This window comes from Suricata suricatta, chromosome 8 (assembly GCF_006229205.1).
Source record: "Suricata suricatta isolate VVHF042 chromosome 8, meerkat_22Aug2017_6uvM2_HiC, whole genome shotgun sequence".
Taxonomy (NCBI): Eukaryota; Metazoa; Chordata; class Mammalia; order Carnivora; family Herpestidae; genus Suricata; species Suricata suricatta.
Window position 1 is genome coordinate 15,912,168 of NC_043707.1, and position 214,594 is coordinate 16,126,761.

General features: G+C 48.1%; 5 protein-coding genes, 1 long non-coding RNA gene and 2 other non-coding genes across 15 annotated transcripts in view; 6 read left to right on the forward strand and 2 right to left on the reverse strand.

Annotated features, from left to right (window-relative positions):
- VWA3A (von Willebrand factor A domain containing 3A) overlaps positions 1 to 51,111 on the forward strand; it is a 57,217-nt gene extending 6,106 nt beyond the window's left edge. Inside the window, exons 4-34 of the mRNA XM_029949953.1 lie at positions 659 to 783; positions 879 to 956; positions 3,585 to 3,639; positions 8,854 to 8,952; positions 10,419 to 10,525; positions 13,677 to 13,802; positions 14,113 to 14,221; positions 14,455 to 14,520; positions 17,544 to 17,669; positions 19,941 to 20,076; positions 20,184 to 20,287; positions 21,775 to 21,855; positions 22,271 to 22,365; positions 23,850 to 23,969; positions 29,454 to 29,528; positions 29,675 to 29,819; positions 30,449 to 30,644; positions 33,150 to 33,220; positions 36,332 to 36,484; positions 38,034 to 38,124; positions 39,028 to 39,138; positions 39,674 to 39,771; positions 40,658 to 40,795; positions 41,932 to 42,040; positions 44,950 to 45,094; positions 46,102 to 46,246; positions 46,680 to 46,831; positions 47,750 to 47,873; positions 49,464 to 49,561; positions 49,724 to 49,789; positions 50,115 to 51,111. Coding sequence (XP_029805813.1) covers positions 659 to 783; positions 879 to 956; positions 3,585 to 3,639; positions 8,854 to 8,952; positions 10,419 to 10,525; positions 13,677 to 13,802; positions 14,113 to 14,221; positions 14,455 to 14,520; positions 17,544 to 17,669; positions 19,941 to 20,076; positions 20,184 to 20,287; positions 21,775 to 21,855; positions 22,271 to 22,365; positions 23,850 to 23,969; positions 29,454 to 29,528; positions 29,675 to 29,819; positions 30,449 to 30,644; positions 33,150 to 33,220; positions 36,332 to 36,484; positions 38,034 to 38,124; positions 39,028 to 39,138; positions 39,674 to 39,771; positions 40,658 to 40,795; positions 41,932 to 42,040; positions 44,950 to 45,094; positions 46,102 to 46,246; positions 46,680 to 46,831; positions 47,750 to 47,873; positions 49,464 to 49,561; positions 49,724 to 49,775 — 3,330 coding nt within the window. The 3' untranslated portion in view covers positions 49,776 to 49,789; positions 50,115 to 51,111. The remainder of the gene's footprint in view (positions 1 to 658; positions 784 to 878; positions 957 to 3,584; positions 3,640 to 8,853; positions 8,953 to 10,418; positions 10,526 to 13,676; positions 13,803 to 14,112; positions 14,222 to 14,454; positions 14,521 to 17,543; positions 17,670 to 19,940; positions 20,077 to 20,183; positions 20,288 to 21,774; positions 21,856 to 22,270; positions 22,366 to 23,849; positions 23,970 to 29,453; positions 29,529 to 29,674; positions 29,820 to 30,448; positions 30,645 to 33,149; positions 33,221 to 36,331; positions 36,485 to 38,033; positions 38,125 to 39,027; positions 39,139 to 39,673; positions 39,772 to 40,657; positions 40,796 to 41,931; positions 42,041 to 44,949; positions 45,095 to 46,101; positions 46,247 to 46,679; positions 46,832 to 47,749; positions 47,874 to 49,463; positions 49,562 to 49,723; positions 49,790 to 50,114) is intronic.
- Positions 51,112 to 57,081: 5,970 nt separating this feature from the next.
- On the forward strand, positions 57,082 to 74,856 carry SDR42E2 (short chain dehydrogenase/reductase family 42E, member 2). Its single transcript, XM_029948953.1, has 11 exons — positions 57,082 to 57,849; positions 58,329 to 58,424; positions 60,019 to 60,076; positions 60,793 to 60,911; positions 61,540 to 61,615; positions 65,375 to 65,457; positions 66,842 to 66,979; positions 67,503 to 67,568; positions 69,583 to 69,646; positions 71,033 to 71,106; positions 73,611 to 74,856. Exons 1-11 carry the CDS (start codon positions 57,082 to 57,084, stop codon positions 73,848 to 73,850), a joined length of 1,782 nt encoding a protein of 593 aa, XP_029804813.1. The 3' UTR covers positions 73,851 to 74,856.
- Positions 74,857 to 79,758: 4,902 nt separating this feature from the next.
- TRNAL-UAG lies at positions 79,759 to 79,840 on the reverse strand. The gene has a single exon. It is a non-coding gene; the product is annotated as a tRNA-Leu (tRNA).
- Positions 79,841 to 82,860: 3,020 nt separating this feature from the next.
- On the forward strand, positions 82,861 to 144,745 carry EEF2K (eukaryotic elongation factor 2 kinase). Of its 3 annotated transcripts, XM_029947516.1 has the most exons (18): positions 82,861 to 83,241; positions 98,291 to 98,612; positions 114,040 to 114,140; positions 117,829 to 117,889; positions 119,235 to 119,272; positions 119,644 to 119,815; positions 123,398 to 123,547; positions 124,092 to 124,224; positions 124,473 to 124,600; positions 124,689 to 124,890; positions 126,265 to 126,332; positions 128,481 to 128,558; positions 129,377 to 129,439; positions 130,763 to 130,897; positions 131,049 to 131,237; positions 136,136 to 136,260; positions 140,436 to 140,614; positions 142,376 to 144,745. In XM_029947516.1, the coding sequence occupies exons 2-18, from the start codon at positions 98,367 to 98,369 to the stop codon at positions 142,483 to 142,485; spliced, it is 2,178 nt and encodes a 725-aa protein (XP_029803376.1). In that variant the 5' UTR covers positions 82,861 to 83,241; positions 98,291 to 98,366; the 3' UTR covers positions 142,486 to 144,745. The 3 variants fall into 3 exon arrangements, with proteins under 3 accessions (XP_029803376.1, XP_029803378.1, XP_029803377.1); XM_029947518.1 differs by lacking the exons at positions 82,861 to 83,241; positions 98,291 to 98,612 and adding an exon at positions 111,382 to 111,571; XM_029947517.1 differs by lacking the exons at positions 82,861 to 83,241; positions 98,291 to 98,612 and adding an exon at positions 111,382 to 111,553.
- A 370-nt stretch (positions 144,746 to 145,115) lies between these two features.
- LOC115298564 lies at positions 145,116 to 149,362 on the forward strand. Its single transcript, XR_003911789.1, has 3 exons — positions 145,116 to 145,754; positions 145,910 to 145,989; positions 149,042 to 149,362. It is a non-coding gene; the product is annotated as an uncharacterized LOC115298564 (long non-coding RNA).
- A 6,239-nt stretch (positions 149,363 to 155,601) lies between these two features.
- Positions 155,602 to 155,683, forward strand: TRNAL-AAG. Its single transcript has one exon. It is a non-coding gene; the product is annotated as a tRNA-Leu (tRNA).
- A 202-nt stretch (positions 155,684 to 155,885) lies between these two features.
- POLR3E (RNA polymerase III subunit E) lies at positions 155,886 to 187,407 on the forward strand. Of its 5 annotated transcripts, XM_029947722.1 has the most exons (23): positions 155,886 to 156,011; positions 158,442 to 158,508; positions 159,539 to 159,875; positions 162,220 to 162,292; positions 163,599 to 163,649; positions 165,974 to 166,051; positions 166,737 to 166,852; positions 167,225 to 167,307; positions 171,184 to 171,291; positions 171,634 to 171,683; positions 173,313 to 173,432; positions 174,441 to 174,526; positions 174,895 to 174,939; positions 175,028 to 175,119; positions 176,063 to 176,183; positions 179,091 to 179,172; positions 180,274 to 180,333; positions 180,436 to 180,593; positions 181,015 to 181,076; positions 181,600 to 182,126; positions 184,475 to 184,552; positions 185,743 to 185,868; positions 186,605 to 187,407. In XM_029947722.1, exons 4-23 carry the CDS (start codon positions 162,257 to 162,259, stop codon positions 186,659 to 186,661), a joined length of 2,136 nt encoding a protein of 711 aa, XP_029803582.1. In that variant the 5' UTR covers positions 155,886 to 156,011; positions 158,442 to 158,508; positions 159,539 to 159,875; positions 162,220 to 162,256; the 3' UTR covers positions 186,662 to 187,407. The 5 variants fall into 5 exon arrangements, with proteins under 5 accessions (XP_029803582.1, XP_029803581.1, XP_029803584.1 ...); XM_029947726.1 differs by lacking the exons at positions 155,886 to 156,011; positions 158,442 to 158,508; positions 159,539 to 159,875 and adding exons at positions 162,863 to 162,925; positions 163,024 to 163,112 and having other exon boundaries at positions 162,247 to 162,292; XM_029947721.1 differs by lacking the exons at positions 158,442 to 158,508; positions 159,539 to 159,875.
- An 11,920-nt stretch (positions 187,408 to 199,327) lies between these two features.
- Positions 199,328 to 214,594, reverse strand: part of CDR2 (cerebellar degeneration related protein 2) — a 28,486-nt gene continuing 13,219 nt past the window's right edge. Inside the window, exons 3-5 of one of the 2 annotated variants that reach the window (XM_029949429.1) lie at positions 202,563 to 202,711; positions 202,142 to 202,306; positions 199,328 to 201,115 (exon numbers count right to left, since the gene is read on the reverse strand). In XM_029949429.1, the coding sequence (XP_029805289.1) occupies positions 200,251 to 201,115; positions 202,142 to 202,306; positions 202,563 to 202,711 (1,179 nt within the window). In that variant the 3' untranslated portion in view covers positions 199,328 to 200,250. The remainder of the gene's footprint in view (positions 201,116 to 202,141; positions 202,307 to 202,562; positions 202,712 to 214,594) is intronic. The other variant, XM_029949430.1, reaches the window with a different exon arrangement.

Here is a 214,594-nt window from a genome sequence, read left to right on the forward strand (position 1 = left end):
AAAAAAAAAATAGGGGGCGCCTGGGTGGCTCAGTCGGTTAAGCCTCCGACTTCGGCTCAGGTCAGATCTCACATTCGTGGGTTCGAGCCCTGCGTCAGGCTCTGTGATGGCAGTTAGCTCAGAGCCTGGAGCCTGCTTCTGGTTCTGTGTCTCCTTCTCTCTCTGCCCCTTCCCCTCTCAAGCTCTGTCTCTCTCTGTATCAAAAATAAATAAAACATTAAAAAAATTTTTAAAAAATAGGAAAGCTGGCGGTTATTGCCCAAGTCCTGATCTTCTGGACCAGTGGCTACCGTTGTGGTTTGGCATCGTGGACTGGCGGCTACAGAGGTCGTGGGTTGGGGTTGTATTGTCATACATGTATATATATATGATCATATACGATCTGGCCATTGTCTGTCTGTATATTCAGTCTCTCACGAGGCAGGATGTGGTGAGTGACCCTTGAATTGTCTAGCCACATCCTGGGGATGAGGTGACAGATGGGAATGGGGATTTCCAGAGCCTCCTCATTCCTCATTTCCCTCAGCAGGGTGAGTTCTTGAACAGACTACATTCACACTTGGCATCCCTTAGACATCCGTGTGGAGGGAACCTAGGGTGTCCTCAGCCTTGCCCTCTCTCTCCCCAGTTTTCTGTTTGACTCTGCTCTGTCTCACAGAGGCTGCAGGGAGAGAAGACGCAGCCTTCAGCTTGGGAGGACCCGGAAGACTGGCTTTCCACGCACAGTTTACAGTTTGAGAGGCTCACCTTGGCTGACCTGATTAGCCAGGGCACCACAGCGCTGTAAGTCTGGCCCTGCTCCCTTCAGCCCCAAGCCTGCACTGACGCACCCCACCCCAAACACGGAGACACCCCTTCATAAGACTTTGCTTCTTCAGGGAAGAGGGCAGCAATGTGATGAGGAAAGTGCACTTCTCCACCCAGGTCATCCACCAATTTGAATCAAAGCTTTCTGGGTAAGTGTGTTTTTCAGTCTCTTCTCAAAAACCCCAGAGCTCCGGAATTTCCTCATTGCAGCAGCCTGAAAGTAACTTTGTTCAGACAACAATCTCTGGGTTCTCAGGCAGGTCTCTCCCACTTCTGGCCCTGATTGCCTTTTTCCTCAAATGAGGAGATTGGACCATACCCGTTTTTCTCAGCCCTTTAAATCCCATGAGACCTTTGGGCACCTGGGTGGCTCAGGTAGTTGGGTGTCCAACTCATGATACCAGCGCAGGTCATGATCTCACGGCTCTGTGCTGAGCATGGAGCCCGCTTGGAATTCTCTCTCCCTCTTTCTGCCCCTCCCCTGCTTACATTCTGTCTCTCAAAATAAATTAAATAAATAAATAAATAGAAAGAATGGATCATTTAGTAAACTGTTTTGGATAGTCAACTTCCCATTTAGGAAAGAAGAAATGAACTGATGCACCAAAACAAGATGGCAAGTGAATATAAAAATTAAAATCTCTGAAGTCAAAAACAAAAGGAAAATATGCACGTTGACTGTGTGGTCCTAGAAATAGAAGACCTTTCTGTCTATATTTGCAAAGTCAGACTCTATTAATAAGAAGACCGTGATTGCATTTTAGAGGTAAACAATAGCCTTTGTACAATACACATGAAAGGCAATATTCTGTACAATGAGGTCTTACCAAGCAACATGAAACCAAACGCCAAAATTGAAAATGAATGAACAATTCAGAACATGGCATACAGAACACTAAAAGTATTTATGTAAGTATATATTTTTTATTTTTATTTTTAATTTTTTAAATGTTTGTTTACTTTTGAGAGAGAGACAGACAGACAGAATTCCAAGCAGGCTCTAGGCTCCCAGCTGTCAGCACAGAGCCTGATGCAAGTCTCAAACTCATGAGCTGTGAGATCCTGACCTGAGCCAAAGTCAGACACTTAACTGACTGAGCCACTCAGGTGCCCCTCAAAGTATATATATTTTAATGTTCACTCTTTCTAGTAATCAGAGAAATGCATTGTGCATGTTCTTTCTCTCCCCCTCTCAAAATAAACATTTAAAAATAAAATCCATGGGCCCTTTGGTTGAGCACATAAAACCTCACACCTTCATTCGATGTGAAATAGTTAAGAGTGACCACTTTCAATGAGTTTATACTTTTGCAAATTGCATGTCAAAACCAGATTTAAAAAAATTTTTTTTTTGTATTTTGAGAGACAGAGAGTGAGTGGGGGAAGGGCAGAGAGAGATGGAGACACAGAATCCAAAGCAGACTTCAGGCTCTTGAGTTGTCAGCACAGAGCCTAACACGGGACTCAAACCCACAGACTGTGAGATCATGACCTGAGCCGAAGTTGGATGCCCAACCGACTGAGCCACCCAGGCACTCCAAAACCAGATTTTCATAGCATATGTATACATTCCATCCCTGCTGTAGCAATCTATAATCCATGATTACTATTTGAGTAAGGTTTCTTAAAAGGCTATAATAATAACTAATACGCATCATTTACTAACGGGTCAGGAATTCTGCCAAGGGCTGTGTGCGTTATCTTATTTAAACCTCACAACAACTGGAAATACAGTGTCACTCTCAAGCCAGTTATCCAAAATTCAGTTGATAACTGACCAATTTGCCAGATTTATCAAAACATTTTAACTAACTTTTATGATAATTTATGTTGGGTATGAAGGTTTAAGCAGGTTTTTAAAAAATTCGGCCGTATTTTGGCAGATTTTTAAAATGTTTATTTATTTGTGCAGGAGAGAGCACAAGTCAGGGAGGGGCAGAGAGAGGGAGACAGGGAATCTGAAACAGGCTCTGAGAGGCAACACTGGGCCCAAACCCACAAACCGTGAGATCATTGAGATCATGACCTGAGTTGAATTCAGAAGCTTCACCAACTGAACCACCAAGGCTCCCCTTGGTTGATTGGTTTTATTTTTGAATCCAGCATGTTAAGGAATGGTCAAATTGATTTTCAGCAAATTGACTTTAGGCAAGTTGACTTGGGTAGAGTCCTGGTATTATCTTCATGTTGGAGATGATGAAGTTTAGGTTAAGAGAGATTATCACACCTGTTGAAAGTCACACAGCTAGTAAACGGCAGAGCTGGATCTCAAGGACCAGCACGTCTCATGATAAAGCTTATACTCTAAGCTTTTTTTGTACCTTAAAACTCTCCCCACCAACCACCGCCCCGTGATTTCACAACAAAGGTCTTGCTTGGGCTTCAGTAGGCTTCCAAGTCCCACCAGCTCTCAATGAGGGCAATTCAGTTAAATTCAAGTGATGAGTCCTTAACTGGAGCACCTGTTAATGCTGTTGCCATCCAGCCATTGGAATGGTTTGCAATAAGGCAAGTTCAAGAAGATCCCCCAGCTCCCTTTTGGAAACCAAGTCTTTTTCTGTTAATCAGTCCACTGAGAACATGCTGCTGAACTGCCCCCGTTGAGCATTTATGATCGTCTCCAGGTGACTAGGAGGCTCACCTGAGGAGACACAGATTTGAGAAGAGCAAGGCATCACCCCAAACTCCCATCTACGCCTTCTTCCCATGCATGTAAGTGGCTGTTGCTTGCTGATGAAGCTGACCTTGGGTGATGAGTCTTTCTGGTGTTTTGGCAGAGCTATTGAACTTTATCAACAGAGAATCCAGTGGCTCACAGAAAACAGCCGGAAGGTAAGAGACACGGATTTCATTCTCCACCCGCTCTTCCTCGGTCCATCTGTATTAGTTACAGTCCTTTCAGCTGCAAATGATAGACCTTCAACTTAAACTGGCTTAACTAAAAAAAGGAATTTCTCGACCTACATAAATGAAAACCCAAACACAGCTGTATCCATGGGCTTAGATGATGTCATCTCTTTGTCACTGGGCTCTGCTTTCCTCTCAGTTTTATTCTTAGGAAGGCTCTCCCCAACTTGGGAAAGTGGTCACCAGCAGCTCTAGGCTTACAGGACACCAGCTGAAGTGACTCTTTGGATGGGTCCTCGTCTTCCTTTCCCACGGTACCCTCCCAAGTCCTAGGATTGACTCTCTTTGGGTCAATTTAGACCATCACCATAGCCAAGGAGTGAGATGTACTAACTGGCTAGACCTGGAACTAGGAGGTGGGGGACATGCAGGGAGACGGGGTATGTACCCACAGACCTCACAGACTGAGGAAGCGGGACAGATGGTTGCATGTGGAAAGCCAGAGCGCTGTTACCAGAAGAGGAAATGGATCCTGGTCAGGTGACAACAACAGATGTACCCCTAAGCAGTTTAAATTCACCCACAGTGAAAGTCATGACTAAGGCTGATCATCTGGACATAACTTCTCTGGGAAATTTGAATAAATGCTTTCCTTAAACCCGAAAGGTTGACAAGTAATCATGGGCAAATTAACCTTTGTTTTGCTTTCTTATTTGAGTCCTCCTGTTTTCCTCCAGCTGATACATTACTGGCTCACCATTTGCTTCAACTTAGGTAATTCTCAATTCTTGCTTTAACCCTGGGACAGGCAGAGGCTGAAATTCATGCTCCCTGTTCCCAACCCCCACTCCTGAGGCTGCCTGCCACGGCCAATTCCCCAGTGTCATCTACGTCTCGGATCCAGAACCTTCTTCACTCACTTAGGCTGGGCCGTGGATGCGTGACTCTGGCTGTGGCATACCCCCTTCGGTTGTACTTGATAGCACAGGCAGAGAAAACCCAGAGGGATGAAATCTTCACATACTCCAAAAACACCCATGCCGGGAATGTTCTGCACACCTACCCACCCCCAAGCCACCTGTCCTGGCACTTTTGACAAAGGAAGCAGGGATTGCCAGGCCCTTCTTTGCTGCATTCTTTTCTTTCTTCTTCTTTTTTCTTTTTAATGTTTATTCATTTTTGAGAGGGGGAGCATGAGTGGGGGAGGAGCAGAGAGAGAGAGGGAGACAGAGGATCTGAAGCGGGATCCGTGCTGACAGCCGTGAGCATCAGGCTCGAACTCACAAACCATGACCTGAGCTGAAGTTGGACGCTCAACCGACTGAGCCACCCAGGTGGCCCTGCTGTACCCTTTCTGATGAAGCAACAAAGGAACCATGAAATAAGCCCAGATTGGATCCCAGGGAGGCAGTCCCCCCTAAACCAACTCGTGGGTCCTCTGGGTGCTGAGGCAGCCTGGGGTGCGCTGGGCCCACATCCTGACTCCTGTCAGCAAGGCCACAAGCAAGTGGCCTCACTTCTCTGGGTGTCTGTCTCCATATTTATGGAGGATATTACGGCTTATAAACTAGTGGCATGCTGGAAAATCTGGCCCACAGCCATGTTTTTTTTCTTAGCCCACACAATTTAAAATATTTCTCGAGTTACTTGCCAAGATCGAAAATTCCGATGTTTCATATTTGTCTGGTTTTTTAGCCCTGTCTTGAAAAATGGGACTATCTCGCATCACCAGGCTCCAATTCCCTCTTAAGTACTTATCCAGTTATTTCCACAGGATAATGTTTAGAATTCCAATAGCTATAAGTGTAAGAGAATGAATGTTTTCAATGATAAAAGCTCTACAGGCAGTTTCCTTAAATTTTAAAAGGAATAGAACTGACTCTAGATTTGAGCTCCTCCCGGCCCCTGAGGATTGGTAAAGTGCTGGAATCCTCAGACCTCATTCGGGTCATGAATTCAGCAAATACTGATTGGAAGACTACTATGTATCAGGCACTGGTCCAGGATTAAGGGTTAAAAACATGACCAATGTGAAGGTCCCACCTTCATGGAGATTATAGTCCAATGCATAATTTAGCAAATCAGATGCAAGGTCTAGTTAGTGATCGTGCTTACAGAAAAGTAAAGCAGGGTAATGGAGTCAAGGGCAGGATAGAAGGAGGGCTGTGTTTCTTTTAGATGTTTGTTTATTTTTGAGAGAGGGGGAGGGGGAGGGGGACAGAGAGAGGGAGACAGAGAATCTGAAGCTGGCTTCTTGCCAGCTTAGCTCCCAACATGGGGCTTGAACTCTCAAGCTGTGAGATCATGACCTGAGCTGAACTCAGGCATTTAACAAACTGAGCCACCCCAGGGGCTCCAAAGGAAGGCCATTTAAATAGAATGGTCAATGAGGAGACATTTGAACAGACAACTGACCTGAAGGAAATGAGGCCATTCCCATGTAGACGTTTAGGGAAAAATGTACCAGGCAGAGAAAACGACAAATGCCCAGGCTCTAAGACAAGAACAAGCTTAGCATGTTCTAGAAGCACAAGCAGGCCAGTGCAGCAAGCACAGAGGGAACAGTGTGGAGGAGAAGGGGAGGAGGTGAGGCTCAAATCAGGAATGTCCTTGTAGGGTTTGGATCTTATTCCACAGGTAAGAGTTTTAAGCAGGGGAGTAACATGGTCTTTTCAGAAAAGTCATTGTCGCTGCTTCATAAACTGACTATAGAGAACAAAGGCCAGGTCAGAATGGTGGTGCCTTAGGTCAAGGGCTCAGGTGGATGCCATGAGACATGGTGGACTCAGGGCGTGGCTTGGAGGTAGACCCGGCAAGACCGATGGATTGCGTGGGCTTTGGGCCAGAGTGACTGGGGCTGTGTGTCACAGGCCGTTCACAAGAGCACCAGGTATGAGGAGGAAAATCAAGAGGTCTTGGTTTCACCACATGGAGTCTGAGAGGCCTGCCGGACACCCAGGCAGAGACGCGAGCAGGCGGTTGAATGCACAGGTTTGGAGCTGTGGGAGAGCTCTGCCTCCTGGATTTTCATCAGTGAACAAATGGTATTCACATCCCTGAGAAACGGGAGATCGCTTGGGGGTGGGTGCCGAACAGCGGTTCTTAATGGGGGTGGGAGATTTTGTCCCCCCCGCCCACTCCAGGGGACATTTGGCTTTGTCTGGTTCCTTGTCAATATTGGGAGGGCAGCTTGCCAGGGAAGCTACAACCGCACAGTCGCTCCCCACAGCAGGGGTGCCCAGTTCACATCATCACTAGCTCAGGAGGCACCTGCGCGGCTCGCTCGGTTAAGCGTCCAACTCTTGATTTCAGCTCAGGTCAGGATCTAACAGTTCGTGGGTTCAAGTTCCATGTCAGGCTTTGTGGCTGACAGCCCGGAGCCTGCTTTGGATTCTCTGTCTGCCTGTCTGTCTCTCTCTCTCTGCCCCTTCCCCCGTTGATCTTTATCTCTCTCTCTCTTTCAAAATAAATAAATGAACATTTTTTAAAAACATCAAAAGTTCAGGGTTTGACTAACCCTGGTGTAGATAAGGAAGAGAAAGAAAGATGGACTCCTAACTCTGTGCTTCTCAAACGTTTATGGAAGCCAAATCCCTTGTGGTGGTTGCTGGGGGAGGGGGGAATTTTGTTAAAATGCAGACTCTAATTAGGCAAATCTAGGGTGGGACTTGAGCTTTTACATCTAACAAGTTCCTAGGACAGTCCTCTGTTTAGACTTTGGGAGGAGAGCGGGGGAGGGGAAGCGGAAGCAAGGGGAAGAAAAAACAGGAAAATGTGACGGCCCGAAAGACCAGTGTATTTATTAAGTGCTTCAACTTGTCATATTCTTAACACGGCCAAACAGTGTCCCGTGCCACTCGGGACTGAAGAAAGCTGAGAACTTACATTTGGCCATTGGGTCTGGCAAGAGTGAGCTCATTGATCACCTTGTCACCTGTGGTTCAGGGGAGCGAGGAGGTGAGAGTCTAAGATGAGGGGGTCACAGAGAAATGGGGGTACAGAAGCAACTTTAAAATAGGAAGCAGAGAAATGAGGTGGGGTAGCAGGAGGGAGAGTTGGAATCCTGAAAGGTTTATTTCCTTTTTCAGATGGGCAATAGTACAGCTTATTTGTATGATGATGGAAATGGTACAGCAAAGAGGGGCTGGCAGTCCAGAAGGGATGGTTACAGTAGCAAAGTCCCTATTTGACAAAAGACGAGCCAGTAATGAGAGCCGCAGGGTTGGCCTTGGAGCTTTGGTAGTTGTCATAGATACATTATAACGGGGGGAAAACCCAAATGTGTGGGCAAAGAGGGGGCAGGCAAGCATGGAAAGATTAAAAAACAAAACAGGGACGCCTGGCTGGCTCAGTAAGTAAAGCATATGATGCCTGATCTCAGGGTCACGAGTTTAAGCCCCACATTGGGTGTGGAGATTACTTTAAAAATAAATTTTAAAAAACAACTTAAACGAAACAAAACTTTGGTTCATTTCTCTTGCTTGTCTCAGTGAAATCGGAGGCAAAAAGCATTTGCTAGGGGAGGGTACAAAGGAACTGTTAGGGTGTGAGAGATATAAAATACACCTCTCTGAGAGCAGAAGTTAACGGGAAAATTGGACATGCAGAAGAGTGAGATTTCAGGCCCAAAGCATCAGATGGAACCCACTGCCCCTGGGGAACTAGCCGTTCGTATGAATGAAAACCCGGTTCATGATGCAGCTGTAACAGGATGAAGTCCAAGGCAGAGTCAAACCGCATGGGCATATTGAATGCGAAAGCCCTTAGAAACAGAATTAGAATCTCACAGAAATAAGCTTGACACATCTGCCTTTGATTGGTAGAGTGGGCGAAAAATAAATAAGGAGCTAGAGAAATGGAATAAAATCAGCTGATGGAATTAGATATCCAGTGTCATTTCTTACAAAGGATGCTTTTCTCTGGTCTCCAAATTGTCTTTAATGGACATGCGTTACTTTATGAGAGTGGACGTGGAGGAAAAAAACACTGTGAAGAGTAGGCTGCCACCAGATAGGAGCAGATGCTGTCCAGATCAGGATGTCAAGTCTTGCTTGTTCCTCTATAAAATGGGCCTGCCTTCTGCTGCTTTTTGCAGCCGGGGGTGTGTTCTGACGTCTGCATCATGCGGAGATGCCCAGTGAGAGGCTTCAGAGAAGCAGAGTTGTGCTGATCATTTCCACGTGCCCTCTTTGGTTCTAGGCATTTGGCCTCATCAAGGGAGCCAGAGTCGGCATCATCATTGATGTGTCCGCCATTGGCAGTGGTCCTCAGAAAGAGGAGTTCCAAAACGACCTCCTGGTAAGTCTCCCTGGCACAGAGAAGTACCTGGCAACACTCCCATCCCCCCGCCCCTTTGTGAGCTTGCTCCTTGGCTTCCTTTATAGCAACTGCAAAATGGGGTGTTTTGCAAAGAACAGTTCACACTTAATTAGCACCTACCTACCATTCTGTGTTCTGCGATGTATGTTCTGTGAAACCCAACCATGGAGTCCTTTTCAGTTCTGGTATGAGCTTCTAGTGTTCTTACCACAGCAGTCCCCACTGCGAGACTTTGCCACCAGAGCTCCCAGTTCCCTGGAAAGAGGACAGGAAGACTGATCAACTGGACTGACCCCAGCATAGCACAGCCCCGGCCGTCTAGCCTTTTCTGGACCCCAGAGCTGGCCTGTTTTCTTTGGCATCATCCATAACAAAGAAGCTAAGAACTTCAGAGTTAGATGACTTGGGCTCAAGTCCCAGCTACCTCTGATCTGACACTTAGAAGCTGTGACCCTGCTCCCTGTGCCTAGGGCACCTCATCTGTAAAATGCAGATCACAGTGGCCACCTGGCGGGGTTGCCACAGGATGAAAGGAGTTCATGCGAGTTAAGTGCTTCGTATAAAGTCTGGCATGGAAGAAAAACCTCTGTAGCCTTTGTGAACTAATGTGGACGGGCTATTTTCTTATAGGAACCTCTTATGGGAACTTCGGAGGCAATAGTTGGTTTAAGGACTCTTAGTAGGGTTCAACATGGACTCACCATCCAGACTTGTCCCATGTTCCTGGTCTCCGTGGATGGCAGGAAACAGTGCAGACTCCTTCATGACACGTCCTTGGGACTGAGTTTCTAAAGATCCCCCAGGCGGGCTGGTCGAATATTAGCCAGGGCAAGGGTCATGTTGGTGGCATGTGGATGAAAGTCTAAGCAGCCAGGAAGAAGAGGAGGAGCTATCATACTGTTGGGCTACAGCTTAGAGCATCAAACAGGCTGCTTTTTGCCCACTGCCATAGCCACGGTGTTTTGGCGAGAAACCACTTCCCCCAACCTCTGTTCCCCCCTTTCTGGGTGCCACAGTTAAGAATCCAACCACAGCACATGCCGAGATGGGTTACCAAGATGCTCATCCCCCCACCACTCACCCCATAGTCCAGGACCCGAGTGTGTAGCCACCCTGAGGAGCTGCTCCAGAAGCTCCTGCAGTCTGCAGTCACTGGGAGTGAGTCAGGACACAGCTCCCCAGGGCAGTGTGCTGACGATCTATAGGCTGAGGCCGGCGCCCTTCCTCCACGACGCACACAGGCTGGGGTGGGTCACCAGGGCCACTCATCCCACACCTCCATGGGACTCAGTGGGCAGGAAGCAAATGCCAGCTTGGGGCCACTAAGTGGCACTGTCCCAGTACACATGGCTCACACCCTAGCCAACAGCCCCAGCATGAGGAGTGAAGCCAGGCTCCATGTGGCCCACGGCTCTGGGAGTCAGTGATGTCCCTCTGTCTGCCAGAGCCTCATTGATGAGCAGCTGAGCCACAAGGAGAAGCTGTATGTCCTGTCCTTCGGCACCACCACCAGCGCCCTCTGGCCAGACGCTGTGGAAGTGAGCCCCTCCGCGTGAGTGACTACCCCGTTGCGGCCAGGATGTTCACGGGTTCATTTTCCTCCCTGTGTGGTCGTGTCTTTTGTGAATGAGCACATTGTAAACCCAAGATCCCAACAGGTCAGTGATTACAAAGAGTCAATTGTCAGAGTGGAAACCCAGGGACCGGTAACCTTTGGAAAAGTGGCCAGCATCGTGAGCAATCCACAAAATGAAAGATAAGACAATCACAAGGTGCCATTTTTTCTCCAGCCAACTAGCAAAGATAATTCTGTTATCATTAAAATAATACATGTTCATTTTTTTAAAATTCAAACAGTATGGAGGCGCCTGTGGGGCTCAGTCGATTAAGCATCCAATTTCCGCTCAGGTCATGACCTCCCAGTTTGTGGGTCAAGTCCTGCATCAGGCTCTATGCTGACAGCTCAGAGCCTGGAGCTTGCTTCAGATTCTGCATTTCCCTCCCTCTCTGCCCCTCACCCACTCATGCATGCACGCTCACGCTCGCTCTCTCTCTCTCGCTCTCTTTCTCAAAAATAAACACTAAAAAACTCAAACAGCATGAAAGGATAAATAATAGCAGAGTCTCGCTCACTTCCCAATAACTTTCTGTGACCTGCTTTCACAGTTTGCATCAGTGTGCTTCTTCATAAACAGGAGTGCATCACCCTGTCTTGCACTTAATCTTGAATAGCATTCCCTCTCAGTATACATAGATCTACCTTATTATATTTAATGTTATTGTTTATTTAATGTTATTATTTTTAAAATTTATTTTTAAGAGAGAGAAACTGTGAGCATGTGCAAGTAGGGAAGGGGCAGAGAAAGAGGAGGAGAGAGAATCCCAAGCAGATTCCTCAGTGATAGTGGGGAGCCAGACATGGGGCTTGATCTCAGAAACCATGAGATCATGACCTGAGCTGAAATCAAGAGTCAGACGCTTAACCAACTGAGCCATCCAGGCACCCCCAACTTGTCCTTTTTTAGTGGTTACATGGTATACCACTGGGTAGATGTACTCTGATTTAACTAGTCCTTTATTTGGAAGCTTCTGCTCTGAGGTTTGGGCAAGGAGTGTAGAGGAGGGAAAAGGAAGATGTGTAAGAATTTCTACTTACTTATGCCAGTAAATAAAAACGTCTTTTCCACGAAGAAAATATCCTTGATCGCCCCCCATGTGTTAGGTGCCATGCTGAGTACTTCGCATGTACTATCTTATGTAATTCTTAGGACCAGCACTTGGAATAGGATTCTTATCCCCCTTTTGCCAATGGAACAAGTGGGGCTCAGGTTAGGGCATGTGCCCAAAGTGGCAGAGTCAGGATTGGCTGCCAGAGCCCAGAGCCGGTGACCTTGACCAGTCCTTCAACTCTCTTCAGCAGGGTGAGGTCAGAGATAACTCTTCCTCACTGAACTCTTGTGACCTTGAAATGAGGGCTAAGTAGCTGGGAGGTGGCAGACACTCCACGGATAAGAGGAGTGCTGTGGTTCCCACTCCAGGTAGACCACTATCTCCGGAATGTGAGTCCTGGAAGTCACTAGGTCATAGGCAAGAACTTCTCAACTGCAGTCATTGCTGGGCGACTCTTGTGACTTTTGTCACATCTCTGCCATGTGTGTTATTTTGAAACATCAACTCTAAATGGATTATTGAAGGAAACTATCAGTACCATAACCACAAAGCCCATATCCCTTGCTGTAATTAGAATACAGCCATAACAATAAATACAACGAAAGGAAACCAAACAATGATATTAAATTCCAACTTGAAACCTATCAGCCAGAAGGTGGTAGGGATTTGCTTTCCCTTTATTTATTTATTTTTAAGTTTATTTATTTTGAGAGAGAGAGAGAGAAAGAATAAATCCCAAGCTGGCTCCACACTGTCAGTGCTTATCCCAATGCAGGGGCTTGAACTCATGAACTTGAGCCAAAATCAAGAGTCGGATGCTCAGTCAGTTAAGCATCCGACTTCGGCTCAGGTCATGATCTCACAGTTTGTGGGTTTGAGCCCTGCATCAGGTTCTGTGCTTAACAGCTCAGAGCCTGGAGCCTGCTTCACATTCCGTGTCAACCTCTCTCTCTCTGCCCACCCCAATCGTGCTCTCTCTCTCTGTCTCAAAAATAAATAAACTATATAAAAAATTTTTTAAAAACGGACACTCAACACCTATGATAATGAAAGACAGACTTACTAGCTACGAGCTGAAGTTTTTTGTTTTTATTTTTCTTATTTTTATTTATTTTTTTTGGTCAAAGAGAAACGGAAAGAGCAGAACTCTCTCACTGGTACCACGTGAGGTATTTAATGGAGAAAGCCCTGCTTCACATCTTCTTTCCTCTTAGGGCTGGAGTGGATCCCGGTCCACGTGAGATACAGCCACAACTCCTGTTGGAGTGCTCCTGGGGTCAGGGCGTTCACTCTGCACTTGGGGTGTGTGTGGCAGGGTGGGGGAGAAGGCGCCCAGCCCAGACCCCCTGATGGGCAGAGTCACTTGAAGCTCAGGTCCTAGAGTCAGACCTGGTTTGAAGTCCTAACTCAGTCTTCTTATCTATAAAATTGGAATAAAGGTATCCACCTCAAGAATTATTGTTAGTCTGGGGTCCCTGGGGGATGCAGTCAGTTAAGTGTCCAAGTCCTGATCTTGACTCAGGTCATGATCTCACAGTTCATGAGTTCAAGCCCCACATCAGGCTCTGAGCTGATAGTGCAGAGCCTGCTTGGGATTCTGCCCCTCTCCGCCTCTCTCTGCCCTTCCCTTGCTTGTGCACTCACTTGCTCTCTCTCTCTCTCTCTTTCAAAAAATAAATAAATGAATGAATAAATAAATACACTTAAAATTTTATTTTTATTTTTAAATTATTTAAATTTATTTTTGAAAGAGAAAGAGACAGAGCATGAGCAGGGAAGGGGCAGAGAGAGAGGGGGAGACAGAATCCAAAGCAGGCTCCAGGCCCTGAGCTGTCAGCGCAGAGCCCTGCGCGGGGCTTGAACACATCATGATCTGAGCTGAAGTCAGATGCTTAACCAGCTGAGCCACTCAGGCACCCCTAAACTTAAAAAAAAAAAAAAAAAGAATTAGTGTTAGTCTGAAATGAGCTTGTGTTTGTCCTGGGCCCGGCACCCAGAAGAGCACTGTGCTTAGGTGCTTGTTGTCTACACAGCCTGCAGGAACTCAAGCTCTGGGTGAAGAAGCTCCAGCCCGATGGGGGCAGCAATCTGCTACAAGCCCTCAGGAAAGTCTTCACCCTGAAGGGGCTGAATTCTCTGGTGACCATAATGGGCAGCTGGTAGGTCTCCTTTGCTCTGTGGGTGACAGACCACATCAGGGGGGCTGGAGAACCAATCCATTGTTTGAGGAAAGACCATCAAGCATGACTCTTCACACAAACTCGAGAGAAAGATTTCGTTCACAGGCGTCAGGGCAGGGGACAGCCAGGGCGAGCCAGGCCTGCAGTCCACTCCTCCCCACACCTTCCCCAGGTGACCTGGGACACAGGTGGTCGGTTCAATTTGGTAGACGTTCCCGTTTTCTCTGGATGATCCTCAAAGTGACTTGACCTGGGGGCAGCCCCTTTTCTTCATCTGACTTCTCCCCAGCCCAGATCAGCCTTGTGAAATTCTGTCCGACTACATCCAACAGTCCACCATGGGACGGGACCTCGTCACCCACATCATCACCTACAAATGCAACAACCAGGTGCCCCCTGTAAGTACGCGGGATTCTCTGATGTTTCCCTTGGAGTGGCTGTGGTGAGCTAGTTGGGCCGGCCTTGGAGGCTTTGTGCGTGGACAGGGACCCTCTCACAAGCTTTGGACCAGAACACAACTGTCCTTGTACCTAACTCTTCCTCTGGGCAGCTGGGAGGTTCAGTCAAGGAGAAGGCTTGTCAGACTACTGGCGTCGCCCTGTGGAGGGCTGACCCTGTCTCCACCCCACAGGCCGTCCTGAAGAACCTTGCAGAAGCTCTTGGAGGCTACTACCACTGCTACAGCACAGAGATGGAGGTAAGTCCTTCTGTCAACACCCCGGCCCCTCTCCGCCCTCCTGGCCTGCCTCCAAGGCCATCCCTGGGGGATCTGGGCCAGGACAGACTACGCTGCGTACTTGCTTCCCTGCCCCCCCCCCCAGTAAAATCAGGCTAAGAAGAATATGTGGGAATAACAGGGACAGCATGAAGTCACCAGAGATCCTTTGTGCACCAGTGTGCCTACAGGCCTTTTAAAGCCTAGCCGTAGAATCCCGAATCTCTATCCCGTCACCAACAACCGACAACGTGGGCCCCACCCCATCTCTGCTCCCATCAAAGCTGTGAGTCTGATTCAGTTGCCTCAGGTCTTTCTCCGAGATACATCGCAGCGATCAACTGTGAGTGAGCGATCAGTTCTGTACCAATCCCTCCGTTAGTGCCACCTGCGTCCACAGTGGCGGTAACCATTAGCAAACGTGTGTGTGGAGGCATTTGGCAGATTGAGAACCAACCGTCTGTTCAGCTGACAGGCTGTGTCTCGCTGGTAACCATGAGTAGCTGTAAGCAAACGAATAGTCGCATCTCACAGTGTTCCAGTGTCACAGTGTCCAACATTTCACACCAAAGAGCCAAGGTCAGGAAACATTTTCCTTGGGTAACACCCCTTCTATTTATGTCCTTTCCCAGACTGTTTAGGCCACAGACTCCAGGGGCTAGCAAGCTAGCTGGTTTATCTTTTATCTTGGGACACCCGGCTAGCTCATGTGGCGACTCCTGTGAGTTCAAGCCCCATGTTGGGTGTAAAGATTACTTAAAAATAAAATCTTAAAAAAAAAAAAAATAGAGGAGTGTCTTGGTGGCTCAGTTGGCTAAGTGTCCAGCTCTTAATTTTGACTCAGGTCATGATCTCACAGTTTGTAAGATTGAGCCCTGTGTCAGGCACTCATGATCTCTAAATAAATAAATAAACAAACTTCAGAAAAAAACTTTTGTCTTAAAACCTGTAGCCCTCTTGGCTTCTCTTTTGTTTTTCTGCTCTTGATAGAGATATGGGTACAACAAATTTCATTGTCTTTTTTTTTTTTTTTAAGTTTCTTTACTTTTGAGAGAGGGAGCGAGAATCCCAAGCCAGCTCCACACTGTCAGCACAGAGCTTGATGTGGGGCTTGATGTCAGGAGCCATGAAATCATGACCTGAGCCAAAATCAAGAGGGGGAGGTTTAACCGACCCAGCTGAGGCACCCCTGTCTTCTTTTAATATGAGCCAAACAACAGTGGAAGGATAACAAAACCCTACAGCCGACTCCGATGGGGATGGGGGGCAGCAGAGAGTGGGCGGGGCTTGGAGGACTAGGCAGTGCCCGCCCCGTCTAGGGAGGCGCCTCTGCTCAGCCCCAGCCAGCTGTCGCTTTAGAGCAATGGGACCCCAGTGCTGCGGGTCTTCCAATTAAGAGCCAAAAATCTGGCTTTGTGTGTATGTGTGACTCCTTTACACATTTAAAACATGGAGTTGAAATTCATATAACATAAAGTGAACCATTAGGGGTATTTGGGAGGCTAAGTTAGTTGAGTGTCCAACTCTTGATTTTGGCTCAGGTCATGATCTCACAGTTCAGGAGTTCGAGCCCCACATCGGGCTCTGCGCTGACAGTGCAGAGCCTGCTTGGGATTCTCACTCTCGGTCTCCTGGCCCTTCTCTGGCTCTTGCTCTCTCAAAATAAATAAACTTAAAGAAAAGTGAACAATTAGCATCTCTTAGTACTTTTACTTTGCGAGCACCAATTTCATCCAGTTCCAAAACATTTTCATTCCCCCAGAAGAAAGTTCGGTCCCATTAAGCAATTCCTCCCTCTCTCCCCTCCCCGACGGCCCCTGAAAACCACCAGCTGCTTCCTGTCTCTATGGATTCACCTATTCTGGGTATTTCCCATAAATGGAGTCGTACATCTTTTGTATCTGTCTTTCGGTTCGCATAAGGTTTTCAAGGTTCATCTATGTTGTAGCCTGCCTCAGAGCTTCATGCTTCTTCGTGGTTGAAGAATATTCCGTTTTCTAAATGTACCACCTTTTGTTTATCCATTGGTCAGTTGACGGACATTTGGGTTGTCTCCACCCTTGGGCCGTTGTGAACTGCCATGAACATTGGTGTACAAGTCTCTGAGTTCCTGTTCTCCGTTATTTTGGGTTAATACCTACAAGTAGAAATGCTGGGTTATGTGGTAATTTTGTGCCCGATTCTTTGAGGAACCGCCATACTGGTTTCCACAGAAGCTGCACCAGTTTACACCCCATCCCCTGCCCCAGCAGGGCATAGGGTGCCAGCTCTCCACATCCTCACCAATGCTTGTTCAAGTCCTTTTCAATTATGTGTATAGGCATCCCAGTGGGTGTATAGTCTTTTTTCATATCTTTAAGGTTAGAAAACCCTTCACTTATTTAAAAACACTGCAAGGCCACTTGGGTGGCTCAGTTGGTTAAGCTTCTGACTTTGGCTCAGGTCATGAGCTCGCGGTATGTGAGTTTGAGCCCCATGTTGGGCTCTGTGCTGACAGCTTGGAGCCTGGAGCCTGCTTCAGATTCTGCATCTCCCTCTCTCTACCCCTCCCCTGCTCACATTCTGTCTTTCTGTCTCTCAAAAATAAACTTAAAAAAAGAGAAAAACACTGCAGACCAATACCATAGAAATGGAGCACAACACATTTGCAGGCTGTATCCAGCACATGGACCCTAGTTTATTTTATTTTATTTTTAAAAGTTGATTTACTTATTTTTAGAGTGAGTGCATAAGTGGGGAAGAGGCAGAGAGAGAAGGAGAGAGAGAGAGAATCCCAAGCACTGCGCTGGTGGTACAGAGCCCAATGCTCATGATCCACAAGATCGTATCCTAAGCCAAAGTCAGACCCTTAACTGACTGAGCCACCCAGGCATCCCAATGGCCCGTCCTTGATAACGTCTGGTTCAAACAGTCCACCACTCAGCTTTGGGAAATGACATGGCTGCTTGCCCTGCGTTGGCCACTGCTAGTAGCCAAGTGACCTCTAATGACTGATTACTCCCCAGGTGTGTACCAGCTGGGACATAGACCAGCTCCTGGCAGAAATCCAGAAGGCCCAGAGCCTCCTGAGCCACATCCAAGCCTTGCACAACAGGACCCCCTGTGAGGAGCTAACAGGCATGAGGAAGGAGGTAGGTGGCGTAGGTGAAGACTCTGGAGCCGACCTCACCCCATTCTCCTTTCTCACCTGTCTCTCTGAGGGCAAGGCTGCTGAGGCCCCCATGTGCTGAAAGACCAACAAGGCAAAGCCGTGCCCTCCTGACAGCGCTGAGCTGGGTGGGCCTTTCACTGTGCCGGAAGGATCCTGATGGATTTTCTAGCTGAAAAATTGATTTCAGAGAAAGGGCAGCAGGCTCTTGCCACCCGTCCCATCTATCACTGTCCCCTTCCTTCCCCTCAGTGTGGAGAAGGATAGAAACCTAAGTCACACAGAGTGGGCCATCCTGAAGCCTGTCTTTGGCACCCAGCACTTCATTCAGTGCAAACGTCCCTGCCTGGTGATTTCACTAATGTAACATCAGCAAAATCACGCAACCAGCGCATGGACGCAGCACCATAAAAACTATGAGCTGTTTAGGGGTGACTGGCTGGCTCCCTCAAAGGAGCATGTGACTCTTGATCTCAGGGTCATGAGTTTGGGCCCCACGTTGGGTGTAGAGATTACTTAAATAAATTTAAAAAAAAAGCTATAAGCTGTTTAGACTATGTACCAGTCTGCTGTAGATATGTTATTATTATATATTATATATTTTATATATATTATATTATATATTTATATATTATTATATATTATATATTTTACTGATGAGGAAACTGAAGTTAAGAAGCTAAATAATTCGCCTCAGACCTCTGAGATTAGAGACAGATCAAGTTTGAATTAAACCCGGATCTGTCTGACATCACAACCTCTCCAGGAGTTTCCCAAAATGCAACACATGTACTAACTTATGGTTTGCAAGATAATTATAAGGTGGTACATGGTTTAATTTTCTTAAATATGTATTTAAAACAAGCTCGTTATGATTGTAATACATCTTTCTAAAATTAGGTACAAAAAGGGAGTCAATTTCTAAAGTGAAATCTAATTGATAATTTAAAGGCTTTAATATTACATATTTAATTTATTTCACTTTTTAAAAAGAGTTTTTAATGTTTATTTTATTTTCGAGAGAGAGAGAGAGCATGTGCACACACGTGAGCTGGGGAGAGGTAGAGAGAGAGAGGGAGACAGAGGATCCAATGTGGGCTCTGCACTGACGGCAAGATGTGGGGCTTGAGCCCATAGAACCATCACAGAACTGTGAGATCATAACCTGATCCACAGTCACACACTTAACCAACTGAGTCACCCAGGTGCCACAAAGAGTTAATTTTTTTTATGTTTTATTTGTTTTTTATATAGAGAGAGACAGAGCATGAGAGGGGGAAGGGCAGAGAGAGACATACAGAATCGGAGGCAGGCTCCAGGCTCTGTGCTGACAGAACAGAGCCTGACGCAGGGCTCGAACCCATGAATGTGAGATCATGACCTGAGCTGAAGTCCAACGCTTAACCGACCGAGCCACGCAGAGATCCCAAGAGTTAATTTTATTTTATTTTTTATTTGTCCAAGAGTTAATTTTAAAAAATAATCTCTATACCCAGTGTTGGCCTCCAACTCAGAGCTCCAAAATCAAGAGTCACAAGCTCTACTGACTGAGCCAGCCAGGCGCCCTTATGTTTGATTTATTTTTTTTTAATTCTGGAAGAACCTGGCTGGCTCATTCAGTGGAGCTTGCAACTCTCGATCTCCGGGTTGTGAGTTCGAGCCCCATGTTAGGTATAGAGATTACTTCAAAATTAAATTTGAAAAAAATTCTAAACAACAGTACAGTGGTATTCAGACACAGCAGAATTCATGAAGGCAATGCTCAAGTGTCCAAAGTGGGAATTGCTATTCTGTGTCTTAGCTGACATGAGTTGTGACTTAATATCTCAGAATCTCAGGTGTTCGGTTTGTATACGCGGGCAAGGAGAAGCTGGGCGAGATCACGGCCCTGAAATGATCTGGTGTAGGAATTACTTTTTACTTCTTCAAAGCCTTGTGTTAGGAGCCCATCAAGGGGGCCATCTGTCAGCCTGGAGCCCAAGGTGCCGATCTCGATGGTAAGGGTGGGGAAGGGGCCAAGAGGACGGACAAATCAAAGACGAAGCAAGTTGCTGGGGACATCTTACTCTGGAAATTCTAGCCATCGCCAGAGAAGGGGTGGGGATGGTAGCGGGGGAAGGTAGAATTGCCTTAATTTACCAGGTAATATTTTCAGATGCTCTCCACTCACGGGAACTGGGGTGGGTTGGGGAGACTAAGGCCTTCCCAGCTGTAAAATATCACTTTGTAATGAGGGCTTTTAAATTTAATTTAGATTTCCACAGATATTGCAAAAGAGCCACTCACAGGTCTCTTGCATAAACCCCCAAAGCATGAGGGTCCCCTCACAATTGAGTTCCCAAACTTGGACAAGACTTCTGCAGAATGGCTAAAGATCAATGGCCTAAAAGGTAAGTCCCCTTTGAGGGCAGAACCCAGGACTCAGGCGACTAACTAAAAGGCATGAACACTTTGGGGGTCCGAGTTGTATCTCAAACCCCACTATTTATTTTTACAGCCAAAAAGCTAAGCCTTTATCAGGTTCTGGCACCCAACGCATTCTCTCCCGTGGAGGAATTTGTGCCTATTCTCCAGAAAACGGTATCTTCATCTATCCATCAGGTAACTCAGAGTCTGAGTTCTCTTCAGTCTTCCACAGGGGGGCTCCTTTGTGACATTTCCCTTCTTAAATGTTCAAGAAATAAGAGTCATTAGTCAGACCACAGGGAGCAGAGGTCTGAGAGTCTGGAGCAGGATGCAAGCTTTCCACCCCGGACTCTAGAACTCTCATCAGATGTACTCCAACTGCTTTTTTGCAAAGATTTGAAAAATGAACCTTGGGAGATAGGACAAGAGGGAGCAAGTCAGGTACTATAGTCACCTCCTCCTTGAAGGTTTTCCTCTGTGCGCTCAGAACACACTGCACTCCTTGTGTCCTCACTGGACCTGGTACAGCTTTTGTTCCAGCTCTTATAATGTGTTGATATGTGTACGTGTATGTGTCTAAACCCCCACTGGTGTATGAGCCTTTAAAAGAACAAACTCTCAAAGTGCCTGGGTGGCTCATTCATTTGAGCATCCGACTTCAGCTCAGGTCATAATCTTGCAGTTTGTGAGTTTGAGCTCCACACTGGGATCTGTGCTGACAGCTCAGAGCCTGGAGCCTGCTTCAGATTCTGTGTCCCCCTCTCTCTCTGCTCCCCCCTCCCCCACACTTTTGCATTCTCTCTCTCTCTCTCTCTCAAAAATAAATAATTTTTAAAAAGTTTTTTAAAAAGAACAAGCACTTTTCTCCAACCCTGTATCCCCAATAGCTAGTACAAGTAAGCAGCCAATGAATGTTTCCTGCAGGGCTAACTGGGTGGAAGGAAGGATAGAAAAAAGCAGGAAAAGAATGAATGGATGGATAGAAAGAAGTGGTGATGAATGAATAGATAAAAGGATGGATGGAGGGATGGAGGGAGGGAGGGATGGATGGTTGGTTGGATGGATGATGGATGGATGGAAATGTACACATATGGAAGTATGGAAGGGGGAAAATAGAAGGATGAATGACAACTAAAAAGAAATGAAACGATTAAAAAGTACAATGAGAGGATGGAGAAATGGAAGGTTTGAATAATAGGTGAAGAGAAACGTCAATGGAAAGATGAAAGAATGAAAGGGAAGTGGGTTGATGCATGACCAGGTGGATGGATACGACAACTTGGCAGAGGACGAAAAATCAGATTTTCGAAGGGTCCATGAAAGTCTCTCTAGGTTCCCAAACCTAAGAGCCCACGGCCAGTATGTTTCTCCAACTCTGCTATTACAAAACCTCCGGCCATATCTTGTAATCAAGCCCCTGATGTCTGAAAGAGCCTCCCCAGAAGGGAAGCCTGGCTTGCTGTCAGGCATGGTGCATTCAGGGGCCACTGTCCTGAAGGCCTTCTGCCACCAGCTCCGGTCATGGCAGTCACTAGGGAGGCATAACCCAACCCCAGATGTGCTCAAAGCCCACGTCCTTCATATATCTGATTTGGAGAGCCCAGTACCCAACTTAAACTCACAGTCCTTCCCCACATGTGCTCTCTTCACCTGCTGCCCATCCTGGCCACACCTGAGTGCAGAAGGCAATGGTACAGTTTGAATGGCATGACGGGACAGTGAAGAATGTTCATGTGGACGTGCCCTTCCTCTATGAGTACCAGGTTAGTAACAGATCCAGTCAGTCAGAATACGCGTTAAGGAAGAGAGAATGTGAGGAAAGCTCTATAGACTGTGGAGACCCCAAACCACTGATGAACTTTCTCCTATAAACAGAGACTATTCTCTGCCCCAGGCAGTTCTGGAACTTTCTCCAATTGCTCCTCAGAGAGGGACCTGTCAAACAAAAGTCTCTAATCTTTTGGGGGCAAGATCTACTTCCTCTCCCATCTGAGACAATGAAATATTTGAACTTCTTGATCTTGTGGCAGACTCATCAATGATTTAGTGGAATGTTTATACTGCCTGGATACCTATGGCTTTGACAACCCATCCCCAGAAGCCAACCTTCCCCCACAGACCCTTTAACTGGCCCTCCTTTGATCCATCCCTCACTCTGTGTTGCCCATGGGTTTACAGAAACAGCTCAACAGAGCTATGCGGATGTATGAGAGGCGGATCGAGTGGCTCTCCTTGGCCAGCAGAAGAATCTGGGGCACCGTCTGCGAAAAAAGGTACCTTCCCTCAAGGAGCATTCTTGTCCTTTGTGAGCCCGGTGTGTGATATACACGCTCATCCAACTCATGACGTCCCTGTTGGTAGCATCAGAAACCATCACTTAGATTAAGGATCAACACTCACTCAGCAGAACCCCTGGAGGAAAAAGTCACCACAACCATCATCAGTATCAACAATATCGTCATTGTGTTTACTCAGGAATCTTTCAATTAAAAAGCAACAGAAACAAATACATATTGACTTAAAACAGGGAAGTCTGCTTAAGGTAACTGAAAATTCTAAAATAGATTTGATTGCTATCTTCAGGCATGGCTCCATCCAGCGGTTCATACGTGTCAGGAATCTTTCTCCATCTCTCAGCTCTACTTCCTTCCCTCCTGGCTTTGTTTTCAGGCAGGCTTTACCGCTCCAGGCAGCAGGATAGCCACCGGAAGCTCCTGACTTGCTTTCTACCAGTTTAGCACTCCCAGGGCTTGGGGTAGGGGCCGGTCCATGGGCTATTCACTCTGGCCTGGGAGGTATGATGCTCTAATTGCCTAAGGTCAAATGCCCACCCTTCAGGCTTGGGGTGGTTCTGTTCCACCCAATTCAAATGGATTGATAGAGGCTGAGGAGTTTTCCAAAGGAAAATCAGCATGCCAGTTGTGGTTGTGACAGGAGGTAATGGATTCTACATTGGGAGAAACGATTGGCAGCCATTATAGCCATCATTACCGGTCCATACCTTACTCGTTGCATTCCCACTTACAAAGTACTATCCTAGTCAATCATTTAATTCTCAAGGCAACTTATGAGGAGTCTTATAAATAGTTCCTATACAAAGTTAAATATACAAAGGATCGGAGAGGTTTTGTGACTTGCCTAAGTCACACAGGAAGTGGAACTCTGACTCTAAATCCAGAGGATTTGCTTCTGCCATCCATAATTGGTGTCTCGTGCTCGCTTTGGCAGCCCATGCACTAAAAAAAAAAAAAGAAGAACCATAATTGCTGTCTCAAAATGAGAGTAGAGGATGGAGTTGGGAATTGATTTGAAATCATGAAGGAAGACCAGATGGGGCTAAGGATCTTAAAACAGAGAAAGGAAACAAAAAGATGCATTTATGTCCCCCAGGGGCTGAGATAGACCTCATTCCCCATCTAATTTGCTTACCTTGTTCCTGTTTCCCCTACAGAGGCCCCAACCTATAATAATATTGAATGCTAGTGCTGCTTTCCAGGCGTCCCCTGCCCCTTAAACTGTCTCCACTATGATGCCACTTTACTCCATGATGGGAGTCCCTAGGACAGAACCTCCGTGACCCCCTTAGTCCTACTGTCGTAAACCCACTCCTGTTGACCTCACACCATGGAAAAGATTTTGGCCAGCTGTGAATTTGGCATGTAGAATTCCCCTGGAAAAAACTTTAAATAGTAAAATGGAACTAAATACATTATCTGAGCGATTCGATTCTCTTCTTCAAGCTTGTGTTTCTTTTTAGGGTGGTTATACTGCTGGATATCTCTGTGACCAATTCCATGTACATTATTCATATCCAGCACTCCCTGCGGCTGCTGCTGGAGGAGCAGTTGTCCAACAAGGACTGCTTCAACCTCATTGCGTAGGTTCCTGGGTCCCGGTGGGGGGCTGGGGGCAGGGGGCACCAGCGCTCAGCACGGCACCGCTGCTTAGGCTGAGGCTCCCGGCGGGTGGCTAGGTGACAGCTGTTTCCAGGACCCAGCGTCCTAGGGTGGCCATCAGCTTATCTGATTTGAATCATCTTGTTTGTGGTACTGAATAATTAAATGGTTGCAGGACAGTCCCACTGGGGCGAAGGTGTAAGTGGCCCCAAAACACACTGCTTGATCAGCCAAGATCAAGTAACTCAGTCCATTGCCCCATTTGGATTCTGAGCTGATAAACACGAAAGAGAAAAAGAATGGCCCCCAGGCATGCCCCAGTCTTAGATCCCAGTTCATGTCTAGCAAGCCTTAGCATGTCAAACGTTTAGGATTCCAGTCCCAAATGTTAATTACGTATATTTATATATAACTATATGTATTTAAATTATGTGTGACTATATTATATATACGTCTATATATTTAAATGATATATTTTATATACAAATAATTTGATATATACATTAAAATATCAATTTGTATATAAAATATCTATATTTTTTAAGTGCTTATTTATTTTGAGTGAGAGAAAAAGAGTAAGCAGGGGCGAGGCAGAGAGAGGAGGGGGGGGAAAATTCCAAACAGGCTCCACGCTGTCAGCACAGAGCTCAATGCAAGACTCAATCTCATGAGCCTCAGGGCCACGACCTGAGCCGAGATCAAGAGTCAGATGTTTTAACCTACTGAGCTACCCAGGCACCTCTAAAATAGTATTTGAAAAAAATTTTTTTAATTGTTTTTGATGTCTGTTTATTATTGTGACAGAGAGAAACAGAGCATGAATGGGGGAGGGGCCGAGGAGAGGGAGACACAGAATCCGAAGCAGGCTCCAGGCCCTGAGCTGTCACCACAGAGCCTGACGTGGGGCTTGAGCCCACGAACTATGAGATCATGACCCTAGCTGAAGTTGGAGGCTGAACTGACTGAGCCACCCAGGCACCCCTGAAAAAAAATTTTTAACGTTTATTCATTTTTGAGAGACAGAGACAGAGCGCAAGTGGGGGAGGGGCAGAGAGAGAGGGAGACACAGAATATGAAGCAGGCTCCAGGCTCTGAGCTGTCAGCACGGAGCCCAATGGGAGGTTCAACCCAGAACCACAGATCATGACCTGAGCCAAAGTCAGTTGTTCAACTGACTGAGCCACCCAGGTGTCCCATATATGTTTAAAAAATTATATAAAACTGGAGTGCCTCAGTGGCTCAGTCAGTGGAGCATGCGACTCGATCTTGGGGTTGTGGGTTTGAGCCCCATATTGAATGTAGGGATTACTTAAAAATAAAATCTTTAAAAAATTATATATAACTATATATTGAAATTATACATAACTATGCCTACCATATATTTAAATTATTAAATTTATTACATATAATTATTGAATTATATTTAATGTTATTATATTATAATTATTAAATTATATAGTTATGATTTATATATAGCTATATAATTCAAATATATATGGTTTTATATATTTATTATAACTGCATACCTTTTTCACTAATTAGGGAAGAATGAAAAGGAACCTACTTGATTTATACATTTTTATACCACTTCATATCAAATAGGGCATATTCTCTCTTTTTTGAATGTTTATTAATTTATTTTCGAGAGACAGAGTGTGAGCAGGGAGAGGGCAGAGAGAGAGAGAGACAGAATCCAAAGCAGACTCCAGGCCCTGAGCTGTCAGCACAGAGCCTGACACGGGACTCAAACTCATGTACTGTGGGATCATGACCTGAGGGAGATTGGACGTTTAACCGACGGAGCCACCCAGGTGCCCCTTAAATTGGGAGTATTCTAAACCAATTAAGATAGCGGTTAATATTATATATTATTCTGTACCAGAGCGTAATCTTTTTCTAATAAATACTACAGAAAAAATGCTTAGAGATACATCTTAGGCATTGTTTAATTTATCCATCCATTCATTCATTCAACAAACTTTCATTGAAAGCCTATTGTATACCAATCGCTGCACTCAGCATTGGGCATACAGAAGTGAATATGCATAGTACCTATTCTCAGGGAACTTGGGGTCTAGTAGAGGGAGACAGGCATGTTAAGAAATAAATGTTATTAACTGTTTTCTACAGAAATAGGTAGAAGGCAGGATCAGACCACCCTGCCTGGGCACAGCAAGGTCAGAAAACATTCATAGAGGAAGTGACCCTTTTGCCGAGTCTGGCCAAATGAGCAGATGTTTGCCTAGCACATGGGAATGATGAGGTCAGTGGGAGGAAAGGCATCTTAGAGGGAACAACGTGAGGCATAGAGGTGTTGGAGTATGAAACATTATATGTTGTGTTGGAACAGAGACTATGGAACTTTGGGGGACCATCAGGGAGTTCAGGAGGTGACAGGGTGAGAAAGAGAGACTGTGCGTGACAAAATAAAACAGGCGATGTAGGGTTTACACACACAAGGTGTGTGTGGGAGCTTTACTACTACAGGACATATAGGCATTAAAGGATTTCGAGCAGGGTAATAAGATGATCAGATCTTGAATGCTCAAGTCACAGAGTGAGGGCTACGTTGAAGGGATGTGATGCTGGAGGGATGGAGGCCATTTGGACTGCTCCAGTGGTCTGCACTGGCGTGGAGAAGGCTTGAGCCATGGCCATGGCGATGGAGGAAGGGAGGCATGTGAGAGCTGCTGCAGAGTTAGAATCTACAAAATGTCATTTCCATGTGGCGCTAGGGGATGAGAGAACAGTGAAGAGAAGATGTCCCAGATGGAACAGATCTTGGAAGTAGAAGACAGTTTTAACCATGTAAGTTGGAGATTTCCAAGAGGAAATATCCCTGTAGGGGCTCCAGAGAGGAGCTCTAGACAGGAAACACAGCTCTGCAAGCCATCAGTATTCTGCTTCTGTGGTTCAAAGCTCGGAAGTGCATGAATTGCACCTGTGGAGATGTGAAGGGGAGAGAAGACAACCAAAGATAGAACTGATAAGGTTCTGACACTTGGAAGGAAGCACCAGAAGAACACAGGACAGGAGCAGCAGAGAGGTAGGAGGAAAACGAAGAGAGAATAGTGTTGAGAAGCCAGGTCTCAGAAAGAAACAGAGTTTGATCCTGCAGAAGCAAAGCAGGAAGGGAAAGAACTAAGGAGTCCACTGAATTTGGCAGTAACGCTCACTTATAACAAAACAATGAGATATAGGATTTTAGAATTCAGTTTGGCAACTGAACGTTTAAAACATTTAAAATAATAACAATGGCCAGTGCTGGTGATGATGCAGTGAGAAGGGCACTCTTGGAAACTGTCAGAAGTGTAATTTGGTATAGCCCTTGAAATTAAATTTTTAAGTGTGTATTCTTCATTCCTTCAGTTAAACCTTTATATATTATCTGAAGGGAATGCAAAGCCAAGTGTACAGAGACAACCATGCTGGGTCATTTAGTACAGAGTTCTAATGTGGATAAGCCTGGAAACAAACCATATGATCAATGGCAAAATTGATAAAACAATCCTGACAGTGCCAGCTATTCAAAAGAATGAGGGAGAGTTACATGTGTGCATTTAGAAAAACGTCCTCAGTAAGTCCCAGTGAAAGGGAACAACACGTAGATTACAAATAGTATGTACTGTATAATTCCATTTCTGTAAATACATATTTACCTATTCTGGTTTTTTTCTTTAGTTGACAAACAATGTAACATTAGTTTCAGGGGTACAGCTCACTGATTTGACTAGTTTTACACATTTATGTATTTTTTAAATTTATTTTAAGGATTTTATTTATAAGTAGTCTCTACACCCATCATGAGGCTCAAACTCACCACCGAGATCAAGAGTCACATGCTCCACAGACTGAGCCAGCCTGGCACGCCTATGATTTTTTTTTTAATCCAAAAGAATATAGAGTAAAAAGAGAATTTTTTTCTGGGGAATGAAATTGGAGGGATTTTTCACTCTCTGGATGTTGTTAGAATTTTTATCAACCTGTAATAGAGAATTTATAATCCAATTACAATAGATATTTTCATGAGGGGGAAGGAGGTCCTTGGGCATATATATATATATATATATATATATATATATATATATATATATATATGCATTTATTTCTTTTAATGTTTTGTTTATTTTTGAGACAGAAAGAGACAGCATGAGCGGGGAAGGGCAGAGAGAGAGAGACACACAGAATCGGAAGCAGGCTCCAGGCTCTGAGCTGTTAGCATAGAATCCAACGCGGGGCTCGAACCCACGAACGTGAGATCATGACCTGGGGTAAAGTCAGAGGCTTAACCAGCTGGGCCACCCAGGTGCCCCTGGGTATATATTTTTAAAGTTTTATTTATTTATTTTGAGAGAGAGAGAGAGTGCGTGCAAGAGGCAATGTGTGTGGGACAGAGAGAGAATTTGAGAGAGGGAATCTCAGCACCCTATAGAGGCAGCACTCCATCTCAGGACAATAAGATCATAACTGAGGTCATTGTTAATATTTGCCAGCGAACCTACCAGAAGCTTGACTGCAGTGGGTTGAGGAGTAAGGAGGTCCTGGGACATTGTTTTTCCAGGGAGCTTCCATACATGGGAAAGAGAAGTGGCTAATAGTAGTGGCCCCTGGTAGAAAGAGGAAGTTATTTTTAAGAATGGACAGGCTTGGACAGGCTTGGGGGCACCTGGGTGGCTCAGTTGGTTAAGTGTCTGACTCTTGGTTTCAGCTCAGGTCATGATCTCGCAGTTCATGGGTTCTAGCTCTGCATCATGTTCTGTGCTGACAGTGCAGAGTCTGCCTGGGATTCTCTCTCCCTCTCTTTCTCTCTCAAAATAAAGAAATAAACTTAAAAAAAAAAAAGAATGGACAGGCTTGAGCATGCGCAGAGACAATTGGGAAGAGTGAAGTGAAAAGGAAGGGGGTGGGGGGGGTGGGAGGTGTCTGTGGGCAGGTCTCAGAAGATCAGGTGGAAAACTTAATCTTGAGCCAGAGAGGAGACACCTTTTCCTTGAGAAAAGTGATCTGCCCTCTTCTTGGGGATTTAAATTCTGCCTCATAGGAAAATGAGATGATGCATATATTTTTTTAAATTAAAAATTAGAGTGCAGACAGAGTGATAAAAATGGGTTGTGGGGCTGAATCAGTACTAGGGGGACTTAAAAAGGGGGAAATGACTCCCACCTTTGGGGGTTTGGGGAAGTTCACCCAGAGAAGGCAGCTGGTGGCAGACAGGAAGTCTGGCTGCAGTTGGTCCTGGCTCCATCTCACTGACAGCCCCCCAGCCCTGCTCGTCCCGGGACCGTACTGTGACATGTCATGACCAGCAAGGGCATCTTGTGGCTGGCCCAGACCTGGGACATCCTAACATCTTGGGATTTAGTCAGAATTTTGCTCCCCAAAAAGACCAGGGAACCTGAAGACCTGGGGTATAGGGTGGCTGTGTCTCCTGCTGAAGAACATGCCTTCTTTCCTTCCCCGCCAAGGTTTGGAAGCACAGTAGAAAGCTGGAGGCCAGAGATGGTGGCCGTGAACCACGAAAACTTGCAGAGCGCCTGGCGGTAGGTGACTGTCAGAGGCCCCTGCCATGTCTCAGGGCGGCCCCTGCGGTGCTGTTTTCTCTGTCCCCCTCTCACCAGAATCCCTGGCCTCCCCCTCTGGGGCCTTACTGCCGGCCTCCCTCAGCAAGGCCCTCCTTGCCTCCCAGGTGGGCCCTGACTCTGCAGTGTCGGGGCAGCAGGAATGTCCTCGGAGCCCTGCGGAAGGCCATGGAAGTGGATTTCAAGGACAAAGACAAACACCAATCACAGGGCATCTACCTCTTCACGGGGGGCATCCCTGACCAGGACGTGGTGGGTAGGCCTCGTCCTGGGCAGCCTTTCTGACCTCACATCTCCCCCTAGGTGGATGCCTAGCAACGGGTTTCTTCAGCATGATTTTCCAAACTGGATTTTATTTATGGTGTTTTTTTTTTTTTTTTTAGTTTAAGTTTATTTATTTTGAGAGAGAGCAGGGAAGGGGCAGAGAGAGAGAGAGACAGGGAGAGAGAGAATCCCAAGCAGACTCCACAAACCGTGAGATCATTACCTGGGCCAAAACCAAGAGTTAAGCACGTAACCGACTGAGCCTCCTAGGGGTCCCCCAAAGCAGACTTTAATGTGCAGAAAAATCACCTGGAGAGGTTGTGAAAATGCAGGTCCTGTTCCCGAAGGCCTGGCCTGGACCTGAGAGTCTGCCTTGTTGGCAAGCTCCAGGCTGATGTCCGTGCTTCTGGTCCCCAGATCACACTCAGCATGGCCAGTTTCTCGGGTCCACACCCCTGGCCTCAGGGGTGGCCCAAACTCAGTTATTCTTCTCAGCATCTAGCCTAGACCAGGCCCACAGCAGGCCCTGAAGAAAAAGGATTAGGCTCAGCTGGCCCAAGGCCAGCTGCTTCAGCAGCCCTCAGCTGTGGGACCTCCCTGTCTCTCTCCCCCTGCAGCCCATGGTCAGCACCTACGTGGCTGAGGCCTGTGGGGGCTGTGATCTCCAGCTGAACGTGTGTCTCTTCTATGTGGGCGAGCCCCAGATGGACCCCACGCCCCCCGCCTGCTATGCCAGCCGCAGTGACACGGCCGCCGCCTACCGGGAGGTCACCCAGGCCACCGCTGGGCGCCTCCACTGGTTTGGAGACACAGGTGCGCGATCGAGCATTGGCGGGCCCCCCCACCTCTTTCCTTCCAGAAGGTTGTCTCGGTACGAGTGTATAGATGTGTTCCAGAAGGAAGGTGTGTGAAAATCACGTTTGGAAAAGTAGAACCCCTGTTCTAGAGATGGATAGTCGTGAGGATTGCAAGACAGTCTGAACATACTTCATGCCACTGAATTGTACCCTTAAAACATGGTTACAATGGTAAACTTTATGTGAAGCCTGCTTTATCACAACTTTTTACAGGAGAAAAGGAAAAAAAAAGGAAACCTACTTAAAAATATTTTATTTACTTACTCTTCAGTGATTTATTTTTAAGTAAGCTCTGTGCTCAGTGTGGGAATTGAACTCATGACCCTGAAATCAAGAGTCGCATGATCTTCTTACTGACACCAGGTGCCCTGACTTAAAAATGTGTGAAGGGCTATATAAGGTCTTAAGCAAGGACAAGGCATTTGTAAAGAAATGACAGGACAAAGGAAAGGGGGCGAGGCTGGTAGGGGCACTAGACTGTGGAAAGGCAAGCGGGGAGGGAACAGGGGAAGGGCAGGGGTGTTTTAGTAAGGTGTCCTGTCTCGGGGGCTTCTCCTCTTCCTGGCAGAGGAGACACCCTAAAATGGACATTTACATCCTGCTCTGAAGGAGGGAGGAGGGTAGAGAATTTTTCACTGTTTCTCAACTGTCTTCAGCTCAAAATAATGCCTATGCCAAAGTGGCATATTTGGGGATGGCATGCATAATCTGATCCCCTATAGCAATCACAATAAAAGAAATTGTTGGGGCACCGGGGTGGTTCAATTGGTTGAGCGTCTGACTCTTGATTTCGGCTCAGGTCATGATCTCAGTTTGTGGGACCGAGCCCCACGTGGGGCTGCGCTGACAGCGCAGAGCCTGCTTGGGATTCTCCCTCTCCCTCTCTCTCTGCCCCTTCCCCACCCGCACTTTCTCTCTCTCTCAAAATAAATAAATAAACTTAAACAAAAAAGTACTGTCTGGAATGTCCATCTGGTTCAGTGAGTAGAGCATGCAACTCTTGATTTCCATGGCATGAGTCGAAACCACACATCAGGCATAGAGCCTAGTTAAAAATAAATACATAAATAAATAAATAAACTTACAAAAAATGCTAACTTTCTGTGGTCTGAGGTGACATAAATTTCTTTTTTCTTTTTTTCTGTTTAAGATTTCTTTATTCATTTTGAGAGAGAGAGTGCGCACACGTGCGTGCACTCAAGTGGGGGAGGGGGAGAGAGAGGGGGGGGAGAGAGAGAGAGAGAGAGAGAGAGAGAGAGAGAGAGAGAGAGAATCCCAACCAGGCTTTGTGTCATCAGCACAGAGTCTAATGTGGGGCTCGATCTCATGAACTGTTAGACCATGATTTGAGCCAAAATCAAGAGTTGGACACTTAATCAACTGAACCACCCAGGTGCCCATAAATTTTCTTTTTTAAAATATATTTTTAAGTACGTCAGATAGACATTATGGTGATCATTTCACCATATATTCAAACATCCAATCATTTTGTTGTGTCCATGAAACTACTATAATGTCATTTTATGTAATATATTATGTCAATAACACATATATATGCTTTTAAGTAAACAAAAGTGAACTGATAAAATATGTATTAAGTAGATAATGGCTTAGGTGGTATGCAGATAAGGAAAATCATGACAGGGATGCGGGAGTGACTGAGGTTCAGGACACACTGGTACATTCCACCCTCTCTGATTTACAAATGAAGAAATGATTCCCGAGGACATGAGTTACCTGTGGTACAAAATCAGAGGCATATCGCTGTAGCTTGAACCCTAGGACCCTGTTTCCCACCTCTTTCCATGGAAAGCACTGAGCATATGCATAGAAGTTATTGTTGGTGATTATTACAAATAATAGCATACACTTCTAGAATAGTTATTCTAGAATATTCTAGAATATGCCAGACACAGTTCCAAGCATTTTACATATATTATTATTTATTCCTCACAATAACCCTATGAAATAGGTTACTATTATACCCATTTTACAGATGGGAAAGCTGAAACACAGGGCCCAAAAGCACATGAGTAGTAAGTGGTGGAACCAGGAGATAAACCCAGGCAGGCCAACTTCAGAGGCTGTCTTCTTAGTCATTACATTCTAATCCCTCTCCAATAAGTCCCCAATATTCACTACAGACACTAGATAGTTTAATCCCAAGGTGGATCTTTTTAGTCACTGGCATGGCAGGACCATCACTCTGAACCCATCCTTCCGAGTGAAAGCAGTCAGCTGGGTGCAAGGCCTTGGGGCCGGCCCCACTGTGGTAGCTTCACTCTACCTGCCCATCCCCTTCACCACTGGATGGGGCAGGGGGAGGGGGACCTCATAAGTGCAGCCTGTCAGGACCCCTTCTGCCCCTCGGGCTCATGTTACCTCCACACAGCCCTCATGTAGATATGGACGCTTGCCAGGACCTACACATCTCCATGCTCACAGTGTGCCCTGTTTCCAGGCATTTATGAAAGCGACGACATCAATGCCATCGTGTCTGAGATGGAAAAGGCTTTCAACTACTCCCAAAAGGTATGTCTTTCATGTGGGGCAAATGACTGCATTTCTCTCTTTGTGTCCTGGGGCTGCCATATAAAGTACCACAAATTAGGCAGCTTACAGCCATAGACATTTATTCTCTCACTATTTCAGAGGCTAGAAGTCTGCAATTAAGGTGTCAGAAGGGTCCCAGGAGGAGGGCTCTGGGTGGAATCCCTCCTTAGCCCTCCCTGGCTGCCAGTGCTGTTTGGTGTTTAAAAAATTGCACAGGAGGCGCCTGGGTGGCTTAGTCGGTTAAGCCTCTGACTTTGGCTCAGGTCATGATCTCGTGGTTTGTGGGTTTGAGCCCCGTGTTGGGCTCTGTGCTGATAGCTCAGAGCCTGGAGCCTGCTTCAGATTCTGTGTCTCCCTCTCTCTCTTGCCTTCTCCTGCTTGCGCTCTGTCAGTTGTACTGGATGCTTGTCAAAAATGGCAAGGAAGCGGGGGTGCCTACGTGGCTCACTTGGTTCAGTGTCTTGATATCAGCTCAGGTCATGATCTCACAGTTGTGGCATCGAGCTCTACGTGCTGAGTGTGGAGCCTGCTTGGGATTCCCATTCTCCCTCTCTCTGCCCCTCCTCCACTCATGCACACACACATTCTCTCTCTCTGTCTCTGTCTCAAATATAAATAAATAAACTTCAAAAGAAATGGCAAGAAGACTTTATCCAGAACTACTACAGTAATGGAGAGAAATTGAACTCTACTCTGAATACAGCAAAGATAGCTGGGAATTTATAGCCAATGAGCAGAGGGAAAGGGTCAGGGGATGGAAATTTACTAAGAGGGGCTTAATTAGATATCAAGGGTAGGGGATTCTTGCCAAAAGGGCTTAACAAGATTCTTTGCTAAAAGTGGGTTTAATCAGCTAAAGTCAAGGTCTAGTCTAGAAGAGGGCTCCAAGGAACACAACTAATGCTTAGTCAAGGAGAGAGTCCTTGTCACCAGCAATCCTTGGCATTCCTTGGCTTGTGGCAGAACGCTCCCATCTCTGCCTCCATCTTCACGTGGGTCCCCTCTAAGCGTGTCTGCATCTCTCCTCCTCCTGTGGGTATTTCAGTCCCATCAGATTAAGGGCCCACCTTTCTCCGCTATGACCTCATTAATGTACATCTCAATTATGTCTCCAAAGACCCGATTTCCAAGGAAGGTCACACACACAGGTACTGAAGATTCCACGAACCTTTCTGGGAGACACCACTCACCCCTATCAGCTTCCCTCCTCAGGTCCTGTCCGCTGGCACCCAAAGCTTTGAATGAAGCCTGGGAGCTCCCTAAAAGTCATGGTTTAGGTCTGTGTGTTAGACATCCTGGCCTACTTGGAGTTCCTTGAATGCGTGAACTCACTCCCAAGCTCAATCCTCAACTTGGGGTCTCTGCCCTTGCTCCTTCCTCTGCCTCCCATCCCCTCCCAGATGGCCCATAGGTTGCTCATTATCATTCAAGACTCACTAACACATTACACTAACACATTACGGCAGCAGGAGCCTGATTGGGATTCTCTCTGTCTCTCTCTCCCTCCTCCCCTCCCTCTCTTTCTCTCTCTCTCTCTCTCTCTTTCTGCGTCCCTCCCCCACTCATATGCATGTGTGTTCTCTCTCACTCAAAACAAATAAACTTTTTTAAAAATTTTAATAAATAAATAAAAGGAAAAGGAAAAATTGGCCAAATCTGTGACAATTGAATGCATGAGGTAAGGAAAGGGAAATTACAGAACTTCCAAGTTTCTTGCTGGCAGACCTGGCAGACAGCGGCCCCACTGACCAAGGGAGAGAAAATGGGAGGATTTCACAGGGGCTGCGGGGAGGGTGAGCCTAGGACAAAGGGGAGTTTGTGGTCTGTGAGCTGACAAGTGAAAGTTCACAAGGGGGAGAAGATAAGGGCTGGAGCAGATGTGGAGCAGTGCAAGCCACGGGGGAAGACAACATGAAGGTCACGGCCAAGGGAGGAAGGGACGAAGAGCCTGTCAAGAGACTCAGCCGGATTCACATTGTCATTGCCTCAGGAACATTTCCCTGACTACCTTGTGAGCTCTTCTGGGAGGGCAGGGCCGCAGCTTCCAGTTCCTTCCCTCCATGCCCTTGGCTGGCTGGCGCACCTAGCTGTCCTCCCCTAGAGGGACCCCTCCTCCGTGCTTTGTTTATGCCTTGTCAAGTGCAAATTAGCCTGTTCTCTCACGTGGTGAACATTCACAAAAATATTAGTGAGCAGTAATGGTTTAATCCACCCTTCCCAGGATGTTGCTTATGTTCAGGTGGTGTCTTAGTGCTTTGAAAATTACCAGAAAAGCAGATGAGAAATGTGTTGGCAAAGGGAACCCAGTATTCCACCACTTTTGCACCAGCACCAGCACTGGGGACGTGGTGAGCTGGTGGGCGTATGTAGATGGTGCTGGGTCCACATTTGGAAAGCACTGGCTTGGGAACCAGACCACCTGGATTTGAATGGAAGGTCCTCTACATATGAGTACTGCAGACTTGGCACATCCCTCAAACTCATGGAGCTTTGGGTTCCTCATCTATTTTAGGCATAAAATAGTACTTGCCCTGGGGAAAACTGGGTGGCTCAGTTGGTTAAGCATATGACTTTGGCTCAGGTCATGATCTCACGGTTCATGAGTTCAAGCCCTGAGTTGGGCTCTGTGCTGATGGCTCAGAGCCTAGAGCCTGCTTCAGATTCTGTGTCTGTCCCTCCCTGCCCTTCCCTACCTCTCTCTCTTTCTCAAAAATAAATAAACATTACATTTAAAAAAAAAATAGCACTTGCCCTAAAAGCATAGTTGGCATGCTTTCTTGGCAAGAGGGTTTAGGACCCCTGGGGAATTAACTAGCCCAGTGCCTGAGTGATCCCACACCCTACATACGTGGGATTTAGAATTAATAGGATTGATCCACAGTGCTTAAGGCCCCAGCAGGCATTCTAGGGATGGAAAGAGGAATCCAGAGGCCCCAATGGGCCCAGTCTCTCCTGTAGTGTGTGTGTGTGTGTGTGTGTGTGTGTGTGTGTGTGTGTGTGTGTTGTGAGTGTGCACTCTTGTCTGTCTGTTCCCTGCGCAGAGATACACCATGGCTGGGGTGCCGCTAACCCTCCCAATCCCTGTTGCAGTGTGCCTTACTGGTGTCCTCCCTGAAGAACCAGTCTGGAAAACAACTGGAAAGCTCGGCCCTTCTGAAGGAAGAACCAAAGATGTTCAAGAAAAGAAGTCAGCCTAGGAAACTCTGTTCTTCCAAGCCCACAGCTCCCTCGGTGGCCAGAATGGTTTGACTCCCCTCCCAATAACACACCGTGGACCTAGTTGCCACCTTGTCTCCTGGTCTTTCCTAGATCTTACAATGACCCACCCAGGCCCCCAGACACCAGGGCCAGCAGAGTGGGGTGGGGGCAGGGGGCTCAGTGGTGAGTGTCCTGGGAACACCTCCAGCCCCCACCTCCTCTGGGGGATCTGCTTCTCAGCTCTGGAGGCGTCTCTGGCCTCCTCTCAACCACTGTTGGCTCTGTCTGGCTGTCTCAGCTTGGTTGCTGAGCCAGGTGCTAAGGGCTCCATGGGATTGGCACCCACTATTCTATCTGATGGCTGCAGGGCAGGAGGGCTTCTCCTGGAGGGTCTGTTGGGGCAGAGGAACTAGGGTATTAGGGTATCTAATGGGCTCCAGCTACTCCAGGAGCTACTGCTGCCCAAGGCTTAGCAGGGCCTGAAAGGACCCTGAGGATGGACCTGTGCCCGCTAGGGCCTTATCCCCTTAACCGCCGGTCCAATCTGTCCCGCCTAAAATCTCCACCGCTGCAGAAATCAGAGACCTCAGAGGACCCGGACTCCACAGTGCTGTGAGCAGAAGCAGCAAATACCTGGAGGTCTTCAGTGCTTCACTCACGGACAGATCCTTGCAAACACAGTGCATTTGCAAAATGAGAGGACCCGTCTGGATCGTGTGTCCCTTACTCCCAGCACGGGGGCTGCACTTCTGGGAGGTTCCATCCACACAGGCTCTGACCTCATTCAATCCTCAAGCAGGTTCCAGAAGCCAGCCCAGACACAAATTCCGGGACGAAACCCCAGAGTCTCGGGGGCAGTGTCCCAGGTCTTTGGTGCTTTCCGAGCTGATTTGGTGTGAAGAGGCTTGGGCTGTGCCAACGCCTCCAAAGAGCCTCCTTAAATGAGGGCCAGGGACTTGCTGGGGTAGCAGTAACCAGGCCTTTTTCACAGAAGCTCACCCAGTGGTGTGAGCTGGTTAGTCTAGGGCCCTAGGTGACTCTGTTCAGCCCTGGTCACATTCCACTTGTGCCCATTAATGAAGGACTCCTCCCTTAAAACTGGGATGCCCAAGTGGGCACAGAATTTACCCAAATGGTCACTTGTCATGCTGGAGGCCCAGAAATCCCAGTCCTAGGAAGACAGGTAACTGAAGAAATTTCTGGCAAATTCCACGGATGTGCTAGCATGCCGTCTCTCCTATTATCAAACACACACACACATGCACAGACTTTCTCATCTCAAACCCCAGTCTCCTCTGAATCTGCAGCAGGAGATGGGGCAAACATGTGGGAGGCATCGACTCCCATACGCCCCTCCCTGCACGGGTTCCCAACAGACAGGCTGAGACGGGTTTCATCCCCAGATTTGGGAAGGCGGGGAAGGTGATGCCTCTGGGCCGGCTCCTGGAACCTGGTGGCATTCTTAGAATGTGGGCAGTGCCCATGTAGACAGAACCTTCTAGAAACACAGCCCCTGGGATGGGAGTAAGCTACACACGATCTGGGCCTGCCACAGAGAACAGACCGCTGATAGGAAAGACGGCCTATTTTCTAGAGCCTTAAAGATGACCGTGACAGAGAGAAGAGCTCCCCCTTGAAAGCTCTGACACAGCTGCCACTCAGTGCCAAAGCCGGCATCCCAGCGGGTAAGCATAGCTGTGCTCGGGATGGTGGGGGGTTCGGGTGGGGCGGGGGGCGTGGCCAAGACATGTATTAATTACGATGGTAACCAGAATGATGATCACAAGTCTTGATCACGTGCTCACTCTTCTGCTAAGGTTGTCCCTTGTAAAGCTTTTAGTAATCAATCCTGTGTGACAGGTAATTTATTAGTTCCCCATTTCACTGATAAAGAAATTTACGCCCAGACCAGCTAAGTCATGACAGGGCCTCAGTATTTTTATTTAAGTATTCAGCTCATAGAAGCAAGACCATGTTTCTTCTTTCTTTCTTTTATTGAGAGAAAGAGAGAGAGTGTGTGAGTGGGGTAGGGGCAGAGAGAGAGAGAGGGAGAGAGAATCCCAAGCAGGCTCTGTGCTGCCAGCACAGAGCTCAGTGTGGGGCTCGAACTCACGAACTATGAAACCAAGACCCGAGCCAAGATCAAGAGTCAAAGCTTAACCGACTGAGCCACCCAGGCACCCCCATGTTATCTTATTTCTAATGCCAAAGACAGAGCAGAATGGTTCAGAGCAGAGTTGTGGAGTCAGCAAGACCTTGTTAGAACCTTGCTCTGCCCTTACTGATGCTGGGCCCCACTTGCCTCGACCATAAACTGGGGCACGTTGAGGATAAGACGAGATAGATTCCAGAAAGCACTTAGCTCCATGCCTGGTACACAGTGGTACTTGGTAAATGGCAGCTTTAACTGTTGCCGATCAGGTGAAGCCAGAAGACGTGGGGTAGTCCCATAGGACCTCAAGGCCATCTTGGAGCCCTATTTCAAAGGCAGAGCATAGCTGAAATTGACAAGCCTCCCAGGCAAGCTGGACAGTGTCACTGCGTGGCCCCATGAGGTTGCCCCAGACAACAGGCCAATTTTCCTCCAGCTTCAGCCCAGCCAGCGAAAGAAGGGACCAGAGAACAGAGGAGGAAGACCAAATGGAGGGAAGCAGAGACATCTCTCTCACTGTTTTATACAGAGACAGGGAATAATGTGGGTAAGTTGGAGGCTACACAGATGTCTGTAAGAACTGTAAGGTCAGCAGACCCCATGGGTAGGGAGACTTCTCCAGCTGTCCCAGGACACGGGCAGCAGTGTCACCGGAGTGGACCCATCCTCAAACCACTCCAGTGTCCCAGCCCAAGGAAATGGGCATGCAAATTCTTGATACCACTCATGCTTCATTCTTCAGAGGCAGTGTCCTCGGCTCTGAGGCTGACTGGGAAATTGGGAAGGGAATAGAGATGAGTGTCCTTGAGTCCCTACCCCCCCACCTTCCACCCCCACCCCCCACATTGATTGCTGCAAAATGATACAAACCCCCCTAGTAATGATTCACGGAGGAGTAGAGAGGGGAGGTCCCAACACTTCCCCTGATCCACCTATCAGCCTCCCTCTACCCTTCAGCAAATTTTGCCTAAGGAATTTTCCATCAGATTTGGTTGACAGAGAAATTAAATGAGAAAGGAAGCCAAAGGGGGGAGGGATAGGGAAGAGAGGTGCTTGAAGTGACCTCACTCTGTTTCTCCTAGGCTCTGTCTATAAGAAGTACCCTCAAGGAAGGGGGATACGAAGGGTTAACTCTTCTATCCGGTTGCCCAGGAAGGATGCAGTTTGCTCAAGCCAAGAGGTATTAAGTTCTTGGAACCTGCACATACCCCTCAAGCAATAATTCCTTTCACCAACCTTCCCCTTGTAGGAAGGTGGATATAGTTGGAAGTGGAGACACACCTGCTCACAATGACCGCTCAACATGGTGGGTGGGGAAAGAGTTAAATAGATGTGTGTTTGAAACCTGGGTCTTCGGCTTCCTAGCTGGATGGCCTTGGGCAAGTCATTTAGCTACACCCAATCTCAGTGTCCCATTTGTAAAATGAATCTGGTTGTATATCTGCTAGAATTGATGACTAATTTTATATTTTGGGTAAAGCCCTTAGTGGTGTCAGAACCTTTTGGCTGCAGACAGGGCACATCCCCCTTCTTGTTTGTATCCTGAAGACAGAACATCTCTCTTCCCACAGCCATTCAGTAGAAGTCTGAGCTGGCTCTGACTGAGCCAATCCTGGAGCCATGCTTGATTGTCATGAGCCTGCCCACTCTTGTATCTCTTATTGTGACAAAGGGACAGAGATCATCCTAATTGATTTAGAGTCTGAAGTTCAGGATAATCATGGCTTTTCACTCAAATTTTGTGGGAGAGTTGAAATGGATATTGGAAAAGCAACAGTGTCCACCAGACTAGGAAGTGGCAGATTCCCCGTTCCCAGTGTTTCTTGTGCATTTCTCCCCAGCACAGGGGAAAGAAATCCACATGGCATGGGTGCTCCATGAAGACCCAGAAACCCCACACTTCAATGCTCTGGTTTCTCTTCATATTGCATAAATCTTTCACCTTTTACCAGAAACCCCACACTTCAAACATGAGACAGATTTCAAATACAACGTTTTAACAGATGGGTCAGACCATCATTCAGACTGCATTACCCAAGGTAATAGTTCTTTCTTTTATTCTAAAGTGGGTAGCAAATTATGGGCTAAAAAAACTGAGGATGGAAATCTTCAGATACATCGGTCCCAGATGCACTCATCAGAAGTCAGGCCAGGGGCTGGCGTCAGCCAAATACTGCAACATCCTGCCCAGCGTAGAGATCAATGTAAGTCATGGCTTTTGTTGCTATTGTTTCCTTTCTCCCACCTCCTGCCTCCTGCCTTTCTCCCACCATCAGCCACAAATAGCACAATGTGTTGGGGAAAACTCCATGTGAATATATGTGCCGTGGCTTTTCTTCCTGCTCCTATCCACAAATTGGGACTGTTATTGGCAAATAGGGATACAGATCGTGGTGTTAGAAAAGTCAACTCCTTAGAGTGCCCGACACCATCCTCCAGAGCTAGAAGGGCTCCGTGGAGTGAGAATTAGAGTTGCTGAGGGGGTACCTGGGTGGCTCAGTTGGTTAAGCATCCGACTCTTGATTTTGGCTCTGGTCATGATCCCAGAGTCGTGGGATCAAGCCCCTCATGGAGCCTGCTTAAGATTTTCTTTCTCTCCTTCTCCCTCTGCTCTTTCCCCCTACGCGCTCTCTTGCACTCTCAAATAAAAATTAAAAATGAAACAGTTGCTGAGAATAGGGCAGTGGCTGAAGAACTCAGCAGAACTCTGTACCCCAGTACTGCTGATGATTCTGTTAAGATGGGGAGCAGAGGAGGTGACAGTGTTCTCTAGTTTCTAGTTTGGGGATAATTTTTTCATTGCTTTGACACTGGAACAAGCAAATTTAGTACAAATGAAAAATGATTCATGCTGGTTTTTTTTTTTTAGAAGACCCCATTTTCTATCTTTGCCAATTTATATGACATTATTGATGTTAGGGGAAATTTCTAGTAGCCAAAAGTAGCCACCAAATGCAAAATTATTCACCAGAAGGAGTTTATGGGAGTTTTATCATGCCGTCCCCTTCTCTGTCTGAGATCATCTTTTAGTTTGACATTTATGGACTTCCCATCCTACCATTAAGGATTTTCTAATTTAAAATTTAGAGACACTATGTTTTTTTAAATTATTTCAGTGACTGCATTTGCCACAAAACCATCATCCCAATTCCCCTACTCCTTCTAGAACCATAAATATAGTAGTTTGATAAAAGAAAAAAGCCTTTTAAGCAAATATAGATATGCCTAATAGATGTTTTGGAAATTATTAGCCACAACCAACAAAACTATTAAAGGAGGTGATGGGGATCCGAAGAAGTAGCTGACAGGGCAAAGTTCGCCTTGGCTTGTCTTGATCCAGGGGGTGGTGAGACACATCCAGTGGACGCCCAGGGAAACGGAAGCATACATCACGTGTCTGGAGAAGGTGACGAGGCGCTATGTCCAGAGGCTGCAGTGGCTTCTGTCTGGTGAGCCTGCCTGCCGTCTTGGAGTGCGGGGGGGCGGGGGGGGGTGAGGGGAAGTGGAATGTCAACCCCAGGGACGAGGGTCAGTCCTTCCCAGACCATGTATACAGGTCAGGGATGAGGCCAGGAGGGTCGTCCAGTTACAACATGATTTCTGGGTTCCAAGGTCAGGCAAGGTGCTAGATGACAGGGGGTGGAGCATGGGCCACTGGGCACCGGAAGGGACCCAGGCCTGTGCAGGCCCACCCTGCAAAGCCATGTCCCACCCCTTGCCTTCCTGGATGTGACTGAGGGGCTTGCTCTCAAGAGGCTCCATTCAACATCGATTGGACCGCATAGAACTTGTCTAGGAAGGCAGAAATGAGAGGGAGTCCCGACAGAGAAGAATCCCCTGTTCTTCTTTATAAAAGGGCACCAAGACCCCTCCAGGGCAGTCGAACAGCAGGGCTGGCCCAGGAGAGCCAAGCTCACACCCTAGAGGAGGGTGGACTGGAGATCAAGAGATAGGCGGACGCATCAAGTCCAAGAGGCCAGGCAGAGAGCTGGAGGTGGACAGGAGAATGTTTAGGCTTTAGGGCATGGAGGGTTCCTAGGACAACAGGAGGAAGGAGAGAGGGAGGCTTTTATAGAGGTCCCTATGTGGCCGCTCAGGGTCCTATACAGATTCATTAGATCCAATCCTCTGCAGTAGAACCTGGTAAATCAGACCATGTGCCATGGGGGATAGTGATGACTGCTGGCTTCCAAAGCCTCTGGGGGGCGCTGCCGGCTCCACGTGTAGTTGTCACGTCAGAGGCTGACATGGGGCGGAGAGGTGTGTGCCTCTCTCTGATCGCAGTCCACATTTGCTGCTGGGAAGGGTGTGAAGATCAGCGATGCCGCCACCTAATACTTCCAAACACCACCAACACTTCAAAACCCAGGACTACTTCACTTATTCAGTCGTTCATCATTCAACAAACGCGTGTCGCTCTCCTGCCGGGTGCTGGGGAGACGGTGGAGGGCAACACCCAACACGGTCCCTGAGCTCGTGGGGCATATGGAGACAGACGTTAACCAAAGAGTCTCAAAAACAAGTCTAATGTCACAGCAGTGACGTGTAGGGAGGAGACGGGCATGGTGCAGTGAGAGCATCTAAGAGGGGCAGTGGGCCTGGGTAGGAATATCATGGGGGGCTTCCCTGAGGAGGTGATATCTGAGCCAAGATCTGAAGAGTGAATAGATGTTAGCTTGGCAAAGAGAAAAAACAGACATGTCTGAGGGGCTGGGGAGACACTGAGTATAAGGACTGAAAGGAAGCCTGTGTGGCTGAGGATGAGGGAGAGTAAGAGTGAGACCATCCCAGAGAGACGAGGCCAGGCCCAGACTCGGTCCTTTATCCTAAGAGCAATTAAAGCCACTAAATGTTTTAAATAAGGGGCAAATGATGAAGTTAGCCCTGGCAATAATCCCCCTGGAATAGAAATTGTTGAGGGGATGGAGCGGAATCAGGTGACCTTGTAGTAGCGCAGGTGAAAGCTCAGGCTAGCTGGGAGAGGCGGGGATGATGGAAATGGATGGACTAGGCAGAGTCAGAGAGCTGCGGGGGGGGGGGGGGGGGAAGCGACAGGGCTCGGGGGCTTGCGCTGTTTCCACCATCTGGTTCCTAAGACGATCAGCCGGCTGTTTGTGGTTGGAGTTTCCTCGATGGCTGTCTGGCCACCCTCATGGAATGTCTCCCATGCCTCCGGATGGCCCCTCTCTGTCCTCATGTTGACATGAGCATTGCCGGAGAACCCCGCAGATGAGTCCTGGAAGATTCCCCAGTGGGTCCAGCCAGCTCACTCCATCTTTTCCTGGACAGCAGCCCATCTTTTCTGTGGCAGTTTTTCCATTTTTTCTGGCTGCCTCCAGGAAGGTCCCTGAGGTGTGATTTGAGAACGCTGGACCCGTCATGCTCTGATCTTCTGCTTTCCCCTAGGTCACTTCTGTATTTAGCCTCTTGAAACCAGAAGGGCCAGGGTTAGTGGTTGTCTGACTAAAGTGTGGGTTGGAGGACATGGGTTTTTCAGTGGTCACCACCAGTCTATGTGGCCCTGGCAGGTCCCCAGCCCTGTTTCCCCTGGGGATAAATCCCAAAATCCTTTCCTAACCTCACCAGCTTTACCTCTTGCTGTCTCCTCCCCGTGAGTCTCTCCATCCCAGTGGGAATCCTCCTGATTCCTTACACAGTCTTTCTCTCTGTCCTTGAGCATGCTATGCTCTTCTCTGGCCCAGGCTTTCCCAGGCAGGTCCTTCCACACCTCCACCTCTTTCTTCGACTAGCTTCTGCTCATCCTGCAGTAGTAGCTCACCCATCAAACTCAGATTCTTCCCATTACGGGCTCTGTCATAACCCACGGAGAGCCATAACTATTGATGTAACGTCGGTCTAACCTGCCCAACTCTCGCTCCATGAGGGCAGGCACCCTCCCTCCATTGCACTTTGCACAGCGCTGGGCTCTGCTCTTCTCTGCTGACCAGCTGATGGACTCTGTGCTCCCTAACATCTTTTCCAGCCCCAAACAATACCATAAGGCCACTTAGTCCAGGCGCTTAACTCTAAGGATGAGGAAACTCAAGGCCAGAGCAGGTACAACCGCTTATGCAGGTGATTGCAGAGCACAGGCAAAGACCCGGCTGAAACCACGACATCCCAAAGCCCAGGACACTGATGGGCTCAGCCCTTGGACAACCGATGCCCCATCCCCATCGCACTCCGTGACAACGGCACAAAGGCCGTCTCCCTGTGGGTTAACATCTGATTGTCCACCAGTCAGGAAATGCGTGTATTTGGTAGACCTTGTATTTGATAGCTGCTGTGAGAAAAACCAGCAGTGGGGGAAGCGACCCCTCACTCCTTCCCCGCCTCCGCCCCCACCCCCTCGGAGCAGGGAGCCGCCGATTATTTGGCACCATTTTGGAGAGTAAAGTGTGCATCCTGGTGGACACGTCAGGATCTGTGGGCCCCTACCTGCAGCAGGTGAAGATGGAGCTGATTCTGCTGATTTGGGAGCAGCTGCGGAAGCACTGTGACAGGTGAGAGGCAGGGGCGAGTGGGTGCGGGGCAGGACGATCAAAGGAGAAGTGCTTTGGACTTCCCCCTTCACTGTTCACAAACCTGCAGGCATAGCTTATTCGAGCAGTAGAGAACACTGCATCCCATTGCAGAAGTAATCCATCTCAGGCCCAGGGACCATTGCAAGAAGAGCAAAGGAACCAGCAGGTGGCTTTCAATTGTAGATTTCAGCTGAACTTGATTTTTAAAAAATTATGTTTTTTATGTATTTTTGAGAGACAGAAAGAGAGAGCATGAGCAGGGAAGGGTCAGAGAGAGAGGGAGACAGAATCCAAAGCAGGCTCTAGGCTCTGAGCTAGCTGTCAGCACAGAGCCTGATGAGAGGCTTGAACCCAGGAACCATGAGATCATTACCTGAGCTGAAGCCGGAAGCCAGATGCTTAACCGACTGAGCCACCCAGGCATCCCTGAACTTGATTTTTTAAGAGACAGGGGTTTGGGGTTGTTCATTTCCCTGAACTTGATTTTTTATGAGATGAGGGTTTGGGGTTGTTCGTTTTCTCTACCCAGAGAAATTGGTGCTAGGAGACAGTAGGAGACTCTGGTCCTAGACTGGGACTCATCCTTGCCTTAATATTAATGACAGTAAACATTTATTGAGCACTTGCTGTGTACCACGCACTTTACGTACATGATTACATTCAATCCTCATGGCACCCCAATGATGTATTGCCATTATTATCCCCATTTTCAGAAAAGGAAATTAGGGCTTAGAGAGGCTAACTTGCCAGAGATCACATGACCTGTAAGTGGCCGAGATGGGATGTAAATCTATTTCAGTCTGCATCTAGAATCTTCAGTGTGTACCTCCTTCCTCTCATTCTCCCCCAAGGGCCCCTGGGCTCTGCTACAGGGTCTTGACACTGATAAGCATGCACAGCCTCCCCGAGGTTACTTCACCCAGGCATCTTCTAACCCAGCTCTTTCACCTCCACTCTGCCGCTGCCTTTCCCACTCCCTTCCCCAGGTTTAACCTGCTCAGCTTTGCGGAGGACCTGCAGCTGTGGCGGGACACTCTGGTGGAGACCACAGATGCAGCCTGTCACGAGGCCATGCAGTGGGTAACCCACCTGCGCGCCCGGGGGAGCACCTCAGTCTTGCAAGCATTACTGGCAAGTTTTACCCCCCAGCCCGGCCCCATAGCACAACAGAAATACCATCACCCCCTCTACTGATCCTGCAGGATGCTTCCAAATTACAAAGAGCACTTTTAGATTTACTGTTACTTTATTTCATCCTCCCAACTACCTAGTAAGAAAGTGATCCTCATGCTCACTTTATAGAAGACACACAGGCTCAGAGAGGTTAAGTGACTCACTGGGGTTAACCAGCCAGCAAGTGGGCCATGGTCTTTCTCCCAAACCTTGGCAGCTTCCTTGGTCTGTGGTAGGCTGAAAGGAGGGAGGGGAGGGTCTCCCACTTTTAATGGAGAAGTCAGTGGGATCCAATCAGAAATATTTCCCTTGGGGACTGCAGGCAACTAGTTTTTGCTCTTTCTGGTTAGCTCCTAGCCCTGAGCCAGACCACCCTCCCATGTTCTTTCAGAAAGCCTTCACTTTCCACGATGTGGAAGGATTGTACCTCCTGACTGACGGGAAGCCAGATACAAGCTGCAGCCTTATTTTAAATGAAGTCCAAAGACTCAAAGAGGAAAGAGATCTGAAACTGCACACCATTTCCCTGAATTGCTCAGGCAGGTGGGCAAAAAGGAGCAGGGCTGAGCTGTAGGCCTTTCCCACGGCTGTGTGTGTGAGGCGCATGCGTGAGCAGCTGGCCCAGTCCAGGGACTCCCCTTAGACCCTGATCTCTCCGCGGCCCACGTCTGTGAGTGAGAAATGGGAAGGGCCTGGGCAGGCGTTACACAGAGTGAAAGGTCTCCCTCCACCCCCAGCTTACCTCTCATAGGCCCCGCTGTCCTGACTTTCTCCAGCATGGACAGTCCATTCCCACGGTCGCCTGTGGTATCCTCCCTTCTGATCTTTCTCGGGAGCACATTTGTGAAAGTTGACGGGAAAAGCATTTAAAGTAGCACTGGTATGGTTATTTTTATAAACAATCACCATAGAGGAACATGTGTTGGACAAGAGAGATTCTGCTTCTTCAGAAAAAGACTTTAATGTCATTGGCAAAACTGCGATTACTTAGGTGCATTTTTTCCTTAATGTTCATGTTTGAGAGAGAGAGACCCAGCCCAAGTGGGAGAGGGGCACAGAGAGAGGGAGACACAGAATCTAAAGCAGGCTCTGAGCTGTCAGCATGGAGCCTGACGTGGGGCTTGAACTTAGAATGATGAGATCATGACCTGAGCGGAAGTCGAACATTTAACTGACTGAGCCACCCAGATGCCTCCCTTTGGTGCATATTTGATCATGTTTACCTGCGCTGGCTACTCGTCCAATTAAGGAGCAGGCCACGAGCTTTCCCCGCTCACTGCCGCCGCCCATGAACTGACAGGGGTTGGGCTTGGTGATGCTGACATGGTCTCAGTGGCACAGAGCCTCAGGGTCCAGGGCCCGTTGGCACACAGACTTGAGCCCCCCACAGGCTAGGGGTGCACAGGGAACCTGCCTGGCCAGTCAGCCGCCCAGCCCCAGAACGTCTGTTCTCCCAACTAGGGCGGCGGTTGACTTCCTGAGAAATCTAGCCTCCCTCACGGGGGCCCGCTATCACTGCCCCGTGGATGAGGACACACTCTTCAAAATCCACGGCCTGCTGACCAAGGGCTTCACGGATGAAAGGGTAGGTTGTGGAGCGACTGAGTGAAGTCTGTTCAAACTTCTCGATGTAACGTCAATAGATGTGGGGTTTTCCCCCTTCTCACTGAAAGGATCTCTGCTTCTCTTGTGAGAATGCCAAGTATTGGCCAAAAAGGGCTGTGTTTCCCGGCTGTTCTTCCTCTAGGCTGGCTCTCCTCCGGGTGGGAAAGCAACAGAGCTTGGAGGTGTTATTTATTGAGTCAGTCAATCAGTCAAACATCTCTACACCCAACCACCAAACATGGGGCTTGAACTCACAACCCCAAGATTAAGAGTCACATTCTCTGCCTATGGAGCCAGCTGGGTGCCCATGAAGGTGTTATTTACTAATAGAACAGTTCACATTCTTTGCACTTACTTTGTGCAGGTCCATTGCTTTATACAGATTACCCCTTTGAATCCTCTCAACCACTATTATACCTAGTAAACAGATGAAAAAACAGGCTCAGTATGGGCTAGCATACCTAAAGACATAGCACATGGTAAAGCCAAAGCCCAGACACCCTTGCTCTTAAACTCTTTGCTTTAAGTCCTGCTTATTTCTGTCTCCTTGTGTTCAATTCATTGAAACACAGATATTCAAGTGATCTGAGTAATAAATCTGGTAAAGTCACGGTTTCTAGCACACATGCAAGATAAGAGAATACCAAAGATCCTCTCCTGGTCTGACTGAAAAGTTAGGCGCATGTTTATACCACTTAGGAGTATGGTGCTGCCAATTAGAACATTTTCAAGGCAACAAATTATCAAGTAAGACAATCAACCAGAACTCCAGATTTCTTTTCGGAGGTTAAAGACGACTATCACAGGGCATGGCATAATTGGTGAGGTCAAGCACTTCGCATGACTCCTTCATTCAAGTACCTCTTCCAGGGATAAATATTACAGATTGTTCAGAGAACAGAACAAGTAACAGTAACAAATATTCAAATATTCACCCGTCCTTCTAACACAAGAAAGCAAACTTGACAATATTGCAAAAGGTCCTCAGTGTGATGCCGCATCAGATCAGATTCTTTGAATAGTCTCTGGATGCAGAAGGCGATCATTCTTCTCCTGCTGCCAAGGACAGAGGCAGCCTTTGGTCTCTTGCGTACATTCTCTTGCTGATTCCGAGGACATGTGTTTTCAACACCAGCCTCTGGAATTCCACTGGTTGACTTAAGAGAAAAGCTGCCTGTGAAGCTCTGTTTTACTAGAAGCCATAGGGAAAGGGCAGAGTAGACTTCACTGGGAAACAGTGAGATAAGGAGTGTGTTCCATTTCTGTTCTACCGGGAACAGAGGCGCCATCTGCCGTGAAGTTCAGTGACCATCTTGGTTCACTGCTACCCACTCCACTGATCTCAGATACCTTACCTCAAAGTGTTCCACTTGCAAAATGGCTGCCTTGGCAAGTGGTGAGCTCCTTGTCCCTGGAGGTATGCAAAACAAGGCCCACAGATTTCCTGCACTGGGTGGGAAGCTGGATTTGAATAGCTCTAATTTTTTTTTTTTTCCCTGAGATTTTGGATTTTCAGGTTGCATCTGGTCATTTACTGGATCTAATTTCACACTCATGTCCCCTTTCCAAGGATCCCGGATTGCCACTATTTGAAGGAGATGATTTGAGGATACTGGCCCAGGAGATCGCCAAGGCCAGAAGCTTCCTCTGGAAGGCCCAGTTCTTCAGGTATGCCCTTTGAGCAGCCCCTCACACCTGCCTTGTGGCTCTAGCCCACCCAGACCCTGGTCATGGGACAGCCTTCCTTCAAGAGCGCCTGCCTGCTTCTCCCCACCAGGCCCAGAAATCTGGGCATTGGGGGACCTCCTCACTTCATCTCCCATCCACTAGGTCCCAACTCCAGAAGAAAAACAACACAGAACCAAATGTCACTCTTTTCTAGAGAAGGGTTCTCAGGTAAGAGGAGGAGATGGGCCCTCGGTCTTGTAAGTATCCAGCAAGGGCCAGGCCGCATGCTCTGTGTCATGGGCATAGTAACTATGGGGAGGGACCAGAAATGATGATTCCTCTAAACTGAAAGGCCATCTTACAAATAATCACTCGCTGAGCACACACGGGCCCTGAAGGTGAGGGATCCTAGAAAGCTGTAACCCAGAGTTCATCCCCAGGAAATATGATCCCAGGCACCAGGGCTCTCTGGAAGCTGAGGGAGGGAAGGCTCTGCCATCCCAGGTCCGCTCTGATGTTCCTGCCCTGTCCCCCACCGCACCCGATGCCCCAGCCACGAAATTATCACTCGCTGGAAAGCCCTGCCTGGAAACGTTCTTCTTACCTCCGTCTGCCTGGTGACTTCTGCTCCTCCACCAAGGCACGGCTGATGTGGCATCAGCTCCACTGTGAAGATGTCCCTGGGACCCACCAAGAGCTGGGAGCCTCCCACCGCATCCTGACCAAACATCTCCTCATCACAGAGGCACTTAGCACTTAGGATGCTCGGCTTCCTCACTCCTTTTGCCAACTCTTTTTCTTGACTATGAGCTCCCCCAGGATGAGGCTGGTGTCCTAACCATCTCTAGGTCCCCTGGAATGTCCTAACAATCCCTAGCCACCCCCCCTCCTTGCCTCGGGGGCAGATGTAGTAAGCTGTGAACAAGCACCCGGCTTCGCTGCGGGAGCCCAGCTCCAGAAACCGGCCAGAGGGTGTTATTTCTGTCCTGGTCCCTTCACTCTCTGCTTCCCACCACGCTGGTCTAGGGGGGTGATGCAGACTCACCGGCAGCAGATCTTGGGAGAGGAAACAAGTGAGCCCCCTACCTGTTCAACCAAAGTGAATCAGGTCTGCTCTGGAGCTGAGTCCAGAGAGAGTGGTCTGCTCAAGCAGGTGAAAATTTGGTTGGGTCCACTGGGCCTGGCCCTGCTGCGTCCATCTGGAATGAATATCTCATGTGTTATGTGGTCTGATTTCCTGAGACCAGAAAATATTGCTTTTATTTAATAGAATCAAAATGACTTTTAAACTGAAGTGATGATCGTTTGTGTGTGTGTGTGTGTGTGTGTGTGTGTGCAAATTTTTGGTGATCTAAAATGTTAGTAAAAGACTCATATGCAGGGGAACCTGGTAGCTCAGTCAGTTGAGCCTCCAACTTCGGCTTAGGTCATGATTTCATGGTTCATGAGTTGGAGCCCCAGTTGAACTTGGTGCTGTCAGCGCACAGAGCCCGCTTCAGATCCTGTGACCCCCTCTCTATCGGCCCTTCCCCATATGTGTGTACATGCTCTGTCTAAAATAAATAAAACATTTTTAAAAGACTCGTATGCAGAATATATGAAGAACTCCAAATCAATAAGAAACAGATAAACATCCTAATTTTTTGAAATGGACAAAACACTCAAACAGGTACAAACAGACGATAGTATATGAAAAGGTGTTCAACAGGCTTATGCATCAGTGAGATGCAGATTAAAACCACAATGATAGGGGCGCCTGGGTAGCTCAGTTGGTTGAGCATCTGGCTCTTGATTTCGGCTCAGGTCATGATCTCACAGTTTGTGGGTTCAAGTCCTGTGTCAGGCTCTGTGCTGACACTGCAGAACCTGCTTGGGATTTGCTCTCTCTCTCCTCTATCTGCCTGTCCCCTGCTCATGCTGTCTCTCCATCTCAAAATACATAAATTAAAAAAAAAAAACCACAGCGATACACCACTGTATGCCCACCAGAATGGCAAAAAGTAAAAAGACTGACGGTATCAAGACACAAAGCAGCGGCACTCTCCTGCATTGCCAGGGTGGGAGCAGGGCAGTGTAAATTGGTCCCACCACTTTGTAAAACTGTGTGACAATTTTTTCTGAAGGAAAACATACACCTATTTTATGACCTAGCAAATCCACTCCAAGAGAAACAAGTGCATACATTCCATAAAAGACAAACACAAAACTGTCTTTACAGCACCTTTATTCATAAGAGCCAAAAACTGGAAACTATCTAAATGTCTTACCAAGGCTAGAATAGACAAATAAATTGTGATATATTTGTACATGTGGACAGGTTGATACATTTATGATACATTTGTACATATGTACAGTGTACCTTTCTACACATCCATTTCAAAAATAGCTCAGTAGGGGCGCCTGGGTGGCTCAGTTGGTTAAGTGTCTGACTTCCACTTCAGCTCAGGTCATGATCTCATCCACATCCGGCCCTGTGCTGACAGCTCAGAGCCTGGAGCCTGCCTTGGATTCTGTGTCTCCCTCTCCCTCTGACCCTCCCCCACTCACGCTCTGTCCCTCTCTCTCACAAAAATAAATATTAAAAAAAATGTTTTTAATAGCTCAGTAGGTTAAGCATCTGACTCTTGATTGCTGCTCAGGTCATGATTTCACGATCATGAGATCCAGCCCCACAGCGGGCTCCTCACTGGGTGTGGAGCCTGCTTAAGATTCTCTATCTCCCTCTCCCTCTGCCCTTTCCTGCCTACCTTTCTCTAAAAGTGTGCATAAATAAATAATATAAATAATAATGAGCTATAACTACATTCAACAATATACATCCATCTTATGATCAGTGTCAGGCAAAAGAAAAATATGTAGTAATTCTATTTATGTGAAGTTCAAGAAGAGACAAAACTCTTGCTGACAATAAAAGTCAGAATAGCGGCTGTGAGAGTCCTACATGGGCATTTGAAGTGCTGGAAATATTTTATAACTTCATCTAGATAAAGTTGTAAAATTCAAGTTGTTTAAAACACACACACACACACACACACCCCCACCCAGCCACCCCCATAGTTCACTAAGGCTTGACAAGCCCAGGCTATGGTCAGGCTCTGTGCTGGGCGCAGGGAGGCAGCAGGGACCATAGCCCCCGCCCCCCCCCCCCCGCCCCCCGCAGATCTCAGTCTGGCCACTGTCTGGGATAGGTGTCCTTTCTCGTCACCCCTACAAACAGAGAAAATGGCCTGTGGTTTTGTATTGCTTTGCTAGTGTTACCATAACAAAGTAGCACAAACTGAGTGGCTGAAATAATAGGAATGTCTTGTTTCCAGCTCAGGAGGCTGCAAGCTCGAGATTAAGGGACGGGCAGAACTCCGAACTTCACATGACGCTCGCCCTGTGTGCATGTCTGTGTCCACATCTCCCGCTTTCATGAGGCCATCAGTCACAGTAGACCAGGCTCTACTCTATATCACCTTATCTTGAATTACATCCGCAATGGCTATTCCAAGGCCACATTCTGAGGTACCGAGTGGGGGGTGTTAGGACTTCAACATGTGGATTTGGGGGACAAAGGAGGGACACAATTCAACTCATAACTCTTGTGTTGTTAATGATGCTCTTAGCAGGACAACAGCCCCCAGCCAGACCTGGGGATGGGAGTCCTGTGGCCCTGTTGGTGGGGAGAGGGGAGGCTGGTCTTGGTAAATGCAACAATGGACACGGTTTGGATGTGTTTGGGGAAGTGGTGAAGCATAGGACATAGGTTTGAACTCCAACCTCTCATATAATGGTAACCTGACCACTGGTGGAGCCCTGCCTGGGCAGGGGCCATACGGCTGGCATATATCTTGGATGCCCCAAGCCCAACGTCACAGCTGTTCAACACATGAGACTTCCAGTTTGCAGAAGAAGAAACTGAGCGTTGTAGTTGCCGAAGACACGCAGCAAGAAAGTGGCAGAGCCAAGATTAAAAGCCAGGGCTGACCCCACGGCCGTCTCCCACCAGACTTTGAATCCCTTTTCATCTCTCTGAACTTGTTTTCCTGACTCTAATATTGGGCCAAGACAGAGTTGTGAGGAGTAAGGAAGATACCTTAAAACCTGGCACCTGGCACCGCTGGCTAATGTTTTCTTTCCTCTTCCCCACACCCACCTATGACCACAGAGGAGGCTCCACTGGGTGAAGCCTTTCCAGTAGCTGCTTCAAACCAAAGTCACCAGGCATCGGCGGAATTCACGGCTCAGTAGGCCCTCAGAGCAGCCCCAGCTGCCTGGCACATGCCTTCCCCTCTGCCACTGCCCCTTGCAAATGGGGTTTTCCAGGGATGGGATGTGATCCAGCCGGTACCCAGAGGAAGGGAAAGCCCAGCACTGAAGAAACACCCCTACACGTGGAATGACCCCTCTGAGGACGAATGAACCCAGAAATGGGTGGAAGAATACGAGAAAGGAAGGGGAGAGAGATGGGCGGACAGGAGGCAAGAAAGATACATGGAATGAATTAGATGGATGGAAGGCTGGATGGATAGGTGGAAAGATGGAATGACGGATGCATGGATGGTTGGGTAAAATGAATAGGTGAACGGACAAAAATAGGAAAAAAAATTGCGTGGGAAAAGGGATGAAGAGACAAAGACAAAAAATAGTTGGGATGATGAATAGGTGGACGAGGAAGAAGGGAGGGAAGGCAGGAAGCGGCAGGAAGGCAGGACACAGCCTGCACAGAGAGGAACGTCCAGGGGAGCGGATGGATGGGTAAGAGGGTGAAGGAGGAAACATTGTTTCTTGGGGTCCTAGGACCACTTTGCGGCAGGACAGGCCAGCACGCAGGACCTTTGCGTCTTTTGCCTCTCTACCAGCAGCTAAGCCCATTTTACCCCAACGCTGTTCGGCGGGCCTCAGTTTCCCTGCGGTGAGAGCCTGCACCAGGCCCTAGAGAGTCCAGGTGTTTCCAGGCCGGGTGTGGGCGGGGCGGGAGGCGCGGGGCGGGTCCCGGAGCCCCGCCCCAGGAGGCGGCCGCCCAGCTGCGCCCGGGCTCCGCGCTGAGTAGGTGGGCGCAGCGCCGGGAGCACGCAGCGCGGCGGGAGCCCAGCTGGGTGAGCGCAGCCGGGCTCTGGCGGGGGTGAGGGGTAGGGGTTGGGGTTGGGGTTGGGGGCCGGCGGTCGGGGACCCTGGGACAGGGGGCGAGGCGGGGAGCGGGGCTGAAAACACGGCCGAGCTGCCGGGGCCGGGGCTGGGGCGGCTTCCGGAGTGGGGGGCACCTGCTCCTGCCCGCCCCCGCGACGCGCTGTGGCCGGGGAGGGTCCCTGGCGCCCCTTCCTCAGTTACTTTCACCAAACTCCACTTTGGACCCCCAGGATCCTGGACCCAGGCCGACCCATTTACTGAGACTCCATCAAAGTTAACGAATGTTCTCTGAGCCTCAGTTTCCATGTCTGGGTGATGCGAACGGCAGCCTCTACTGCTCAGGACTGCCAGGAGAATTAACTGCCGCCCTGGCTGAGGTCAGCCGGTGCTTGGCCACCGCGCTCCCAGATGCAGAGCAGCTCCCTGTGGTTTCATGCCATAGGCAGCTACTTAGCACCTGCTTGCTGCCAGCGCTGTTCTAGGTGCTGGGGACGCAGAGCCCTCCGGGAGCATGCCTTCCAGTGGTTTGCCAAGAGCCTTGGCTTCTGTTTTTTCATGACTGTCTTGGTGAGGTAGACAGAGCAGCCAGGATTATTTGGGTCCATTTTACAGCTGTGGATACTGAAGTACAGTGAGGTTGTAAGGATTTTGCCTAAGGGCTCACCCAAGTCTTTGTCACCAAAAAGCATCCCCATAGGATAAAAAGACAACTCCAGTCCCAGAGACCAGTCCCCAAAACAGAGTCCTAGGCAGAGAAGGGCTCCACTCAGGGGCTGCATCCTCTCCCCTCCTCGTAGGGGAATTAGACTCATCCCTGTGGTGACTCAGATTTGGGATGTCTCCCCACTCTTAAACCCATGAGTGCCAGTGTTTATACAGCGTGTGACTGTGTCCCTCACCTAGAGCTTTGGAGAGCGGGGCAGCAATAAGGAGGAGACCAAAAGATACAGCCCCTGTAGCTGTCAGGGTCTCTGCCCCTTGACACCACCAGCAACAACCAGGGGCTCATCACTCAATCACTTTGTTGTGCCCATTCTTTTTTTTTTTCTTTTTGTTTATTTTGAGAGGGAGAGAATGAGAGAGAGATAGAGCATAAGCAGGGGAGGGGCAGAGATAGAAGGAAAGAGAGAGAGAAAAACCCAAGCAGGCTCTGTGCCAGAGTACAGATTCCAAAGCTGGGCTCGAACTCACGAACCCTAAGATCATGACCTGAGCCAAAATAAAAAGACTCTTAATTGACTGAGCCACCCAGGTGCCCTGTGCCCATCCTTTTTTTTTTTTTTTTTTTTTTTACAGCCAGTAGGCATCATGCAGAGCAGAGATACCTATCTCTGTATCCATAAGGCCTGGCATACAGTTGGCCCACGGTACATAGTCACGGCTGTTATTCATTGTGATGATGATGATCTGCACCTCGTGCTGCCTCAGCCACAGGTGGAGCAGGAGGCAGGGTGTGGGCTGAAGGTGGTGATAGTGACCGACAGCTGGATCATTTTAAGTCTGGAGTGAGGACAGGATCCTCCGTGCTGGACCCCAGGGTTCATGGACCTGATCCTGAAGCCAGCCGAGGGCTTGGGCAGACCTGGTGGTGCCAGCTGCCTGCAATCCTGGGGTACCTGGGAGAACCAGAGGCTGCAGGTTCAAGGTGGAGGTGATGCAGCTTTTCGAATCATGTGCAGGTTTCCAAGCACAGAGCCCTTTTAGATCCCATGGGATTTCTCCCCTTCCCCCTCCCTTTATTTCTTCTCCTCTTCCTTCTCTTCTATCTCTTTCTCCAGGAAACCCTCCCCATCTTCCCAGTCAGAAAGCAGTCACCTCCAGTCTGATGGGCTTCCCCTGGGCATGATTTATTCTGCCTTCCTCTGGTACTGCATGGGAATGGGGATTTTGAGGAACTCTTAGAAAAATCAGAAATGCTCGGTGTAAACCTCAGCCGTGCAGTGTGACTTTGGGCCTCAATTTCCCCAATTGTAAAACCTAAGGGAGGCAGCAGCTGCCTTGAAAGTTCTAAAAATTCTGGTTTTTTTTTTTAAATTTTTTAATGTTTTATTTATTTTTGATAGAGAGAGCATGAGAGGGGGAGAGGCAGAGAGAGAAGGAGACACAGAACTGGAAGCAGGCTCCAGGCTCTGAGCTGTCAGCACAGAGCGTGACACGGGGCTCGAACCCACGAACGTGAGATCTGACCTGAGCCGAAGTCGGAGGCTTAACCGACAGAGCCACCCAGGTGCCCCGAAAGTTCTAAAAATTCTGAAAGGGACAAGTTCACTGGGAAGCCAGAGGGTCTCTAAGCCCTACCAGGAGTTCCCCTTAGTCTGATAATCCATATGACTTGAGACAACTCTAGAACATTCTTTCTATTTTTCTTTACAGATGGACAGATCCTGGTCTGTATGGCTCAGTAGAGAATGAAGCCCAGCCCAGCAGGCTCCTCCCCAGAGGCCTGCAAAGCTGCAGGCCAGGGCGAGAAGAGCTGCCCTGTCTGCCAGGCCTGGGGAGGAGTCTCAGGCCTGGGGTCTGAGTCAGGGCCTTGGCCGGGAACTGGTGCAGTTTCAGGGCCTACTACTATTCTAGGGCCTGGGCCAGGGCCTGGGGCCATGTCAGGACCTGGGCCAGGGCCTGGTGTGGTTCTAGAACCTGGACCAAGGCCTGGTGCTGCTTCAGGACCTGGACCAGGGCCTGGTGCTACTCCAGGACTCGGACCAGTGCGTGGTGCTGTGTCTGGACCTGTGCCAGAATCTGGTGCCGTTCCAGGACCTGGACCAGGGTCTGGTGCTGTGTCCAGACCTAGGCCGGGCCCTGGTGCTACTTCAGGACCTGAGCCAGGTCTGGGGCCTGGGTCAGGAGCTGGGTCAGTACCTGGGCCAGTACCTGGGCCAGTACCTAGGCCAGGAGCTGCACCATTACCTGGGCCAGGGGTAGAGCCTAGGCCCAGACGGGGATCTGGAACTGGCCCCAAACCCAGTGAGCCAGAGACAGCCCCAACACCGGCCCTGCAGCAGAAGACTCAGGCCACACCCGTGCAGGCCCCTCGGCAGAAGGTTCTGGTGACTGGAGGAGGAGGCTACCTGGGCTTTAGCCTGGGTTCTAGCCTGGCCAAGAGCGGCAGTTCTGTCGTCCTGCTCGACCTCCGCCGACCGCAGTGGGAGCTGTCCCCGGGGACTGAGTTCATCCAGGTGTGGTGATGACCATCTTGGGGACTGGTGGGGGGGCCCAGGCTGTGCTGGTGGAGGTCTGGGGACAGCGTCTGATGTGAAATCGGTGGTGTGGTATTGAAGAGCACAGGCTCTTGGAATCAGACTATTTAAACTCTGGCACTTCCCACCTGGGCAGCCGTGGCCACAAAGCGCCACATGTGTGAGCCTGGTGTCCCCGTCCATAGAAAGGATGCACACAGGTCTGCTGGGGAGGCCGTGAGACAGTGCACATAAAACCCGAGCACAGCCTCTGTGAATTAGCTTGGTAAACGGAGCCACTGACGTCGATGAAGACGATGATACCCTGTAGAATCATACACTAAATCCTGCCCCACAGCCTCTCCCACGGGTGCTCAGCCTGGGTCAGGGCACCAGCTCTGGGACCTGGCAAGTGCCAGGTTGGCATCTCTGCCTTGGTCCCAAACCTCTTGGCCCCATCTCTTCCTTCTCTGTTTCAGGCCGATGTCCAAGATGAAGAAGCCCTGTATCGTGCCTTCAGAGGGGTGGACTGCGTCTTCCACGTGGCCTCCTACGGGATGTCCGGTGCTGAGAAGGTGAGCGCCCCAACATCCAGTACCTGGGGTCACACGGAATGGGGTTCAGATCCTGGTTCTGCGTAACCACCACTTTACGTGCCCTGTATTCACTACCACCCTCCACCGAATCCAGGAAAGATGTAGGCCATTCCCAGCCTGGATTTTGCATCCATGGGACCACATTTTTTGCTGTGTGACCCAGGGCGAGTTAACCTCTCTGAGCCTCTGTTTCCTCATCTATGCTAGTATTTCCCTCAGAACCTCCTCAGGGTGAGGTAGTTACCAAAACACCCTTCGACTCAGAAATTACCCTGTGTATATATTTGCAGCATTGCTTTAAATAACAGAACACAGGAGCAAAGTAAATGCCCATCAGTTAAGGACAATTTAAATAAACTGTGAAGTCTCCACACACTGAAACTCTATGCAGCCATTCAAAAGAGCAAAGTAACTCAGTATGTGCTGATAACAGAACAGTTTCCAAGGTGCAAAACCAGTGTTTAATATGCTCCTGCTTGTATACAAAGAGAAGCAGCTAGAGTACTCATGCTCACACATGTGTATGTGCTGACATTAATAAGTATAGATTAAAAAAATTTTTTTAATTAAAAAAATAGGTATAGATTATGTCTAGAAATACATAGGACTGTCATTGTAACAGTAGCCACCTCCTTGGGGGCTGGGGAGAAGGGCTGGGAGTCAGGAATGGAAAGAAAATTTCCTTTTCACTTATATACACTTTTTGCTGTTTGAGTGATTTTTTAAATGTTTATTTACTTATGCTGAGAGGCAGAACATGCACACATGTGTATGTGGAAGGAGGAAAGGGGCAGAGGCAGCAAGAAAGAAAAAGAGAAAGAGAAAGAGAGAGAAAGAGAATCCCAAGCAGGCCCTGCACTGTCAGCACAGAGCCCAACATGGGCCTTGAACTCATGACTCTGAGATTAAGACCTGAGCTGAGACCAAGAGCCAGACACTTAAGCAGCTGAGCCACCCAGGCACCCCTGCTGAGATATTTTTAACCTATTAAAAGCAACTGCAATGAGAATAAATATAGTTTAAAAGTCAATGTAGAAACTGTCTCCTCGTGTGGCCGGAAGGATTAAGTGAGATAGAAGTACAGGCTCCCCGCCTGTCCAGGGCACACCTGCAGCTCTGTCTCTGTAGACAAGGTGTTTTTATTTTTCATGCCCTAGCCTCTCAAGGGCATGGACAGTATTACTCTTGTCCATCTTACAGATAAGGAGACCGAGATTTTCAGAGTGAGGAAATGAACCTACACATTTTGAGTCCCTTTTCTGGGTCAAACACCGCCCCAGGTCCTCCCGTGGGGGTGTATGTCATCCTGCTGACCACCCAGCGGGGCAGGTGGTGATGGAGCTGAGGCTGGGCAGGGGTGAGGGCGGAACATCCCCTGGCGGCTCAGGGAGATGCTGGCAGAGCTGGGCCCTGGTGCCCAGGGCTCCTGCACTGTCTGTGGGCCTCCCAGACCCCTGCTTTTGAGCTGGACACTGTGCAGCCCCTGCTCTGCCCGACCCTGAGCCCCGCCTTGTGGCCTCAGCGACGAGGCATGAACAGCACCGCAACTTCCCGCCTCCATCTTGTCTTTTAGCTGCAAAAAGAGCAAATTGAGTCTATAAATGTTGGAGGCACGAAACTAGTGATCAATGGTAGGCACTCCAAGCTCAGTGTGACCTGCTGTGTGTTTCCTGCTTCTCTCCCCTCTCCTGCCACAGGCACGGCCCTGGGGACAGGGTAGGGGGACAGAGGTGGAGCCCTCCTCCCCTGCCCCCTCCCACCCCAGTGGAGGGCCTGTGGGCAGCACATTCTTCCTGAACTGCAGACCTGCCCAGGCCCCTACATGGGGCGGCTCAGTGTGGCCACAGCATGTCCAGGGACACGGGCAGTGTTTACATTCTAGGGATCTAGGGTTAGAAAAGTCACCAAAGTACCAAAATAGAAGACCCACATTTGGGGTCTCTGGGCATGTCTGCCTTGTCCTGCATCCAGTCTTTTCTCTGATTCTAGAGTGTCTTTTTCCTATGTCCCCATTGATTGAAACTTTCTTCTGACTTGCCCCCAGCAAGGTAGCTCAGGGGCCACAGCCATACTGAGAAGGAAGAATGAGCCAGCCTGGCCCCCAGGGCCCCACAGAGCAGGGACTTGACCCACACCCCTTCCCTCCTGAGCAACTCTGTATTCTGGGAGGGCCCCAGGGGCCAGGATGTGTGTCAAAGACTGGGTGGAGGTCAGTGGATTCTCCCAGGGAGGTCCCAGTGGGTGCCTCCTCAGCCAGCTCCTACTCACCTTGGCCCCGTGTGTGTGTGTGTGTGTGTGTGTGTGTGTGTGTGTGTGTGTGTGTTGCTGTGTGCACCTGTCGCTGCAGTTTGTGTCCGTCGGCGGGTTCCGAGGCTCATCTACACCAGCACCGTCAATGTCGTGTTCGGCGGGAAGCCCATAGAGCAGGGTGATGAGGACTCTGTGCCATATTTCCCACTGGAGAAGGTACCTGGCTTCCAGGAGAGGTGGGCAAGGCCACTGGGGCTGGGACCCACAGCCCAAAGGGTACGGGTGGGTGGAAACCAGGGTCAACCTCACAACTTAGGCTGAGTCCCATGAAGAAGGGGTTCCCAACACTGGGTAGCACAAGCCTGCTCCTATTTTAGGGGTCCTGAAATCATATAGACTTGGTCTTGAGCCAGCCAGACCACTCTCTACCCGTGAGGCCCTGTGCAGGTCACTTTACTCCAAGCCTCTGTTTCTTCATCCAAGCATGAAAACACCACCCCTGTGGGGTGTGGAGAGCAGGCAGCGAGCCGATGCATGTGGAAAGCCTGGAGGACTGCATGGAAATAGTTCGTCCAATGCACACATAGCATCCGCATCCCAGGGCTCACACTGGGGGCCAGCAGGAGCCTCTCCGAGGGAAGGAGCCCTGGTTGTTGTTACTACTCTGAACTCTGTCCCATGGCCCCTGCTCTGAGGGAAAAGAGGGTCACTGGCCATTACCCAGGGGGAGCCCCCAGAATCCAGCCCTGTTGGTCTGAAGCAAGGGGGCAGCCCTGGGGCCACATGGGCTGGGCAGTGTCGCTGATCCCTGCCCGGTGGTGCTCTTCCCCTTGTCCTCCGGCAGCACGTGGACCACTACTCACGAACCAAAGCCATTGCTGACCAGTTGACCCTCATGGCCAACGGCACACCTCTCCCAGGTAAGTGTCATGGGGCCCCGCTCAGGGCAAATGCATCTGCCCCCGCCCCCCACTGCCTCCCCCCAGGATAGATGTGTGAGTTCAGCTTTCAGCTTCTGTGTTTGTGAGGTTCACCTTCCTTCCAAAGGACAGTTCCCCAGGGTCTCTGTCACTCATCATTCCGCAAATTCTGAGCACCTGCTATGTGCCTGAACCCTACCAGGGACATAGTCTGGAGAAAGTCACGTCCAGTCTCTGCCCTCATGTGGCTCACATCTTGGGTGAAGGAAGAGATAGATAGGAGCAGGTCTGTCTTCTCCATAAAAGTAGATCTCGTTTAAGGATGCTCATTACTTATTTTAAAAAAAGTTTTAATGTTTATTTATTTTTTGAGAGAGAGAGAGACAGAGCTCAAGTGAGGGAGGGGCAGAGAGAGAGAGGGAGACACAGAATCCAAAGCAGGCTCCAGGCTCTGAGCTGTCAGTACAGAGCCTGATGAGGGCTCGAACCCACAAACCTTGAGATCATGGCCTGAGCCGAAGTGAGACACTTAACCGATTAAGCTGCTCAGATGCCCCTTACATGCTAATTTATATGCAAAGGTCTCAGTAATTCTTTACAGCATCCATGTGAGCTAAGAACCCTAAGGATCCTCTGCTTTCCAAACTCAGGAGCCAGATAGATTTAGATACCTCCCTTGCTCTTCAGATTATCACTCTGCTTTCTGAAATTCAGAAACTAAAAAAGAATCAGAAAACTTGGTTTCTCGTACTATCTTAATTATCTAAATTCAGGAGCCAAGTAGGTTTGGAGAATGAGGAAGGGTTGCAATTATAATCCCCAGACTTACAGGGGAGGAAGCTAAGGCTGAGAGGTGAACGGACTTAGCTAAGGTCACCTAGGTGTTAGGTGGCAGAGGTGGGATTTGACCACCCCACCCCTTCTCCAGGGAGTCTCACACCAGAGCCTGGAGCTTAACCATCACGCTTTGCTGAGCTGAGCAGACCACTGGGCTCTTGTCCCTCAAATCCTGCCCACTCCACCATGGCACCCTGGGCCTGTCAGGCCTTGACCCCTGATCCCAGTGGGAACATACATCCGGCTGTGTTTCCCCAGGAGGTTGACCCTGTGTGGTTGAATCTCTTCATTGCCTGGAGCCTTCCCTGGCTGGCCCAGCAAACTGCAAACCAGACACTTAATCCTTTGGACAAGAATTATTTATACGAGCATCCCCAGCTCTCCGTGATCGGGAGTCATGGATACCCTGGGCCCTGCCCCTCTGTGACGTGGCTGCCCGGTGGCCCGCCAGTCAACGTCAGCTGCAACCTGACCTCCCCTCTGCCCCATGCCCAGGTGACCCAGAGTTTAGAATTAGCTGCAGTCTGTTTACAGAAAACTCACCTGATACCTGCCTTCCAGGAGTCCAGCCATGGTCACCCTGGGTGATTTCCAGTCCCTACTAACACGAGCTAGAGACTCTGTCTCTAACCCGGCAAGGGGAGGCTTGGTCCCTGAGACTGCAGATTTCAGCTCAGTGTGAACAGAACGAACGAGCACAGACTTGGTGGCTTAAAACTGAAATGTCTTCTCTTGTGGTTCACAGCCGATGTCTGAGATCGAAGCGTGGGTTGGGCTGCACTTCCTCTGGGAGGCTCCAGGGGAGAATCATTTCCCAGCTAATGGTGGCCCCAGTCATTCCTTGAGTTCATGTGTCTCTTTTCTGTGAGTCCCTTATAAAGGGATACTTGACAGGGAACTTGGGGCTCACCGGCATAATCCAGGATGATCTCATTTTGAGAGCCTTAATTACATCTGCAACGGCCCTCGTCCCAATAAGGTCATATCCACAGGTTCCCGGATGTGGGCATATCTTTTCTGGGGCTACCACTCAGTCCACTGCACTGGCCTCATTGTAAAGTGAGGATATCAGTGGGGAAGCCATCAGGGTATTTGGCTATGACCCAGGACACTGGCCCCGGCAAAGCTTGCAAGGAAAAGGAATTTACAGTGGAAGGATGTGCGATAGCTTCTGGAAAATATATTTCCAGAAAAATGAACACCAGAGCTTGGAAAGGACAAGCTCGGTGCAGCTCCAGGGACCTGGGTGGCAGGAGCTGGTGACCAGTCTCTTTAGGGTGAACCCACTTGTAGGATTTTAGATCCCAGTGTCAGTGATGGCGAGAGTCACATTCCTGGGTGAGAACATGTCACTGGCCCAGCTTGGGTCCCATGGCCACCACCTCAGAGAAGAGTGCACATCTGGTGCATCTAGACTGACAGCCTTCTAAGACCTTGTGCAGAGGGCAAGGGGCCCCCAAAGGAAGGTGAGCTTCTGGTCCCGGAGGGTGATGTACACTGGGGCTTCCAAAACTGGGGTCCCTTGGGGAACCGGAGCCGCAGGAGAGTGGAACATCTTCCAGAAGGTTCCATCTCCAGGGGTTGGGATTGAGAGTCAAATCATTTACAAATAAGTAATTAAGAAAAAACTTTTTAAATCTTAAATAAATTATGAGATGCATTGGAAATTTTCTAGGGTTTCTGAAGACTTGAGAGAAATATATGTGTGGCAGCCTTCAGTCTACACCCCCAAGGTCCCCAGGGGAGACTCGTTTACTGCTTCCATCAGTGTGGGGAGCCCCGCCCATGGCAGAGAAGTGGGGGGCCCTGGACCCAGGCTCCGTGTTGGCCCGGGGCACTCCGCTGGCACAGAGCAGTAGGAGTGAGGGGGCCAGCCTCCAAGCTCTTGTGCTGACGGCTCCCATCCCTGCCTTTCTCCGCTGATTGCCTGGAAAGTACAATCATTACCAGGACTTACAAAGTGCCCATTTTTCCAAGGAGACCAAGGCTAAGCTAAGCAGAAAGACAGGGTCTGTTTGTAGCACCGGAATCTGGGCTTTGGTTCCCCATCTCATCTCCACTAGGCTGAGCTGTGTGCCCTTAGGCAAATTATATTCCTTCTCTGAGCCTTGGTTCTTTGATCCAGGAAGCAGGGATAGTGATAGTTCTCACCTCCTAGGGTTGCCTTGAAGGAAAAAACGCTGGGGGCACCTGGGTGGCTCAGTTGGCTAATCCTCCAACTTCAGCTCAAGTCCTGATCTTAAGGTTCGTGGGTTCGGGCCCTCATCAGGCTCTGTACTGATAGCTCAGAGCCTGGAGCCTGCTCAGACTCTGTCTTCCTGTCTCTCTGCCCCTCCCCCATTCACACTGTGTCTCTCAAAAATAAATAAACATTAAAAATTCAAACAAACCCTGGCTTACCAGAGCACCAGGCACATAGTAGGCTTTCCCTGAAAGCTCTCATAGTCCTTCTCTAGCTGATGATCAGAAAAAGGAAAGAGCTACAGCTATTGGCACGAAGGAGTGAGGGTCTCTGTGTGCATCTGTAAAATGGGCACAGTAGGACTCTCAGGGGAGCCAAAGGAGATGACGTCGGTCAAGTGCTGGCTAAACTCTCATGGACCACGTACATATCTGCATCTTGGTCTTCCCTCTGTTACGGTCCCGTGAGCATCATGAGGGCGGGGACCATTTCTTGGTCATCCTTGGATTCTCCAAAGCATCAATCCCAGGGCCCAGTACAAGGAGGAGAGGTTGGGGAACCCCTGAATGTTGTTTGTTAAATGACTCGCTGATCCTGACTGAGAATAAGTACTTGAATGAGGAAACCCCAAGGGTCTGTCTTCCCTGCCGGGAAGGACCAGGAGATGTGGACAGCATGTCTGTGTCTCTCCCTGCTGGTCCACCCCTCCCCAGGCCCTGACCACCCTCCCTGTGTCCTAGGAGGAGGCACTCTGCGGACGTGTGTGCTCCGGCCCCCAGGGATCTATGGCCCTGAAGAGCAGAGGCACCTGCCCCGTGTGGCGGTATGTCGAGCCAGGCCTGTGCCCGAGGCACAGGAGGACCCTGGCTGACGTGTGCATGGATGGGGCCCTTGCAGTCCACAGGCCTTGTGTTGGTCTTGGGGGCAATGTCCTGAGCCTGGGACTCTTAGTTCTGGGAGATGTCCCCACCCCATCGACCCACCGGGAACAAAGGTCTCAGAGTGTGCCAGCCAGGGTTAGGCACAGGTTGGGGAGACATGGAGCTGTGACCAAAGGGGCAGAGGGAGCCTATTGTCCCTACTGAGATGTGGGCCCCAAATGGCCAGGTGGCTCATCTCATGCTGCCGGCACAAGGGTCTTCATATAGAAAGCCTCTCCAGAGAAAGCCAGGTGCCAGCAAAGGACTGGAGGCCCCGTCTTCACAGCCACATCAGGGAGATGGAAGCCACAGTCACAGAGTCAGTGTGGTAAGGGCTATGTGGAGGGAAGAATGAGAATATGGGAGCACAGCAGAGAGGGCCTGGCAGGGGCAGTCCAGGAGGACTTCTTGGAGGTAGTGATGCCTGCACCGTTTGGAAAGAGAAGAAAGAATTAACCAAGGAAATGGGGTGGTAGGGAGAAGGTGGTCCAAATAGAGCAGCCAGCTTGGCTACAAACCTGGAAATTAGGGAGTCTGATCAAGCAGGGGACAGGGGAACCCTGAGGCTCCTTCACCTTGAAGAAGCTGGAAGGGCTCACCACATCAGCATCTGGGGGAAGAGCCTTCCAGGCAGGGGCAGCCCCAAGATGGCTGCCTGCTGCACATTCCAGGGTGTGGGGGAGAGCTGGGTGGATGAGGGAGTTAGTAGGACACAAAGTCTGAGAGTACGTGGGACCAGGTCAGAAGGGCCTCCTCCACCGTTGTCAGGACTTTGGACTTCAACTTGGCAGTGGGCGTCCAGAAGACTCTGAGCAGGGAGACATAGGATCTGACTTAGGATTCAGAAGGATCCCCCTGGCTATGTGGAGAACAGCAGCGAGGACTGTGGGTGGAAGCTGAAGCAGTCAGGAAGCTGGTTCAGTGTCCAGGCAGAGAAGCCGGGCAGCAGTCACGGCCGTAGAGTGGTTGGATTCTGGACAGTTGTACTGGCTGAGCCCACTGGGCTTTCAGGTGCCTTGGACCTGGAGTGGAGAGAAGGGAACCCCCATGGAGGCTCCAGGGTTTCAGCCCGAGTCAGAGTGCTCTCTAGTAAGACAGCGGGATGGGAGGGAGGCGGTGACCAGGAGCTAGAAGGTCAGGTGCACGCTCCAGGACATGGACAACTGACCACCACATGGAGGCGTCAGGATATGGGTCTGGCCTGGAGCTGGAAATTTGGAAGCCATCATCATACAAATGGCATCCAAAGCCCCTCAGGCTTGGGTTTCTGTTTATCACCCTCTCCAGGGCCACATCAAGAAGAGGTTATTCATGTTCCGGTTTGGGGACCGCAGGACACAGATGAACTGGGTCCATGTGCGCAATCTGGTGCAGGCACACGTGCTGGCGGCCGAGGCCCTCACCGCGGCCAAGGGCTACGTGGCTGTGAGTCTCCAGCTCACCCCACCTTCCCCAGTAGGCTGCAGGCGGGGTGCCCCATCCCTAGGGGATTCCTGGCTCGCACACATTTCTCTCCAACTCAAGATGGCTGGTGAGACCATGGGTCCAGGGAAGCCAGGGATGGGGTGTCTTTGTAGGGCATCACTAACTTCTTGGGGTGACCCTGTGATGTAGGTGTTGTTGATCCTGAAGTAATGGCCACCACACGCTAAGCATTTTATGTATGGTGTCACATTTACTCTTTACGATAGCCCAAGAGGGAGGTCCCATTATTTTCGTCCCATTTAGGTACAGAGAGGTTAAGGGACTCTGCTGGGGTCACACAGCTAATCAGTGTGGGAATTCCAGAATTCAAAGGGAATTGCCCAGGGCTGTCCCCAGGGCTGGAGAATGGCTATGACTCTTCAGTGACTGCTCAGAAGAATTGGGGGGTCAGGGCAGCCGCTAGCCAGCTGACAGGCTGGTGGGCAGATGCCTGACTGTCCCCCTCCCTGTGTGTCCCTTTCAGAGTGGCCAGGCATACTACATCAATGACGGGGAGAGTGTCAATCTCTTTGAGTGGATGGCCCCACTGGTAGGTGCCCAGGTGTCCGCCCATCTCCACCCTGAGTAAGAATTCAGGGTTCTGCACATCTTCTCTCCTTGTCATCCTTTCCTACTTCCAGAAAATTGGAAGATTTCCCATTGAAAACACTCTGGCAAGAGTGTCCACTGGGAAGCATTGCAAGCGGTGAGAGGTGGGTTGTGGCTGCCCCTTTGGGGGACTATGCACTCCCCTGGTCTGCCTTAGCCTCTCCCAGCCTGATTCCTGATGTTTTGTTTAAAATTTTTAAAAATTACTTTATGAGAGAGAGCGAAAGAACGAGTGAGTGGGGGGGAGAGGGGCAGAGGGAGGGAGACAGAGAGAGAGAATCCCAAGCAGTCTCCACACTCAGCATGGAGCCTGAGGCAGAACTCAATCCCGTGACCGTGGGATCATGACTTGAGCCAAAACCAAGAGTTGGATGCCCAACAGACTGAGCCACCCAGGTGCCCCCTGATATTTTTTTAAGTTTATTTATTTATTTTGATAGAGAGGAGCAGAGAGGGAGAAAATCCCAGGCAGGCTTAGGAGCAGAGAGAGAAGGGAGAGAGAGAACCCAAGCAAGTTCCTTGCTGTCAGTGTGGAGCCCAATGTGGGGCTCAGTCTCATGAACCAAACCATAAGATCATGACCTGAGCTGAAATCAAGACTCAGACACTCAGCCCACTGAGCCGTCAGGTGCCCCCGGATTCCTGACTTTTGTCGATTGCCCTGTGGAATTTGGCTCATGACCCCCTGCACCATGTGACGAAGCTATGTGAGGGGTAAGCAGAAGGTAGACTGAAGCGCAAAGGGAAATGTGAGCGCTGGGGCTCCCTGTGCTGCAGCCCCTCCAAGAGCCTGGCCTCCTCGCCCAGCACCCCGCGGTCTCCTTCTTGGGGCCAGGCCTGCCTGGAAGAGGCCGACCAGAACCCCTGTGCCGGAGGATCCATCCTCGGGCCGTGCAGACATGCCAACGTCAACAACTTCACTGAGCTACATAGTTCATGTGCTGTTCGATTCACCTATTTAAAGCACATAATTCAATGACTTTTAGAGTCATTTTCAGAGTTACGCAACCATCAGCCCAAGCCACATAGCCACGAATCTCTCTGTTTCTGTAGGTCTGTCCTATTCTGGACATTTCATAAAGATGGAACCGTACAGTATGTGAGCTTTTGTGTAGGCTTCTTTCATTTAGCATCATGCTTTCAAAGTTCATGTGTAGCCTGCATCATATCAGTAGTCATTCTTTTTCATTGCCAAAAAATATTCCGTTCCAGGGATAGACCACATGTTGTTTATCCATCCATCAGTTGATAGAAATTGGGCTTTTTTGACTTTGGGGCTCTTATGGATAAGATTGTATACATTTTTTTCTGGACATACATTTTCATTTGCCTTAGGTGTTTACCTAGGAGTGGAATTGTCGGATCGTCTTGTATCTCTATTTAACCTTTTGAGGATCTGCCAGGCTGTTTTCCAAAGTGGCTGCTCCATTTTACATTCCCGAAAACAGCGTATGAGGGTTCCATTTCTCTATATCCTCGCCAACACTTGTTATTGTCTGGGGGGTTTTCGCCCAGTTTTTATACAAGTGAACTTCATTTCACCTTGTGCCAGCCCACCTCTTCATGAATCTCCTCCCAGCCTCCACACATATGCTGAGTTGTTTGTTTGTTTGTTGTTTTTAATAGCAGAAAAGTCAATTCTAGAAAAATTAGATTCTCTGTTAAGTGCCTTGGTATGTCTTTGGGTGTAGGCAGATGAAAAAATAACTACATGATGTGAATGATCCCAGGTTAAAAACCTAGCCATGCACTCAAGCCCTGGTTGCCTTTCCTAGATCAAAAGTTCCTATTTCAAGACTGGCGCAGGGCTGAGGCTGGCTGCCAGGTTTGCCCTCTTGGGTGGGCAGGCAGGGGGCCAGCTGGTACCTCTGCTCGCCCCAGGGCAAAGGGAGCATGTGTTTTCAACACCAGCCCCCGAAAGACCATTTCTCATCCCAGGCCGTGTTTCCTTGCAGTTTGAGAAGCTAGGGCACAGCCAGCCCTGGATCCAGCTGCCCACTTCCTGGGTTTACCTAACAGGTAAGGAGAGGGGTGTGTGCCTTCCAAGCCCCCCGCGTACCAGGTGCACATGCATCCCCTTATTTCAAGCCCAGGGCCAGGACCAGGTGGAGGCGAGTGAGGCACAGAGGGCACAAAATCTAAGGAGACAGTCACCCTCAGGGGTCAGGTGCTCCACGCCTGATCTGCACTTGCCTGGCAACCTCCTTGCCATAGCGCTGGCCCCACATAAACCCTGCCCTACTTGCTAGGTGGGTGTGATTGAACCCGGGTACAGATGAGGCCCTGGGAGGTTAGGGACCTGCTCTTGGAGCCTCAGTGAGAGAGTGGGAGGGGCAGAATTCACACCTGGGCTTGGCTGACTCCAAAGCCCACACCCAGCCCTGTGGCCGGTCTTTGAAGGCATCATGCCAGTCAGAAGAAGGAGCCCTGAGGGGGCCTTGTCTTCCAAGGTCACACTGAGGTTAAGTCTGCTTTGGGGCATGTGGAGCTTCTTCCTCACCCTGAAGGTCAGCCTCTACTCTCATCCGCGCCCCCATCACCCCCTCTGCTGGCCGCCTTCCAGTCAGAATGCAGAGCTGGCCTCAGGTGTGGAGCGGTCAGCCCGAGGGCAACAAGTGACCCTCAAGTCATGAACAGCTGCATTCCTGGAAACCCTTAGCTAGATCTGTTGTATTTTAAATGCATTGGGATGCTTGCCATGTAAAGCAGGGATTTGCAAACTTTTGCCCACCAGGCCACCTATGTGGGGTGACTTCTCGAGCACAGCGCTGCCGCAGTGATTGACACTCTTTGGCCCCCAGCTGGGAAAAGATCAGCCACAGTTTCCGGCAGTTATATAGGATTATATGTTATTCCTAGCGAGCTAACCACAACCCCCTAGTTCTTAATGCTGGTTGCACTGTAGAATCACCTGGGAGCGTTTAAAATATAAAAGTGCCTCCGCCACACCCCAGACCAATTACATCAGCATCAGTGAGAGCAAGGGAGCTGCGGAAGCAGGAGCATTATTCAAAGTGGTCCAGTGTGCCACCCAGATTGAGAACCACTGCTCCAACTTCTTTCTGTCTGACTCAGGAGAAGACCATATTGGAATAGAAGTGAGGGAGAAAGGAGACATGATTTGAGATAATTCTGAGTCTCTGCTTTGTTTTCAAATGTCAGTCCTTTCATATTTATAACAACGTACTTGTGACACATTTCACAGCCAAACGAGCCCCTGCCTCCACCTCCCCGACTTGTGCCGACAGCTGCTGATTTAAAGGAACCCAGGGACAGGAGAATTTTGCAAAGTGAAGAGACGCCCTAGCAAAGCAAATAATGCCCCCAACTGATTTGTCCCCGAGGGCCTCCCTAGAGCTTGCAGAGCGAGGCACCCTGGTCATTGGCCCTTCTCTCCCCCCACAGCTACGGTGATGGAGTATCTGCACTTGGTCTTGAAGCCCATCTGCAGTGTCCCGCCACTGCTCACCCGGAGCGAGGTAGGTGGGCTGCTGCTCAGGGGGTGGAGGGGTGGAGGTGCCCTGCACCCCACCCCCACTGCCACCACCTCTCACCCCTCTGACACCACAACTGGATGCTGTCTGAAGTCTCAGAACCTTCTTTGTGGGCCCAAATCTAGCACTAGCTTCTTTATAACCATCCAACCTCTGGGCTTTTGCTTAGGCTGTGCTCTCTTGGTCTGAAATATGATTAGCTCAGAGCCTGTCCCTCATGCCTGTCATTCATTCATAAGAAGCCTATCTTCGCCGCCAGACCGGAAGCTCCTGAAGGCAGGTTCTGTGACATTCATGGTTTTGAATATGCCAACTCTCCCCACCAGTGCCACCAACACTTGAGACACATGCACACAGAAGCTGGTGGTTCTAGGTTCACTGTTCGTGCTTGCTGAATAATAAGTATGTAAGTGCCTACGGTGAACAGAATACTATTTCCAAATGATGATGCAGATTTCTTTTTGCACATACAGTTAACAAGAGAGGATGTTTTAGTGCAGGTTGTAAACAGTAGTGTTTGGTGTTACTTGCAAGATACTTCCAGTTCACTCTGTATTTGATTCTCTCTGATGTCCTGCTAAGTTAGGAAGGGCAAGCAATTATGATGGTGTTTTATGATAAGAAACTGAGCACTGGAGAAGTTAGTGATTTGTCCAAGATCACATAGTTCTGGAATTGACTTCACACTCCAGGCTCAGTGCTGTTTAACTCAGAGGATAGGGAATGGGCAACAGCAAGAAGCACCTCCCTGTGGTTTCTCCTTTGAACTATCCAGGACCAGCAGAGGAAAGAGAATGAGAATAGTGGCCATCTACTGAGCGGTAACGATATGCCAGGTGTTTTGCTTTATCTCATTTAGTTTTCCGCTGCTCCTCGAAATTGTAGACTGTTATCTCCATTTACAGAGGAAAGGAGACACACAGGAGTGAAATAACCTGCCCCTGAGCATGCCCTTAAGTAGCAGAGCTGACATTAGAACCCAGACCAGACTTAAATGATTTCAAGCTTAACGTGAGTCAGGAATCACATTAATGTAAATTAGCTGCCAAGGCGCTGCTGAATTGTGGCAGGGACCTCGCTCCCCTCCTTCTTGTTTCACTTGTAGATTTCCTTGTTCTACGGGGCAAAGGATCCCTCCCTACTTAGCTAAGGAAGTTTCTGGGCACTGTGGCTCGGGCGCCCTCTTCTGGTCAGTCTGTGACATAACCAACCAGCCCTGTAGTTAGCGTCGGAGTCATTGAACATTTTTTGAGCACCTAATGTGTGCCAGGAATCGTGCTGACACAGCCGTTACCTCGGGTTGCTCACAGCCCAAAGGGGAAGACAGCTCAGCAACAGGGAAACCTAACACACTGTGATAAGGGCTCTACTGAAGGGAATTATGAGGAACCTCAAAGCATACAGAACGGGCACCTGAGCTAGGTCTGAGGAAGTTAGGGAGACTCCCCAAAGTAAGGTAACATCTAAGCCTGAGATCTGAGAGCACTATGTCCAGGACCCTGCAGATCTAGTTCCCAGCTGTATCTCCCAAAGCCTTGAACTTACTACTGGGGACAAAAAGGAACAAGACTGACCTCTCCTCTCCCCGACCAGCATCCAAAACCAGCAGCTTGGCCGGAGGGGCTGTTTCAGTGCCACGGGAGAATCTCTCTCCAACCCCCTCCCAGTGTCAGGCTGAGAAACACCAGAGGAAGGAATGAGGTGTGAGGGCATCCTCTCTCCAGTCCCAGCACAGCCCGGAAGTGCAGGGCCTGGAATGTGGCTCCCCTGTGAGTCTGGGCAAGTCATCTAACCTCTCTAATTGTAATTTTCAAACATGTAAAGAGGAGAGAGTGTTAGTGCCACCTCAGGGAATTAAATAAGATAAGGCTTAGAAAGGGTTTAACCTAGGCCAGGCACAGTGCCTGGTCAGTTATTCATAGCTAGCTGTCAGTACTGTCCTTGAAGCCTATGGGGCTCCAGGCAGCCCAGAAGCTGAAGAGTAATCATTTCTTCATAACTGAATTCCTCTCTCAGGGAGGAATAACGGGGAGCGTGTGAAGGCTGCGTCCTGGGGCTGTGGCCAGAGAAGCCTAGAGCGTTTCCTGGGGACATTTCCGGAGAGCAGCACCCAATGGCCTGGCAGGATGGTCAGCTTCTCCTAGAGCGTAGTCAGGAATCTGCTGAGTCCTAGGCTGTGCTAGGCTGCTAGACCGGGAAGGGACGTGCAGAGGTGGTGCCGTCACTTTTGGGGGATTGAGAAGTTCAGGAGGGTGGGGGAGATGCAGAAAACGCCTCCCAGAAGCGTAGCCCGCGAGGAAAATGGAAGACGTGAGGGAGAAAGGAAGTCTTTCCTGGGGAGGGCATCGCAGGAGCGAGACGCAGCACACGGGTTCTGCTGTGCAAAGGAAGGAAACCCCTGCCCTGTCTTCCCTGGGGTAACACAAGTTGGACTGTGTTTCCCACCCTCATAGGCCCGCCCCTCCTCTGCCAACCTCCTCTCCCCACAGGTGCGCAGCGTGGCCGTGACGCACACCTTCCAGATCGCCAAGGCCCGCGCCCAACTTGGCTACACGCCAGACAAGTTCCACTTCGCCGACGTAGTAGAGCAATACGTGAGGTCTACGAGCCGGCGGTCCCGCAGCTCCGCCGCGCGGACGCTCCTACGCCTGCTGCTCGGGCTGCTGCTGCTGCTCGGGCTGCTCGCCCTGGCCCTGCATGTCCTAGGCCTGCAGCCGTCCGGCGTCTGACCTGCGCCACGGGTCACTGTCTGCTACTACCCAAGCTTCACTTCCGCGCTTGGACCCGCCCCCGAGCCCTAGCCTCGCCCACGCCCCGCCCCCTGGTTTTAGACCCGCCCCCTGCGTCTAGACTCCGTCCCTGCCCTGCCCCCCAGGCTTAGGCACGCCTCTGCTCCGCCCCGCCTCCCATCCTCTGGTCTTGCCCGGCCTTCTCTGGACTGGCGGGGTTACCGAGGAGGTGGCCGTACAAGCCTCCTCCGCCTTCCAGGCCTTCTCCTCCTGCTCTGCCCAGACCTAGCCCGACGCCGGATTCTCCCCTGCTCTGGTTCGGCCCTCTTTCTGGCCCTGCCGGCAGGATTGAGCCTTCCCCTTAGTTTCTTTTTCCGGGACTAGCGTTGTTCTTCCTCCCGGATCCGGCCCTCCCCTCTCCTACTTGTAATTCTGCCTAGCCCCGCCCTCTCCCTATATGGCTCCACCTCCTCCCCAGCCCCGCCTCCTAGATGAATGCTTAGGGCCGAGCCGGAGTCCTCTCTGGCGGGTAAGTGCTGGCGGGTGTGGCGTTTGCAGCTGCTGCCTCTCGGGAGACATTGTACCCTCTTCACTGCCCAAACTCCTCTCTGTTTGTCCTGAGATCGTCCTGGGATCTTGGAATAGACCCATTCTAGGAGAATTGCTTTTGATCTGCTGCTACCTTGATGTTTTGGTTTCACTCAGTATTGCACATCTCCCTGTGATGATAGCCAGGGTTGAGGGGACACCTTGCCGGACCTGACCTTTTTGGGTTTCCGGTTTATGAGTCTGGGGCTGACCTAGCTTAGTAAACACAGGCTTCTGTATCAGCAAAGATCTAAAACAAAACTTTTCAAGGTGATCAAAAGATATAAACTTCCAGTTATAAAATAAGTTATGGTGATGAAATGGTTACTATGGTTACTAATACTATATGACATATGTGAAGGTTGTTAAGAGAGTAGATCTTCAAAGTTTTCATCACAAGGAGCACTAGGGTGTCAGACTCTTGATTTCAGTTCAGGTCACGATCGCACAGTTTGTGAGTTTGAGCATCGTGTTGGGTTCTATGCTGACAGCGCGGAGCCTGATTGGGAATCTCTGTCTCTCTCTCTCTATGTCCCTACCCTGCTCACTCTCTCTCTTTCAAAAAAAACATTAAAAAAGTTTTTATCACAAGAAAAAATTGTAATTATATGTGGTGATGGATGTAAAACTGGATGTTGTGATCACTTCACAGTATAACATATATCAAATCATTATGTTGTACACCCGAAGCTAATATTTTGTGTAAATTATATCCCTAAAAATAATTTTTTAAAGAATTGGGCTTTTTGAGAAAGTACCAATATAATCATAATGGGAAGAATTAGAACTTATTTTGTCATACTTTATAATTTGGTATTTCTTCTATGTATTAATAAGGGAGCAGTGGTGACCAGAATCTTTAATGTTTAAACTCACGAAATTTCTTAATCTAGCCCTGCTCTCTGCATAAATAGTGCCCCCTTCTACCTTGTCTTCGTATTGATTGTATCAAGATATCAGGGTTTAAATATATCCATGTATATATCATAATGTGTACATGTGGAACTGGCCAGTCGAGCCGTGGATCCTGGCAGAGAAAGCAAATCACAAGCCTAACAAAACTTGTGGTGGAGGGGAGCAAATGTATCAGTTAGCGCCAACATGACCATCATCCCCAGTGTATCCGTCTCTGCTGAACAATTAAGAAAGTTTGTGAAGCAGCTAAAAATCGTAATCGGATGCTCCTCTGTGGTCGGTTGAACTGCGTGTGTGCATGTAATTTTTTAAAGCTCAGTAATAATCCTTTATGTCTGTTTTGATGCTTGACAGTTTGCAAGAGTTTTATCCGTATGCTCTTATTTAATTCTTAGGGCTACGTTTACAGTAGGGTTTATCATTCCCACTTTACAGATGAGGAATCTTGAGGAGGGGGGTCTAGCTAAAAAGGGTGGGCGTGACTCCTCTGCAGCTGAAGTCATTTGGAGGCGCTGTCCAAGGCTCACTGGCCTGGGGCTCACACGGTTGTTTCTGCTCTTCTGCATCTGAGCTCTGGCGTCTACCTCAGGCCGTTTGGGGCTGGCAGCCCTTGGGCTCCCTTTCTTCTCAGTAACACATTTGCATCTAAACTCCCCTCCTTCTTCTCTGACTTTCCTCTCTCTGTCAATCCTGAGAGATCTGTTCTCAGGGCAGGGAAAACAGACTTTCACTGTTCACATAATCTTCTACATCTTTTGTCTGCTGCCAAAACTCAGCTTTCAGAAAACAAAAGGAAAATCAATTCCTTTGTTTTCTCCATTTCTCTAAGTCATCTCTTTCCTGAAGCTCTAAATATCTACATCCTGGGCCTGGGGGCAGTGTGGGTCACTATGCCAAGAAAGTGTCCCTCCTTTCATGTGTTTTTACCGAAAGGAAAAGGAGGTAGCACCTCCACCCAACCGAGTTCCCATGAGGATTTTAGAGCCTGCCCAGATAACCAGCCCTCCATGCTCGAGGTTCTGAGAGAGGTAGGAAGTCCTAGCTGACTTGGAAATACTGAACAAAAGCAACATGAATGCAGAAAATAGAGCTGGCAATGTGGGCAGCCAATCCGAATGGACCATCAAGGATAAATTCATAACCTTCCCACTGTTGGTGCTGAAACTATACCCTGAAGGGGCGCCTGGGTAGCTCGGTCCGTTAAACATCTGACTCTTGATTTGGGCTCAGGTCATGATCTCACGATTTGTGAGTTTGAGCCCCACATGGGGCTCTACAATGACAGTGCAGAGTCTGCTTGGGATTCTCACTCCTCTCTCTCACTGCCCCTCCCATGCACTGGCTCTCTCTCTCTTAAAGTAAGTAAATTTTTAAAAAATCATGGGGGAAGGAAGAGGTGGGTGATGGTCATGGAGGAGGGCACTTGTGGGGAAGAGCACTGGGTGTTATATGGAAACCAACTTGACAATAAACTAGAAATTTAAAAAATCATCAATGAAATGATTCCCTTTTGTAGATGCAAGACCAGGTGTCTAAAATATCCTCTAGTCTCAGGGCGCCTGGCTGACTCAGTGGAAAGAGCATGTGACTCTTGATCTCAGGGACATAGGTTCAAACCCTGGCTGTAGGGTTTACTAAAAAACAAATAAAAAATATCCTCCAGTCTCTCACATCTTAAAAATATCTTCCCTTGGGACGCCTGGGTGGCTCAGTCGGTTGAGCGTCTGGCTTCGGCTCAGGTCATAATCTCACAGTTCATGGGTTCGAGCCCCGCGTCGGGCTCTGTGATGATGGCTAGCTCAGAGCCTGGAGCCTGCTTCAGATTCTGTATCTCCCTCTCTTTCTGACCCTTCCCTGCTTGTGCTGTCTCTGTCTGTCTCTCAAAAATAAATACAAGATATTAAAAAAATTTTTTTTAAATCTTCCCTTAACTCCCCATTTCCTCTCTCACTAGTGCTCCTTTGGCTCTCCTCAAAATCAAATTTTGTATTGAGTTGTCCACACATATGTTTCTGTTTCTTCTGTTCAATTCATTCAAAATGGCTTTAATCAGGGCCATCAATGACCTTGTCCATAAATCGTAAGTCCAATGGGTAGTTTTTATCTTGCCAAGCTTCTCAGCAGTGTTCGGCATCCTTGGCTACTCCCTTTTTGCAATACTCTTCTTGGCTTATATGACACCACACCTGTTTTCCACCTACGTCTCTGACCGGTCCTTCTCTGCCTCCTCTCTCCTGCCCCCCACTTTTTAAAATGTCTTATTATTTATTTTTGAGAGAGAGAGCAATCAGGAGAGGGGCAGAGAGAGAGAGGTAGACACAGAATCCAAAGCAGGCTCCAGGCTCTGAGCTGTCAGCACAGAGCCTGACACGGGGCTCAAAGTCGCAGACTCATGACCTGAGCCAAACTCAGCACTTAACCAACCGAACCACCCAGGCACCCCTTCTGCTGCCCTCTAGTAAAGATAATGTTCCTCAGGACTCTGTCTTGGCCCCTCCACTGCCCCTGTGCACTCTTCCTGAGCAAGTACCTCCATCCCACTGACTCCCTAGTCTGCATCATTTGTTTAGAGCCTTCTCTTCACCTCCAGGCTTCTATGTCCAACCTCCTACTCAAGCCCATGTCCCACATCTCACACTCATTGCAAATCAAACTGAAATCATCTTTTCCACAAATTCCTCTTCGTCCTACATTCCCTCCTAGGGAAATAGAGGCACCACCAGTGCCACCATCCAGTGGCCCCAAGTCCAAAACCTGGCCATCACTTTGACATGTCCTTCTTCACACCTTCTTCAGTGAGTTCTGTCAGGTTCACTTCCAAAATGTCATCGGGCTGGCCCACCCCTTCTGTCCTAGACACTGTCACAACCATGGTACATGCCACTCTCCTTTCTCCTAGACAACTAAAGTTGGCTTTGAATGGAATCACCTGTTACTGCTGCTAGAAGGAACTTTTTTTTTAAACATTTATTCATTTTTGAGAGACAGAGCATGAGTGGGTGAGGGACAGAGTGGGAGGGAGACACAGAATATGAAGCAGGCTCCGAGCTCTGAGCTGTCAGCACATAGCCTGATGTAGGGCTTGAACTCATGCTCTACGAGATCATGACCTGTGCTGAGGTCAGACGCTTAACCGACTGAGCCACCCAGGCGCCCTTAGAAGGAACTTTCTAAACTCAAAATTGGAACCTATCACCCTCCAGCTTAAAACCTTTTGATGGTTTCCCTTTTGCCCTCAGGATCGAGTTCAAAGCCTTCCCTAGCATTCATGGCCCTCCTTGCCTAACACCCAGCCTCATTTCTTGCCATTAGTCCATGCTGCTCTCTACTCAGCAGCCCTGAATTGCCTTCAAAGCGTCTCAAACTCCCCAGGCTCTCATTTGCCACTAGGATTTTCCACATGCTGTTTCCTCTTCCTGAGACTGCCCTCTCCCACCTTCACAGACCCAATCTCCCCATTTCAGGTCCCAGCTAAAAGACACCTCCTCGTTGCCCCTGGGCCAGGTGAGCAGGTTGCACTGCAAAACACTCCTCACAGGTGTAACTAATGAAATTCCACAGCTGTGACCCTGATGAGAAGGCTTGCCTTCCTGTGTGCTCTGTAGTCTCAAGACAAACTTGGTTTCTTGCACATAGTAGGCCCTTCATAGATATTGAATAAATAAATGAGAGGCTCCTGAACCAAGCCCGAAGGCCCAGTCAATGAAGCTGGAACTTCAAGGTTGATAGCTCCACGGGAGGCAGGCCCGGTGATATCTCAGCCTTTCCACCGAGTCACCTGACAACCCTTCTACCAACAGAGGTTTGTGGAGTCAGCTGGGGCTCTCCATAGGTCACAGAGCGGGCGGGAAGGAACTCTCCCTGAGGTCATAATTTAAATCACCCCAACCTAACCTTTGTCCTTAGGGGTAAAGAAGCCCGCTCCCTCTGGCCGCCAGCCTCGAAGCATTAGAGATGTAGGCAGTGTGTTGGGAACTATTAAAGTTATCTCAGATGCTTTCCCCTTAGAAATAAGGAGCCGCTTCTAACTTGAGAGACTACTGAATGCTGAAAATGAACTGAGAGTTGAAGGGGAAGGGGGAGGGGAAAAGAGGTGGTGGTGATGGTGGAGGGCACTTAAGGGGAAGAGCACTGGGTGTTAAATGGAAAACAATTTGACAGTAAAATATTATGGAAAAAAAATTCAAAAAAAAAAGGAGCCACTTCTGTTTTTGTTTTTTTAGATAACAGGATTGGTTGGTCTGTGTCCTGAGCTAGGGAATGACAGTGCCTGGGCTGCAGTTTCTTGCTTTTCCCGTTTTCTCTCCATTCCATTTTTTAAAAACAGAATCATAAAGGAGAAAAGGGGTATCAGGGAATGATAAACACATTGAAGGACTCAGGAAAAGGGAGACCAGTAAGGGTTTGGCAGCGGTGGGATTCGAACCCACGCCATCGAAATGACTGGAGCCTAAATCCAGCGCCTTAGACCACTCGGCCACGCTACCGCCCGACTAATGGCCTTCCGCTGAGACTATATTAGTCTAATGACGTAGCGTCTCACACTCCGTGGCTCCACCTTCTTAGATTTGCGCATGCCTAAAAGCAACCTAGCGTCTCCTGCGCCCATCAAGGCATGTTGGTCTGTGGTTCTTTCGGGGCCTCGGAATCACAGTATCTGTATGACCGTCAGCAATAACTACGGTCGGAATGCAGCATTAAAAGGGAAAGAAGAGTTCCTGAATGTTAAACGTGAATAGTCAGTCCCCACGTGTGTGCAATTCATTTGCCGTGTGCGTCGTATACTGCCTACGGCCACGAGGGGGCGGTGCCGCGCTGCCGCTGCCTCCATTGCCGGGCTGGGCATCCCGCGAGGAACCCTGCTCTGCACAGACCCCTGTAGGGTCCCCATCCTGCGGACTTTCCAGCCTTATTCCACGTCATCTCTGCAAGCCCTGGGTGGCCCCATGGCCTGGTCCCTTCCACCGCGAGGTAAGAACCACCGGTCCAGGTGAATGTCGTTACAATATCAATGAATGTTGTTACGGAATATTTGTATGTTGGTCTCCCTCAATCATCACTGTTATCCGCATCTTAGAGAGGGAAAAGCTGACTCCCAGAGAGACGAAGCAACTTGTCTCTGGTGCCCCAGGCAGAGCCAGTATTCTCCAGCCTCCTAAGACTCCCGTGTTCTATGCAGGCTATTTCAGTGTTTTGTTTTGTTTTGTTTTCTTTTTAATGCAATACGTACATATCAAATGCGTAATACATAAGTACATAGCAAAGTTCCATTTCCCGTCATCCATAATTAGTGTTAACACTTTGTATGTTTGCTTCAAATATTTTTTAATAAAAAATGAACTGAGCTAAGCTGTAGTAAGATTCAAGTCTCCTTTGATATCTACAAGTTTGCTCCCCCTTCCTCCTTGGTCAGGAGTCTCAGATGCTTTTAGTCTATTTTTTTGAATTTTACCTGCACATAGGCTTATCCATTTCCTTGCATATTTTTAAGGAAGATAACAAAAACACAGTAAAGATAGGCAGTGGGTGTAGTAAGCTGAATAACGCCTCCACCTACCAAAGGTATCCACATCCAAATCCCCAGAACCTGTGAGTGTGTTACTAAATGGGACAAAAGGGACTTGGGTGATGTGACTACATTAAGGATCTTAAGATAGGGAGACTATTTTGGATTATCCACGTGGGCCCAAAGTAATCAAAGGGGTCCTCAGAAGAGAGATGTAGGAATTAGAGCAGGAGACGTGAAGACAGAACTAGCAGGCCCAGCGATAACAGCCACAAGCCCCGGTAATGCACTAGAAGCTGTAAAAAGTAAGGACACAGATTGTCTCCTACAGCTTATGAAAAGGAACACAAATGTCTGACACCTTGATTTTCAGACTTCTGAGTTCTGGAACCCTACAACCATTGTGTTGTTTCAATCCACTAAATTTGTGGTAATTTGTTACCGCAGTCACAGGAAACCAAAAAAAGTGGACAAACTGGCCCAAGGGCTTGAGGACACAGCCTGAGCCTTGACCTTAGAGAAACTGCTTCTCTCTGGACCTCAGTTATTCATCTCAGGTGAGAATGGAGTGATGATAATACCCAGCTCACAGGATTGCTATGAGAATCAAATTCATTCCTCCTGCAGATGTTCCTTGAGGTCCTTCAATTCAGTTCAAGCCCCGAGTCGGGCTCTGTGCTGACAGCTAGCTCAGAGCCTGGAGCCTGCTTCACATTCTGTATCTCCCTCTCTGACCTTCCCCTGCTCACGCTGTCTCTCTCTGTCTCTCAAAAAAACAAAAACAAAACATAAATAACAAAGTGAGTGTCCTGTAAATATCAGTGCCTATTGCATCCCCGCATATGTCAAAGCAAGCATTACAGATGACAGATGGGTCTTGGCCACAGAAACATGTTCACAAACTAGTGTCACCAGGGAAAGGAGCAAGAGAAAGGAGCCCACTCTTCTTAGAAAAATGTAAAACTATCTACATGCATACCCAGATACTATCGTCTGTCTGGTCTGCCTGCACCTGTGGTCTCTGGCTTGCTGGGCCTCACCTGAGCAAGGACTGGGCGTGCCCTCCGGCTCCTGAGACCTAGATGCCCTTTGTCAAGAGAAGCCACCTTGGGCGGGGGAGCCTGGCTGGCTCAGCTGGAGGAGTATGCGACTCTTGACCTTGGGGTGGTGAGTTTGAGCCCCATGTTGGGTGTTAGAGATTACTTAAATACACCTTAAAAAAAGGAAATCTTTTGGGCAAATCTATCTCTGTAAGCTTCAGTTTTATGATCTGTGAAGTAGAGCTGATGCAACCTACCTAACAAGGTTGGTATGAAACTAGAATGAGATAAATTAATAAATATACCTTATTATTTTTATATCTGAAATTATATTTATATCTGAAATAAGAGCTGTGAAATTTCTAAAAGTTTATTAGAAAAGTATCTGGAAGGATAATATATCAACATGTTCACAGTAGTTATCAGTTTTATATCCTTTCTTCTTTATACCTTTCCGTATTTATCCATTCATTCCACAGGTGTTTATTAAGCATTTACTAAATGCCAAGCCCTGAGAGTTAAGAACAAGGCGATTTACTAGAATGGTAAGGAACCTCGACAGGGGATACTGATCGAAAAATCACACAAACGATTGCAGTTGTCATAAGTGCCTACGTTTTAACAAAGCAGAAATCGGGGGGGGGGGAGCAATTTCGGATAAAAATATTTTAAAGTTACCCATGGAGACTTAATGAGATGGATTTCCAGTGATTTTGGAAAGGACTTCTCGAATTACCCACCGGGAGGGCGCCCTTTCGCGGGTGGGTGCTAGGTCCTCCCACCCCTTCCCCCCATTAGGTCCGGACGCCGTGTAGTGAGCAAGCGCGGAGGCTGGGTTCAGCGTGGGGTGTGCACTGGGGCCTGGAGAACCGCGTGGTGGCTGCAGGAGCAGGGACGGCCACCGGGGGGCGGCCACGTGAGTGCTGCGCGGTGCGCCCGCCGGGCCAGAGCCCCGCCCCTGCCCGCCGGCTGGTGCCCCAGCCCCGCTCCTGCCCGGATCCGAGGTCGGATTCCCTGCGCTGCAGCTGCCTCAGCTCCGCTGACTGTCGCCTGCGCTCCCGCCCCTGGCACGCGTCCTCAGCGCCCCGGGATCCTTCCAGCGGCCCATCGCGCCCCGGGATCGTGCCGGCGGCCCCCGCGCCCCGGGATCGATCCAACCGCCCTGCCCAGTCCTCGCTGCTTCCCCGGAGCGCCGGCCGGTGCGCCCCGCTCGCCGCTCCCCGGCACTTTCGGGGGGCCCGCCCGCCCTGCACCCTGGAGCACCGGGCCGCGAGCCTCTGCCAACTCCTCTGGATCTTCGCGGCCGTGGCCAGCGGCTGCGGTGCCTGTCCGCCCGAAGGAGGTGAGTGTGGGCCGCGTGTAGCCAGGCGGATCGGGGCCGGGATCCGGCGCTGCAGGCCTTCCGCGCTCCGCTGCACCGGCGCCCGCAGCGCGCTGGGTCGAGGCTTGGAAGTGGGGGCGGAGGCGGCGCAGAAAGTGTGTGGAGCGCTTCTGCGGTTTCAACTCTTCGGGGCTCAGTGTTTGCTTCTGTAAAAGCGGGGAGCCGTGCAGATTAACGGCAATGTCTGTTGGGAAAACACTTGGCAGGCCGTCGGCTGGGAGAGGCAGTTGGGGGGCCTCCGCCCGGGCTCCTCAGTCCGCAGAGGGTGGGGACAGGGCTGCCTTCCTGTCTCCTGCAGGGCCCAGAGCCGCATGCCCTACCTTGGCCCCTGAACAAGAGGCTTGAATTCCTGGAACCCCGAGGACAGCGTAGACGCGCCCTTGCTGTATTGTTGACTGAGGGAGGGAGTTTGGGTGTTGGTTGGCAGACTTCACCGACATGTGCGCCAAGGGCTGGGCATCGATAGGCGAGTGGCGGCGCGGGGGTGGAGGCCTCCTGGGTAAGTCCTGGCCTAGATCTGCTTGCACCCTGACGGAAGATTGCGGGGAGCCAGCCCAGCTGCGCCCCTAGTGTGACAGATGGGCCGTATGGGCGGGGGCCGCAACATATGCTGTGGGGACACTCTGGGAGACTGCCTTCTGGGTCCTTGGCCCGGGACGCTGCCTGCCTGGGGCCACAGTTTCCGCCAGGAAGTGGAGTGCCATAGTCCAGCCCTATGATTTTATAGAGGAGGAAACCGGGGCTCAAGGTTGTCCAACAGACAACTAATAAGCAAAAGGGACTAAGCAAGGACCCTTAGAGCAAGCAGGTGGGAGCCAGTTATGCCTGCTGTGTGGCGGTGGGGGCAGGGGGAAGGTTACTGGGGAGGCTTCCTGGAGGAGGTGATGTTTGGGCTGATCTGGAAAGGATGCCAGTGGAAGGAGGTAGGGTTTAGAGATAGCGTATGCACACATAGATTCTTTTGTTCCTGAATAAACTCAACAAATACGATAAAGCTAGATGAGGTGAATTCAGGTGTAACATAGTTGGGCTAGCCATCCCCCCCTCCTTTGAGTTCCCTTCCCAAAGAGGGTTTGCAGGGGTCCAGTGAGGCAGAAAGTCAGGGCCTGATGATCACTTAAAACGGTCTCAGATTACGTAGGATCAATTGTGTACATTCTATGATTTACAGTTTCTCTCTTTTGTGCTTTCGGTGACAGAGCACTGCTTTTGCTGATTGAGGATATAGCCCTGATTTTATTTTAAACCGTTTTTAATGTATTATATAGCAGAGATGGAGATTAGTCTCCTCTTCCTGGGGTATCACCTGGCTGACTTTCCCAGGCTCCCTTACAGTTTGGTGGGCTGTTGACTGCATTTTGGCTGATGGAATGTGAGCAGAAATAGCGAATACCCTCTCAAGCTTGAACCCTAAAAGCCTCCCTCCCCCTCTTTCTGCATTTACCAGTGGAGTTGGAGGGCTGAGAGGACAGAGCTACCAGGCCAAAGGAGTCTGGGCCCCTGAGTGATTATGGAGCAGCGCGCCCCCCTTCTGCCTCCCCTGAGGGTTCATGTCTGCTGAAAGGAATGGGGCTCCAGCAAGGTCTGGGGCTGTGCGTGGGGCTTGTTGGCTGTGGCCTTTGCATCAGGGTGATCTGGCTGGGCTGTTCGCCTGGGGAAGGGTTCTTTAAGGCCTTTTTTCTCACACTGGTCAGATTCCCCAAAGAAGTCTTGTCCAGTCTTTGGCAGGATTGGCAGCCAGTTGGCGGGACACAGAGAACAGTGTGGGAGAAAGTGGAAGGTCAATGGCAGAAACTTGAATTTGTTCAAGCTCCTTCTCTAGGAATCATTCTTTCTGACCCAGTTCTTAAAGCTGAAGCAGAAAAAATTGATGGTCAGGACTGTATCCAAAGTAATGGTGGCTGGCTGGACTGATTAAAAAACAAAAGTTTCTGTGTTGGAGAGCTCAGTTCTGCTGACCAAGAAGCTGCAGATTGTTGCCTTAGTAAACTGAGAATATTCTAGAAGAAGGTGACTATGGTGACCACCATGGGATAAAAGCGTTTTGTTTTGTTTTGAGAGAGAGAGAGAATCTTAAGCAGTCTCCACACTCAGCATGGAGCCCAATGCGGGGCTTGATTCCACGAACCTGGGATCAGGACCTTAGCCAGAATCAAGAGTCAGAAGCTCAACCGACTGAGCCACCCAGGTGCCCTGAAAGCGCCTTGGGTGTTTAAGTGTTGTTGGATTAAACCCGTGTGGACAAGACTGATGGGCAACAGCGGAAGGCTCTGAACAGAGGAAGCAGCAAGTCACTCACATGCTGATGATAAAGTAGGAGATGACAATCTCTTGGTCCCCAAAACCCCAGACTGGGAACACCCAGAGAAGCATTTCAAATGACTAGAAAGTCAGAGGGTGGACAGCGTTCGGTTCTTTAGTCGTGGTGCTTTCTCGACCCAGCAAGGACTCCACAGGTGGAGTCACCTGCAGAGAATTTCTCCAGGCCATTGGTTTTCAAACTTAACTGCACGATATCAGAACCACCTGGTGAGTTTGTTTAAACACAGATTGCTGGGCCCACCTCCAAAGTTAACTTCAGTGGGACTGGAGTGAGGCCCGAGAATTTGAACATCTACCACGTTCCCAGGAGAGGCTACTGCTGCTAGTGGTTTCATGACACCCCCCCCCCCATTTAGAAGGTCGGGTTTAGCAAGTGATGGCGAGTGAAAGCCTTGGATTCAGCCTACACTGGCTGCACACCCAACTCCGCCACTTTCTAGCCGGGTGATTTTGGGAAGTCACTTTAACCTCTCTGTTCTTCAGTTTCCTTATCTGTAGGATGAAGCTAATAGTGCTTGCCTCCTGAGCTTCAGGGGAGGCGTCCTGGAGGAGGCGGCATCCAAACTGAGACCTGAAGGATTAGCAGAAGAGTTGGCCAGGGGACGGGTTGGGAGGGCAGGACTGGGTGTGCGCCAGGCAGAGGGCACAGTGAGTGTAAAGCCCAGGGAATGGGGAACCTGTGTCCTCCAGGGAGCTGAGAGGAGCTGTGGTGTAAGTGCTTTGTGATACTGAAATGCTGCAAATCTGTTCTGTGCTACGGGTCTCAGGGCAAGATTGCAGCTGAGGGAGAGTTGACCAGCATGTGGAAAATGGGCTGCCTGGAAGCAGCACCAGTTACTCGTGCCCACATTGCATTGGCCGGAATGCAGTCACATGCCCCCACCTAGATGCACAGGATGCTGGGAAATGTAGTCGATGGTGGGGCAGGGGAGCACAAATCTGTGGGGCAGAGATAGCAGTCTTATGCCACAGCAGATTTTTATGGCCCTCGGCTACCTCTCTTACCTCTCCTCTGGTCACTCTGCTCCGCTTTGTTGGGTGAGTGAATTTTACAGATGAGGAAGCTGAAGTTCAGAGAGATAAGTAATTTGCCTAATGTCACTTAGCTACTAGTGGTAGAGAGAGGACTTGAACTCAGATCTGTTTTTCCCAAAAGCCTATTGGGCCAGGTCGTAGTCCTGGGTGCTTTTTGACGGCCTGCCTATGATCCAGGTTTTCCTCATCAGGATCTCAGCCATGTCTCAGGCTAACTAAGCCCCAGATGCCCTGTCATTATAACAGGATAGTCTCTCCACTCCATGCCTGCGCTGCCCAGGACGTCCATAGAAACTGCTGTCTTTTCTCTAGTTACTCGTTCATGCCACATGCATTTACACAGAACCTGCTGTGTGCCAGGCATTGTGCTCTTGGCTCGGAGCTGGTGGGGAGTCAGACACGGCCCCTTTTGTTCAGGCCGCTCACATGGTTTGGCCACTGAGAGGCTATGTAAACACAGAGTTCCCCGGAGAAGTGAGACACGCCGGGTCCCTGGTCTGACCCGCCGGGAGTACAGAGTGTCCCGGGTACCTGAGAAGGGTGCCCAGCAAATGATCAAAAGTTAAAGTCAAGCTCTCTTGTGCATTTTGTAAATCGAAGCTATAATGACACTATTTTGTGTTTTGTGTTCTAAAATGTGTTTTTCTGATTTTTAAAACAAGAAAATCGCCTTTGCTCCTTCTTGCCTGTGCACCAAGCACAGAGTACGTACGGGAGCGGGATCTTTTTATGAGCCTCAGTGGAGCAAATGTTGACGTATCTCCTTGGGTTCAGCCGCGGGTTGCTGTTCTCATCAGTGAGTAAGCTGATTTCTTCAGTTCAAAAGAGATACCAGGAGCGATATGCATGGAGATCTGCTTTTAAAGAGGAGAGTAGGGAGAGTGAGTGGGGGGGGGCTCCTTGCACGTCTCCCAGAATCTTTCTGAAGTGGGGTTTCTCGCCACTGTTGACATTCTCAGCTGAACAACTAATTCCATGTTGTGGGGCCTGTCCTGTGCACTATAGGGGGTTTAGCAGCGCCCCTGGTTTCTACTCACTAGATGCCAGGTGTACGCAGAGAGTTGTGACAACCAAAAATGTCTCCAGACATTGCCCAGTGTCTCCTCAAGGGGCAAAAGTGTCCCAGTGTTAAGGGCCACAGTTCTAGACTACATTTGTTTTCTATTGCTGCTATAGCAAATCACCACACACTTAAAACAACACAGATTTCTTATGGTTCTAGAAACCAGAAGTTCAAAAGTCAGCGGGGACCTGGGTGGCTCAGTCAGTTGAGTCTCTGACTTCGGTTCAGGTTGTGATCTCATAGTGAGTTTGAACTCCGCATTGGGCTCGCTGCTGTCAGCACAGAGCCTTCTTCAGATCCTCTCTTTCTCCCTCTGCCCTTTCCCTACTCACGCTCTCTCTCTCTCTCAAAAATAAAAATAAAACATAAAAAAAAAAAGTTCAAGGGGTCCCTGGGTGGCTCAGTTGGTTAAGCACCTGACTTCAGCTCAGTTCATGGTCTTACAGTCTGTGAGTTCGAGTCCCACGTCAGGTCCTGTGCCGACAGCTCAGAACCTGGAGCCTGCTTCAGACTCTGTGTCTCCCTCTCTCTGCCCCTCCCCTGCTTGCACTCTGTCTCTCTCACTCTCTCAAAAGTAACAAACATTTAAAAAAACTAAAAAAAAGTTCAAAAGTCAAGGCACAGCAGTTCCTTCTGGAGACTCTAGGAGAAATTGATTTTCCTGCCTTTTCCAGCTTCTAGAGACTAACTGCATTTTTTGGCTTATGGCCCCATTCTCGATTTTCAAAGCCACCTGCATGGCATCTTCAAATTCTTTCTCCAGGACCCCTGCTTTCATTTCACGTCTCTTTTAGCTCAGACCCTCCTACCTTTTTCTTATAAGGACCCTTGTGATTATTTACAGTTCACCAGCTTTCCCAGGAAAATCACCCCATCTCAAGATCCTTCACCACACTCACAGAGTCACGTTTGCCACCTAAGGGAACTTATTCACAGATTCTGGGGATGAGGGTGTGGACATCTTTTGGAGGGCCAGTTTTCTGCCCACCACACAGAATGTTCGGCCTCTGGGTGTAATGGAAATGCTTCTGGGAAGCCTGGCAGGAGGGAAGTGACTTAGGATGTGGGGCCTGGGGGTGGTCAGGACACAATAACAGCCGGTACTTTTGAGCTCCAATTCTCTGTCAGGCGCCCCATGCCTGGTCTGCCTGAGTCCTCAGACATCTCTGAGGGAGGGTCCTGTTTGTCCTCCATTTCACAGATGAGGACACCACGTAGGGGAGAGTTTCTGGAGGGAGTAAAAATTTGAGCTGGATTTGAAGGGAACGGAGGGGTTTGGCAGCAGGTAGGAGAGTCGTTTCAGAAAGAGGGCCCGTGGGGTGCCAGGGGGAAGGGGCGGAGGGCTTAGTGTGAATGGTACCCTGTTCCCTGGGGCAGGGCAGGTGGGTGTGGACCTCTGCAAATCAGTCCTTTTATCCTGACCTTCTCATATAAACTCTGTTACTTTTCCACAGTAGTTTAAATATTTTTTTCACAAGCACTTATCACATACTGGGGAGATAGACATTAATAAGACACTGACATGAGCTTGGCGCCTCTGTTACTATCCCCACTCTCAGTAAATAAATAAAACCCAGCCTGGAGGAAAGGTATTTGATTCACACTGTTGAGACCTGCTCAGGGCCAGGTGCTGTGGGGGACAGAGACCCAGGAAGGCACAGCTCACCCTTCAGATAGCACTTTGGCTCCTAATGCGCAAGCTGGGATTCAAACTAGGCCCTGTGGCCGCAAAGCACAGATTCTTAGCCTGATTTTTATTAATTTTTTCCACCAGATTTATTGAGGTATAGTTGACGAATAAAAATTGTATGTATTTAACATGTCCAACGTGATGGTTTGGTGTACATATGCATTGCGAAATGATTACCACAATGAACCTAATTAACATATTCACTCACATGGTTACCTACATTTTTTTATGTGTGTATGAGAAGAATCAAGATCTATTCTCGGGGCACCTGGCTGGCTCAGTCTGAAGAGCATGGGACTCTTGATCTCGGGGTCTTGAGTTCAAGCCCCACATTGGGTGTAGAGATACTTAAATAAACTTAAAAAAAAATCTATTCTCTTAGTGGCTCTCCAGTATAGAGTATTACTAACTATAGTCACCGAGCTATACATTACATCCCCAGGACTTACTCATCTTGTACAACTGAAAGTTTGTACCCTTTGACCAACATCCCTATTTCCTGTACCTCCCAGCCCTGGACAACCACCATTTGACTCTGTTTTTATGACCCTTTTTTTTGTGTGTGTGAGATCACAAAATGTCTTTCTATGTCTGGCATGTTTCACTGAACATAATGTCCTCCAGGTTCATTCGTGTTTTTGCAAATGACAGGATTGCCTTCTTTTTTTAAGAATGCATACCATTCCATTGTGTATATGTGCCAGGTTTTCTTTATCCATTCTCCCACCTCTTCAGTGCTTTCCATACACTGAGGATTGCAGACAATGCTGCAGTAAACGTGAGAGTGCAGATATGTCTTCAAGATAGATTTCTCTTTCTGGTTTGAAGGAAACTGAGGACTTCTGCTAGAGCCCAAGATACCCTTGGAGCAAACTGGGTGCAGCCCTGCTCACCCCTCCTCCCCCAGGTACCCCATCACAAGTGGGCTGTCACTTCTTTGCCTAGCAGCTGCTGTCATTGCCAGATGAGAGTCCGTGTCAGGTACATAGCATGGTACTTGGGACACCAGAAGTTGTCCTCATATGTTACTTTATCTGTCTTATTTCAGTAAAAATTATGCATCTTTGGGGTTGATAGGAACGAAAGCATCTTCCTCTTTCTTATCACCCATTGGCAGCACAAAAGTCACATCTTTCCTTATCTCCCATGGTGATATGAACTCATGCTAAACTGTGAGAAACCTGTAGCTCCTTCTGCTTGGTGGAATAAGACCGCATCCTTGGCATGGGGTCTGAAGGAACCAGGAGAGGACCTGCCAGTCTGGGGGTGGTGGAGTGCAGAAGGGAAGTGGAAAGTTCCAGAGAAGCTCAAGTCTCATTCATCCCACCAGGAAATCAATAGACAGGACCCAAATAGGTAAATTAAGAAATAGGAGAGAAACCGTATTATTTAGGAATGTGGCAGTATCTACCTGAAGTAACATCTAGAATAATTGGAAGTGGTTGCCCCTGGAAGCAGGGCTGCCCATGTCCTCTTGCAAAGGTTGTAAACTAAAGTTGAACAGTACCCAACCTGTACTGTCATACACCCTGGTCTTAATAGGAAAACGGTGTTATAATTTATTTTTTTTAGGTTTATTTTTGAGAGAGAAAGCGAATTGGGGAAGGGGCAGAGAGAGAGAGAAAGAGAGAGAGAGAGAATGAATCTGAAACAGGCTCCAAGCTGTGAGCACAAAGCCTTATACGGGGCTTGAACTCTGAACCGGGAGATCATGACCCGAGCCGAAGTCTTAGGCTTGATTGAGCCACTCAGGCGCCCGTGGTGTTACTTTTAACCGTGTGCTTTTTTAATTATAAGAACTAATACACAGGGGCTCTAAGTCCTGGCTGGGTTTTGGACTCTTCATAATGCAGGTGAGAGAAACCTATGTATAACCAACCAGCCACGTCATCCCGGACCCCCTAAAAAGGGGCGGTGTCAGGCATGTTTGGATTCATGGTCTCAAATGATGTCATCACTGTTCATTTTGCTCTTCATCTCTTGTTCCGCTCACCGCCAAACATCAGCTTTGTTCTCTGGTGGTCTTAGCCCCTGTCCCTGAATCACATCCTACACGAAAAGATGATATTCTCTCCCAGCCTCTCAGGCTAAACCTCCACTGAGCCTGATTGGTTGGCTTAAGTCACATGCTCACCTTTGAACCAATCGCTGTGGGCAGATGCCTGATTGCTGCGATTGGCTTAGACCTGGGTCATGTGACACACCCTGTTGGTGGTAGTGGATCTCCAATCCTAGAATCTGGGAGTGAGCGAGAGGCAGACCCTGGAACGGAAGTGGGTGCTTGACCGTAGGTGGCTCCCAAGTAACCCTGTTTGCCGTGGTGCAGTTGACGACCCGGTGGGTTCTGCCACACTGGGCATATGGTAGTGTGTGTGCACTGGCCACATCCCGTTTACCGTATCGGCTCTGGGGTGCTGGCGCCCGCCAGGGAGAAACAGGCAGTTCATTCCTCCAGCTAGCAAGGCAGCTCTTGGGGGTGAAGAGAGCCCCCAAGGAACACCAGCGGTCACTGTTGCTTGGCCCACAAGCTTTGACCTGGACTTTGTAAGCATTGTTTTCTGTCCCAGCCGCTGCCAGAGGAACCTTTTATAGCAAGACCCAGTAAGAGCAGTGGTTCCCTGGCCAAAGTCTAAAATAGCCTGTTCCCCAGAGACCCCTGGAGAAGCTTGGCTTGGCTGCTAACCGGGTATCCAGGCTACCAGCATGGCTGGGACCCACGGCCGAGCCCCCTTTATTTAGGATAATAAAAATGACGATGATAATAATAGTTATGTGTCTTAGTGCTCGCTCTGTGCAAGCGCTGCCAGGTTAATGGAGTGAGTGGAACTCTGCCTCCCAGATTATCGCAGGGAAGCTGAGGCCTGAGAGGTAATGTCATACAGCTAGTAAGTGGCGGAGCAGGGGCTTGAAGTTTGGTCTGACTCAGAATTCTACTCAACCAACTCTGTCCACAAATATTTCCCCTGAGTGTGTCAGGGACTGGGGGGGTGGGGGGCGGGGGGAGATGTGGGTTCCTGAGCAAGGGGAAAGTAAACCTTCCAGAGAATCCTGATGTCTTAGCTGAGTCTAAGCCTCTTTGCCAATGGAAGCAGGTACCTGTGGGCCGAGGGAAGCCCAAGTCGGATGGAGATTCCTGGGAGGCCGGAGCTCTGGCTGGTGTTGGAACAGGCATAGTGGGGCTGAGTCATGGGCCACTGAGGACTCCTTGCCAGCCTAAGGAAAAATCCACCATCCTGCAGGGCCCAGTCTTGCTGGGGTGAATGTGGGAGTCGCTGCCAAGTTTGGACTCTGGATTAAGCCCACAGTTTTCCCATGCTGATCCTACCCAGGCATCGACTTGTCATAAGAGACATGATGTGACTTTTTGTGGGGGAGATGGGGTTACTGGACCAAATATAATTAATAAGTAGTGGGGGGGGATTATAGTAGATATTATAAGTTTAGATAGCCAAGTCTGAAGATTGTGAGTCTGGAGCTGTTATACGCCCCATGATGGAAGATAATGCTGCCCAGGCTCCCTCTGTCTCATGGCTCTGCCATCCACAACATATGGTTTCCTCTTCTTGGTTAAATATAGCTGCTTGAGTTCCAGCCCTCACACATCCATTCCAGCCAGCAGAAAGGAGCAAGAGTCCAGAAGGGCACACTCCCTCCTTTTAAAAATTCTTCCCTAAAGTCGAAAACAGTCCTTCTATTTATATCCCCTTGGCCAGAACTTGGGCACATGGTCACACCTAACTGCAGAGGGATCTGGGAAATGTAGACCTTATTTTGAGTGGCCATGTGCTTAACCAAAAAACCAGCGATTGCTATTAAGAATGAGAGAACAGCTATTGGGGGACAGTTCACAGGCCCTGTCACAGCTGCCTTAAGAGCAAATTTATGACAACGGAAAAACCATAAAACATCCTCGCTCAGTTCTGGAATACGCATCACGTGCCTGCAGAGTGCAAGGCGCTGTGCCAGGCAGGGTCCCAGCTGCTTGTCTGCAGCTCCTTTTGTTTCCCAAGGTCAAGGAGAATGTCGGGTCTGTGGCTCTGCTCATAATTCCCCTGTGAACCCAGGCACGTCCCCTCCCTCAGCTCCCCTCACAAATGGGGGAGTCTTAGTCCAAGTCACCAGCAGCACAGCTGGGGTTTGTACCTGAGTGCAGGCTTTTAGCCCCTGGGCTACATTGCCGGGAAGTCTATGGGCTGACCCTGCGGTTCTGGCCCCTCCCCAGCACCGTCCCAGCCCCCAGAGGCCCGTGACCCACTGGGTCTGTGCTGCCTTGGTCAGCAAAGGTTCCGGCCAAGGGCTGACGGGGGCAGAGCTGGCGCTGGGACTGGGAGCAGCTGCGGGGGAGGGGTGGGCCCAGGGCTCAGCTGGGTCAGGTGGCTCAGGCATTGGCTCCAGCCCGTGAGCGTGTCCTGCCCACAGGGTAGGAAACAGCTCTGCAGTTCACACCTGGGGCAGCGATTTTCAAGAAACCACGGTGGGTGGTGCATTAAGGGAAAAAATGGAAAATGAAGCAAAGCAAAACAAAAATAAGTCGACTAGAAAAAAGCAGAGCGCATTGTACAAAGTGAGGCTAAGTACGGTTTCCTGAAATTTTGATTTACATTTTGTGTGTATTGAGGATAGAAATATATTTGCTGTTATGATAGCTGTTAAGAAAGTGTCAGAGGGGCGCCTGGGTGGCTCAGTTGGTTAAGCCTCTGACTTCAGCTCAGGTCAGATCTCACGTTCGTGGGTTCGAGCCCCGCGTCAGGCTCTTGCTGACAGCTAGCTCAGAGCCTGGAGCCTGCTTCCGGTTCTGTGTCTCCTTCTCTCTCTGACCCTCCCCCTCTCATGCTCTGTCTCTCCTGTATCAAAAATTAATAAAACATTAAAAAAAATTAAAAAAAGAAAGTGTCAGAGTCTCAGATCTAGGCGGCTGCCTGCCGATGGAAAGAGCCATTAAGAATAATCAGAATTATTGCGCTTATCTAAAAAAGTTTTAAAATTGTTTTCATGTATTTATTATTTTATATTGAAAGCAATGCAGCTTGTGAAAAGTTAAAACAGTGTAGGAGTATACAAAGTTGTTCTTTTTTAAAGTCTTATTTAATTTTGAGAGTTTGTGTGTGCACACAGTGGGGGAGAGCTAGGGGTGCAGAGAGAGAGAGAGAGAGAGAGAAAGAGGGAGGGAGAGGTTTAAGGAGAATCCCAAGCAGGCTCCACACTCAGGGCAGAATCCAATGCAGGGCTCGATCCCATGACCCTGGGATCATGACCTGAGCCAAAATCAAGAGTCAGCTGCTCAGCTGACTGAACCACCCAGGCGTTCCTGTAGAAAGTTCTTAAAGGTTCTCACCACCCCCACGTGCCAGCTTCCATTACCACTGCCCATCCCAGTGTTGGTGGAGTTCCTGGGAGTCCTTGAGGGAAGTTTTAACCCATCTACAAATGTCCTTTTTCTTTTAACACGAGTAAGATCACCATAATAGACCTACTGTTCTTCAGCTTGCTTTTTAAATGTTAAGTTTTGTGGGGCGCCTGGCTCAGTCAGTGGAGCATATGACTCTTGATCTCAGGTTTGTGAGTTGGAATCCCACATTGGGTGTAGAGATTACTTGAAAGTAAAATCTTTAAAAAAATTTTTTTAATGTTTTATTTGTTTTTGCTAGAGAGAGACAGAGCATGAGAGGGGGAGGGGCAGAGAGAGAGAGGGAGACACAGAATTGGAAGTAGGCTCCAGGCTCTGAGCTGTCAGCACAGAGCCGACACGGGGCTCGAACCCATGAATGTGAGATCATGACCTGAGTGAAAGTCAGAGGCTTAACCGACTGAGCCACCCAGTCACCACGAAAGTAAAATCTTAAAAAACATAAATTTCAGTTTTTCTTGACTTTCTTAAAACGTTTGCTTTATTAAAATATAATTCACAAACCTTACAGTCAATCCATGTAAAGTGTACAATTCAACCATTTTAATATATTGGCAGTCATGCAACCGAGATACAGTTTTAGAACATTTTCACCAACTCCAAGGAAACACGTGAGCCATTGTTCCCCCCACGCCAATTCTCTCCTCCCCCATCTACGGCAATCACTCATGTACTTTCTGTCTGTCTAGATTTTTGCCTTTTCTGGGCATTTGATATAAATGGATTCATTCAATATGTGGTCTTTTGTGGCCAGATTCTTTCACTTAGCATAATGATTTTAAGATTCACCCATGTGGCGGTAAGTCTTTTCTTTTTGTAGCTGTGTAGTGTTCCATTGTATGGATATGCCACATTTTGTTTATCCATTCATTAGCTGATGGACATTTGGGTTGTTTCTGTATTTGGCAATTACATATAATACTTCTAAGAACATATGTGTACAAGTTTTTCTTCGGATGTTTTCATTTCTCTTGGACATATACCCAGGAGCAGAATTGCTGGATTATATGGTGATTCTGTGGTTAACTTTTTGAGGAACTGCCAGACTATTTTCCAAAATTGTTGTGCCATTTTACATTCCTCCCAAAAGTGTATGAGAGTTTCAGTTTCTCCATACCCTTGCCAACGTTTGTTATTTATTGGGTCTTACAAAAATTATTCTATCCCTTCTAGTGGGTGTGGCTTTGACTTGCATTTCCCTAATGGCTAATAATGTTGAGCATCTTTTCACATGCCCTTTGTGCATTTTTTATTTGGGCTGTTATTTTATTGTTCAATTGTGTAGTATTTATTTTGAGAGAAAGAGCGAGCACGTGGGAGAAGAGCAGAGAGATGGAGGGAGAGAGAATCCCAAGAAGGCTCCATAGTGTCAGGGCAGAGCCCGATGTGGGGCTCAGTCTCATGAACTGTGAGATCCTGACCTGAGGCGAAATCAATGACACTCAGCTGAGTGAGCCACCCAGGTGCCCCACAAGTGTTTAGTTTTGATGGTGCCTAATTTAACTGTTCCTTTTCTGCTTGTGCTCTTTGTGTCATATCTAAGAAGGCTTTGCCTAACCCACATCACAAGATTTTCTCCCATATTATTTTCTTTTTTATTTTATTTAAAACATTTTTTAATGTTTTTATTTATTCTTGAGAGGGAGAGACAGTGTGAGCAGGGGAGGATCAGAGAGAGAGGTAGACACAGAATCCGAAGCAGGCTCTAGGCTCTGAGCTAGCTGTCAGCACAGAGCCTGACGCGGGGCTCAAACCCACGAATCGTGAGATCATGACCTGAGCCGAAGTCAGACACCCAACTGACTGAGCCACCCAGGTGCCCCATCCCATATTATTTTCTAAGGCTTAGATGATCTCTTAGCTTTTATATTTAAGTCTCTGATCCATTTTTAGTTATTTTCCATGACAAGTGTAAGGAAGGGGTTCAATTTCATTCTTTTGCCATGTATATTTACTTGTCTCAGCACCGTTTGTTGAAAAGATGATGCTTTCTGCACTGAATATGGTCTTGGCTCCTTTGTCAAAATCAGTGGTAATAAATGTGAGGGTTCATTTCCAGGGTTTCAGTTTTTTCCATCCATCTGTGTCTATCCTCACGCTGATACTGTCTTGTTTACTGCAGCTACGTAGCAAGTTTTGAATTCAGGAAGTGTGACTCCTTCAACTTTGTTCCTCTTTTTTCGAGACTCTTTTGGCTATTTCAGGACCCTTGAATTTCCATATGAACTTTAGGACCCATTTGTTAATTTCTTCAACGAAGCCACTAGGATTTTGATAGTGATTGGTCTGCTGGTCAATTTGGGGAGTATTCCCGTCTCCGCCGTATTAAATCCTCTGATCTGTGAACACAGACTATCTTCCTACTTTTTTAGGTCTTTAATTTCTTTCAACGTGTTGTGTTTCTCAGTGTCTGAGTCATGTACTTCTTTTATTAAATTTATTCCCAAGTATCCTTTTTGAAGTTCTTTATAGATGATCTTGTTTTCTTAATTTCGTTTTTAGATTTTTTCATTCCTAGTGTGTAGAAATACTATTGATTTTTGTATCCTACAATCTTGCTGATCTTTTTCTTGATTGTTTTTGCATGTCTGTGTATCTAGAGCTTCCCTTTTCTTGTCACACAGCCACTCATGGTAGAGAAAGTTCTAATTAATTGGCAAGTCTCCACTGATAGACACTGTGGGCAAAATTCTTTTGCTGTTACTGATTATGCTAAAGGGAACATCCTTTGGGCCACACAACCATTCTAGGGACACGTATTAAGTGCCTACTCTATGCCAAGTACTCTTTGAGGCTCTGGGGATACAGGCAGTAAAAAAGTAAAGGAGGTTACAGCTTGGGAAAATCTCTGATGAGAAGAAAGCAGAGATGTGTGCTAAGGAGTGACTGAATATGCATACAAGAGGAGTTCTTTGAATTGGGCTGGAGAATATTTCTCTGGAGAGATGACTTTTGAGCTAGGATCTAACTGATGAGAAAGAACGCACTGTTGGGAGGTTGGGAAGATTCTTCTAGGCACAGGGAATAGCAAGCACAAAGGCCCTGAGGTAGAAATAGTCCCTGCATGTTAGGTGGGCCTTGGAGAGCTGCCAGGGTCAGAGGATAAATGGGCAGGGGCCATTGTAAGGCCTTGTAGTCTTAAAAGCCATTTACACTTTATTAATAATGTGGAGAGAAGCTGCCGGAGGGTGTTAAGCAGTAGATTTAATCTACTTTATGTTCTAAAACGATCAATCACTTTAGTTGCTTAAGAAGCATTTATTTTCTCTGCCTTATTTCAAACACGGAGTCCTTCGAAGTGGAATTACTGGGTCGACGGGTTTGTACGCTAAAAATGTTCTTAGATGCTGCCTGCCAAGTGCCTCCCCAAAAGATAGCTGTAGTTTTTCCCTCCGAGGGTGCAGGCTCGTTGTGACCAGGGGCATCGCGGGAGGGTGGACAGCGAGCTCTGACTCCCTGGACGCCGGCACCCACTCTCTGGCTTCCCTTGCAGGACCCACACCGCTGCATCTGCCCTATAACTCTGGCTGTCCCGCCCGCCCCTTGGGTAACACGGGCATCCCAGGAAGATGGCAGACGAAGATCTCATTTTTCGCCTGGAAGGTGTTGATGGCGGCCAGGCCCCCCGGGCTGGTCGTGACCGCGAATCGGAGGCAGACAGCGACGATGAGGAAGGTTACTTCATCTGCCCCATCACCGATGACCCCAGGTCTCACCAGAATGTCAATTCCAAAGTTCATAGCTACTACAGCAACCTAACAAAGAGCGAGCAGTATGGCTCTAGCGGGTCTCCTGCGAGCTCCTTCCACTTTAAGGTGAGTGTACGCCCGTTCCACCCCAGCTCCCCCTGCCGCAGGGGGATGGGGAGTGGGCTCACTGGTTGGGGTCTTGCCTGTGTTTCCGACCCCTGGGCAGCACTCTGAGCTCTGGACGTTGGCGGATATGCCTGTTAAGCTGGGAGGGGTTTTGTTGGCTTAAGACAAGTCTCATTACTTCAGAGCGGTGTTTTTTCAAAGAGCTGCCCAGGACCCACTCCTGGGTCATGAAAACCTTGACCAACTTTTAAAATATTGCAACAGAACAGAATAGACAAGGGCATAGCAGAGAGTACCGCAGATTGTAGAGATCATACTTTCTGGAACCTATGCTCACACACGTTCACACGTGTAGATGTGGTTGTTGTCTGCCAGGCTCTAATCACGTGAAGATTCACACTTCATCCCTGACACGTGCACGTGTGGGTGCAGGGGCGTGATGTCACATGTAGTTCTTCGTGTTGGTTGTGGTCAAAAAGGCCACTGCCTTCATATAACACCATATGGAATTAAAATAAAAATTTTAATTAAAAAATATAAAAAACACCATGCTTGGAGTTGGGCAGCCTTCTTCTGGATTGAGGAAAAGTGTACTTACTTTGTTTGGGGCTTGTGCTCAGGCCAGAGCAAAGCTCATATAAAGGGGTGGGGGAAAGATGAACATTATTGGGCTTTTGTATAATAACTGGTGATGAAAAAATTCATTTTATTTAGTTAGTAATCTCTAGGCCCAATGTGGGGCTCAAACTCATGACTCAAAGGGGCGCCTAGGTGACTTAGTCGATTGGGCGTCCAACTTCGGCTCAGGTCATGATCTCACGGTCTGTGAGTTTGAGCCCCTTATTGAGCTCTGTGCTGACAGCTCAGAGCCTGGAGCCTGCTTTCAAATTTTGTGTCTCCTTTCTCTGCCCCTCCCCTGCTGGTGCTCTGTCTCTCAGAAATGAATAAATGTTAAAAAAAATTCAAACTCATGACCCCGCAATCAAGAGTCACATGTTCTTCCAACAGAGCCAGCCAGGTGCCCTGAAAAAATTTTAAATGCAATAACATTATCCTGATATAATTTAATGCTTGCCAACAGAAGGTATCTGTTAGTACCATAAGCAAAATGCAAATTACCACTTTGGGATTTAGAATTGGAGCCATTCTTCTCTGTTTTTAGAAAATTAATAATTCTAGGGGTGCCTGGGTGGCTCAGTCGGTTGAGCATCTGACTCTTGATTTTGACTCAATTCTTGATTTTGACTCAGGTCATGATCCCAGCATCATGGGGCTGAGCCCTGCGTCGGGCTCTATACTGAGTATGAAGCCTGCTTAAGATTCTCTCTCTCCCTCTGCCCCTCTCCCCTGCTCATGCTCTCTTAAAAAACAGTTAATAATTCTAGTTCCTGGACAGATGAATATTTTTTTTCCTATCAGGGCCAGAGTTCTAGCTTACGTCTCTGTGGGGCAGGCAGCTCCAGAAATAGTTCTGTGGGTCCCCTCTGAGGTTGGGGGTCCCTGAGGGGTCAGACTGAGGCTTGCCCTGCTTTTCCTGCCCTGAGCCAGCCTCTGAAACTCACACCCAGCCCCGTGGAGGGCGGCATGGGGAGGGCAGGAGAGCAGCCTGGTGCTCCTGTCTTTCATTGGGGGCCGTTGAAGCTGGAGAAAACGCAGATCCCTGAGGCATCCACGGGTGAGGAAATCCGGGCACCAGTGGGGGCTGGAGAGCTCAGGGCTCGTGACTCAGAAACCAGCTCATGCCAGCTGAAGGGAAGAAGGGTATCCATTAGAATAGTCCAGGAGTATTTCTGGGGACCCAGGGGGAGACAGTGTCTGGTCTCTCAGGGGACAAGTCTAGGAACCAGAAGACAGCAGAACTGTCTCTCCCTGTCTCTCTTCCCTCTCCTTTATTCTTCTCTGCTTCCAGTCCGGACGGTGGGAAAATGGACCCCTACAGCCCCAGTGTCCCCTCATTACAGATGGAGCCACGTGCGAAGACAGCCTTGACACTTTTCATTCCAATTGCAGGGGGCAAGTGTCTGCTTGGCCCAGCCTGGGTCAGGCATTCTCTCTCTCCTTCTGACTCAGTCATTTCTGTCCAGGGCATGGGATTGAGGGGCAGGGGAATGTCCAGAAAGAGGGGACTGCTTTAGGGAAGGAGGATCCTGGTGGCTTCCTTGAGGGGCAGACCCCGCAGCTGACCCCTTGAGCCCAGTTGAGGCTTTTTGGAAGACACTGAGAGGGCCCAGGAGCTGAAGGGTCCCAGATACAGACAGCCAGTCCTTGACCACACAGTGCAATATGGTGAAGCCTCTAAAGGAAACGCAGACGGAGTGACCCAGTGAGAGGGGCTTTATCTGCAGGTCTGTGGCTTTAGGTTGTGAGCCTCATGAGGACAGGGCGCTGTGGCAATTATCACTCATCTCCAGTGCCTGAGGCCGTGCTCTGCACACAGTAGGTGCTTACTTCATCATCAGGGAGGGGATGGAAGAATACTCCACTGACTTCACTCTGGGTGCTCTCTTGACAAAAGACAGTATTTACCTAAAACGTAAATCCCTGTGGGACATTTGACACTAGTTCTTAAAATAAAAAATATACCTCAGATGGCAACTGGATCCTGAGAATCATCCTCAGCCCGAGTGTTCCCCCTGGTGTACTATTGTCATTGCGGGAAGGACATTCTTTATTGGGTGGGACTGTCCCTTCTATTACAGGATAGTCAGCAGGTCTAAGCCCTGCCCACTAAGGGCTGTATTTCCCCCCCGGTTCCTTATGGCATCCCCAAATGTTCCCCGCAAAGCCCGCATGGGAAGGTACCCACCTCAGTCTGGAGCCAGTAGAGAAGAAGGATGCCTGGGTGGCTCAGTCAGTGAAGCATCTGACTCTTGGTTTTGGCTCAGGTCATGATTTCACAGTTTTGTGAGTTTGCATCTGCTTCAGATTCTGTGCTGACAGTTTGGAGCTTGCTTGGAATTCTCTGCCCCTCCTCCACTCGCACTGTCTCCATGTCTTTCAAAAACAATAAAAAAATATATATTAAAAAAATTAAAAAACCAGTACAGAAGTATTTGTGCAAGTGTTCAAGTTTACATATTCAAAGATGTTGCAGTATTATTTGTAATAAAGAAAAAATGGACATAGCTTAAAGGCCTACCAAGAGGGGCTTATTTAAATGATAAACCATGGACCTAAGGGAATAGTGTATTTACATTAAAACAAAGATGAATTTTCTATGTGATTTAACTTGAAAACTGTGCTAAGATATATATATATATACACACACTTGGGGAGGAAATCCATGAAAAGCAGAGGGATAGTATGGGTCCATAATTAGGACAAAAAAATGTTAACTGTTTTTTATATACCATTAAGTAAAAAAGCAAGCTGAAATATACTACAATCTCACATTTATCAAAAAATATACACACATATCTTAGTATTAGCATCGCAAAAACTGGTGGAGGAATTTGCATCCAACAGTGAATGCTGATTCTCTCTGTGGGAGAGGGTGTCACTATGGGAGACTTTCCATTAGATATATATTTTGGACTTTTTTTAATATTTATTTTTGAGGGAGAGAAAGAGAACACAGGGGAGGAGCAGAGAGAGAAGGGGGAGAGAGAATCCCAAGCAGGCTCCACGGTGTCAGCACAGAGCCTGACGCGGGACTTGAACCCACAAACTGTAAGATCATGACCTGAGCCAAAATCTAGAGCCAGAAGCTTAACTGACTGAGCCACCGAGGCGCCCTGAACATTTAGGACTTTTAAACCACACATATGTATACTTGTGTGCAGAAGGCAGCATTTTTAGAAGAAGAAATAAAACATCCAAGTCACTTCCCCTCCCTCAAACAAACAAAGCAATAAATAGCCTCTCTTTAAAACTTCTGCAAGGCATAGTTCAAAATCCTTACCGAGGATGGGAGCGCTCGTGGTCCCCGGGGACCCTCTGGGCTCTGTTCATCCCCCACCTCTCCCTGTTCCTGGAATAGGCTTCCCTTTTCGCACCTCTGCGTGAAACCTCTTTAAACTGATGCTTGGTCTGGTCTGTTAAAATGGTTGGCGTGGCGTCCTCAGGATGTGGTTTGAAGGCACCCGCCCCGCTATCTCTTGCGCTTCCCTGGGGATCATAGGAGACCTCTGTGTGTGTCTGTTATCCTGAGTCAGCCGCTGCCGGCAAGGCTGGGGACTGTATCTGATTGCGCTTCCCATTCCCTGTACTTGCTAGAATGACCATTTATGGACAAGACTGTGCCTCTTCGTTGCCCACCGTCCTAGGTGACTGAAAGCAGGCTCTGTGGTGTTCCTGTGGCCTGTGGCAGCTTCAGAGGGGGACAGCAGCTCAGTTTTCCAAACCGCACTTGCGCTGGCACTCCACAAAGCTGATGTGTTTCTTGTTTACTGTTGACATGGCAACCTGGGCTGTTCAACCAAAATGGCCACCTGGAGTTCCTCCAGAGAGGCACCACCCTGGCAGGTACCGGGCGTGTGTTGTGAACAGTCCAGTTCTGTCACTGTCAAGGCTGGGGCCTTCCACCTAGTTCCAGCGGGGGGTGAGGGAGTGGGAAGGGGTGGATGGTAGCAGAGTTGTTCCGGGGGCTGCCCTCTTGATAGAGTATCAGGCAGCCAAGCAAGGATGTTTATAGAGTTTACCATAACGTGGGAAAGTGCTTCTGCTCTGGAGTTAAATTTAAATAGCAGAATATAGAGTACAGGTATAGCTTTGTTAAAACACACTCGCTTGTGCCTGCACACACACACACACACACACACACACACACACACAGAACAAACGCGTGGATGGAAGTATATCAACACACAGGCTGGGATTGTGCTGGATTGGGAGTGATTCTATTTCCTTTCTACTGCTCTGTCATTTCTCCATTTTCTAGAATAAGCATATATGTTTTTAATTTTTCAGTAAAGTGGGAAATTTGATTTTAAGAAATTGTTCTCCTGGTCTGGGAGTATCTTGGGGATCCGTCCATATCAGCACATGCAGACATATAGATCATGTATTTCATTTTTAAAGGGAATTCTGTCCCATCCCATGATGTTCATGGATTTATTTAGCCAGTTCCCCTCTTGGGGGACAGTTTCATGGTTTCCCCCCTTTTTTCCTCTTTACAAACAGTGCTGTAATAAGTCTCCTTACATGTATAGCTAAACAAACTTTAAAATGCATATATTTCAGGGAGCCTGGGTGGCTCAGTAGGTTGAGCATCAGACTTGGACTTAGGTCATGATCTTGTAGTTTGTGAGTTTGAGCTGCACATTGGGCTCTGCGCGGACAGTGCAAAGCCTGCTTGGGATTCTTTCTCTCTCCCTCTCTTTCAGCCCCTTCCCTGCTCGTGCTCTCTGTCTCAGAATAAATAAGTAAACTAAACTAAATAATAATTACTATAAAATGCATATATTTCATAATACGTAAATAATATATATACAAGGTAAAAAGAATTCATACTGTATCAGTGCTGTCGTGAAAAGTAAGCTTCCCACCTCAGATCCCTGCTTCCCTGGGGGATGTCCTTCCAGAAACATTCCTTGCATATGTAAGCATTTATATGTATATGACCTCCCCCCCCCTTTTTTATGGGATTGTTAGTCGCCTGCAGACCTGTCTCGCGCTCCTGCGGCTGTCTCCCCACATTGGCACATACGAGCTGGCATCAGCTAGCTATTGCGTAACAGCCACTGTGGGCTGGGCAGGCACTGCCCTGCACACTTTATTCATTTAATCTACATGGCAGTCCTGTGAGGATGGGCGTTTTGCAGACAGTAAACCTGAGGCTCTGAGATCTTAATCACTCGATGCTCTTCGTGATGGTAGCAGGTTGCATCTTATTTTGTTGTTTTATGATGGCTGAATATCCCGTTTGGAAGCCCCATAATGTATGGGCGGGAAGGTCGTTTCCAGGCTTCTGCTACTACAAACAGCTCTTCCTTAAACATCGCTGTGCGTATGTCGTTGTGTGCAGGCAGGATGCACCTGCAAGGCAAATCCCCGGAGGTGGAATGGCTGGAGTGAGATGTTGGAGAACTCGGGTGGGCGTTGACAGCTGTCCTTCAGAGAGGTGCACCATGTCTGCCCCCACGCTGTCTGGGCACATCTGCTTCCCACACCCTTGTTGGCAGACTTTGGTGATTACACATCTTTTCAGCCCACTAAGGGTGGCTCTGACAGCTTGGTCAGAGGACAGTGACTACCCCAGAATGAGACGGACATGCCAGCCTTTGATGACTCACTGGGAAGAGAGGCATCCCTGCCCATCGGAGCCCCAAGAGGCCCCACCCTGGCAGCATTGGGCTTCTGTCCCTGCCTAGTGACCACAGGAAGCTCTGCACACCCAGAGGTGAGGAGCATTTTGGGGCTCTGCCCACTGCTTTGGGAATGCAGAATCAGACAGGGAAGCTTAGGCATCCAGTGTCCAAAAAGCTTTGGACTTTCAGAAAGATGAGGTGGTGGGCAGATAAAGGAAAAAGAGGGTGATGCTGGCAGTGGGCAGAGGGCCACTCGGTGACCTGGTGTCTGAAAAACAGCACGAGGGTGAGGACATTCAAGCCCGACCACAGGGACTCCTCTTTCTGAAGTCTGTGCATGTGCTAAAATGCTAATGCTCAAGTCCAGGGCACCTGCGTGGTTCAGTTGGTTAAGTGTCTGTGTCTGACTCTTGGTTTCAGCTTAGGTCATGATCCCACCTTGGCCTTGGGCTGCTGCTTCGGATTCTCTCTGCCTCATGCTCTGCCCCTTCTCTGCTTATTCTCTCTCTCTCAAAATAAAATAAACATTAAAAAAATATATACATATATGTGTGTAATGCTCAAATCCCTTATGGAAATGTGCTGGGGCTCCCTTCTTCAGTTTTACTTTGTGTATGTTTTTAGCAGCTTCACTGAAATATAGCTCATAAAACATACCATTTAACCACTGAAAATATCCAAGTCAGCAGCTTTAAGTATATTTATTCAGTTTTGCATCCACATAGCCACAGTCAATTTTAGCCCATTTTCATTAGCCCTGAAAAGAAATACTCCCTAGTCTCCACACCCCACCCAGCCTCTGGCAGCCACTAATCTACTTTCAATCTCTATGGATTTGCCTTTTCTGGGTATTTCATTTAATAGGATTCTATACCATGGGGTCTCTTGTGTCTGACTTCTTTTACTTAGTGCAGCGTTTTCAAGATGCATCCATGTGGAAGCATGTGTCAGTGCTCATGTTTTTTTATTGCTTAATACTAACCATTGCACGGGCGTCCAGTTTTATTCATCTGTTGACGTGCATTTGAGTAGTTTCTCCCTTTTGGCTTTTGCAAACAATGCTACACGAATCGCTGTGTGGATGCGTGTTCATTTCTCCTGCGTAGATACTTGGGAGTGAATTGCTGGGTCATGTGATCATACTCTATGGTTGGCTCTCCGTTTTGCACAAGAGCAGAGAACTTGGGGCTTGATGGGCTTGGTCTGAGATCGGGGTCTGCGGTTCCTGGTTGCTGGAGACCCATAGGCAAGTTACCCCCTTGCTCTGTGAGCCTCGGGCCCCTCCCCAGTGCACTGGGGAACTGTCCCACCTGCCCCTCCGCAAGGCCGCCTTGAGGTGCAGGCTGCGATTCTGTCTGCGAAGGAGCTTCCAGGAAGCAAGGGCGCTGTGCCACCCTCGAGGATGTTACTGCATTCCTTGCTGGCTATTGTTTTCATCCTTCCCACCCTTTCTTCTCTAGCCCAGGCTCCGAATCCGACTGGCCCGGGAGACCAGCCCCAACTCTTCCTTTTGACAAAGAGATTTCTTTAGGACTTTTAGCTATGTTTCTTTGGCAGTTGTCTGTGTGATTGCTTATGGAAGTAATCCATGTTCTTTGCAGAAAACAGTGAAAGTACAGATATAATCGCTGTTAAGGTCTTAGTGTGTATTTTAGTCTTTTCTTTATTTCACTATAAATATAGACTTGACTAAATAAATAGGGACTTCTATTGCATTAATAAGATCATGTATCTATGTCTTCAGAAACCAGTTTTTCTTGGCAAACAAGAGATGGTGCATATCTTTCCATATTAGTAAATGTGGATCCAATTCATCTTTTTTCTAAATGGCTCCGTGGCAGCCTGGATGTACCCCAGATGCTGTAAGCATTTCCTCCTGTGGGATACATAGATGATCTCCAGTTGTTTGCTGCCATGGCCAATGCTGAGTTCCGTGGAAACTGCATGAAAGCTCTAAATGCATGTGGTCCAGCGTGGGGCAGGCACACAGCACTTCCCTCGCGAAGTGGCCTCTTCCCTAGCAAGCAAGTTTCCCCACTTCTTCCTGCTTTTACGTGTCCCTGGGTGTCGCCTAACCCTTTACTGCCAACCAGGCGGGGCACTCAGGCTGACGCAGAGCTAAGATGGGAAAGGCCATCTTATAACATCTACTTGGGGAAAAACAGTTGATGTTTCAGGGAGGATTTAGGCAGCTTCCAGATGCTTTCTCGTGTAAGATCCAGAGGCCTGCCGTGTTGGTGGTATTAAGAATAGAATATAAAACAGGACCAAGAGCAATAACATCCTCTGCGCCAAAGAAATTGCAAACACATACCCCAACTTCCAGCCCCACTCCTGGCATATTCCAGGAAATTTCTTGATGTTGTTACTTTTATTATTATTATATTTATTTTTATTTTGTACTCTCAGGCTCTGAGGAACCAACGATTTTTCTGTTCCCTAGGCAGGGTTATATTTTCCTTTTTAGGAACCCCCTTGGCGCTCCCATTCTGTGGAAGATTGCCCACCAACGACTGAGTTCGGATCTTTATTTTATTTTTTTGGGATCTTTAGAACTAGATAACGCTAGAGCTGGCAGGGCCTTAACAATCACCTAAACCGGTGATGTTTGTTAACTTTGACTTGTAAGTGCAATACCGGAAGGGTATTCAATATGTTAATATTCTCGTAGTAAAAAAAAATGCAAACAACATAGGCAAACCTATCTCCCGGGGATAGCCATTTTTATCAAGTTGGTAGAAAGGACCTTTCAGACCTCTTTTATGTACTTCTATACAAAGATACACTCGCCTGTGCATGTACACACGCATCCTTGGAAATTCATAATCCTGGGGCGCGGGGGGGCTCAGTCGGTTAAGCGTCAGACCCCTGGTTTCGGCTCAGGTCATGATCTCACAGTTCGTGGGATGGAGCCCTGCGCTGATGGTGCCGAGCCTGCTTGACATTCTCTCTCTCTTCCTCTCTCTGCCCCTCTGTATGCTTGCTCTCTCGCTCTCTCTCTCAAAATAGATTTTTATTTTTTAAATTTTATTTAAAAAATGTTTTTACATTTATTTAATATTTTAAGTGAGAGAGACAGAGTGTGAACAGGGGAGGAGCAGAGAGAGAGGGAACCACAGAATCTGAAGCAGGCTCCAGGCTCTGAGCTGTCAGCACAGAGCCGGACGTGGGGCTTGAACTCACAAACCACGAGATCATGACCTGTACTGAAGTCGGATGCCTAACCTACTGAGCCACCCAGGCACCCTTCAAAATAAATTAAAAAAAAAAATGAAATCCACAGTGCTCATAATGCTGATTTGTGGGATTCTTCTACCAGTAAATGGTGTCATACTTCTTGCATTATTCAACAACTTGCTTTTTACTCCCTAAACAATAAGTCTTAGACTTTGTCCAATCACAATCTTGATTTTTTTAATTTTTATTTATTTATTTACTTTTTGATGTTTATTTATTATTGAGACAGAGAAACAGAGCATGAATGGGGGAGGGACAGAGAGAAAGGGAGACACAGAATCTGAAGCAGGCTTCAGGCTCTGAGCTGTCAGCACAGAGCTTGACGCGGGGCTTGAACCCACAAACCGTGAGATCATGGCCTGAGCCAAAGTCAGTAGCTTAACCGACTGAGCCACCTAGGCACCCCGATCTTTTTTTTTTTAAGTTTATTTATTTAGTAATCCCTATACCCAGTGTGGGGTTTGAACTCACAACCCCTGAAATCAAGAGTTGCATGCTTTCCCAACTGAGCCAACCAGTTCCAATACTTTGATGTTCGTAATGGCTGCATACTAGTATGCCAGGTGTGTGGAACCATCCCCCTGTGGACAGGCAGGTTGTCGGCAATGCCTGAGCGTTATATGGCGTTGTAAGCAGGGACCCTTCTCTAGGGTGCTCACCTGTGCACGCCTGAGTAGGTGATCAGCTTGGCTGGGTAACAAGTCACTGAAGGTACTGCCAGATGCCTCTCAAAGGTGGCAGTACCTGCTTCTCCTCCCCTCAGTGCCCAAGAGCACCCACTTCTCATAAACACCGGATTTTCCTTAACCTGGTGGGTAAATAGTGCACCAATGATTTGCAGCTCATGAAAGGCCTGTTGAACTGTAATGAGTGTTTCAACCTCAGTGAACCACTATTTCCTTTTTTTTAAAAATTTTTTTTAATGTTTTTATTTATTTTTGATAGATAGAGCATGAGAGGGGGAGGGGCAGAGAGAGGAGACACAGAACCAGAAGCAGGCTCCAGGCTCTGAGCTAGTACTCAGCACAGAGCCTGACGCGGGGCTCGAACCCACAAACGTGAGATCTGACCTGAGCCGAAGCCGGAGGCTTAACCGACTGAGCCACCCAGGCGCCCCGACTATTTCCTTTTTAATATTTATTTTGGAGAGAGTGTGTGTGTACCTGAGCATGAGTGGGGGAGGGGCAGCGAGGAGGGGAACAGAGGATCTGAAGTGGGCTCTGCGCTAACACAGGAGAGCTGATGCAGGGCTTGAACTCGTGAACCATGAGATCATGACCTGAGCTAAAACCAAGAGTTGGAGGCTTCCCCGACTGAGCCACCCAGGTGCCCGTGAGCCAGTGGCTATTTCTGACAAGAATGTGTCTACCCCAGGAAAAAAGTTGGCCACTAGGAGTTGAAATATTCTTCACTGAGTTTCATAAACCATGAAGTGGAGATTTCCCAGTTAGTCAGCCATGGGCAGGAACCAGAGTCCAGGGAAAAAATCTTAGGACAGGACCTTTTATATTGTGCTTTAAAAAAAAGTTAGTTGCACTAAACACATCTGTTGCCAACCACGGGTGGCATGATTCTTTTCTGGGTTTGGGAAAAAAGGTCATTTTATCCTATAAAATAACATGACCACAAATTCTTTTTTTTTTAATGTTTATTTTTGAGAGACAGAGAGACAGAGCATGATCAGGGGAAGGGCAGAGAGAGAAGGAGACAAACAGACTCTGAAGCAGGCTCCAGGCTCTGAGCTGTCAGCACAGAGCCCGACATGAGGCTCAAACCCACAAACCATGAGATCATGACCTGAGCCGAAGTTGGCCGCTTAACCGACTGAGCCACCCAGGCGCCCCTGAAAATACTTTTATCCTAGACTATTTTTTCAGTCGGAGTCATAGCCTCTAACCAGGAGGTAATTTTTTTAAACGTTTATTTGGTTTTGAGAGGTGGGGTGGGGCATAGAGAAAGGGAGACAGAGAATCCAAAGTAGGCTCTGAGCCATCAGAGCAGACCCCAACGTGGGGCTTGAACCCACAAACCACAAGACATTGACCTGAGCTGAAGTGCCGAAGTCGGACGCTTAAACCAACTGAGCCACCAAGGCGCCCCCAGGAAGTAGTTTGTTGATACTCTTCATTGAATGGGGGACTTGGGGAGCATTTGAGTCACCAGTTAAGAGAGGTGCAACTGGAGAGGCATGTGTCACCGGCATGGAGCAGGCACCTGTCCAGACAGGCTCGTAACACTGCACGTTCCTTGACAGGCAGGGGTCAGACTCTGTCTCTGCCGTTCACAGCAGAGTTAACGTTTTGTTAAGTATGGAGATTCAGGAACTGTTTTCGTTACAAACATGTCTGCGGCTGGGTTATTTATAACAGGGAGGAATCAGTGACAAGCTCAAAGTCTGACAGCGGAGAGCCACAGGTGAATGGTTAAGTCAATAATGATAAACCCGAATGATGGATTGCTTAGACAGCTGTGACAGCTAACTTGCAAATTCATGATGTCATGTTTGTGTTTAAAAATGTAAGTGATGTGCAGGGTGCCTGGGTGGCTCAGTCGGTTGTGCGTCCGACTTCGGCTCAGGTCATGATCTTGCAGCTCATGAGCTCCAGCCCTGTGTCGGACCCTGTGCTGACAGCCTGGAGCCTGTTTCGGATTCTGTCTGTCAGTCTGTCTCTCTCTCTGCCCCTCCCCTGCTCACACTCTGTCTCTCACTCTCTCAGAAATAAATAAACGTGAAAAAAATTTTAATGTAAGTGCTGTGTCCTCTGCCTCTTGGAATATAATTTCGGAGAAACTTTTTGGAGAACTCCAAACTTCTACATTTTAAATGCGATCCAGCAATGGCACTTCCAGGAAATATGTACTACCTAGATCTTGCACAACCACATAGAGACTTAGATGTGAGGGCGTTCACTTCAGGACTGGCTGTACTAGGAATTACTGGAGAGAATACAAATATCCATCCACTGAGGTTTGAGAAATCTCTTAAGGCACATTTGTACAATTATATGTCTTAGGGAAATGGGGTCCACCCAGCCCGCCTGTGCATGTGGCGTGGGAAGGCGTCCAAGGCCCTGTGGTAAGTGGAGAAGAGTAAAGTGCAGAACGGAGCAGGAGACCCTGGCCCGATGCTAAGTCCGTGTGTTAACAAATGCATCAGAACAAACTTGCAGACTATTTACATCAGCTGTCAACGGTGGTTTTCAGAGCAACTGGTCAGAAAGTACTTCCACTTTCTACTTCACGTTCTGTAGCGCCTGCGGTTTTTTAGGGTGAGCAGATCAGACATTTGGAATCAGGAAGATAATCCAGAGCATTGAGTAAAGTACCAAGCCCCATGGGCCCACGCTCCTGAAAGGCTGTAAATTATGTTTACAGTGTGATTCTAGCCTTACAAAACACGCCCGGGAAGGATCTGGAGAAGAACACGTCCCGAAGCATTAACTATCATTGCTCTGGGTAGGCGGCCTGCGGCAGGTTTGAATTTTGTCTTCTCTGTTTTCTAAGCGTTTTCCTTAAGCGTGAATTAACTTCCAAATTGGAAGAAGGAAATTCTGGGCTTGATTTTTGGACTTTGGAGAGATTGGAAAGTGTTAGCGAGGGAGCCCTGTCCCGTGCGGCCCATGTGTGCGCCTGTGTGTGTGTGTGTGTGTGTGTGTGTGTGTGTGTGAATGCGCGCCCCCACTCTGCCTTTTCTGCTCGGAGCAGGAGCCCAGCCGTGAGGCTCGGGCCTGGCCGTGCTTGGGGTGCCGTTCTGTTCGGGCTGAGCCCGTGGGAAGCTGAGCTGGCCCCAGCGGCTGAGGGATCCTGAAGGCGGGTGAGGAAATCTAGAATTGCTGTGCCACTCCCAGGGTTCAGCCCACCATCCCGCCCCCTCCCTGAGGCTCAGGCCCCTGCTTGGAAAGGAGTTTTGGTCTCACTGAGGCAGCAAAGAGGCTGCAGGGCCAAGGTTCAGGTTTTTCAGGGAAAGAGGGAGAAGGAATTGCTACCCAGTGTGGGTAGAGGAGTGTTTGGAAGAGACAGGAAAGGATTCCACCTTGGGATTGTAAAAGCAATAAAATGAGATTTTTAGTGTTATTTTTTAAAGCAATCTCTACATCCAATATGGGGCTCAAACCCATACCCCCTCATATCAAGACTTGCATGTTTTACTGACTGAACCACCTAGGTGCCCCTAAAAGGCCCACTTTAGGGGTGCCTGGCTGGCTAAGTCAGTTGAGCATCTGACTTCAGTACAAGTCATGGTCTTATGGTTTGTGGGTTTAAGCCCCTCGTCAGGCTCCATGCTGACAGCTCATAGCCTGGAGCCTGCTCGGATTCTGTGTCTCCCTCTCTCTCTGGCCCTCCCCTGCTTGCTTGTGTGAACACGTGCTCTCTCTCTCTCTCTCTCTCTTTCCCTTTCTCTCTCTCTCTCAAAAAAATAAATATTTTTAAAAAATTAAGAGGGGTACCTGTGTGGCTCAGTCAGTCAAGCAGCCGACTTCAGTTCAGGTTCATCATCTCGTGGTTTGTGGGTTTGAGCCCCGCGTCAGGCTCTGTGCTGACAGCTTAGAGCCTGGAGCCTGCTTCAGATTCTGTGTCTCCCTCTCTCTCTGTCCCTCCCCTGCTCACACTCTCTAAAATAAATAAAATGTTTAAAAGTTTTTTTAATTAAGAAAAATAAAGCAAAAAATGGGTTGTGTCATGATACTGTTGAGAATCAGCCTTATCGCCATAATATCATCTTTCCCAGTGAGTTCCCAGAAGCCCTGTTTCTCAACAAGTTTTGAAAGTTTGGGGGGATATTTTTGGTCCCCACAACAACGCAGGAGCACTAAGGCATTGAGTAGGTGGAGGGCATGGATGCTAAAAGTTTGAAGTGGGCAGAACAGTTCCGTGCAATGAATTTTCCTGCATCCCAGGACCTTGGAATATCTAATGGAAATCTGTTCCTAATCTGAGCCCAGAACTTAGCACTAAGTGATTGTAAAGGCAACGCATCCTTGGCATGGTTGGAGATATTCTGAGTTTAGACAGGGTATGCTGTCTATGATTTTCATTTAGGGTGGTAAAGTGGGACGTATTTGTGATTCATACATTTATGAAAAGCTGACATCGGCTCTGATAGGGTCCACAATTCCTCCTAGTAGGTAAGTGCGGTCCCTTGGAAGGGCTGTTTAGCATTTTAGGTGGATAAAACCAAAGTATATTTAACCACTCCCCATAGGTGGACATTTGGGTTGGATTCGGTTTTGCATACAGCAGTGCTTTGTATATATATGTTTGCAGATTTGTGGTTTTATTTCTCTAGGACACATCTCTCGATGTAAAATTTCTGGATCAGAATAAAGGAATTCATATCTTTTCATCTCAGTTCACTGCCAGGTTGCCTTAAGCGGAGGTTTAGACCCATTAGGCATGTGTGAGGGCACCCGTGTGCCCCACATCCTGGCCTGCAGTAATTACGAGCAGTCGTTAAAATGCTTGCCAGGCCAAACACGGAGGGATAAGGGGATTGGTGTCTTATTTTAGTTTCAACTTTTTGGTTACAGGTGAAGTGGTGTGTGTTTTCCTCTGTGTATAATGTTTCTTCTTTGGTTTCATGGTTAAGATATGTCACTTCTGGGGCACCTGGGTGGCTTAGTTGGCTAAGTATCCGACTCTTGATTTTGGCTCAGGTCATAATCTCATGGTTCATGAGATTGAGCCCTGCATCGGGCTCCATGCCTGGTTAGGATTCTCTCTCTCAAAATAAATAAAAAAACTTAAAAAAAAATGTGTCACTTCTGCCCATGGGAAGACCATGCCTATGTGAGAACAATAGAGTATTTTGGGAGTATTTCTCTCCTACTGACACTGTCTGCCTCCTCAGAGATGGGAGACACCTGGGAAATCACTGGGTGGGAGGTGGCTGGACAGCCCTGCCCCAGAGCCCCTGGTCTAACACTTCCGTGTGCCTTTTACAGGAAGCTTGGAAGCATGCAATTGAGAAGGCCAAGCACATGCCTGACCCCTGGGCTGAGTTCCACCTGGAGGATATCGCCACGGAATGTGCCATACGTCACAGGTTGGCAGCTTCTCTGGGTGTGCTCTGTGGCCCCAGGCTTCAAGGAGTCCTTGGGGGTATGGGTCCTGCTTCTGCTCATAATCAGTGAGGCCTACATGCCCTTGGAGGTCAAGGAGAAGGGCCTAATAATAGTATTTGCCAATGTTTGAGCATTTCTTCATGCTTATGGGGCTGCTCATCATCTCATTTCCTCCTCAGCGTGGTCCTGTGTATCCTTCAGCAAGGCTGAGCCACACTGCAGTAACAAATACGTCAGAGGCTCAATGCAGCAAAGGTGTACTTCCCACTTGAGTGAAGCTGGATGAGAGCCCCAGGACCCTTGGGGCCGCTCAGGGATCCAGGCTACTCCCATCTTGTGGCTCCACTGTCCCATCACGTGGCCCCTACAGTTGCCACCAAAGGGAAGGAGAATGCATGAGAGAGCATGCCAGCTTTTTGATGCCTTGGCACCAGGAAGATTCACAAAATGGAGCTCTGAGAATCTAGATTTCCTACTCGAAAAGGCAGAGGGAGAGAAAAGTTATGTTAGGGGGTTTCAAGAAGAAAGAAAAACAATAGCAAAAACCACCATTAGGTATAATTATGACGACAGTGGCCCTTATGTATGGAATCCACGAGACAGGTGCTGGCTGAAGCCCTCTGTATATATTCACTCATAAAACCTGAAGTACGAATCACATCAAGCGTTTGGGACCACTCTGAGAATCTGATGAGCACCCTCTCAGAAAGTTGCACACATATGTCTAATTCTGTTCATTGTATTCAAGGGCTCCTGGACCTGCCTCGGAGCCCAGCTGCACCCCACCCCCATCCCGTGACCTCTGTAGACCCCTCCGGTCTGAATCCTCTAAGCCAACACCTTGACTTCCCATAATTGCTGCAGGGGAAATAGAGGTTCGCCCAGGGTCACCCATGCAGTTAATAAGCTAGGCTTCTGACGCTCAGTTCAGTGTCTTTCATCAGAACTCTGTTTCAGATGCAGGAGACAGAAACCCAGTTCACAGCATTAAGCACGGAAGGGGATGTTTGGCTCGCGCATGCGGACTTCAGGCATGGCTGGTTCCACGTGTTCCAGGGATGCTTTGTGCTTGGACCTCAGATAGGCTCTCTTCTATCAGTAGTACAGATATTCCCTGAGGGCCTCATATTTCATTTTACCCAATAGAAGAGGATCTTTTCTTTCTTGAATTTTTTTTAAGCAAAAGTTCCATAATGGAATGCCGTTGGCCTGGCTTTGATTACATGCCCCTCTCTGAATCAGGCGTGTGCCAGGGAGCTTTGCTCTGATTCTGATGTGTCTAGATCACGTACCACACAGGCAGGAACAGCGTAGCCCTTTACGTCTTGCGGCACCGTGTCCCTGCTCCCACCCTGTGAGGAGATGGCTTAGGGCCTGGCATGCCCTCCCTCCCCACCCCTGGAAGCCCCCCTCCTGTCAGGCACTGGGGGCTGTGCTGGCAGCCACGGCCCGTGTTGTGGGGGTCCCAGGGGGGCAGGGTATGGACTCTGTTCCTGCCTGCCTGTAAGGCCATTGTGGTGACTGGCTGGTGACACATAGCCTCCAGGCTGAGGACACCAGGCGACCCAGGGAAACCCCTGGGAACGCCTGCCCCACATGCTGGGCCAGCTCTGTGTGTCCGGAGCTCCTTGGGGGCCAGGGATCAGGTCAGACTGTTTGTTTCCCAACTGAAGTGACTGCTGGCACAGGAGCTCAGGCACTGATGGCTGGAATCTCTAGATAATTTCTAAACTGGAGGGCTTCCTCCTCTCTTCCTGGTTTTTAAAGAGTTCTGGTACAGCCACCCCTTTATTGGGACAGCTTTCCTCTTCACTCACGCAGGTTCCAGTTGAAACTGACCTGGGTCTGATGCTGGCTCTCGAGCCTCAGTTTCCCCATCTGGAAAGTGGGCACAATAATTGTGCCAATCTCATAGAGCTGCTGCGGAGTTTAACTGAAGAGATCTGTGGAAACACCCCACAGATAGTGACTGTTCAGTGAACTTTGAGCAACTCTGACCTTTATGGTGTCAGTGGTTGTGAAGGACAAATGAGATCCTTCCAACGTCCCGTATCCCCCCTCTCCCTCAGCTTCTGGGTGCCTCTCAACCTTCAGTCTTTATTTATTTTTGAGAGGAAGACAGAGAATGAGAGAATGAGCCAAGGAAGGGCAAAGAGAGAGAGAGAGAGAGAGAGAGAGAGAGAGAGAGAGAGAGAGAGAAGGAGGGAGAGGGAGGGAGAGGGAGGGAGAGGGAGAGAGAGGGAGAGAGAGAGAATCCCAACCAGGCCCTACACTGTCAACACAGAGCCCGAGGTGGGGCTGGAACTCACGAAATATGGGCTCATGACTAGAGCCGAAATCAAGTGTCAGATGCTTAACCATCTGAGCTACCCAGGCACCCTCAGTCTTCAGTCTTTTTTTTTTTTTCCTAAAATATTCAGGGAAATTTCCCAGGCTTTTTTTTTTTTTTTTATGTCTATTTATTTTTGAGACAGAGAGAGACAGAGCTTGAGCAGGGGAGGGGCAGAGAGAAAGGGAGACACAGAATCCGAAACAGCCTCCAGGCTCTGAGCTGTCAGCACACAGCCCGACGCAGGGCTCGAACCCACAAACCGTGAGATCATGACCTGAGCCGAAGTCGGATGGTTAACCGGCTGAGCCGCCCAGGCGCCCCCTCAGTCTTCAGTCTTATTTGGAAGTGTGGGTAGACTGTTTTCTTTACCTTGGTCTCTACACAGTAATAGTAATAACCGTTGCTGTTATTTATCGAGCACTGTACTTGCCATGGACGGGTTGCAGGTACGCCGCGGCTCCAGCCAGCATCCCTTCTCCCGGCTCCAGGAGCTTGCCTGCCAGGCCTCTGCTTGTCTTTCCCCATAGAGGTTTCAGGCGCCGAGAAGCCTGTTCTTACCGAGCTGGGAGCATTTTGGAGCCTGTCCTGCTGAAGGGTGGGCCAGGGAGGCCTCTGCAGAGCTAAGAACACCTCAGCCCTAAGGGGAGGCTTTAGAATTTAGGGATTTACTGAGCTAGGAGTTCTCTACCTGGCAAATCTGTTTGAGGCCCAGCCAGGCCCAGGGGCAGATTTGCTCTGGGAAAGAGGATTCCTGAGAAAGGAGAGATGAAAATGTTCCAGAACCTTCTCTGTCTGTCTCTGCCTTGGGTGTCATCCTGCAGCCCCTTCCTGGGCTGGACTCAGAGGCAGAGCCCCCCCCACCTCAACACCCAACATACACACAGCCCTACCTGCACCGGGACACAGGCCCAGCCCAGGAGTCCGCAAGATCGAGGCGCTGCCGCTTCCTGTCCTGGGACACGCCGTTTGTTGTGTAGATGGGTTAAAATAAGGATATTTATTCATTCCGTCAGTTCATCCAACATGCATTTCTTAAGGCTCCACCTGCATCAGGCCCTACAGTGAAGAAAACAGACATGGGTGTGCCTTTGTGGGGTGACAGTCCAGTGGGGGTCCAGATGGGAGACAAGCCCACCCACAGCACAAAGTGCCAGGCAACATGTTGTAGAGAAAAGGGGAGACCAGTGGAGGGGGGGGGCCTGGGAGGGTGGGAGCGTGTCCACAGACCCGACCTAGGAGGTCGCCTCGGCCTGTGGGTAAAGGGATCTTGATCCAACACCAGTGAGTAATAAGATCATGTGATGGACGCTGTGCCCTGGGGTGGCTTCTCTCTGCAGGTACAACGCTGTCACTGGGGAGTGGCTACAAGACGAAGTTCTGATCAAGATGGCTTCTCAGGTAGGCTGTCCCCAGCCCAGCGGTGACAGGGCTGAGTGGGGATTCTTCTTGAGCGGACTTCTGTCCCTGTTCCCTCCGCTTTATACTCACTTAATAGTTTTAACACTGGGGCGTTCTATTATTGTGTATTTTATTTAACAGCTTTATTGAGATAGAATTCACACACTATGCCACATACCGTTATTTAAAGTGTATGGCTCAGTGGTTTTTCATATAGTCACAGAGTTATCTGACCGTCACCCGATCGACTTCACCATCTTCCGGAGAAAGCCCATACTTACCCAACAGCAGCCAGCCCCCATCCCCTCAGCTCCCCCTGCCCTGGGCAACCACTAATCCACTCTCATCTCAATGGAATGACCTATTTTGGACATTTTATATATTTATCATATATCAAAAGATGATCCTTGGCACTCTTGTCGAAAATCACTTGACCATTAATATGTATATCAGTTTTCAAAAGTTGCAGGTCGCCACCTAAACCTGAGCTGTAAAAGGAACCCAGTGGCTTGCAGTCATGAATTGGAGGGGGGAGGGGGGTGGGCGGAAAGGAGTAGACAAGAAAATAGAGCACTTCCTGCATTGTCAGGGGGAGGGTAGTTTTGCAAAACTTTGCTTAGTTCATCACACACTCAGAAAAGGGTACAGCTTGATGAGTTTCGCAAAGTGAGCATACCATGTAATGAGCAGCCCCCCAAAACCCACCTGCACCCCAGTCACTACTCCTTCCCCCCAGCGGTAAGCACCAACTCGCAATCTCTTGCCCCGGATTCGTTTTGCCCATTTGTGGATTTCCTATAAATGGAGCCATGCAGGACGTATTCTTTGGAGTGTGGCTTCTTCTGCTCAGCATTTTGCCTGTGACGTTCATACATGTTTTGACTAGCTCTATATTTTATAGAATAGTAGAACAATAGAAGATATTTATTCTCATTGCTCTCTAATATTACATTAAGAGAGGTAGACCTGATTAATTTTTCTATCAGACTGGTTGTTTCCACTCTTTTCCTGTTACAGAAAACAGAAAAGCAGGGCTGCAAAAATATCCTTTAATATGCACTGTCTCTGCATAACGTTTTCACCCCGCTGGGGGTTCTTCCCCTCAGTGGGGGGAGGGGGAGGGTGGCCTCCTCACCTGAGAAGCCTCTAGGCACAAGTTTGGTTGGGCTCTGGTGCTGGAGCAGGGGAGGGAGGGCCCAGGGATTTTAGGATTGAGATGAGGTCCAGGCATCCATTTGGTGGATGGTGGCGGGTGATGTCCAAGGGGAAGAAAACCTCTTCCTGACTCAGGATGGCTTCTGAGTGGGGCATGGGGACTGATAACCCTCTGTGTGGTGTCTTTCAGCCCTTCGGCCGTGGAGCTATGAGGGAGTGCTTCAGGACGTAAGTGCCTCAGCCTGGTTCTTGGGTCCCTGCCCGGATCCCCTCAGGCTCCTAAGAGCAGGAGGCAAGGCTGCATTTCTGGCAGAGAAACTGAGACAGTGGTCTCTGCTTTTTGTAGGCCAACCCTCTCTGTCTGCTCTCCCTTGGACCACACGATGAGCCTGGCTATGGGGATGGGCTCGGGGAGAACATGGAATATCCCACTAACCTCTGCTCTGGTGTTTGGGGGCCAAAAGGCCGACAGATATGGGATAAGAGACCTTTGACAATGTCCCTTAGTCCCCTTCCCAGCTCTTTGAAGGGTGTTGTAAGTTAGGCTGGGTCCCCCGTGAACCCAGGTGCCCAGGTGGGCCCTCTGCCTTTCCCTCCAGGAAGAAGCTCTCCAACTTCCTGCACACCCAGCAGTGGAAGGCGGCCTCCAACTACGTGGCAAAGCGCTACATTGAGTCCGTGGACAGGGACGTGTACTTCGAGGATGTGCGTCTACAGATGGAGGCCAAGCTCTGGGGAGAGGAGTATAATCGGCACAAGCCCCCCAAGCAGGTGTGTGACAGCCTTACCGCCCCCTTCCCACACGCGGCGGCCGGGGACAGAGACCGGAGACCAGGGCAGCAGTGGTCCCAGGCACAGGTTACCTTCATGGTGTTGTTGTTCTTTTAATTTTTTTATGTTATTTATTTTTGAGAGAGAGAGAGAGATAGACCATGAGTAGGGGAGGGGCAGAGAGAAGGAGACACAAAATCTGAAGCAGGCTCCAGGCTCTGAGCTGTCAGCACAGAGCCCATCGTGGGGCTCAAACTCCAGAACTGTGAGATCATGACCTGAGTCGAAGTCAGATGCTCAACCGACTGGGCCACCCAGGCGCCCCTCACTTCATGGATTGAACAGTAGCTAATAACAATCATCATTTACTGAGCATGATGGGTCAAGTACACTGCATGCAAAGAGTCATTTATTCCTAAAAACAGAGCTTGGAGGTTATTTGAGATTAAGATGCTTTGATCCCATTTATGAATGGGATCTAGGAGTCAGGATTTTTGTTTGCAAGTGTTAGAGACCCACTCAAATGGGCTTAATCCAGAAAAGGAATTTTTGGCTTTATGTAACTAAGAAATAGGGCTGGCTGCAGGTACGGCCAGATCCAGGACCCATTAGGATATTGAGACACCCCCCGCCCCATCTCTAGCCTTGGAATTCTTCTGTATGGCATCACTCACCGGCAGCTTCTCAATTCATAGTGGTGAGTTGGTCCCTAGCAGCTGCAGGCTCACGTTCTGTTTTCTCAGAAACCTTGGTGGGATATGACAATACTTGTTTTCCCAGAAGTTCCACTAACTCTCAGAACTGGGTTTCATTGGCTCTCATTAGGTCAGGTGCCTATTGCCAAGCCAATCACAGTGGCCAGGGAAGGGAATACGCAGCCTGGGGAGGCATGAGCCATGTGCTCACCCTTAGAGACAGAAACGTGGGTCCTTTCCCTTGACTTTGTAGACCGAGATTGGTGGCTCCTAAGAAAAAGCAGAAGGAAGGGGAGAATGGATAGCATGTCCGCCCCTGGGGAGCCCCAGGCTCAAAGGAGTTTAAGTGACCTTCGCAAACAGGAATGGAGCCAGGGCTCAGATCCAGGCTTTCCAAGCCCCTGCCCAGTTGGCCTCTTCACTTGAGCCCCCAGGGTGTTTAGTGACCCCAGGCCCAGCAGAATTTCCTGTTGGCTGTGGACATTGGAGGAAATAGCACTCCATGCCTCTGCCTGATTCACAACTCAGCTCTCCCACTGTTTGAACACCTACTAGACACAAGACACTGTCTCTGGGGTGCTTTGGGAGAGCTGCACTTCTAAGAATCCAGCAGAATTTACTGAGTGCCTGCTATTTGCAGGTCCCTTGATTAAGTGCGCTTGGGGTAGACACAAGAAGCCATAGTCCCCAGCCATGGAGGCTGTGACCACCTTGCTGCATGCCATCCTGACCTTTCCTTCTCTTCCTCCCTAAGCTTGTTCCTGCCTCAGGACCTTTGCCCTGACTGTGCCCCAGCCTGCATCCTTGCATGATGTGCTCCTTCTATGTGTCACCTGCTCAGTGAGGCGCCCCAGGCCACCCTGAATGAAGTGGCCCTTCCTCTGCCATCTCCGTCTGTCACATCATTCTGTTTGTTCTGGTTCTTTTGTTGGGAGCAGTTAGCGCCATCTGAAAGAGACTGGGTAGTTAATATTGTGGTTGCCTCTCTCCCCCAAGGACAGGGATTTTATCTGTGTTATTTACTCTGTATGACTGTCCGTAGGTGGTCACTAAACAGTGTGGTTGTTTGAATTGATGAGGGGAAAGGGATGTAGTTGTTTGAGAAGGAACTGGCTGTCCCCTCCCGGCTGCATCCCTGTAGTGAGCCCCCTGGCCAAGCAGGTGGCCTTGCCACAGACTTCCTTATAGGGATGGAGCCAGCATTTGGGGTGAGAACCTCTGAGAACCAGCTGCTCCTTCCCCTTCGGCTGGTTCTTGGAACCGAGGCCAAGTTTGGGGCAACTCTCAGCTCAGGGCCTTTCAGCCTCTGCAGCTGTTATCTGCCTGTCTAGCGACACAACCAAATGGTTCCTTGGATGGTTGTTTCCTTGGGAAACACAAACCTGGGGATCCTTCTAAGCTGGGTGTCACTGAGGGGGCGGGGCGCCATGGAGACTCAGTGTCTCAGGTCTTACCACCCCACTTTACACACCATTCATAGGACTTACACATTTCCTTCTCCGTATTAAAGATGTGCTTGGTAAAAGAAACTCAGCAAGGAATGTCTAAGTTCCCATATTTCCCCATTGCAGGGAGAGAGCCGCTGGTCATAGTTTGGTGTTTATTGCTCTGGAGTTGTGTCTACTGGTAATAATAACATAAGCAAACGTTGACAGACTCTTTCATGTATCAGCACATTTTATCCTCACACTAAGTGTGAGATGCCCGTTCCACAGGTGAGGAAACTGAGGTGCAGTTGGTGAACTAAATTGCCCACACTCACAGTATTAGTGCAAGACACTGCTAAGTTGCTTAGCATGCAGACCCCTGTGTGGTCAGGCAAAACGGTTTCTTTCTCTCTCATCTGACAGTCCCTCTTTGGTGGGGGGCTCAGGTTGGGCTGGTGCCTCACTTCTTTGAGTCATCCAGAAGCCTGGGTCCTCTGTCTTGTTTTTCCGCCTTACCCCGGGGTGTGGCCCTGGAGCACATGGTCAGATTGGCCTCACTGGGAGATGTCCATTCTACAGGCTCAGGAAGGCCAGAGGAGGAGGGGCAGGCTGGGGTTACATCATCACTGCTGCTCAGTTCCCATTGGCTGAGCTTAGTCACATGGCCACACCTAGCTGTAGGGGAAGCCAAGCAATGTCATCCCTCCTGGATGGCTGTCCATCATGCTGGAACTCAGATGGGGGCTATCTTAGTCCCTTTGGGCTGCTCTAACAAAACTTTTTTTTTTAAGTTTATTTATTTTGAGAGAGAGCATGAGCCGGGGAGGAGCAGAGAGAGAGGGAGAAAGAGAATCCTAAGCAGGCTCCACACTGCCAGCATAGAGCCTGACATGGGGCTTGATCCCACAAACCACGAGATCATGACCTGAGCTGAAACTGACTGAGGATGCTCAAGCGACTGAGCCGCCCAGGCGTCCCTGGACTGGGCAACTTACAAACCACAGAAATTTATTGCTTACAGTTTTGGAGGCTGGGAAGTCGAAAACCAAGGTGCCAGCCTGGTCCCATTCATAGCCAGTGCCACCTCGCTGTGTCCTTGCATGGCGGAAGGAGCAAAGGAGCTGTGTGGTCACCTTTATCGGGACACCAATCCCATTCATGAAGGCTTCTCACTCATGACCTAATCCCCTCCCAGAGGCCCCACCGAATACCGTCGACCTCTGAGGGTTAGGATTTGAACATACGAATTTTGGGGAGATGCAGTTAAGCCATCACAGTGGTTTTCATTTTCAAAAGAAAAGGGGAGATTGGTTCTGGGGACACTGGGCTTACAGGGAGCTGTTAACTGACGGAGCCAGGACTGGAGCCCAGGCCAGCGGCCCTCCCAAGCGATCTGCATCGGAGTCGGAGGTGAGGCGTGTGCCGCCCGGCTCGTGCCTGACCTGCTGCCCTCCCACCAGGTGGACATCATGCAGATGTGCGTGGTGGAGCTGAAGGACAGGCCGGGCAAGCCTCTCTTCCACCTGGAGCACTATATCGAGGGCAAGTACATCAAGTACAACTCCAACTCGGGCTTTGTCCGTGATGACAACATGCGCCTGACACCACAGGTGAGGCCCCTGGAGGGGAGGGTCCCCATGGGTATGAGGTCTCACCCCGAGAGGGCCTGCAAGCCCCATGGAGGAGCCCAAAGTAGACTCTGTAACGAGACACGCCAGCCAGCTTCTGTCCCTGCAGAATTAAACAGGGCTCCTTCATTTATCTGTTCCTCTATGCACCTCTTCCTTTTTTTTTTTTAATGTTTATTATTTATTTTTTGAGAAAGAGAGTAAAAGAGCATGAGCAGAGGAGGGGCGAGAGGGAGGGAGACACAGAATCCAAAGCAGGCTCCAGGCTCCCAGGTATCAGCACAGAGCCCGATGCGGGGCTCGAACATGACCTGTGAAATCATGACCTGAGCCGAAGTTGGACACTTAACCAACTGAGCCACCCAGGGGCCCCATATGCAACTTCTTACGGAGAAAGGCCCCACTGTGGGCAGAGCGGAGGTGTTGCAGCCCCTCAGTGGTGGCCAACGTGTCTACGTAGTCCACAGCCTGGTCTCTAGCGATCACTCACCTTAGTCTTCCTGTGTCCCCCCCACTTGACCCCCAGGCCTTCAGCCACTTCACGTTTGAGCGTTCCGGGCACCAGCTGATTGTGGTGGACATCCAGGGTGTGGGCGACCTCTACACTGACCCGCAGATCCACACCGAGAAGGGCACGGACTTTGGAGATGGCAACCTAGGTAGGTGGGGAGAGCCAGCCTGTTTCCTTGGAGACCACACTCCCTGTGCCCCCAAATCTCCCAGCTCTCTGTACACACAAGGAAACCGGCCGAGGCAGTAGATTGGCCTTTCCAAGATGGTGGGGGTGGAAGCCTGGGACGCCTGAGCCCTGCCACTTCAGGGACTGCCCTTGCCACGGTTTTGGTGCCCAGCACCACCCAGGTTGTAAAGCAAGGTGCTGCTCCAGACTCCCCTGTTCTGCCTGCAGGTGTCCGGGGGATGGCGCTCTTCTTCTACTCGCATGCCTGCAACCGGATTTGCAAGAGCATGGGCCTCACCACCTTTGACCTCTCACCAAGAGAGAGGGACGCTGTGAATCAGAACACCAAGCTGCTGGTGGGTGCCCCGTGAACCGCAGGCTACTGGAAGAGCCCTTTCCTCCCTGGAGGGTTCCTATGTGACATGGGTGTCTGTTTTTCTCCAGCAATCAGCCAAGACCATCTTGAGGGGGACAGAGGAAAAGTGTGGGAGCCCCCGAGTAAGGACCCTCTCTGGGAGTCGCCCTCCTCTGCTTCTTCGCCTTTCAGAAAACTCTGGAGATGAGAACATGAGTGATGTGACCTTTGACTCTCTCCCTTCCTCCCCATCTTCAGCCACACCACACAGCCAGAAACTGGACCACCTCAGTGAGTGATGTCTTTTCCCCTGGTCATTGTGATTGGAGGGGACAGGCTTTAGAAAGAACATAATGAAACTGACTTTCACTTATCTGCTAACCAAAAAGAGTCATGGCCCAGATGGTTGTACGAGTGAGTTAGTTTAATAAATTTTCAAGATTCATGTCATCTGAATGCTATAAAAACATACCCTGTTTTAGATAGCATATTTTTTCAATGTGTTTCATGAAACTAGCAAAACCTTTACACCAAAATTTCACCAAAAAAGCAAGAAAAGAAAACTGCATTCCAACCTCACTTATAAATATGCAATACAGAAATTCTAAGTAAGGTATTAACAAAAACTGGCAGTATCTTTGACAGAATAGTCTGTTATAATCAAATGTGTTTTTGCAAGCATCTGAGAGTTGTTCCACATTAGGAAATCTATGAACATCCTATGAATAGGTCAGAGGAGGAAAATGGAATCATTATGCTCAAAGTTAAAGTGATAGAGTTTGCTGATGAAGCGGACGCAGGGTCTGCAGGAAAGAGAGGAGGCAAGGCTGACTCCAGGGGTTTGATCTGAAGAATCATAAGGGTGGTGTGGCCATGTCTTCAGCTGGGGGACACTGCGGAGGAGCTGAAGAGGAAGATTTTAGTGTGAAATGTCAAGCCTTTTAGACCTTTCCCCTAGAAGACTTGGGGTATAGTTCGAAGCAGGAATTGACAGACTTTTCTTAGAAGGCCAGAGCGTGAGCACTTTAGACTTCGGGGACATACGGCTTCTGCATTAGCAGCTGAACATGGCCATCGACAGTATGTAAATGAGTAGGTGTACCTGTGTTCCAAGAAAGACATTAAATTTTCTATTTCATGTCATTTTCACGTATCTCAAATTATTCTTTTAATGTTTCCAACCATTTTAAAATGGAAAAACCATATAAAAATGGGAGCAGGCTGGATTTGGCTGTGGCAGCTCAGGGCAGGCGACAGAGCCTGGGAACCACCAGGAGGGAGGTGGTGGGTTGTGAAGCCATCTGAGGCTCCCAGCTTGTAGCTGCTCCCTGGGCCCCAAATATACACATGGCTGTTCTTCCTTCACACCTGCACCTCACTCAAGGCCAACCGCAGCCCAGGCACGTGTGCTTCTAAGCACACTGCACAAGTGTATTTGCATTACAGCCTTGAGGAGGCACAGGGGTGAAGTTACCTGCTTAGGACCCCCTCCTAGGAGGGGGGTCCTCCAGGTGCTGACAGCATTCTTCCCCCAGTTTTGTACCATGTTCAAAGAAAATTTACAGAAAAGCCTGGTGGCAGGTGCATTCAGCTCTAGATTGTCGTCAGTCTTTGAAAAGTTCCCGTGGTAGTGCCGGTGCGTTATCTCTGTTTTCTCCTGCCCAGATTGGCCTGTGTTCAACGACCTTGACAACATGGTAGCCCGAGACCAGGACCATCTGGACAACCACCGGGTAGGTTGGAAAGGGATCTCCCCGTCTGCTCTGGGCACTGCCAGGGGCCACAGGGAAGTGCGGATGACTCAGTCTCCTGCCCAGGGCAGTGCTGTCCTCTGAGAAGAATTGGGTCTGTTGCGGTTCCCGGGGATGGTAGGAGGAGAGGAAATCCAACTTGGAAACAGTGCAACCTTCTTGTAAATGCTGAGCCAGCTCAGCCCTGGTGTGGTTTGGCCACATGCGTGTGCACAGCTGTCCTGGGGAGGGAGCTGTCCTGGGTTTCAGACAGTGACTTATAGCACAGTCCAGCATGATGCTCTCAGCTTGGACAAACAGGACAGGCTTCCAGCAGCTTCTGGGGGACTCTGAGGAAGCTGAAGACACTGCATTTGCATTCAGGCAGACATATTACCATGTCAAAGTAAAAACTCACAGGAATTTTAAGAACAGACTTCAGAGAGATGTCACCTTTGCCCAGACCTCAGGTGCACTTTAAGCTGTACCCTGGGATTGCAAGTTCAAGTTCACTCTTGACAGCTTTTCAGAGTTTTTGAGTGGAAGGAAAAAAAATAAGCATAAGACACTGTTTCAAGAGTTTGATAGATACTCTAAGCCTCAACAACTCGCGTGGGGTTCTGTGCTGACAGCTCAGAACCTGGAACCTGCTTCAGATTCTGTCTCTCTCTCTCTCTCTCTCTCTCTCTCTCTCTGTCCTCCACTGCTCATAGTCTCTGTCTCTCTCTCAGAGATATATATATGTTTTTTTACATTTATTTATTTTTGAGAGACAGTGAGTGAACAGGGGAGGGACAGAGAGAGAGGGAGACACAGAATCCGAAGCAGTCTCCAGGCTCTGAGGTAGTAGTCAGCACAGAGCCCAATGTGGGTCTCGAACCCACGAACCATGAGATCGTGACCTGAGCTAAAGTTGGACGCTCCAACTGACTAAGCCATCCAGGCACCCTTCTCTCTCTCAAAAATAAACAAACATGCAGGGCACCTGAGTAGCTCAGTCGGTTGGGTGTCCAGCTTTGGCTCAGGGTATGATCTCGTGGTAAATGAGTTCAAGCCCTGCATCAGGCTCTGTGCCTCATAATAAGGGGAGGTGGAAGAGAAGTCCGTAGGGCTTCTAGAAACAAGGGCAGAGCCTTTTGACGATATACAGCTCTGTGGGGTGGAGGGATCCCTGGCCAGACGAGAGGCCAAGGATTCCGCTGTGTACCTTTGCATGGCTCCCGTCTGTCTGGGACAGAGATCCAGGTTTCACATTCATGTTCACGATACCAACTTTCTTTTAAAGATATATTTATTTAAAATAAAATGGCTAATGTATAGAGAAATAATAAGCATGAATTCACAAAAGTTGTTTTACCTGGAGCAGGAAGGAAATAGAGTTCCAGGGAGGGACACACAAGTGGTCTAGATTTTTCAGCAATGTCTTAATTTCTTTTAAAAATAAAGGATCCAGGGGCACTTGGGTGGCTCTGTTGGTTAAGTTTAACCAACTGGGCCACCCAGGCGCCCCTTAGTATTCTCTGTTTTTAGTGGTGTGTTTGAAATACTAGTTAGTGGAACAAAGAAGGAAACAAAAGTATGAGCTGAATGGTGATGCAGGTGACATGCAGGATGGCTGGGACACTTGTAGAAAAATGACTGAAGTTTAGAGATTCTGAATTATCTAGAAGAATAAAAAATATGCCCCAATTTTGGCAGAGGGCTTCATTGTAGTAAATACTGCACTCAGTGCTACATTTGTGTCCAGGGGTCATATCTCATAAACAGCCTTTGTTTTCTGCCCATGAGCCCCTCTTAATAACAGGACTTCCTGTGGTCCATTCCCTCAGTGACCAACACCTCACTTCTTCCTCAGAGCCCTTCAGTGTAGGTCTGATCCTGAATAACCCCTGTGGCTAAGGAAGTTGCTGTCCAGGGTCCCAGCTGGCAAGTCACAAAGCTCAGACTTGAGCCCAGGCAGTCTGGCTTCAGAGCCCAAGCTCTTTGCCACTACTTTGTACTGTTTCCTTGTCACCCAATCAGCAAGCGCAAAGGGAGGAGGATGTTAATTGAAGTGCCAGGACAAAGGAGAGATAGCAAATGGCTGGGATGTCCAGAAGTAACCGCCATTCAGAGGATCACTGAGACCCTAGGGCCATCTTCTCTCCACAGGACTCTGAGAACAGTGGGGACAGCGGATACCCCAGTGAGAAGCGGGGGGAACTGGATGACCCAGAGCCCCGAGAACATGTAAGGAAGCCCCTCCCCGGGGAAATGAAACCAGAGTGTTCTGTTGCCTCATTGTCCAGGGGGATGGAAAGGTGGGAAGGAATGAGTGGGTTGTGAGAACATACTAGGTGAATTGATACACAAGATCATCTCAGGTAAAAATAAAGGCAGGAAAGAAGATAAAACAGGGTAATGTGGACCAGAAAGTTTAGTAAGGGGACGAGTGTGGGCGATTAAATAAGATTGAAAGTGGCAGACACCTCTTATGAGAGAGCTGGCAGCTCAGGGTGCTGGGTCATCGGCTGGAATGGTGTCAGTGGAAAGGCACAGCCTGACACGTGGTGGTGTGGCCTCCCTGGGGAGTGCGCGGGAGGACACTGGCGCAGGTGGCTCAGGCAGTGTCTGCCCCTTAGAGGTTTTACCAGGTACCAGAATTGAGTCTGAGCATCCACATCAGTCTTGCTGGGAGCCCTTTGGTCTCAGCTTTGTTACTGCAAGTAAAGACCTGTCGTGGGAGCTTTGGTAAGAGAAAGGAGCTTTTTTGGTGCTTATCTGGCCCAATCCTGTCCCTTTGAGTTATTTCCATCTGTGCACACAGAGAGGGCGAGAGGAAGGCTGTGGGCACACCAGCACATGGGTCCCGCCTGTTACCCAGCGTCCTCTGTTCTTGGCACATGAGTTTCAGCTGCCCCTCCTAGAGGCCAGGCCTGTCCCCTGGGAGGAGGGTCTCCTGGGGGGGGGGGGGCTGAACCTGTCTCTTGGAAGAGGGTCCCCTGGGGAGGGCAGGACCAGTTCTTGGGAACTGCTCTTTGGCTCACTCTACCCTCCACCTCCTTCAGGGCCACTCAAACGGTAACCGGAGGTACGAGTCGGATGAAGACAGCCTGGGCAGCTCCGGACGGGTAATGTGCCCGAGGCAGCCTTGTCAGAACCACATGCTTGCCTTTTCCAGCCCCTGACCCTCTTCCCTGGTGTCCCTGCTGCCTGCCCAGGCACCTCACACATCAGCTAAGGTTTTGTAAAGGAGCCAGGCCCCTTGGCAAATACTTTTTGAGCCCCTAGCCTGGGCGGGACACCGGGGGCTCTGTGGAGAGGAATAGAGAAGAGCAGGATAGCCCATCCTTGGGGGGTGGGGGGAGCTGTAAGGGCCACAGCTCACATAGTAAAGTAATGCCCAGGTAAGTGCTTCGGAGAATTCATTCATTTACTCACAACCACCCAATGAGACAGGCTAATGTTATTCATCCCTATTTTACATATGAGAAGACGAGGCTCTAAGCAGCTTTCCCCAGGTCACCCTGTTTCTAACAAGCATCTCAAGAGCTCATTATCATCAGGCAGATGTGGGAAGACCAGCCCTCGGGAACCCTTCTCTAGCTGAACCAGAAACACATTTTGAACCTCTCACTCTAGCCTTTGTGAGTCTCCCACTTGCCAGGTGCTTCCTCCTGCTGTGGTCACATCTCCTCGAAGCCCACCTGCTCCCCCAGAGTGGCCCCCTGTGGCACCTCCTGTGGGAGCCTTCTGTGATTGCCCCAGCAGGCTAGACTCTTGCTCTTTCCAGAACACAGAGCATTCACCACTCAGTGTTTATTTACCAATGGTGCAAGGTCTCAGCAAAGTATAGAGCAGGGTTGTTTGACTGTGGTGCCATTGACACTCTAGGCTGGGCCCTTCTTTGTCGTGGGGGGTGCCCTGTGCATTGCAGGGTGTTTAGCGCACACATGTGCACGCAGCTGCCTGGCTCAGTCCCGCAAGGATCTTTGGAAGAGGGTGTCTGTAGCTAGAATATGATGTGTTTTCCAAATCCATTCCCTGAAGCACTGTGTTGATGCCCAAAGGAAAGCGAAGTGGATTTGCTGCAGGCTCTGAAGTCAGACTTTCCTGGCCCATCGTGTGGGTCACTGGCCAAGGAGGCAGCTTACGGTCCAACCAAACCCTGCTTGATAAATGAGGGGGAAACACTTTGAACTGCCGCAGTCCATTCTGCTGGCCTTTGTGTGTTGTCCTATAATGTTCCCTCAGCGCCCACAAATGGGCAGGATTAGAGGGATTAGAAATGGAGCCGTGTTTGTCCAAGAAAATTGGACACCTCAAGGGTTCTCCCCCTGCGTCTGGCCAACCAGGCTCGTGCAGTAGAGCAGCAGGCAGCTGGTGATGGTGCCTGCGTCCCCGGCCCCTCATTCCCTCGCCTGTAAACCGCCGTGCCCGCTTCCCTCCTCCAGGTGTGTGTAGACAAGTGGAATCTCCTCAACCCCTCCCGCCTCCACCTGCCCAGACCTTCCGCCGCGGCCCTGGAAGTGCAAAGGCTTAATGCTCTGGACCTTGAAAAGAAAATCGGGAAGTCCATTCTGGGGAAGGTACAGTGATGCCTGCTCCAGAGCCCTTTTTCCGCTGAGCCAGAGCCCAGCTCACGCCCCTGCTCCGCTCATCGCTTCCTTCCGCAGCGCTGGGCGGCCCCGGGGTGCTTCTGCCCAGGCAGCTGGGCCATCAGCCAAGTCTGTGTGGCAGGTCCATCTGGCCATGGTGCGCTACCATGAGGGCGGGCGCTTCTGCGAGAAGGACGAGGACTGGGACCGCGAGTCGGCCGTCTTCCACCTGGAGCACGCGGCCGACCTGGGCGAGCTGGAGGCCATCGTGGCCCTCGGGCTCATGTGCTTGCAGCTGCCCCACCACATCCTGGCCGACATCTCTCTGCAGGTGAGGGGCAGCGGGGACCCAGCTGTGGGTGGGGGGCAGCAGCTCAGTCATCATCCCCCCCATCCTGCAGGTTTGTGCATGCCCCGGAAACTTCCTGAGTCCCAGTTTGAGGCCAGGCACTTGCAGGTTAGCTGAAACTGGTAGGACTGGGCCGTGCCCCTGGGGATCAAGTACAAGATGACAGTCATGATTCCAGGCAATTATGACACGGCATGATGGGAGAGAAGGGAGTGGTGGAAGCAGACGAGAAGGGCCCTGAGTGGGCCTCACGGGCCTGGTGGAGGCTTCCTGATAGCGGGTTCCAGCTGTACCCCTGGTGGTGAGAACAGAGCCTGATGCACAGTGCATACTCAGCGTGCATTTGCGGAGTGGATGAATGGGGTGACCTCTGAGTTAGGCCTGAAAGCTGAGTGGGAGTCAGCCAGGCAGAAGAGCGGGGGAGGCGAGCCGTCCAGGCAGAGGGAACAGAGGTGACAGGGGGGTCAGAGCGGGAACTTCATTTGCCACTGATAAGAGCAACTTCTTTGCTGACTCAGATAATGGTTTTAAATACTGAAAAACAGGGGCGCCTGGGTGGTTTAGTTATTTGGTTAAGCATCCAACTCTTGGTTTCAGCTCAGGTCATGATCTCAGGTTCATGGATTCAAGCCCCACATAGGGCTCTGCACTGACAATGTGGAGCCTGCTTGGGATTCTCTCTCATCTCTCTTTCTCTCTCTCAAAATAAATAAACTTAAAGGGTGCCTGGGTGGCTCAGTCCATTAAGCGTTCGACTTCAGCTCAGGTCATGATCTCACGGCTCGTGGGTTCGAGCCCTATGTCGGGCTCTGTGCTGACAGCTCAGAGCCTGGAGCCTGTTTCTGATTCTGTGTCTCCCTCTCTGACCCTCCCCCGCTCATAGTCTGTGTGTATGTGTCTCTCTCTCAAAAATAAAAATAAAACATTAAAAAATTTTAAAAAATAAGTAAACTTTTTAAAAAATACTGGAAAATGTTTCTTCAATTTCCCGTGCTAGTCACAATGTAATGGTTATAAATGTGACACACTTGTAAGTTTAATCTGTGTTATTAATATTTTCTCCATCCCTTGGTTTCTATCAAGACCATCAAAAAGAATAATCAAAGTCTGATCTGTAGTGGGAGGCCTGGTTAGCTTAGTCAGTAGAGCATGAGACTCAATCTCCGGGTGGTGAGTTCAAGCCCCGTGTTGGGCATTCAAAGCCCCGTGTTGGGTGTAGAGCCTACTTAAAAAAACAAAAACTAAAAAACAGGGGTGCTGGGGCCTCAGTTGGTTGAGCATCCGACTTCAGCTAAAGTCATGATCTCACAGTTGGTGAGTTCGAGCCCCATGTCAGTCTCTGTGCTGACAGCTTGGAACCTGGAACATGCTTCAGATTCTGTGTCTCCCTTGCTCTCTGCCCCTCCCTCACTCATGCTCTGTCTCCTTCTGTCTCTCAAAAAATAAATAAACGTTAAAAAGTTTTTTTAAAGAAGCAAAAAACTCTCTGACCTGTATAATTTTCTACTTTCTGTGATGTAAATGTGCCTAGTGTGGTCAATTTTTTTTAATTAATTTTTTTAAATCTTTATTTATTTTTGAGAGACAGATCATGAGCGGAGGAGGGGCAGAGAGAGACGGACACACAGAATCGGAAACAGGCTCCAGGCTCTGAGCTGTCAGCACAGAGCCTGACACAGGGCTTGAACCCACAAACTGTGAAATCATGACCTGAGCTGAAGTCGGATGCTCAACCGACTGAGCCACCCAGGTGCTCCTAGTGTGGCCAGTTTCAAGGCACCAATATATCATCACTGAACCTGGATTTGGAAAGAAGCGTACAGTGGCACACCATTATATAGTATTTCCATTGTACAGATTTAAGAGACCAGTGGTTCTGAATTAGTCATTCTGCTGTTCCTTCTCCATGGGACGCTTGACAATGTCTGGAGACATTTTTGGTAGTCAAAATATTGGGATTGCAACTGGCATCTAGTGTGTAGAGGTCAGGGATGCTATTCAACATCCTGCCATACACATGACAGCCACCCCGGCAGAGTATTATCAACCCCAAAATGTCAGTAGTACAAGGTTGAGAAACCCAGAAATAGGTGTAAATAATCTGAAGAATATAGCCAACAGTACATCATAGTTAAAGTACCTAGAAAGTCATGAGTTTTGAGTATTTGTTGCCTTTTTAAATATAATTCATTTAATTGTAAGTTTATGTAATTTTTCATAAAGACTGTTTTACAGTCAGCTTGCAAAATAACTGATAATTTCACAGTCGGTTCTCCTGAGCCCAGGGAGCCGACTCCAGCATGCTGCTGCCTTTGGCCTGTTCCCCCAGCATCTGCCACAGAACCTGGCACTGTGTGTCCAGAGAGGACACTCAGAAGGATTTGAGCCTTGAATAAAGTAATCCCAGAGCCTGGCGTGAGTGGTGAGGGGCCGGGACTGGGAAAGATCTTCTTGTGACCTCAGGCTCTTTACACAAATCACACTCCGGCAGTTTTGTAGAGGAATTTACAAGCCACATCAGATTCCTCCCTCACCTGTAAGCCTCGGAAACGCCTTTCTTGGGAGGCCAGCCTCTGGCGGCTTTCCCCAGCAGGAGTGTGGCTGGACCGAGCGGTGGTGCAGTTAGGACAGGGAGGGCTGGGAGGAAGTGAGCTGTGTCCCAGCAGGCTACGGCTCAGCAAAAGAGATGATGGGTGTGCGCCCTGAGAAGCCACTATGTGCTCTAGAAACCCCATCAGCCACTTTCTCCATTGCCCTCTTCTTCGGGACTTTTGTTTGTTATTTTGCTAAGACGGGCCTTAATTTAGCGCGTGCTTTTTGAGAGTCTCCAATACTCCGGGCACTGTCCTAGGTTCCTGCTCTCAAGGAGCAAACTTTTCAAGTGGGGAAGGATAGAGTACAGATAATAATTAACAAATAAAAATCTTTCCAACCGAATTAAAAATAACTAGCCTTTATCGAGCACTTCCTATGCCAGCCATTGTGCTACTGTGCTGAGGAGAAGATACCAGGAATGTGATCGAGAGTGACTGGAGAGGCATCTTGCATTCGGACACAGTTCTGGCTGCAGGGGAGGCTGAGAAATGTAGTCTTTAGCCCGTCAGCCACGTGCCGGCAAAGTACGGCCGAGGAGAATGGATGTGGGGACAGCTGGTGGTCCCTGCTCCACTTCTTCTTTTTTTTTTTAGGTTTATTTATCTTGAAAGAGAAAGGGAGAACATGAACAGAGGAGGGGCAGAAAGAAAGAGAATCTCAAGCAGGCTCCACACTGTTAGTGTAGAGCCTGGGGCGGGGGCTTGATCACGAGAACTGTGACATCATAACCTGAGCCGAGGTCAAGAGGCAGATGCTTAAATGACCGAGCCACCCAGGTGGCCTCCTCTCCCATACTTCTTGAGGCTCGGCAGTTGAGAAGGGCCTTGTGGGCTGATATGAGGGTTTTGGGTTTGTCTCTGAGTGGGGATAAGAAGCCATGGGTAGCTTTGATAGAGTGATGTGACCTTAGTCCTTTTTTTTTTAATTTTTAAATTTATTTTTAGAGAGACAATGCGAGCAGGGGAGGGTCACAGAGAGGGAGGTACAGAATCTGAAGCAGGCTCCAGGCTCTGAGCTAGCTGTCAGCACAGAGCCTGACGCGGGGCACCAACCCACGAACTGGGATCATGACCTGAGCCGAAGCCAAATGCTAAACCAACTGAGCCACCCAGGTGCCCCTGGTGTCGCTCAGGTGGAGCTGGTGGGAGCCTGGGCCACAGGTGGGGGCTTCGCCCTCAGTATCTTAGTCTTTAAGAGCATCCCTCCAGCTGCTGCTATGGGATGGATGTTGGGGGAGCAGAATGGAAGCAAGTGGGAATATGCACCGTTGGTAGGAATGTAAAATGGTGCAGCCACTAGAGCCCCCTCCAAGGCTAAGCAGGAGTTATATGTGACTCACAGTTCTGCTCCTAGGTATCTACCCAAGAGAATAAAAACCCACATCCGCATGAAAACTTGTAACAGATGTTTGTAGCAGCATTATTCATTACTCAGCCAAAAGGTGGAAACAACCCAAACATCCACCAACTGATGAATAACATGTGATCTATCCATACAATGGAACGTTATTTGGCCATAAAAAGAACAAAGCACCGATATATTAAAACCTTTATGTGAAGTTAAGCAAGCGAGCCACAGTAGACCACGTAGTGTATGATTGCATTTAGATAGTGTCCAGAATAGAGAAATCTCTAGAGACAGAGTAGGCTAGTGGTTACTTAGGGCTGGGTGGGATGGGCAGTTGGGAAGTGACAGGAAAGGGGTATGGTGTTTTGGTTTCTCTTTGGACTGATGAAGATATTCTGAAGTTCTTAATGGGGACGGTTGCACATTCTGTGAATATACTAAAACCCCCTGAACTGAGTGCTTTACATGGACGAATTGTATGGTATGTCATGTATTTCTCAATAAAGCTGTTAAAAACTTTTTAAATAAAAAGAAAAGTTAAAAAAAAGTTTGTAAATAGAAATAAAAACTTTTAAAAAAATGTTTATTATTTTTGAGAAAGAGCAGGGAAGGGGCAGAGAGAGAGGGAGAGACAGAATCCCAAGCAGACTCCACGAACTGTCAGTGCAGAGCCTGATGCAGGGCTTGAACCCACAAACTATGAGGTCATGACCTGAGCTGAAATCAAGAGTCAGGATGCTTAACTGACTGAGCCACCCAGGCGCCCCAGAATAAAAACTTTTTAAATAATAGAAGCAAGGAACCGTGTTGGAGGCAGGGGATGATGTGGCTCTCTGGAGGAATCAGAGCAGATTCAGAACAGTGAGTGGGAGTGGGTTAACCTTTACTCCTCCCTGCCTCATTTCCATTTCTCTCCCCCTCTTTATTTGTATTAACAGGAAACAGAAGAGAATAGAACCAAAGGATTTGATTACTTACTGAAGGCAGCTGAAGCCGGCGACAGACAGTCCATGATCCTGGTGGCTCGGGCATTTGACACTGGCCAGAACCTCAGCCCAGACAGGTACCATGGCTGTCGCTCAGGTGGAGCTGGTGGGAGCCTGGGCTACAGGTGGGGGCTTCGCCCTCAGTATCAGCATGGGCCCAGGTTCCAGTTCGGCTCCCCCATCCCAGTCCCCTACTGTGGACAAGTCATTTCACTTGTGGACAAGTGATCTCAGTGTCTTCATTGTGTGAAATGGGGGTAATTACATAACCTGCGTCCCAGGGCGGTTGCGCGAGGGCCTGTGGACAAGAGGCCTGTAAACCCCCCTGAGCCTGGCGGATGCAGCGGGAGACCAATGACCGGCATCCCAGCCATTCTGTGAAAAGATTTGCTTTGGGTCCAGGATGGTAGTCCCTAGATGTTAGGATGATGGGTGACTTTAGTTTCCTCTTTCCACTTTTATTTTTGTTATTTTTCACTTCTGTGAGGGCGAGGAGGGAAAGAGGCGAGTTCCCGCGCCTGGTGTGCGTTTCCAGCGTGGCTCTGAGGCTCTCGAAGGCTCTCCCTCTGCAGCACTCTCCCAGCTGGCCTCAGGCTGCGGGGCCAAGATGAGTTCTGCAGTGGGAGGGAGGGAGGGAGGCCCAGCTTCATCCCCTCTCCTTGGCTTAGCCACTGGGAAGTCCCAGAAGTCCCAACAATGGAGATCATTTGGGGAAATTCAACTCCTAATGGGACCCTTTGCTCAGCCTCTGGCTCCCACTGGATCTCAGCCGCCCCTGCCGTCCCTGCCGTCCCCAGGAGCCCGCGGCTTTCTGGGTGAGAGCAGAGTGGGCACTTTCATTGCCTAAATCTACAGGGTTGGAGCAGCCTGGGAGTTCCTTCCTCTTTGGGGCAAGGTCTCCTCTTCCCTCCCTGGGTTTAAGGAGAGTCAGGACTGTGGCTGCATCATATCAAGCGCTTAGTGTCTAAAATGTCTCGATATGTGACATCCTCCCTCTACTACATGTCATGCAGTCCAAGACTTTATCATTTTATATTTACATATATTTTATATAAAGTCCAAAACTTTATCATATTGTTGTTACTGTGTAACAATCAGGTCCCCTTCTCTTTGGACCATACCTTCACGTACCTTCATCTCTCACTGAGAACAAGAATCGTATCTCCTGCATCTCTGTAATCCCAGACTTAGCGCAGGGCCTGGCTTAGTAGTTGTTTGAATGAATGAGCCTACACTTCTCTCCGACACAGACCGACACAGACGACACAGATGACATAGACCGACACAGACCGGGGAGGTATTTTTAGCCCCATTGTATGGATGAGTAAACTGTAGTTCTGAGAAGTGAAGGGACTTGCCCAGGGTCAGATAGCCAGTAAGTGGCAGAGCCAAATCTTGGGTCTTGTCCCCTCTCCTCCAGTGTACTGTGTACTGGCCTGATTCTCAGTGGATTCAGAACTATACTGGCATAGAGAGAGGTTAAAAAAAATAAAAAAAGACATGATATGACATGCTTATATCAGACCAAATGCCAACGTACATGGTGCCCATTGAATGGTTGGAAGGGGGCAGGGGCTGGGCATTGGGTATTTGTATCTGAGGTCCTTAAGAAATCTTTGTGTGTTTTCACTTCATGCCTTGTCTTTACTTTTTATTTGAGATGATAGTATGCTGTTCTGATTTGTAAGAATTTTAAAAACTTTATTTTTCATATTTATTAATTTTTGAGGGACAGAGGACAGCAGTAAGGGAGGGGCAGAGAGAGAGGGAGACAGAGAATCCGAAAGAGGCTCTAGGCTCCGAACTGTCAGCACAGAGTCCAATGCGGGGCTCAAACTCAAGAGGTGTGTGATCATGACCTGAGCTGAAGTCGGACGCTTAACCCACTGAGCCACCCAGGTGCCCCTGATTTTAAGAATTTTTTAATATGAAGGCTATCAACTCTGAGGCATGCTTTTTTTTTTTTTTAATTCTTTTTGGGGGCACCTGGGTGGCTCAGTCGGTTGAGCCTCCGGCTACGGCTCAGGTCAGATCTCACGTTCGTGGGTTCGAGCCCCGCATTGGGCTCTGTGCTGACAGCTAGCTCAGAGCCTGGAGCCTGCTTCTGGTTCCGTGTCTCCTTCTCTCTGCTCTTCCCCCTCTCAGGCTCTGTCTCTCTCTGTATCAAAAATAAATAAAACATTAAAAAAAAAGTGTTAAAAAAATTCTTTTTGAAGGTGGCTGTCATCAGTGTAAGGGAAGTAGGGGATGGCACATGTCCCACAGTGACCATCGTTACTGGGTTTGGGGCAACTGGTTTTTAATATTTATGCAGTTAAATCTATCAACATTTGCTTTTATGCTTCTGCTTTGGTCATTTTCTTATTCTTCTTCCTCATTCCAAGCAGCTCCAGCCTCTTCCATTCAGAGAGTGTTAATTAAGGGCCACCTCTGGGTGAGGCAGGGCCCCATGTAGGCCCATTTTGCATATAAGGGGTTTCAGCCTTCTCAGAAGTTACCATTTTTTTTTTTAATGTTTGTTTATTTTGAGAGGGGGACCTCGCCCGGGAATCGCAGATCCCAATAAAGGCTTTCTTGGCTCCATAACCTGGTCTCTTTCTTTCCTCTCATCTCTGCCTCCATCTATTAAATGTTACAAGAAGAGTGAGATGATATAGTTTAGTGGCTTCCAGTCCACTGTTCAAACCCTAGCTTGTCAGGTATGTCACCAGGAATTTTCAAATGATTTCTTTTTATGAAATAAAATGGAATCAGTGTTATCTCCTGCACACCATCCCCAGCCAGCCACTTGTTTACATTTATTCATTCAACAGACATTTAGGGAGGCTGAGCTATTTGTCAGGCCTTGGGGCTGCAGCAGCGGACCAAACAAAGTCCCTGCCTTCTTGGAGCTTATGTTCTGCCTAAGGGAAGCCATAATAAGCAAATGAGTAAGTCAGCAGGAGAACTGTGGAATTGCATGATCGAGCTCATCATAGGAAATAGTGTTTGGGGATGGCATCTTCGAAGAGGTGACGTATGAGGTGAGGTCAGGGGGATGAGGAGCCAGGTATGGAAAGACTTGAAGAAAGAATGCTCCAAGTAGAGGGAGCAGCAGGTGCAAAAACCAGGGAACAGACAGAATCTGGCACGTTCAGGGAAGAGAAAGTGGCTCAGCCAGTCTGGCGTGGGGGAAGGTTAATGGGCTCTGAGATAGGGGTGGGGCCAGGCCCGGTAGGGGCTCAGAGGAGAGGCCAGCTAGTCACTGGAGCTGTTATTCCTGGCACAGTTCACGAGACCCATAGACTTTCTTATCTGCATCTCTCTTTGCTTTTCCTGATGTGCTATAAATAGTTACTCACATGCTTCATAATGTGCGGTAGTACACCCCAAGAAGGAGTCCGCTGCCTTGTCGGCTCTGTATTCATGTTGACCAGATTTGGGTGGAACCTGTGTATGCCCTTGGCCGCTTGGCAGTTTGTAGTGGGGAGAAGGAGGTGAGGGTGGAGGAGCAGAGCCAGAGAGAAAAGCCGGCCATTCTGGGGAGAGCCCTGTCTTGTGCTGCGGGAGAGCCAGAGCTGGCCGGCACAGGCAGGGGAAAAGATGGGGCTAAGTGACTGCTTTTAGCTTGGATGGTTCTGGAGACCTTGGTAAAGGGTCCTCCGCCTGCCTCCTCTCCTTGAGTCAGAGGGCAGATTAGCTGGGATGCCAGCCACTGCTAATGCTAGCCTGTAGTGTGATTTTGTACAAACTAGAAAAGTGCCCCTTTCCTCAAGATACTCTACATCGTCTGTTGGAAAAGTATGTAATATGTATACCAATTTTTAAAAAATGTTTATTTATTTATTTTGAGAGAGAATGCCATGCAAGTGAGTGGGGGAGGGGCAGAGAGGGAGAGAGGGAATCCCAAGCAGGCTCCTTGCTGTCAGTGCAAAGCCCAGCTTGGGGCTTGATCTCAACTTGTGAGATCATGACCTGTGAGATCATGACCTGAGCCATATCAAGAGTCGGACACTTGACTGACTGAGCCGCCCGGGGCACCCCGTGTAATATACCAGCTTTGCTAAGGAAAGCTACTTGACTACTGTCTTAATATGTAAACCTACAATGTGAATGACGCACCTTAGACGTGGTAGCACTGGGTACACCATGGGTCATGAATCACAGGTGGCGGCCTCACTGGGATTCCTGACTTGCCTCTCCTGCTGATAGGTCTCCTCGCTCTGCCCATGGCCGTGGTAACATCCAGCTTTTCCTTTGTGTCTCCTGGCAGGTCCCGAGACTGGCCAGAGGCTCTGCACTGGTACAACAGTGCCCTCGAGATGACAGACTGTGACGAGGGCGGGGAGTATGATGGGATGCAAGACGAGCCTCGGTACACGCTGCTGGCCAGGGAGGCCGAGATGCTGTTTACCGGTGGCTGTGGGCTGGAGAAGGATCCGCAGAGATCAGGTGGGGCCTGGCTGACCTGCGCCTGCTGTGGCGCAGGATGGATGGGGAGGGACGTAATTCCTGTCTCAGTGGGAAATAGGGCAAACGCAAGACTGAATCTCTCTTTTTTTTTATATGTATATTTTGAGAGAAAGAGAGAGGGAGTGGAGGAGGGGCAGAGAGAGGAGAAAGAGAATTCCAAGCTGTCAGTGCAGAGCCTGATGCGGGGTTCGATCCCATGGATCACGAGATCATGACCGGAGCCAAAATCAAGAATCAGATGCTTTACCAACCGAGCCAACCATGCACCCCCAAGACAGTCTCTTCTTTCATTGGAGGGGAGAGAGACATACCAGCGCTGCATGGCAGGCTGGATACCCATATTGTGCTGGTTTAGGACGGGGCTCTGTGGAGCTGGGATGCAAATGGGCCTTTTTATTTAATGGCTGTATATTAGGAGTTCGGTAATTTTGCAGTTTTAAAAATTGAACTGAGATTTTCATTACACAGAATTCACTGTTTTTAAGTGTGTGGTTCAGTGGTTTTTAGTATATTCATCACGGTGTACAACCATCACCACTATCTAATTCCAGAACTCTAACGGCACGCCAAAAAGAAACCAGGTGTCTGTTAGCAGTGACTCCCTGTTTCCCCTTCCCTCCAACCCTGGCTGCCACTAACCTATTCTCTGTCTTGGTGGATTTACCTGTTCTGGATGTTTCATATAAATGTAATCATACAATATGTGGCCTTTTGTGTCCAGCTTCTTTCACCTAACATCTTGTTTTCAAGGCTCATCCACGTTGTAGCAGATATCAACATGTCATTCCTTTTTACTACCAAATAATATTCCATTGTATAGATACACCACATTTTGTTTATTCATTCAGCAGTTGATGTGCATGTTATATATATATGTTACATAATCATACTGAACGCCTGATTTCATAGGATAAGCCTATATTTAAAAGTTTAAAGTTGTTTTAAGGTTGTGTAAAAAAAAAAAAAAACGGAGCAAATAAGGGGTCCCTGGGTAGCTCAGCTGGTGAGGCCTCTGCTCTTGATTTCAGCTCAGGTCATCATCTCACTAGTTGTGGGTTCAAGCCTCCTATTGGGCCCTGAGCAGACAGCGTGGAGCCCGCTTGGGGTTCTTTCTCTCCCTCTCTTTCTGCCCCTCCCTGTAATCTCTCGCTCTCGCTCTCAAAATAAATAAACTTAAAAAAAAAACTAAGCAAATAATAATGCAATTCTATAATCCTTTATTTGAAATTTCTAAATCCAAAAAACTCTGACAGCCAAGTCTTTTTGTACACTTTGCACAAATTTTCTTGGAAGCAAAAATCTCTCCAGAACTGACATGAAGCTGTTTATAATCTTTATTTCTTCTACATTATTTCTAATCACTGTCATTCATTCCCTCATTAGGCCTGTAAAAATCCTCAGCCTGATTCTCATTGGCTCAAATGGAATCACCCACCCACCCCTAAGCCAATCACTGAGCTCACTGAGATGGTTTACTCTGATTGGCTGTGCCTAAGTCTGGATTTTCTGATTGGCTGTGTTTAAGTCCCTAAGACCTGGTGGGAATGCGGAGAGTGCTTTAATTGGCCAGGCTTGAGTCACCCACCCACCCAGGTCTCAGTGCCAGATGAAGGGAGAAGAAGCTGTTTGGGTTCTTAAAGAAATATTCGCGTACTATTTTCAGGGAGGGTTCTGGGTCGCAGGCCTGACGAAAACAGCAGGTGGTTTACCTCTTTGTGCCCCACTTTGCTCTCCTTTCAGGCGACTTGTACACACAGGCAGCCGAGGCAGCGATGGAAGCCATGAAGGGCCGGCTGGCCAACCAGTACTACGAGAAGGCGGAGGAGGCCTGGGCCCAGATGGAGGAATAGGTTGCCAGGAAAATCCCTGCCGGCCAATCCCAAGCAAAGGGGCTAAGCGCAGGGAGGGGAGGGAGAAGACTTATTATTTGTTTTTTTCGGGGGGTGGGGGAAAAGGGGCAAGTATTTTTAGCGTATTGTAAATCAACTTTTGTATTTCATTTTTTGACTCTTGAAAATGTCTTTGCTATTAGCAGAGCCATCACAGCCATCCCTTAGGGCAGCATCTTGGGGGATTGAGAAAGCAGCCTAATGAACCAACATATCGTTTTGCTTTTTTATTTTTTTTTGGTTATGAGATAGAAAGTGCTTTTTGCTGCCATGAATGAAAACTGTTAGAGCTTTGGGCTCTGCTCACCAGCTTTTTCAGTACAGAAATGAAATCTCTGGCTCACAGAACTTGTTTCCTGAGTTGTGATAGGGAAGGTAGAGCTGCACATTTACTTTCCACGGGGTGTGTCTTATCGTGATGTAGTGCAAAGCCTTATTTCAGAGCATTTGGACGCATACGTGGCATTGTTCTGTGGATGTGAGATTGCACAGTGTCCAGCACCCCATCCACTGTGGCCGAAGGCCTGCACACTGGTCGTTGGCTTAACTTTTAAGTTCCATTCCAAATGCAACTGATTTTCTGGAATACAGCCAAATTCCATTTTTCAGCATGCTTTCTAGAGTGGGCTTTATAAAACAGGTTTGATTTTTGTATGCACACATTTACTACCTCTAACTTCTCCATAAGCTAGTGTGGGAGAGGGTGCGCCTCAAACCTTTTACATGTAAGGTCAGCAATTTGGAACTTTCCTCCAAGCGGATATATACTCCGCATCTCAGAGGCAGCATCCACAGTGTACCTGAGGTATCTGTATAGTGTTCCTCTGTGTTTTCTTGGCATCTGGCATTTGTATGTAGAATCTGTTCCCCAGGCCCTGTCCTTGGCATTTTCTGCTTGAAGCTAGGCTCATTTTCTTGTAAATTGCAGCCGTACTATTTCAGCAGCAGCCCCTTGAGATTTAGCTCAGATGTTTGTGAATGAGAGGGCAAGAACTATAAACACTCATTAATTCCAGTAGTTTCCCCAGGGCCAGGCTATGACTCTGTCTTTAATTGAGCTTTCCCTTTTAAAGGAGTAAGATTTAATATCAGTCTGATTTCAGTTGGTATATCAGATAGCAAAGAAAACACACTGCTTTGATCAAGCCCAAGTGCTAAAGCAGCCTCTCCTCCTTTGTTTAAAAATGGAAACATAAAATAAAAAAGCAGAACATGACGTACAAACCATTCTTATCTGTCCATTGAAACAGGTCTTCCAACGCAGTACTGTTAAGAGCTGTGGAGTTGGGAACCTGTGCAGCCATTGGATTCTGAAGTTCAGAGTGTGCGCTATGGGAAAAAATCAAGCAGATTCTGACAGAATCCTTTCTATCTGTAAATTACAGTAGCCCTCATTTTTGTATGTGGATACACCACAACCAGCTTCCTTTGCAGTTGGGACTATTCACCCTTTTTTTCATTTGCACCAGATCAAAAAGTTGGCTTGGGTTAGATTTTTTGTTTGTGTGTCTTAAACCAGTGTGTAGAGTTAAATTGCACATGACAAATAAGGGAAAAGCAACTTTATTGTGACTTGTCTCTTAATCCCTGTTAAAGGGCCAGATAGTAAATACTTGAGGCTTTGTAGTCTCTGCTGTAACTACTCAGCCCTGGTGTAGAGAAGAAACACCCATGAACAGTACCTAAATGAATGAGCGTGGCTGATGTTCCAATAAAACTTTATTTACAAAAACAGCCTACCTGGGCTCTAGCTTGCCAACTCTGGCACTAATCCTTGACTGAGAGTTAACTACAGTATGCCCTGAAGGCAAAAGCTATCTCAATTTTTCAACTTTCAGTGCTCAAAAACACAGGTCATTGACACAGAATAGGCCCCAGTAAATGTGTGAGCAAATGAAGAGCCAACCCGAGTCACAGCACCTGATCTTCGGCTCTGATACTTTGAACCAGTTAATGATTTGTCGGCCGAATTGGCTTGAACTGCCCCCACTCCACTTCTACCCGCCCACCTCCGTGGCCTTAACTCAGCCAGCTTCTCTTCCAGAAGGCTGGAAAGGCCGGTGGATAGCTAAGCATATGCTTATTAAAGACCAGTGAGAGTAAAGTGATCTGCAAGATGCTGAGATCCTTCTGAGCCAGTAGGAGTACTTCAGACCCCAGTTTTGTGCCTTCTACAGCTGGTTAGGGCTCCCCCCCCCCCCAAATTCTGGACATGCAAAAATAGAAGACAAAGAACCCCAGGACATTCCAGCTCAATTGGGAAGTCATCAGAGAACATCTTGAAGTGCAAGAAGCAGGTGAAGGTCCAGGAGATTCGCAGAGTCTGTGATATAATCCCGTATCTTTAACCATAGATGGAGAAACCAGGATCTGAAAGGTAGGCTCTCACAGTGGCGCCAGCTGGTGGCAGCTCGCTGCAACTAGGATTTGAAAGCTGCTGTTATTTAGAGGATCCTGGGAATGAAATTGAAATTTAGACTAGAATGTAATATCCTTTTCAGTTTTGCTGGATTTTTCTTTTCTTTTTTTATTTTTTTTCTTTTATTTTTTTTCTTTTATTTTTCTTTTCTTTCTCTTTTCTTTTTTTAAAGCAGGCTTTATGGATGTAAGAAGGAAAAAAAAAAAAAAGCCAAGCCCCAGTGCATCTGAATACCCCTTCCCTTCCCCCGACCTGAGGCACTGTGGGAATTTTTCATCAAATGCAAACTTGGGGAACCAAGCCAGGTAAATTACCCTCGTTCCTGTTTTAGTGATTTCCTTTCCTTTCATCCCAGCACATTTGGCTGCAGTACTAGACATGATTTACAAATCAAATGTTTACAAAGGTATATGCAGCTTCTGTGGGGCGAAAGGAAACAAAATACGCATATTCTCTGCATGGATTGGTGCCTGTTACTCCTGTTTCTAGTCTCCAGGTAACTATTTAACCTAACCAAGGTGGACCCTGGGTAGGACCCAGAGAAGTAGCTTGTGATATAAATTTACTTTTGCATATGTATTATGTTCCATCTTGTCTGTTCAAATAAAGTGGTTTCTTTCTTCCCTGTCTCAAATTCAAATGTCCTCTAGTAGCAAATAGGATGAAGCGGCTGCCTGGAGGGCTAGGCCCCACCTCAAGGCAACAGCTGTGATTCGGCTCCAAATGATCATCACCGCCGGAAGTGTGGGCCCAATGTCACCCCATTTTCCAATTTTTCTATAGCTGCCGAAACTGGATTTGTTAATGCAAGGTCTCCTGATTTTTAATATTTCTAATAAATTCTAATTTATTAAAAAATGTGTCTAGATTTTAGATTTGGCCCATTTGCTGTCCTTTTGCTTTAAAGTATTTTCCCCCCTGATTTTTCTCATCTGTAAAACAGAAAAAATAATCTTTACATTTCAGAGTGATCACCAGCCTCACAGGAAATATTGGCGTGTTAAAGATGCTTTGTGATCCAAACCTTAAGAAAATCTTGGTCAATGGTAAGATCATTTGGTTTCAAACTAATGCATTTTTAACTTCAGGAAATTTGAACTCATGCATAGCAGTTAAAGTCACACACTTAGGTCCATTTGCTCCTCAGTCTCCACTAAAATGACAGGAAGGAGATTTTCTTTCTTTTTAAAAAAACTTTTTAATGTTTTATTTTGAGAAAGTGTGCAAGTGGGGAAGGGAAAGAGGGCAGAGAAAAGGGGACTGAGGATTCAAAGCAGGCTCCGTGCTGACGGCCCCGAGCCCCATGTGGGGCTGTTGTACCCAGATTTTAATATCGCCCCCAAAAACCAGAGACCACCAGGGAGGCCGAAGCACGCATGCAAAAGCAAAGGGCTTTATGACGAATTTAGGCCCGGCCAGCCTAAACTCGGGCTCACAGACCTCAACAACACAGTGGATCCCCATGGAGCGAGCCCCGAGTATGGCTGAGTGCGGGCTTTTATGAGTTTGGGAAGGGGAGTTACAGGAAATTGTGACACAGGTACAGGGGTCCAATCATTATAGCATCACATCATTGACAGTAACTCTAACCAATTACAGAGTGGACCCAGGACCCTCAGGTAGGGCGTGGCCATCTTTAGGCCTCCCCTTAGAAATGTTAAGGTGTTAGCTGGTCTTTCCTGACTGGGTGTTACAAGGGTTGTCTGAGAAGCTGACACTTAGGCCTCCAAGGTCAGAGTCAGTTTGATTCAGACCTGTCCTTACAGGGCTTGAATCCACAAGCTGGGAGATCATGACTTGAGCTGAAGTTGGACACTCAGTTGACTGAGCCACCCGGGTCCCCCAGGAAAGAGATTTTTTTTTTTTTAAATGGCATAAGCCTATGAGTCTGAAAAGCAAAGGGACTATAAGTGAATTAGCACTGAGACCACTGCTGCCCCCAAGGGCTGAGAAATTGGCACCAGCAACCTCTGGAAGGGGGGAGGGGAAGTAAAATGGGGCTAAAATAGAGGGTCAGTTGAAAGACTTAAAGTATCAAACTGCTAGACCAGCTCACCTCCCCTGTGTAGCCACTTAGCTGCCTGCCCGTCACCCTGCAGAAATCTGGGATGCCAGGTAAAGGAGCGTCTGGTTCTCTGCAGAAGAGAGGGCTACGTGGAAGTTTCCATATTGGAGGTAGGGGCTTTACCAGCCACCTTTTCCCACTCTGCTCCCAGGCACTGGCCACCTGCCTGACACTCCCGGCAGACGGCAGACCATTGGAGAAATCTCTAGGGAATCTGAGATGAACTACTTCTAGGTACTTCTCCTAATGAGGCAGGCTAGAGGGAGCACCTCCCCCACCTGAGAGGCCTCGGCCACCAAGCCCCATCCACATCGACAGGGATTCCCAAACTATTTAACAGCCAAAGATCCGTATGTAAGGACCCATAAACATTTCACACAAAAGACACCAGAACAAACCATCTTGGAGGAAACAAAATGCAGGAAAAAGGACACCTTAAGAAACAAAAAACTATTATCAATTTCCTTAGATACGATGTTGGAGGGACGCATGGCTGCCTCAGTAAATGGAGTGTGTGACTCTTAATCTCTGGGTTGTGGGTTCAAGCCCTGTGTTGGGTGTAGAGATCACTTTAAAAATAAAAACTTGAAAAAGATCTCGCATCCACAAAAAGAACAGATGCACTTCTAAAAATTCACACAACAAAAGAGTTCTTGGAAACTGAGCATACTCCTACAGAAATGAGTGATTTAGTAAGACTTGGAAAGTAATGGAGATCCCCCGGGAAGTGGAACAACAGCAAAAAGGATGGAAAATGTGAGAGAAAATACTGGAAGTCAGAGGGACGGACGAGGTGAGCTGAACCACTGTTCCACAGCAGAACACTTGTCATCCCTCCTGCTTTGTGGAGAAATTAGCTAAGGACAGCCCAAGATTACGCGTAGATGTTTGTTTTCTTTTTAAGATTTTTTAAGCCAGGTGCCCCTGCATGCATAGTTTTTTTAATGATCTTTGGCCATTTAAAATTTGGGGCCAGAATTCTAAGATCTTAATTTCATTGATGAGATTTTCATATAGGCTTATCATAGAAATTAAACTTGCAGGGCACCGGGTGGTTCAGTCAGTTGAACGTCTGGCTTTGGCTCAGGTCATGATCTCATGGTTCCAGAGTTCGAGTCCTGTGCCAGGCAGCCTGGAGCTTGCCCTGGATTCTGTGTCTCCCTCTCTCTCTGCCTCTCCCATGCTTATGCTGTCTCTATCTCTAAAAAATAAACCTTAAAAAAATTTGATAAAGAAATTGAAATTGCATATAGATATAGTCGTCACTTGTACTAAATTATATTTGCCGTGTGTTGATTAAAATCTAAAGAAGTGAGGGGCGCCTGGTTGGCTCAGTTGGCTAAGCGTCTGACTCGGTTTCAGCTCAGGTCGCAATTTCACAGTTTGTGAGTCTGACCCCTGAGTGGGACTCTGCACTGATGGTGTGGAGCCTGCTTAGGAGTCTTACCCATTCCCTCTCTCTCTGCCCCGCTTGCATGTGCTCTTTGTCTCTCTCTCTCTCTCTCTCTCTCTCTCTCTCTCAAGAGAAATAAACTAAGAAAATAAAAAATAAAATTTAAGGGAGTGAACTCAGTCCAACCAGCACACAAATCCTTCAGCAGTAAGCAAATACTTTCACTGTAACCCAGTGAGGGTTCCAGAGAGGCTCCGTTTTTTCCTTCTACCTTGACGTACTTGTCAGAGTTTCAAATGGAACTCATTAAGTCAGGTTAGGACCTGGTCTGGTTTTTTGTTAGGTTGGTTTTGGTTATTTATGAGACATTTGAAGCATCCATTTGTTTTTCTTTCTACACACTTCTTTCTGACTTAATGCGCATTTTTAATTTTCTCAATTATAAACTAAATCCTAGAGAATTGGAGCACTTAATATTCAGTAGTATCTGTTAGAAAAAAAGAAGTGTAATAGTCTTAAAAGAAAATTAAAAAAAAAAAAGTTTAGGGACCTAAATTAGGAGTTTGAGGAAGTAAAGGGGAAAGAATCTTTTTAAAAAATCAAGAATAGTTTTCAGAACCAAAGGATGTGTATTTTCCAGAATAACAGGGCCCACGACTACCTAACACAATGGATACAATTAGACCTCTGCCAAGATTCATCTTCATGAAATTTCAGAACACCAAGGACAAAGGATCCTGGAAGCTTTCAGAGGAAAAGAACCAGTTTCATACAAAGGATCGAGAATCAGAACGACATCAGACATCAACTTAACAGTCACATTGGAAGTTGGAAGATCATGATTCTGGGGAAATTCTAAATTCAAAAATTAGATTTCTAAATTTAGAATTCAAAATTCTGGGGAAATTGCTCTTGACTTACACTCATATGCCCAATATGTATAAGGGTAGAATAAAGACATTTGTAGACCTATATATAAATTTTCAAAAAATTAATCTTCGATGTGCTCTTTCTCCAGAAGACACTGGAGGATTTGCTCCCTCAAAGGAAGGCTCTTGTGGGGGGAATAACAAGAAATGCATGGTTGCTGGTGCTAGATTGAGGTGAAATCCGACCCCCAAGGGTGTAGGATACCCCAACATGGTGGGCTTCCCTAAACTTAGAGAGTTTACAGCCCTGTGGGGGCAGCTAGCCTGCGCAGTCAGTATAACATGCAAATCTTTAAAAAAAAAATTTTTTTCCTACTGTTTGTTTATTTTTGAGAGCGAGTGAGAGAGAGAGAGGGAGACACAGAATCTGAAGCAGGCTCCAGGCTCCCAGCTGTCAGCACAGAGCCCGACGTGGGGCTCCAACCTGCAAACCGCGAGATCATGGCCTGAGCGGAAGTCCGCTGCTCAATCTACTGAGCCACCCAGGTGCCCCAGAACATGCAACTCTTGCTGTCAGGGGTCCTGAGTTCCAGCCCCATGCTGGGAATAGAGTTTGCTAAAATAAATAAACAAATAAATAAATAGAATTTTAAAAAATAAAGACAAATTTACAGGTTTCACAGGGGGCTATGGGAGAAATGTCTTCAAGAAGCTGAAGCGACAGAATACCTTATGTGTGTGTGGCCAGGATGGACAAGCTGAAGTTGAGTTAGGTATGAATCCATAGAAACTAGATACAGTTTTCATAAGGTGATTGTTCCCTATAAACATTTTCCAGAAAAGGAAAAGTAACAGTTGAGTGTATAGCTAAGCTTGAGTTTAGTGCGTGGCATTGACTAACTGCTGCACGAATGAAATTACAATATGAATATTTGGAGGACTGTGGTCAGGGAATGTTTGTGATAGTGAAATTAGGGATGGTTAGAGTTCAGTTCTTGCCTTATTCCTGACTGGTAGGAAACCTAAGATGGGAGTGGGGAGGGAACAACCTAGAATGTTGTTTAGACCTTCGGAGATAAACGTCAGAAGAATCAGCCGAAAGTTGAAAGTGCAGGCAGGCACACAGCTGATTTTGATAACAAGCCTTATAGGATTGCTATTCATTTCCACTTCTTTGATTACATTAAAGTAAGAATTTAGTTGGTTAAGCGGCCGGCTTCGGCTCAGGGCATGATCTCACGGTTCATCGGTTCGAGCCCCACGTTGGACATTATGCTGACAGCTCAGAGCCTGGAGCCTGCTTCCAATTCTGTGTCTCCCTCCCTCTCTGCCCCTCCCACACTCATGCTCTCTCTCTCTCAAAAATAAATAAACGTTAAAAAATTTTAGTTAAAAAAATAAAGTAAGAATTTAAAATATCCACTAAGTTGGGGCATCTGGGTGGCTCAGTTGGTTGAACATCTGACTCTTGATATCAGCTCAGATAATGATCAAAGGGTTTGTGGGATGAAGCCCCGAGTCGGGCTCTGTGCTGAGATCACAGAGCCTGCGTGGGATTCTCTCTCTCTCTCTCTCTCTCTCTCTCTGTCTCTTGATGTCTCTCTCTCAAAATAAATAAACATCTAAAAATGTGGGAAGCTGCAAAGATTCTGCCACGTTCGGCCGCCTCAGGCAAGGAAGTATCACTCCCTGAGGGGTGCGACCTGAAAAACAAGATTAACCATCTAGAGGCCAGGGGAGTGCATTTCCTGATCCAGGGATTGGAAACGGCCAGACTGGGCCGGACGGGAGAAGCCAAATTGAACAAAAGATCAACCGCATTCGGGCTTATGCAGTGTTAATCGTACCCCTGCCCAGCGTCGGAGACGCAAGTCTGGGCTCCCCTTTAGATGCTGTGTTTGAAGTTTGTTTCGGTTTCCCCTTTTTTCTAATAATCATTTGACCCTGTTTCCTAGCAACCAACCTAGGTCAGCTTCCCGCCCCAAACCCTATAAAGGTGTGGATATTTTCCTCAGTAAACTGGGCTTGATCAGAAACGCTTGTCTTGCCCCACTCTCTGTGTCTCCTTTCTGCCCTATTTTCGCTCCCTCCCTCAGGAACCTACGACCAGATTTACTGCCCTGCCGGCCTGGGTGGGGACGTGACATAAAAAAAGGAGAGTTAAAGTTTGAAGATCAGATACGGTCATAGTTCCAATAGTTTCAACATAAACAATGCCACTTGCTGCTGCTGTGTTATTCCCATGACCACCGGCATCTTCCTGGGACACCAGGAGTGTGCTTGCAAAACGAAAACTTAAAGGAATTGAGGAAGGGTGCCACCACCAGCAGAGCCTGCAGCATAATGTGAGTCAACACAGCACATTTGAGTGGTCAAGGGGTAAGGTTACCACATGCCCCAGTTTACCAGGGAGAGCCCCAGTGCACTCCCGTGTCCCAGTTTTCCTTCCAGTTAAGCATTTTTTCCAGAAAAAAAGAAGTGCCCTGGGCATCGTACTAAGGATTTATGCTCTGCACACAGGACTGAAGTGTGTCTTCTGCAAGAACAAAGTTCCTTTGGGGGAGGGCTGGGTGATCATGGGGGCTCCTTGGTGGTAGGTAACTCTATGCTGGCCAACTTTAGCCAAGAAACAATTTGGGGGGAAGGATGTAGCTTTTAACAGAAGGGAAGGTTACAGAATGAAAGAATCAGACATCAGAAAGGGAGGTACCAGAGGTAGTGTACAGATTTAATAAGTAGAAGGTAATGGATGATCTGGAAATTCAGTCTATCACCCTGCTATTGAGCTAAACCTTCTGGTATCCAGATTCAGATTCCCAGGCTCAAGCCTCTGATTGCTCCAACTAGGTCTTGTGCCGCCGCCTTAGCCCTATAATGGACTGTTCCTCCAAGACCACAGGGAGGTCTCCCCAAAGGAAAATCAGTACTGGAACCAGAAAATGGGGGAAGGGGTTCTGGGAAGGCAGAAACAACAGATTCCCACCCAGAGTATTCCCTTCGGCGAGGAAGAGGAAACGGGCCTTGGAGATTAAAGGAGAGTGTGGAAGAAAATTTTCAGATGGTTTTATGGCAAGCCTGTGTCAAAATTGTATTACAATCTTGCTGCAAGAATCCAAGGCTGGGTCCAAAGATTCACATTTAGTAGGAAAATGTTCCAAAAATGTACTTAATACACTATCACATATATAAATTGCACAATCTTAAGTGTACAACTTGATGAATTTTGAACATTTACAGCATCCCAGAAAGCTCCCTCGGGCCCCTTTCCAGGCAATAATACGACCACCACCACCCCGCCCCCTCCATCGCCACCCCACACAAGGTGGCCACTCTTGTGGCCTCTATCCTGGTAGACACATTCTATAGGGAAAGAATGATTCAATTGCAAAGAAAAGAATGTTCAGTAAAAGTTCATTATACTCTTGACTGACCGATGAGACTCAGTTGTGTGGGTAGAAAGCTAGCTTCACCGTATAAATCTCAATGCTATCAAATGTCGTAAGAAGAAGCTTAAGCATTGTACCAGGAGATTTGTGCAGAAAGGTTTGGTCTCAGTCCACATTTGGGATAATTTTCCTTTTATAGGAGCAAGAAAGTGAAGAATGGAGGGGATCCAGAACCGAGCCCCCATGCCCATCCTCACTGCACCTGAGGGTTTATGATGTAGAGACAGCCAGCCTCCACTGGCTACTTTGAGGGTGGGGGGGATGGGCAGGCAGTGTTGATCTGTGGTGCTCTCCCCTCCAGCTGCCCCACTAACCAGGGACAGAGAAGGAGGCATACCAAGGGACAGTCTGGGTTTCAGCACTTGCCTCCATCTCCCTACTTAAAGCTGCTGGGACAGACCCTGTGGGCCCAGGAGTTCTGATGCAACATTTTGCTTTTCCTGCTTGTTAGTTTCACACCTGATTCTCACAGACAGCTGTGTAGTAGGGCTGTGAGACTGCAAGAAACTTCCAGACGGAGGCCCTGGGCTCTGCCTTTCAGAATTGACCTGCCTCTGTGCAGCTCCCTGTTAAATACCCCATCCACTATGTATTGAAAGGAACAGATGTGAATTGCTCCAGAATGTTGGCAGAAATATCTCTAGCTTCATTTGAGCCCCTACCACACAAGGGGGGGAGGTCTTTCTTACATGGATAGCTACCAGGTAGCACTAGCTTTAGCAGAAAAGTGGCATTTATTGCAATGATAAAAGGATGTCTCCGAGAATGTGAATCCCATTGGGTCCTAGGAAGAGTCTTGAGCCGGGAGCCAGAAAAAATTTAGGAATTTTCTAGGACTCTGCTCCTATTGTATCATCCTTTCTTTTTCCATGCATTGGCTTTCTCTACTTCTCCCGTCCATTTCACAGCATATGGCCACCCCAAATGCCCCTTTTCCCCTTGTTCCAGTTAGTCCTGGACACTAATGCTTAACACTGTCACACTTAAAATGGTCAAATTAACAAATCAGGAAATCACCGTGTCTCAGTTCAGATTCTCAAGAGAGAATCTGATTGGTCCGACCTGAGTCCTTTATCTACCATACAGCCCGTGGTCCATGGTGTGGCAGGGCGAGGGGGTCCACAGCACAATGGTGACTTCCAGGGATCCACTCTCCCGGTTGGTCAGGCAATTCTTAGAGAAGTGAGCTTAGGCAGAGATTTCAGCAGTTTTCCTTTACCATGGGGATATTTCCTTTGGAAAGCCCAGCACACGACTCACAAAATCCCTCCTAGTCTAAAACACTGTGACTAGATTAATGTTACTATTGATCTGAAGGACTATTCCTCATTTAGCTTTGAATCCCCCACAATGCCTAGCCTGTGTCCTCAACAGGCGGCTGCTTCTGCATTTTTTAAAGATTCCTTTAAAAGCAACAAACTCTCCTGGTGCAATGAAATCTTTGCCTATTAATATTTATGTTAAAGGTAGGTGGGGGAAAAAAACTGGGTTGAGGAGGACTGAAGAGAAGGAGAAATATGGAATGCCCAAATGTTAGGGTATGTGCCAACAGTTTATTAGCCAGAAATTGGAACATAACAATGTAATATAAACAACCTATATGTCCATATTCACATCTTGGAATAAATCACATATGCATGGTGAGAGACCTCATAATGTTGGAGTAGAAAAGCAAGTTGCAGAATGATCTTGGTATAATAACATATATGTAAATGAAAAACATACAGAAGACCATTCTATATAGTGATTCTATATATTTTCCATTATTGTATATATATATGTATATATACACATTCAAATATCTGTATTTATGTCTGTAGGTATTAATATAGATACAGACCTAGATATATACACACACAGTATAAGATATATACACAAAGTATAAGAAATGGATTGAATGCACATCAAATCATAATAATAGTTATAGTCAAGGAAAGAGGTTTGGGAAGGAGGCTTTATTTTTAATTTGTAATGGTCTAGTATATTTTTATTTCTTTAATTTTTAATTGTCTAGTATATTTTAAATGGATTTTTTAAAGGAGAGCGTATTTGTACCGTGTCCTGTGTACCTCTTAATAAAAAGTATATACATAGGAAAAGAATTGGAAGTAAAATGCCACAATATTAGGTGGGTGGGAATGTGGATAATTATTTTTTCTTTGAACTTTTTCTGTATTTTTAAATATCTATTTACATCAACATGGATAGATATTTTAAAAGTATATTTGGGTGAAAAAACAGTTGCAGACCAATAGTAATAGTATAATATTTATGTAAAAACATACACACAAAAGAACATCAACTTCCTATGGATATATATACACCTATATATATATCTATCTATTTATCTGTCTATGATCTATCTATCTCCACACAAATTCAGAGCAAAAAATCCAGAAAGATAGACAGTAAGCTGAGAATAATGGTTATTTCTGTGGATGGGACTTAAGATGAGGGTCAAAGATAAAAGTGCATTTGTACCTTATCTGCAAAGTTTTCATATTTTGCAATACTTCAGTTATTAGTTGAGTAACTATTAAAACGCAGCTTTTCAGAGAAAACTGCCTACGCCAACTCTCCTGGCTTAGCCTTCCGAGCCCCCGGTGCGATTTACTGCTGGAATCCAACATTTCTTCCGGTGATACGTGGCCCCTCCTGAGGTCACCGGGTTAAGCAGCCGACTCAGAACACGGATTCTTAAACTGCTTTTTATTCTAAAATCTATTTGAAACAAATCTAGGTCTAAATATTGGAGCAAATATTTTCTTTTAAATGCGCGACATGTTTCAAATAGGTCTACCAGAATCAGTTAAGATACAGAACATGACAGTAAAATTTGCTTGTAAAAGTATTAAGTAGTTCTCGGAAGAGACTTATCACAACTGGGTAGCGTGGCCGAGCGGTCTAAGGCGCTGGATTAAGGCTCCAGTCTCTTCGGGGGCGTGGGTTCGAATCCCACCGCTGCCAGGGTTGCTTTTCCTTTTCTTGTCTCTATGCCATCTTGCCGAGCTCTGTTCTTGCTGTTTTTGTCAGCTCATCAGCACCCCCTGCTGCCAGATCCGGCAGACGACCTACTTGAATGGAGGGGCGGAGGGGGTGGGGTCACGCGCGCCGGGGCGGGGCATTGTGGGTAAAAGGAAGCGCGAGGCCCGGCCCCGCTCCCCCCACGTGTCCGCTGGAGTTTCTCCACCAGCAACATGGCCGCCGCCTAAGAGAAGAGCCGGGCCGCCGCCGCCTCTGCAGCCCGCGGGTACCTGGGCCGTTGCCGCCGCACGCGCGCGGCCCCCGCGCAGAGGTGAGTGCCGAACAGGCAGCGCACGCCCGGGCTTGAGCCGGGTCGCACTCGCGAGGTGGGCCTGGGCTGGGCTGCCGAGTAGGCCGGGAGGCCCGCGCCGCGTCGAGCTCAGGGGCTCGTGGCCTCTCAGGAAGGATGGACGGCCGACCTCTCTTCATCCGGGCGGGCCGTGGACTCAGACCTCGGCCCTGCCCGGGAGTCGAGGATGCCGCGGCCGAGGCTGTCGGCGGTGACTCAGGGTCTAGCCACCTTGCCCCGCCCGGCCCAGGCGGGCATCCTATGGGAGCACCTGTCCGAAGGCAGCCGGTGTCCCACCGGCTCGGCTGCTCGTGCCGATGGCTGCGTTGTTGTCGTGAGAAAGGGGCCTGACCACCCGTGAGGGAGGCGAAACCCATTGGACAGTGTGGCCCGGGGCCGGCGGCCCGCCCCGCTCGGCAGGGGGAGGGTAGCCAAGCTGTCCGCGCCCCTTCCTCGCAGCTGAACCGGATCAGCCTCCGCCGGGCCAGGCCCGGCGTTCTTCATTCATCTGTTCAGGCCACCGTTCCGCGTTAACAGAGCCAGCAACGTGCGGCGGATACGGCCCCGACCATTTGGTCGGGGGAGGTGTCGGCAAGCGTGTCAAGTAAACCCGTACATAAACAAGGTCGTTCAGTTCTGTTAGCTTTAGAATCGTTGGGTGACAGAGGATGTCTTAGCCATCGCCACATTTCTTCGTCTGTGAAATGGGGATAATAAAATTTCCTACGTCGCGGGGCTGTTGATGAGGGTTAAAATAGGGTAAGACGCGAGAAGGCCCCGCTGGCTGCGTTTGATATGTGGCGGCGTTATATTCTCCTACATTGGAAGAAAACGTGTTGCCGAGTAATAACAAAGTTCTGTTCAGGTTACATTTATTACCTTGTTTAATCTGAACTGTAGTCCTGGGGAGGGTCGCTACTTTTATTATCCCCATTTTAGGGATGAAAATAGCGAGACTTTCCAAGATTAAGCAATCCCAGGTGAGCCACGAGTGGGAAGTAGTTGAGGTGGGATTTGAACCGGTGGGGTTCTGCGCTTAGAGCCCAGGCTCTTACCCACTATACCATACTGCCTTTTACTCATAAGGTGTGCAGCACAGTGGTTAAGAAAGGGATCATTGACATCTGCCGGACCCAGGTTTCTGCTCCGGCCCTGCTTTCCTCCAGCACTGTGACCTTGGGCAGATTACTTACCCTCTGAATCTTGGCTTCCTCATTTCTTAATTGGGAATGATGTATCTTGACTTAAAGGACTATTGAGAAGATGAGAACATCTGTGAAGCCCTTAGAGAAGGGTCTGGTGCTCGGTTAAGGGTTAATTAGTTCTTTTTCTTAATGCTCTTTAACCGAAGTAGAAACTGAAGTGACCCAGAGAGAGGGGATGCCTTGTCCAGGAGGCATGCAGGCAGTTAGCATCCAGGCCTTGAGACTTTTTCCTTGGGACGCTTTCCTCTTAACTGCATTGTATTTTGTCCTCTCTCTCCAGTAGCCCTAGAGTCTTTGGACTTGGCTCTGCAATTATGATTGGCCGACAGGTTACATGCCTAGGCACGTGGGCCTGCACCCAGGTGTGGCCTTCAGGTTTTCCCAGAGCTCCAGCTGCTGTCTTTGTCCCCTTTCCATTTGTTGGCAGCTCCCTGTTGGAAATTTTGTGTGCTCAAGGCCATGGAGCCACTCTCAGAATACCATTATGGCCACAGGGTGCCCAGTTCAGGCCAAGGTAGTCATTGGTAGTCACTGCAGTTGGTTGGTTCGGAAGCTTGACCTGTGGCTGGAAGGCCTGCTTCTGCCTGGGCCACGGCCTCTGTCCGCTCTCCAGGATCCGTGAGAAGCCGTGGAGCCACCAGTCTCTGGTTGGGGCTGAGTTAGGCTTACTGAGTTAAGGGTCTGTAACTGCCTGATTTCACGTACTCATTTAATTTGTACTGTATTGAGTGTCTACTTCATGCCAGGCACTGTTCCAGTCATTGGGAGAATAGCATGAGTTTTATTTTATTTTATTTTATTATTATTTTTTTATATCAGCACGAATTTTAAAAAGAGACAATAATCCTGGGGTAGCTGGTTGGCTTGTTTGGTTAAACATCCAACTCGTGATTTCTGCTCGGGTCATGATCTTATGGTTGGTAGGATCAGCCCCGCCTCGAGGTCTGCCCTGAGGGTGGGGGTCTGCTGACCTGCTTGGGATTCTCTCCCTCCTTTCCTCCCTCCCTCCTCTCTCTCCCCCTCCCTTCCTTCCTCTCCATCTCCTTCTCTCTCTCTCTCCCCCTCTCCCTCCCTCTCTCCCCCTCTCCCTCCCTCTCTCCCTCCATCTCTTTTTCTCACTCTTTCAAAATAAATAAGCATTTGAAAAAAGATAAGAATCCTTATAACAACTCGATGAAGTAAGTATAATCCTCACTTTACGGCCAAGGTAACCGAAGTGCTGAGACCCCCGTGGAGGTTCCGTCTAGTGCAGAAGGCAGACAGCGCGTACACAGGTAACTAGGAAGTTCCATACTGTGTTAAGAACCATGAAGAAATAAAGTGGAGAGGTGGTAGTGACTGGGAACCAGTTGGGGGAGGAGCTCTTTAGGATGGGTGGTCAAGGAACCTTTCTCCTCCTGGAAGGGGGTGTGCGTGGGGGTGAAATCTAATGAAGAAGAGCCAGCTTTGAAAACATCTGAGAAAAATCGGTGGTGTGCAAAGGTCCTGAGACAGGTTGGGGCCTAGCCTCTTGGAGGCCCAGCAAGTGGCTACCTCACCATGTAGCTAGTGAGAGAAAGCCAAGGGCAAGATCATATAGGGCCTTGGGGCCATGGGAGGGAATTTGGATTTTATTCTGTGTAGCCACTGAAGGGTTTTGAGCAGGAGAATGACGGGATTTATTTTTCTGCAGGGACAACTCTGGCTGTTTCTGGGAGAGTTGGAGGTAGAAAAGAGGGACCTCAGGGGAACTTGTTGAAGGGGTGCTTTCTTCTCTCTCCCCTTTTAAGTTTACTGAGAGAGAGAGAGAGAGAAAGAAACACAAGCTGGGGAGGGGCAGAGAGAGAGGGAATGAGAATCCGTGCAGGCTCTAAGGGTCAGTGTGGAGCTTGATGTGGGGCTTGAACCCGCGAACTGTGAGATCATGCCCTGAGCTGAAACCAAGAGTGGGATGCTTAACCAGTTGAGCCAGCCACATACCCCCAAAAGGGTACTTTTAAAATTGTGGATAAAGATTTGTTAGTAAGTGGCGCCTGGCTGGCTCAGTCTGTAGAGCATGCGGCTTTTGATCTCTACGTGGTGAGTTCAAGCCCCATGTTGGGCATAGAGATGATTTAACAACACAACAACAACAAAGCCTTATTAGGGGGATGTAGAATCACCTTAGAGGGGTATAACAGCATGTTTAATTTTAATGAGCGAAGGTAGACAACACCACCACATCGCATACAGTAGGGACAGTTAGGGGTGTGTGAAGCCTTGCTTTAGTTACATCATCGGGTGTGTGCTCTGGGTCATATATGTGAAATGGGTTTCTTACTGTAGGTTTTAGGCTGAAAACTTGGAAAGCCACTGAGTTGGATGATGTTGGCTGGGAGGCTGAAAGGAGGTGAGAACCCTGTGTCAGTCACCCGGGTCACTGCCCTGCGGCGGGGAGGAGCGCCAGCTCCAGGTCCCTCAGCCTCCCTGAGCTCCCCAGGGAGTAAGGGAGAGGCCAGCAGAGCACAGCTAGGAGCCCAGCAACAGCCCAGAGAGCCGGTTTCTCAGGAATGATTGCGTCTGGGAACCTCCCAGCCGACTCCTCGGACACGTGACCTGCTCCCTGACTCAGGTGGAGGTCCCCAGTCTCCGTTGTCCACGGAGCCAGCTGCAGAGGAGCAAGGTACTTGGACACACGTCGGTGGCTCTTGGTGGCCGGTGCAGATGGGTGTTTGGGCTCTGCCACCCATCGCCCCATCTCTGGGCAGAAGCGGGCACCTAAAACTGTTGGTTTGGGGCTTCTGGTTTTCATCTAGTCTTCAAGCCAGAACTGTTGGGGTAGCCAGCTTCCCTTCGGCCTGCCTTCTTGCCCCCTTCGAGTCTTCCTCCACTCAGAAATCTGTGGTAGCTCCCTGTTAAATAGCCTTCCTGTGGTTTGTTTGTTCAGAAAGCAGGTATGTGTGGAGTGCCTGCTGTGGGCCATAGGGGGTACAGCAAGGAACAGAATAGAGCAAAGTCTCTGCCTGTGTGTAACTTACGGCTTAGTGGCGGTGAGGGTGGGGACAGATAATAAGTACAGAGCTATAGACTGTCACGTGGCGATGTGTGCATCAGAACAGGGACAGGAGTTGGAGGAGGATGTTGTGACTTTGGATAGGGTGGACAGGGAAGGTCTCAGTGATGAGGTGACATTCGAGCAAAAGCTGGTAGAAGTGAGGGAGGGAGCCACGAGCCTCCCAGGGTAGAGCTATTCCCAGCGTCCGAGGTTGGGGGAAGGGAGGGAGGGAGGCTCGGTGGGCCAGGTCCGAGAGGAGAGGGGTGGTGGCCGTGTCGTCGGGTGGGTCATAAAGACTTGAGCTTCTGTTCTGAGTGGGACAGGAGGCCTTTGAAGGCAGAGGCGTGACAGGCTCTGGTGCGACTTCCAGAAGGCTCACTGGCGCTGGCTGCAGAGGTGGGCAAAGGTCATAGGGTTTCAGGTGGGGCGGGAAGACCATTTATTTAGGCCATTGCTGTCGTGCGGGCAGACAGTGGAGCTGGCTGGACTGGAGAGGTAGCGGGGGTGCGTGGGGCCCAGACCTACCTGAAAGGTAGAGCTGACAGCAGTTGCTGGTGTGGGGTTATGGGAACAGAGGCCTCAGGGATGAGAACATGTGTCTGGAATGCATGAGGTGATTTCAGTGGTACAGCTCAGCCCACTCCTGGTGAAGGTGTGCCCTTCTAAGTTTATTTTGAGACAGAGAGAGCGAGTGAGCGTGTGAGTGTGAGATCGTGACCTGAGCCGGAATCAAGAGTCAGACACTTAACCACCTGAGCCACCCAGGTGCCCCGATGCCCTTTTAAATATTGACTGGCTTAGTTAAATAGATAAGACAAAAATGGTGATGGTCTTAACCAAAACTGGGGGGCTGGGGGCTCCTGGGATTCTGAAGGTACCCACGGGAGAATATGAAGCGTCAGCTCGGAATTACTCCCTCTCTGCTGTGGAGACCTGTGGCTTTTATTTTCCAGCTGCTCAAGGCCATTCTGGCCACCTGGAATCCCTCAGGTCACAGCCCAAATGCCCACCCCCGCCTTCCCCTGGCAAGAAGGCCCTGCCCTTCCTCTGAGTGAGCTCCTCTACCTGTAGTTGTTACCTGGAGTCAGATGGCCCGGCCTTGAAGTCCAGTGGATCCTCCTGTTCTGTGGCCTGGCTGATAACACGCAGAGCATCCCCGAGTTCCAGTTTCCCATTAGAAAATGGGGACAGTCAGGCGCCTGTGTGGCTCAGTCGGTTAAGCGTCCGACTTCGGCTCAGGTCATGATCTCACGGTTCGTGGGTTGGAGCCCTACGTCGGGCCCTGTGCTGACAACTCAGAGCCTGGAGCCTGCTTTGGATTCTCTGTCTTCCTCTCTCTGCCTCTCCTCCCTCTCAAAAATAAATTAACAGTAAAAAAAAATTTAAGAAGAAAAGAAAATGGGGACAGTCAAGCCATCTCGCAGGGTGGTTGTGTTGAATATATTAAAGCACATGAAGAGGGTCCTTTTGTGCCACAGACACAAAACAAGAGCATCATCTCACACGGGCTTAGGCTTAAAGTTCACTTGAAAGTCAAATCTCAGAGTCAGAGTCACCCTGGAAAGCCTTGGGACTGCCTGTTCTTCCTGTTGGACATCAGACTTGTCCTTAATGCTTCATGGTGGCCCCCAGTTAGTGCTCGAGTGTTTTCATCATGGCTGTGGACCAGCCAACCTCCATCTTCCAGCCTGGCAGTGAACTCTACTTTCAGAGTGGTCAAAAAACCCATAAAAGCAGTCATTTGTTCTTCCCTGTGGGTGCAGACAACATGGGCTGCCTTGGGTCCAGCCTTCTGCACCCTGGGTGTAGTGGTGTCGGCCGTCCATTGTTGACTCCGGGAAAGGTGTTGAAAGAGGGTCAGTTTCTGTGTCTCAGGCTCTTCCCTCCTGAGCAGAGCCTGTGGCAGCATGGGCACCCCGAGTGTTGGCTGAATGACCGACTGACATTTCGGGCCTCTTGCTCTCCCTTGCAGATTGAGTCTGAGGATCGTGCGGCTGGCCCCCCCTAGTATGGCCAATGAAGAGGATGACCCAGTCGTACAGGAGGTAACTGCTGCTCCCCACCTCTGCTGGGGCCAACAGGGAGCAGTGTCCCTTCCGTCCATCCTCAGGCCGGCCTGGCCTCTGTTGGCATCCCAGGGACCCCTAAACCAGGCCATTCCCTCTTCCTCCAGATACCAGCCTGGCTGAACCCTTCACTTCCTCCCGGTCTCAGATCCAGCATCTCCTTGTCAAAGAGAATTCCCTGGCCCCCTCCCACCCGCACCCCCTGTTGTGTGGTGTTCTCCTGTATGCCCTCCCTGGCCCCCCAGACCTCTGACCTTGGCCGAGCCTTGTGCTCGGTCACAATGCTCACTATCCCCTGGACGTAATCTCCTTCCATTAGAATGTAGGCTCCACAAGGGAGGGCTTCTGTTCTTTCTCCGTGGTATCTGCAAAGCCAAGTTCAGTGCCTGTCACGTAGATACGCAGTGGCTAATATTTGTTGAATGTGTGAATGGGTGTGACAATCCTCCCTTCCTGGGCCCACCAAGAAGTCATTGACCAGTTGTTCACTGGACCCACCGTGTGCCGTGGGCTGTGACAGCAGTGAGCGAGGCAGTGTCTTGTCCTCAGGAAACCTAAGCTCTGTGGGCAAGACTGACAAGGAAGGAGTCCCAAGATGCAGGTGGTGGGGAGGTAGGTTCCAGAGGTGGCCCAGATCAGGACACATCCTAGTCCCTCCAGGCGGGCCTTTGCACATGCTGTTCCCTCCACCTAGAATGCCCTTCACACAGGCCTCCCCTGCGCTGATGCCCTTCACTCCTCCTTTGGGCCTGGTGGTGGGAGAGAACATGGTTCATACGAAGAGCCGGGAAGCAGGGAGGTAAACCGCTGCGCGGTGGGGCGGGGGTGGTCATTGTTGAGAAGAAAGAAAGTTTGGCCAGATCGTTCTCGTTCTCAGAGGGGCTTGCGGACCACCCTAAGAGGGGCGTCGGGTCGTCCAGGGTAGCTGGCAGAGGGCATGGGAAGTGCAGCCAAGTGGGTAAGCTCTCTGCTCCAGCGTCATCAGAAAAGCATTTAACCTAGTTCTAGGATGCATCCTGATCTGAGCGGCCCTGGGAAAGGTACCTCTTTACTGGGTTACAGTGGCCCTGGGAGGGCGCCAGCAACTCTTGTCCCAGTCTCCCCGGGAGCTGGAGGGAGGGAGGCTGGAGGCTTCGTTCCCTCTGTTTCTAGCAATAGCTGAGCTGTTCCCCCCTCCCCGCAACTGCCTCTCAGAGCCACTACCCCTTCCTGAGAGCTGAGGAGTGGGGGGGCGAGCCAGGCGCTGGTTCTGTCTCCTGCTCAAGTCTTCTTCCCTTGTTCCCAGATCGACGTGTACTTGGCCAAAAGTCTGGCGGAGAAGCTCTATCTGTTTCAGGTAATGATGGGACCTGAGGGCAAAGGGAAGCCTCGAGGATTGGGGTTGGCAGGTGAGGGGCCCGGGGAACCTCAGCCTCCCCGGGGGTCCTGGGCTCAGAGTCTGCGATACGGTGGTTTTCTTGGCTTTTGTGGGCAGGCAGGTTAATCTCTCATTTTGCAGATGAGAAAACGAAGGCTGTGAGAGGCAGAACAGTGTAGGGGTTAAAGCTTGGGCTCTGGAGCCGGGCAGCTGCCTTGAGGCCCAGCTCTATCATGACCTAGCTGTGAGCCCTCAGGCCAGGTCCTTAAGCTCTCTGTGCCTCCGTTTCCTCATTTGCAAAATGGTGGCAGTAACACTCCCTGCTCTGTAGGGTCCCCATTGGTTTTGGGGTGAATCCATAGTAAAGTGCCCCGAACACTACCCATAACGAGGCTCAGCACCACAGTCTATTTTAGGACAGTTTTGTGCCCTGTCTCCCTTCCTACCTGCATCCCTAGGCAACCGCTAACCTGTTTTCTCTCTGGATTTCCCTGGTCTGGACATTTCATACATGTGGAATCGTGTCCTATGGGCTTCTTTACTTAGCATAATGTTCTCAAGGTTTACCCATGTTATAGCATGTTTCAGTACCTCGTTCGTTTTTATGGCTGAATATGACTCCATTGTGTGGATGCATATACCGCATTTTGTTTACTCATGCACTGATGGGGGTTTGGGTGCTGCTGTGAATGTCCCTGCACAGGTTTTTATGTGGACAGGTATTTTCATTTCTCCTGGGCATGTCCCTAGGAGCGGAATTGCTGGGTCCATCAGATACTCTGTTTAATGTTTAGAGGAATAGACAGACTGCTTGTACCCGTTTATATTTCCAACAATAAGTATTGTTTTAACTATTTTGTCTCCTGTTGCCTGTGAGAAGGTAAGGCACAGGGACACTAGTAACTCGCAGGGGGCCGAGGGCTGGGTGGCAGTGGTAGCGCTCTAAACATGAGCTGGGAAGAGACTGAGTATCCTTCTCCCCCTGCCGCCCCCCCCCCCCCCGGTCTGCCTTTATAGGCTGCATGGCTGGGGGCCTGTCCTTCAGGCCTTCTGAACCAGTTTCCTTGACTGGCTGCAAAGTGATGGGGAGAACTGGCAGTGGTGACAGTGACCCCATATGTGTTCACGGTGTGCCAGGCCCTGGGCCAGTGTCCACCCTGTCGGCCTCCTTCCCTGCTTCCAGCAGCCCTATGAAGTGAGGAGATTCTGTGAGGTGAAGAGCTGACCCGAGGACACAAGTGCCAGAGGCAGAGTTGGGAGCAGAACCGAGGCCTGATTCTAGAACCTGTGCCATTCACCATCACCCATCCAGCTGAGATCAGGAGATTAGAGGGCAGCCCTGGACCTTGGCTGACCAGGGACCTCCCAGGCTGTTGTTGGGGAGCCTGTCCCAGCCCGGGCCTTTTTCAGGAGCTCAGTCCAGACCAGCCAGGCTGCAAGCCGTTCATCCTACTGCAGCCCTAACTCCGTAAGGAGTTAGGGAGGAGTCAGTGTGTTAATATTTGAGGGAACTTTTAAGAAATAACCATTTCCTTGGGCCTGAACATAGCAGATCTGCAATGGCCCCCACACAGAGGGTTCACTTTACACACTGGCTAAACCACCCCCCTCCCCCGCTGCCGCAGCAAGCCCCTTCCAGAGGTGGTCTGGTCCCGGCATGAGGGCGCTCCAAACCGTGACTCACCCACTCCCCTGTAGCATCCGTTTGGTGCAGGAGAAAGGAAAGGAAAGCTGCGCTGTGAGGATGGATGTCGGAAGGTGACTCCAGTGTGTGCAGAGAAGTGACTTGAGAGCAGTATAGTAAAGTGTGTCATAAAATAACTTCACACATGGGGACACCAAGGCCCAGAAGGGGCTTTCTGAGCTGGTCAGCAGCAGCTTTTTATTGCAGAAAAGTTAATGGTGGCAGAGAGGGAATGGGGTAGCAAATGCCCTCTTGAGCAGCCCACAGCGTGTCACCTGTCAGGTCTTCCTCTGTGCTTCCCATGGTCTCCTTTCCTTTGCCGCAGCTAGACCGCGGATCCTTACTCTTGCCTCCACGGCAGTGTCCTGTGCGTTACCAGAACCTGCAGGGCACTGTGTGCCGGGGCCTGTTTGGGCTCCTGGTGCTTAGGCTTGTCCCTCGGAGGTCATCAGAGACATCCGAAAACGGCCCTTTGGGAGGAAGCTGGGTGCAGCCAGTGTGAAGGGGACCAGCGGGGGCTTCTGGTCTCTGCTTGGCGTTGCATCTTGGCTGGAGTCTTTGAGCCCAGCGCTGGGCTGGGCTGGGCAGCATGGACTAACGGCTCCCTTCCGCTCCCCAGTACCCTGTGCGTCCAGCCTCGATGACCTATGATGACATTCCACACCTCTCGGCCAAGATCAAGCCCAAGCAGCAGAAGGTGGGCTGCCCTCTGAGGGAGGTGGAGGAGGAGAGGGGAGGGGTGACATGGGTGGGGGCTGGTAGAAGAGAGCACATGGGCCCTCTGGGGACTAGAAGCCCAGACAAGGAAGATTGGAGGGTTGAGAGAAGAACCAATTGCTTGCAGTGCCCAGAAAGGCGAGGAAGGAGTCTCCAGGAGGAAAGGGGGTGGGCAGCTCCAGAGGGGCCAGGGAGTGACAAGAGGAGTTCGGGACTGGGCATGGGGGTGCTCATGTTCACAGGATACGGCAGGGTCCAGCGTGCAGCAGGCCTGACAAGGGAGATAATCCAGGGCCTTGAAGGGCTGGGGTGCCCTGTCCGGCAGGTGACTGCAGCCCACACCCCTAGATTTTTAAAGAGAAATTGGAAATGAGAATTTTCATGAGAAAAATCTCTTGATTTTTTTAAAATGTTGGCACCCAATTGTGATTTTGGAGAGTAGAATGGGGAGTGCAAACAAAACTACATGGCCCCCACCCCCCTAAAAAACACTCTGGCCTTTCTGTCAGAATTTGGGTTTGTGGCCTTCAATGGAGACTGAAGCCTGGGGGCTTGCTTCTGGCCAGGGCTGGGATAGGCAGGGACTGGGGTCCAGAGGGGGCCGTGGCCAGGCTGGGGGTGTCCTTGTGTTCCTCATCCCTGGTGGGGGTGCTTGGGGCCTACAGGTAGAGCTTGAGATGGCCATCGACACCCTGAACCCCAACTATTGCCGCAGCAAAGGGGAGCAGATCGCCCTCAACGTGGACGGCGCCTGCGCAGACGAGAGCAGCACTTACTCCTCGTGAGTTCCGTGGGCCTGCTCTCCAAGCTTGGGTCTGCCCCTCTCCGAGCCTTCCGAAAGCCGGTGGGTCGCCTAAGTCCTTGTGCCCCTGTGCTGGGCTCCCTACCAGCGTCCCATGCTTGGGCCTGGAGCAACCCTGCCCCGTGCCAGAGGTCTGCCCTGTGGAGAGGGGAGCGGAGGCTCGTACCCACCCTTGGCCACAAACCTCATCCTGAGCTTCCCTGCTCAGGCTCCGCCGTGCTGGGTTGGGGCCTGGGTCCCTGTCCCTGGGTGTTGGATTTCAGAAGGTGTCTGGAGTAGAGGGACTGTGTCCGCCATGCCCTGGGTCTAGAGCTTCCTTCTCCCTGACATCCATTCTCCCTCCGCTCCCAGGAAGCTGATGGACAAGCAGACATTCTGCTCCTCCCAGAGCACCAGCAACACGGCCCGTTACGCTGCCGCGCTCTACAGGCAAGGTACCTGCGCTGGGCGTCTGGCTCCGTGCCCCTCGAGGGCTCTGGGGTGGGAGAGGAGCAGGGAGGGGCGGGGACGGGGCAGACTGTCCCTAGCCAGGGACCCAGCTTGCTGCTCCCCGAAAGCTGGGCACCCGCAGGGGCCAGGCAGCATGTAGAAATGACAGATTGTGGGAGCTGGAATCGGCCACTGCTGAGGACTTCTGGCTCTTGACGCTGCCTGACCTGACAGGGATGGGGTGTCCACGGTCACTGTCCTCCCGGGGCACAGACGTGCACACGGCGTGACTTTTGAGATAGGTGCCAGAATTTGGTTTTAAATATAAGGTACTTGTGCATGAGCAATTTTACTCCTAGATAGCATCCGTCCAAGAGAAATGCAGCGTCCATCCACAGAAAAACGTGTCCGTGGATGTTCGTAGCAGCATTATTTGTCATAGTGAAAATGTAGAAGCAGTCCACGAGTCCGTCGGTGGCGGCAGGTGACCGTGTGCTGCGCCGCGCCGTGGACCGTTCCCTGGCGTGGGAAGGCGGGGGCGGCCTGCCACATCCCCTACATGCTCGGGCCTCGGAAACATGCTGCTGAGCGAGAGAAGCCAGTCACAAAGGGCCACACGTCTGAGTCCCTTCACATGAAGTGTCCAGAGGAGGCACATCGTAGAGACAAGGCAGAGAGCGGTTGCCCGTGGAATGCGTTGTGACCGGTGCTGGGCTCGGGGTCTCCTGGGGCGATGAGGGTGTTCTTAGAGCGATCGTGCTGTTGGTTGTACAACTCCAGGCACAGAGGAAGTATGCTGAATTGTATGCTTTAAGTGGGTGGATTTTGTATGCCATTGTGAATTATAGTTTCATAAAGCCATTAGAAAGTACAAGGGACTGTAAGTATTTAGAGTTTATAAAGCAATAGGTAAAACTAACTTGAACACTTAGGAGACAAACTAGAATAGACTCAAAAGTAGTATCAACTATGTTTTTCTTTTTTGATTTTTTTAAAATGTTTTTTATTTATTTTTGAGAAACAGAGACAGTATGAGCAGGGGAGGGTCAGAGAGAGAGGGAGAGAGACACAGAATCTGAAGCAGGATCCAGGCTCTGAGCTGGCTGTCAGCACAGAGCCCGATGTGGGGCTTGAACCCCCAAACCGTAGATCATGACCTGAACTGAAGCCAGACACTTAACTGACTGAGCCACCCAGATGCCCCTGTTTTTCTTTTTTGAACCTGTGTCTCAAGAACATAGTTTTTTTTTTTGTTTTTTGTTTTTAATGGAGAGAGTGGCATGTACGTAAGCCAGAGAGGGTCAGACAGAGAATCTTGTTTGTTTATTAACGTTTATTTTGAAAGAGAGAAAGCATGAGTGGGGGAAGGGCAGAGAGAGAGAGAGAGGAGAAAGTAAGGATCCCAAGCGGGCTCTGCACCACCAGTGCAAGGCTCATACCATGAGGTCATGACCTGAGCCAGTGTCAGACGCTTCACCACCTGAACCACCCAGGTGCCCCGAGGAGCCCTGAGAGAGAGAATCGTGCTCCGTGCTCAACGCAGAGCTTGACGCAGGGCTTGATCTCATGACTGTGAGATCATGACCGGAGCTGAAAGTTGGACACCTAACCAACTGAACTGAGCCACCCAGGCACCCCTCAAGGACATAGTTCTTTTTTTTTTTTTTTTTTTTAATGTTTATTTTTAAGAGGGAGAGAGAGTGTGAGTGAGGGCGGGGCAGAGAGAGAAGGACAGACAGAATCCAAAACAGACTCCAGGGTCTAAACTGTTAGTACAGAGCCTGACATGGAGCTCGAACCTATGAACTGTGAGATCATGACCTGAGCCGAAGTTGGACACCCAACTGACTGAGCCACTCAGGCACCACACATGATTTTTATTTTTGAAAGAGAGAGAGAGAGAGTAGGAGAGGACAGAGAGACAGGGAGACCCAGAATCTGAAGCAGGCTCCAGGCTGTGAGCTGTCAGCACAGAACCCCATGTGGGCCTTGAACTCATGAACCATGAGTTCATGACCTGAGCTGAAGCTGGATCCTCAACAAAATGAGCCACCTAGGCGCCCCTACGGACATAGTTCAAAGCCCACCCTTGCAGCTGAGACCATTCATTTCTTTTAATTAATTCTTATTGTGGCAAAATATACATAACATAAAACTTAACATTTTAACCATTTTTTAATGTTTATTAAAATGTTTATTTTTTGTTCTTAATGTTATTTTTGAGAGCGCACATGGGGGAGAGGCAAAGAAGGAGAGGGACAGAGGATCTGAAGAGGGCTCTGTGCTGACAGCAGACAGCCTCATGTGGGGCTTGAACTCAAACCACGGGTCGTGATCTGAGCCAGAGTTGGGTGCTCAACCGACTGAGCCACCCAGGTGCCCCTACCATTTTAACCCTTTTGAAGTGCACAGTCCATTGATGTTGAGTGCATTCATGTTGGTGTACAGTCATCACCACCATCCATCTCTAGAACTTTCACCATCTTCCCAACGTGATTGCATTTTTCTGTAGCCAAACTTACCTGTCCTTTTTCCTCCTGGATCTCTTGTGTTGTTTTCTAGGGTGCCATCTGCCATCCTGAGTTCATATTGAGGTTCTCCTAGTATTTTTAGCATTTTATACTAAAATTTTTTAACATCTGAAAATTCTAGGTAGGGTGGTAAGATGGTTCTTTAATTTTTTTAATTTCAGTACAGTTAATGTTCAGGTTCCTATTAGAGCATGTGTACAACAGAATGACTCAGAAATTGTGTGTGGGGCTCAGGTGCTCACACGGTGAGTGCACACTTAATCCCCTTCCCTGCTTCACCCAGGCCTTGACCTCCCCTTTGGTAACTGTCAGTGTTCTCTGTAGTTAAGAGTCTCCGCCTTTTTTTTTTAATGTTTTTATTTACTTTTGAAAGAGAAAGAGAGACAGAGCATGAGCAGGGGTGGGGCGGAGAGAGAGGGAGACACAGAACCCGAAGCAGGCTCCAGCCCACGAACTGGCTCACGACCTAAGCTGAAGTCGGATGCTCAACCAGGCATCCCCTTTTTGTTTCATCAGTTTGTTTCTTCTTTTTTCTTTTTTCATTTGTTTTGTTTCTTAAATTCCACATATGAGTGAAATCGTACAGAATTTGTAGGGTCTTTTGTTTCCTTACTCCTGACCGTGAGCACTCCACTCCCTCTGCTGCCCAGAGAGCTTTCGCAGAGCCGCGTACCAGAGCCTTAGCATCTGAGGTTTCCTCTCTCAAGCCCCATTGACTTGATAGAAACTGACTCTCTCTGCACTGCTTCCTGGTGCAGTGGCCTCATTCACGAGGAAAAGTCATCATCTTTGTTCGAGACTGTAGACCCTCCTCCCGCTGGCCGCACCGGGCCGTTGCTCCAGCCAACTTCTGTGCGGATCGGGTGGGAATTTGAGCAGAGTTGGAGGATGAGGAGGAGGGGCAGTCTGAGTGTGAGGAGCAGGGGGTGGGCATTGAGGGTGTCTGGAGAAGGCCTGGTGGGAAAGCGTGGCCATGGAGTAGCTGCCCGGTGCGGCCAGAGCCAGGAGCCCGGGGGAAGGGAGTGGGGACGGGCTGGACAGGTGTGGGATTCTGTGGGGAGGGGTGCGTGTGCAGAAAGGCTTAAAGACGTGGCTTTGAGCAGAAGAGTCTGGATTCATGTCCTGATGCGGTGTGTGTTGACTGCATTCAGCAGGGCCGGGATGCTGGGAATGGTTGCTGGCCTGGTGGTCCCAAGGCTGTGGGACTAGGAGCCAGAGCAGAGGTGGGAGGTGGTTTGGCAGTGGGCCAAGGTCTTTGCAGGGGTCCAGGGCCCTTCACCACTACTGGGAGCCCGCTGGGGGCGCTAACCCGGTTCCTGAGTCACATCCACGCCCCGCTTCCTCTGCCAGGGGAGCTGCACCTGACACCTTTACACGGCATCCTGCAGCTGCGGCCCAGCTTCTCCTACCTGGATAAGGCGGACGCCAAGCACCGAGAGAGGGAGGCAGCCAATGAGGGTGAGCCCTGGACCCCCCAGCCCTGCTGTTGGTGTGGAAAAAAACTAGCGCAGGGGTTTGGATTCTTGGGTGCTGGGCAGCACGGCTAGATGCTGCCACTGGATGCCCGAGCACTGCCCTCTGGGATGGTAACAACCAAAACGTCTTCCCATGTTTCCACGTGTCCCCTGGGGGTGAGGGGGCAGAACTGCCCCCAGGTGAGGACCGCACACTTGTGCAGCTGCCTCTGTCTAGACGGAGAGCCGACAGATGCCCCTGCCTGGGGCCTTCCGTGTCGGCGGGGCTGGGAGCGGGGAGCGGGGGCGCCGCCAGAGGCTGCAGCGGGTGCACTTTCCCTCACAGCGGGAGACTCCTCGCAGGACGAGGCAGAAGAAGACGTGAAGCAGATCACGGTGAGTAGCTCTGGCCCCAGGAAGAGGGAGGCTGCGGCCTGCGGAGGCCGGTGCCTGGGGGCCACGGGGGCCCGGAGTGTCTGCAGGACGTGGGCTCGGGGGGAGACAGGTCCCAAAACCCTGTGTCCTTCAGAGCTTTTCGCTGGTGACCTGGCGGGATGACCTGGCCTCTGCCCGACTTACCCCGGTGGGTGAACGGGATAGCAGCCCTGGGCTTCTGCACCGCTGGGGACCCGGGGCCCAGGAGGTCCAGGGAACCCTCAGCCCGAGCCATGAAGCTCATGTCCTAGTGGAGCGAAAACGCCGCTTTAATTAACCATGTAATTCTGTCTTTTCAGAGGGGTGCAGATGCAACATTTCTCTCTTAATTCTTATTCCTCGGTTTTAAACATTATTGGAAGTATATTGACCTTCCATTTATGGCTTATAAAGTTTCCTCTGTGTAAGCACAGTTAGGTTAAAATGAGCATCTAGGGAGGAGTCCTGCACAAATAGTGACGCAGATGACACAGTGTGGCTAACGTTGGGAGCATTTGCACGTCTTTGACGGATGGGCAGAGAGTGACGTAACCAGTGGGCAGGACCGGGAGCGTGTTCTCGCCTTCGCACCTGTTCTCTCCGTAACTTGTTGAGTGATCTTAGAACCCTCCTTCCTTCTCTGCTCGCTGGCCCCGCTTTAACGAGGCACTTGTGGGCCCGTGTGCCTTAAAGGACCCATATAGAATCCCAGGGTCCTGGGGTACCTGGCTGGCAGTGGAGCATTCGACTCGTGACCTCAGGGTCAGGAGCGCAAGCCCCAGTTGGCTGTGGACCTTAAATCCCAGGATTCTATAATCCTCTTTGCGGGTGCCCTTCACAGGAGGGGTGAGTCAGGGCTTCGTCTGTCTGTACTGTAAGCAACAGAAACCCAGATCTACCAGCCTGAGCCCCGAATGGAATGTATTGGTCCCTGTTCCTGAAAGGCTTGAGGGGTAGCTTCAGGTACGACTGGATTCAGGTGTTCAGACTGTGTCACCAAGACCTGGTTTCTCCATCGCCACCTCCAGGCTCTCCCTGCCTCTTTTGGCGTCTTTCTCAGGCAGGGTGTCTGTCCCCAGTGGTACAAAGTTGTCCCAGCTCCAGGCTCACATCCTCTCAGGTTCCAAGACCCCAGGGGAAGAGAAACTTTTTTCTCATTACTTCTAACTAAAGTCTTAGACTGGACTCATTGGCTTGGCCAACACTGAACCAGCCCCTGTGGCTAAGAGGACTTGGTGCTCGGATTGTCCAGGTCTGAGTCACGTGCCCACTCGTGTGGCTGGGAACGTGTGTAGGGGCGGGGGAGGGATATTTGCTCCTCTAAACTGAGGGGAAATGGCATTGCCAAAGGAAAATGGGGGTCCTGTTACCAGTGGGAGTGGAAATGGAGTGGGTGCCGGCAGGCGGAAGCAAGAGAAAGCTGCTCTGTGGCCTGTGTTGGCAAGTCACAGAGAGGGACACGGTTGGAGCGGTATTTAAGAGGCCTGTGTCAGGAAATGGGGGGGTGTGGGGGTGGGAGATGCCCCAGGGGTGGGGTTCTCCAGCCTCCTGGTTGGCCTGGGATGCAGCCCGGTTGTGTCCCAGGCCTGAGGCTGCCCCCCACCCCCACAGGTGCGGTTTTCTCGTCCCGAGTCGGAGCAGGCCCGCCAGCGCCGCGTGCAGTCGTACGAGTTCCTGCAGAAGAAGCACGCCGAGGAGCCCTGGGTCCACCTGCACTACTATGGCCTGAGGGTGAGCGGGCGGGGTGGCGGTGACACTGGCCCTGGGCACCCGCCCGGAGCAGAGCCTGGTGACCGGTATGGCCTCGTTGTCCCCCCTTGAACTGGTTCCATATTCAGTGGTAGCCACTTGGTGGTAGCCCAGGGAGGGAGGATGCAGTCCTGTGGGCCGTTTGTCCCTTGTTCTAGCCGGTCCACTGAGTGTGTGTCCCTGGGGGAGCAGGAGACCGAGAAGGGGTCTGCTGTTTCCTGGGTCCGGGGTGTTGGCCCCCGCGACTCTCCCGAAGTGTGAGCATCTTACACGCTCCGGGGTGGGACTGGGGCTTGGTTGTGCGTTTTCATGCATCACGGGTCCCGAACAAAGGCGCGCTGTCGAGAATTGGCCATCTCTTCACCAGGCCAAGTTCACTGTGTATTTGCCAAGGGTGCTGCTTTTGACTATGCTTTTTATCTCCTATGTTGACTTTGAACCCAGTCCTTGAAACTGTTGAGTAAGGGAAACAATTGAATCAAAGCCAAAGATGCCAGAGGCTAGGGGGTCCCTAACATTCTTCTGGGGAGGGAACAACTCCTGATTTCTCTGGAATCTTCTGAAAGATTCGTGTTAACAGAGCCTTAGAGTCGGACTTCCGGAAGCTCTGGTATTTCCTAGTATGTGACTGCAGGCAGAGTATCTAATGAGATCGGTCGATGTATATATGCAGCCATTGGACTAGAGCCTCTGGCACATAGTAGGTGCTCAGGGACTGTTAGCTGTTGTTTTTATCATTGCTTTGAGTGGGCCTATGTCACAGACAGGGCCCCTAGGCATGGGTGCAGGGGCCGTTGGGTCATAAAGCTGGAAGTGGTTGGTTGAGGCCATAGCACAGAGGCCTTGAATGCCATGCTCAGGTGGTTGGGTGGCTTTCGGGCAGGATAGTAGGTGGCTGGAGGGGAAGGTGGCACAGCGATGAAAACTGGAGGTCAGAGGGGCTGGTCAGGGGTGGCGGAGGGTCCTCCCATCTTGCCCCTCCCCCAACAGGATAGCCGCTCTGAGCACGAGCGCCAGTACCTCCTGTGCCAGGGGTCCAGTGGGGTTGAGAACACAGAGCTCGTCAAGTCACCCAGGTGAGACCCTCTGGGCCAGGGCGTTAAGCCCTGTGAGCTCCTGAGCCTGGCACTGGCACTAGGATGGTCCCTCTATTGTGGGGCCTTCCTAGGGACTGCGGCCTCCTCTGTAGCATGGGGGAGGAACATGGGGAGGGGCCTTTATCCTCTGGAGAGGGCCAGGAGAGCAGGTGTGGGAAGAGATGTTCTCCTTTCTCTACAAGTCTTGGGGGGGGTTGCTGAGGGAGGGTGGGGATGGGTTTCTGTCTGCCTTCTCCCCCCTCAGCCCTCCCCTGGGGACGCTTCAGCCTAGGTGCAGTCTGGGTTCGCAGGCAGGGGTGGGGCAGGGACAGAGCCTAGGAGCCGCTGACCTGCCCTCTTCCCTGCAGTGAGTACCTCATGATGCTGATGCCGCCCAGCCCAGAGGAGGAGAAGTGAGTAGAATCAGGCCAGACACCATCCTCCCCACCCCAAGCCTCCCCCACGCCCCCTCCTGTAACCCATCACCTCTGTTTTCAACAGAGATAAACCCGTGGCCCCCAGCAACGTCCTGTCCATGGCCCAGCTGCGTACCCTGCCCCTGGCCGATCAGATCAAGATCCTGATGAAGAATGGTGGGTGGACACCCCTCCCCCCGGGGGGACCCCAGCCCTGCCACCTCCTGGGGAAACAGTCTGGGAGAGACTAAGGACTGAGGGGCGAGGCCGGAGGCCCCCACCACCCAGAGGGAGCCCAGCTTTGCAGCTCCGGCCTTGTCTGGAGGGAAGGCACTGAGGCGGGCTCCCGCAGCCAGGCTCCGGTTCCTGTTCCGTCCTGGCCACTCCCCTGCTGTGGGAGCCTGCACAGGTCACTGACCTTCCTGAGCCTAAGTCTGTCTGTAAGAAGAAACTGAGCTAGCTCCTAGGGGCTGAGGTGAGGTTTCTGTGTGGCTTATAAGGAGCCTTGCACGTGAACATGAGCGCCATTTGTTTGCTTGCACTGTTTTGAGGCGTCCTCACCAGGCTCCACGCAGTAGGGACTGGTCTCCTTTCTCACAGGACTTGGAGGGCCAGAACCCTTAGGGCAGATGTGAGCCCTGAACCCCAGAGCCGAGTCCCAGGACCTGGGCTCCTCTTCTGAGATACCAACTTAAGGGTCCCCAGGGGCCTGAGCCAAGGGGAGCTCCCAGGCCTGGGCTGCCAGGGTGCCAGGCTGGTGGCCTAGGCCTCAGTAATTATAGCCTTCCCTGTTTGGTGGTTTTTTTTTTTTTTTTTTTTTTTTTTTTTTTTTGGAGTAGGCTCCACGTCCAACGTGGGGCTTGAATTCTTGACCCTGAAATTAAGAATGGTGTGTTATCCTTTAAGGAGCACTCCCTGGCGTGTCTCCTCCGGGATTCAGTGGCGTGCTGAAGTGTGCACATAGCAAGCAGCCAGCGAGTCAGCTATTGATACTACCTCGCCATCGGTGTCATTCACACGCTGGGATGGTGAAGGGAGCCTGAAGCGATACAGACTTGGGGGGGAGAGGGACGTTGCCCAGGAGCCCTTCCCTTGTCTGATGTCTTCTGGTCCTCCTCAGTGAAGGTCATGCCTTTTGCCAACTTGATGAGCCTCCTGGGCCCCTCCATTGACTCCGTCGCTGTTCTGCGTGGCATCCAGAAGGTGGCGATGTTAGTCCAAGGAAACTGGGTGGTGAAGAGGTCAGTATCTCTGTTTTGGGATCATTTGATCTATTTAAATTCAATGTAATTACTGACGTGGGTGTGTCTACTTTAGTGCTTTCTGTTTGTCCTGCATTATATATCCGTTCTTACCTTCTACTGGATTCTTTTTTTTTTTAATTCTGTCTCTCCCTGCTAATGTGGAAGTTAACCTTTCTGGACTCTTAATGATTTCCCTCCAGATTTCAGTGTGCATTTGTAACTGATGAGGATTTAATGCTGTTGTTTTTTTAAGTTTATTTATTTTGAGAGTGAGGGAGCATGTGCGTGCGTGTGGGGAAGGTGCAGAGAGAGGGGGAGAGAGAATCCCAAGCAGGCTCCACGCTGTCAGCATGGAGCATGACGCAGGCCTTCAACTCACGAACCATGAGATCATGACCTGAACCGAAATCAGAGTCAGACGCTCAACTGACTGAGCCACTCAGGGGCCCCGATCACAGTTTAGTATTAATTGCTCTTTTACCCTCATCAAGAATAATTCAAAGGCTTTAGGATATTCTGTATTTGTTTTCTTCCCAATTCCTGTGCTGTTGTATTTATGTATTTTAATTTTACTATATTTTTAAAATAACTTTTTAACTTTATTTGAGAGAGATGGGAGTGAGGGAGGGGTAGAGAGAGAGAGAATCCCAAGCAAGCTTCAGCACAGAGCCTGATATGGGGCTCAAGCCCATGAAACTGAGATCATGACCTGAGCCAAAACCAAGAGTCAGACGCTTAATTAACTGAACCGCCCAGATACCTCTTAGTTGTATTTGAAAACCCACAAGACATTATTGTATTTAGTCAATATTTTTTGGATCTGCTCACATACTTACCTTTTTATTCTGCTCATCGTGCCTTCATCTGAGGTTCTACCTGGGATGATTTCCTTCTGCTAAAAAGTGCTGTGACATTTCCTTTAATGAGAGTTTGCAGGTGATTAATTTCCTTGGTTCTTGTATAGTTGGAAATAGGATATTTTTTACTGAGTGTAGAATTTGAGGTTGATTGCTTTCCCTTCCACACATGGACATAATTTCATTGTGTTTTCATTCCCATTGTTCCTGGTGACAAGTCTACTGTCTAACCTAGTTTCTCTTTGGCTCTTTTTAAGATTTTCTCTTGTTTTGGCTTTTTACAGTTGATTAAGACGTGTCTGAGTTCCCTTTCACATATCCTGTGGGGTTCAGAGGTCCTGAATTTGTGGCTTGATGCCTTTTGGCAGTTTCCTTCTGTGATTCCTCCACCAGACTGTCTGTTTCAAGAGGATAGGGGCTCTCCCTCCACAGCCTTGGTACTCCGTATAGTGCCTGGCACATCTTAGACCCTTGCCAAATAAGTGTGGCTCCCTGAATCATGTTAGTAAACGCTCATTTTTAAGGAAGTGTGGTGTAAGGCGAACAACCTATCAAAATGTGAATTGTTCCAAAATTTTTTAGTAATCATTGCAGCTGCTCCCATGGTTTCCGTCGGTTAGCCAAGTAAATGGTAAAGGTATTCACGTTACTGCCACATGGTGGCGCCCTTGCACTGGGAAACAGATGCTCAGTCTGTGTCCAAACATTGTGGCTGTTATCTTGTGTGCTGCACAAGTGTTTGGCTATAGAAGGCCTTTGGGTGGCACATACTCATTAAGTGAGACACCCAGGTATGTTTATGGGATGGATAAATGAGAGGACGCCGAGCCAGAGAGGCAGAGACTTGCTGAACGTCTGGCAGCAAGGCAGCCATAGAGCTGGGTGTGAGCGCTCTGCCCGGACCGCCTGTGGCTCTGATGCCTCTGCCCTTTCAGCCTGGGGTGTGTCCCTGTGAACTGAAGGTGGGGCCCCTAGGGCCGTGTCTGTTCTGTGCTGGTGCCTTGGGTCCTGCTGCCAGGCCACACCGCCACACCATGGCCTGTGGGCGATGCTCCTTCTTTGCCCTGTCCCTTTGTGTTCTTGCGAGGAAATGATGCAAAATTCATGAATTATTCAGTAAATATGGTTGTGTCCTGTGCTCCGCTATCATTCCTCCACTGTCTCTGTCCTCAGGAAATCTGTGAGGTGGAGGTGGGCTCCCTTACAGCTGAGCACAGTGTGTGCAGAGATCTAGGGCTTGGACCCCATTCTTCCATTCATTCAGCACCCACTTAGCTCCCTTCTGTCTGTGGCAGCGGTGAACGACACAGGTCAGGTCCCTGTCCCCTGAGTTATTCTGGGAAGGGAGGAGACAGAGCTTGACCTTGATGGAGGAAGATTAGTTGGTTGCCAGGTGGGATGGAGAAGAGGAGGAGGGAGGCCTCCCAGCAGAGGCACCGCAGGTGTAGGATGGTCTGGGGTGGTGTGTGTGACACCCCACTGGGGTGTGACAGGGTCTGTGGCTGAACTTGGTCAAGGTTATGTTGTGAGCCTCAGTACCCTCCTCGTTCACCCTAGGCCCTGAAGTTCTCTGAGCTTGACTGCTGGTCCCATTCTCTCCAAAGGCTTTAGCCCCATTGTGCCTCAGGGCCCATCCAGGTCCCAGCCCTTGACCCCTCTTGCCCCTGCTCACACTGGCCACCCCACCCACTTCCCAGCCAGCCTCTTGGCCTCATGCCTGCTGCGTGGAGGACTCGCTGTCTCTCTGCGTCCTGGACTAGCCTCTTTCCGAGCCCCTGACTGCAGTGGGCCTCAGGGCTGGGCCATCGTGGACATGGAAGGTTGAGAAGGGCCAGGAGGAAGAACTCTTGAGGGGGTGTGCGGGGGGTGGGGGGAACTTCTTTTCTACATATATGTTCACAGAGCCGGGCTCCAAGGGTAAAAGGGAGGCCCTGGGAAGCTGTATGAGCCCGTGTTGGACAGAGTACTTGGTGCTGGGGGTGGGCATTGTGGCAGGAGGGGGTACTGAGGGATGGGACTGACCTGCACCTCCTGCTCTCATTGGCAGCGACATCCTGTACCCCAAGGACTCCTCCAGCCCTCACAGTGGCGTGCCAGCCGAGGTGCTCTGCAGGGGCCGAGACTTTGTCGTAAGTGCTCAGGCTTTCTGGCCTCTGTTCAGTTGGGCATGGATCACAGGAGGCATCCGGGGCCATGCAGGGATCTTGGGAGGTGGGGCCCGGGCCCTACAGGATCACAGGAGGGGGGTGGGACCCTGCATGGTTTCCAGGGCCTCGGCTCGGGCGGTGGTAAAGGGCAGGTGTGGCTCTGGACTCTCTTTCTCCTTCCACTTGGGATCCTGGAGATTTGGGCTTCAGAAGAACCTTTGAGTTCTTCTGGCCTGGGGATTACATACCAGAGGCCCATAGGTAGCCTCTAGCTAAGAAACAGGTTTCATTTGGCCTGAGCAGTGTTTTTGTTGTTTAAGTGTTAACTTAAATTGATTTTTACAATTCAGAATCACTGTACAAACCAGATTTCTAGCTTGTTAAGAATACTTGGACAGTCTGGTACCACTGCGCCCAAATCCCCGACCGACACCAACGTTGGGTGGGACTGAGCATCCCGTGCCCCATGGTCCCGGGTGCACCTGCTTCTCTCATGTGTGTTCCCTGCATAGTTGCTGTGGGTTTTTGCTAGCTCATTCCTCTGTTCCATTGCCCTGCCTCCAGAACTTAAGCCCCGCCACAGCCTCCCTTCTGAGGGCTTGAACCCAGGCTGTTGGGGTCAGCACTGCCTCTCTTGGCCTCAGCTTTGTGCTTTAGTTTGGGAAACTTTGTGCACAGTGACCATGATGTGCTCCCGATTGCCCTGCTCACGCGGGGCAGCTCTTAGGCTGTCTGGGGAGAGCCCTTGTTTTCCTTTTCCCTGCTTGGGTGTCCCAGCTCCTTGGACAGCGAGTGTACCTGTGCACTGGTACCTGTGCTTGCAGTCTGTTTGGTCTTAGGGTCAAAGCACAGTGGCGATCCACTCCTAGGCTTGTTGCCTCAGCTGCCCCTGCCTGTCAGCCCTTCTCTCCCGGGCAGACGCTGTCCGATGGGGCTTGGGAGAAGGTCTGGGCAAGTCTGAGTTCTTGTCAGTGACAGTCTTCCCTCCCCTCAGGCCCCCAGGACAACTGCACGGGTTTGGGGGACGGTCTTAGGAGCGATCCATCTTTGCCCTCTGGAAACAAGCTGCTTTTTCTCCCTCAGATGTGGAAGTTCACGCAGAGCCGGTGGGTGGTACGGAAAGAGGTGGCCGCAGTGACTAAAGTAAGTGATGTTCGCCATCGGAAGCGTGGGCCTTGCAGGGAGCGGAGACGGGGGTGGGCTTTTGGGCCTGTGGGCCTCACTTCATTCCCCCCCATCCCCCAGCTCTGCACAGAGGATGTGAAGGACTTTCTGGAGCACATGGCCGTGGTGAGGATCAACAAAGGCTGGGAGTTCATACTGCCTTACGACGGAGAGTTCATCAAGAAACATCCAGATGTGGTCCAGCGGCAACACATGCTGTGGTCGGGCATCCAGGCCAAGTAAGGGCTTGCTGGACCGGCCACAGCCACCTGGTCCCCTAGGCTGGGTGTGGGCTGGTGAGCACATACCGGGGCCACGCGCACCCCATCCTGCACATCAGTGAACGTGGTGGATTGATCCAGAACCCCCCGCACCCCTCCTCCCCTGCGGACTCCTGCTGATCAGAGCTGGCAGGTGGGCTCTTAGAGGTCGGGAAGGAGGGCTGTGTGTGGAGAGCAGGAGCCCGGGCGTGCGTGGCCCAGGGCAGCGGGACGGAGACCAGCCGAGGAAGAGAAGGCTGGGCCACCGCTGCCCACCGTGGGCCTCTGCGCGCACACATCCTCAGTCACCGGGGTGTCCCTGGCCACAACGAGGGATGTTGCTGTAGTGAGGCGGTGACTGGCAACATGGTTTCAAGTTAAAGTTTGTTCTTCTTTTCAGATTAGAGAAAGTATATAATCTTGTGAAGGAAACCTTGCCAAAGAAGCCAGATGGACAATCAGGTGTGTGTGGGGAGCTTCAGACTGGGCAGGTCCCTAAACGCCCCTGGCTCCAGGCGGGCTGCTCTGCTGGGGCTCGTTGGGCCAAGAAAGGGGTGTGTGGCTCTCCCTACTGGTTGTCCTTTTTGTGCTTTCCTCTCCCTCCCCACAGACCTCAGCTTAAGTCTTGTCCAGGGTCCAAATGCTTGGCCTCAGGGACTGAGGGCCTGTGTGCTCTGGGGCTGTGCTGGGTTCTGGCCCTTCTTGAGTCAGCAGGAGGTGGTGGCGGGGACAGGGGGAGCTGGCAGGGACCAGGAACCCTTCCTGGTTGGAGTCTCCCAACATGGGGTTCTGACTTTCCCCAGTTCTCTTTCTTTCTGCTGGGGTAGCTCAGTCCTGCTGGGTGAAGTGGGAGTGAAAAGCCGGCCTGCGCGGTTTCCATCCTCTTCCTCTGGGGGATTTGGAGGGGGAGGGGGTCCGTGGGCAGAGGGCCCTTCTCTGCCCTGTCTCTGCGCCCTCCTGAGCCAGCGCTGGCCTCTCCCCGCAGGGCCTGCCGGGCTGGTCTCTGGAGACCAGCGGGTCCAGGTGGCCAGAAGCAAGGCCCAGCAGAACCACGCACTGCTGGAACGGGAGCTGCAGCGGAGGAAGGAGCAGGTGCGGGCGTCCATGGTCCTGCCCAGCGTGCGGATCAAAGAGGAGCCCATGAGTGAGGAGGGAGAGGAAGAGGAAGAGCAAGAAGCAGACGAGGATGAGGAGTCCATGGACACCTCTCTTGGTGGCGCCCTCCACAATAGGCTGGCCAACGGGCTGCCTGGCGGGCGGGTGGCGGGTGGGGACAGCTTCAACGGGCACCCGCCCCCAGGCTGTGCCAGCACCCCTGTGGCCCGGGAACTGAGGGCCTTTGTGGAGGCTACGTTTCAGAGACAGTTTGTGCTCACACTGAGTGAACTCAAGCGCCTCTTCAACCTGCATTTGGCCAGCCTGCCACCTGGCCACACGCTGTTCAGCGGCATCTCGGACCGCATGCTGCAGGACACGGTGCTGTCCGCTGGTTGCAAGCAAATATTGGTGCCTGTAAGTAGAGCCTGCACCCACCCGATGGGCATATGGATGAGGCCACCCTCAGGACGGCTCCTGGGTGGGCAGCGCCCCTAGTGGCGGAAAGGAAACCAGTCCGGTCACTTTGGAGTAGCCTGGGCCCTGCTTGCTTTGGGGGAGTCGTTTGGAGGCTGCCTGGGAACTCAGGAGGACCACCAACGTTGGTTGAATCTTGGCTCTCACATGGTGGTTTTGTGTGATCTTGGGCCTCTTAGGCTCTGCTCCATCATCTGACATGGGTAGATGTTGGTTTTGGTCTGCTGGGACTTGGGTGAGGGGCCCCTGAGATGTCTGAAGGCACCAGGCTGCTACTTGGCCTATAGCGGGGCCGGTCCGTGCAGGTTCCTGGCCTGGTTTCCAGCCCCCACTCTGCTGGCACCTCTTGTTCCTGTCGGTTTTTCAGGATGACTTTTTAAAAATATTTTGAGAGGGAGAGAGTGACAAGCAGGCTTGGCACTGTCAGTATGGGGCTCAATCCCACAAACTGTGAGATCATGACCTGAGCTGAAATCAAGTGTCAGACACTTGACTGAGCCCCCAGGCGCCCCAAGAGGACTCCACTTCTATTATTGTTCAGTCTTCTTTGCAACTTACAGGTACAGAAACCGTGTTTCAGAGAAGTGAAATCAGTTTGTCTCCTATACCCAGGAAGTGATAGAGCTGGAATCTGAACCTCGTTTTAGTGGCTGCAGGGGTAAAATTTTGGGGGAGGGGGGAGGAGCAGAGAGTGAATCCCAAGCAGGCTCTGCACGGTCAGTGAAGAGCCTGATGTGGGGCTCGAACTCAAAAGCCATGAGATTATGACCTGAGCCCCCCAGGTGCCCCAGGGCTGAGATCTTTCCTGCTTTAACTGAGATGAGCTGACCCTTTCACCAGAGCCCACGGCTTGTGCGGGGTCTCTGGCAGGCCTTCCTGCTTAGAGGTTAGCTGGCCAGCGTGGTTAACACTTTTGGTGCCAGGCCTGCAGGTGGCAACATGACCCCCGCCCCCCCCAAACCCCAGGCTTGCTGTCCCTGCATTGGAAGGGGCTCTGGACTGGGTGACAGGTAGGAGCAGAGTGTATGTTGCAGACCATTTCCCTTAGCTGAGCATAAGGAGTGTCAGGGTGTGGCTTCAGGAGGTGGTGCTGGTCTTTTCTCCTCCTAAGTTCTGCTAGGATTTGGCGGCAGACCAGGTGATGTGGAGCTAATGTGGAGCTAATGTGGAGCTGTGGCTGCCTCTTAGGGAGCGTAGATGTTTGCAGTCCGAGGTCAGAAGTACGTGTAGCCTCGGGTGCTGAGGAGAAGGCCCATCTCCGTGTAGGGGGGAGAGACAGAGACAGAGGCAGGCCTGGGATCCCATGCTGGCGGGGCTGTCCCAGATCTGGCCTTCACATGAGGGCCTCCTTGGTGTGGTTTCCTACAGAAGGTATCGGGGTTTGGGGGCCCTGCCCTGTTTGGAGCACTCTTGCCCACCCAGCAACGGGGTCTAGTTAGCACCAGGCTGTCCTGTCTCTGAGTCGGGCCAGTGTCAGCCAGGCCGTCTTGGGTGCTGCATGGATGGGAGAGGGATGGAAGGTAGGCTGCTCTCAGGCACCCTTGCCCTGCTTGAGCACTCCCTCCTGGTGGGGCTGGGGTCTCTGGGAGACCAGGCCCCTCTGCTGTTCCCATCGATGTAGGGAGCATCTCGTAGTCCACTCTGAGAAGACCTCAAGTGTGTACACAAGGATGCTGAAGTCCAGGGATATGAGTAGACTCACAGGCTTGAGTTTAATCCCATTTATGCTACTTACTAGATGTTTGACTGTGGACAGCATATAAACCTCTGAACTGGATTTTCTTCCTGCAGAGTGGAGGGTTATAGCCCTCTCTCATTTCAGAGGATCAAATGAGATTGTATATTTTGGGTCCGCCCCCGGGGCTTTATGTGGTGGTAGCCACCACTGTTTTGTGTCAGGGCTGGAAACCAGTCTACCAGGTGTCCTGAACCTGGTTGCCCTTCAGACCCTGCTGAACCAAGTGGCATGGGCTGCTTTGGGAGCTGGGCAGGGTCTGTAACCTGCCAGGACATGGCCCTTGAGGGAGGGAATCCTGGGATCCTCCTCGGGGCAATGGGGGTGGGAGTGCTTCCCAGGACCACTCTGTGCATGTACATTAAGCGTAGGAGGGCGCTGGTATTGAAGGAGAGGGGGTAGTTAATGCCAGGCTACTGGGACAAACAGAACTCCCTTCCCCCACCTGTCAGATGCATCCAGTGACTTGCAGCTGGGTGGCTTATGCGGGCCAGGAGGGATGGGGGGCAGGTGGACCCACATGGTAAACTACTGATGCCTGGGCCTTGGTTAGTTTCCCCCACAGACCGCTGCATCCCCGGATGAGCAGAAGGTGTTTGCCCTCTGGGAATCGGGAGACATGAGTGATCAGGTGAGGTAACTTCTGGCGTCGTCTCCCCAAGAGCAGGGAGGTGGGTGAGGCCTTTGGGGAGGACCCAGAGTGCAATAACACACAGATTTTCCAGCCACTTCCAAGTTAAAATATCGTGGCTCTGTGTCCCCATGTAGTGTTAAAACAGGCTGGACGTGCCAGTCATCTGGCCGGAACTGGTGGTCCCCTATTGCCATCTGGACCAGCTGCATCCGAGTCCTTGTCTAAAAAATCTACCTAGACTCCCAGGGCCAACCCCCAAAACCTCATTCAGTTATGTAGGAAAGGGGCAGTATCCTAGGTATTTAAACTTCTACAAAGCTTTCCAGAGGATTCTGCCACCCAGCGGGGCTGATGAACCTGTGACAGTCCACATTTCTCAGGGGGCCTCCAGCACGAAGAATCAAAAGGATTCCTTATCACATCTCAGGTGCCAGATTTCTAAGTTAGAGAAATTGGTCTATTTTGCCTCCTGTCACACCCTGACAGGAAGAGTCATAGTGTCTGGTGAATAGAACAGGAGTTAAAACAAGCTGCAATGTCTGCATGGACCCTGATGTCCAGAAATCTTCCTTCCATCATGAACTTGCTTGAACTTTGAGGATTTCAGATTAAACTGCTGGAGCACCAGGCTGCCCTTTTCCAGGCCCCTGTTCCTAAGGTGTGGGGAGGGAGGGCCTCTGCACCCAGGACTGGGACGCCCCCGGAGCGAGCACGTCTGCTCTGAGTCTGCAGGGGCTCTTCCCGAGCCAGCCTGTGAACTCTCGGCCAGAATAGGAGGCATCTGAGTTTTCTAGTCCTCAAGGGGGAGGAAATTAAAAGGATTTCACAATTTGAATCTTACAGAAGAAAAGTGCACTATTTTTTAAAATAAATGAGACAAAGCTTTATGGGCAGCATCCAGCCCTGTCTGTGCAGCTTAGATGGTGACTTTCCCGGCCTCCTAAATCCATTTTCACTCGTTTTGTATCATGAAACACCATGTCTAACCTGCTTATCCTCTGCTGGCGCTTGCCTGGTCCTCCTTGGGGTCTCAGGGATGGCGGACTGGCCAGGTGTATTCGTCTCTACAGCAGTCCTGGCGCACACAGACTGCAGTGCGGAGTTTAGACCAGAGCTCTGGATCTCTTGTTCTGGGAGGTTTCTCTTTTATGACCATTTCCCACAGTAACATACTTCTCCTATTAAAGCACCGACAGGTTTTGCTTGAAATCTTCTCCAAGAATTACCGGGTACGCCGGAACCTGATCCAGTCACGGCTGACTCAGGAGTGCGGAGAGGATCTGAGTAAACAGGAGGTGGACAAAGTGCTAAAGGTACACTCGCTCTGGGGAATGAGGCCAGGGGCCACTGCCTGCTCCTCCCTGGCTCAGGTGGAGGCCGACAGTGTGGGGAAATCCTCCCGCCGGGTCTAGTAACTCAGGCTTCCTCTGGCCCCCACCGGCTGACAGCCAGTGCAGAAGAACTGGACAAGATGTAGATCCCCCTTCAAGCAGTACAGTGGGCTGTCCCTTCAGGTGGCCTGGCCAACCTGAGTCCCGACTCCACTCCCCTTTGGAATCCTGTACCACTTGGCTTTCAATAGAATCCATTTTTAAATTTAAAAGGAAAAATATAATTTATCTAATATAAGCAGGTCCTAGTGTATATAACTTATAATGCATTCATAAATGGACTATGGTGCAAATACCCTAGTGGTAGAAACACTGGAACACAGAAAGCTGAAGACCATTTCTTTACATCTTGATTTATTATCAAGGCTATCTGTAGTGCTATGTATGAAGAACCTTTGTTCTGGGTCAGCTTATTAGCAGTTATTTTATCTTGTGCTTACAAAGCACCTTCATTTATGGTTCCCCACTTTTCGAACGCCCCCGAGAGAAAGGGCCTGAGGCCCGAGCACTAGAGAGACCAGCAGTTACCACAGCATCGTGATCAGGCAGCTCTTGATTTCCCGTTTGTGTTCTATCCATTAATCATAAACCGAGTTGTAATGATCTGGACAGGATAGAGTAGCTGCCTTTCCTGCTGAACACATTTCTCTCCTCACAGGACTGCTGTGTGAGCTACGGTGGCATGTGGTACCTTAAAGGGACGGTACAGTCTTGACAGTAGTCCCAAACCACTCACCCAGTGCATCGAAGCCCCAGGAAGGACGGCGGAGCCAGCGGAGGTGGACACAGCCTTACCTGCTTCGGAAGCCATGGAGCAAGAGGAACTGACCGTCCCGCGGCTGGGGCGTCGTGCTGTCTGGTGGACAGCGGGGGTCACCTCAGCCAGTGGCAGGGTCAGCTTCAGGTAGATCGCTCCCAGAAGAGGGCAGCCGGGACCTTCTTTATAGTATAATTTGAAATTCCTGATGTATTTTGCTTAATATTTGGTTTCATTCTCATAATAAAGAGAGTGTATCCTGACCACAGACAAGCTGATGAAAATCATGGCTTAATATTTTACTTTTCAAACTTAATGCCAACAAGGTCTAAGTTATGTTTACAAGATGAACAAAAACCTCAAGGTTTTAAATATTTAAAATGTCTAGAAGCCAGTGTGTAGTTTTCGATTATCTATCTGCTAAGACTTCTGCCAATTTCATTAAACCAAATTGAATTGTTTTACTGTTGGGTTTCTGTGGCCACTTTATCTTTTAAAACAACTGACTTTATGTAGCAGTCTCAACTGTTTACATGAACCATAGCAAAAAATCAGAATCAAATTCATCTATTGTTAATGTTTGCATAAGGATGCAGACAAAACCAGGTAAGTATGGAACAATGTATAAGTGAGGTTATCACACTTTGATGTAAAAAATTTATATTTTGTGTATTTTTAAAATAAATGCTAATACTAACCTGGCATCCTGGTGCTGCTGTCTTCAAAGGGTCGCAAGAAGGCAGTGTTGTCTGTGCTCAGGGCCTCGAGTCAGCTGCTGGTGGTGGTGGTGGGGTGGGTGATCTGAGCAGCGCCACCTAGCACAACTTTGCGGCCACAGGTATAACTTGCAAATTTTGACAGTAAAAAGAAACTGGTAAAAATTTGCTATGTAGCTTAAATGGCAATATATAATTTAAAATGTTTGTACAGGGGCACTGGCTCAGTTGGTAAGCATCCGACTTCGGCTCAGGTCACAATCTCACAGTTTGTGAGTTCCGAGCCCTGCATCAGCCTCTCTGCTGACTGCTCAAAGGCCACTTGAGATTCTGTGTGTGTCTCTCTCTCAAAAATAAAAAAGTAAAATCCTAAGTTTTCAAGGTCTGTTATACTTAACAATATTTGCAATTTGGACCAGCTGCAGTTAAAGTGCTCACTTGGGACATGTCGCTCAGGTCGACCTTCTTGGATAGTACAGCCCTGGAGGATTAGGAAGAAAGTAAGAGTAAGCTGGGGTGGGCAAGATGTGAAATTTTACTACCTGTCTTTTTCTATGACCTGTTTTGGGCAATACAGCCACTGTTATCTGAAGGTTTAGGTGATGGTCTGTACTGCTCCACACTGAAAAGAAAAACATTAATGAAGTTTAACAGGACATTGTGTTCTTGGTACTATTAACGTGAACCTGAAACAAGTAAAAATGTCCAGAGTTGACTATGTCTAGCTATTGTATAACCACCTTACAAAGGAGAGACTGCAAGACCACAGAGAGGTCATGGGTTCAGTGGGGAGTCCTAGCCTGAAACACACTGACGGAGAGAGAGGAGTTAAACACTGAATTCAAATAGGAAAGTAAGTAAACTTAAGGAATTTAGGAAATTGTTTGAGCTGAAAGAATTAAAGTAAGATATACCAACATGAATGAAAATGGCATGAGCTTTAAAACTGATTGGAAAGAAAATTACAACAGACCAGTTATTAGAGAAGAAAAGGTCCAGGAATTTTCATTGTTGAACTATTCTCACATCTTTACAACAAGCAAAAGCATGAAACAAGCCTCCAAATACTTTGGAAGCATTGGTTTAAAACTTGACAAAGAGGTGCCTGGGGGGCTCAGTCAGTTAGGCATCTGACTTCTGCTCAGGTCATGATCTCACAGTTTATAAGTTCAAGCCCCACGTCAGGCTCTGTGCTGACAGCTGAGTCTGCTTCAGATAATGTGTCTGTCTCTCTCTGCCTCTGCCCCGCTCATGCTCTCTCAAAAATAAATAAACTTAAAAATAGTAAATGAAACCTGACAAAGATAGCATGCTATGAATACAAATCCTAAGTCGTAGAGTGCACTGGCATGCTGAAGAAATAAAAAGCTACCTTGGGGTGCTTTGGTGGCTCAGTTGGTTGAGCATATAGGACTCTTGACCTCAGGTTATGATCTTGCAGTTTGTGAGACTGAGCCCCGTGTCAGGCTCTGACACGATGGCGTCTGCTTAGAATTCTCTGTCTCCCTCTATCAAGATAAAAGATTTTTAAAAATACCTTAAGATGTCTTGCAAAGTGAGAGGGCATTGGGAATAACTACTGTTAACAGACATGCGAGGGTGGTATCAGGGCATCAACACTGCAGCTCAGTATGAACAGGCCAAAAGGGAAGGGGGAAAATTCCTCTCAGGGATCAAGATCTATAATTCATTCCAGATGTAAGTTCTTCAAGTTAAGAGTAGATGGATTCTCATTAACTTCAAACAGTAAGAAGTTAATATCATGCTAAATCAAACATTGGACATGCACGTTAGGACTGTGACATATTTACTCACCATAATTATTTCATATCCTGGGCATACTACTTAGAGCAGTTGGACAAAAGATTAAAAATTAGTTTTCTTTTTGTCTAGCAAAGAAGTTAGACAAAAGGAGCCATTTCTTTTCCTGATATGTCAACAGAGTCAACTAAAAGCTGTTCTCAATAAACATTCAACTAAATAGCTGGAATCAATAGCTTTCCTATATGCAATTATAGTTAGAAAATTTAACAGAAGATCTTACATTCAGGAGGTGAACCTTCTAAAATCTGTAGGACCTAAACTATAAAAAAATGAGAACTGAGAAAACAAAAGACCACTGGAATAAATGGGAAAGCAGAAACCCATGTTTTAGATCAAAGTCTCTGTGTCAATCTGTAATTTTTCAACTTAATTTCAATAACCATTTATCCCCAAGAACCAGACAAGCCAACTTTAAAGTTCATATTGCAGAAAGCATGCAGCAACAGCAAAAAGAACCCAGTGACATTCTGAAGGAGCAATGAGGGCAATACTCAATTACCAGTTAGGAAAATATCAAGCTATGTAGCAATTAAAAACTATAGCAGGTGCACAAGAACCAGATCCTACAACAGAAATAGGTTCAAATTCATGTAGAAATTTAGTGCTGAAAAAAAAAAATCTAGTGCTGAGTCGGGTGATTTCAAGTGATGGGGTATAGATGAAGTTTAGGAAGATTCTGGAAAGATGGTGGTGTGATAATTATTTTTTATGTATTTATTTTGGAGAGAACCAGAAACAGCATGAGCAGGGAAAGGGCAGAGAGGGAGAGGGAGAATCCCAAGCAGGCTCCATGCCATCAGCACAGAGCCCAACGTGGGGCTTGATCCCATGAGACTGAGATCATCACCTGAGCCAAAACCAAGAGTCAGACACTTACCTAACTGAGCCACCCAAGCACCCCTGATGTAACTATTGCAGCTCCCAGGGAGAATAAGGACTGTCAATTGCAGGCAATTTTGGTCAATTTCGGCTCTTAGCATAGTAATTGCTGCTACTAGTAGTAGCTGGTAGTAGTAGTTGCTACCCCACCACAAGCCACATTCATGGAGCAGCCTGCAACAGCTTGCAGGAACCCAGTGGGCAAACGAGCCTGTTCAAATACCAGGAGTCTGTGCTCTGCCGCTTCTGACCAGAGGCGCAGAGGTGGGCAGCTGCTGTTGCACCTGCTCTCGTGGCTGCAGGGGTCTACGGCTGAGGCTGTAGGGACTGTCGGGACTTTTAAAGGGCCGGAATGCTCCCCATCCCCCTCATTTTTCACTTTTACCCCTTTGTGAGCCAGACACTAAAAACCAGGTTAGTCAAAAAAATGACTGTATATACAGAGAAAATTAGAGAGTGACCATGCATGCTCAGGGAAAGGACGTGTACACCTCAGGCTGACCCTCAGCAATGCAGCCTGCAACAATCTAAGGAATGGAAACAATAACCAAGAAAACCAGCAAACCCCGGGAAAGGGGGGAGGATCTGAATCCCAGAAGTTACTACGTTATTAGATTCAAGTGTCCAGTGTTCAAAAAACCCCAAGGCATACAAAACCAGGAAAATACAGGGCACTCAAAGGAAAAAATTAATCAACAGAAGTTGTCCCTGAAAGACCCAATGGCTGGTAGACTAGAAAGTCAAGAAAATGTGTGAACAATACAGAATAAAGAGATTAATTAGAAAACAATTCTGGGCATAGAATTACACAGAAAAGCACAGTAATGGAAATGAAAATTTCATGAAGGATTCAAAGGCAGATTTGAGCAGGCAGAAGAAAGAATCAGCAAACTTGAAGACAATGAAATTACTGAGTCTGAGAACAGAAAGAAAAACAACTGTGAAGAAAAGTAAGAAGCAGAATCTAAGGGACCTGTGTGACACCATTAAAAAGACCAATATACACATTGGGGGAGTTCCAGGAGAGAGAAAGAAGGGGAGAATATATGAAGAAATAATGGTTGAAAACTTGTCAAACTTAACGAAACTTAGTGAAAAGGCATGAAGATAAACATTCAAGAACCTCAGTACGCTCCAAATAAGATAAACTCAGACCCACGGAGACACATTATGATCAAGAAGCCAAAAAGAATCCTGAAAGCCTCAGAAAAGTAAATTATCACATATGGGGAGGGGGAGGGATCCTCAATAAGATAATCAAAAGACTTAGAAGCTTTGGAGGCCAGAAAACAGTGAGCCAATATATTCAAAGAGTTTCAACAAGAGCAGCAACAATTGTCAACCAGAAACCCTATATTCAGCAAAACTGTCTTCAAAAGTGAGGGAGAAGTTTATATGTTCCTAGGTAACAAAAGAAAAACTGAGAGTTCATGACCACTAGACATGACCTGCAAGGTGAAACATAAAGACACTAGACAATAACTTGAAGCCATACTGAGAAGCAAAGATTTCGATAAAAATAAATATACAGATGATTATAAAAGCCAGTGTAACTATAACAATGTTTTGTAATAATACTTTTTGGGTTTTATATGATTTAAGAGACTAATACATTTGGGGTGCCTGGTTGGCTCAGCCAGTAAAGCATGTGACTCTTGATCTTGGCATTGTGAGTTCAAGCCCTACCTTGGACATAGAGCTTCATAAAAAGAGAGAAAGACTCATACACGTTTAAAGAAAAATTATTTGTGTAGAAGTAATATTACTGTAACTTTGATTTATAACTCTAAATCTTGTTTTCCCTATAAAAGACTAATGCATTAAAAAACACACAGTAGTTTATGTTTTTGGGTCCACAGTACATAAAGAGGTAGCTTTGTGATATCAGTAACCAAAAGGGATGGGGGTGGAGTTGTAAAGGATCAGAATTTTTTTTTTAACGTTATTGAAGTTAAGCTGGTATAAATTCATATTAGCGTTATAACTCTAGGATGTTAAGTTTAATCCCCAAGCCAACCATGAAGAAAATAGCTGTAGAATATACACAAAAAGAAATGAGAAAGAAATTTAAGCCTCTCATTACAATAAAAAAAAATTAAACACAAAAGAAGACAGGAATGCAGGAAATGGAGGACAAAAAAAAGCTGTAAGGCATGCAGAAAACAACACAATGAGAGAATTTCCTCATCAAAATTACTTGAAATGTAAATGGATTTAACTCCAATCAAAAGGCAGAGATCAGAATAAATAAAAACGTGATCCAGCATGGATAGACCTAGAAGGTATTATAATAAATGAAATAAGCTAGAGAAAAACAATTATGATTTCAATCATATATAGAATTTAAGAAACAAATGAACAAAGAAACAAACAAATTAGGCTCAAAAACAGATAACAAATTGGTGGTTGCCAGAGCAGAGGGTGGGGAGGGGATGGGTGAAATAGATGAAGGGAATTAAAAGTACACTTACCTTGAGCTCTGAGTGTGTTATAGAAATGTTGGATCATCATGTTGTACATCTGAAACTAGTAACACTGTATGTTAATTATACTTCAATTAAAATACACATGATCCAACTAGATGCTGTCTATAGGAGACTCACTTGAAATCCAAAGACGCAAACGGGGTGCCTGGGTGACTCAGTCGGTTAAGCATCCGGCTTCAGCTCAGGTCATGACCTCACGATTCGTGAGTTCGAGCCCCACATCAGGCTCTGTGCTGACAGCTGGCTCAGAGCCTGGATCCTGCTTCAGATTCTGTGTCTCCCTCTCTCTCTGACCCTCCCCTGCTTGCGCTCTCTCTCTGTCTCTCAAAAATAAAGCACATTAAAAACAAACAAATAAAAAAAAACCCACAAACAGACTGATTGAAAAGATCAAAAAAAGAGGTATCTCAGGGAAATTGGGAGACTTTAATACCCCATTCACAATAATGGACATAACAACCAGACAGAAGATAAGTAAGGAAACAGGATTAACACAATAAGCCCGATAAATCTAGCAGATGTAGAAAGAACACTACACAACAGAATACACATTCTTCTCAAGTGCAAATAGGACATTTTCAAGGAGAAACTATAAGCTACAAATTAAGTTTCAACAGATTTAAAAAGATATACAAAGTATCTTCCTTGATCACAACAGGATGAATTTAAAAATCAGTAACAAGAAATTGGACCAATCACAAAATTGTGAAAATTAAACAATATAGTTTTAAACCCCCAATGGATCAGAGAAGTTGAAGGAAAATTAGAAAATACTTGAGATGAATGATAATGAAAACACAAAATACCAGAATCTGTGGAATACAGCAAAATTGATACTAAGGGGGAAATCAAGCATTGTAAATGCTCACATTAAAAACAAGGTGGGGTTCCTGGGTGCCTCGGTTGGTTGAGTGTCCAACTCTTGATTTCAGCTCAGATCATGATCTTGCAGTTGTGGGGTCAAGCCCCACCTTGGGCTCTACTCTGAGTGAGTTTACTTGAGATTCTCCCTCTCTTCCCTCTGTTCCTACCCTCCTTGTATATGTGCATGTGCTAAAATGAAACAAAACAAAAACACACCAAGAACAAGAGAAAGGGCATCTGGCTGGCTCAGTTTGTGGAGGCTGCAACTCTTCATCTTGGGGTTGTGGGTTTGAGATATTCATTGGGAGAAAGATTACTTAAAAAAAAAAAAAAGAAAGTCTTGGGGCCCCCGGATGGCTCAGTTGGTTCAGCGTCCAACTTTGGCTCAAGTTGTGTTGTCACAGTTCATGGGCTTGAGCCCTGCATTGGACTCTGTGCTGACAGCTCAGAGCCTGGAGCCTGCTTTGGATTCTGGGTCTCCCTCTCTCTCTGTCCGTTCCCCCCACACCACACTCATGCTCACTTTCTCAAAAATAAACATTAAAAAATAAGTAAAGTCTTGGGAGCACCTGGGTAGCTTCATCCATTAAACATCTGACTTAAGCTCTCAGGCGGTTTGTGAATTTGAGTCCTGAATCAGGCTCTGCACTGACAGTGTGGGGCCTGCTTGGGATTCTCTCTCTCCCTCTGTCCCTGTCCCTCTCTCTCTCAAAATAAACTTTAAAAAATAAACATATTAAATCTATAACATAATTTTACAACTAAAGAAAGTAAAAAAGGTACTGACCCCAAAGTGAGTGGAATAATAAAGAATTCAGAGATCAATGAAATACTGAATATAAAAGCAATAGAGAAAAATCAATGAAATCAAAAGTTGTTCTTTGAGAAGATCAAAAAGTTGAAAACCCTTTAGCTAGACTAAAAAAGAGAAGACTAAATTACTATTATCAGAAATACAAGTGGAGATTCTACAGAAATAAAAAGGACTAGGGCCCCTGGGTGGCTCAGTCCTTAGGCATCTGACTTTGGCTCATGCCATGATCTCATGGTCCGTGAGTTTGAATCTCACACCAGGTGAACACAAGCCCTGCTTTGGGTGAGCCCCACTTCTCTCAATCTCTCTCTCTCTCAATCTCCCCCTCCCTCCCACTCTCTGCCCTTCACTCACTTGCACCCTCTCTCAAAAAAATAAAAATAAAGAGGACTGTAAGAGAGTAGTATGGTTACAGGCAAGGAGTAATATATAGAATTGTCCAATCAATGTTTATACCACTATACTGGGGGGCTTGATTGGCTCAGTTGCTGGAACATGCAACTTTAAAAAAAATTTTTAATGTTTATTTTTGAGAGAGTTACAGAGCACAAGCAGGGAAGGGGCAGAGAGAAGGAGGGAGACACAGAAACTGAAGCAGGCTGCAGGTTCCAGGCTGTCAGTACAGAGCCTGATGTGGGCCTTGAAACCATGGACAATGAATGAGATCATGACCTGGGCCAAAGTTGGATGCCCAACTGACTGAGACACCCAGGCTTCCCTGGAGCATGCAACTTTTGATCTTGGGGTTATGCGTTCAAGACCCACACTGGGTGTAGAGACTATTCCAAAAAAAATTTTTTAAGAAAATTAAAAAAATAAGTTAAGACCAGTATAGACATTGCTGAGAGAGAACTATGAACAACTGAATGCCAACAAATTAGATAACCTAGATGACAGGGACAAATTCATAGAAATGCAAAACCTACCAAGACTAAATCACAAAGACAAAATCTGAATAGACCTATAAATAGTAAGGAGTTGAATTAGTAATGAAAAAAAATCTCCCAACAAGGAAGAGCCCAACAGCTTCACTGGTGAACAAAATACTGCAAACAGAATTCAGGAGCACATTAAAAGGATTATACATCCTGATCAAGTGGAGTTTATTCCTGGAATGCAAGGATGGTTCAACATATAAAAACTGATCAACTTAATATGCTATATCAGCAGAACGATGGAAGAAAAAACATGATCATCTCAAATGAGGGGGAGAAAGCATATGGCAAAATATACCTTTTCATGATTAAAAATAAAAAAAATTCAACAAACTAGGAAGATAACTGCAATACAATAAAAGCCATGTATGAAAAACCCACAGGGGGTACTTAGGTGGCTCAGTTGGTTAAGTGTCTGACCTTGGCTCAAGTCATGATCTCACAGTCCGAGTTCAAGCCCAGCATGGGGTTCACTACTGTTAGCACAGAGCCAGCTTCAGATCCTTTGTGCACCCCCCCATGCTCTTTCTCTAAAATAAACTTTAATGGGGTCTGGGTGGCTCAGTTGGTTGAGTGTCTGACTTTAGCTCTGGTCATGATCTCATAGTTCATGGGTTCGAGACCCACATCAGGCTCTGTTAGTGACAGCTCAGAGCCTGGAGCCTGCTTTGGATTCTGTGTCTCGCTCTCTTTCTGCCCCTCCCCTGCTGTCTCTCAATAAACATTAAAAAAAAGTTTTTTAATAAAAAATAAACATCAAACAAAGATTAAAACCTACAGTGAACATCATACTCAATATTGAAAAACTGCAAGCATTTGTTCCAGGGTCAGGAATTAGGCAAGTATGTCTGCTTTAATCACTTCTAATTTAACAGTGCTGAAAGTTCTAGCCAAAGCAATGAGGCAAAAAAACAAAACAAAAACAAAAAACCAAACAAACAAAGAGAAGACACTCACATTGGAAAGGAAGAAGTAAAATTAGCTTTTTGCAAATGATACAATCTTACACATAAAAAACTCTAAAGATTCCACCAAAACAGAATAAATGAATTCAGCAAAGTAGCCAAATACAAGTAGCCAAATACAAAGATCTGGAGCCTGCTTCAGATCTTCTGGCCTCCTCTTTCTCTACCGCTCTCCACCACTTGCACCCTCTCAAAAATAAGCCTTAAAAAAAAAAAAAACTATCCTAAAATTCATATGTAATCTCAAGGAATAATGAATAGCCAAAACAATCTCAAAAAAAAAAAGTAAAAGAAAAAAAGTGGAGGACTCATACTTCTGATTTCAACACTTACTACAAAGCTACAGTAATCAAGAGTGTGGTTCTAGCATAGAGACAGACACATAGACCAATGGAATACAGAAAGCCCAGGAAAAAAATCCCCACATATATAGCCAAATGATTTTTGACAAGGTTTCCAGACCATTCAATGGGGAAAGGGCAATCTATTCAGCAAATGGTGCTGGGAAAACTAGATATTCACATGCTAGAGAATGATGTTGGACCCTTCAATAACACCATGTTGTAAACCTTCCTAACATTAGGTTGGGCAGTGATCTCTTGGTATGACACCAAAGGTACAGGTAACAAAAGGAAAAAACAGACATTTTGGACTTCATGAAAATTTAAAAACAGTATGCACCAAAAGGCAATAGACACCTAGCTAGCTTAGTGGGAACAGCATATGACTCTTGATCTCAAGGGTGTGAGTTTGAACCCCACATTAGGTATAGAGATTACTACAAAATAGTAATAAACTTAAAAAAAAATACTACCAACAGAGTAAAAAGGGAACCTCCAGGAGAAAATATTTCCAAATCATATGATCTGATAATGGATGAATATCCAGAATATATATAATATATATTACTATATACACACATATATAAACATTATACACATATATACACATATGTAGATGTATATACATACATATATATATACATACAACCTAGAGAAAAAGCAACTTCAAAAATGGGCAAAGGATTTGAACAGAAATTTATCCAAAGAAAATCTCCAAATGGTTAAGTGCATCAAAAGTTGTATCACTAATCCTTAGAAAGTGCATATCAAAACTACAAGATACCACCTCACACCCATTAGGATGGCCACTATCAGAAAGCACATTTTGGTAAGGATGTGGAGAAACTGGAGGGAATGTACTCTGGTGAAGCCACCGTGGAAAATGGTGTGAAGGCTCCTCAAAACATTAAAAAACAGCAATTCCACTTCTAGTTATAGACCCAAAAGAATTGAAAGCAGGATCTCAAAGACGTATTTGTACATACATGTTCATAGCAGCATTAGTCACAATAGCTAAAACACAGGAGCAACCCATGTGTCCACTGGTGGATAAACAAAATGTGGCATATACATATAGAACAGTATTCAGCACTAAAAAGGAAACTCAATATGCTACAACCTGGATGAAACTTTAGGTCATTATGCTAAGTGAAATAAGCCAATCACAAAAATACAAATTCTGTAGGATTCCACTTACATGAGATACTTAATCACAAAGACAGAAAAATATAATGGTAGTTGTCACGAAATGAGGGGAGAACGGGGAGTAGCTGTTAAATCGGCCTAGTTTCATGTTTAAAAATGAAGAGAGTTTATGAGGATGAATGATAGTGATAGTTGCACAAGAATGTGGATGTATTTAATACCACTTAACTATATGCTTAAAAATGGCTAAGACTGTAATTATTATGTGTATTTTTACAAGAGAAAAATGAAGTTCAGATGGATCAAACACCTGTAAAATACAAAAAGGAAAAGTATTACAAGATTAATATAACCACATAAAAAGTTTGCTCAACAAAATCCCAACAAGGTAAAATTAAGATAAACAGAATATATGTGATTTATAATTGCAAAGTGAATTTCCTAAATGCTAGAGCTCTTAAATAAGAAACACATGCAAAAGACAACAAAAATGGCTTAACAGGTTACAGAATATTTGCCAATATTTACTGGCACAAGTGTGAGCAACTAGGCATCCTATGTTGGTGGGGGGTGGGCGGTCAGTAAACTTCAGCCAGATGCTAATAGCTAAATGTTTTTTACCTCGCTTCTAATGATTTACCTTCTAGATTTAAAAATGTCCAAAGATATAGGGACTACTTAAATGAATTCTCATATATCGATAGGATATATATGTGATACGATGCATGCACGTATATATACATATCCGAGGACCAGCCAGAGGCCAGTTTGTCGTGGGACTTCCTGAGCTTAAACATAACTGGATTAAAGAACGACACCAGCAGCCTCCTTCTTGGCTGTACACATTAGTTGCACATACATATGGAGTTTATCTATGTCCACAGATGTAATGCTGTGGTATTATCATAAAGAATGTAAATGGGCAGATAAATGTTTCAAAGATCTGTGGTTCAGTGAAAATGGCAGTTACAGTGACGGCTTACAGTATACTCTTGTTTAAAAACACGGAGTGACATAAACATACTCATGTACTAACACATGCACAGAATATTTTGGAAGAATATACGAGAAACTGGTAACTAACTAGTTGATCCTGGGGAGGAGTGGAGGAGGGAGGTCAGGGACAACAAGATGATTTACTTCACAAATGCTTTGTACTGTCTCAAAAGAGGATTTTACCCCTTTTTAAATAATCCAAAAGCAAAATTTAGATTCAGAGCTCATTTAAATTTTTTAATATTGTAAAGCATCTTTCCTATGATTAAATGATCAAATGTTTTGAGTCAAATGCTATTAATTCAGAATCAGGTCTGACATTTCTAAGCTTGTGATTATATAAAGTATGTATATATATACATTTGGAAATATTTTTCAATCATATGCTAATTCTAATGAACATATTAACACAAGAATCCCAAAGAATAGGGGATAAATGGAAATTTAAAAAAACCATCAAATCTCAGATACCTGTTGGAAAAAAAAATGGGACAGTTGTTTAGACCATTAAAATGGTTTCAGCTTAAAATAAACAAGTGCTCCATTTGTTCATTTTCATAGGTAGTTTTATTTGGTTTTTAGAAAAATATATACAATAAGTGGAACTTCAGTTCTCTTAAATAGTTTTAAATTAAAAGTATGCAAGTGAGAGGATGAGTAGATTCCCAAAGGACAATACTGTTTAATAAAGTAGCAGACAGAAATTTCTTCAGCAAGTCAGAAACATTTACAGGAACGACAGGAACTGAGCAAGGGCAGCCTGCGGCTCTCCGCTTAGCTGGCTCGGACAACACAGGACTGAGGGGTTTGATCTTGCTTCTTTAGTTGGACTTTAAGAATGACTTACATATTTGCCTATGCTAACCACTATAGCTTTGAGTAAAAATATTTGAAGGTGGGGTTTGGGGCCCGCCAGGGCCTAAGCTAACAACCTAGCTTGGGTCAACCAGAGCTTGCCTTTAGATCGGATTTGGACTAAGTTGGAATTAGACATATTATCTCTTGTCAGTCACAGCTCAACTGGTAGCAGATGTAACCAAACTCCAGGCTTGGAGTATTTGTTAATGCCACCGATTCTAGATTAGACTCCTGCTTTCTTCTGGACATTCACAGTATCCAACAGTGTTTGTGAAGCCATTTCAGGTTGGCAGCCATCTGACTCCTACATAGTTTTGAGGAGCGAGGAGGCAGTTGGAGTTGCCTTAGTTTTGTTTCATCTCTGCCCTTTTCCCCAGTACACTATACACTCTCTATAACGACATATACAGCGACTCCAGGCCTACTTCTCTAGGAACACATCTACCCCTCCACTGGTTCTGGGGCTTTTTAAGGAATCACAACCCAAAGCAGCGCACCAGCCAGAGGCCAGGTTGTCATGGAATTTCCGAGGAGCTTAAAAGGAACTGGATTATACAACTGACACCGGCAGCCACCTTCCTTTCCAGAGGTTTGCGGCCAAATAAGCAAAACAACGAGGGGAACATCATGAGCCACCTGGTGGTGGGGTTTCCAAACACTGGTCAGAGTGGGAGAGAGAGGTCAAAGGAAATGGGCAAATTAGTAGTAGAGCTGGAGGTTGGATTAGGAATGAGAGGAGAGAGATCGGTATTTTGTTCTCTGTTCATCTATTTCTTGCTTCGTTTTCTTGATGCAGCTAAAGATCTCTTTAAAAAGCGCTTTGTATTCCGGAGGTGGTGTGGTGGTGGGGGAACTGACGGGCTCGGGGCTGACAGAGGCTGGTTCCCAGCTGCCGGTGCCCGGCTCTGGCTGGGCGTTCGTCCCCGTCAGGTCTTTAACTAGAGCCCTGGAGGTCTGCACAGCCTTGTGGGACAGGGAGTCCTCCCCCTGCTGGCACTTCTTCAGCAGCTCCTCATACTTCACCTTCAGGGCGCTGTACTGAGTGTCCACTTCATGCAGAAGGGAGATGCCCCTCTGCTTCACAGCCCTGGCCCTCCGGATGCAGGTCTCCTCGTGGCCCCTCACGATGTCCCCCCCTGCCAAGGTGCTCAGCACCGTCTCACTGCTGCTGCGCTTAAGAGGCTTTCTGTGTGCTTCCGGCACAGGCAGGAGAAGCTCCTCCAGCAGGCTCTGGCTGTGCTCTTTGAAAGAGATGAACAGAGAGTCCGGCACCAGCTTCTCAACGCCATTCACAAACGGATGCTCCGACTGCAGCACCTGCCGCATCTCCGCCACCTCGGCCTCCAGTTCCAGTGCCCGGGCTCGGTAGGCATCCATGGCTCCCAGCTGCTGCTCCAGCTCGCTGTTCTCCTTCAGCACAAGCCCGTACTCCTCCTCCATTGTCAGCCGCTTCTGCCGCTCCAGGCTCAGCTGGGCCTGCAGCATCGTCACTGTTTTCTTCAAGTGCTCATTTTCTTCCTCATCGGGGCTCTGCTGGCTTTGTAAGGAAGTGATCTTCTCAGCAAACACGTGATCATACACAAAGTGTCTAGGAGAAAAACGTTGAAAGAATACATTACATAGGTTTACTGGGAATGAAAAGAGGGATTGATTTCAACTAAGTATTTCTGAGGAACAGTGACGGGAATCATTTTTTTTTTTTTTGCCTATTCCTAGGGCAGTGGCTAAAATGAAATTGTGTAAGGCTAGCAAATAAACACATGTAAGAAAACATAATTTTTGTGACTTTTTTTTTTAACCATTAAAAGTACTTCAGAAAACCTATTCTCAAAGCCCAGTGGTATGATGGATATCTTTCAAGGAAATGAGAATGGCCCAATGGCTCTCAACCTTGGCTGTGCATCAGAATCATCTGGGCAGCTTTTTATCTGGACCTAGAGATTCTGATTAAGGTCTAAGGAACTCATTGGCACTGCAGTTTGAAAAACTCCAGTGATTTGATGAATGATCAAGGTTGAAAACCACCAAAATACAGAAGCTAGTCTCTCTCCTGGGCAGAGTCCTGGGCAACTTGTAACTGTTTACCTGTGTGATGACTGTATCTGCCCCTGAGAGTGCAAGGGCAAGGGCAGGAGCAATGGTGTCTATTTTGCTCACCACGCATGTCTGGCATACACCTGCCATACAATCGGTGCTCAAGAAATACTTCTTAAATAAAGATTCAGGCCGTTAGCTCTAAATTATAAAGCCATTTCTATAGGCAAAAAACTTGTTTTTGAATAGACATTTCAATTTTTTTCACTCTAATAGGAGGTACAGACCCCAAATCTGTAGTCTATCACATGTATTGCACCTTAATTTGAACGAAGACTTAACACATGAAAAACACTGAAATGAGAACTCCCAAGAATTTTAAAAAAGCTTTTGCAGAATTACTACGACTCAAGAACTCCAACCATTGTATGTTTAAGTTAAATGGTTTTGTTCAAACCACTGGTCTAATAACCACGTGGCATTTCTTAAAAGGGTACTTTTAATCTACTGGAATCCAAGACGTGTCCCTGGCATGAGATGCTCCCCCTGCTTGTAATGCCACAGAAAGGCAGGCTCTTACTGGCGGAGGTCATAGAGCTCCTTCAGACACGAGAAGCTGGGTGCCGATTTCTCCTGGTCACCCTTCCCCTGGCTCTTTCTTCCTTGGCCAGATGACTTCAACTCCTCTACTTGGCTCTGGAGGTGATCAATGTTGGTTTGTAAGCATTCGATGGTTTCAGTCAGACTGTGAGGAACAGACAGAAGCCATTTGTTGCTTGTCATATTAAATTAAAGGCATAAGCAGTGAGGAGAGATTAGTTGCCAGCCACTCAAACTGGGTTTTCTTAATTGGAAAGGACTTCTATTTAATCTCTATTCTCCATAAAGAATTAAGTTAAACCATACCCCGTTTGACCCAAACCCTCTACAGTCACATTTTATCCTAGTTTATACTAAATGACTTACCCTAGGGCTTCCTCAATGGATTCTAGAAAATTTACCTCAGAATCCTTTGCTGTGAGGCCTTGCTGTCTGCAACTAGCTTTTGATTGGTTTCTTCCAGTTCCCTTGCTGTGATATCTAATTGCTCATAAACTTTTGCATGCTGCTCATTCATCTGCCGCAGAAGCTCCACCTGCTTGGTCAGATACTGTAAAAGAAGAGGATTGTGACCAGGTTATATAGTAAACAGAAAACTACCTGCAGCATCCCAACACTGACTCTCCAATTCTCTAACACCTACTGGGTTTCCTACAATTCAATTCTGACACTACCTTCCTGTAGTGATCCCATAGTTAGGAGGTCTCTGGCCCATGAAGCCACCCCACTTCAGACACCAGTTGCAAGGCTCAGAGACCACCTATACTTCTTTTTTTTAAATATTTTTTTAACGTTTTATTTATTTTTGAAAGAGAAGACAGCGTGAGCAGGGGAGGGTCTGAGAGAAAGGGAGACACAGAATTCAAAACAGGCTCCAGGCTCTGAGCTAGCAGTCAGCACAGATCCTGATGTGGGGCTCGAACCCATGAATCACGGGATCATGACCTGAGCTGAAGCCGGATGTTCAACCAACTGAGCCACCCAGGTGCCCCTGTACTTCTTTCTGACAAACAAGCTATAAATATGGGGGTTTCCATGACCTCCCCTCAGGTTCAATAATTCACTATAAATCACAGAACTCAGGAAATTATTTACACTGCTGCTTTAACGGAGAACAACACAGAAGAGCACATGGGAGAGATGCATAGGGCAAAGTATGGGGGTGTGAGCTTCCACGCCCTCTCCAGATGCACCACCCTCCCAGCACATTGATGTGCTCTGGTTTCAGTGTTTTACTGAAGCTTCACTGCATAGGCACAATTGATTAAATCACTGGCCACTGGTGACTGAACTCAATCTCCAGCCCCTGACCCCTCCCCAGAGGTTGGGGGTTGGACTGATGGTTCTAACTCTCTAATAACATGGGTGTGTTCCTTCTGGCAACCAGTTCCCATCCTATCACTCAGGAAATTCCAAGGGTTTTAGAAGCTCTGTGCCAGGAACTGGAGACAAAGATCAAATCTATGCTTTTTATTATAACACAATATGATAGGTTAATTTTATGAAAAGAAAACCTTTAAATCCCAATTAAAGTACTTGTCTAATAGGAAATAAACATAGGCCATCCTTTATATGTTTACTTTCCCTAATGCTTGCCAACATCCTGTTTATCATATAAGGTTGGTCTACTCTTAAAAAGCACAATACCTGCATAAAATTAAGATTCAACAAGAAAATCTCAAGTGAGTCTGATAATCCCACAAGAGAAAAAAATATGGAATACATGATCAATGTTTAAGCAAAAATACTATGTATTTTTCTCTCTCTAAAGTAGAGACTTTTAGGTGAGTTTTTGCTTGGAAAAAAATCAAATTTTCTTCTCCAAATGAGCTATCCTGGACCAAAAAATTGGGAAAATAACATTGATTTAACCAGAAAGAGATATTTAGCTTACTATGATTCAAAGACCCTTGTTATTTTTAAATGCTGTGAGGTTATCACCACAATCCTCCTCATTCATAAAAAATTTGCCAGATTATTAATTCTGATACAGCTAAGACTGCTTTCTAACAGACCTTAAAAACAGTTTTCTTGGGGTTTTTTATACAACTATACAGTTGATGTTTGAAATGCAGGGGATAAGGGAACTGACCCCCACACAGCTGAAATCCATGTATAACTTTTGATTCCTCCCAAACTTTAATAGCCTAATGTTGACTGGAAACCTTACTGATAAACAGTTGGTTAACATACGTATTTTATCCATTATAAGTATTATATATTATATTCTTACAATGAAGTTAGAGAAATTGCTAAAATTATAAGAGAAAATACTTTTTCTGTATTTATTGTTCTGTATTTATAAAAAAAAATTCTTGTATAAGCGAACACATGCAGTTCAAACCTGTGTTGTTAAGGGTCAACTGTACAACTATATTTGCAAAGCTAACAGATTTCCCTCAAAGAATGTGCTAAATGATTTTCAATGGGCTTTTTAAATGACAATGTGGCAGAGTTGAAAAAAAAAAAGCATATATGGCCTTTAAATTTTTAAATTTGTTTTTAGAGTATTTTAAATATTTTTGAGAGAGAGAGAACGAGAGAGCAAGCAGAGGAGGGGCAGAGAGAGACACACAGAATCCGAAGCAGGCTATAGGCTCTGAGCTGTCCGCACAGAGCCCAATCAACATGGGGCTCAGACTCACAAACCGTGAGATCATGACCTGAGCACAAGTCAGATGCTTAACCGACTGAGCCACCCAGGCGCCCCCATATGACCTTTTTATACCTAATTATATAACTTTGTAGCAAGGTGTTGAGAAAACACTTAACTCTCCTAACTTCAACTTTCTCATCTGAAACTCTGGAGGCCAAAAATGTTTTAGAAAATTCTTGAAATTTTAGAACATGGCACATAAACTTTATAGCATCCTCAGTGAGGTACAAGCAGTACCTATAATCAAGCATGAATATTTCTTTTTTTTTTTTTTAAGTTTATTTACTTATTTTGAAAGAGAGAGCACCAATGGGGAGGATCAGAGAGGGGGGGAAGAGAGGGAATCCCAAGCAGGCTCTGATGCAGGGCTCGATCTTACCGACGGCAAGGTCATTACCTGAGCCACCCAGGCGCCGCAGAGCATTAATATTTCTGCATCAAAAAGTATGATAAGGATTATAAAACAGCCTCACAGTAATTCGGCTCAGGGTTTGCTGACAAATGAATCTCTTGCGAACTCAAGAAAAACATCTTGTTTTACAGTATCTTTTGGGTTTGGAATTGAAAATAAGGAATTGTGGATTGGTTACTAACCTATCTTGTAGGATTTAAAGTATTAAATAAGGTAAGTGAGCACACAGCACAGTCCCAGTAAAAGCTTGTGTTTATTCTTCACTCCCTCCACCCCACCAGCCTCTCCAGGAGTAGGCCCTTCCTTAATCCTGCCCTCTGGCTAGCAATGTCATATTGGTTCCCATGAGTGATGGGAAGGTGTTTAATCTCTCAGGAACAAAGGTTTAGAATACAGGAATACACACAATAGCTACAGAAATTTCAGAAGCTACTTTTATATACAGTAGAGGTCTTAAGTATTCTTTGGGAGGATTCACAACAACCTGAAAAAAGGGTCACACATAGACCAGACAGTAAGTATTAATTTACAACAGGAGCTGTCTCTGCCCAGTGACTAGAATGTTTACATCCTCTGAAGGACACATCCGCCTTAAAAAGGGCAGTGAGAGGTCAATTCTCACAGAAATCTTTTGGTGGGCAATGGATCAGAGAAAAGAGTCTGGTGGGAAGCTAAGAGCATAGACTCTGGGGTCAGAACTTGAAGTTCCACTTTACCACTTCTAACCAGGTGACCTTTGGCAAAAAGCTTAGTTTTTCTATGGTGAGACTTCCTCATAACCTACCTCACAAGGGTTGCTGTAAGATTAAAGTATGCAAAGGGTTCAGCAGGCTATCTGGCATGTGGTACAAATGCTTGATAAAAGGTAGCTATTCTCATCTTTACCTACAGTTACAGGGTTTTTTTTTCTTTTTACGTCTTTATTTTATTTTGAGAGACAGAGAAAGAGAGAGAGAGTGTGAGCAGTGGAGGGGCAGTGAGAGAGGGAGACACAGAATCTGAAGCAGGCTCCAGGCTCTGAGCTGTCAGCACAGAGCCAGACCTGGGGCTCAAACCCACAGACTGTGAGATCATGACCTGAGCCAAAGTCAGACGCTTAATGGACTGAGCCACCCAGGCACCCCTACAGTTATAGTTTTCAAACTTTACATGTGTTAAGATTCATCTGGGGGAATTAAACTATAGGAACCTAGGCCCCTTCTAAAATTCTGAGTCAGTGAGACTGGGGTAGAGCCAGCATTCTGCATTTTTAGCAAAAACCCCAGCTGACATTAGTACAAGTGGTCCATGGATCACACTTATTAGAGAAAAGTTGACCTTGGACATGGAAAATCCTGAAGGCCTTCCCCATCCCCTAATCTAATGTCTCTTTCTCTTGGGTCTGGGAGGCGACAGCATTCACTTGGATCAACAATGATTCTTAAGTTTAATGTTTACCACCTCCCTCCTCAGGACCTGGCTGAGCTGGAGTGCTCCTCGAGCATTAGGCCGTATCACCGCTGCCTTAGCAGCGTTCTCTACCACGTTACCCCTCAATGTTCTTAGTCATACTTCTGGGAAATAACGTATTAGGTGTTTTGACCTTGAGTGCTCCTTCCTAAATTCTTAGTCCACCCAAGTACTGACTCTTTGCAGATAGCTAGTACTATCTACTACATTTTAAAACCTTTCGAAGGGAGGGAGGCAAACCATAAAAGACTCTCAAATAATGAGAACTAAGGGTTGATGTGGGGGCGGCAAAAGTAGAAAGTGGGTGATGGGCACTGAGGAAGGCACTTATTGGGATGAGCACTGGGCGTTACATGGAAGCCAATTTTACAATAAATTAGATTTTAAAAATAATAAAAAATAAAATAAAACCTTTTTATTATGGATAATTTCAAACATATAAATGCAGAAAAAAATGGCTTAATGAGCCTCCATCTATCCATCATCCACTTTCAACAATTATCTCGGTCTTGTCACACCTCTACTTTTCTATTCTCCTCATCTCCAATCATTTTAAAGCAAATCCAAGATGGATTTTTTAAAGTTTATTTATTTTGAGAAAAAAAGAGAGAGGGGGAGAGAGAATCCCAAGCAGGCTCCAGACTGTCAGCACAGAGCCTGACACGGGGCTTGATCCCACAAACCATGAGGTCATGACCTGAGCCGAATTTGAGTCAGATGCTTATCCTACTGAGCCACACAGGCGTCCCATAAATCTAAGACATCTTAATTGAGGCATACGTATTCATGTATATCTAAGAAGACTATTTTAACTACAATTTTAATCATACCTAAATACCCCAATAATCCCTTTACTGTTATCTATTTACTTTTCAGTATTAATTTTTCCCCAACTGTATCTTAAATGGCTTTTCTAGTTTCACCAGGAAGCTACTGATTCTTCCTTATTTCACATGCAGGGGTACCTTCCCATTAAAATTGCAGAGTTGCCTTACTCTAAGCAAGGTCCCCCCTCCTTTAGGGATATGCTTTTCCTGCTGGCTCCATCTAATCTAGCAGTTCTTCTTCTTTTTTTTTTTTTTAATGTTTTATTTATTTTTCAGAGAGACCAACAGTGTGAGCAGGGGAGGATCAGAGCGAGAGGGAGACACAGAAACAGAGGATAGGCTCCAGGCTCAGAGCCCGAAGCGACTTGAACCCACAAACCATGTGATCATGACCCCAACCGAAGTTGGACGGTCAACCGACTAAGCCACCCAGGCGCCCCAAATCCAGCAGTTTTAAACACGGGGTCCTCAGAACTGAGAGGGTCTGTGAACTTGGATGAAAGAGAAGTTATGTGTTCATTGTCTCTACCTTCTAACTGAAATTTAGCATTTCCTTTGATTTTGAATGGAGGCAGCACACTATCAATAGTATGATGGGGTACCTAGGACTGCATCACCAACAGAAATCACAGCCATTTTCTTATCATGTGATAGTAGTCGTAGAAATCCTGATTCATTGGTTACACTATTTGAAATTACAGTTTTTAGATTGACATTAAATCCTAGTACTTAACATATTAAAAAAGAAACCTATTATGACATCACACATTTTTTTCAGTATTTTGATAGGCATTTCAATATAACAGATTCCCTTTGTAATGCTATGTATTTTAAGAGGATCATCACACAGACCTCACTAAACAGCCAGAGGGACTTTGACACAAATTTTTTATTTTCCTCTACTTTAAAGAGCTCGAGTGGGGAGAAGGGCAGAGGGAGAATCTTAAGCAGGCTCCATGCTCAGCATGGAGTATGGCACAAATTTAGGCCTCTGTTCAAACGTAACCTCTTTAGAAGCCTTTTCAAACCACTCCCTCGAAAGCAACCTCCCTCCCAAGGCACCCTATTAATTTCCCTCAAAACAGAACAATAATAAACAACCAAAATTGCTTGTTAGTGTCCAGTCTTTCTAACCCTCCTTGAAAAGGAGTTCTGTATACCTAGTCCATTTAGCACAATTCCTGACTAAAACTACATTGGCTAAGTGGCATTTTCTTTCTTTCTTTTTTTTAAAGCAGGCTCCACTCCTACAGTGGGGCTTGAACTCAAGACCCTGAGATCAATAGTCACATGCTCTACCAACTGAGCCAGCCAAGTACCCCTAAACAGCAATTTCTAGACTTCTAGACAACAGCTTATTGTGTTCTCTACCCAACTAGGGCCACTGAAATGTTGAGAAACTTAACTAAAATTTTGAGAAGGGCTTTGATTAAAGCCCTCTTGAGAAAAGGCCCTGTTAGCCACTAATTCTCTCCCCTCTAGCCCCATTTATAGACATTTCTTATTTACTCCCATGGCACAAACACCTCCCAGTAATCTGAAAGACCTTTATAATTCCTACCAGCTATTATGTGGGTCCCAAGCTGTTAGCCCCTTTTATTTTATTTTTTTTTAATTTTTAATGCTTTTTTAATTTATTTTTGAGAGACAGAGAGAGACAGTGCAAGAGGGGAGGGTCAGAGAGAGAGGGAGACACAGAATCTGAAGACAGTCTCCAGGCTCTGAGCTAGCAGTCAGCACAGAGTCTGATGTGAGGCTCAAACCCACGAACCATGAGATCATGACCTGAGCCGAAGCCGGACGCTTAACCGGCTGAGCTACCCAGGCGCCCCTGTTAGCCCCTTTAAAAGATATAATGTTTAAATTAGAGTAGTGGTCACATAAAGGAAACAAGTAAATTTGCAAATAAGTAGAAAGAGGCTAGAGCAGTCAGTCCCCTTTTATCCACCGGGGATACATTCAAAGACCCTCAGCAGGTGCCTAAACCAGGTTTAGTACTAAACCCTAAATATATGACTTTTTTCCCTATATATCCATGCATACCTATGATAAAGTTTAGTTTAAATTTGGCAGAGAAATTAACAGTAATAATAAAATAGAACAATTATAACAATATACTGTAACAGAAATTATGTGAATGTGGTCTCTCAAAATATCTCATTGTCCTGTACCACCTTCTCATGATGACAGGAGGTGTTAGAACATCCGTGTGAGGACGCAGAAGGTGTGACACAGCAGGTGGTGTGACATAGCTGTTGGGCTAATAGTGACCTTCTGATGATCCATCAGGAGGAGGATCATCTGCTCTGGACAGGGGCTAACCACAGTAACTGAAACTGCGGACAGTAAGACCAGAGATTGGGGGGTGTGGAAGACTAGCATATTGAAAAAAAAAAACTACCCTAAGTCCCCCTCATTTGACATATCAACCTGTGATGAAAACACAATGAAACCATTTACAAAGAGCTTGTGATGTTTTGGTCTTAGAGGATTTGGCTTTAAGAACAATCTAAAGAATGGCAGGGAGCTTGTTTTCACATGGTAGAACTTTAATCTTATTATTATTAAATCAAAACTAATCAGAAAAGCCCTTTAGTTCTCCAACAATCTGTAACAGGCTACCTAACAAAGAAGTCTAACTAACTTGGTCAGCAACTTAAAAGAAAAATTAATAGGTCTCTCAGCAAGTACTGATATGGGGCCAGAGAATCCAGATGCTGTGTATATGATCAGACACTGCTTTATGCTTGGCCTCTAAGTTTCAACTTAATTTTATCAATTTTTTTCTGAATCTAGAAGGAAATGGGTTAGCTCATTGTCTGCCCTTCATTTAAAGGCACAGATATGCTACTAATGTTCTGGTTTTCTCCATTCAGAATCTTTGATACACAACCTCAAATGAATTTGATGGGACTGCCAAGATGTCCAAATTTAAATGGCAAAAACTGCTCAAGCACAAAAGTATCTGCCATATTAAACAGTGCAAAGGGAGACATTAAAGCAAAACACTGGGAGAGGAACATGAAAGTAACACACACACACACACACACACACACACACACACACATGTTAGCATTTATAGGCAAAAATATCAAAGTTTAAGTTCTGGGAGTTCACACATGTGTCTCAGAATTTGCACAGAAGTTCACCTTGACTGTGAGTACAACATTCAGGCTATGCACAAAAGCTATAAACAGGTAGCTTTTGTGCTATAACAGGTCACTTAAACAATTGAAACAAATCTTTAAAAAAGAAAGGCCAGTGGGATTATATTAACACTGATTTGCAACTGTAGCCCCTGACCTAGAATGCAGGGAAAGATAGACACCAACTAAAACTGTATAAGGAATGGAATGGAAATTTGGCTTTTATGCAGTGTTTGGATTATCCTTATGTTAAGAATTATAGCACAAATCCTCTGAATTTATTATCAAAATGATCTTCTACAATACTGAAGAAAGATCTCCTATTACCTTTGAAAAACCTCTTTTCCTTGATTAAAATATTGTATTTCCCCTGTAAGAAATTTAAGTTGGAAAAAAAGGGCATGAATATGAAAATAAAAACCACTTATAATATAATCTCACTATTAAAAGCTTGGCTTGTTTTTAAGATCAATTTTCCAGTAATCAAAAAGGATTTTTTTTCTGAATTAAGATTCTTTCATTACTAAAATTCTTAAAACATGGATAAGCTATGCAACAATTTATACTGTTCATCCCCTCTGAACAGCCCTGTACTAATGTAGTACAAGTGTCCTTATCTCCACGACACAGCGGAGCAAACATGATATGAGAAGTCAGTCACATGCCTCAAGTCTTTAGCTATTTGCCATAGAATTGAGGGCTTAAACCTGAATCTTTTTTTTTTTTAATGTTTTATTTTTGAGAGAGAGAGAAACAGAGTGAGCAGGGGAAGGTCAGAGAGAGAGGGAGACACAGAATCCAAAGACAGGCCCCACACTCTGAGCTAGCTGTCAGCACAGATCCTGATGTGGGGCTTGAACCCATGAACTGTGAGATCATGACCTGAGCCGAAGTCAGATGCTTAACCAACTGAGCCACCCAGGCCCTAAATCTGAATCTTTTAATGCTGAAGCCAGAGCTCTTTCCATCTTCTTAAAAAAATCTCCAAAAACAGTTTAGGAGTCATCAGAAGCGCATTGCAAACTGCTTATCTGCCCTCTCTTGATTTCAACAAGTGTTTATTGATGGCCTACCGTGGACAGTCACAGCAACAGCCTTCAATGTTGCAAAGGGAAACAGGTGTGGGGAGGAGGGACTAAAACAAAATCAATCAATATATAGTAGAATATTGGTAAATGTAGTAAAGGAAGCATAAAATGCTTTAAAATTTCTAGGGAAGACATAACCTCTTGATGAAAGAAGGGATGCCTTGAAGCCCAGAATACTTTGAGTAGTCTGTTGGGAATCATGCATATTTCCAAACGGAGAGGCAACAAAAACACAAGGCTGTAGGGTTGCTATGTGATTGTAGGAATCTTGAAGAGAATCCGATTGTGTCTGAGGGTGTCAGATCTCATTACCCTCCACAGTACTCTCTCCTCCCCCTTATATCCAGGGGAGAAAAACTTTCTGTGCAGACCAACACTGAATAGAAGTCACACAGGCTGTAGGTATCTCTGAAGCCAATCATTTTTTTCAATAGTTTAACTTGTTTCTTTTTTACATTAAAAACAATCTCTAAAAGAATACCGTAGGATTATTTGAAACCCACCAAGTCTTTGAAAGCACACTTGTAGTTCTACTTTCAAATACCCTTTGGCAGTTTCCTAGTTGTCTATTTCTATAATGTCTGTAACGAGTCCAGTTTGGGGGATTTTATCCTAGAATTATTACCAGTTCTGCAGTACTGTTTATCCACTTTAAGCAGTTTGTACCGGTACCATTTTTTTGGACTGTCTCATTTCAAATTTTTCTGGGTGGTAGAAGAAGGGCTGACTTTTTGGTTTTCATTTATACCTTTCACTGATTTCAAAAAATGATCGTGTATTACTTTTCTAATCAGGAAAGCTCCCAATAAACATTCTGAAAAGTTAGTTTAAAACTTGTACAAGTGGGGGGCACCTGAGTGGCTCAGTTGGTTGAGCATTCGAATCTTGAATTCAGCTTAGGTCATGATCTCACGATTCAGGGTTCCGGCCCTGCGCTGGGCTCTGTGATGACAGTGCAGGTCTGCTTGGGATTCTTTCTCTCCCTCTCTCTTTACCCCTCCCCCGCTTACTCTCTTTTGTGCTCTTTCTCAAATAAACTAAAACATTTTAAGAAAAAAAAAAAAAGTGTCCAAGTGGGGAGCACCTCAGTCATTTGAGCATCCAACTCTTGATTTTGGCAGAGGTCATGATCTCATGGTTCATGAGTGGAGCCCCACGTCAGGCTCTGAGAATGGAGCTTGCTTAATATTCATTCTCTCTCCTTCCCTCTCTATCTCCCCCTCAGTCCCCTTCCCCAGCTTGCAGTCTCTAAAATAAGAAAAAAAATTAAAAATTAAAAAGAAAAAAACTTGTACAAGTGGCAAAGTTCCAAGAGGCTAAACTAATCTAGGTGTCAGAACGCTGGTTAGTGGCAGTGACAACTGGCAGAGCTGATAATTTCTTATCTGGGGTGTTGGTTGTATTAATATGTTTACTTTATGAAAACTCATTGAACTATGTATTTAGGATATGTGCTTTCTGTATGTGTATTTCCAAAAAAAAGTTTACTTAAAAGAGAAAAAGAAACTAACGGGAGGTTTGAATTAAGGAAAGAGCCCTTATAAAGTTTAGGGGGTTCCCGAAGGTTGCAATGATAAGTGGAACATAATGCAAGTGTCACCTTTTAGTGGGGAATCAGGCTCTTTGGCCGCCTACTTACTTTTATAAGAAGAACAAGCCTTCCTTATTTTAGACTACTGCAGGTCTACGCTGTGACTTCTAAGTCTGCACAGGAGCAGATGTGAACTGAGTGGGCAATAAGGCCAGTTTGTAAGGGTCCTCTCACTGGTAAGAGAGACCAGCACTGCCATTTCATCTCCCTATTTTGTCCCATCCCCATTGACTTTCATAAAGTGATTTATAAAAAGAAAGAAGAAAGTCGAGTGTAATGGCAGAGAAGAAATTTATGAAAGTGTTGTTCTCAGCCAAAACACAGCTTTGGATAAAGAGTAAAATGTTGAAAGCTACAATGCTTGGATCTATGAATCAGGGGACTGTATGCTCTATTATGCAAACAACAGATTCATGAAAACATTCCTTAAATACTCTAGCCTAACTGAATAACTTAAACATGTATTTAATTTTGTATTTCTTTAATCATGAAGATGTGAACTGAGTATGAGTAGTTCTTTCCATCATGCTTTGCAACATCTTATACAGAAAACAATAGATGGTACAGTGTTACTTATTGATTTGGAGAATCTCAAAGATCTGTGGATTTTTTTTGTTTCAGAATGTTAACTGTCTTAACTGTTTAAATTCCTCAATACAACAGGGAAAAAAGGTAGAAAATAAGTAGCTTAGATCATAAAGCAACTGTGTTTGTGGTATCCTGCGGTGGAAGGAAATAGGTATTATTCTCTTAGTATGCAAATATTACCCTTTTTTCATCTATACTTGGGAGATATTCTAAAATAAGTATCAGCTATAGAATTCAGTTACAATGATTTATAGGTGCTTTTCATAGAAAACATCAATACACTGTATTAAGACTATGCTTCTGCACAAATACTAATAGATACGTCTCAAAGTATAGGATAGTCTTCATGTATATGCCCCACTACTGTAGGACATCTTCTGATGAGTTGTAAAGCAAAGTCTAGGACACAAAACAAGTACGAATTCTTTGAGCATGTACAACATTTGGCTAGTTTTAACAGTTTAAAATTTTTTCCTGGTATTTCTGGGGGGCACCTAGGTGGCTCAGTCAGTTAAGCACCCAACTCTTGGTTTTTATCTCACAGTTCATGGGATAGAGCCCTGACTAAGGTCTTTTACACTCACACAAGAGTGCTGGTTTTAATGTACCAATTTGAAGGGAGGGAGTTGTAATTTAAGTGCAAAGCTTTTGGTAGGGGATGGGGGGGTTCCGGAGG

What these genes read in the sequence shown, in the direction of transcription:
- SDR42E2 (XM_029948953.1), top strand. Translation starts at nt 57,082, where the DNA reads ATGAAGCCCAGCCCAGCAGGCTCCTCCCCAGAGGCCTGCAAAGCTGCA. An exon ending in GGCACCTGCCCCGTGTGGCG is followed by an intron (nt 65,458 to 66,841) that starts GTATGTCGAGCC and finishes CACCCTCTCCAG; the next exon opens with GGCCACATCAAGAAGAGGTT. An exon ending in TTGAGTGGATGGCCCCACTG is followed by an intron (nt 67,569 to 69,582) that starts GTAGGTGCCCAG and finishes GTTTCCTTGCAG; the next exon opens with TTTGAGAAGCTAGGGCACAG.
- EEF2K (XM_029947516.1), top strand. Translation starts at nt 98,367, where the DNA reads ATGGCAGACGAAGATCTCATTTTTCGCCTGGAAGGTGTTGATGGCGGC. An exon ending in ACATGCGCCTGACACCACAG is followed by an intron (nt 123,548 to 124,091) that starts GTGAGGCCCCTG and finishes CTTGACCCCCAG; the next exon opens with GCCTTCAGCCACTTCACGTT. An exon ending in CCAGAAACTGGACCACCTCA is followed by an intron (nt 124,891 to 126,264) that starts GTGAGTGATGTC and finishes TCTCCTGCCCAG; the next exon opens with ATTGGCCTGTGTTCAACGAC.
- POLR3E (XM_029947722.1), top strand. Translation starts at nt 162,257, where the DNA reads ATGGCCAATGAAGAGGATGACCCAGTCGTACAGGAG. An exon ending in GAGAGCAGCACTTACTCCTC is followed by an intron (nt 166,853 to 167,224) that starts GTGAGTTCCGTG and finishes CTCCGCTCCCAG; the next exon opens with GAAGCTGATGGACAAGCAGA. An exon ending in GCAGGGGCCGAGACTTTGTC is followed by an intron (nt 179,173 to 180,273) that starts GTAAGTGCTCAG and finishes TTTCTCCCTCAG; the next exon opens with ATGTGGAAGTTCACGCAGAG.